This window comes from Eptesicus fuscus, chromosome 24 (assembly GCF_027574615.1).
Source record: "Eptesicus fuscus isolate TK198812 chromosome 24, DD_ASM_mEF_20220401, whole genome shotgun sequence".
NCBI classification, from domain to species: domain Eukaryota; kingdom Metazoa; phylum Chordata; class Mammalia; order Chiroptera; family Vespertilionidae; genus Eptesicus; species Eptesicus fuscus.
The window spans coordinates 4,129,462-4,378,777 of NC_072496.1; the positions used below are offsets into that span (position 1 = coordinate 4,129,462).

General features: G+C 53.2%; 8 protein-coding genes, 1 non-coding gene and 1 pseudogene across 17 annotated transcripts; 6 read left to right on the forward strand and 4 right to left on the reverse strand.

Annotated features, from left to right (window-relative positions):
- Positions 1-9,096: 9,096 nt before the first annotated feature.
- Positions 9,097-21,738, forward strand: TRIM67 (tripartite motif containing 67). 3 transcript variants are annotated; one of them, XM_054712999.1, is made up of 12 exons: positions 9,097-9,218; positions 9,315-9,839; positions 9,915-10,146; positions 13,043-13,138; positions 14,240-14,362; positions 15,960-16,070; positions 16,922-17,081; positions 18,917-19,062; positions 19,810-19,948; positions 20,079-20,382; positions 21,210-21,372; positions 21,673-21,738. In XM_054712999.1, exons 1-12 carry the CDS (start codon positions 9,097-9,099, stop codon positions 21,736-21,738), a joined length of 2,187 nt encoding a protein of 728 aa, XP_054568974.1. The 3 variants fall into 3 exon arrangements, with proteins under 3 accessions (XP_054568974.1, XP_054568971.1, XP_054568973.1); XM_054712996.1 differs by having other exon boundaries at positions 9,097-10,146; XM_054712998.1 differs by having other exon boundaries at positions 9,097-10,146; positions 16,922-17,075.
- A 6,996-nt stretch (positions 21,739-28,734) lies between these two features.
- Positions 28,735-37,928, reverse strand: C24H1orf131 (chromosome 24 C1orf131 homolog). Its single transcript, XM_054712944.1, has 7 exons — positions 37,758-37,928; positions 35,097-35,440; positions 31,981-32,037; positions 31,173-31,268; positions 30,970-31,056; positions 30,112-30,164; positions 28,735-29,208 (listed from the first exon to the last, which is right to left on the reverse strand). The coding sequence occupies exons 1-7, from the start codon at positions 37,846-37,848 to the stop codon at positions 29,070-29,072; spliced, it is 867 nt and encodes a 288-aa protein (XP_054568919.1). The 5' UTR covers positions 37,849-37,928; the 3' UTR covers positions 28,735-29,069.
- A 62-nt stretch (positions 37,929-37,990) lies between these two features.
- Positions 37,991-57,802, forward strand: GNPAT (glyceronephosphate O-acyltransferase). The gene is made up of 16 exons (XM_054712943.1): positions 37,991-38,237; positions 42,784-42,966; positions 46,384-46,560; positions 47,927-48,056; positions 49,520-49,647; positions 49,940-50,015; positions 50,499-50,650; positions 50,769-50,899; positions 51,542-51,765; positions 51,927-52,169; positions 52,787-52,866; positions 53,858-53,998; positions 55,061-55,160; positions 55,236-55,329; positions 56,230-56,291; positions 57,514-57,802. Exons 1-16 carry the CDS (start codon positions 38,160-38,162, stop codon positions 57,555-57,557), a joined length of 2,043 nt encoding a protein of 680 aa, XP_054568918.1. The 5' UTR covers positions 37,991-38,159; the 3' UTR covers positions 57,558-57,802.
- Positions 57,803-59,400: 1,598 nt separating this feature from the next.
- Positions 59,401-64,435, reverse strand: EXOC8 (exocyst complex component 8). Its single transcript, XM_054712980.1, has one exon. It carries the CDS (start codon positions 64,336-64,338, stop codon positions 62,161-62,163), a length of 2,178 nt encoding a protein of 725 aa, XP_054568955.1. The 5' UTR covers positions 64,339-64,435; the 3' UTR covers positions 59,401-62,160.
- Positions 64,436-64,482: 47 nt separating this feature from the next.
- Positions 64,483-80,013, forward strand: SPRTN (SprT-like N-terminal domain). Of its 3 annotated transcripts, XM_008149859.3 has the most exons (6): positions 64,483-64,570; positions 64,647-65,204; positions 66,011-66,110; positions 67,155-67,283; positions 69,845-70,097; positions 71,275-73,068. In XM_008149859.3, the coding sequence occupies exons 2-6, from the start codon at positions 64,978-64,980 to the stop codon at positions 72,006-72,008; spliced, it is 1,443 nt and encodes a 480-aa protein (XP_008148081.2). In that variant the 5' UTR covers positions 64,483-64,570; positions 64,647-64,977; the 3' UTR covers positions 72,009-73,068. The 3 variants fall into 3 exon arrangements, with proteins under 3 accessions (XP_008148081.2, XP_054568957.1, XP_054568956.1); XM_054712982.1 differs by lacking the exons at positions 64,483-64,570; positions 71,275-73,068 and adding an exon at positions 79,700-80,013 and having other exon boundaries at positions 64,580-65,204; XM_054712981.1 differs by lacking the exons at positions 64,483-64,570; positions 71,275-73,068 and adding an exon at positions 75,392-75,715 and having other exon boundaries at positions 64,580-65,204.
- LOC114234532 (U6 spliceosomal RNA) lies at positions 78,385-78,489 on the forward strand. Its single transcript, XR_003620753.2, has one exon. It is a non-coding gene; the product is annotated as a U6 spliceosomal RNA (small nuclear RNA).
- A 1,733-nt stretch (positions 80,014-81,746) lies between the features above and the next one.
- On the reverse strand, positions 81,747-106,095 carry EGLN1 (egl-9 family hypoxia inducible factor 1). 4 transcript variants are annotated; one of them, XM_054712984.1, is made up of 6 exons: positions 104,779-106,094; positions 88,034-88,153; positions 87,204-87,340; positions 85,386-85,469; positions 83,374-83,441; positions 81,747-82,302 (listed from the first exon to the last, which is right to left on the reverse strand). In XM_054712984.1, the coding sequence occupies exons 1-6, from the start codon at positions 105,679-105,681 to the stop codon at positions 82,238-82,240; spliced, it is 1,377 nt and encodes a 458-aa protein (XP_054568959.1). In that variant the 5' UTR covers positions 105,682-106,094; the 3' UTR covers positions 81,747-82,237. The 4 variants fall into 4 exon arrangements, with proteins under 4 accessions (XP_054568959.1, XP_054568960.1, XP_054568962.1 ...); XM_054712985.1 differs by lacking the exon at positions 85,386-85,469 and having other exon boundaries at positions 104,779-106,092; XM_054712986.1 differs by lacking the exon at positions 83,374-83,441 and having other exon boundaries at positions 82,260-82,302; positions 104,779-106,095.
- Positions 106,096-119,041: 12,946 nt separating this feature from the next.
- Positions 119,042-136,543, forward strand: TSNAX (translin associated factor X). Of its 2 annotated transcripts, none has more exons than XM_054713021.1 (6): positions 119,042-119,231; positions 119,716-119,820; positions 122,228-122,342; positions 123,505-123,635; positions 127,609-127,736; positions 135,966-136,543. In XM_054713021.1, exons 1-6 carry the CDS (start codon positions 119,216-119,218, stop codon positions 136,365-136,367), a joined length of 897 nt encoding a protein of 298 aa, XP_054568996.1. In that variant the 5' UTR covers positions 119,042-119,215; the 3' UTR covers positions 136,368-136,543. The 2 variants fall into 2 exon arrangements, with proteins under 2 accessions (XP_054568996.1, XP_008147997.1); XM_008149775.3 differs by lacking the exon at positions 135,966-136,543 and adding an exon at positions 130,942-132,783 and having other exon boundaries at positions 119,046-119,231.
- Positions 136,544-146,120: 9,577 nt separating this feature from the next.
- Positions 146,121-207,674, forward strand: DISC1 (DISC1 scaffold protein). Its single transcript, XM_054713160.1, is given in 16 exon segments — positions 146,121-146,341; positions 150,101-150,186; positions 157,836-157,898; positions 157,901-158,250; positions 158,252-158,794; positions 160,821-160,890; positions 162,953-163,106; positions 166,059-166,173; positions 167,548-167,783; positions 170,710-170,764; positions 170,861-170,963; positions 172,327-172,515; positions 194,784-194,844; positions 197,331-197,553; positions 204,866-204,983; positions 207,535-207,674. Coding segments are annotated over 16 exon segments (2,724 nt in total). The 3' UTR covers positions 207,672-207,674.
- A 28,026-nt stretch (positions 207,675-235,700) lies between these two features.
- LOC103293501 (60S ribosomal protein L7-like) lies at positions 235,701-236,407 on the reverse strand (annotated as a pseudogene).
- Positions 236,408-249,316: the final 12,909 nt, after the last annotated feature.

Genomic DNA, 249,316 nt, shown 5'->3' on the forward strand with positions numbered 1-249,316 from the left:
GAGAGAGAGAAGCATCCATGATGAGAGACTCATGGATCGGCTGCCTCCTGCGTGCTCCCTACTGGGGATGGAGCCTGCAAACTGGGCATGTGCCCTTGACCAGAATCGAACCCGCGACCCTTCAGTCCGCAGACCGACGCTCTATCCACGGAGCCCAACCAGCGAGGGCAGCTGCTTGATATTTCTACAAGGGCACGTACCTGGGTTGCAGGCTCGATCCCCAGCCCCGACTCCCTCCACCTCCCCACATCAGGGTGCGTGTGGGATGCAACCAATCTCTGTGTTCTCTCTCACTATCTCTCCTCCTCCTAAAAAAAAACAAAAACAAAAAACCAATGGCAAAATATCCTCAGGTGGGGTTTAACATGCGGGCACTCACGTACTGCGATTGAAACTTCGTGGCCCATGCGCAGAAGCCGGTTTTCGGCTCTCAAAAGACATTTCAGTCGTTGTACTATTGATATTTGGCTCTGTTGACTAATGTGTTTGCCGACCACTGTCGTAGACAGACACACAGTTAAACTGCCCGAGTCTGTGGAGGATTGGACTCCTGGGCAGGCCCAGACGGGAGTGAAAGGATGCTCATGTGAAGAAATGAAGTGGACATAGAAGGCGCGGGGCTGTATCCCATCCCCGATAACAAAACACCTCACTCCCACCAGACATACAGACACAGCCTCCTCTTGGGGTGACGCAAACATAGAGCACATCTGGGATCCATTCTGTCCCAAGAAGCCTCCTGGGAAACAGCCGCTCCTTTTAGGAGATGGTTTTATGCAAATCACGGTTGGCAAACACGCCGTCGAAAACCCAGAGGCCCTCCGAGTGCTTGTGACTGCGTGCAGAGAAAGCGGCTCGCAGGAAGCGATCCAGCTAAGACGCGGTGTCCTTAAAAGAAGAAAGTGGGACACAGACACACACAGGGGAAAGGCCGCGTGAGGACACGGCCGTCGGCCAGCCTCTAGAACCGTGAGAAGATCAACTCCTGTGGGTTTAGCCGCCCAGTTACGGCTCAACCGCTGTAAGGATAGAGAGGATTTTTTAAAAAATATTTTTATTGATTTCAGAGAGGATGGGAGAAGGAGAGAGAGAGAAACATCGATGATGACAGAGCATCATTGATCGGCTGCTCTGCTGGGGGGCTGCTGGGAGCTGGGCCCACAATGCACACTCTTCTCCAGTCTTTGTTGGGGATCACGCAGGGATCTTAATTTGAAACGGAACCGAGTGTAGGTGTGCGTGAAGGCATGGAGACCAAGGGACCCTGTCGATTTTGTGGGAGTGGCAGGCCCCAGGGTCAAACTCTGACCTCCTGCGTTACTAGCTCTAGAAATTGATGAGTCATGTCGTTGCTCCTTGCTTTTTCCCCATTCGTTAGCTGCCTTGCTTTTCCCATCTGTAGAATGGGACTAGAACAGTCATGCTTACTTTGCAGTTGTGGAAGTAACCCGACAAGATGCAGCCAAAAATCGTTCCGTCGGTGCTCGATGAGTGACCGTTACCACTCTTAGAGCGTCTATAAGATGGATGTGTGCGTTAGACGGGAACACGGGTCCCTGTCGTCTGACGATTCCAAGTGTCGCTGCTGGGATGAAGGAGAGTAAATGCCGGATTGAAGCCATTTCATTTCTTGACCATGTTTCTTTAAAACGAAAAAAGAACAGATAAAAAAAGTCTATTTAGGTCACAATGTGTGGATGAACCGCTGAGTGTTGCTAAAGGGCAGGAAACGGAAGTGTCCTGGCATCTGGTCACCTTCAAAACAAAGGCAGTTAAACGCCGCCTCACGGGAGAGTTGCTGGCCACTGCCTAATTCAGGATGGCGCCGGCCCCCGAGAAAACCCGTGGGCCAATTTCTCACTCGGCTGATCCCTGGTCCTGGCAGGAAAGAGCTGCAGAAATAGAATCACTAAAGCATCACACGATTTTCTTTACCTCTCTCCCCTTTAGACGTCCTGACTGGGCCCGGCTGGTGTGGCTCAGTGGTTGAGCGTTGACCTACGATCCAGGAGGTCAGGGTTTGATTCCCGGTCAGGGTACATGCCCAGGTTACGGGCTCGATCCCCAGTGTAGGGCGTGCAGGAGGCAGCCGATCAGTGATTCTCTCTCATCGTTGATGTTTCTCTCCCTTTCCCTTCCTCTCTGGACTCAATACTAACATACACATTTTTTAAAAATATATATTTTATTGATTTTTTTACAGAGAGGAAGGGAAAGGGAAAGGGATAGAGAGTTAGAAACATCGATCAGCTGCCTCCTGCACACCTCCTTCTGGGGATGTGCCTGCAACCAAGGTACATGCCCTTGACCGGAATTGAACCTGGGACCCTTCAGTCTGCAGGCCGACGCTCTATCCACTGAGCCAAACCGGTTAGGGCACAAATACATCCATTTAAAAAAAACAAACACAAAAACTTCCCCACTGGGTGATTTGACCCCAGTCCTGGGAAACCAGCACCCCAGACAGAGTGGGACGCTGTTGGGTGCCCAAGGAGCAGGCATCGCCATCAGCCTTCAAGGACATCGTGAAGGTGAACACAGGGGAAACCCTTCATTGGTGGGGAAGAAAGCCATCTAAGCCACTCACGGGCCCGGTGGCTTTACAAACCCCCACTCTTCTCTCCCACCTCCCCTTCCCCCAGGCTCCCGGGTCCCTGCAGCTGGAGCCTGACCCTGTGCCTGGGCCACTCTGGGCTGGCGGCTGGCGGCACCACGCTGGCCTCATTCCGCTGGACTCCCCCGGGGACACAGAGCCTCGCTGGCAGGGGTTGTGTGGGGCTGAGTGGGCCCAGCTGCTCGGTGGCATTTGATTGATGGGGGTTTGGTGGAGACCTTTTAAAACCCAATTGCCTTTGGAAAGGCATCTTGGAAAATCACTCCGGCTCTGCGTGTGTGCGTGTGTGCGTGTGTGTGTGTGTGTGTGTGTTTCGAGCATGTGTGTTTGCATGTATGTTTTTTATGGGTGTACCTCCCCCACACACCAATGGGCTCTTCCAATACAGTATCTATTGAATTGAATTGAGTTCAACTGATTTGAATGTAACGTGGGGATCTCCAGAGGGAAGGAACGGAACAAGTTCCACGTCCCCGGACTTGGAGCGGAAGAGTGTTCCAGACCTTTTCATGCCTGAAATATGCTGAAAGCGCTCAGAGTTTTCCCTGGGATCCAATACTCTTCAACATCAGCAGGTCTAGCAAATTTCCATGAAGCCCCGTGTTTCCAGCTCCGGAACCTCGCAGCTGGGCCCACTCCTCCAGGCAAGTTCAAGAAACGGCAGCTTCCAGCGGTTGAGCCTCGACCTATGAACCAGGAGGTCACGGTTCGATTCCGGTCAAGGGCACATGACCAGGTTGCGAGCTCGATCCCCAGTGTGGGGCGTGCAGGAGGCAGCCGATCCATGATTCTCTCTCATCATGGATGTTTCTCTCTCTCTCTCTCTCTCTCTCTCTCTCTCTTTTCTCTCTCTCTTTCCCTCTCCCTTCCTCTCTGAAATCAATAAAAATATTTTTTTAAAAAAAATTTTAAACAAATGAACCATTTCTGCACCTCGGTGTGCTCATCCGTAGAATAGGAATGACAATGCCTACTTTCCAGAGCGGTTTGTAGTATTTAGAGAAGGAATGTAATGTGTCTGGAGCATCCTGAGCTTTTACTGAATGGTAGCAATGAATTAAAACTAATTAATTTTAGAGAGAGGAAGGAAGAGGGATAGATAGATGGAAACATCCAATAGAGTAGCATGGAGGGGGCTCTCTCAACCCTCGTGCTGGGACTCCCATCTCAAATGCAACTTGCTCCCAATCTTAGAGGCTTGTGGGCAGCCTTTTGTATTTTCTTAAATTTTAAAATTTTTTATTTAAATCACTTTAGATTTTCTATTGTAGTTGGCATATAATATTACACAGTATTACTTTCAGGTGTTACACCCCAGTGATTAGAGGTTCCATAACTTACTAAGTGATCATCCTGATAAACCTAGTACCCATCTGACACCATACATCGTTATTACAATATTATTGACTATGCCCTGGCTGGTGTGGGTCAGTGGGTAGCGCGTCGGCCTGTGGTCCTAAGGGTCCCAGGTTCGATTCCAGTCAAGGGCACGTACCTCGGTGGCAGGCTCCTCCCCGGCCTGGGCCCTGGTCAGGGCTCGTGCAGGAGGGCAACCCACCGATGTGTTTCTCTCACATCAATACTTCTCTCCGTCTTTCCATCTCTCTTCCACTCTCTCTAAACATCCATGGAAAAATATCCTCGGGTGAGGATTAAAAAAACACACACACACAATGTTATTGACCATGTTCCCTGTGCTCTACTTTACACGCCCGTGACTATTCCGGGACAACCAATTTGACCAAATTACTGATTTCTGTTCTTTGCTATACATATGCCAGGAGCGTTGAAACCTTCAACCAATTGTCCTGTGGCTTTATGTTCCGACCAACCAGGAGGTTTCCATCTCCCCTCTGGCGCATCTGTTCCTTTCCGCAGCTCCCTTCTAAACGCCTCCAGCCACGGATATTTCAAATACCCTTGCCTTTCATTCCCCTTCGGCGGCGTCTTGAATTCATTCTCGTCCTTTTTTTCTTTCTTTTTTTGCAAGCTCGGGACCCGAGCGTCGCTGGTGGAGATACCTGGCATTTTAGGTGTGTTTCCGCCCATTTACCATGCAGCTTCATGTAGATCTGTTCTGGACCAGCTCGCAGACCGGGGGACGGGGGTTCACGCTGGCGGTGATGAGATTTCCCCAAAACACCCTGACGGAAAAGGAAGAGATGGGGCAACCCACAGATGTGGCTGCTGGCTTTCTGGGATACCCTCTTCCACTTAACGAGAGTTAAGAAGCACAAAGCATGGATCCCGAGAATGTCCTCGCAGTGTGGCCTGGGGAGGGATCTGTGTGCTGACCAAGGAGCAGGTTATAACTCTCTCTATCAGGGCTGCAGTCAGAACGACTAATTTTTTTTAAATAATCTTTTTTTAAAAATATTTTTATTGATTTCAGAGAGGAAGGGAGAGAAGAGAGAGATAGAAACATCAATGATGAGAGGGAATCATTGATTGGCTGCCTCCTGCAGGTTGGACCAAGCCCGCAACCCAGGCACGTGCCCTTGACTGGAATCGAACCCAGGACCCTTCGGTCCGCAGGCTGGTGCTCGATATCCACTGAGCCAAACAGGCTAGGGCTTTAAATAATCTTTTAAAAAATATTTTTTTATTGATCTTTCGAGAGAGAGGAAGTGAGAGGGAGAGAGAGATATAGAAACAGCGATGAGAGAGAAACATCACTTATCGGCTGCCTCCTGCATGTCCCCTACTGAGGATGGAGCCTGCAACCCGGGCATGTGCCCTGACTGGGAATGGAACTGGTAACCTCTTGGTTCATGGGTTGATGCGCAACCACTGAGCCACAAGGGCTGGGCCAGAACAGCTATGAAACTGCACTTTCGATGCAGGAAGATCACAGAGACCTGAGCTCCAAGAGCTGACGGTGATGGGGTGTTTTCACCCCCCAAAGGCCCGAAGCCCTCACCCAGTAGAGCTGTAAATACCAGAACCCCTTCGTCTTTGACACGCAGCCAGTTCCGGGCCCGGTTGAAACAGCAGGAAGCCGGAACGTACAGTGCATGTGTTGGGTGAAAGAGGCCTTTATGAGTTTGCCGCCGCTGCAGCCCGGAGGGGAGGGTGAGTGGAAAGTACTGGAATGTCTGACAAAAGGCAGATTCTTGGGCTAAGCTGCTCAGTGCACCCGACGTGTGAGGCTCCAGGCTGCTTGGCTGGCCCGGCCTCTGGGCCTGCTCCACAGCCAGGAAGAGTAGCATGGAGGGGGCCCCCTCTGCCCAGCTCCCCCGCAGAGAGAATTGGGGGGAGGGGTTGGCAGGCAGGCCTGTCCTCTTGAGGGCTGGGCATTCACAGCCCTGGTGCTTCCTGGCAACCTCCCACGCCTGAGAAGCCTCCCTCCCTCCCTTCTAGACCTGGAGACTTACACTGAGTGGCCAGATTATGAAGATCCCTGAACGCATAATAATCTGGCCACTCAGTGTATATATATTAGAGGCCCGGTGCATGAATTCGTGCATGGGTGGGGTCCGGCCAGCCTGGCCAGGGGGAGGGGACATGGGCGGTTGGCCGGCCTGCCTGCTGGTCGAACTCCTGGTCGAGGGGACAATTTGCATATTAGCCTTTTATTATATAGGATATACACTGAGTGGCCAGATTATGATGCGTTCAGAGATCATCATCATCTGGCCACTCAGAGTATATCCAGGTGTTGCAGGCAGGTTACCGATTATGGTGGCTCTATCTATAGAAGGCAAATTAGGCCCTAACCAATTTGGGTCAGTGGATAGAGCGTTGGCCTGAGAGCTGAAGGGTCCTGGGTTCGATTCAGGTCAAGGGCATGTCTCTTCGTTGCAGGCTCTATCCCCAGTAGGGGGCGTGCAGGAGGCAGCTGATCGATGTTTCATTCTATCCCTCTCCCTTCCTCTCTCTAAAATCAATAAAAATATGCCGAAACCGGTTTGGCTCAGTGGGTAGAGTGTCGGTCTGCGGACTGGGGGGTCCCAGGTTAGATTCCGGTCAGGGGCATGTACATTGGTTGCGGGCACATCCCCGGTGGGGGGTGTTCAGGAGGCGGCTGGTCGATGTTTCTCTCTCATCGATGTTTCTGGCTCTCTATCCCTCTCCCTTCCTCTCTGTAAAAAATCAATAAAATATATTTTTAAAAATATTACCAAAAAAAAAAAAAAAAGGCAAATGAGGACAGAGTTGTCACCATCTCCACCTGGTGTTCTGCTGCCTGGTGAAATCATTGCTCTGAGCTTCCTATCGCCGAGGGCGAGGGGAGGCAGCTGTCTTCACTCTTGGAGCTCTACCCTGGCCCTAGTGGGTCTGCTCTCCAACCTTAAGACAAACTGCTCACCCGTGGACACAGCTGAACTGAAGAGTCGTAGGATTTTATATTTTTTTAAAAAATACATTTCTATTGATTTCAGAGAGGAAGAGAGAGAGAGAGAGAGAGAAACATCGATGATGTGCATAAGATTGCCTCCCACCCCCCACCCCGTGCCCTGGGCACCGGCCTCACCCAGGGCTGCGGCTTCCTCCCGCCATGACCCGCCAGCCAGCGCTGCGCCCTCCCCTGAGCCTGCAGACGCTGATCTCCCAGGCCTTGCGCCACGGAGCCAGTCCCGTCTTTGTTTGGCGCCATGGAGACCTGCCGAAGAGGGCGAGGCGAGACTTCAACATTCCCACCGTTTTTCCAACAAATGGCTCCTAATGGGTGTCTGTTTCACGCCAGCCTGGAACTCCGTGGGCTGAGCCGGCTGCGCTGCCAGCCCTTCCTTCTGCCTGGTCCCCACCCACTGTGCCCGCGCCTCGCCCACCGCCCTTCCCGCGGCGGCGGCGGCGAGAGAACAGCGGCGCAGACCGACGGGGGCTGGAGGGAGGCTGTGCCCGCCGCTCGGGGCTGGCGCCGCGACGTGCAGATGTTCCCATTCATAAAACCAACCTCCCTGCTCGGGGGGCCTGCCGCCCGCCGCGCCCCGCGGGGCCGCAGCCGGGGAGGGCCGGCCGGGGGCGCGCGCTTCCCAGGGCCCGGGCCTCACATGGCGCGCGCGCGCGCGCGGTCACGCTTCGCAGGGAAGTCGAATTTCTATGAATCCCGCCCGGTGTCCTCACTCAGGCCGCACAGAAGGCTGACCTCGGCGGATGCATGGACACGGAGAGCCAACATGGGCTAGTGGTTCGATTCATCATCATCACACAACCTCGCCCTTTGGCTTGGTGTCCGACATTTTGGGACTCGCATCCTCCTGCTCCATCCCAGATTTAGGAAGCGACCGTCACACCCCGATCCCTCCCCCCTTGGTAAACAACTGGCCTTTTAGGTGCCCGCGATTCCCCTTTTGATGGGGGCGGGGCGGGGAGCGGGAGTGGGCAGGGCGGACGGTGGCAGGGGCGAGGCGGGGCGGGGCGGGGCGTCGTACGCGGCCAGATGCGCTCTCCATCCCGGTCCTAGATTCTTATTAACAATGATCCTCTCCGAGAAACCCTTAACGTTGCCCCTTCACTTCCGTGGCTGCAAGAGGCGCTGAGTCCTTATTCGCTGAGCTGACGCCTCCCCCCCACAACCCCCTCCCCCCTCCCCCCCCTTCCCCCGCCACCCCTCTCTGCCCTGGAAATTACAACTCCTCGGCGCGCCGCTCGGGGAGGAGGAGGAGGCTGCGGCGGCGGAGGGAGGCGGGGAGGGGATCCCCGAGCCAGCCCCGCGCTCGCCCTCCGCCCGCCGGCTGCGCATCGCGCGGCCAAGGACAGAGGCGCCGCAGGAGCAGCAGCGGAGAAGCAGAGAAGCGGGTCCATCCCGGCCACCGGAAGAACGCCCAGGGCGCATCTGGCCGCACCGGCGGCCGCCAAGAAGGGGGGCGCACGGAGGTCCCCGGGCCGGCGAGGCCCCGCCGGGAGAGTCACTGGCGTAGCGACCTGGCCGGTGGCGGCCCCTCTCCGGTCCTGGCGCCTGGAACTCGGGCTCCGCTAGAGGCTCCCGGGCGCTGTCCGCCGGCTCCTGGTGCTGAACCCAGCCCCGCTGTGAAGCGGCCTGCTCGCCCGCCTTCTCCTCTACAGATCGCCCCTTTTGGGGGGCGGGGCAGCGGCCAAAGGGGGGCCCTGGGCAGCTGCCCACTGGAGCTGAGGGCTTGGAGCAGGTGAGGCAGCCAGCGGCAGCCCGGCGCCTGCCCTGATGTGGAGAGGACGCGCGCGCTGCGGCCACTGGCGGCGCCGGTGCTGATTCATCACCCCGAGCCTCGCAAGGCCCCCCGCGAGGGCAGCAGCCGGCGCGCTCCGGACTCGGGCCGCAGGTGGAGGCCGCTGGGGCAGGAGCCTCGCGGGCTGGAGGTGAGGACCCTTCCCTTCTCCTGCTCCCCGTCGTCTTAGGGCGGCGGCCCGAGGACAGAGAGGGGCGTGCCCCGAGCTGCGCGGCAGACATGCCGGTGTGATGCCCCCGCCTCCAGTCTCCCCGGTGCTGACCGCGTTTGCCCCCCTGCGCCCGGCTCCCGAGCTGGGGCCATCCACCCGGGACCCGAGCCGCCCGAGCCGCGATGGAGGAGGAGCTGAAGTGCCCCGTGTGCGGCTCCCTGTTCCGGGAGCCCATCATCTTGCCCTGTTCCCACAACGTCTGCCTGCCCTGCGCTCGCACCATCGCGGTGCAGACCCCGGACGGAGAGCAGCACCTGCCGCAGCCGCTCCTGCACTCGCGGGGCTCCGGGCTGCCCGCGGGCGCCGCCGCCTCGCCTTCCCCGGACCCTGAGGCCGCGCCCGGCCCGGCCTGCGGTGGCGGTGGCGGCGGCAGCGGAGGCGCAGCCAGCGGCCCGGGCGGCGGCGGCGGGGACCACGCGGACAAGCTGAGCTTGTACAGCGAGACGGACAGCGGGTACGGCTCGTACACCCCGAGCCTCAAGTCGCCCAACGGGGTGCGGGTGCTGCCCATGGTGCCCGCGCCGCCCGGCTCCTCGGCCGCCGCCGCCCGGGGCGCCGCCTGCTCCTCGCTGGCCTCGTCCTCCAGCGCCATCACCTGCCCGCAGTGCCACCGCAGCGCCTCCCTGGACCACCGCGGCCTGCGCGGCTTCCGGCGCAACCGGCTGCTGGAGGCCATCGTGCAGCGGCACCAGCAGGCCCGCGGGGCGCAGGCGGCGGCGGCCCCGGCCCTGGCCACCTGCCAGCTGTGCGACCGCACCCCGCCCGCGCCGGCCGCCGCGCTCTGCGAGCAGTGCGACGTGCTCTACTGCGCCGCCTGCCAGCTCAAGTGCCACCCGTCCCGGGGGCCCTTCGCCAAGCACCGCCTGGTGCAGCCGCCGCCGCCGCCGCCGCCCGCCGAGGCCGCCTCGGCGTCCCCATCCCCGACCCCGGGCGCGGCCCCGGGCGCCCCCAGCGCGGGCGGCGGCTGCAGGAGTCCCGGAGGCGCCGCGTCCGGAGCGACCGGCGGCGGCGGCGCGGCCCGCAAGTTCCCCACGTGCCCCGAGCACGAGCTGGAGAACTACAGCATGTACTGCGTGGGCTGCCGCAGCCCCGTGTGCTACCTGTGCCTGGAGGAGGGCCGGCACGCCCAGCACGAGGTGAAGCCGCTGGGCGCCATGTGGAAGCAGCACAAGGTGCGTGAGCGCCCGCGGGCGGGGGTGGGGGCGGGGCGCCGGGAAGGGGGCGGGGCCTCTTTCCTGGAGAACTGGCAGAGGGCCGGCCAGAGGGTCAAGAGGACAGACCTCATTCATTCATTCATTCATTCACGTGGGACTGACCTCATTTATTCATGCATTCATGCATTCACTCAGGGATGATCTCATTCATTCATTCATGCGGGACTGAACTCATTATTCATGCATTCATTCATTCACTGAGGGATGATCTCATTCATTCATTCATTCACACGGGACTGACCTCATTTATTAATGCATTCATTCATTCATTCATGCAGGGATGATTTCATGCATTCATGCATGCATTCATTCATTCACTGAGGGATGATCTCATTCATTCATTCATTCACGCGGGACTGACCTCATTTATTCATGCATTCATTCATGTAGGGATGATCTCATTCATTCATTCATTCATTCACTTGTTCCCTCATCTGTCATTGGACAAACACTTCAACGAACTCCAGGTGCTCTGGGCTGGGTGTTGGAGATGGGAAGGGCATGGAAAGATGACGTAGCAGGAAAGACAATTCTACAGAAAGGACACCCAGAATGCAGAAGTGTGCTTTTCTTCACACCTTAAGTTGACCAATGAGTTACCTTTTTAAAAACATAGATTTTTATGGATTTCAGAAAGGAAGGGAGAGGAAAAGAGAGGTAGAAACATCAATGATGAGAGAGAATCATGGATCAGCTGCCTCCTGCACGCCCCCTATTGGGAATCGAACCCGGGACCCTTCAGTCCGCAGGCCCGCACTCTATCCACGGACCCCCACTGGCGTGGGCTAATGAGTTACCTCGAAGGCCCTAGCGTCCAGGGCCCCTCCCTCCCTCTAGAGGGGTCCTCAAACTTTTTAAACAGGGGGCCAGTTCACTGTCCCTCAGACCGTTGGAGGGCCGGACTATAGTTTAAAAAAAACTATGAACAAATTCCTATGACACTGCACATATCTTATTTTGAAGAAAAAAAACAAAACGGCAAAAACACCCGCATGTGGCCCGCGGGCCATAGTTTGAGGACGCCTGCTCTATAACGTTTGTTTTTAAGTTCAAGTGTTACCGCCTGCGTGCGGGAAAATGTCCCAAGTCTTGCCCTTGGTTAACCGTCTCTGAAGGCGGGAAGGATTCGATCCCAGCCCTCAGGGAAGGGACACTCTATTCCCTCCAGATCAGAGCTCCATCACTCCTGGAGCAGAAATTTCCCAACGCTGTCAGCGAGTCTCCAGCACTTTCCACCCAGGCACCCTGTTTGAAGAAGGCAGCGTCGTTTTCCCCAGAGACCGTTCCTTCCGGGGTGCGGGTGCCGTCACAGAGCAGGCTCTTTGTAAGACAGCGAGGCCCACTGGCATCTGCAGGCTGCCCAGCCTCCCTCCCCAGGACCTGCCGGGGATGCCACCTCCCAGTGGGCATGGAACAGCCTGGGAAGGCTATTGGCTGGAGCTCCCTGGTGGCTGCCAATCAGGTCAGGCGCCTGATTATGGCCCCAAGGCAAGAGCAGGGTCACTTCTTGGAAGGAACATGCATCTTCGTTGCTCATCCAAAGGCTAAGCTGAGTAACGACTCACAGGCCCGAGAGGTCAGCGAGTCAGGCCTGGCAGAGGTAGAGTCCCTCGTTCAAGGTCCCCAACGTGAGCTACCAATGTGGACACTTATTATTCAGTGTCCTCTTTCCAGAAAAATTTTCACACCTTAAAAAGGTAGGAGGGCCCTGACCAGTTTGGCTCAGTGGATAGAGCATCGGTCTGTGGATTGGAGGGTCCCAGGTTCGGTTCTGGTCAAGGGCATATACATTGGTTTCAGGCACATCCCCAGTGGGGAGTGTGCAGGGGGCAGGTGATCGATGTTTCTCTCTCATCAATGTTTCTGGCTCTCTATCCCTCTCCCTTCCTCTCTGTAAAAAATTAATAAAATATATATTTTTTAAAAAAGGGCAGGAGGCAGCCAATCGATTATTCTCTCTCATCCTTGATGTTTCTATCTCTCTAGTCCTCTCCCTTCCTCTCTGAAATCAATTAAAAAATATTTTTAAAAAAGATTAGCCGCCTCCCTAGCCTCTATCCACTAGATTCCTGGGGATCGAGCCCGCAACCCGGGCTTGTGTCCTGACCGGGAATTGAACCGCGACCTCCTGGTTCAGAGGTCAACACTCAACCTCTGAGCCACACCAGCCCGGCTAGTCTTCTTATAGTACACAGGACACCTCCCCAAAACAATGATGCAGCCCCAAATGTCGATAGTGTTTCTGCTGAGACACCCTGCTGTATAGTTACACAGACCTACATCCAGGTCTCGGCGCCTGTAATTCTGTAGGCGTTAGGCACAGTGTAAAGCCCACTGGATAATCATACCTCATTCCGATCATTGTTGTAAGGGGTAAGTGTAATTCTGTGTTTAGCCTCTAGCACAGTACCTGCCCCGCAGTAACCAATGTGCGTTATTATTTTCCGAGTTCTTACACTTAAAACCACTAGACCTGCGGGAAAGCACAGGGCACACAGAATGCTTAGTTAACCTCAGTGACTCGGCTTCCTGCAGAAAAACATGTGCTGATAACTTCTTTATTTTAAATATATTTTTACTGATTCCAGAGAGGAAGCGAGAGGGAGAGATAGAAACATCAGTGATGTGAGAGAATCATGGATCGGCTGCCTCCTGCACGCCCCCTACTGGGGATCGAGTCCGCAACCCAGGCGTGTGCCCTGACCGGGAACCGAACCGTGACCTCCTGGGTCCTAGGTGGACGCTCAGCCCCTGAGCCACGCCGGCCGGGCTAAAACACAAGTCTTCACAATGGAGTGCAAACTGTGTGCCTCTAAGCCCTCCTTCTCCTCTTCAACCTGTGACTCCCGTGTAGGCCCAGCTGTCCCAGGCCTTGAATGGTGTTTCCGACAAGGCCAAGGAGGCGAAGGAGTTCCTGGTGCAGCTGAAGAACATTCTGCAGCAGATCCAGGTGAGCCGGCCGCAGCGCCAGGAGGGCGGTGGGTGCAGCAAGCTCAGGAGAGGCGCCCGGAGGAAAGGACAGCGTGTGGCGAGCACGTGTTCGGGGATGCGCGCGAGGAGGCTGGCTTGTCCTGCAGCCCCAGACGCTGCAGACACCACGCTCGGTCCACCCTCGCTCACGCAGCACTTGATACGGGCAGGAGAGAGAGGATCACAGAACGAGCTGGAGAGAAGTCGTGCACCCCCTGCATGGCCAGGTCATCCTACTCAGTGCCAGCCTGTACAGGGTGTTTGGTACCCATGCCATCCATGCATCCAAATGTAAATGCATTACTTACTAAATAAGTGTATTTAAAAAAAAATATTTTTATTGATTTCAGAGAGGAAGGGAGAGGGGGAGAGAGAGAGAAACATCCATGATGAGAGAGAATCCTGGATCAGCTGCCTCCTGCATGCCCCCTACTGGGGATCGAGCCTGCAACCTGGGCATGTGCCCTGACCGGGAATCGAACCGTGACCTCCTGGTTCATAGGTTGACGCTCAACCACTGAGCCACGCCGGCCGGGCCTAAACAAGTGTATTTGTAGCACTCATGCTATGTCACATCCTGAGCCGGATGCAGATCCCTAAGGTACCGTGTCTGGCCTCAGGTGCTCGGAGTGTGAGGGAGAGTGCACACGCGTGTGCTCGGTGTGAATGTGCACGTGGAGGAACATACACATGGTGACCCTGGAAAGCGCCAGTGTCAGGATGGAGGAAAGGGACTGAGGGGCTAAGTCGGAGATGGCTGTGGCTGCTTGGGACACATGTGTGCACGCAACAGGACGGGATTACGTAATACGCAACTTGTAGCCTGTTCCCGCCTGCCCTCCCCCCATGAGGATTTCCTGTGACAATAAAAACTCTGTGAACAAGGTTTGAATGACTAAGGACTATCCCGCCAGAGAGATGTGCCTCGATGCATGGTTCCTCTCCCCCAGTTCATGTGTACACCGTGTCCAGTTTCATCCCGTCTCAGTAACCCCAGGACGCGCGCCTCTGACCTACGTCCGTGTGTCTAGCACCCGCCAGACCTCAGCACGCCTTCCCCTAAACGTCTCTGCTCCCCCAGGAGAACGGACTGGACTATGAAGCCTGCCTGGTCGCTCAGTGTGACGCGCTGGTCGACGCCCTGACTCGGCAGAAGGCCAAGCTGCTCACCAAGGTCACGAAAGAGAGGGAGCACAAGATGAAGGTAGGTCCCCGGAGACCAGGGCGCCCACGCCCCTCCCTCCCCGCCCTCGTCGCTGCCTCTGCACCCAGCACGGGTGGAGCGTGTGGGAAGCACTGAGTCCATGTTAGTGAGTGAATGGATGAATGAATGAATGAGTGAGTGAGTGAATGAATGAATGAGTGAGTGAATGAAGGAATGAGTCAATGAATGAATGAGTTAGTGAATGAAGGAATGAGTGAGTGAATGAATGAATGAGTGAGTGAATGAATGAGTGAATGAAGGAATGACTGAGTGAATGAAGGAATGACTGAGTGAATGAAGAATGACTGAGTGAATGAAGGAAGGAATAATTGAGTGAATGAGTGAGTGAGTGAATGAGTGAATGAGTGAATGGATGAATAAGTGATTGAATGATACAAGGAAGGGATGAGCAAGCTGTCCCTGGACCCACGTACTCACGTGACTGTCCCTGAAGCCAGTCAACACACACGCTGTCCCTCCAAAGCCAGCGCCGGACGCCCCGAGTCCTGGTCATAAGTCCACCCTCTCCGGCCGCCTCTGAGCCCCGAGTGCTGCCTCCGGGACTCCTGCTCTCGCCTCCCAGAGCAGAAGGGACCACTGACTTTGGAGATGGAGACGAGGCCAAACTCGCTCAGGTCCCAGCTCCGCCCCTTCTCCGGCCGTGTCTGCTGTGTCCTGCACTCAGTAATCCGCAGGAATAACAGGACCCCATTCACCAAGGGGGGGAGCGGGGAGTTCCCCTCACACCGTGCTGGGCTCCTGGGCTGGGCCGGCACCTGTGAGCACGCGGCATTGACGAAGTACGGCTTCCTTGTCCCAAGGCTCGATCTGTTTTATAGACATTTGCCAACCGAATCGGAAAAATGCTACTTCCTTTTTCTTCTTCTCTCTTCTTCTTTTGGTTAATCCTCGCCTGGGGATATTTTCCCACTGGTTTTCGGAGAGAGTGGAAGGGAGAGGGAGAGACAGAGAGAGAAGCATTGATGTGCGAGAGGCTCACCGGTTGGCTGCCTCCCACATGCCCCCAACCGGGATCTGGGATGGGGCCTGCAACCGAGGGAGCTTCCTAGCGGGGTTTGGGGAGCGGGAGTGGGGCTGGGGGGAGGGAGCGAGCCCACTTGGGACCCTTCAGGCCGCGGGCTGATGCTCCAACCGCTGAGCCACACCGGCCAGGGCAGAAAACACTGCTTTCCAGGGGAGAAGGAGAGAGCTTTGGAGATGGTCCCTGATTCACCAGCAAAGCAGCTGAGCCCATTGAGGCCCCGGAGACCAGTGAGACGGGAGACCAGCCGCGGGGGTGGGGGGGTGGGGGGGGTGGTTTCAGATTCTGCGCTTTCTCTGCTCATCTCCCCAGCGTTCAGGACGTCTGGTCTGTTGGGGGTTGTGGCCCCACGTGTTGGGGAGCGGATCCATTTATCCCCCCCCCACCCCACCCCGTAACCAGGGCACATGGAGCTCCGGAGCAGGACAGCGAGAAGAGAGGGTTCACGGCGGGCCGGGCCAGTGCCACCTCTTCCAGAACCTTCTCTGTGACTCGCGCCGCGGCCCGGCTGCTCTTCCCCTGATGAGGGGGTGACCAGGGGCTCTTTCCCCGCAGATGGTCTGGGACCAGATCAACCACTGCACGCTGAAGCTGCGCCAGTCCACGGGGCTGATGGAGTACTGCCTGGAGGTGATCAAGGAGAACGACCCCGCCGGGTTCCTCCAGGTGAGCCCGCGCCCAGGGCCCAGGTGGGCTCGCTCCCTCCCCCCAGCCCCACCCCCGCTCCCCAAACCCCGCTAGGAAGGCCCCTTCCCGTGGCCTGGAGTTGCGTAGTCTTTTTTTTATTATTATTTTTTAAAATATATATTTATTGATTTCAGAGAGGAAGGGAGAGGGAAAGGGAGATAGAAACATCCATGATGAGAGGGAATCATCGATTGGCTGCCTCCCGCACACCCCACACTGGGGACAGGACCGAGCCCGCAACCTGGGCATATGCCCTTGGCCGGAATTGAACCTGCGACCCTTCGGTCTGTAGGCCGACGCTCTATCCACTGAGCCAAACCAGCTAGGGCGAGTTGCGTAGTCTTTTGCTCAAGGGTTCCAAAAGACCCAAGTCCTCATCTTTTTTTTAAATTTTTATTATTTATTTTTATTGATTTCAGAGAGGGAGGAAGAGGGAGAGAGAGAGAGAGAGAGAAACATCAATGATGAGAGGGAATCACTGATCAGCCGCCTCCTGCACCCTGCACGCCCCCACAGGGGATGGAGCCCACAACCCGGGCGTGTGCCCTGACCGGGAATCGAACCGTGACCTCCTGGTTCCTAGGTCGACCCTCAACCACTGAGCCGCACCGGCCGAGCTTAAGATACGATTTAAACCACACAGTGCGTGTGCGTGCTCCGCCTGTCACACTGGCAGGGCTCATGTCCTCTGGTCCACGGCTTCACACTAGCCTCGGGCAGCCCCTTCCTGCCCCCGAGCACGGGGACAAGGCCCCAACGCCTCCCTCGTCCCTCGCCGCGTGACTTCTCCTCCGCCAATCCCAACCCTGCCCCCCCGTGCTCCCTTTCAGATCTCGGACGCCCTGATCAAGCGGGTGCAGGTGTCCCAGGAGCAGTGGGTCAAAGGCGCCCTGGAGCCCAAGGTGTCCGCGGAGTTCGACCTGACCTTGGACAGTGAGCCGCTGCTGCAGGCCATCCACCAGCTGGACTTCATCCAGATGAAATGTAGGGGTGAGCCGGGACTGGCCCGTTCGGTCAGGGCTGCTTTCACAACAGGGGGCCCCTCCGAGGGGCAGCGTGCAGGGGTGGGGAACCTCCGGCCCGCGGGCCACATAAGGCCCCGGGAAATCCTTTGGTCTGGCCCTGCCAAGGCATTAGGGGTGAGTTTTTTAAAAATATATTTTATAGATTTTTTTTTACTGAGAGGAAGGGAGAGGGGTAGAGAGTTAGAAACGTCGATGAGAGAGAAACATCGATCAGCTGGCTCCTGCACACCTCCTACTGGGGATGTGCCCGAAACCGAGGTACATGCCCTTGACCGGAATCGAACCTGGGACCCTTCAGTCCGAAGGCCGACGCTCTATCCACTGAGCCAAACCGGTTAGGGCGCAGGCTAATTTTCTTTTAAAAATTTTTTTGAATTTATTTCAGAGAAGGAAGGGAGTGGGAGAGGGAGATAGAAACATCCATGATGAGAGAATCATGGATCAGCTGCCTCCTGCACGCCCCACACCGAGGATAGAGCCTGCAACCCTGGGCATGTGCCCTGATCGGGGAATCAAACTGTGACCTCCTGGTTCAACGGTCAACGCTCAACCACTGAGCCACGCTGGGCGGGCGTAGCAAGCTAATTCTTCAATGGATAATTTTGTACGGCCTGCGAATGATGTTATAGATATCTAAGTGGCCCTTGGCAGAACAACGGTTCCCCACCCCTGCACTACAAGATCATGATCCTGGGAGGGAGGAGGAGCGGGAGGGGAGGGATGCCTGAGTCACAGAGGAAGCTCAAGCCCAGCTCAGCCACCCGCTGGCTGGGTGGCCCAGGGCGGGTGGCCCCCTGGCCTGAACCCGAGTTTTCTCACTAGTAAAAGAGCATTGTTGTTCATTCAGAGACCGTTTCCCATCCTCCTGTCCTTCCCCAGGCCCTGACCTTTGCCTTCCTCCCTCCTAAGCTCCAGGGGCCCTTCTTCTGCCTCTGTGACTTGTTTCCTGAGCCCACGCAGCCCAGCTGGCTCACTTCTTTTTTTTTTTTTCTCTTTTTTAAAAAAAATATATTTTATTGCTTTTTTAAAGAGAGGAAGGGAAAGGGATAGAGAGTTAGAAACATCCATCAGCTGCCTCCTGCACACACTCCCACTGGGGATGTGCCCACAACCAAGGTACATGCCCTTGACCGGAATCGAACCTGGGACCCTTCAGTCCGTAGGCCGACGCTCTATCCACTGAGCCAAACCGGTCAGGGCAGGGCTCACTTCTTCTACCTCTGTGACTCTCTAAATAAACTTTCTCTTATAAAATAAAATAAAATAAATAAAATAAAATAAAATAAAATAAAATAAATTATGCTCCCAGCACAAGGCTTAAATGTCTGCATTTTACACGCCCAATCCCCACCCCACCCCCAGCACCATCCCAGCCCCAGGTGTAAGCTGTGCGCTGGCCCCAGAGGGTCCCTGTGGGCCCCGGAGGCCCACGGACGGAGGCTCTGCTGGAATTCTCATGGATCCTCCAGTCCAACAGTTGAAACCAGTGGTTGTCAGTCGGGGTGGGGGGGAGAGTGGGGTGAGACACTGCTGGGGCCCCGGAGGTTCCTGGACACCCTGTGCCTGCCCTCACCTGCCCACCCGGAGCCTAGACCCCGGGGTGAGGTGTGCACAGGACAGGCTGGGAGTGGCTGCAGGGTGGCCAGTGAGGGGTTCAGCCAGGTTTCCTCCTGGGGGCCAGGGCCGGGATAGGGAGGGGGAGGAGGCCGGGCCCTGGGAGGGGAGGGGAGGGGGCCGCAGGGGCCCGGTGCCCTGAGGAGGGGTCGTGCCCTAACCCGGGCGTCCCTGTCCCTGTCGCAGTGCCGCCGGGCCCCCTGCTGCAGCTGGAGAAATGCTGTACCCGCAACAACAGCGTCACGCTGGCCTGGAGGCTGCCGCCCTTCACCCACAGCCCCGTGGACGGCTACATCCTGGAGCTGGACGACGGCGACGGGGGGCAGTTCCGGGTGAGCCCCTGCGGGTCTGGGGGCCCTAAGGTCCAGGCTGGGGGTGGCTCTGGACCAGCCTGAGAGGCCGCGCGTCGCTCTGATGCCACCGTAGAAAGTACTGGCTCCAAGGACAGAGGGATGAGGTGCCAAGGCCCTGAGGCAGGAATAATACACTGAGTGGCCAGATGATGATGATCTCTGAACGCATAGTAATCTGGCCACTCAGTGTGTGTGTGTGTGTGAGTGTGTGTGTGTGTGTGTGTGTATTAGAGGCCCGGTGCATGAATTCGTGCATGGGTGGGGTCCGGCCAGCCTGGCCAGGGGGAGGGGACATGGGCGGTTGGCCGGCCTGCCTGCTGGTCGAACTCCTGGTGGAGGGGACAATTTGCATATGAGCCTTTTATTATATAGGATATACACTGAGTGGCCAGGTTATGATGCGTTCAGAGATCATCGTCATCTGGCCACTCAGTGTATTTTTATTGATTTCAGAGAGGAAGGGAGAGGGAGAGAGAGATACAAACATCAGTGATGAGAATCATGGATCGGCTGCCTCCTGCACGCCCCCTACTGGGGATCGAGCCCACCACCCAGGCATGTGCCCTTGACCGGGAATCGAACCCTGACCTCCTGGTTCAGAGGTTGACACTCAACCACTGAGCCACGCTGGCCGGGCATCCCAATAACACTTTTCATGTCAACATGCCACTGAGAGAAATCCTCCAGGTAACAGGTGCCGGCCGCGCGGCCCCGGCTCTCTTTCAGGAGGTGTACGTGGGCAAGGAGACCCTGTGCACGATCGACGGCCTCCATTTCAACAGCACCTACAACGCCAGGGTCAAGGCCTTCAACGCGTCCGGCGTCGGGCCTTACAGCAAGACCGTGGTCCTGCAGACGTCCGACGGTGAGCACCGGGGCCTCCGGGGGAGTGACAGACGGGGGCTCTGTCTCCGAGCCCGGGTGAGAGCCTGCTGGCAACTTCCACCCCCTGACCGGCCCCCTCTCCCCCCACCCCCGCCTCCTTTCCTTTCCAGTGGCCTGGTTCACCTTTGACCCCAACTCTGGGCACCGGGACATCATTTTGTCCAACGACAACCAGACCGCCACGTGCAGCAGCTACGACGACCGGGTGGTGCTGGGCACGGCGGCCTTCTCCAAGGGCGTGCACTACTGGGAGCTGCACGTGGATCGCTACGACAACCACCCGGACCCCGCCTTCGGGGTGGCCCGGGCCAGCGTGGTCAAGGACATGATGCTGGGCAAGGACGACAAGGCCTGGGCCATGTACGTGGACAACAACCGCAGCTGGTTCATGCACTGCAACTCCCACACCAACAGGTGCGCCGGCCTTGGCCCTTGGCCCTTGGCCCTTTGCCCCTTGCCCCGCCCTCCTCGCCTTCCCGAGTTCCGGCCTCAGGAAACTGTTTTAGAACAAGGCCCGATGCGCTTGAAAACCGATTGCACGTGAGGACCTTTGTGCCATCTCCCTAGGCCCACGGTGGGGAGACGGAGCGTTTGGCCCTGGCCGGTGCGCTCCATGGTTAGAGCGTCGGCCTGCAGACCGAAGGGTCACAGGTTCGATTCCTGGTCAAGGGCATGGACCTTGATTGCAGGTCTCCCACCGTGTGGGAGGCAACCAATCGAGGTGTCTCTCACATCGATGTTTCTCTCTCTCTTTCTTCTCCTCTCTCTCTTTCTCTTTCTCTCTTTCCTCCTCCCTTCCTTCCACTCTCTCTAGAATTCAGTGGGGAAAAATATCCTCAGGTGAGGATTGAAAAAAAGAAAGAAAGAAAGATTGAGCGTTTTAGTCAATATATATATATACAGCCCTAACCGGTGTGGCTCAGTGGATAGAGCGTTGGCCTGCAGACTGAGGGGTCCCAGGTTCGATTCCGGTCAAGGGCATGTACCCTGGTTGCGGGCACATCCCCAGTGTGGGGTGTGCAGGAGGCAGCTGATCGATGTTTCTCTCCCATCGATGTTTCTAGCTCTCTATCCCTCTCGCTTCCTCTCTGTAAAAAATCAATTAAAAATATATTAAAAAATATATATATATATACACATATGCCGGCCGGGCATCCGAGCACCCTTTAGGCGATTGTCCGGAGCCATCCCGACGTCCCGGGCTGGGTGTGTGACGGGCCCACGGGGGCTTCTCTCCGCAGGACGGAAGGCGGCGTGTGCAAGGGGGCCACCGTGGGCGTGCTGCTGGACCTGACGCAGCACACCCTGACCTTCTTCATCAACGGGCAGCAGCAGGGCCCCACGGCCTTCAGCCACGTGGACGGGGTCTTCATGCCGGCCCTCAGCCTCAACCGCAACGTGCAGGTACCTCGCCCCGCCCCCCCGGGGCCCGTGGCGGCGGCCCCTGCGGCTCGGGGGACGTCCACAGGGCACCTGGGCGGCCGGGTGGTTCCCATTCCGAGGAGAGAGGCGCAGAGACCCGCTCCTGGGGGCACACGCGTGGGCCTCGCCCGAGTGACCTGAGCCCACAGGCCCGCGATGCAGAGACGCGGCTGCCCGTGGGCACCGGCAGAACAGGGCCGCACGCACGTGGCCGTGAGCTCTGGGCGCTCGGGGCTCGCGGGGCAGCCTCGCCCCCCTCACCCGTCCCGCGTTCGTTTCCAGGTCACCCTGCACACTGGACTGGACGTGCCAACCAACCTGGGGCGGCCGAAGCTGGCCGGCAACTAGCCCCCACTCCTGCCCCGCAAGGGCGTCTGGGAGGAGCCCGCCACCCCTCGCGGAGGCCAACAACCACGCGGGCCGATGACCACGCCGCGGTGCCCCCCGGAGGCCCCTGAGTATCGTAGAGACGCGTTTCCCGTGGGGGACGGAGGATGGGTCGCAGGCTGGGCCTGCCCAGGCCGCTGTCGGCGGGGGACGCGGGGGTGTGCTCCCCTCGGGCCCCCCTGGACGGTTCCATACTCACAGAGGACCTTGCTCCAGGGAGGGAGAAGGGATCGGGGTCTGTGGCTGCTTCCTGCCGTCGGTTCCCAAAGCTTGTCTTTTGGGGAGGAGGGCGGAGGTGGAGAGAAAGGCAGACGTGTGACGTGTCCCGAGAGCGGGAGGCAGGAGAGCCTTGGGGACCGGTGTCCCCAGGGTCCGCCCTGTGCCCGGTTCCGGTCTCTGCCAGGAGAAGTTCTTGAGCTTTTGGGTCCTGGAGCTTCAGTGAGCTCTGCCACTTGCAGGCGAACCCAGGATCCTCGGGAAGGGCGCTTCGCATTCATGTGATCCTCGGCCTCTCGCTGAACTGTTAAAAGCCTTCTAAGTGGATTCCTTAGGTCCTCCATCAACCAACCCCGCCCCCCCCACAAACACACACACACACACGCACGTAATTGTCTGCTGAAGGGAACCCCCTCAGTCCTTAGTTCTTAACCCCAGAAGGAAACCCTGGAACCGGGATTGGAATGACCAGGGGATGCGTCTCCAACTGGCGGTGGCCGCTCTGGAACGGGCTCCCCAGTGACCTGCGAGCTGTCCCAGCTGCTGTCCCCAGCTGGGCCCCGCTCAGACTCACCCACGGAAGACGAAGGCCCGGGGAGCCCCTGAGAGCCAGCCCACTGCTGCTTGGAGAGCCAGCTGTCTGCCGTCACGAAAGCTTCAGGAGCGAGAAGTGGCCGCAAGGGCAACCGGGCAGGCGGGACCCTGAAGAGGCAGGAAGTAGACAGCCATGCTGTTCCTGTCCCCCAGCTTCCTGGGCAGCCTGGGTGTGCTGAGGCCACAGGGCCGGGTGGGGCTCTGGGTGAGCCCTCCCCTCCCTGCTGGGAGCACCAATCCCCTCCCTCCCCTCCCCTCCCTGCTGGGAGCACCAATCCCCTCCCTCCCCTCCCCTCCCTGCTGGGAGCACCCACCTCCTTCCTCCCCTCCCCGCTGGGAGCACCAATCCCCTCCCTCCCCTCCCCGCTGGGAGCACCAATCCCCTCCCTCCCCTCCCTGCTGGGAGCACCAATCCCCTCCCTCCCCTCCCTGCTGGGAGCACCCACCTCCTCCCTCCCCTCCCTGCTGGGAGCACCCAACCCTCCCTCCCCTGCCTGCTGGGAGCACTGACCTTCTGCCTGGAGACCCATCTGAGTCAGGTCCATCACTCAGAAAAAGCGCTCACTCCTCCCTCACCCCCTTCCTGTCCCCTGCACCGCCCTCTGCAGCTGGACGCCCACCTCTCCCCTTTTTGCCAGAATCTATTTTACAAGCATTTTCTTCCTGAGGTCGGGGAGTGACTAGTCTCTTTGCTGGACTGGATTTTTCTAAAACCCAGCCCGGACACAGGCACCCACGGTGTCCACGCGGCTCCGGCCGCTTGTCAGGCACGGCCCTCGCTTTCCGAGTGACCTAACGCCCCGCAGACCCTGCCCTCTGCCCAGCAGATCCGACGACGACGACGATCCTACCTCGAGCCCCCGCTCCTGCTGCGGCCACAGGGTGGCCCGCTGGGCCAGCTGCCCCGTGGCCTCGGGAGCCGTCTGGTGCTGTGTCCAAGCCTCGCCCACCAAGGTCCCGGCCACCAGGGCACCCTGGGCGGCCACAGGTCCTCATCTGTGCAGCCGCCTCTCTGCTCTGCATCCACGGTCCTCAGTTTCTCTCCTTCACCACTGCTCTGGGTGGACTCGGCTTGGGGGCGGGGTTGGGGGGAAGATTCCCTGAAGACGGGGGACACAGAGCCCCCACGGCTTCCTGGGCCCGCAGAGCCATGGCCGGCAGGGCCGGCTGCACCGGCTTTGGGAAACGTCTTCTGGAAACGACGAAGCCCCGGGAATAGGCGTGCAGCTGGGAAATCAGGCAGGGCTGCCTGGTGGAGGGGGCTTTTTACACTGGAACCCAGATGCGAGGCGGGGAGCTCCCGGCATCATCGAAGCTCTGCGTCTTTGGAGAGAAGATGCTCAAGCTCAGCCCGGACTCGGTGTCGCCTCGGAGAGCCAGCCCCGAGGTCCCAGGGAGAAAGGGACATTCCCACGATTCCAGGTGCCTCTTTGGGGAGAAAACTTCCTGAAATTCAGGGAGAAGCCACCAAAACACCCTGCCCCCTCCCACCGCGGCCAGCAGTCCGGGAGGTCCCCGTGGGCACCCACACGGAATGGTTCTCCCTCCCCTGAATCCACAGGAGCACAGAGCCATACGGCCGACACCAGGGACCGTGCCCGGCCGCCCCACGGCCACCTCCCCTGTCTCAGCACAGGACACCCTTCAGGGACAAGGATGGACCTGGGAGGGAAGCCAGGTCCGTGCCACCCACAGTGTGTTTGGGGGTCGGCAGCTCGGAGCAGGGGCTCAGCAGCTCGTGGCCTGGCGTCCCCCTCCCGGGAGGCCCTGGCCCTCGGAGACGCCACGGGCCGGGGGCATCTCATCGGCCATCGAGTCCCCTGACCTTCACCCTGCGGTGACATTCTCGTACAGAAAACTATATCAAGAGGATGCTTTGTTGGGCCGGCGGAGGAGTCGCCTGGTCCACCTGCCCAGCAGCGTCTGTGAGAAGGGAATTCAGAGTCACGTCCAAGGCCAGGCTCCCCGCCTTGCCGATAAGGCCTCTGTTTCGTACCGAGTTCCCCTGCCGTTTGCCCTTGGCTGGAGAGCAAGCCCGGGCTTTGCTTTTATTTACTTATTTTTTTAATATATATTTTATTGATTTTTTACAGAGAGGAAGGGAGAGGGAGAGAGAGTTAGAAACATGGATGAGAGAGAAACACCCATCAGCTGCCTCCTGCACACTTCCTACTGGGGATGTGCCCGCAACCAAGGGTGAATGCTGAAAGGCGCTCTTACAAGGCCCCGGGAGGGTGCTGGGTTGCTCAGCCTCAGCACTGCTGACATGGGGGGCAGGGGGTGCTAGTGCCCGGATGTGGGATGTCGTGTGCACGGGAGATGTCTACAGCAGCCCTGGCCTCCACCCTCTCAGTGCCAGGAGCAAACCCCCAAGTGAGTTGTGACAACTGGACATGTCTACAGACCTTCCCAGACGCCCCTGGCTGGGAACCCCGGGGATGGGGGCGCCCCCTCCAGGGTTACCCGGGAAACCTGCGTCACGGGCCGCGGGCCTGGGTCTTCATACCCGAGACCAGGCTCTCCGCGGGCCTGCCGCGTCCTGCTGGCCAGGGGCAGCTGGACTGGGGCAGCTGGACCGGACGGATGGACACCAACCCGTCGGGCCTCAGTTTGGATTCCCCGAAGAGGCCCGCCCTCACCCCCATTCCGAGGGAAAGAAGCTTCGTCACGGGCTGTGGCCTTTCACAGTGAAAGACCTAATCAGGTTCCCTTCGACGATATTTAAGTCCTCGCTGATCCTGGGACACCTCGGGGCCCCGGGGCCCCTGGGCGCGGAAATCCTGCCTGGTCCTCCTCGGACGGAAGGGATCCTGGCAACTTGACATCTGTGGACTGGCAACCCCACGGGAGCCGGTGGGGGCAGGATGTGTGGGCCAGACGCCACGTCCAGGCCTCAGGGGCTCATGGGAACCTGGCTTTGACCTGGTTCAGGTCCGGGTGGGGCCCATCTCTTCAATCCTCCGGTGCCTCGGTATCCCCACCTGAAGAAGGTCCCGCTCACCTACCTCCCCTGCTCTACTTGGAGGCCTAGACAAGAACGCTTTTCCCATCCAAACAGGACGGTCTGTCGTCTGTTGACTCTAGGCCGGTGGTCGGCAAACTCATCAGTCCGCAGAGCCAAATATCAGCAGTACAACGATTGGAATTTCTTTGGAGAGCCAAATTTTTTTAAACTTAAACTTCTTCTAACGCCACTTCTTCAACATAGACTCGCCCAAGGCCGTGGTATTTTGTGGAAGAGCCACACTCAAGGGGCCAAAGAGCCGCAGGTGGCTCGCGAGCCGCCGTTTGCCGACCACGGCTCTAGGCTAACGGTCGCCTTCCACGAATCGAGCCCAGGGGGTGACTCTCTGGAATGTTCTCCGACCACCGCGTCTTCCATCCGAGCCTCTGAGGACAGTGTGTTTCTGTGTGTTTGGTTAATCCTCACCCGAGGATACTTTCCCATTGATTTTTAGGGAGAGTGGAACGGAGAGGGAAAGAGAGAGAGAAACATCGATGGGAGAGAGACACACGGATTGGTTGTCTCCTCCACTTGCCCCGACCAGGGCCCGGGCCAGGGAGGAGCCTGCTACCGAGCTACACATCCTTGACTGGAATCGAACCCGGAACGCTTCAATCTGCAGGCCGACGCTCTGTCCACTGAGCCACCCGGCTAGGGTCTGGGGACCGTATATTTTGCACAGCTGCCTGGTCTCTCGGGGCAACACTGGCATTTACAGCAGCCTTCCTCTGAGGACAGGAAGCCCCCCCCCCCCCTTCTGACTCCTTGGTTGCCTTAAGTTCTGGTATCTGAGGGGTCCCCCACCCATAGTCTGGCTCCTTTGTCTCCAAAGATCTCGGCGGGGCGGGGGGGGGGGGGCACTTGACACCGGGGTCTCAGAGCGAGGGGTACAGCGCTGGGACTTCTGTCACCAAGCGGGTCCCCGGCTTCTCCCTTTTTCTTTTATTTTCTGCTGTGGAGCCCGAGTTTATTTCTATATAAAAAGGCTCGAGAGACTTCACCAAGGCCCAACGGGGTCCAGGTTTAAGGTAAGATCGTCCCGAGGTGGCGTCTGTCGGCCTCTCCTTTGGCGAGGCATCCATTTGATCCTTGTTCATGGAACACCTGGATAACTCTAGCTAGAGCTTGGCCATTCCCTGTGACTCCCAGTCTGTCATCAATGGCCATCGGTTCTGAACGAGGAGACCGGAAACCAGCACAAGGCGCCTGCGGGTTCTACAGGAAGGTCCTCTCCACGTGATTCTGCGCAGCCAGGCGCACGGATTGCCATCTGGAGTGGCGGAGATCATGACAAGCGTCCCCTGCGGAGACTGGTAGGAAACACAGACCTTCGGGCCGGAAACCAGGAGATACCCTTCAAGATGAAACACGCCCGGCTTTCTCAATGAGCGACACTGACCTCAGTCCGGAGGAGGAGGAGGTGGAGTGGAGACCTGGCGGCACTGGTACTCTCTCCAAGGGCACACTGGTCCTGGGGAGGACCCTGGGGGCTCCTGGGCAGCGAGGTGGGCACCCTCACCAGGCCAGGCCCTCGGGAAGGCTCTGAGAGCCCACCAGGCGCTTCAGGTTTGGGACAGTGACGGCTGGGGCCCCGGGAGTCCCGCCTGGGGTCCTCCCAGGCCCGGGGACCACCCCCAGCCCGGACCACCTCAGTACCCAGAGGAGGGCAGACTGGGCAGAGCAGAAAATGTTCGATGCATGACCCGGAATTGCTGCTTTTCGCACTAAACTGTTGTAGTAAGCATGAGAGATGTTTGTTGACCGTGGGCAGAGGAATTTAAAGAGTAACCACAGAGCTTCCGTTCTCCTGCCTCTCTTTACCCGGCCCTCCCGCCCCGCCTCCCCGCCCATCGCATCCCCGTGGTCACTGGTTGGTGGTGTTTGGTGGCAGCCCCCGGTCCCTTAGGTGTTCGAGTCCCACAGGAGGCCCGGAGGGGGGAGGGGGTTCTTTTTCTAATTTTTGTATCGGCGCCCACAGCCTTTGTATTTTTCGGATTGCAGACACTGTGTTTTCTGGTCTTTGGGGGTTGGTGGAACTTTGTGTATTGCCTTTCGGAAAACCTGAGTTTTGCCACGGTCTCGAGCAGATTTGAAATAAATTCTTTTGACACTGCCAGCAACTGAAAGACGAGGTGTGGTCTGTGAGGACTGCTGGGCGCGGGTCTGCCCTTTCCCAAATATCCTATATAATAAAAGCGTAACATGCTAATTAGACCGGGCGACCTTCCGGACGAAGCCGGGGCTGCGAGGGAAGCCCAGGTCCCAGGTGCCAGAGGGAGGCCAGTGCCGGCAGCAGCCGGGGGAAGGAAGGCCTACTCTTGCACGAATTTCGTGCACCGGGCCTCTAGTATGTAAATAATTGATTTCAGAGAGGAAGGGAGAGGGAGAGGGAGGGAGAAACATCAACGGTGAGAGAGAATCAGACAGGCTGCCTCCTGCACGCCCTCCACTGGAGATTGAGACTGTAACCGGGGCATGTGCCCTGACCGGGAATTGAACCACGACCTTCTGGTTCATAGGTTGACGCTCAGCTGCTGAGCCACGCTGGCCACGCTGAGGACTTTTCTTAAATGTGCTGCAAGCTTTGAGAAGCTCCAGACGCTCTCAGCAAGGGCGAGAGCACTGAGGAATGTGTTCAGCTGCCCGGGGGTTGCTTTAAGGAACTGGCAGTGGCTCACACGTAGGTTCTGGACACGAGTCAAACGCACCTGTTATTTCACAGTCACGGCCACACCCCCCCCAAAAGGTGAAGTTTATTTATGTCACTTCCTGTGAAGTAGACTTCATATACTTGACACTGAACATGGAAGATGCTTTTCCCACAAAACAACTTGACAAGTGATCACATTCGTTGCTCTTTCACGATAGAGTGACATCACATCGTTTTTAGAAAATCAAACGGCGATTTAAAGCTCATTATTAGCCCTTATAAGCCAGTACATTCATGGAAAATCTCATTACGAGCAAATGCACAAAGCACCAGTGACAGCGGAACTCGAGTGACGTGCCGGCCAAGTTCAGCGTCTTTCCCAGGTTTACTTCACAGTCACACGGCGCTTGCGTGGATGGCCCACCGTGGCCCCTCAGACACATCAGCCCCAGCAGCTTTATTTTATTTTTTATTTTTATTTTTTAAAAAATATATTTTATTGATTTTTTTACAGAGAAGAATTGAGAGGGATAGTTAGAAACACTGATGAGAAACATCGATCAGCTGCCTCCTGCACACCCCCCACTGGGGATGTGCCCGCAACCAAGGTACATGCCCTTGACCGGAATCCAACCTGGGACCCTTCAGTCCGCAGGCCGACGCTCTATCCACTGAGCCAAACCAGTTTCTGCCCCAGCAGCTTTACTGGTCCTATTTGACTTGTACCTTGAAGAACAGTCATGAACCAGGAAATAAAGAACCGTCTGGAGTCTCGCCGGCCCAGGCTCAGCACAAGGGCGTCCCCCTCCCTCTCGCTCGGACGGCGGCTCACTTAGCCGCTCGGGAAGAGTTTATCTTCCTGATGTCCACTTGGCTCAGAATCAATGTCCCATTTTTGAATTTTCCAACCTGGCCAATCCGCCCACTGGACAAAATGCTGGGCGCTGCGTTCTTCTTCTTGGATTTCCTGCATTGAGAGAGAGAAGCGTTAGAGTGAGGGTCGCCGCACCACTGGCCAGACCACGTGGCGGCTCCGCAGAGCCCGCCCTCCATGCCCTGCCCTGGCCCCTCAGGGTCTGTACTGGTTCCTTCCACGTGCCCCCTCCCCCCCGCCCCCGCCGCTTCCCCAGGTGTCGCCTCGCTGTTACCTCCCTGGCTGGACACCCTACCCACCCGCAGGCACTTCCTTTCACAACGCTGCCTCTCAGCCTCTCACAGACGCCAGCCGGGCACCTGCGCTGTCTGTCTGTCTGTTTTGGGGTGTCTCCCTCACCAGTGTCAGGGCCTTGAGGGCAGGGATGCACTCCAGGTGCTCATGGCTGCATCCCCGAAGCCGCCTACATGCCTGGCACGGCCGGGACACATGCCAGCTGAAGGCTAGGGCAAGTTCGCTGGAGCCCAAGAAAGAGGCTGAGATACCAGGAGCCAATTTTGAAATAGTAAAGGGGGGGGGGGGGGGGAGGAAGGCGCTAGAACAAAAGCTAAGAAACACCCATAAGCAACACAATATCTGCTATTCAAATCCTGGCGCTCTGCCTGCAGGCCAGGCACTCCCCACTGACGGGACTCGGTCACATCCGAGGGGACAGGGGACAGAAGTCTTGCTGGAAGTGTCAACCTCAGCGCTTCCCCTGGTCACATGCAGGTGTGGGTCTTTGGCAACAGGAGATGGGAGAAGGTTCCAGACCCAGTCCTGAGGTCGCTGCTCGAGGTGAGCGGTTAACTACATCCTGTCTCCCCCTACAGGGTTGGATGCCCCTCACAAGGAAGCACTGGGGCAGGCCAGACCCCCGGGACCCCCGCATTATCCTCAACCCTCAGCCACAGCTTCCCCACGCGGTCCGCCCTCAGGTCGTGTGGTGTCACTCACCTGTCCTCCTGCCCTTTCCTCTTCTTCTTCTTGAAAATCTCTGTGTCCTGGGCCTGGTTGCAGAATGTAAGACAATATATGTATCAGGAATAGCAAGAGGCCTGTGATCAAAAGCCACCGAGATGCTGTTTATCTTCATGCTTTTTGAGGAGACATGTTAAAAAAACACACTCCAAGTTTCTTCCTAAAACACTTTTGAGAATGTGGAAGGCCATTCCAGAGAAGACTGACGATAGAAACGTCCACTCTTCCACCCTTGCCGGTTTGGCTCAGTGGAGAGAGCGTCAGCCTGCGGACTGAAGGTTCGATTCCGGTCAAGAGCACGTGCCCCGGTTGCAGGCTCGATCCCCGGTAGGGGGCGTGCAGGAGGCAGCCGATCCACGATTCTCTCTCATCATTGATGTTTCTATCTCTCTCTCTCTCTCCCTCTTCCTTCCTCTCTGAAATCAATAAAAATATATTTTAAAAAAAGAGAGTAAATGCAAAAGCTATTTTTTAAAAAAAGAAATGTCCACTCTCCCTTTCAGATGGAAGGGCGTAGAACACCCATCCCCTTGCTGCTTCAAGGCCCCTGTGCACTGCCCAGCCCCGAATCCAAAAACAAGAACTGAGTGCAGGGAAGCGAGGAACGCAGCTGACATGATCTGAACAGGAGTTGGGATTGCAAGCAAACCGCTGTGCAAATGCACCCGATCACGTGGCTGGCATGACCCACGCTGCTGACCTGAGCAAGTGGGTTTTGGTCCCTTAAATCTAGAGTCTGGACCGTCCCGAGCAGCCGGGCCCAGCCTTCCACGGTGACAAATGGCACCCACCGTTCTGCTCTGGGTTTAATAAGGTCAAGGCCACGACACCCACCATTCTCCTTTCCTCTTCCTTGGCTGCCTTCTTCTCTTTGATCTGCTCCTGCAAAGCCTTGTAATTCACGTAGCTCTTTTTGGGAGGCTGCAGGGAAGGAAAAGGGACACACCATCGCTTTGTATTCTGCACCCATTTCCCAGCGTCCCTTGCCCCGGCTGGCCGCGTCCGGCCGGGCGACAGGAGGCCGAGCAGTCGCTCACCTGTGCGCCCAGCATGATCGCACGCTCCCGTTCCAGCACTCTCTCCTTCCCTTTCCCGTAGCCCGTGATCCCGAACCGGTGCACCTCCAGCCGAGCCTGGAGACAGAGCAGAATCAGACCCAGGTGCCCTCCAAAACCTCCCCGGAGAAGCCCACGCCCGTCGGGGATGCGTTTTGGAGACCGTGAGCTGGGCGCCAGATACGCGTGCACATCCTCACGACCTGCAGCGACGAGGGCCAGCAAGACGCTGGGATGGTTCAAGGAGCTGCGTGAGGGCTCCCGCAACGTGACCGCCCCCCTCCCACCACCGTCCCGTGTTCACTTAGGACAGCTGAGGCAAAGCATGCTCTCTGCACCAGGAGGGACAGGGGCAGTGAATGCAGAGCCTGCAGCACTCCGAGGCTCTGCAACTCCCCGCCACCCACAAAGGCAGTCACTTCCACTTAGAGGTCCCTCCGCAAGCATCCCTTCCTTACGCGTAGGAACCACTGGGAACGGCTTTAAACACAGATCTGTGTGTTTTTTCTTTAAAAGATAACGTAGGGAGAATAGAAAAAGTCACCGATACCCACTCTTAGCAGCTGGATTACTTGCTCCTGCCTTTTTTCTCGTGCGAGTCTGAAGCCTCGTGTATAATCACAGAACCCACGCATCCCTGCTTCTCCTACTCTCCACGGGGGCACTGGTGGTGTCAAGCGAGGGGGTGTCTCGATGAGCTTATCCACGCCCCCAGCCCTGGGACGTGTTAGCACAGTCATCATTTTTGGTAGCAGAAAGATGGAAAAGTTAACAATGTCAAAACACATACCTTTTCCAAGTTAAATTCTTGCATATTCACATCTTTCTCAACGATACTAGTCTTGGTCTGAAAAGGGGAAAAAAAAAATTCTCTTAAGATCATCGGTTACCACATCATTCTAGTCTCTGCCACCGATGGAGTGGACACGTTCTAAAAGGCCTTGAAATTGGCCCCGATGCCTACATACCAACGATGGCACAGACATGTGGCACAGGATCCTGACCGACACCTACTTGCTACTCCAGTGACTCAGGGGCCTACTGGTTCTGACAGACTTGGCGTGTCTTCTTGAGTATAAAGCACTTCAACGAGATGACTAGCTTCCCATCAGGTAGCTGACGTGGGACCTACTACGGAACAGGGTGCAGACCAGCTGAGACGGCAGGGTTTCAGGGTCAAGGCCAGGGGAGTGATTTGGAAAAAGCGGATGTCATGAGGCAATAACTTGGGAAAATGTTATGTCGGTGAAGGTGCTGGATCAATGCACTGGAGTTACTCCAAGGACAGAGAGTCCAGGCGCACCTACAGCCTGTCTCTCCGGTGTAGCAAAGTTTTCACGCCAGGAGGCCTTAGGCCTGAACACGAGCCCTGGCACGGACCTCGGATCCACAGGAAATTCACAAGCTTTTCCACCTCCAAAAGGAAATGCTGAGTATTCTGCTGATTATACACCATATCCAGTGGGGTCCAGGACAACAACCCATAACTAAGCACATCCATTCGTGTTTCTGTAGCATCTCTGACCATTCATGCCAAACGGAACAAACAAAAATAATTCTTAAGCCTCCTGTCAGTTCAGGTCAGGTTTTGCTGCCAAATAAATTTGCACCAAACTTAAAAAAAACGCCCCACTATCTTGTGACGCCCAAAGCTCTGGGGTTTTGGAATGACAGACTTGAGACTGTGGGGTTACTGTCTACGTGCAGGCCGATGCTTTAAAATGCAGACAGGTGCCATGAACTGTGAGGCTCCCGGGAGCTGATAAATTAGTTAATGGCTATAATAATCACTTTTAGTGAATAGTAAGCACCCATCATACGCTCAGAAGCAGGCTACGTGGACCTCAGTCCAGGCCACAGGAGCCAAGATCCCTTCCGATGTCAGTGCATTGTTCTAGCACATTTTTTCCTAATGTTTTTATTGACTCGAGAGAAACATCAGTGAGAGAGAAACATCGATCGGCTGCCCCCTACCGGGGATCGAGCCCACAACCCAGGCATGTGCCCTGATCGGGAATCAAATGGATGACCCACGAGCCACACCAGCTAGGCGATTACGTCTAGTATGTTTTTCTCGCCCCTTTCTATGTAGGCCACAGAAGAGGCTAAGGGTCACGAACGGGGCAGTGATGGACAGATGTTAAGGGTGGGGAAATGGCACTAAGACGTGGCTCTAAGGGCCAAACAACACTTGGACCATTTAAACGATCAATGACACCTCCTGAGGCTGTGGGTTTTCGCCCACGGGCAGCATTGCAAGATCCTTTGTAGAGTGGATTCACCCTTCGCTCCTCGATCCCAAGCCCAGGCCACTCCACTGGACCGGGACCCCTCAGGAAGTCCTGCCTCAGTCCCCTCCTGCCTTGTTAGACAGAGCGGACGAGCCCACCTGTAACCCACTTACCGTGCAGGGGGCACCGTGACCGTTTTTTAAAACTGATTTCAGAGAGGAAGGGAGAGGGAGAAAGAGAGAGAAACATCAGTGATGAGAGAGAATCATGGATCGGCTGCCTCCTGCACGCCCCTCACTGGGGATGGAGCCCACAACCCAGGCACGTGCCTCTGACCGGGAATCGAACCCGGGAACGTGCAGTCCGCAGGCTGACGCTCTATCCACTGAGCCACCCCGGCCAGGGCCAGAGTGATCTTTTAAGTGATAATTCACCTCATGCCCTTGCTTCAACTTTTGGTGGCGTTGCATGTACTTACACTAAAACCCGAGGGCCTCACCGTCCCCCGCGAGACCTGGCGAGGGCTGGGCGGCTGCCTCTCCCACAGCTCCCACCTCCCCTCCGTCCCACTCCCCCTCGCCCTCCAGCTCCCGGACCCAGCGGGCCTTTCCACGCCTCGGGGTTCCTGCCTCACAGCCCTCCCTCTGCCTCAAGTCCTCGTCTGGCTCCTTTCACCGAAGCCTTTCACAGAGCAGCTGGTCTGATGTCACGTCCTCGGACCGACCTCCGTCTCTCCTTCAGAGCGTTTCTAACTCTGTTTCGTGACACTGTTCCTTTTCCCGGGGTTTGCCTGCCTCCAGCAGAGGACGGTACACTCCCGGAGGGCAAAGGACTGCATCGCGCTCCCTGCTGACCTCCTGGGCCTGCCCAACAGCAGGCCCTCGGTTATGTGTGCATAAATAAATAAATAAATGGGTAAGCCATCTCTTACCTACTCTTCCTGTCAAACTACTTCTGTGGTCACTACAAGTGGGCATGAGGAGGAGCTTCCTGTGCCAGTGAGACACTGGTAAAGGGTAAAATGCTACACAAACGGTGGCCCAGTCTGGCCGAGCAACCAGACCTCACCCATGGACTGAATTTCAAGCGAGACTTACAAATGCGTCTAAGAGAGACTGCTGCTCAGTAAGCTCAGCTGCTCTTCACTGCCGGGGAAATTAAGCACATCCCAGGCAGTGCCCCTGCGAGGGGACCCCTGGGCACCACGCCTGGGCTCCTCCAGTCTGCCCAAGTGCCCGTTCCCTTGGCCCATTCTACCCTGTATCCTTTTGCTGCAATAAATCATAACTGTGATATGCCCGGCTAGTGTGGCTCAGTGGGTTGAGCGTCATCCCATGAACCAAGAGGTTGCTGGTTCAATTCCCGGTCAGGGCACATGCCCAGGTTGTGGGCTTGATCCCCAGGGTGGAGCGTGCAGGAGGCAGCCGACCAATGTTTCTATCTCATCCATGTTTCTCTCTCTCTCTCTCCCTCTCCCCCTTTCTCTTTAAAAAAAAAAAAAGTCAATAAAAACATAACCAGACAGTGACTGCATGCTGAGTCCTTCGAGTGCTTTCGGCAAATCCCCCAAGGCTAGGGTGTGGTCTCGGGGGGCCCCTGACAGTCTATAAAGATACTCGCCCAGTTCTAATATCAGGGTTTCCATCCTAGACATACAAACTAACCAACTCACTACCTTGGCGTTCTCATCTTGGTCCGGCTTCTGTTTCCTTTTCTTATTCCTGCTGTGGAATTCCACCACTTCCACGGGCTCCCTCCTGTTCCGGGGAGAGGGCGATGCTGCGGCCCGAGGGGCTGGCGGCCCTGCGGGGGGTTCCGGGGGGGTCACGGAGGGGGCACGCTGCAGCTCTTCTCGGAGCTCCGAGAAGAAGGTGGAAGCCCTCTTCCGCGGGCCTCTCACAGGAGAACCAGGCGGGGGAGCGGGCTCGGCCCCCAATGCCGCTGGGGTCCCCGCATCTCTCTTCTTGTTTTCCTTTTTCTTTCTGATCCTTTTCCGTTCTGCTTCGTCTTCTGTCTCTCCTGTTTGCTCAACCACAAGAAGGAAAAAGAAATGTTTTTATTTTTAGCTACCACCCATATCAAATCACGTGAATGCACGTATACGTCGCCTCAAACACAAACACCAGGATCTACCTACAAAGAAAAAACAAAAACACACGACTTGTTTTTCTTCAAAGAGGGTTGCATTTGCACAATTTATAGAATCCAAAACGCCACATGGGACGATGCTCAACCTGGGTAACTGTGTTTGTGTCTTTGACTTTTATTAGCAGTTACTTTAGTCTTCACCTTGGCTGTTCCTAAGTCATCATGGCAATAGTCCCAGACTGGCAGCCAAGCTGGCTCACGCTTTGTAACTAAAAATGGCAGCCAGTGTTTCTTTTTAACACTTTGTAGGGTTACAGGTAGGCGTTATAGTTTTTCTATCTTCTTTCAGTTATGGGTTAAGATGAACCTGCCCAGCCGGCGAGGTTCAGTGGTTGAGCACCGACCTATGAACCAGGAGGTCAGGGTTCGATTCCCAGTCGGGCACATGCCCGGGTTGCGGGCTCCATCCCCAGTGTGGGGCATGCAGGAGGCAGCGGATCCATGATTCCCTCTCATCATTGGTGTCTCTCTCTCTCCCCTCTCCCTTTCTCTCTGAAATCAACACAAATGAATATTTTTAAAAAGACACTAATGACTGAAGATTCTCTTTGGCACAGGAAGGAGAGATGTCACCCTCCTTCCCTGGGGCAAGTTCTGCAGAGCGTGGGGAACTGCCTAGTGACGTCTCAGGCGGTTGCCACATTAAAATGGGTGTTTTATTTTCCCCTCCTCCCATCAAGATAAACGAAGGAGAGCACAGGTTGGCCAACTTAGGGGAGAAAAGGTTGGGAAAACATTGTCTGAACCCCAGCGAGGGGATGCCCTGAAGGATGAGGCCCCCATGGGACAAGGTGGTACTAACACAGGAGGGTCAGCTGTGCCTGTGGAGTACAGGGTGGGGGTGCCCAGAGGTCCGGAACAGCGAAAAGGGGGAAAGGAGGGCTATTTTGAGAGTCCAAGGACCCATGTCCATCCCCCTCGTTAAGTATAAAAGCCGTGGCACTTCCGACGCGCAATTCGATGGCGGTGCCCACACTGAGGGAAGTTGGCAGGTTCGGTTCATGGAGAATGTCATAGTAATATATAGAAATGTTTTAAAAATGCCTAAAAAACATTAAGAAGGTTTTGAGCGGTGTATTCTCCCGGGATAACCACAGGTAGCCCCTCGTCCTGTTTGAGATAAACGTGTGTGCACTGACCTAACTCACTGATAGCCACCTGGACGGCTTTAAAAATGGGGATCCTGACCAGGCCAGTGCTCGCCTGTCGAGACAGCCACAAAGGCATGTCCTTTTAGCCAGTCCGGCAAGCCACGCCGCTCCACGCTCCTCTTCCTGCCAGGCGACAGAGGAGCGACTAGTAACTCCGGATTGAGACACGACAGCGTTCTCGGGGTGAGGAATGCTGGCCCCCTGCATCTGGACCCCAGAGGAGACAGCACCACTGGGATCCCCATTTAAGCCTGTACCCGCAGCACCAGGAACTTGTGTGAGTAATCAGGTGCTGTGTGATTTGCAACTGCCTATGTTTCATGTGGTGTCATTCCTCCGGCAGTTAACTGAATCACTTTGCGTGCACTTAACATTGAAATGAAAGCTTCTGGTCTTTTCGGTCCTAGGCCTGCCCTTGGTCCTGCTTGCATAGAGCAGCCTCTTCGCTAGCAACGACTTGAATGTCCCAACACGTGCTCGGTTCCAGTGTGTGTGTTTACATTTTTATTGATTTCAGAGAGGAAGGGAGAGGGAAGAGAGAAAGAAACATCCATGATGAGAGACTCATGAATCGGTTGCCTCCTGCACGCCCTGCACTGGGGATGGAGCCCACAACCCGGGCATGTGCCCTGACCTCCTGGTTCATAGGTCGACACTCAACCACTGAGCCACGCCGGCTGGGCTTCAATATATTTTTTATTGTTGCTAGTATTACAGATATCTCTTATTTCTCCTTCATTCCCCTTGTCCTCCCAGCCTCCCCCCGCCCCCCCAAAGTGTTCACCAACCTATTGCCTTGGGTCAACACCCCAGATCCCTTCCCGGGATCTCCTTGGGACAGAGACTAACTCGACCACGGGGGCAGGAGGAAGATGACAGGCGGGGACGGTGTGGGCTGAACCCGGTCCCGCCGAACCCGATCCTGGCCGAGGGGTGCTGGCTCCCGGGGAACCTTGACCCCGAAAGCGGAGGCCGGCCCCGTCGGCGGCGCCCAGCAGCCCCTCGCTCCCCACGTGGACTCCGCGGCCCGCACTCACCGAAGTCGTAGAGGTTCTGGAGCACGGCGTCCAGCAGCTGGCGGGGGGGAGGCGAGGAGGGCGGCGGGGAGGGCCCCTGCTCCTGCGCCATCGCGGGGTCCGGCTCTGCGCGACCGCCCGGCGCCCACCGTGTGCGGGTTGCGCGCGCGCGCGCGTGCGCGGCGCCCTCACTTCCGGGTTCCGCAGGCCGCGCGCGCGCGCGCGCCGCAGGGCCCCGCGCGGCTTCCGTCCTGGCCAAGATGGCGGCGCCCGGGGTCCCGAGCAGCGGTCGCAGAGGGTGCCACCGCCCTCGGCGAGGTCGGGCCGCCCCGCGCGGAAGAACCGCCCCCAGCCGCCACACCACCACCGCCACCGCCTAGCACAGCGTCCCAGGCCCCGCCCGGGACGGACGGCAGCCGCGCCATGGATTCTTCCAGTTCATCCAGCTCCAGTTTTGCCGTCGGCTCCCCCAGTCCCGGCGCCGTCGTGCTCCTGTACTCGGTAGGCGCCCAGGGGAAGGAGGCCCCGGGCGGGCCCGAGAGAGGACCCTCTCCTCCCGGCCTCGTTTTCCTCCGGGCGGTCGCTCCCGGCCCCGACGAGCGTGGGTCCCGACTTCTCCGACTTCCCCGAGGAGGGCCTGGTTGGTTGACTTGGTTTCCAAGGCAACGGAGCATCCCTGCGTCCGGGCGTGCGCTTTTCCAAGTTTCTCCCGGCGACGGTTCCCTGCCGGGTTCCTTCCCTCTCGCGCCTTCCCTTTCCCTCCACCGGGCGCGGGGCCTCCCGAAAGCCCCCGCCTGGCCCGGGCAGGAGGCGTGGGAACCGGAGCTCCAGCGAGGGCGTGGCGGGCGCCCTTTCGGGCGAACCCGAGGAACCAGCGGGCCCACCCCGCCTGAGCCGCAGGCCCCTGGCACCCACCCCGCCCTTCTGCTGGCCTGTGTTCCTGGCAGGAGAGTGTTTGGCTCATCAGTGAGCAGAGAGTTTTTACGACTTAAGTCTTTTTTTAAAAAAAATACACACGTGTGTGTGTGTGTGTTTACATTTTTATTGATTTCAGAGAGGAAGGGAGAGGGAGAGAGAGAGAAACATCCATGATGAGAGGGACTCGTGAATCGGTTGCCTCCTGCACGCCCCGCACTGGGGATGGAGCCCACAACCCGGGCTTGTGCCCTGACCTCCTGGTTCATAGGTCGACACTCAACCACTGAGCCGCGCCGGCTGGGCTTCAATATATTTTTTATTGTTGGTAGTATTGCAGACATCTCTTATCTCCCCTTCATTCCTCCTGTCCTCTCAGCCTCTCCCCTCCCCCCCACCCCCCAGGTCTTCATCACCCTATTGCCTGTATCCATGGGCTGTGCCCATATGTATATAAGTTCTTTGGTTTATCTCTTCTCATTCCCACCCTCCCCCCGGCAACCCCACATCCAGGTATGTCAGTCGGTTCCATGCCTCCCTGCTTCGGGTCTTATTTTGTTGGTCAGTTCATTTTGTTGATTGGAACGAATCTAGGAAGATTTGGGACTTCTGGAAGTTTTCATTGCCTGTTTTTGTCATTGTACTTTTCCCACAAGTCATTTTGCAAACAGCCTCTCTCCATCTCAACTCTTCTCTCCCAACGCCGCCCTCACCGCCCCCCCCCCCCCGATTTTAACAGGTCTTTTTATGTCAACAAAACTTACTGGTCACTCATCATTGTCACGAGAGCTCTGTAGCTCTCAAGGTTGCATAATCCTGGCTTAACTGATGGTTGGTGTTTGTTTTTTATTAAACAATAGATTAATTTTTATCTACTTTAGGAGGAAATAAAAGAGGGCATTTTAAGTTTGCCACCATGCTTTTCCTAGCAGTTAGTGTCAGTCTGACTTAAATATAATGTTAATTTGTTTGAGAAGTTCAAACAGGGAAAACAGAAAAAAGCAAGTTAAACAAAAAAAAACCCGTAACTTCAAAAGAGGGTATGTATGTGTATGTGGTTGCCTTCCTATTGGGACATCAGTATCATTAGGAACTAGAGGAAATGCCCATTTCGTGGCAGAGCTAGGAGCTCTTAATTGCTGGTAGCTGTCCACTTCTCCCAGGCCCGTCACTGTATCTGCCCTCCTCTCGGCCTTCCCACCCGACAGGTGTGTGGTGGGAATATTTGACCTCTAACTGCTGGTCCTGTGGGAGTCCGTAAGGAATGTAGAAAGAGGGTTGTAGTGTGGCTCTGTCATGCGTAGGTCCCTTTTTCAGTCCTAAGTGGCTTGTGACTTGAGTACAATCCTCCTATATAATAAAAGCCTAATATGCAAATTGTCCCCTTGACTGGGAGTTCAACCCGATGTTTGACCAGGGGCAGGGCCGGCTGGCCAACCGCCCGCAGCCCCAGCCCCCGGCCGGCCCCACCCTCAGTTGGCCCCCCGACCCTGATCCGCCCCCACCCGTGCACAAATTCATGCACTGGGCCTCTGGTTTCCTTCGTTACAGGACGGAGTTGATCTTTACTTCCCCATTCACCAATGGCTCTTTACTGATAAGGCTTTTGTCAGCTTTCATGTGAACGACTAGGCAGTTGCATATGAGCTTTTTCTCCTTGGATGCTGCACATGTCTTGTGATTTTATAGTTTTACTCTCATGATGTCCTGAACTTTTTCTTGCTATTACTGATTCCGGCCTGTCCTGTGCTTGTACAATGCTCTGTCTCATCTGAGAGCGATATTCCAGGTATTTGCGACATCGCTGATTGCCACAAGCATTACAGCAGGAGTACCCGCACAGTCCTTAGTCGTTCTCCTCAGTGTTCAAGAGCTAGCCCTCTCCTTTCGGCACTTCGAAGGAAGTCATGGAAGTAAACAACTAGTTGCAATGAAGTGGGATAAGGGCAGTGGTGGAAACATGCGCAGTGCGTTGTGGGCGGGAGGAGGAGGAGCCCCTGACCTGTTTGGGGACTAGAGAAGGTGACACCTGCGCTGAGTTCTTGAGCTGTGAAGGGGGGTGAGGGAGAGGAAGCCTGCTCTGGGCATCCATGCAAGAACATGCACTTCGGGGGACCAAGTCAGGAAGGCCAGACTAGAGGGGACGAGAGGAATGGAGCCCAGGAAGCAGGCAGGTTCCATTTCCTAAAGGGATTTCACGTATCACGTTTACCCATCCTCACGGCTAACATCTGAACTTTATTGGCTCCATTTAAGGGGTTCACAGTTGTATGTTGAAGGTCTAAGAGAACTGCTTGGGTTCTGCCGTGATTATCTGGATGAATAACCTCTCCTACTTAAGTCGAGGCTGTAGGAAGAGAGGCTGGCTGGGGAGGAATGTGATGCCAGGATCCTGGACGTGGATCAGACAGGGAAGAGAAGGCAGCCTGAGGGGGCAGGGGCCCTGGGTGCGGGGAGAAGGGCGATGGGCAGCCTGTGGGATGTGTAGGCAGCTGGAAGGGCGGCTGAGGAAGAGGAGGCAGTCAGGTTGACTCCTGGTTTCTGTGATTGGGCAGCTGGGTGGAGATGCTTTCACAGACAGGAGATGCGGACAGAGCAGGTTTGGTCAGGGTGTAACTGGGCTTGTGTTCAGTTTGAGATGGGGGAGGCAAAGTTAATGATAGAGGAAGGGAGAGATAGAAACATCAATGATAAGAGAGAATCATCGATTGGCTGCCTCCTGCACACCCCCTACTGGGAATCGAGCCTGCAACCCAGGCATGTGCCCTTGACTGGAATCGAACCTGGGACCCTTCAGGCCAGCTAGGGCAAAGTTAATGATTTTTAATTTGTGGATTATTATGTTATGGACCAGATACATCACAAGGGGCTTGGGAGACATCCAAATCGAGTTAGGAATATGGTAGCAGAGCAAAGAGGAAGGTCTGGTCTAAATATGTAGGCTTGGCAACCATCACAAGTAGGTTGTGTCCTAAACCACTGGTCTGATGAAGTCTTGCAATGAGACCACAGGATGCAAAGGAGGCCGGGGGTGGGTGGGGAATCGATGGTGCACCCGTCACCCAAACCATGGCTTCCTGCTAGAAATGAATGAAAAATCTCGACTCCTTACCATGTGCCACAGGACACCCCATCCTCGGGCGGGCAGCCTCTGCTATTTTTATTATCGAGGTCCCAGCACAGAGGTCTCCTCCCCAGAGAGGCCTTAGCCAGCCAGTCGATCTCAAGTAGCACGCCCCCCTTTCTCATTAGCTACTCGATCCCATTGTCCTCGGAGTATTTCGTTTCCGGTGTTGGCAGCCGGAGTCTGTAGTCTTGTACTTGCTGTCAGAGCTGATGGTGACATTTTCATGAAGCTTGCAAGCCCAGTGTTAAAGCGCAGCCATTATTAAAAGTTAAAGAGTAAGCCTTGGCGGGTAGTCAGTTGGAGCATCGTCCCCTGCACCGAAAGGCTGCGGGCTGGTTTGCCATCGGGGTACACACCTGGTTCGCAGGTTCGATCCTTCGTCGGGCATGTATGAGAGGCATCCAATTGATGCTTGTCTCTCTCTCTCTCCCCACCTTCTTCCCCTTCCTCTCTCTATAAAAATCAATAAACATAGTCTCAGGTGAGGATTCAAAAAATATTAAAGATTAAGTTATAAATTTACTATTAAAGAAACCCGGTTAAAAAATAGCCCGGCCAGCATGGCTCAGTGAAATGTCGACCTAGGAACCAGGAGGTCACAGTTGGATTCCCAGTCAGGGCACATGCCCGGGTGGTAGGCTCCATCTCCAGCTGGGAGTGTGCAGGAGGCAGCTGGTCAATGTTTCTCTCTGACATCTTTGTTTCTCTCTCTATATCCCTCTCCCTTCTTCTCCCTAAAATAAAAATAAAAAAAATTTAAAAAATAAAATAAAAATAAATAAATAAATAAATAAATAAAATAGGATGATAATTCAATATCAATTTATTGGTCCTGTGTACATTTTTTCTTGGAATGTGAAAATCTTACATTCGATCACTCTGCTCTTGTCATATGTCACAGAAAACAAATTGGGAAGAAATAAAGCTTTTCCGGTATAGTCCCTAATCTGTCTTACCTTACTTTACGATATGTGTATGACTTTCTTTCATTTCCTTTGTCCACAGAAGGAGCTCAAAAAGTGGGATGAGTTTGAAGATATGTTAGAGGAAAGGAGGCATGTCAGTGACTTGAAGTTTGCGATGAAGTGCTACACCCCTCTTCTGTACAAGGGGCTCATCCCGTGCACGCCCAACGACATTAAGAGTAGTGTTCTCAACTCCGAAGAGGTTTACTACGTCATTAAGCAGGTGAGTGAGTCCCTCTTCAGCTCAGCCAGGTCTGCTCCTGGTCAGCAAGTCCTTTCTCTACTTGATGCTGTGCATCTATTTTGCTATCTTTAATGTATCTCTTTTAAAAATATTTTTTCATTGATTTCTGAGAGGAAGGGAGAGGGAGAGAGAGCGATAGAAACACCAATGATGAGAGAGAATCATTGATTGACTGCCTCCTGCCTGCCCCCCACTAGGGATCGAGCCCGCACCCGGGCACGTGCCCTGACCTGGAATCTAGCTGCAACCCCCTGGTTCATAGGCCACACTCAGCCACGGAGCCACGCTGGCTGGGCTGGGCTTACCGTATCTTTTTAGGTTTAGCTGTATTCGGCACACGCATCAAATGTGTACCATGGCCAGACGTGTGTGAGCCTCTGTCCTAGGCACGGGGGTCTAGCAGTGAGCAACCTGAGCAGAGCTCCTGTCTCTTAAGTCTGATGGGACCCGATGACAGTTGTATCATCAACTTTGATCCAAGACACGCTAGTGGGCGCCACTGCGGGGCCACTTGTGAGAGGGAAGCTAATTTTGTGTAGGGAGTTAGAGAGAGATTTTCAAAAATGAGGCCTGAAAGAGGATGAGGAGTTTTCCAGGTGAACTGGGTGGAAGGAGTATTTCTAACAGAGCAGTAACTTTCCCTGTGGTTTTCAAACCTCACTCGGGAGCTCTAACAATCCCTGTGCTCAGTCCCACCCCGTACCAATTGCACCAGGAGGTCGGGAAGAAACCAGCCATTAGCAGTCTTTAAGGAAGCCCGGTCCATTCCAAAGTATGGCAGTTTGGGAACCTCTGCTTGTGTTAAGGACCAGAGAACACGCACATTTGCAGCGCTGAAGGCGGTGTACTATGGCCAGACCACAGAAGCAGAGAAGGGGTCATGGGAAGGATTGAGACCGGGGAGGTGAGCAGGGCCTCTGGCACGGAGGGCTCTGTAAACCTCGTAGCGGAATTAGAAGCTGTGCAAAGCCATTGAAGGATCTCAATTTGGAGTTGGTGCGATTCGTTTATATTTTAGAAACATATTTTGCTAAAAATAGAAATAAGGAATCTGTTTATGATGCTTAGAGTATAGGCACCTTAAGCCCATGCACCTGTCATTTTTTATTTGGTGCCTGCAACTAGGTTGCAATGATATTTGGGCTACTAAGTTGCTGGGCTACTAAGTTGCAATGCTCTTGGCCTTGTTTTGCTCCTATTTTACGATCTTGACCTTGGCCAAGTACCAGTGTTGGCTATGGCAAGGGATTCTGTTTATTCTTTACACACATAACCCCAGGGAACAGAAGCGATGTTTGCATTTTAAGTTATGTCGTCAAAGTCAGTAGGTGCAGGATCTTGAGGGAAGTGAGTTGTGTAAGTTCAAGTTTATGATTAGGTGACAAGTTGACGTGGAGATTGCCCTTCCCCTGACCAAAAATGTATAAAGGCTTTTAAACAACAGACATTTGAGAGGTAAAGTAGACGTTATTGAGGGAAGGGAAGAAGCCTTCACGGAGCCAGGGGAGCGAGGGAGCGGGTGTGGAGAGAAGCTGCGTTCTGTTTGGGACAGACTGACCGCGGCCTCTCCCCGTCCTCCCTGCAGCCTTTCCTTCCCATCAGCTCCTTCCCTTCGGCCCATAGGCAGGTCCGAGGCCACTGAACTGTGCACCTGAAAGTGATTACAATGGCACACTTTACATTATGTATTTTTTTTTACATTATGTATATTTTTATCATAATTTAAAAAAATGGGATGATTGTAAAAAAACACACACAAGTTTAAGGCTTTCCAACTTGGAAGAGCATTTTTCCTCCCTCTTCCCTCTTTTTTTTTCTTTCTTTTTTTCAATATTTTATTGATTTCAGAGGGAAAGAGAGATAGAAACATCCATGATGAGAGAGAATCATGGATCGGCTGCCTCCTGCACGCCCCACACTGGGGATCGAGCCCGAAACCCAGGCATGTGCCCTGACCGGGAATCGAACCCTGACCTCCTGGTTCAGAGGTCGACACTTAACCACTGAGCCACGCCGGCCGGGCTCCTCCCTCTTCTCATTCAAACTTTTCAGCGGTTCTTTCTGTGGTCACTCTCTACTCCCAGCCTCCTGCTCGGTACGTCTCAGTCCATTTATACTCAGTGTGAGATCTCTCCTGACTGTGTTACCAAACCTTTCTTGCTGCATCCCTCTCAGAGGAAAAGAGAGGAATGCAGGCTAAGAGGAGACGTTGATCCTAGTTCCACAGCCTTGGGCCTGTTGAATTGAGGCGGCCCTCAAAGAAGGTAAGGTATGGGATGAGATAGAGGATGATTGTGCGACATTGGTGAAGGTACTAAATGCCACTGGATTGCTTTTTTATTTTATCACTTATTTTAAAACGGCTAATTTTGCCCTGGCCGGGTAGCTCAGTTGGTTAGAGTGTTGTCCTAATACACCAAGATTGTGGGTTCCATCCCCAGTCAGGGCACATACAAGAAGCTATAATGAATGCATAAATGAGAGGCACACCAAATCAATGTTTCTCTCTCTCTAACTCAAAATCAATTTTAAAAAAAGGTTACTTTCACGTTGTGCTAACTTCCGCTTAGTATTGGAAAAAAAACAAGGTACTTCTTCACTGCACGTGACTTGGGGATCCAGCATCCCACTCCCCGGTCTTCTGTTCCTCACCCAAAGCAGAGCATCCTGGGTAAACATCAGATGACACACAGATTCCTGCCTTTCAAAGCGCCTGTTTGGGGAAGTTGGAAGGATTCAGTTGGGCTTCGCTGAGCACAGAAACGGACTCGCTCGTCCCCAGGCCCGGGCCAGTGCTAGCAGCAGCCAGCGTTCTGTTCTCGTTATCAAAAGATCGCTCGCTCTCCAGAGGAGTAAAGGAGTTTCCCTGCGAGAGCGTGGAGCTCACTGGTCGTCTTTGAGAGTGGGGGAGTCTGTAGCGATGTCCCATGTATGTGATGTGGTGCGAATGGGGTTTCAGTGTAGTCTTGTGTCTCTGCCTGGTTCTGGACCTGGTCATGGCGTTGAGCGGTCCCTGAAAGGCCCCCCTGCGCTGTGTTTAGGGCCGTGGCTCCTGGTGGAGCTGATGACACAGCTGATGGGGAGGGAGACACTCCCCTGGCCTCACGTGTCATCCCGGAAAGCCGGTTCTCTTTGAGTTCCTAGTCTTCGAAGTTGTCTAAAAAGGATCATTCACCTACTAGTGTTTTGTTGGAAATTGCACAATGCCCACTTACATGAAGGAGAAAAACGTACTCATTTTGAGTTCTACAGCATTGGCCCGTGTGGACCTGGACTGAGTGAAAGAGCCGGGTTTCGAGCCCGAAACCCAGGCCTGTGCTTGGGTTCTTTTTTCAGAAAAAAGAACACAATTGGCTTCTTTTTTCAGAAACGCATCCTGCTTCTCTCCCCTCCCAGCTCTCCAAGGAGCCCCTCCAGTCCCAGGAGGCCCTCCGAGAGGAAGCTTGCCAGATCTTGGATGAAATGAGCCACAAGCTGCGCCTGGGAGCCATCCGGTTTTTCGCCTTTGCCCTGAGCAAAATATTTAAACAGATTTACTCCAAAGTGTGTGTCAATGAAGAAGGGATTCAGAAAGTGAGTATTGTGGTTAAACAGCGACCTCTCCTCGCCCCTCACTATTCGGGCAGCTCCGCGTCCTCTCACCTGCGCTCAGTGGGCAGGCCCGGCCGCAGGCGTCGCTGGCACAGGGCTCGGCCTCTTGGCACGTGGTGTTTGATGATTGCCAAATGGTGAGTTTTCTAATTCCGTCACTTCTGTTACTTAGTAATTTGCGTTTTCCTGTAAGGAAGCACTTTCTTACAAAGGTTATATTTTTTAATTTGTTTTTTTAAATATGTTTTTATTTATTTGAGAGAGAGAGGGAGAGAGAAACATTGATGAGAGAGAAACCTCCATCGGCTGCCTCTGAAGATTCCGTTTACTCGAGTGTCTCCTCCTGTGACTGTCTTTAGATTGCTCACTTACTGCCAGGTCTCTGCCCAAGAACGGCTGGCCCTGTGCTTGGGCCAGGCAGCTGGCTGGCCACGTCTTCCCTGATCACAATCTCCTCCCCTCAGGTGGTCATGTTAGGGTTCAGAGAAACAGATAACACGTCGATACCAGTGAACACGGGTGAGGTGGACAGCCGCAGGGGTACATCTGGGAGCTCCCATGCATGCCTCCCAGCTCCATGGCACCCACTGTTCCTGGCAATATTGTTCCTTTCACGTGTCCTAAAAATTCGTAGGTTTTGTTCATAATCATCCAAGAGAAGTGCGTTCTCGCTCGCTGTGGACACCAGTCTGCAACAGCAGCGCACAGCTGTTTTTTAATCCTCACCCAAGGATATTTTTCCGTTGCCTTTTAGAGAGAGAGAAAAGGAGGAGAGAGAGAGAAACATGGATGTGAGAGAGACACGTCGATTGGTTGCCTCCCACATGAGCCCTGACTGGGTCTGGGAGCGAGCCTACAATCCAGGAATGTGCCCTGGACTGGGAATTGAACTCGTGACCTCCTGTGCTCTAACCACCGGGCCACCCCAGCTGGGCACAGCTGACTTTCTCATTCCGACTGACCTCAGTTCTGTTCCCAGCTCCGCCATTTATTAGCTGCGTGGCCACGCCACACACAGGGAGGCTGAGGCCCTTCACAAATACCTGGCATTAAACAACGTGGTCATATGCTTACTATTTACAATGCTTAAAGTGGTCCCACCTAATATAAGTTAGTGATCGTCAGTGTTATTGTTACGATCCATCAAAATTTCCCCTTTCCGTGTTCTTGCATTGGGTGAGGTTACCTAGAACTCCGAAACACGTGTCGGGTGTGTAGTGGGGGAGGCAGCCGCAGTATCAGTCTCCCCTCCATCCATGCGCACATGCTTCCGTGTTCTGACACGAGGTGTGTTTTAATAACGTGAAACGTGCAATGATTAAAAGCGTCCCATTTATTTATCTTAAAGCTGCAGCGAGCCATCCAGGAGCACCCGGTGGTCCTGCTGCCCAGCCATCGGAGCTACATCGACTTCCTGATGTTGTCGTTCCTTCTGTACAACTATGACCTGCCGGTCCCGGTCATCGCGGCGGGGATGGGTGCGTGCGCTTCTCTCCTCTCATCGATGGTAGAGATTGACACGTGCACTGGAATGAGCTCAACCTCAGCTTTGTGCACCAGTGCTTTCACTCCCGGAGGCTGGGTTCCCTAAAGCGGGATTGCTGCGGCAGATACGTGATGTGTTCACCCTCTCTCAGGGCAGCCGGGGGAGCTGGGTTTAAACATGCATGCTGCTGATAAAGGCAGTCAACCGTGGGGTGAAACGCGGCCGGGACGGAAGCACTTTAAAGCATTTTTGTCTGTGGACATGGGAGGAAGTTACTTGAAAATCAGGGAAAGTGACAAGAAGGACTCCTGTGAACTGATGCTAGAACTCCTCCTCTTAGTCTGGCTTCTTTTTTTTTATTTTTTATTTTTATTTATTTTTACAGAGAGGAAGAGAGAGGGATAGATAGTTAGAAACATCGATGAGAGAGAAACATCTATCAGCTGCCTCCTGCACACTCCCTACTGGGGATGTGCCCGCAACCAAGGTACATGCCCTTGACCGGAATCGAACCTGGGACCCTTGAGTCTACAGGCTGACGCTCTACCCACTGAGCCAAACCGGTTAGGGCTAGTCTGGCTTCTTGAGTGAAGACGGGGCTGTTTTACCGGATGGCCCACTGGAGGGGGGGGGGCTTGTTGGCCTGGCTGTCCAGAGCGCGTGGACACGGGCTGGGCTGTCGAGGTCAGCAGCGGTGCTGACTGAACAAGTGGCCTGATGACCTCGCTGCGGTGGTCACGTGGCCTGCCTCTGCCTCTGCCTCTAGCTCAGGGGTGGGAACGTCCGGCCCGCGGGCTGTGGAAGGCCCGAGAAATGGTTTGGTCTGGCCCTGCCAGTGCATTATGGGCGAGTTAATGAAATGTTTGGCCAAATATAGCAGGCTAATTTTTTTAACATATTACTTTATTGATTTCAGAGAAGAAGGGAGAGGGAGAGAGAGATAGAAACGTCAATGATGAGAGAATCATTGATTGGCCTCACACTGGGAATCCAGCCCACAACCCAGGCATGTGCCTTGACCGGGAATCGAACTGTGACCTCCTGGTTCATAGATTGACGCTCAACCACTGAGCCCTGCCTGCTGGGCAGCAGGCTAATGTTTAAGTGGATAATTGTGTATGGCCCGTGAAGGATGTTATAAATATCCAGCTGGCCCTTGGCAGGAAACCCCCCCCCTCCCCCCCCCCCCTGCCCTGCCCTACTCCAGCTGGTCTGGTTGTGAACAGCGAGGTGCATGGAGGGTGCAAGGTTACCTCCCCACGAGCACCTGCCCACACAGTCCCTCCTTCCCATAATTCCACGAGATGTCTCTTCTTGGGGACTTTCATCTCAGAAGTTATAATCATGAAGGCCACAGGAGTGTCTTACGTCCATGAAGCCTCCTTCACAGAGCGTGCGTTTAGGTCTTTATGGGCAGTCCGGCCTCTGAAGTCAATGCTGACCCTTCTCCTCCAGACTTCCTGGGGATGAAGATGATCGGGGAGCTGCTGCGCATGTCGGGCGCCTTCTTCATGCGGCGCACCTTCGGCGGCAACAGGCTCTACTGGGCTGTGTTCTCCGAATACGTCAAAACCATGTTACGGGTAAATGCAGGCCGCCACCCGGTGCTCCCGGCTGCTCCCTTCTCGCTGAAGTTTGCTGTTTCAGTCCCTCACTTAACGCCCGCACGGGCCGCTGGGCTGCGTTTCTCCCGGAGGAGTGTGCGGGGCTCCGCAGCCTGGCTGCTCCGCGCGGCTCTGCGTCCGAGCGTCCCCGTGAGCAGTGTGTGCAGAGGCCGGGGCGGGAGCTGGGGAGGGAGCAGAGAAGCCTCGATCCTTTGAGCGTAGGCAATGGGTTTTGTGTTTTGTTGTGTTTGTTTGTGTTTTCTCTTTGAAGAATGGTTATGCTCCTGTTGAATTTTTCCTCGAAGGGACAAGAAGCCGCTCCGCCAAGACTCTGACTCCTAAATTTGGTAGGTCCCTCCCAGGCGGAGGAGCAGGACACACCCAGAGGCTCTGGGCTGGGGGCGGGGGGGTCAGTGCAGCTGCGAAGTAGAACTTGACACGTTAAAAAAATTTTGTTGTTGTTTATCTCAGAGAGGAAGGGAGAGGGAGAGAGAGAGAAACATCAATGATGAGAGAGAATCATGGATCGGCTGCCTCCTGCACGCCCCACACTGGGGATGGAGCCTGCAACCCAGGCCTGTGCCCTGACCGGGAATCGAACCGTGACCTCCTGGTTCCTAGGTCGATGCTCAGCCACTGAGCCACACCGGCCCGGCCTTGACGCTTTTTTTTGCAAGATGTTCTTTTATTTATGAGGGTAACTCTTGAAGCGTAACTGCTTATATTTATGGGCTTAGTATGTCCTGTACACTTGTAGTGTCTTCCTGTGTATGTGCCGTGTTTTCAAACTCCGGGATATGCGTGAAAACCATTTCTCCCTTTGTTTCCAGGTCTTCTGAATATTGTGATGGAACCTTTTTTCAAAAGAGAAGTGTTTGACACCTACCTTGTTCCCATTAGCATCAGTTACGATAAGATATTGGAAGAAACTCTTTATGTGTATGAGCTTTTAGGGGTGCCCAAGCCAAAGGAATCTACGACCGTACGTAAAGGATGCCACGCCTGAGTTCATTGGGGTTTAGGGGAAATGCTCATTTACAGCTCAACCAGTTTCCTAATTTGCTGCTTTTGTTTTCTTCCCCCGGTTGCGATACCGTTAGGGATTGCTGAAAGCCAGGAGGATTCTCTCGGAAAACTTTGGCAGCATCTACGTATACTTCGGAGACCCCGTGTCGCTGCGCTCTCTGGCAGCTGGGAGGCTGAGCCGAAGCCCGTATAACCTGGTCCCAAGGTGCAGACTGGTGTTTTCATAACCGAGTTAGAAACAGGGATGAAAATCTGGAAGTGTGAACTGTGACTTTAAAAAAATATATCTTTTTATTGATTTTTTTAGAGAGAGAGAGAAGGGAGAGGGATAGAGAGGGAGAAATGTCACTAAGAGAGGAACATCGTTGATCGGCTGCCTCCTGCATGCCCCCTCCTGGGGATGGAGCCAGCAACCTGGGCATGTGCCCTGACCGGGAATTGAACCGGTGACCTCTTGGTTCCTGGGTCAGCATTCCACCGCTGAGCCACGCCGGCCCCGGGCTGAATTGTGATTCTTGACTAGTTCTAGGACTGAAACTCGGTTATTTGAGGTCACACATCCGGGAAGTGGAAAGCCTCAATTAAAGAAGAATTCTGTGTTTGGCAGGAACCATTAGGTATAGGATGTAGATGTCAGATACACAGGCAGACTGTTCGCTGTACTCAGGGGAGCCGGCACCGGACTGACTTAAAAGTGGGGAGGGCTACAGCGGTGCTGGCCAGTGCGTGCCTGGACACGGTGGGCCAGCACAGTGTGTGCTACGTGTGATTGTGGGTCCCGGGGAGGACTGTGTCTCATGAGTGGGGTGAGTTTCTGTCTGCAGCTGGCTCTGTCTCTGCCTCGTAGGTACATCCCCCAGAAGCAGTCGGAGGACATGCAAGCCTTCGTCTCCGAGGTGGCCTACAGGATGCAGCTCCTGCAGATCCAGAACCTGGTGCTGAGCCCGTGGGTCCTGGTCGCCGCCGTCCTGCTGCAGCACCGGCCGGCCATGGGCTTCGACGCCCTGGTGGAGAAGACGCTGTGGCTGAAAGGCTTAACCCTGGCCTTCGGCGGCTTCCTCACGTGGCCCGGTACGTAGGGCGTCATTGCTCAGCTGCTAGAGCCTCACGCCAGCGCCTGGCGTCTGTTCCCTAGGCCGGGTCCCCAGCACCGGTGCGTCGCGGGCCTGAGGCTCCCAGCAGTGACGCGCCCGCTTTGTGCCGTCGGCCTGAACGCACTGTCCTGTGTGTAGACAGTGAACCCGCGGACGAAGTGATCCAGGCCAGCCTCCTCCTGCACTCCAACATCGCCAGCCTCGACGGGGACCGCGTGGTCCTGAAGGTGGACGCCAGAGACTCGGAGGTGGTGGACGGCCTCATCTGCCAGCACATCACGCTCCTCATGTGCTCCGCCTACAGGAACCAGCTGCTCAACGTCTTCGTCCGGCCCTCCTTGGTGGCTCTGGCGCTGCAGGTGGCTGCCGGGGGCAGGAAAGGTAACGTGGGACTGTGGTCCGGAGCCGTGGAGACCTGGCCCTCAGTGCTGCGTGGGGAGCGGCGCTGGGCCTCAGACTCCTCCTCCCACGTGTGCAGCCCACGCCCCAGCCCGTGCACGCGGAGTTAGGTTCGTCCCTAAATACACGCCCACCTGCTAGAGCTGGGGACTGGGAAGGGACCTGAGCACGCGCACGGCACAGGGACGTCCAGCTGTGGGCTGTGCCAGGCCGGTGAGACCGTCTGGCCTGGCCCTGCCACGGCCGCACGGGCGAGTTAATTACATGTCTGACCAAATATGACAGGCCGACTTAAGCGATGACTTCGTGTGGCCTGAGAATGGTGTTATTCGTCTCCAAATGGCCCTCGGCAGGAAGAGGCGCCCAGCGCTGGGTTAGAGGCTTGGTTGCCACTTAGAGCCGACCGTCGGAAGGGCTGGGCCGCAGCTGGCTCTCGGGCACAATTGGGATTGTTGCAGCTCTCATTGGGGCCTCACCTCATCCCCGAGAGACGGGTGACGTGCCTCTAAGCGCTGCGTTTTGGGGTGCCGTGGACTTCTTGCCACTCCCTGGAGGGTTAGAAACCAGGCTGTGATTTTCTGCAACCAATTCCTTTCCAGAGGACGTCTACTGTTGCTTCCGCTTCCTGCGTGATGTCTTGTCGGACGAGTTCATCTTCCTTCCGGGAAACGCAGTGAAGGTACGTCTTTGCAGCCAAGGAGCAAGCGCGTGGCAGGGCGAGTCCTGGGGAGGTGGGCGCTGTCACAGATGGGTCTTCCCTCCCTTCAGCGACGCACAGCGGCTTAAAGGGGAACGGGGACGCTCACGAGTCAGCAAACTCCAGTTCGATTCTTGGTTAAATTTATCAATAACTTAGGGATTGTCTGTGTGTGTGTGTGTGTGTGTGTGTGTGTATATAAAAGCCCAGTGGAATGACGAGAACGACTGGAATGACCAGTGGCTATGACGCGCCTGTTCCAGGCCCCGATTGCCCCCTTCCAGGCCGGTCCCACCCACAATCTGCCCCCAACACCCCAATCGGGGGTGGGGCCAGCTGGCCAACTGCCTGCAGCCCCTCCCCCCACCAGCCAGGCCTGATGGGCCCCCATCAGAGCAGGCTGGCCGAACCCCACCCAAGCACGAATTCGTGCACCAGGCCTCTAGTTTGGTAAGAAGAGGGTCATTCTTTGAACTGTTAGTGCAGCTACTGCAAATAAATCAACTCGATCTTGTTAAAAGTTTGCCAGCCGGCACGCATGTTCCTGGCAACAGCTGTTGGAATGAGCGGGCCTTTTGCTTTAAGAGTAGAGAGTGGCAGGGCAGCAGCTGGTGCGGGACCAGGCTGGAGCTGGAGCGCGGGGTGGGGAGCGCCAGGGATGGACAGGGTCGGCTTTCTGGGCATGCTCAGGCGAAGGGGCAGGGCCCTTTGGAGCATGGGTCTATGTGTTCCAGGACTCGCTGTGTGCCCTCCTCTCTAAGGGGTGTGTCTGTGCAAAGGGAGGGAAAAGCCGTCACCCAGGTGGTGCCGCCTCGGGCTGCGTGTCGGAACCGGTGCTTCCTTGGCTACCGCGTAACAGCCGCGCCGCTGGGAAGGCTGGCCGCTGACGTCCGTGCTCTGCGCCCCTGGCTGCACGCCCCGGGCGGCCGCGTCCTCCCTCAGTGGGTCCTTCTGTCCGCCCGCCCCCTTCCAGGACTTTGAAGAAGGCTGCTACCTGCTTTGTAAAAGCGAGACCATTCAGGTGACAACGAGGGACATCCTAGTTACCGAGGAGGGGAAGACTGTGTTCGAGTTTTTAATCGGACTCTTTAGGCCTTTTGTGCAGTGTTACCAGGTACGTAAATCTGGCAGAAGCTCACGTCTAACTAAGACTTCCCACCCGGTGCTTATTTCTGGCCGGAGGGGCAAGTGTCTTCCCAGGTGCCAGGTAAGCCAGGGAGACTGATCCTGGGATGAGGGCTTCACCTGCCCGGGGAGACCTGCTCCCTGCGTACAGGCGGCGCTCGGGCCAGTCAGCCCCGGGGCACAGCTGAGTGGCACAGTGTTCCTGTGACCACAGCTTCGCCCAGGCAGTGCCGTGCCCGCCCCACGGTGTTGGTTCACCGTCTGTAGCTCAGTGTGTGACACACAGTAGGCACTTAGTAAACCAAGGTCTCCATGATACAGAGTCAGTGGGAAGGGAAAGGAGACGTTCAAGTGCAAGTGTCTGAAAGTTGGAGCCCTCAGGAGGGACTCAGGAGCGGCTGCTGTGCCTGCAGGGAGAGCGCCCACCTGCAGGGGAGGCCGGTTGTTGGAGATGGAAACCTCCGAGGGCCCCTGCCTGTCTGCGGCTCTGGGCTCGGCTCTGCTGAGGGGCCCCGGGCCGCCGTCCCCGCGAGGCGTGCTGTGGTCAGTGAGGTGGCCCTCCCGGCCCCCGTGCCCAAAGCCCAGCCCTTAGTAACTGCTGGATAAATACCGTCTCTACCTTTCCTAGTAGAAACCATCAAGTATTTTAGGGTCTAGCCTGTTTTAGGTTTTTTTAGAGAAAAAAAATTACATAAAGTCTGGCCCCCTTTTCCTAAGCAGCACAAGATAAAGGAAGCTGCTAGTAATTCACTTACCTGCAACCATTAAAGTGAGAAAGTCTGTTTTACTCCGTGTCCACATGTTGCAACCTTGTGTCCCCATCGTGAGCAGTGGTAGAGCTCCGTAGCGCTCCTGAGAATCCGTAGCCAAAAAGAAGAGAATAAACAGAAACGGGGGAAAGTGCTCGAAGCCTGTGTGTGCTCAGGCCTCTCCGCGCGGCGTGCCTGCTCGGGGTGTCCCTCGCGCTGCGAAGGAGGCGTGTGGCTGTCCCCCGCGCCGCGTGTTGACTGCCCCTTGCCTCTGCCTGAGCCTCTCGTCCTCTTCCACTCAGATCATTTGCAAGTACCTCCTGGAGGAGGAGAAAGACGGCTTCACCGAGAAGGAGTACCTGGCTCGGGTCAGGGCGTTCACCAGCCAGCTTCTCGATCAAGGTCAGTCCCTCCTGTGGCTGCTGGCCTCCTTCCGCCGAGAGCAGAGCGGCCCCTCACGCCTCCCCTCTGTTGCAGGCGCCTCGCAGTGTTACGACGTCCTGTCCTCTGACGTACAGAAAAATGCCTTGGCGGCCCTGGTGCGGCTGGGCGTGGTGGAGAGGAAGAAGGTGTAAGTACCGGGGACTCGCGTGGGTGCCGACGGGCCGTGGCGACGAGTCACAGATGAGCAGACGCAGGAACGTGTGATCGAGTCGCATGTGCCGTGTTCCCTCACCCACTCCCATTAGCACGCCAGGAGGAGTGACCTGCACACGCCTCAGGGGGCAGAACAGAGGATGTGCAGCAAAACAGAAGGTGCTGCAGGCCAGGGTTTGGCCTGGCCCACCACCGAAATGTATAACATAGGAAAGGTTTACATGCACATACATGTACAGTACATCAGCACACGCGAGTGTGTAGGTAGGTAGATATGGACTCTTCTGAGTGAATGAATACATGAATGCGAACGCTTAGGGGTCAGCTCTCCCAGCGTGTCTCTCAAGTGGCCAGAGGAGGAAGCAGAAGCCAAGGAGGAGGACAGGAAGGAGCAGGGAGCCTTCCAGCTGCTTAACATTGACCTTCAGGAAACTGTTTAAAGGCAGCCTTCCTGGGCGAGAAGAGCTAAACCAGAGACCTTATACACCTACAGAAGCCCGGTGCATGAATTCGTGCACGGGTGGGGTCCAGCCGGCCAGGGGGAGGGGCCACGGGAGGTTGGCCGGCCAGCCCCGCCCCCAATCAGGCTGGTTGGCTGGCCGCAGTGCGCAACATAGCGACTGCTCATTCCAGTTGTTGCAGTCACTTGGACACAGGCATGCGTGGTGAAGGCCTGGGGGCTGGGAGGGGCTGGGAGGAGGGGGGAAAGGGAGAAAATGGGAGATACCTGTAACACCAGCCACAATAAAAAATATTTTTAAAAAAAGAGATAGTCCTACTATGTAAATAGTGAAGATAGTCCTACTGTGTGACCAGTGACGGTTGTCGTTCCCCCAGTTTATGCAGTAAGAAGGCTTGTTGCTTTTTCTCCTAGAAATGGCGACTATGTATTTAATGTGAACGAGCCTGCCGCAGTGAAGCTAGAAGAAATGCTTGGTGAGTACCGTTTTGTTTCCACGTGATGTTTGCCAACAGAGAGTAAACACGGAAATGTGCTACGGCACCAACACTTACCAGAACGCACAGTCGAGTTCTAATATAAACAGAACTGTTACATCATCTAGAACTTTCTCACGGAGACCTAGGAGAAAGGGCAAGGAAAATGGCCAGCGAAAACACCGCAAGCGGGAACGAGGCAGCTCAGACGCAGAGGGGTCAGCCCCCGCCTGCCCGCTCGGTCGGGATCTAGGCCCTTTGCACCTGGCACTGGGCATCGAACACGCACCTCTCTGGTCCTGGGAGTCCTCTCCCTGGGCACCCTGCCCCTTCCTTCCCCAGGGGAGGGGTCGGGTCGGCGACCACATCACTTACTCTCTGAGTCAGAGCTGGAGGCAGGTAGTACATCCGTGGAGGCCCATCACCCTCCTGCAGGTCCTATCAGCTCACAGGGAAGTATCCCGCCAGGAAGGTGGGCGTGTAGGGGCTCCGGGAAGAGTCCAGAGGGACCTCAGCAGAGAGAAAGGCCAGGGGAGGGAGAGGACACCGCTCATAGGAGCGACGGGTGATTGTAGGAGGGCGATGTCAGCATTTGAAAACTGACTACATTGACTGGAGCTCTGGTCACAGAGTAGGATGCTTCCGGTTGTGGTTTTTATCTGAGCCCATTGAGTACCTTTGTCAAACCTGCATGGAGGAGCTCTCGGTGGTGTCTGCTGGGATGAGGGGAAGGCAGGAGGGGCATGTGGTGAAAGGGGAGGGGGCAGGAGAGGGCAGAGGAGAAATCTCACGATGTGGAACCTTGAAACTCGCTTTTGAATTTGGTAAGAGGAGCAAATAACACACAAACCTCACGTTGCGAGGTGATGGGCTCGATTTCTTAATGACGGAAGCCAGTGTCCTATGGGTGAGACCGTAGTGGACTGGAAGGTCAGGAAACGTGACCGGGTTCACCTCCTGCCTCTGCCCTGGCCCAGGGCGCTGGCCGTGCCCACCCCCTCTCTGCGATGGCGCTGCTTCTGCACGGGCCTGTGTGCTCACGAGGCCTCTTCTGCGCATGGAAGAGCAAGCTCTCCGGTGTCTCTTCTCAAAAGGGCACTAATCCCATCGGGCCAGGGCCCCACCCCGCCTGTACACTGCACAGTGGCAGCTGTTTCTCTGTCTGTGGCTGAAACATCATAAACTCAAGTGTCACATCATGAGCTGTCTCTTTCTTCCTCAGATTGTAAGACGCCAGTAGGAAAACCAGCAACTGCAAAACTTTAATGACTGCCACGCAGCTGTGGGACTGTGGTCGTACAATTACTGTCATCCAAAGACTCTTACAGCCAATGGCGTGAAGCAAGAGCCTTACTCCTCCTCCCGGGACCCAGACCGAGGCTCCGCGGAGAGGAAGGGCTGCGCCTACAGCATCGGGCGATGTCTCCGCCCACCACAGGACTTAAAAGGCGTTTGTATCAACTCTGTGTGTTTTAAAATAAAATAACCTTTTGGAAACGTTGGAAAACGAAGTCCAGCTCCTGTCACTAACCCGCACCCGTGCTAACTCCTACACTACCTTCTGACTTAGCACGGCATCGCACCAACGGCCGTGGCTGGGAAAGCCACGGGACGCGTGTCATTGGCATTTCTCACCTCAAACAAGGACACGGTCCACAGAGATAGGGTGAGTCCCCACCGGACGTAGTCGGGAGGTTCCTGAAAAATGGCGACTTCAAGTGAAACATTTAACGAAACCAGCGTCACCACAGGCTAGCTGATGTAAACAAGGGTTAAGTTCCTGTGGCGTATTTCTGGTCAATAAACATCACCAAACTTCCACATAAAAACCCAGCCCGGCCAGCGAGGCTCAGTGGTTGAGCATCGTCTTATGAACCAGGAGGTCATGGTTCGATTCCCAATCAGGGCACATGCCTGGGTTGTGGGTTTGATCCCCAGTAGGGGGCGTGCAGGAGGCAGCTGATCCATGATTCTCACTCATTGATATTTCTGTCTCCCTCTCCCGTCCTCTCTGAAAGGGAGGAAGGGAAGAAGGGAAGAAGGAAGATGGCAGCTTACTTTAACCTAGAGCTGTGGTCGGCAAACTGCGGCTCGAGAGCCACATGCGGCTCTTTGGCCCCTTGAGTGTGGCTCTTCCACAAAATATCACGGCCTGGGCGAGTCTATTTTGAAGAAGTGGCGTTAGAAGAAGTTTAAGTTTAAAAAATTTGGCTCTCCAAAGAAATTCCAATCGTTGTACTGTTGATATTTGGCTCTGTGGACTCATGAGTTTGCCGACCACTGGCCTAGGGGACTAGGAGTCGGGTGCACCAGCTGTGGGGGGTGGCGGGGGAGGGGGGGAACCTCACCCCTGCATCTGAGGCCTCGCTCAGTCCCCATGTCCCTCCCAGAGGAAAAGCCCATGGCATGCTTGTTCTGTTTGAGGGCCACTTGGGCGCTTCCTGTGTGCCGGGCGCCCTGCCCAGTGCTGTACAAATATTGGCGCACCTGGTCCTCAGAGGCCTGCCGGGCGACCCGGGATGGCCCTCCAGGGACAAGCAAGGTGGGCGCACGGGTTCGGTGACATGATAAAGTCAATCGGTGTCTGTTTTCATTTCACAAATGCTTTTTGTGAAAGAATCGCAGGCTAACAAGACTATAAAGTCCTTTTTTTTTTTAATTTCAGAGAGGAAAGGAGAGGGAGAGATAGAAACATCAATGATGAGAGAGAATCATTGGTTGGCTGCCTCCTGCATGCACCCCCCATGGGGATCGAGTCCGCAGTCCGGGCATATGCCCCTGATCAGAATCGAACCCGGGACCCTTCAGTCCACCGGCTGACGCTATATCCACTGAGCCAAACTGGCCAGGGCCAATTTTTATTTCCTTAAAAAAAAAAAAAATCTCCCGCAGTTCAGTGGATTGATCATAGTCCTATGAACCAATAGGTCCCAGTCACGGTGGGCTCCATCCTCTCATCAATGTTTCTCTCCCTCTCCCTTCCTCTCTCTGAAATCAATAAAACATAGTTTTAAAATGTTTTTTTTTTAAAAAAACCTATGTTTTTTAAAACCATATTTCAATAACAAGAACATAAATCGTGATTAAAGAAGAGACATCGCAGAATACGGTAATGTCAACCAAGTTTATCCAGTGTAAGAAAAGTTGTCAGCTTTATTTTGATAAACATTTCAGATTTCCTCCTGTCACCGCATACCCATAGGCAAAATGTACATAGGCTGATTTCATACTGCAGGTCAAGTCCCAATTCCCAATCCCGGGTAAGCAAGTTGCAAAATACAAATGCGGGTCATTTAACTCTCTAGGTAGTATCTTAAACAAAAATAAGCGAGTTTTCAGCACTTCTGTGACATGAGGCTTTCATAAAAAAAGAGACTTAATTCCACAGGGTGTCTTCTCAACGGCAATGAGTTCAATCAAGTCTGTGATTCAAACAAAGCACAGGTGACAGCAGATGAGGCACTCAGCCCGTGAGTGGTACATGGCAGCGGGTGCTACATTCTGGACGCCCCCTGAGCGCGTTCAAGTTTTAGAACTGGACTTGGGGTCCAGTGAGACAAGAACTAGAGAGAGGAGCTGTGCCCCCACTTTGAAGAGCGGCCAAGTAACTGGTCTCCTGGCTCAATGGAACACGCTCAACGTTGGTGGTCCTCAGCCAGCCTCCCACAGGAACTGGCGGCCAGCACACTTCCTTCAGCTGGAACAGAAGAAAATTCCGACTTCCGGTTCTAAAGAGCGGACGGTCCCATGAAGAAGCAACCATCTACATATCGGAGTGTACACATTTAGGTTTTGACAACTTCATGCCTTAAAAGAAGTTCTGATTTCAGAAGGATCGTTTTTATGTACCCAGCGTCAAAGAGTCACACAGGATGTGTCCCAAACAATATCATTTTAGAAACTGTAAGTGGCACAAAATTATTACAAATTTTTTAAAAATCAAATCTAAGTTTCCAGTGATCTTAAAAGACATGTTATAACTCTTTTTGTTCAGCTGAAATATCCAGTGTGGTTATTATCTAGGAAATCCTAGATATGCAAAAAAAGAATTAGTCAAGGAAAATCTGTAACTTTGATTATTTTCAACCTTTTCAATAGGCCTAGCTAAAAATAAAAGGATCCTCTGGCATGAGTCAAATTAACTCAAGAAACGTTACAATTCTAAGCCAGTATTCTGGAACCTATTTGTGGTTTTACATAATTTCCACAGTCTTCAGACCACTATTTTTATTTAGATAAGAGAAATGACCTTTTGAAGTAATGGCATTAGGAATGGATAAGAATCACAACTCCAAACTAGTGGGAAATGGATCTCAGCTGGCACCATTTCTCCGAAGTATGAGGCATTGTATACAATCAACATACAATAGAAGCAACAGATTAGAAACCTTGGGAAATTCAAATCTCTTCAGTTATTTTCGTTTTCCGGAAAGAATCTGAAGTAAGCATTCTGTTCACTTTAAAAAACAAAGCAAGTAAAACAAAAGATAAAACTACAACAAAAACGCAGCCTGTAGTTTCTTTTCCTTTCTTCGTTTTGGGTACATTTCGTCTCATCTTTCTGTTCTCCACTTTGTTACAAAAAAAGCAAAAACAATTCTCTACTCAAAGCAGTTATACTTGAGCCTACCTGGTGTGGTCAGTGGTTGAATACTGACTTGTGAACCAGGAGGTCACTGGTTAGATTCCCGGTCAAGACACATGCCTGGGTTGCAGGCTCGATCCCTAGTAGGGGGGTGTGCAGGAGGCAGATGATCGATGTCTCTCTCTCATGATGTTTTTTTATCTATCCCTCTCCCTTCCTTTCTCTCTAAAATCAATAAAAACATGTTTTTTAAAAAACCAGTTATCAATCAGGGGAAAAGGAGACATGTAATACTTTAAAACAATTTAAAAAAAGTTATACTTGAGAACACCATGGGGTTTGCATATGATTTTTTTCTAATTTCCCATCCACCAGACCCTGAAATCTAAACAAGTATTTCAATGAAAACTTTTCTCCCATGTGCATGAAGTCTGAGCCACTATAGGAGCGGGGAGGGGCAGCTAAAACTCACTGGTACTGCCAGTTCCTCAATGTGTCCTGATTCTTATTTTCTTAATGATAAAGACAAATGCTCTAGCTGAGCATTCACACAGTTCAGGAATATGTTGGGGGGGGCGGGGGGGAATTTATCATAGTCCCTAAGATTTTCAAGTAAATGCTCTCAAACCCATTATAAAACCACTAATTAGCAGCTGAAAATAATTAGCCATTGGAATCACATTGGAAATATCTGCTGAAATGGTTTATGAAAGCTTCCTCTTGTATAAGGATCAGAATATTTGCACAAACTAGCTATTTTCACGTAAGAATTCTTTTGAACAAAATGTACCCTAAAACCAATTTTCTCAACTCCTTTCTTTCCCCCAAATTGTTCCATCACATTTGAATGTGGGGAAGTATATGAAGCAGAGTGTTTTAGGTGGCACTGGACCCTTTTAGAAACCTAACATTTTGGTGAACTGGAAAACTTTGCATAAAACACTTACAGATATTATTTCCCTGTTGCTGCATAATATATACTATGAGAGAGTATGTTTGGACTCAAAGGATAAACTGAAATGATAACAGTGTGACAATATATTCATTAGAGAGTTAGCATAATTTAAAAGGAAAGCATGTTATATACTTTATTCATTGCAATTTTTTGTTATTTGGGCTTCATTGAACATTTTTTTCTCTTTCTCCTGTTGGATTTCTATCTGAGAGGGCACCTTTTATTGTTAAGCTGTGTTTGAGACTACAGAGACGAAGCTAATGCAGTCGGACATAAATATAAATAATATAGAAGCAATATATACGTGTACATATGAACAGGTCCGGGCATCAGACCACGGAGGTTGTGCTCTCGGGATTCACACGAATAAGCCGAGAGGCGTTCCTCAGGTCCTGGAGCTGTTTGGCGGGTTTCCCCACGCCTTCTTCAAACCTCCTCTCCACCACAGGGAGGACCGTCTCGTAGAGGAAGGACGCGTTCTGGCGGATGAAGGCCTTCTTCTCCGGGTCCTGCTCGCAGCGGAGGCTGTAGTCCACGTGCTGAACGGCCACCAGGATGATTTCCATGAGGCTCTCCAGAAGCACCATGTGCAGCTCCGGGAAGTACAGCTTCAGCGCCTCCTCCAGGAAGCCCATGGTCTGCTTGGTGAAGGCGACCACCGTGTAGCTCAGGTTCACCCAGCAGTCATCCCCGGTGTACTGCTCGAAGCTGCTCACCCCGCAGCTCCTCATCTCCTCCTTGAGCTTGCCCAGCGCCTCCGGCGTCATCAAGTTCATCCTCCTCCACATCTCCTCCGAGTTGCGGTGCTTCGTGGCCTCGATGATGATTTCTTTGTAACTGTGCAAGGCCCCCTGGATGTCTTTCACCAGAAGGGCGTGGATGATGAAGGTGAGGTCTAAGCCGATGTCCCCCAGCTGCTGGCAGTGCTCCTTCGCCACCTTCACGCACTCGGCGGCGGTCGACAGGCTCTCCTTACTGTCAAACACCTGCTTGCTGAACGCATCCACGAACATGCCCATGGCCGACCTTGCCCAGACCACGAAGGCCGAGTAGCAGCCGCTGTCCGTGCCCGCGAAATCCGTCTCGAACTCCCTGGCGGTTTCGAGAAGGCTGGTGAAGAAGACGTGGCACAGCTTGTGAATGTAGAGTAAAGTGGCGCCCTCGATGCGCAGCTGCCGGATGGCCGTGTGCACGGCTGCCGCCCTGTTCCGCAGAAACAGCTCGCAGGCCTTGGTGCACTGGCCCAGCCGGATGAGCTGAGACACGGCCCGGCGGGTAGCCTTGGGGCCGCCCCTCAGGGACCGGCCCGGGGAGAGTTCGAACACCAGCACCTCGGTCAGCTGTCGCACACGCTCGTCCACTTTGGCCCGGAGTTCCTTTACGGGAGGTGGACTGGGCTTATCTTCGAGGTAACGGTTCAACTTGTCCAGCAGGTCGACGGCGCCTTCGAAGTCCCTCTGGGCAATGCAGACATCCAGGTCTTCCGGCAGCTCCTGGATCCACTCCATGGACAGGTCCACCCTCTCCTCTTCCACCTCGGGAGCGGCCGGCTCGTCTTCCTCCTCCTCCTCGAACGGGTTGCTGGCCTTGGCAGCCACTTGGGGCAGCCCTCGAGGGGCGGCGGCCTCCTCCTGCTCCCGACGCTTCTTCTCGCTCAGGGCCCTCTTGGTTTCCTCCAGCACTTCCAGCCACTCGCGTTTGATTTTGGCATTTTCCGCCTGGAAAATGCGGCTCTCGGGAAACATCAGCAGCTTAAACATGTCCTTCATGGGCGGGTTGTCCTTGACATTGACCACGGCCAAGCCATCCAGGGGATAGAGGGCGTTGTAGCGATACATCCCCCGCCGCTGGGGCAGCCAGGTGGCCACCAGCAGGCAGTCGTTCATGAGAAAGCCGTGCACCCGCTGCAGCTGGGCCATGTGGTCCGCCTCGTACTCCACCAGGTCCCCGTTGTACACCAGGTACTGCCCGGGCGTCTCCAGCAGGTGCCGGCAGCCCTCCACCTTCTCCAGCAGCGTGGTGAGAGTGCGCTGCTTCCCTTCCTCGCCCGGACCCGCGCCGTCGCGGGGGGCGCCCCCGGGGGTGGGGAACAGGCCAGCCTGGCCCCGCAGGTGGTCTCGGCCCCCCGCCGCCCCGCCTCCCTCCTCCCCTCCCGAGGCCGCGGCGGCCCCGGCGGCGGCGGCGGCCGGCAGCAGGGTCAGCGGGATGGTCTCCAGGCTGCTCTTCTGCTCCGTCAGCAGGTGGCTGAGCTGGTACATCTCGCTCTCCAGGTAGGAGATCTCGCGCGCCGTCTCGATGAACTGCCGGTAGTTCTGGTAGACGTTGCGCTTCAGGTTCTGCGCCGTCTCCTCCGCCAGCGCCTGGATGCGCTGCCGGTGCTCCTGGAGGTCCCGGTCCCCGTCCGACTGCTGCGAGAGCTGCTTCACGTACAGCCGCGCCTCGAAGCTGCCCGATTCCAGCTGCCGCCGCAGGCGGCTCGCCCCGCTATCCGACATCGCCATCGCCATTTCCGTCCGGGCCTCGCGCGGTCGCTGTCACTCTCGCCGCCGCCGGTGCCTCCGCGGTAGGGGCCCACCCAAGCCCGGCGGAGCTCCAGGGCTGAGGAAGACAGGCGAGTGCGCCTGCGCCTTGGATTGGGCGTCAGATAGTGCGCCTGCGCGAGGGACCGCACGCACACAGTGCGCCTGCGCAGGAACGCCGGTGGCCTACAGCGCCTGCGCCGGAGGAGCTATCGCGGAAGTGAGTGGGGGGCGAGACCGAGCGGGAAGTAGGCAGTGCGCTTGCGCCTAGCGTGACGTTCTGTTTGACGTTGTAGGTGTACGGTGACGGCGGTAGCAGTTTCCTGAAACTCCTGGGGCCCGAATTCTGGGGACCCGTCTTGAGCCCCCTAGGAGGTGTCGTGCTGAGTTCTTTTTCTTAAGCCTCAGAACTTGGCTTCGGCCTTGGGGCCAAACTCAGCTTTCCCCGTCCTCGAGCCAGTTCGCCCCGAGTTCTCGCGAGACCTGCGGGCGGAGCCGAGAGCAGCCCAACAGCCGGTTTCTCCGAGGAGCTCACCGGCCCCCTCGAGCCTGGGACCCGCAGCGGCGGCCGCGCCCGCGAGCGAGCCCGACGCCCGCGGAGATCGCCCGGGAGGGACCCTGGCAGCGATGGACGAGGACCTGGTGCTGGCACTCCGGCTCCAGGACGAGTGGAACCTGATGTCGGAGCGCGAGCGGGCCCAGGAGGCCCAGGAGCCCCTGTCGCTGGTGGACGAGACGTGGGAGCTGGTGGACCCCACCCCGGACCTGCAGGCCCTGTTCGTGCAGTTCAACGACCGGTTCTTCTGGGGCCAGCTGGAGGCCGTGGAGGTGAAGTGGAGCAAGAGGATGACCCTGTGAGTCCCGCGCGCCCCGGGAGGGCAGGTCAGGGCCGGCGGGCCGGCGGTTGTGCCCCGACCCCTCCCCCCCCCCTCCTCCCCCCCGCAACGGACTCGGGGGCCGTTAACCGAGGGCCCGGCGGCGGCCCCGGCGGCCCCTCTGGCCTATTCCTCCCCGTCCCCTCCCTCTTCGGCCCAAACGGCGTAAAGAAAGCTGCGTGCCCGCCCGCTCCGGTCCCGCTGAGAGCAGAGGGGGTTTGCTGGCCTCGCACCTCCCGTGCAAATAAACGAACCCGTTTCCGACTTGTCTTATGGGGGTGCCCGAGGGCCCGGGCTGTGTGCTCCTCTTCCTCCCGTGCCGTTAGGACCCCCACTCGGCCGTGAGCGCGGCGGGAGGGTGGGGAGGTGACCGTTGGGCCCCGTGGCTGGGCCCCAGGGACCCCTTTCCTCCGCGCTGAGCCCGGAATCCCGTCCTGAACGCGATCGGGGCCATGAACACCGAGCGGGTAGGTTGCACACAGTTCAGAGGAGACCGTGTTGCCGCTGGAGACGTGTGGCCGGAGGCTGGGCTGCAGGGCGGGGGGGTGGGGGGAGCCGCGGAAGAGGATGGAGCCGGCGGCCGGGCCGGGGGCGGGGCCGCTGGGCACGGAGCTCCCGGGCGGGCGGGGCTGGAACGCTCCCCGCTTCCAGCGCGAGGGCGCGCCTCCCAGAGCGCCCTGTGCCCTGAGCCCTCCGAGGGGGAGGGACCCCGCGAACGTGTGGGGTTTGACTTGCCACGTGCCCCTTGTGTGTGTCGGTCACGCTTCGCGGTGGCTGTCTTGCAGGTGCGCCGGGGTCTGCACGTACGAAGGGAAGGGCGGCATGTGTTCCGTCCGCCTCAGCGAGCCCCTCCTGAAGCTGAGACCGCGGAAGGACCTCGTGGAGGTATTCTCTGCAAAGCCTAATTCCTCGCTCCCTCACTTAGAAAGTCTTACTTATTAAGACGGCTGCCGACCCCGTGAATGTAAAATAATAAAAAAATCAGGTTTTCCTCATTGCAGACTTCATTTGTGGAGCAAATAATAATGATTACCTTCTATTTTTCTAGTGCCTCAAAGTTAAATGCTCTCAGGTATAGTATCTAATTTGATGTTTAGAACAATAGACAGATCTCAATGCGTGTTATCCTAGTTTTTATAAGTAAGGAGATTAAGGTTCAGAGAGGTTAAATAACTGCTTTAAGTTGCATATTTAGAAAACGGGAAAAAAACTTAGGATCCATAGCTTCCTATCAAGACACAACTTTTTTAAAAAATATATTTTATTGATTTTTTACAGAGAGGAAGGGAGAGGGATAGAGAGTTAGAAACATCGATGAGAGAGAAACATCCATCAGCTGCCTCCTGCACACCTCCCTACTGGGGATGTGCCCGCAACCAAGGTACATGCCCTTGACCAGAATCGAACCCGGGACCCTTCAGTCCGCAGGCCGACGTTCTATCCACTGAGCCAAACCGGTGAGGGCAAGACACAACTTTTGATTATTTTCCGTTCAACACCCGTGGTGCCGCCCTCCCAGGACCTGGAGCTGAGCTGGCAGCGCCAACCAGTGTGAGGGTGCACTCCCTGCCAGAGGTGATGACTCCTGCGGGCAAAGTGGGGCGGCAGAAACTCCTAGATGGCCTTTAGTTGAGTCTAGTAAAGGCCTGAACTCCCCAAGGTGCTCACCGGGTGACTCGTCTTGCCCGTTAGATCACTTGAGACGTAAGCCCAGAAGAGCATGGGTGTGGAGTTCCTATAGAGCTTCAGCCATTCTGTGCAGTTCGGTGCACGTGTGCTTGTATGTTTTTCTAGAAAGATGCCTCATGACGTTTATCAGCATCTGAGAGGAGCCTGTGAGCCAAAGAAGGCTAAGACCCCAGGTAGAGTGAGAAAATGCATTTTTATGTCAAAAGCACCATAAACTAATTTGATTGTTTTCCGTTTCAGACCCTCTTGCATGAAATGATACACGCCTATTTGTTTGTCACGAACAACGACAAAGACCGGGAGGGGCACGGCCCCGAGTTCTGTAAGCACATGCATCGCATCAATCGCCTGACGGGAGCCAACATCACGGTATGTGAAGCCACACGCGCCGGTGATATTCATAGTTCACTCATCCAGTAATTCCCGGGGTTTAGTTACAGGTGGAGAACTGGGTAGAAACAAAGACTGTCTTGGAGGGTTTTGCCCAGCAAGCCAGAGGCCTGGAGACGCTGCCCCGGGAGTGGCAGCCAAGCCGGCCTTCCTGGAGGGCACCTTCCGTGCGGTGGCATCAGGCCTGCAATCCCTCTCTGGGATGTTAACGGCCGGCTCCTACGTTAACGGCCGGCTCCTACGTTAACGGCCGGCTCCTACGTTGCTTCCTTAGGCTAGTCTCCTCCTCCAGTCCACCCTGTATTCTGCGCTGTTTCACGTCCTTCCCTCTCCCAAGTCGTCTTTGATTTCTGTTGCGACGTAACATGGTAGGAGGTGCAGAGCCTGGGGCCCGAAGAGCATGAGGATCAGACTGCTTGGGCTCAGGTGCTGGCCTGAGCTGTGGGCCTATGGAACTCGTCTGCGCCTCCTCCTACTCACATGTAAGATGGAGATGAGCACAGTCACTTGGATCCTTATGAGGACAGAAGGAGAAAATACACGCAGAACATTTTAGCCCAGTTTGAGTACTAACTAATCCAATCTTAGTTGTTTTTATTGCTATCAATTGGTCTGACCAGATAACCACTCCGTTCCTTTTTTTTTCTTACCTCCCACATTCCCCTGCTTAGATAGGTCTTGGGTTGCTAACTGAACTTTCCACCTCCATCCTTTCCTCAAAAACCCCTCCCTAAAATGTGCCACTTTTGTTTGCTGTCGGCATGTTCCTCATCTGCCCAATGGGCTCTGACTTCTCTGTCCTTTAAGTCTCAGCAGATATTGAACTTGTGCCGGATTTTATTTTCTGAACACAGGGCGCTCTCCCTCTTTCTAGACCTCTATATGACGCTTACTGTAGCTAGCACCTCTGGGAGGACTTAACAGACATTGAACGGAAGTGAACCAAATAGAACTTTCTTGCATAAATTCTTTGGTATTTGGGGTATCGCCTTCCTTTAATAGGCAGTAGAGGCCAGTGTGATGGAAAACAAAAAGTGCTCCCCTTGATGTATTTTTTCCAGCTGTCAGTGCTAACTTTCCAGAGCGCTCACTAATTAGTGGGTAGAGTTACTTCAACATCAAGAAAGTGGCTTGCATTAAAGAACAATCAGAACGCCCAGATTAGCGGAAGCACTGTGGCTGGCCAGTATGAAAGGCTCAGGTTCATTAGAAGGTGCACTCTCGGCTCAGCGGGAAGAGGGCGTATTTATCTTGGATGCCTGTGCGTTGTTGTGTCGGAGAGGTTTGATCAGTGGGCACTCTTGCTTTTTCAGGTTGCATCCTGTTACAACAAACTCCACAGGCTCCCGTTTCACACTGCGGAGCATTTTCCTTTAGTGACCACATTGTCAAACAGTCCCCTCTCTCCCCCCCAGGCTGGAGGAGTTACAGGGGTTGGAAGCAAAACAGATCCAATTCCCAGATTTGGTGGCCAATTAGTGAGCGGAGTTCTCACCATGAGGGAAGGCAGGTCTGCCCCGAACCTCTGTCCCCGCTCTCTTCCGCGCCCAATACAGCGCGCACTGTCTGCATGCTGGCCGAGCAGTGGGATTTTTCTGGCTTATGCTGGAGAGATGCTGAGTATAAAATGATCTCTAGAGTTACAGAAAGCTTAGCATTCTTCCCCACGTGGGGAATGTATTAAAAATGAAAAATCTCATGTAGATGCTCCCTATCTGCTACAGACAGTAATGTTCCCCTGAGGAGACAGAGAAAAGGGGCCCATCGTCTTTAAATGGTGCCCTGCATGCTCATTGCCACCACGGCGGGAGGGCTAACCCTCCTCTCAGTCACAAGTCTCATCTGCCTTCTGCTTAGGCTCTAACTAGGATTGCATCTCGGGGTGAAACAGAGGGATCCTGTTTAAGGGGTGAGAAGCGCATTTACAGAGAACTCTGACCCTGAATGAAGCTCTCCGGTCAGGCAGCCAGTACTGGGCCGTTCTCTGTGCCACGCTTACGTTAGCCATGAGGACACAGAGAAAACATTAGAATTCTGGCCAGTGTTTCGCCCACCGACAGATCAAACGAACCCCACAGGCTTCCTTCAAAGACGCGGGCAGAGCTGCGCAGGCTCGGAGACAGGCTCCCGCGGAAGCGCACGGGCCAGGTTGTGTTTAGGGAGCGCCCCTGGGAAGGGCCCTCCGAGCCCTGTGGGGCTGATACTTGTAGGAAACCAGTTCTTACTCGTTCTGGCACACACAGGCTCTGGGTTTTATCCTCAGTTTTTATCATATTCCATTCGTTTCCTAAAACTTGAGCGTGTTTAGAGGCTTTGCATTTTTCTAGAAGGTTTTCTTTTTGTCTTCTAATCCGCACTTAACTGCTGCTCTTTCCCATGAAAGCGAACTTGGAACAGAGCTAAATCTAGTTGCTGTCTTTCCCAAAATAAAACTTCAGAAAGTTCTAGGGAACGGAAAGCTTTAGAAAGCTCCTTTTAAAGCTTTTTTTCTTAAAATGTTAAGCTGCCTGCTCGGTGCTAACACCTTTGTTTGGAACCAGGTGTACCACACCTTCCACGACGAGGTGGACGAGTACCGGCGCCACTGGTGGCGCTGCGACGGGCCGTGCCAGTTCCGACAGCCCTACCACGGCTACGTGAAGCGCGCCACCAACAGGGCTCCCTCCGCGCACGACCACTGGTGGGCGGAGCACCAGAACACCTGCGGGGGCACGTTCATCAAAGTCAAGGAGCCGGAGAACTACGCCAAGAAAGGCAAAGGGAGGACCAAGCTCGCAGCCGCGGAGAGGAAAGGTAAGTGTCCCTGCCAGCTGCTCCACAGCGGGAGCCACGGTGTAGACAGTGCTATCTTTTAGAAAGCTGGCGCGCAGTGTTAAGAGAAGCTTAAGGAATGGTTCTTGAAGTTTCCAGTGTGGACTTACAAACTCTTACAATCCCTGAATAATGGTAGAAAAATATACATGTTCTGTGTAGATGGAAGTAAAAGGAGAAATCGTTCCCACTGATCATATTTGAGGGTCCCCCTTCCCTATCTTGACTCAGTGAGTCATTAGGAAACAGAAGGCAAAAGGATTGTCAAAACAAAAACACTAATTCCAACCACAATGCCCGGAACGTGAGCCGTTACTACACCCCTTCCGATCAGCTGGGTTCTGTCCAGCTGACTTCTCCTATTGATGTGTGTCCTTTCATTGGGAGGAGAAGGGGGACAGGATGTGACATGTGCCTGCAAGGACTTCGTCAGGCTTCTCCCTTTCCGGAGAAGTCCAGTCCCTGCCTTTTTTTTTTTTTTTTTTTTTTTTTTTTTTTTTAAATATATTTTATTGATTTATTACAGTGAGGAAGAGAGCGGGATAGAGAGTTAGAAACATCGATGAGAGAGAAACATCAACCAGCTGCCTCTTGCACACCCCCCACCGGGGATGTGCCCGCAACCAAGATACATGCCCTTGACCGGAATCGAACCCGGGACCCCCCAGTCCGCAGGCCGACGCTCCATCCACTGAGCCAAACCGGTTTCGGCCCAGTCCCTGCCTTTTGAAGAGGTAACCAGGTTACTAGAGTTCATGCTTCCTAACTGGAAGTTGTTGATCCGATGTGGGGCCCAGGGATGTGAGCTGCATTTCCCCAATCTGAGGAGCCCTAGAAGAATTTACCTGGAGACACATCCTGGTTGTGAGGAGAAGGCGTGGCAGGCTTTCCCCTCCTGGAACGAAGCTTTCAGAATTCTAAGCAACGTTCAGGGTCAAGTTAAGCTGCAGGTGTTTGCATGATAAAATGAGAGCATGTTTTTTATCCTTTATGTTCTCCGAGTACGAGCTGCTGAAGATGGTCTTTCTTTCATTAATAGGTAATTATATGGATCTGAGTGAGAATGAAATACTTCACTGTGAAAAACTACCTTTGGCTTAGTATTGGTTACTGTGTTAATTTCGGGTCACGGAAGAAACGTTCTTTGCCTCTGTTGCAGATAAAACGAATGGAGTTGTCCCCTTTAGTGGGAGAGGACATGTTCTGGGAGAAACCAACAACTTACTGTCATCTGGGAAGTTCCCCACGCCGCGCGCTGTTAGTAAAACCCAGGACCCTTTAGGTCAAGACCACTCCGCCAGTGCTGGGAGACGCAAGTCTAAAACGGGGGTGCAATTGGAGCAGAACGGTTCCAGGAAAAAAACTGTCTCCCCCGTGCTTAACGCCAGTCGCCAAAACGTGGTGAGCAACTACTTTCCCCGAGCGTCAGCTGCCAACCAAAAGGCTTTCAGGAGTGTGAGTGGGTCCCCCACGAAGAGCGCAGCGGTGGGTGACACGAGTAAGAGCTCTGCCTCTTCGGGTTCTCAAAGAAGGACTTCCTCCTCCAAGGCCGCCCTCAGGAACTCCCTAAAAGCGGTGGAGTCGACACCTGGGGCTGCGTCCCAGGACAGGAGCTGGGCAGAAACGGAACCCCCCGGTAAACAACGCAGGCTGGAAGACAAGACTGTTTTTGACAAATTTTTCATCAAGAAAGAGAAAGTACCAAGTGGTGGCGGCGATCCGAAGTGTGGCTCACGTCCCGCGGCTGCAGCGCAGCACTCCGGCCGCTCCGCCAGCCAGAGCAGAGCGGTGGCGTGTCCTGTGTGCCAGAACCAAGTGCCGGAGTCTCAGATTAACGAGCACTTAGATTTGTGCCTTGAAGGTGATCGCAGCAAAGTCCAAAGAAATCTTTGAAAAAAAGGTCTCACACACCACCCGTGTCACCTCACCATTTGCATCAGTCCCTCAGGAAGATCTGGTAAATACTAAGACTTGTAGGTTATAGTCTGGTTCATGTAGCCGACAGATGTTCTATTTTATATATACCTATGACACTGTAAGTTTAAATATTTGTCTAAGGTGCTATATTTATATTCACTCGTGCCTTAAGTATACTGCAGCCCAGTTCTGCATGTTTACATGCATCGTTTTCAGGATCTCTTCTTTCTTGCTCTTAAAGGTTTTAAATATTTTTATCTTTTTGTGTACTTCCCTCACAATAGTGAAGAATTAAATATTTGGTTAAATTGAGTATTTATTAATATTAAAACTCATTTCTAGTACTGTTAATGTGTATAGTGTCAGGCATATTGACCAGAAACACAATCTAGAATACAAAGTTAGCTGTGTTAGGGTACTCAAGGTTATTTAAAAAGCTTTTTAGATTTTTCCTCCCAAATCTTAACAGGAAATACATTTTATATACTTGAAAGAATTTTATTTGTTTTAGCCGATTTTAGGTTAAAGTAGATAGAGTGTAGTAAAACAGATTTCTTTTGGAGTATTACTAGTAACAAATAGCCACTTTAATTTTCTAGGCCAGATTTAGTTTTCTCAAAATTGAGCAACATGAGTGGCTAAAACTTGGTGCTAAGTAACTAATGTCTCTCACATAGCAGAGTTGCCTAGGTTATGTCTAGCTTATCTGAAAGTCGTATGACCCTGTAAGCCAAAGTTGGAACCATTCTAATAATAGGAATATTTAAGCAAAGGAATATTTTAGTGAAGGAACTTACTTGTATCAGTTTGCTTCTGTCTCATGGCTATTCCTCCAGCATATTGGCATATTCCCAAGACTTGAGTTCCCAAGTTTTCTTTCTTAACTTGGGTGCAACATGACGTGTGTGTACATGAGGTGCAGAGATCCTCAGTGTGAAGTTGGGGTCCTCATGGTGCTTCTACCCAGCTAACACCCACACCCCCTAAAAGTGACCCCTTTTCTTCTCTGTCACCACAGGTTTAGCTCGTTTCTGAACTTCATAAAGTAGCACTTGGATCTGTGTAGCAGAAGTTCATTCTTTTTTTTTAATTGCTCTGTAGTATATATGTGAATATGCCAAAATGTACACATCCATTCTAAATGGACGTTTGAATTACTTGCAGTCGGAGCTGGCGAGTATGAATAATGCTGCTAAGAACATTCTTGTCATTTTCTTGGGCTCGTACCCAGGATTGGACTGCGGGCTCACAGGGTATATTTATGGTTAGCTATAGTCAATGTTGCCAGTTTATGCTCCTACCAGCAATGTATGAGGGTTTCAGTTGTCCAATTAATAAACTATTATCAATCCTTGTTATTTTAGCCTATCTGGTTGACAGTTCCCCAGTTTTGATATTTCTCAAGTGTGAAGTTGAACAATAGTATTTAATAAATATAAATTACTTAAAATGTGTGTATTATGTTGAATATATGTAGTTACACATTTTGAGCCCAAACTGTCCAAGGTGCTGAGGCCACGAAGTAAATCAGACGGTCCACGTCCTCAAGCAGCTTTACAGCCTGCGGGGAGGAGACCACGGCAGGTTAACGTCCCTGTGTAAGTGCGGCCACAGGGTGCTGCGAGGTGCTGGGGGACGTAAGGACATCGGGACAGCCCAGGCCAGGCAGGAGGATGGAGAGTTGAAAAGAGAAGGAACACAGGAAACGCCAGGAAATAGAGCAGCCCATTCTACCAGAACTACGCTGTCCCCAAGGAATAGAGGGTGAATGGGAGGGAGATGGCGTGGAATTGGTTAGCTATAGAGAATATTGAAATTAAATTTGTAATCACGCCTTCACTTTAATCTGCTAAATACTTTTTAAGAATTCTGTTACTCCCAAATCTGAGTCATTTACTGTATCAAAGAAATAGCTTTCTGTTCTAATGATTTAGGTTCTTCCCCTTTAAAGCGAACTTCCTACCCTAACATGGAGCTGGTGATTCTGGGCCCACCCCTAACGGCTGCCTCCCTCATTTTGGGTAGATGGGGAGTACACTTTATTTCGGATTTCTGAAGTCAGGGTTATATGCTATCTAGCAAAACGAACTCTAAAGTTGGAGTGTTTTGTCTTGATGACAGAAAACTTCTCTGACTGTCCCAAAGCTCTGAGACACTTTTCCCCGAAGCTGATAGGATTTTTAAGTAAATTAGAGAGGCAACGTGAAACCGCCGCTGGGTCTTGGCAAACGTGAGCCCGAGGCCCGCCCAGCACCGCGTCTCATTGGGCTGCGGGGAGGACAAAGCTAAACGCTGTGGTTTGGTCATCTTCATGGAGAGGCGATGGTTTCCTGTTGTTGTGCGTCCGTTTTGTCCTTTGAGGCTGTTGTTGCCTCACAGCAGTTGTGGTGGCTGACGAGCAGCATACCCTCCGAATGAGGGCAAACTCTCCTGTACAATCGTTATTACAGGTCAGACTGCCTCGGGAGTGGAAATTAACAGAAAAGGATGGGATGTGGAGATTAGCTCCGGCTTGCTTTTATTTTTTTCTGACATTCCATGTTATAAGTTATGTAACTACATACTTCATCATCACATCAAATAAAAAGTAAAAGACTTTCTTAAGTGACCCTGGAACTAAAGTTTACCACCTGTGCGTTGTGATGCAGAAACCTGCTGGTGCTAAACCTACCACAAGATTTACCCTCTTGTTTACTGACCACCAGGTGGCGCTCTGGGTCAGTTAAATTTCTCTGAAATATCCCAGGGCAGAGTAAACCCGAAGGATCAGAGAGAAACTTGCCAACCGCGGTACCAGTAACTGCCAGTTCTGATCCATAGAAAGGAGAGGACAGCTTATGATCTCACGTCCCGGGAGAGTGTGTGCTTGTTCAAACAAACAAGGACTCCTCTACAGGGCGCCTCATCTCCCCAACTCACTTCACCTTTCAACACAACGTGAGTCTCATGCAAGAAAGAAACCAGCACTCACTCAGAGCAGAACATGGTCATGCCTGGCCGGTGTGGCTCAGTGGTTGAGCGCCAACCCATGAACCAGGAAGTCACACAGTTCGATTCCCGGTCAGCACACATGCCTGGGTTGTGGGCTCCATCCCCAGTGTGGGGCGTGCAGGAGGCAGCCTATCAATGGTTCTCCTCTTTGATGTTTCTATCCCTCTCTCTCTGAAATCAATAAAAACATTTAAAAATATAAAATATTTAAAAAAATAGAAAGATACATAAATGAAAACTGAGTGAAGGTAATCGTGAAAATTAAATGTTTAAAAAAAACAAAACACAAGGTAGTGCCCAGCGGGAAGTCTGCCAGAAGGAGAGCCATGCTCTCCCCGTCTCTGAAACCACCCTCCCCTTCCTTTCAGCGTGTCCACCACGGCTCCGTGTCGTCTAAACTGGTCTGGAAGTTTCCATCGGGTATGCCCTTTGCCCTGCATTCCAGGTCTAAGAGAACAAAGAGGAGCCTCTTAGATTCTTGGTGTGAGCAAGTGCGATGGCTGGGCATTTCTCAAATTCCATCACCATCTGCTTTTCAAACCACCTGAAGGAGCACTGCCTCCTCTCCGTAGTTCTCCGAAAAACCAAAGTTGGCTCATTTCCAACCTAGATTACTCCTAAGACACCAGCCATCCCAGTTGGCAGCATTCCTCGCCAACTACACAGCTGACCCCTGAACATGGGTTTGGACAGTGCGGGTCAACTTACACATGGATTTATTTTTTCAATAAATACTGTATTTTCCTGATGATTTTAATGTTTTCCTCTAGCTAACTTTATTGTGAGCATACAGTATATAATACGTATATTATTGGCAAGGCTTCCAGTCAAGGGGCTATTAGTCAAGTTTTGGGGGAGTCAAGTTACCTGTCATTTCTGACTGGGGATTGGCACCCTTACCCCCTGCACGGTTCAAGGGCCCACAGCGTATGAAAATCTGCATCAGCGTTAAAAAAACTGACAAGTAATTTGTTCTACAAGAGATTCCTCACAGGATTCTCTTATGTATTGGTGTACATTGATGATAATTCAATAGATAAATATAAATGTGCATACACACACACACAAATGTGCTTACATACACACACATACATGCGCTTCCGAACATGCCTGGGACTCACCGCAAGGCTGCGCATCTGCAGACGGCTGCTCCTCAGTGCCGTGCGGGCCTCACGGTGGGACCCACCAGTGCACGTGTGTCCATCCTTCCGTTCTGAACTCTTGGCTGCTTCCCTCTTCTGTTTCACTGTATTCTCAGTTGCCACTATTCTTTGTTGGGTACTTTATAATGTAATGTTAATTTGAGATAATTTTGTCTTTTTCTATTTCTTTGCCGAGTTACATCAACTCTTGTTTCAAGGCTTCCTTAGGTCTCGGTTTCCTCTTGGGGTCCATTTTCGGTGGAGGTTTTTCATTTCTCATTTCAGAGTTAAGTTTGATTTCTGCAGTCAGTCTGGTGGAGGTATTGCCTTCAGACCGGGCATTGTTCCCGTTCTCTCTGCAGGGGCGGGCGAGAGCATGTTCCTGAGCCGCGTGGGTCCCGTCCTCTCCTTCTCACAGTGTTTACACGGCCCGTCTTCCCTTTTCTGCTCTGCCCGTTTGAAAGGCACTGCAGTTGGCTCTCGGGAGCCAAGGACGGGGAGTGTGGCTTCTCTCCTCTGTCGGGACAGTGCAATCCAGCATTTCTTTGTGAGGTGGGCGGGTCTGGAGTCTCTTCTGAGTCTCTCTTATTTTTTGCGTCAAGCCTCTAGGAGGTACCTTCCCCTCTGGCAGAAATGGTAGGCTCCCCAACAGGAGGCCTGTGATGTCAGGAACTCTCCAGCATCCGCTTCTCAGGCAGCTGGTGTCAGATTTATCAGCGCTTCCTTCCCTCGGTGGGCTCCCTGCTTCCCCCGGGAACGGCCCTGCTGGCCCCCACGGCCAGAGTTTCCACTGACTCGACCCTCCCGTGGGTCCTGATGCTGGCTCTTCAGAGGCGCGTGTGTCTCAGAGTGGCTGCAGGGACAAGGGAGAGGTGACTTTGTTCCCCGGTCTGGATCGTGTCGGGAAGATTATGAAAGATTCAGATTTAGGCAGCGGCCAATATTTATTGAAAACCCCCAAGCCCAAGTACCTTCCCTTAAACACGAGCACACAGCAAGAGCGACCAGATGTGTGAGGAAAGCGTCCAACAGGAAGGACCAAAACGAGAAGAAACAGGAAGGTTACGGACTATCCATTAAATGGAACAGGTTGTTACCTTTTTTCTTCATCGAGAGAACAAGAGAGAGCCCTTGATTAAAACCTACCAGCAGACATGAAACCCCTGCTGGGAAAACGGGGCGGGGGGCGGGGTAGGAGTCTCCAAAATAAAGGACAGATACACAGCCACCAGGATAAGCACCTGGCCCCCCCGGCAGGTGCCCACAAGGAGCCGAGGGTGCAGGAGAGAAATGATGTCATAATTTAAGAAAATGTTGGGGGGGAGGGCATGTGCTGGGGGGTTGGGGCAGCCAGGGAGAGGTCAATGGGGGGGAGAAAGGAGACTTATGTAATACTTTAAACAATAAACAATTTAAATAAATTAATAAAGAAAATGTCCCCAAATGTAGGGCACACACGCAGGCCCACACGGGAGGCCTACAGAGCCTGGGACCGAGGGCGATGGATCCAGGGGCGCCCACCCGCGGAGAAAAGGCAGGTCACACAGCGTCGGCCCAGGCTGCAGGCGGCTCAGCACCCACCCAGCCACCGAGAAGCAGGGAGGCGATGCCTTCCCGATCCTGACGGGAAACCACGGCCAGTTGGGAACTCAGACAAATGACCCACGAAGAGGACAAGAGAGACACTGGCCTGGGAAATCTCACCACGCACACGCTCTCCACGGGAAGCGCCGAGGGCACGCCGCGCCGGACCGAGGAAGTAAGCCGAGGAAGAGGAAGTGTGGGGTCCAGGAAACCCAAGACCCAACGGAGTGGGGAAGGGGCGCCCGGAACAATGGGGAGAGGGCACCTGAGGAAGACAGCCGTTCAGCCCCCACAAAGGGCAATCGCTCCCCAGAACCACAGGTCGGAGGCCCCGGGGAAAGGAGGGAAGAACCGGGACAGTAAGGAGAACAGTCCATCGGGGAAGACAAGTCACCCCGGTTTCCTCTGGTCTCAGCTTTAAGGGAGCACGCAGTCTATGAACGCGGTGTTAGCCGAAGTTACAACGTGATGACCTGAGGAAGATGGGGGATGTGGCAGGAGCTCGTACAAGCAGCTGGGGCTGGAAAGAGGCCTGTGCGTGTCTCCGTGTTGGGAAGTTAGAGATCACGCCTGGTGCTGAAAAATGGAGGTGCAGCGATGTCGCCATGGCATTTAGAACTGGGCAAACGCCCAAGGATCACTTGGGCAGCACAGACGCTGAAACTGGAACGGTACAGAGAAGGTTAGCATGGCCCCTGCGCACGTATGACACGCAGATTCACAAAGCGTTCCCTTTTTTTTTTAAAGAGAAGTCACTTCTCTGGTCCTATCTTATTTATAAATGGAGATCAAGTTTGCTCTGCTTGCTTGGTGTGTTCTGAGAAAACAGTGTAAGGGTATTTCATAGAACACCAAAGGCACAGAGTAATTTTGGCAGAAAGAGTCTTCATCTCAATGCCACGGAGACCTTACACCCAATAACCTGACACCTCGTTCAGAGCTCAGTCCATTCGATGAAAGCGTCAGCGGCCTGTAGCTGGGGGCGCGCTCCCTGTCTTGGGAAGGGGCTTCTGGGCCCTCTGCTCACACATCTTCCATCACGAGGCCCTGACCTCATGGCAGATCCTTGAACATGGCCCTACTTCAGGTGAAACTGACTTGCTGGCGATGATGAAAAGAATCTGCATTAAAACCAAAAGCAGAATCCGGGGGATGTATCCCTGACCTCAGATGTCCCCCAAACTATCCTTGAAGCAATAAGACTGGGTATTTCTAAACAACTGAATGTTTTTAAACAACTGAAAACAAGCTAATGTATAATTACGTTATTAAATATATGGTACAGGATGCACCGCTACGGTCTATGGCAGGAAGACCGTTCTCATCCTTGGCCCAGGTGCACCTTGGGAAATCTGTAATTCATTAGGTCTTACGTGACTAAGTCTGTAGCTATTGTGCTTAAAATGGCTCCGAGGACCACACAACTAGGTGGTTGAGCCAGAACTAAACAGATCGGTCAATTCTGCCTGCTCTTTTTACCACACTACATAATTTAATTAGTCTTCATCTCGAACTCATTCGTCCTCTCCTCGAATTCACCCAGCTGCATTTTATTTCAGTACAATTTTCCAAATGCCCTAAGATGGGCTGGGGGGAAAACCCACACTAAAATACTTAAAGGCCAGATCAGTGACCATGTACATTGACCTCATTTTGTAAGAGCTCCTATGTTTTAGTCTATGGCCGCACAAATGAGTATCCCCGCCCAACAGGACACCTATGGCCATTAGGGACAAAGGGCCGATGCCCCGTCCTTTCGCAGCACAGGGTGACACGGATGTGCTCAAGAGCATGCGTGTTAGAGTCGTTCTAAAAATCCTATGAAAAGGGGCAGAACCCAAACGGTGAGAATCTCAGCACAGAGCTCAGGGGCCCCAAGGGCAGGCCAAGGACCCCCAGGATGTCTCTCTCACACCGGGCCCCCTGCTGACTGGTTTCCCTTTCCCTTAGCATTTACGTTCTGAACCAAGCCAGAGGTGTGGGACAGGAAAGCACAGTATCCGATACAAAGAAAGTCAGTCTCTCAGAAAGGATCAGAAAACAGGAAAAGACAGATGGAAATAACAAGCATCGTATTTTTCAAGAACAATCATACATCATTTTAATTAATTAGCTTTATAAGCAGCTTGGGAGCTCTTTCATAATGCAACACTGCTTTTCAAATTACATGACTTTGTACGGTCTATGTATGAATTCTGAAATCCTTTGCCTGTTGATAAAGGTCTGTGTTTTACAGCTGGTTAATGTGTTGAATAAAAACAGCATTAGAAGCTTTGTCTTTAACCAGGATTAAACACATAGAGGCCACAGATAATTTTAAATTTTGTTTTAAACAAGAGTCCTGCTTGGTGATAACGTAACGACCCCACTAACATGAAATGAACCGATTTTAAATGGACATTAAAGAAATGGCTATTCTGGTTCTTGATCCTTTCACAATGACCTCCAAGGGCTTACATAAACTTCCCCAAACTACAAAACGTCAGCCCTGCCTGGCAGCACAGCCCACCCCGCAGAGCTGCGGGTGGACATCGGACCATGACACGGGGCTCCCAGGCTGGGAGGCTGTTGCTGAACACCCTGACAGTCAGACAGACCTCCCATCCACACAGCACAATCTGCTCTACACCTAACATGGCAGCGCACGCAGAGACCAGCTGGCTGGGATGCTCCCGGGCCAGGCTGCAGAGGCACTTGCTGTGGAGATGTTACACTGCATTATCGGAACAAGGAGAGGAAGTGGGACAAGACTGAACACGGGCTATGAAAAAGACATCAACTACAGCTTTGTCCTGCAGTTCTCCTCAGTGAGGCCGCAACACTGAGCATCAGTCCTACCCGAGGTCCACACTGTTGGTTTCACTAAATTTTTTTTTCATGTTTTACATGAACAACATTGATCTTTTAATAAAAATTACTGAGCTTTCCATAGAAAAAGTCTCTAATTGAATACAAACGATACAAATGCTTAAAACTGTTGTAAGTTGAAATATACAGAAATATTTCTGTACACTCACATTATTTTGGCCAAGAAGATCAAGGACAGAGACAGGAAACTGAAGTGGGCATTCCACCCATAATGCATGCAGAATACAGATGCCACCCTGTGCGCTTTGCCTGGGACACTGAGGTCTAGACATCCGTTCTGGTTCATACATTAGGTGACCAAGCCTGGGAGGCCTTGTGTGATTTTGTAACATTCCCTCTTTTTCTGAAACGTTAAGAAGGAAAACTCATACAACGTGAAATTATCCTGCTGTTCACGTTTGATTTTCTAAGCTAACGGCACACCTTTTGGTACCGACCAGAGGCCCACATCACGGTGGGGACCGCCTCAGCAGCGGCCTGAGGTGTCACTAACATCCCGCCTCTGACAGCACAAGTCAGTTTCGAAGCACAGTCTCCCCTAGAGGCTACCCAACGGGAACCAGTTCTGACCTGCGGATCAGGGGGGTCAGGAGCAGGAAAACGTAATGGCAAAGCTCGACGTGCAACCAACCCGACGGGCAGCCAGAGGACAGGCCTGAGGAATGGGCTCTTCTGCTCCAGAGCAGCGGTCGCCGGCGGGCGGTCCGGACCCTGGTGCTCCTCGAGGTCTGAGAGGCTGGTGACCGCTGCCCTATAGGGCACACCTGAGCTTAGGAAAGCCCTCTATCCCGGGAACTTGATGCTGAAGATAGCCTCAAGTTCAGGGAGCGCCAGTCTCCGTAGCTCTTTAAAAAATTTAACTTAAAATATAAAACTGCATTTTTCTTGCTGTGTACTTTTTCTTATAAAACATTCGGAACTAAGAGTTATTGGTAGTAAATGGTGATGGTTTTACTGTTATGTCTCATTATTAACAATGTCAACAAAAACAACAGAAGCCATTTTTAAGAGTTCAAATTAGTGTGAGACAGGACTATAAAAAATCTGATTTTTCAGCTGGTAATTAAAGTGCTCCTTCTTGTAAGTAAAAAGAAAATTGTCAGTCACTGGCAGCAATCATTAAAAGAGGTCTTTTAGGGCAAAATTTAATAGTACGAAGAGGTTTACAAAAATAGATTGATGCTATTTTGGGGGACAATGCTGTAATTTTTTCTCAATTCAGTTTTGATAAATTGTACCTGATCATACAAAAATTACTTCAAATTCAAACTTGACTATATAAAAAAGGGAGAGATGAACTGAACTCAGCTAGATGGCAGATCTGACAAAATGTAAGAATGAAACAATGCTACCTAGGGCACTCATTCATGTCCAGGTGTGGAGACCATTCTCAGCTGGTAGCTTATATTCTTCCTTAAGCAATCACAGGTTTGCAGTCAGTCATGCAGTACAAAGCCACACGGTCAAATCTTCTTTCTGATGCAACACAAAAAGGTGGTTTCTGTTTCCTTACTGAAATGCCAACTGGTTGGCTCTTCTTCTTTATCCCACTTATGTGTAGTCACAAGTTGACAAGCAATCATTGGAGGTGACGGAGGGTATTGCTGGATCAAAGTCTCTCTATAAGACGTCTTTACTGATTGAATCAGAAGGTTTATTTAGTTCAACCCTCACACCTTTTTCACCTGCAAGGTAAAACAAAAAGCAACAACAAAAAGTCATTCATCAAGCACCAGCCAGCTGCTGTTACTGCTTCCCACCGAGTTCCTAACGGTATGCACAGGTCTCAACTTGGCAAACATACGTCATCTGAAAGCTCACACCTGCACTTCCTTCCACCAGCTCCCCTGGGCACTGCGCTCTGATGAATGCGTCACTCTGAGCTAGCAAACCTTTGAAGGGAAAAGACATTCTCTACACAGAGATCTGTCTTTTAATTTAAAAAGTAACTTAACTTGTTGTAAAAGAACTAGCGGCCCGGTGCACGAAATTTGTGCACAGAGGGGGGGGGGGGTGTGTCTTGCATCACTAAAAGCACACACACTACGAGGCTCTGCCAAAAATGATGACTTTAAAACCTATAAACATCCCATTTGTACAGTTTCATAAAAGGAGGGTCTGGGATCCAAGGCTCATGAAAACACAGCTAGTGCATCAGCAGCGTGCAGACTGAGCAGACTTTGGAGATAAAAGGTTAGAGAAAGGACAGGTGAGGGTCCATCCGATGGGAACTAGGACCGGCAGCTCAGGGAGACAGGCCCTAAGGGGGGAGGGCCGGCATCCTGAGGACCCTCAGGCTTGGCACCGGGTGCTGACCTACGGCCACCACAGCACACACTCCCCACGCCTGCTGGGTTACTGATGCTGGCGCTTCCACGCCTCTCCTTTGTGCCATTTTTCTTCACGCCCCCATTAGACGTGGAAGGCCCGGAGGACTCGGTGGAGCATGTACGTTTAAAAAGGAAAGACGTGAACTTCCTTCTGTGGGCACCGTGAGAGGAAGCCCCATGGCAGTTCCCAGAGCTCAGCAGCTTGCGACCGAGAAGGATAATCACACAGAAACGCAGCCTGTGTTGTCATGTTCTGACTTCTGTGCCTCACGCTTTCCTAGGCTTTGGACAATGTTTCTGGTTAAAGATAACCCTGCCGCTGACTCAAGAGACGTCCTCTTTGAAGTAAGGGGATCGAGGACTCCGACCGAAACCAGGACTGTGGGCATGGTCCTTCAGTGCACCCTGGCCCCAAACGCTGATTACCTGTTTGATATTTTACTTTAGCTCGGGCTCTCTCATCTGCATCAAAATACCAAACAGTTATTGCGTACCTAAAAGAAAATTTAGAATAGGGTAAGAATGATCACACTGGGGAAAGGTGGCATGCTGTCAATGGTCTATAAAACGTGTCATGTCAACGTAACGTCTCAGTCGGAAAGTTACCGGGGTCAGTGAGCCGAGTAACCTCCCACTCATCCAGCCTCGATGCTCAGAGCACAGCAGGGAAGCAGGAGCCGCTGAAGGGGTGGCGCCCAGGGATGCGTTCCTGGCTTCCCGGGTGCCTCCTTAGCTACGTGATGATGGCCGGCCAGCCCACAGCCCACACAGGTGCTAAGGGGTACAGAACAGCCGCTGCGCCTTCCAGAGCAGGAGCTCCGAGGGCAGAGAAAGCAGAGGACCCGGGGCCGCGGCTCTACAGGGGCCGGAAGGACAGCACTGCATGACCCTGAAGAGTCATGACGGATGCTCACAATTTTATAACCTCGAGTCACCAAGAGAGGTTTAAAATATGCTAGGAATTTTTTAGGACTTTTATCGAAACAGTTGTACTGTCTTTAGACACACAGGTTAGCTGAACTTCATCTTCCTGAAAATTTCACTTATTTGGAATATATCATTCCACAAATAAATGAGGAATCTCTGCTTTATTAAATACTACCCAGTACATAGTTACCCCTTTTGGTACCAAAACTGGGGGAAATGTACACACACTACAGGAAGTGGCCGCATGCTACAGACACCTCCTTAGGAGAACACGGCAGGCGGGGAAAGCACCTTGCAGATTCTGCCAGAATTCACTGGGGGAAGCAGTATCGATCGAATGAAGAGCCAGTACATGTGACAGAGCTGAATCGTGTGAAATATTAGAAGTGATGAGTCAAAGGCAGAGCCGAGTCTGAGAGTTTGGACAGCTGGGGAAACTGAGGCCCGTGGAGCTGTCAGATGGTGAGGGACAGACCTGCGGTCACGGTCCAGCCTCCTGACTTCTAGACTCTGCTCTTCCCCAACCTGTCTTAACATCTAGACTCTTCTATGTTCCCGAGAGGCCTTGGTAAGAGGAATGGGGCACAGGTATGGGGTTTTCTCTCTCTTTTGCCCATGCCCCAATGAGTTTCTTGGTCATCACAGTTCTAGATACTGGATCAACTCCCCTCTCTAGCCCTCAGTCCTTACCTGGACACAACGGTAAACCACCACATGGGATCTGTTTCTCCCTCATCTGCCACTGGCCTCCGTAAAGAGCCCCTCACGGTAACCTCTGCACCCACATGGGATCTGTCTCTCCCTCCTCATCTGCCACTGGCCTCCGTAAAGAGCCCCTCACGGTAACCTCTGCACCCACATGGGATCTGTCTCTCCCTCATCTGCCACTGGCCTCCGTAAAGAGCCCCTCACGGTAACCTCTGCACTGTCCTTTCCTCCCAGGCCCGAGGGACACCGCTGTCCTTGTTTCCTGACATTCCAGGCCCAGCTGAGCTCCTCCTCCTGCTGGACACCAGACCCATCTCACCAACCCGCACACTGTCCCCTCCTCCAAACGCCTGGCACTTACCCTCCATAATCGCCTGGCACTTCCTTCCTTTACTACCTAAAAATGTTTGTTACCTCTTCATCTAGAAAGGGTACAAACAGACCACACTCAGGACTCCATGAAAAGGAAGGTTTGTGAAGCAGTTTCTAGGCCAGAAAAGGTTCTAAAGAAGCGGTCAGGCCCGGCCGGCATGGCTCAGGGATTGAGCATCGACCTATGAACCAGGAGGTCACGGTTCGATTCCCAGTCAGGACACATGCCCGGGTTGCGGGCTCAATCCCCAGGGTGGGGTGTGTATAAGGCAGCCAATCAATGATATCTCTCATCACTGATGTTTCTATCTTTCTCTCCTTCTCCCTACCTCTCTGAAATCAATAAAAATATATTAAAAAAAAAAAAAAAAAGGAGCAGTCGGGGCAGAACTGAGCACTGGAGTGCTGAGGGGGATGGGATTCAGTCCCACCTGTCATGTATGGACCAGGCTCCCAGTTTCCATTCTTGGTTCCTTATGCTCTCCAGCCACAAACTGCTCAGCTGGCTGCTCACTCTATGAATGAATTAGGGCTTTTAAAGGCAGCATGGCTCAAAAAGAAGCAAAAAAAAAAAAAAGAGATGACAACAATCTTTAGAATTTGAATGCCATCAAAGGCTGGCGTGTCCCTAGCATTATTCAAAGCCGACTCGCCTGGCCAGCGTGGCTCAGTGGTTGAGCGTCAACCTATGAACCAGGAGGTCACAGTTCGATTCCCAGTCAGGACACAGACCTGGGTTGCAGGCTTGATCCCCAGTAGAGAGCATGCAGGAGGCAGCCCATCAATGATTCTCTCATCATTAATGTCTCTCTCTCTCCCCCTCTCTGAAATCAGTAAAAATATGTATATTTTAAAAAGCCTACTCTTCTCCCGTGTCTGAGAGTATGCCTCTTCTCATCATATCAAGCAACTGCATGACAGTAATTCACTATCATGATGTTCCAAGTCCTTTTGACAATAAAAAATAGGTACTTAATACATGGTGCTATTTTTCTACAAGTATTTATTTTTAAACAATGTCTATATCATCTTCCATTTTAACAGTCTTAACATTTTAATTGAGCCACAATAAATGCTAAAAAAAAAAAAAAGACTTTAAGAAACACATTAAACAGAATAGGTATAGAGTATTAAATCTTGTAAAAAAAAAAAAAAAGAATATAATGTGGAAAGAGATGCTATTCTTAAAGCTAAAGGTTCTTTTTCTTTTTTCTTTTTAATATTTTATTGATTTTTCACAGAGAGGAAGAGAGAGGGATAGAGAGTCAGAAACATTGATGAGAGAGAAACATCGATCAGCTGCCTCCTGCACACCCCCCACTGGGGATGTGCCCGCAACCAAGGTACATGCCCCTGACCAGAATCGAACCCGGGACCCTAGAGTCCGCAGGCCGACACTCCATCCACTGAGCCACACCGGTTCGGCTAAAGGTTATTTTTCTAACCTTAACTCCCACACATGACAGCCTTTCTCTCTTCTATTCTTCTTTCTCTTCACTTCTGCTCCCTGGTCACCTCTGACTTCTCTCCTTGGTATATTTTCCTACATCATCTCTCTCTCTTCCCTCCTCCCCACCTTTTGAAAATCTGCTTTTTCCTTCTCTATCTCTTCTTTCTAGTGAATGCAGCTGACCCTGAACAATCCGGGTTTGAATGGCATCACCTACACGCAGGTTTTCTTTCAAAACGTACTGTAATATATTTATCTTCCTTGTGATTTTTCTTAATAACATTTTCTTCCCTCCGGCTTACTTTATTGTAAGAACACAGTATGTAATACATATTACATACAAAATATGTGCTCATCGACTCTGTTATCACTAAGGCTTCTGGTTAACAGTAAGCTATTGGCAGTTACGGTTTTGGGGGTCAAAAGTCACACACGGATTTTTGACTGCCTGGGAGGCTGTACCCCTTTATCCACACACTGGTCAAGGGCCACTCTACTCTCACAAGATCAGAGGAGGGTGAGTGGTTAAGAGGTGGACAAACAAGGAGACGGGGCTGGAAAGTTCACAGGGCCCGTGCGTCCCCTTTCACCCCAAACAAGGAGCGCTGTGCAGAGTCACATGTAGGACTGACTGTGAATAAATCTTGTAAAATTACTCACATGCAAAGTTATGACTGAAGCATGATGGTACAAGTCACGGAAGAACATGAAAATACTCATTAGAAAACTTAAGTTTATCTTATCTACCCCCTTCTGTCCTGCCATCATCTTTAACAGTTGTTTCTTAAAGGAATACTACCTTGTAGCATATGCTGGTTGTACTTCATGAGGGTTGCGGCGGTCAGACCAGAAAAACAGCAGTCTATCAAATTTGGGTTCAATGTCAGCAAACTGGGCTTTGCCTTCTGGAAAAATTCGCAGTATACCTCCACTTACCTAGGAAAAGAGTCAAATATCTAAGTGTGAACAACCAAGAATGCTATAAAATTAACTTTAAGGGGAGAGAGGAGTTCATTACAGTGACTCAAAATTCTTAACTGGATTCACGACATATATATCTCAATTAACAAGGTCTGAAGGTGAGCTGAAATTCTAAGTAAATGCACTGACACAAGAAAAAAATCATTTCCTGTTTTAGGGTTTTTGAAAATACTGGATAAAACAGATGAGTATTATCTAAATCCAAAAGTCTTAAAATGAAGTTTTAAGTTAGTAAACATTTCTTACTTATAGGGTGGGACACAACTAAGTTTATAGTTGTTCATATGGAAAATTTATAATAATAAAAGCGTAATATGCTAATTAGACTGGACAGCCGAACAACCTTCCGGACGAAGCCGGGGCTGCGAGGGCCAAGCCCCTTGCACGAATTTCATGCATTGGGCCTCTAGTATTTTAATAAAACACTTTTGTAAAAGTTAAATTGTAGATGAACACTTCAATAACAAAGTAAAGGAACCCACTTTTTGATATATTAGTATTTATTTCATTTTACAAAGATCTACGCCTAATACCTAAGACTGAAACAAATCTAAGAAATTTTTGACTGTTACATGTGTTAAAGACAGTCTTATCTACGGGGAGTACAAACACCTGTGATAAAAAAGAATGTTCAATGAAGTTGCATACCTTGGCATCCCAGTCTTTATTAAGATAATATATACATGTCACACATCTTCCATCTCCATTTGGATTATCAACATGACGTACATATCCTGTTCCATTGCCTGGATAACAAGCAACCATGGCCTGCGTAGTAATAAAGATGATTTTGTAAGTCCATGTATGAATTAAGAGAGAAAACAGCTTATAAAAGAGACCTCTGGTTTTTTACTACTCTTACACTAGAGGACCGTGCACGAATTTGTGCACCAGTGGGATCCCTTGGCCTGGCGGGCGATCGGGCTGATAGGGCTGCCTCACCCAGTCCCAATCAGGGCCGGCCGGGGGGAGGGACCCGGGAGTTTGGCCGGCTGTGGGAGGTTGACTGTGGGAGTGCACTGACCACCAGAGGGCAGCTCCTGCATTGCACATCTGCCCCCTGGTGGTCGGTGCATGTCATAGCGACCAGTCGACTGGTTGTTCGGTCGACCAGTCCTAATGGTCGCTTAGGCTTTTATATAGAGAGATCCTTCTCTTTAATAAAAAAATCACATTTTGTAGACAAGAGGAGGCTAAGATACTGTGTTGACACTATTTTAGAGAACACCAGGTCCATTGGTGAGCAGTGGTGGCCTGTGACCCCTGCTTCTCAGCACCAGGCTATGTAACTGAATGAACAGAGTTAGCTGTTTACTAAAACGGAAATATTACTCACTTCTGAGCTGCTTTCCCTGGAGCCCGAGGGCTACATGGAGGTACATGGGGGTGGTGACTGGTGGGCGATGCAGTGAAATGGCCTTTGACTAGGGGCCGCATTTATCTGTTTCCTTTATTTAAATGCCAACTGAGACTTTTTGAAAATAAGTAAAAGAGCCATAAAAGAGAAGTTTTAAACAATTGTGCGAATTAAATTTTATAACCCGTTATGGCTCAATTACCTCCATCTGAATGTGTTATGTGAGGTGGCCGTTACCACGTTAGCCTCATCTGGTGTTCCCTGGTCCCCTCCGTTCTGCCCCATGAGGAGAGAGGAAGGGAGAAGGGGGGGAGCGCTCGCAGGGCCTGCATTGAGTCTGCACCTCCGTGTCGATGCCGCTCTAGGAAAGGCAGCAGCACATGACTCTAGACAGACAGGGATGAAATGGAAAAGCTCCAGGCGAACCAACAAACCAGGAAGCCCCTCAGTGACTGGGCTCCGAGAGTCCCAGACCGCAGACGAGCCCCCAGGCCCTCAGGCCCCAGGCCCTGGAGCAGCCCCCAGGCCCCGGACTGGGAGACTGAGGACAGGGAGAGCCCACGCTCACCGGAAAAACCAGACTGTCAGGAAAAACTGGAGACCTAAAAGAGCCAAACTCCTGGAGGCTCTGGGGGAAGAGGAATTTCGTAGGAAACCTGCAAAAATGTGGAAGGGTCATGAACCCATTCAAATGGCTGTGTGGCCAAGGAGTGACCCGGTGAATCGTCATTTAGTAATCCTGCATGTGCTGGGACTTCCCCCGCGGGGATTTCAGAGCCTTTAAAAGGTACTTCTGTAAGCCTCATGAAACCTGGCAGCTTCTGTGTTTAAACCAGAATTCATATTTTAACGAAGTTACCTCAGCTATGGTTGGATTATCAAAATTTAAAGTTCCTTAAATGTAGCACAGCTTTTCCAGTTTTGAAATAATGTTCATGCTCAACTTCTTAATTGGTAATTTTGTTGTTCTGGTGCGCTTTATACAGACTTGGGTAAAAAAGACTCTGATGATGCCCCAACCGGTGTGGCTCAGTGGATAGAGCGTCGGCCTGCGGACTGAAGGGTCTCAGGTTCGATTCCGGTCAAGGGCATGTACCTTGGTTGCGGGCACATCCCCAGTAGGGGGTGTGCAGGAGGCAGCTGATCTCTCTCATTGATGTTTCTAACTCTCTATCCTCTCCCTTCTTCTCTGTAAAAAATCAATAAAATATATATTTTTTTAAAAAGAGACTCTGATGTTGCTGTTTTTGCTTAGTTTGTATTGCATATGCAGAAGACCCTCACATACTCTTATGCACAATATTTTTAGTAAATTCAGTTTCTTTTCTCTTAATCTCTTGGTAAAGCGACTAATAACTCCTTCTAAACGTGCTTTCACCTGCTTAAGCACCTAAAGTCATTAGCAGCATTAAAAATATTTACTGAGCACCCCCCAAAAAGGGTCAGCATGGGTCCATCTGAAAGGACTTAGCTGAAAAGAAAGAAAACACCGGGCACACACAATAGGAATGCTCAGCAAATCATAAAGAGAACGAGAATTCTGGAAAAAGGAACTCCCCGTGTGGGACAAAGTAACAGGACCGGGCTTGGAGCTACACACACCTAAGCTTATCGTTAAGGGACAGATGTGATTTGAAAAACTGAAGGAAGAAGAGCAAACAGTGTGAGCATAACAAAGACAGGAAGCAGTTAAATGGCAGTGAGGTCCTTTCATAGGACCTACATTTAATGTTACACGTAACATATCTCATAGGTAAAAGGAATTTGGTAGAAATGGGATAAAATCTTGAAAAGTAAGCAGAGGAGACAGGACGTAGACGGTAACCAACAGTGAGCTCCTATGGTCCTTGAGTGGGGACAGCCAGGAGAGGTTTTAAGAAGGCAGCTTCCTTATCCTAGGACTTACACAGAAGGTGGTTATTACAGACCCAGTGCACTGCTGCGGCCCCGCCCCCACCGCACCCCCACCGCAGAGTCCTGTGCGGCAATGCCGAGGCCCACAGACCATCATGTTTATAGTAGGGCCTCTGGGTAGTCAGGAACGGGATTCGTGTCTTGTAAGCTCTGGAGGGAGCCCTGCCCCATCCTCGGAGGACACAGCAGAGCTCCGTCCCCAGGAAGGCAGTCCTCCCGGGAGACCAGCACCGCTGCCCTGATCTTGGCCTTCCCGGCCTCCAGGGCTGTGCGCAGTAACACATTTCTGCTGTTTACCAGGTTCCCAGCCTGCGGTGTGTTAGCCCGAATGGACTACTAGGACACACCTATAAAGGATACAATTATCCCAAGAGATGTCCACCAGATGCACTAATCCTCAGGATAAGGAAACGCATCCAAGTCCATCAAGAAGAAGGAAAGGCTCCCCACCCCGAGAGGCGTCAGGGCCGGTGACGCCCGGGGTATCCTGGTCCTCCCGAGCAGGACGGCACTCTCCCGCCTGGGGTGGAGGCCGCAGAAGGGTCCAGACCTTTGCTGAGGAGGCACCGCAGCCGCCCGCTATAGAATCCTGAGGTAGGTCCCTTATCTGCCATCTCTTTGAGACACCAACTTTAAATATTTCCGTTTCCCATTGGGAAAAGCCTATTTAAACATAAGCAAACAATGAAATACTACTTTTCCCTTTTTGATATGAAAATATACATGATTGAGGACATTCTTAAGATTAAAAAAACCCGAAATTTGTTTTTTACTCTGAGAATGAAAGGAAGGAAGAGGTTTGGGATGCTTCTCTGGAAACTGAAGACACTTGTCTCTGGCCTTGGGAGGCGTGCTTTCAATATGAAGCTGAACCAGGAAACATTTAAAAGGATTTTTCCCTTTTGAACTAAATGATTTTAGAGCACTGATTCAAAGCTAAGAGAACTCACATTTTATGAGCTGTCAGTGGACTCTGTCTGCCCTGAACAAGAGGAAATGGTTTCCTAGCTGGAAATTCTGTGAAAATATATCGCCTTGGGCTTACACTCTGCCCTTTGGAATGTTGAGAGCTGACATTCAGTAAGAAATTCTTCACAACAAACCTAGGTAGACACAATCTCGCCATCTGAGATCGCAGAAGAGCGGACCGCAAGGAGAATAAACATCCTGTCCAAGTCGCCGAGGCTAGCCGCAGAGGTGACAGTCCAGAGTGGACTCACCTCCTGTGTTCCGGCTCAGTTCCTGGCTCAGTGAGGCGTGTTTAGTCTGACCCAAGAGTTCAGATGAAATTGGCAACACAGGGTCCGAAGTGACTCCTAAGTGACACACACGTCAGGCATAATGCTCAGTGCTCCCACGGACAGGTGTACTGCGTAAGGCCTTTTCCAGCTCTCTCCTCACACCTGTCCCCATTCACTCCCAAAGCCCCCGCCCCCCGCATACCCGCGCAGTTTATATAAATCTAGCTCAAAAGGGGGAAAACAGGTCATCGAAAGAACTGGACTGAGAGCAAGTAGGTATTCACTATAAGGTAATTTTTAAACTTCTGATTCCAATTAAACCTGTATAGTTTATGTAAATCTCACTTCCTAAAGGTACAATTAAAAACTTTATAAAAAGTTATACATTTTGCCAAAACCGGTTTGGCTCAGTGGATAGAGCGTTGGCCTGCGGACTGAAGGGTCCCGGGTTCGATTCTGGTCAAGGGCATATGTACCTTGGTTGCGGGCACATCCCTAGTAGGGAGTGTGCAGGAGGCAGCTGATCGATGTTTCTCTCTCATCGATGTTTCTAACTCTCTGTCCCTCTCCCTTCCTCTCTGTAAAAAGTCAATAAAATATATTTTTAAAAACATTTTTAAAAAATAAAAAGTTATACATTTTGTTCACTGCATTAATTAGCATATTGCATGGGGGCAATGGAGAAGGGCAATCTATGTGCACTTAAATCTCTTGACTTTGTTGCTAAATTTAATGTTATACATTACATATCTCACCATAAATAAACTCAGACTATGTTTTGAGAAGTAAAAATTTCAAACCTGTATCCTGGCAACTGAAATGAGCACTGAAAAGAAGACCCAGCGACAAGAAAAGGGCATTTCTCCTGTCGGCCTCTGTCCACGCAGGGCCGTTCGGAGACCAGGGCTCAGACCTGCTCCGCTCACGCCACGCAGCAGACAGCACCGGCAAAGGGAGAGCACTGGGACAGCGCAGAGCCGACTTTGTGCAGGAAGCAGTGTCTGAGCTGCGCTTCAGAGAATATAAAAGTTGGAAAAGGGGACATTTCCAACGGAGTGGGTCATACCAAGGAAGTTTCAAATGCACAACACAGAGCATACCTGGCGATGAGGAACACTCAGGTTGGTAAAGCACAGCGTTCTTGGGAAAAGGGAGGAAAACAGGAAAGCGAGGAGGGGCCGCGTTATGGAGACACCGAGTGCCTGCTAAGGAGAAGGACCTTCTTCTGCAGGCGGAGGGGAGCCACTGCTGTCTGGGCTGGGGCGCAACCTGAGCACAGCTGCGTCGGAGCATGACAAGAAGAAGGCAATGGTTTGGGCAGGAACAACATGCCACGGGGAAGACGAGGGGGACCAAAGCAGACAAAGCAATGGCGTTCTGATGCAAGGAGGGCCTTGGGCAGAGAGGAAGGGGGAGGAGAGAAGTGAAAGGACTTGGCAAGCACTTTCACAGACGGAGCAAGGGACGGGCTGGATCAAAGGTGGGTGAGGGGTTTGTGTCTGGTTGAGACCAGCAGACCACTTTTGGCAGCAGGGAGACGGGTGTGGGAGAGAGGAGTTCAGTTTTCGGACATACTGAGTCTGCAGGCTGGTGGGCCATCCCGGTGGAGATGTTCAAAACGCAGCTGATAATGTGAGTCTGGAACTCCACAAAGAGGCCATGGCTGGGGATGCAGACTCAGGAGCCATCTTCACAGGGGACAGCTGAAGCATGTGGCTGCCAGAGATTGCCAAGGAAGAGAGTGTGGGGAGAGAAGAACAGAACAAAGGACAGGTTCGCATGGAATAAGTCATGGAGAAAAGAGCTCATTAGCTTGGTTGCTTTCCTGGTCACAGGAAAACGGTCAGACACCGGTCAATAGTTGACTCATTGTAATTGATTTTTGACTCATGGTAAATGATAAACATATAAAACAAAACTTATCAAGGCATTTTTAGGATTTTTCCTTAAAATGTTTTTTATAAAACGTTTTGCTATTATAAACAATATTGTAAAACAGTTTTGAAGCTCTACCATTGTACATATCCTTGTATCCTCTTCCGGAAATTAAATTCCTAGGAGTGAAATTATGAGGCTTAACAATTTTTATTGCCAAAATTTTCTCTGGTTATATTAGCTTACTAGAGGGCTGGTGCATGACATTCATGCACTGGGGGTTGGGGGGGTCCCTCAGCTCAGCCTGCATCCACTCACAGTCAGGGACCCCCCCCCCCAGGGGTCCTTAGCGCTTCCCGGAGGCAGGAGAGGCTCCCACCACCTCCACTGAGCTTGCCACCCATGAGCCCGGCTTCTGGCTGAGCAGTGCTCCCCTGTGGAAGTGCACTGACCACCAAGGGGCAGCTCCCGTCGTTCCACCGTTCAGTCGATTTGCATATTAGCCTTTTATTATATAGGATTATTAAATGAATCAAATTCAATAGTGATGACACCAAAGTTATTCTATGAGTTGGTAATATCCACAAGATGATACTGTTGAAGAGTAAAGAAGCTACAAAGCATGAATGAAAAATAGCTAGCCCCCAAACATCCCATATTATTTTAGGGAAGAAAATTAACTTTTAGGATTTCATTTTAAAAGCCTCCTAATAGACTACATGGTAGATAAAAGAAATATCAAATATGTAATAGCGCCCGACCAGTGTGGCTCAGTGGTTGAGCATCAGCCTATGAACCAGGTCACAGTTCAATTCCTGGTCAGGGCACATGCCCAGGTTGCAGGCTCGACCCCAGTAGGGGGGAGGGTGCATGAGGCAGCCAATTGATGATTCTCTCTCATCACTGATGTTTCCATCTCTCTCTCCCTCTCCCTTCCTATATATATTTTTTAAAATAATAGCAACAAATTACAAAACAATCTAATCTGTTTACATCAATAAAACTATAAAATGAGTATAAGCTCCTTTGTATGTGATTTGATCCAATCTTTCACATACATACTAACTTATTTGTACACATAACTAGCTTTTAAAATTAACATCTAGGAGCATTTGAGATCTTGCTTCCTGGTATATGTCATCAGTTTAGCTCAAATAAACTCTTTAAATTTTTAAAAAATAAATAAAATTAACATCTAAGGGTTTTGATTCTTAAAATGTACCTTAAATAATTAAATTAATGATTAGTAATAAAATGTTAACTGCCATTTGACTGCATTCTGCTAAGGGGAAGGTGTGAAGAGAGAAAGGTGCTTTGATGAAGGGGTCCCTCAGTTTGAATTACTTCATCACCCATAACCCTTATACACTGACCAGTTTCTTTTTTCAGAGCCAAGACTAATGCCAATTGCCCAAGCAAAACCATATTCGTTTTCATTAAAAACAAGGTTCATTAAAAACAAGTCAAGAATTCTGAATCTAAACTGGACTTTAACCAACACAATGAATGCGAGCAAAGGTTCGGAATTAAGGCAGCCAAGGCCAAGTCTGAATGCTTTGAAAAGGCACTGCTGAGAGCTATAACTATAATCACTTCTTTAAACGCGTCTTCTAATAATCAATTACTCAACATTTCTTCTGTTACTGAGGTTAGCATTGTTCCAATTTCACAGCTGGAGAGTCTGGAGAGGTGCTGAGTGACTTGCCAGGTAACCAGAATCCAGAGCAGAGCCAGCAGGCCCTGCCCCCATTCCTGTCCAGTCACCTGCCCGCTTCCTGCTCTCCCTTCCCGAGAGATTTCCAGGATAAAGAACACCTGCAAGAATCTTTAGAGTCAATATGCATGAGAGCAAAACCGTACAGTTACTATGCACCACCAAGCCGGTCCTGAGAACGAGCCGTATGAACCAACTGCTCTTACATATTTTAAAGATACTTCCTACCTGCACTCTCAAGAGATGCCTCAGATCTAACAATTACAGAAACTATTTACAATATAAACAAAACCAACCAATATGAATTCTAGTTTCACTTTTGTTGAAAGTACCCCTCCACCCAAGCCCTTGTGCACTATTACTGAAGTTTTCATTTTTAAAAAACTCAGATTAATCTTACTGCCACTTATAAGCACAAAAACAAGATAGGACACATGAACAGAGGCAGGGAACAGGACTCTGTGAAGGGGTAGAGGAAAGAGAGAAAGAATTCCAATCCTGTATTAACCATTAGTGATAAAGGCTGTCGGTCTTTTATAAGAAAACTAGAGGCTCGGTGCATGAAATTGTGCACGGGTAGGGTCCCTATACCTGGCTGGCAATCAGGGCCATCTGTGGGGCGACGGGCGGGGCGATCGGGGGGGAGGGGAGGCCCGCTGGCACCCACTTTGGCTGGCCTGGGGCTGTGGGCTGTGGGCTGTGGGCAGCTCCTGCATTGAGCATCTGCCCCCTGGCGGTCAGTGCACATCATAGCAACCCGTCGTTCCACTGTTCCGTCAATTTGCATATTAGGCTTTTATTGTATAAGATTGCACAAAAACACAGCAGATGTGCCCGGAACCATATGCTCCCAGGGGAGACATTCTCACTGAGGTCATGGCTTCCATCCTGGTACTTACCACTTAACTTTGTTTCATTTTATAGCCAGACCGCACAAGGCAAACACCTTTCAGAAGTGTGGACATGTACACCACTAGTGTATGACTTAAGGTCACAACTATAAAGGGAGCAGGGAGAGACAAAGCATCATTCTACAGACGGGGCAAGAATAGCAACTGCATAAACACAGAACCCTGCTCTCCCATAACCAGGCATGAAATGCTTAAAAATGTTTTTTGTTTTGTTTGTTCTTTAGAACTCTCCTTATAACAGGGGTTCTTAATATAGGGACTATGCATGGGCTTAATTATAAGCAAAACTTTGCCTGTATGTTCATTTTTTAGGGTGAGAAGGTATGTAGCTTCCATGAGGTTCCTCAATGGGCCCAGAGCAAAACAAAGAACACTACCATAATTACCTTGAAAAAAGCTTGTAAGCTTTTGGGAAGGGATGCTATCTATTATCATACATAAATTTTAGCCAAAATACTCTAGGCTGTAACCACTATAAACTACAACCATTCTTTTTCTTTGTACATAAATAATTTGTGGTAAATACTAAATCTCAGACTACTTTCTTTACCAACTAAAAAAATGTACTAAGAGAATGAAAACACACTTTAAATATAAAAATTAAGCAAAGTTGGCATGAAAAATTCTTTATAAGCATAAATATGTATGTATGTATTACAAGACCTATTTCAAATGACCTCTACGCTGGCCAGTTTCCATGCCCAGCACCACCAGTGCCCTCTTTAAACAGTGAAGTCAGCCGTTTCCACGAAGTTGTTTAGATGCTTGAATGTGGTTAAAGCCAAAGGTTTCCTGATCATAATAGTTCTGGTCCTGATTAACCCATGTGCTCTTTTGTTAAACATAACTCTTAAACCTCCTTTAATATTATTTGAAAATTTGAAGAAATTCTTGTTCTAAAGCCAAATCAAAACTATGATAATTCTATGATAATTTTAGAAGCTTAAAATTTTGCTCTTGAAATTTTTTACTCTGCACATCAATCACGTGGTATCGATATGGAGCTTTGTGTCGGTTTGCTGGCCACAAGCTTCTCCCTTCCAGGTCATCCATTGTGTCTCTTTGTTTTGAAGTGACGTGTTCCCATACCGTCGGTGGGGGTAAAGGCGGTAAGATATGCAGATCCTATCCCTTCCAGATTCATGGATAGGCAGGATTCTACCACAAGCTGTAACCTGATCAACTGAGACTGGGCCTAGGCAATGGTGTAAAACTTCATTTCACCTTCAGAGCAGACCTTTCTCCCAGTATCTGGAGTTAAAAATAGTTTAGGCCATGTTGGCCTGGGTTATTTTTATCAGGAAAATAGGGACTAGAAACAGCATCGTCAAGTTGACCTCAATAGGACAAAAACCCTCATAGACTTTCAGAAAGTCTCCCTGTAGTTTTAGAAACTGGTCTGAAAGAAGGGGAAGCAGAGGTGAGGTGCAGGGCAGGGTGGCTGAGGCATTCACTAGTGTGAACACAAGTAACAAGAACAACCAAAGGTGTTCGGCATGCTGAGACAGATCGCATGAAACAGCTCCAGGAGCTACTTCAGGAATCAAAGGCATACAAAGTCTGCAGAAAAGAGAGCTCGATGGAGGCTCGGAGCTGAGGGAGATAGTTGGGAATGGGACTTAAAGAACGTATGAGGTTTGCATGGCTGGGGCAAGGGTGTGGGAGTCAAACAATTCACAGAGGTGTGGGCAGGAGAGAGAAGGGAACAACAGGGGAGAAACTAGTCTGGCTGGAAGAGTGCTTGTATTTCAAAGGTAAGTAACAGATCACAGTGGGCCTAAGCAGTTGAGTATTAAATACTAGGAATCAAACTGTTAGAATACGCAGCTAGGTAGAGATGAGCTAGCAGAGGTAGCTAGGGCTTGAAGGGAGACTGGTGAGACGTAACAAGCTGAAAAGAGATAATAGAGGAGGCAGGCCCCTATGCGAGGAGAAAGAGTCGGAATTGGACGAGGGTCCTACCCTCAAGTGGCTCCCAATGAGCACAGAAAACCACCCATGTGGGGGCATGCAGGAGGCAGCCTGTGAGAGCTTCTCTCTCATCGCTGATGTTTCTCTCTCTCTCTCTCTCTCTCTCTCTCTCCCTTCCTCCCTGAAATCAATGGTGTAAAACTTTAATAAAAATATATTAAAAAGAAAGAGAGAGGGAGGGAGAGAAAGAAAAGGAGAGCAAAGAGAAGAGTTCTTGTCGTCAGCACGAGGAGTGCTGAGATTTCCCCCGTGGCAGAGCTGCTGAGAGCACGCTGTGCCAAGAAGCCATATGCCTTTGGAGGAGAAAGGATGGGGCTGTAAGGTCAACAGCAGGAGCAGCAAGCACAGCCAGCGTGAAGGAATGAGGGAGAAGGGAGCACAGAACTTTTTTGTTCAGGCTCTGGCTGAGAAGAAGTATCGACAAGCTGCTATAAATGGAAACTGAAGAAGTGGGGCAAGAGCAGAGGAGCCAGGGCAAGATAAAGGAGTAACTATTTCCTTCCAGCTGCTCAAGCCCAACACCTGGTGTCGTTCCTGACTCCTCTCCCCCCTTCCTCACATCTAGTCCGTCAGCAAAGCTCACAGACTCCACTTTCAAAATCCATCCAGGATCCAACTAATTGTCCACACACGTGCAGGTACTACTCAGAGCACCAGCCCTTAACTTGTTTATTTTTGTCTTAACATTAACCACCCAATCGGTCCTGTATTTACTTAAACATATGTTCACTGACCATCTCCCCCACCCCCCACCCCCGGCCCCTCACCTACCTCTAGTAGAATTTAAGCTCCTTGAGAACAGGAGGCATTGTGTTCCGTTGTTGTTATTCCTAGCTCCTAAAACAGTGTTTACACATAGAAAGTATTCACTTCGTAGTTGTTGAATAAACAAATGAATGAAAAGCTTACCAAAACAGGACTCAGAGAACAGAGTAAGCAGCGACCAAAAGTACAAGTATTTTCTTTTGGTAAAGAAATAGGATTTGGGACAATGAATATGGAAAATAAGAATTCCAAATACTTGAAAATTTTTAATAAGCAGAGACTACAGATACTATCCAAGTAGTTCAGAAATAAAGCTTCGACTTGGTTCGGGGAAATGTGGTAATGAAGTATCAAATATTCCAACAAAGGTGGCAGAACACTTCAGAGTTTGGACTAGAAAACACAGGTGAGAAATAAAGTATTGTAAGCGAAGACTTTGGTTAACCATCTATCAGTTTTTTGTTTGTTTCTTTCATTTTTCTTTTAGAACAGAAAGATTTTAGCTGGAATCAGAGTCAAGGATAAGCTCTGAATATGACTCAATAAATGATCTGAATGCCATCCTAGAGTTAACAATGTTTCAAGTGCAGAAACAAGGGCAGAGTGGAAAAGGAGGTAGAATGCAAGCCTGGGAGTACAATGCACCCATGACAACTGTGTAAGCATGTGCGCAAATGCAAGGGAGACTGAAACATCCGGTGGCATGTGAGAGGCCTCAAGCAAAAAATTAAAAACAACTACGCTGATGCCATCCATCGAAGGCACACCAGAAAGGAGCGGGCGTCGGGAACCATGGTGGAGGTGAGCAGCCATAGATGTCCAGGCCGACAGAGGAAAACCAGGGGGAGGAGAGCAGAAAAGGAACATGTAAATCAGAAACAGCAGAAAGGCAGTTCCTGCGCAGGAAACAAGGGAGGCCAGGCCTGTTTCAGGGAAAATGGCTTTTATGTCGGAGGAAAGGAAAGAAAGTGAGTAAAGAACATCTAGGGAGATTAGGGAGGAATTATCTAAAGGAAGAATATTTAAACTAGGAAGAATGTCAAATCAACCAAAGTGTAGAATGACAAGGGAAAATGGAAGGAAAAGGAAGTCGTAAATGTTCAAGAATCCTCAAAAAATGGCATAAAATACATCCAAATTAGTTAAGTGGAAATACGTAATTTTTACATGAGATGCGGCATAAAGTTAAATATGAGAATGAACTAAATCAAACGTCAGTCAGTTTTGTCACTAACCAGCTCCATGACCTTGAACAAGTAAGTCACTTAACCCCTCTGGGAATTATTTCCTCTGTTTAAAAAAAAAGTGTGTGTGTGTGAGAGAGAGAGAGAGAGAGAGAGGGAGGGAGGGAGGGAGGGAGGGAGGGAGGGAGGGAGGGAGGGAGATAGGTGATAATTCTAAGTCTTTTCCCCTCCAGTTTATAAGAGGGAGAAAGATAGGACAAGCACAGACGTCTTAAAGAATCAGAAAAATAACAAAATGTTAAACGGGAAGAGTAATAGCTAACAGTTTTGCATTAGTCCTTCACGATTTAAAAAGTGCTTTTCCATCTAGGTACTCACAGCAAGCTGAGAGGCAGACAAGTATCACTCAGGACCTTCTACAAAGGGAGTCACTGAGGCACAGGAAGATTAAGCAACTGGTTCAAGGACACAGAAACAGTGGCAGGTCCAGGAGGCAACCCAGATCTAACAGCACAAAGTCCACTACCCATCCACGTTTCGATGCCCTCCTATGACTAAGGTTTTGCAGGGTATTTTTGTGGCGTATTAGGTAATAGATAAGGGACGAGTTATAAACCTTCCCCCAGAACACACCTCACAAAAAACACCCTTTTAATTTAAAGTAAAGTTCTTTAGAATGAAAGGAGTTACCTTATACATAAACTACATGGAAACCAGTTCACCACACAAAATGTTTTCCTTTGAAGTTGAACTTGGTTCAGTCACAGCCTACCATTAAGGCTACTCTTTCAGTCTACATGTATGTCTTCAATTTTAAAGCACTAAATAAAAATCACTGAAGTATCAATATTTTCAGCCTTTCTGCATACAGAATAACTGACTTTGATCTTGAATTTCTGAGATAGCTATCAAGTCATTAAACAAACTGCTTCAATTTGGAAGTGCTGGATGCCAAGAGTATTGAGAAAGCAGTGGAAGTAGACGGAGAAGTTCTGTTGGTGACAGCTCAGAGGACTGTCACCACCCCTACAGCAGTGACAGAGTAACAGAGTTTTCCTCATCCTATTCTTGGCTCTAAAAGCTATAATCAGCCAAAGCTAAGTAACTAACAGCAGTACTAAGTGAAAAAATCTTAGGAATATAATCTGCTACTTGTTGGTCTCAACCTAAACTTACTCCTTTTTTAAAAATTTCACTCCTTTTCTTAATGTACATTTGAACTGAACAGAGTAAGTTTTGGATAAAATTCTAACAATATGTATATGATTTTAGCATTTTTATCTTAACAGGCAAACTTTTTCCCTTTAGAGTGGCTAAGAATCTCCAACTGAATAATAGTTTGACACTTTCCCATGATCCTTAGTGCTCGGCATTCCTCTTCCTCCTGTGCCCCCAGGTAAAGGCAACTATGATTTCTGACAGACACTCCTCTTCCCTAATGAGCAGACCCCCACTACACCCGACTGGACATCATCACAAGTCTTCCTGATGGAAGAAAGGGTGGGAGACAGGATCAGGGATCAAAGGGCAATTTAAGGGCAAAGGGAGGGGGGATGAAATCCCCCAAAAAGGGCCAGAAAACGTACAAACAAGAGCTGTTACATCTGAGCTCCCGTTTTTCCTGTGTTACTTCATCCTTCCCTGGTAGTTCCTCTTTCAAAGTAGATGGACAAGTTGTGGCCAGATAAGTATGTCCGAAGTAGAACTTGGGGGAAATCAAAGCCTACACTGAAGGAGCCACAACCAATTACATATCACGTGACTATCAGGCCCTGACATACACAAAGACCATACAGAATAATGAAAATGAGAAAAAAACATCAGCTTCTTGTTCAGAAATCTGAATTCAAGTCCTGGTATGCTGCATGAATTTCTTGTAACACATGACCTAATTTCCTGGGGCTCAATTTTTTGATCTAGGAACAGAAATAATACAGCCATGATCTGCCTATTTTATAGAGTTGCTGTGAAAAATCTGAGAAAAATACTGCACATTGGGGCAAGTAACTTTTCAAATCACTAATGTTGTAAAGATAATAAAGTTCTGCCTCTCTCAAGTTACTATACTAAATGAACATGATTCAAGTGGATAACTATAAAGTGGTTTTTTAGCCACTATCCAAAGTAAACATTGTATAGTCAGCTAATCAAAAGTTTATATAGCCCAATGGTAACATGCAGTTATTCACATACAAGGCTAATGCTATTCATTCACTCACCATCAACAAAATGTGTATAAAATTTTAGTTTCAGTAGTATGCTAAGTAATCTACACTTTTCCATCTAATACCCTATGTGCAGTGTAGTTAAAAAAAAAAAAAATAAGAAGCATGTAGCTTGATATTTGAAGGACCTAAGTATGAATCCTGCAGGTTATCCTAAGTGTAGGCTTTGGACAAGTGGGAGCTGAAATACCCTCAGATGTAAATTAGGAATGATACTACCTACAGGATTAGGATGATCATAATCATGCCTGTATTAAAATTAATCTGGTGCCTAACACACTGTGGTTGCTCATGATAGTATGACGGCTGGTATTCTGACTGCCTTCCCATTCTCTAATATCTCTGGATTTTTTTAGGAATAGTTAAATCACATAATTAAATATGGGTGTTTAGCAAAGTCTCTCAGTCGAGAAGTACAATGAAAGGGATTCCCTAAAATCATTTCCAGATCCTGAGCATAAGATCAAATCTAAAGAGTTTAAAGTCCGTCCTTCCTTCAGTTAGTCCTTTCTCACATGTGTAGTCAAATAATTTAAAGCCTAAACTTACTGTTGCCTTCACACTGGTGCATGTAGGAAGGAGATATTTTCTAACAGCAACTGCCCTAAGAAAGGCTGACTGCTGTCCCCGCCCTCCCCCCCGAGAAGGACAGGGGTGAACAGTGAAGGAAAGAAGAGATTTTACACATTCTCTTCGTCACGGCTTCGCCTGAAGCTTATGCCTCCACAATATACTTGGTCAGTCTTCACAGAGCTGTATTCATATTCCCTCAAGCTCGTGCCTTTCCTGCTCTAGGGTTCATGACTACACTCACATTTAATCCATGACCAAGTCATTTAAAAATATATCAATGAAGATCTGATGAACGACCAAGGTTAAGGTTGAATAAGCCCCCTTTCTTTCTTGCACTTGTTCTTTTTTTTTTTTTCTTGAGACAACATACTGAGACGTGCCTTCACCCAGCAATGAAGCACCAACACGTAAATCAGACTTCCCACGGTACTTCCCTCAGCAAAATGTCCATGTTTAGAACTTCCTTGCTCAGCCCGAGAGTCTTCCATATGGATGATCAAAATAGATGCCCTGACCCACACCAAGAACGACCAGGAAGAGTCAGCCTGTTCCGACAAACACCTCCTGGGTGTGATGGTCTCCTGAGATAAGCTCTCCGAACTTACAAAATCAGACAGAGATGGATGAAGGAGGGTGGAGCAGGGTGGCCTGGGATGAACCTGGATACAAAGAAAATATGAAGACCTGGGAAGGAAAGTGCAAAGGGACTGCCAGAGATTCTTAAGGAGGGCTGAATCCACTGTGGACCACACTGAGGAGGCAGGCGGGATCAGTAGGTAGGAAGTGAGGAATCTGTGGGGGGGGAAACTGCAATAGTAAAGAGAAGAAAACAAATGTCACCAAATGGAGATGGTAGAATGAGCCCTCACTCCTGCTCCAATTCCATATGCGGGCTGTTTCTGTTTTCCCCAGGAAGCTACAAAACAGTTCTTTTTCAACCAAGGGATCAACAAAGCAGATAAAGGAAACCTGTGCTAAAAATGTAACCTACCTACACGGAGAGGTCTGGGAACGGAAACGCTTCTTTCCCCCTTAGGTAGTGGGATTCGAAACAGGAGGGACGCGGGGAGGGGGCGGGGGAGGGGGCAGGTCGGGGGAGGGGAGCAGCTTAACTCTTCCAGAGTGAGGAATCCGGACTGCGCGCTTATTTTACATTTCTCTTTTTGTGGTCGGCTGGCAGATTCCTAACGCGACACTGCACTCGACTCTGCAGGTCGGTATCAGACGAGTGGTTGGTTCAAAAACCAGAGCATGGAGGAGCGGATGCATGCACTTGCTTGGAGCAGTACTTTAATACACACACACACACCCACACACACACACACACACACACACACCCCACGGGGAGGCTAAAACCCCAGTGAGGCTGGACCTCACAGTGCGATGCGAGAGAGAAGGTACAAGTTTAAAGGGCCAGCCTACCTTCAGCCAGAACACTATGCGATTGGACGGAAGTTCGCAAACGGGCAGAAGGTGGGAAACGGAGGTGGGGGGGGTGACACCAAGAGAAAGGGGCTACCGAGATAAACACCTACAGACGGGTCCTAGCCTTCCTCTTATCGGGGTTCTGCACCCGGAGATCCTTTGAGAGAAGACACTCCGTGCTCCTCGCTTTACGCGGCCCCCCTGCCCGCCGTGGGCAGGGCCGAGGCCGCACACTTACTTTCGTCCGGCCATTGATTTTGTAGTTGCCCAGCTTCCCGTTACAGTGACGGATCAGGTCGTCCATGCGGCTCATGAGCAGCCCAATGGTCTCGCAGCCGGGCTCCTTGCCCTCGATCCAGGTGATCTGGTCGCCTCGGATGTCCTTGGACGAGTCGCTCTTCTGGCTGACCAGCTGGCCGTCCGTGAACTTGCCCGTGTCGTGCAGGGCGCGCACCTCCTCGCCGATCAGCTGCCCGGTCTCCTTGCCCAGGAAATCGTCCACCACGCAGATGCCGTGCTTGTTCATGCAGGGCACGATGTACTCCAGCGCCAGCTTCAGCGCGGGCTGCGGCTTCGTCTGCCCGTTGGGCCGCAGGCCGCCGGCGTGGCTCAGCCCCTCGCCCGGCGTGATGCTCGGCGGGTACAGGTTCGCCTTCTCCTGCAGCAGCGACGAGCGGACCAGCGGCTCCTCCTTCGCCGACTCCGCCTCGGCCGCCGCTGCCCGGCCCTGGCCCTGGCCCTGGCCGCCGGGCGCCGCGCGAGGAGGGGACGCGGCCGCCGCGGGCTGGGCCTTCGCCTTGGCCGCGTCCCCGGCGGCGGCGGCGGCGCTGTTCCTGCGCGGCGCCGCCTTCCTGGCCCGCCGGGCCCCAGCGGCCCTAGGCGGCGGCGCGGCGGGGGCCGGCGCGGGGCCGGGGGGCGGGAGCGGGGCCGCCGCGGGGCCGGGGCCGGGGCCGCCCTCGCCGCTCTGGCACACGAGCTTGTGCTTCTTCCAGTCCTGGCGCTGGTGCTCTTTGCTGCAGTAGAAGGAGCTGCGGCAGCGGCTGCAGCGCAGCAGGTTCTCCATCTTCCCGCACAGCTCGCAGTACTGCCGGTCTCGCTCGCTCTGGCTCAGCCCGCCGGGCCCGCCGCTGTCATTGGCCATGGCGGCGGCGGCGGCGGCGGCGGCCGAGCAGGAGGGGTGGCGGCCTGACGGCCTCGCCCGAGGCCGGAGAGCGGGCGGCGCGGCCGGGCCCGTCACTGCGCCATGCACCCGCCGCCCCTCGCGTCAGGCAGGCCGGCTCGCCGCCCTCGGCCCGGCCGCTTCCTCGTCCTCGGGTCCGACCTCGGAGCGCCGGCGGCCGCGTCTCAGGGCCGCATCGCCCCGCGGGCGGGCGGAGGGAACGCGGCCTGCGCGGCGAACGGCGACCTCCGCTCGGGAGCGCGGGCCCGGGCGCGCGAGACCGGCCTCCTGGGCCGCCGCCGCCACCGCCTCCGCCTCCGCCTCCCGGGCGCCTGGCCGGCCTGTGGAAGAGCGCAGGGCGTGCAGGCGCCACTCGCTCAGCGCACTCGGCACGTACACCACGGCCCCGCCGCGACCCGGGCGGGAGGTGCGCGAGGGCGGGGACGGGGGCGTGTCCGGGGCGTGGCGAGGGGCGGGGTCGCGCGCACGCGCTGGGCCTGCGTGCGGTCCCGCGCTGGACCCCGCCCCTCGCCGGCTACGCCCCGGGCATGCGCACAGTCACCGAGGGGGCGGGGCGGGCCGTGGGAGGGCGGGGCCACTGCGCAGCTGCGGGGCCCGCGACCCGGACGGTCCACCTGCTGGGCCCGCGCTGGCCGGGAGGGCCGGTCGCAATATGGCTGCTGTTTGCTTAACCCTCCGGTGTGCTGTAGGCGCTCTCTGGACTCGGTTGCACGGGGTCTGCCGCAGCCCTCGTTGTGCGTCGGAGGAAACGGGAATGCAGAGAAGTCCGGTGACTCGGCCGCTGTCACGCAGGACTGGGACTGGCTCCAGGCATTCGACTGTCAGATTCCAAAGCTGTTTTTTCCATGACACCAGTGCAGCCTCTGCCTCAGCAAGGTCTGACATGACAGCAAACAAAAATGAGCATTGCTGCGGGGTTCATCCAGGCCCTCGTGCCGGGTTTGGGCATTTGAAGGTATTGACGTTTGATTTGATTTTTTTATTTTTATTTTTATTTTTCACCATTTTCAAACCCTGTAAAATCTTGCCAAGTTTGAAACCTCGCGAAAAAGTATTTAGCTACCGACTAAATGTAATCAATGCTCATTCCAATATCCACGTTCAGGCACTTAAATTCAATCTGATGGAACCACTCCTGCGGGTTGGATTTGGGTGATAAATGAGCAAGCATCCCTAACTTAACGATTAAAAAATTTTTTAAATATATTTTATTGATTTTTTACAGAGAGGAAGGGAGAGGGATAGGGAGTTAGAAACATCGATCAGCTGCCTCCTGCACATCCCCCACCGGGATGAGCGCCCAACCAAGGTCCATGCCCTTGACCGGAATTGAACCTGGGACCCTTGAGTCCACAGGCCTACGCTCTATCCACTGAGCCAAACCAGTCAGGGCTCAATGTATGGGGATTTATTCTATGACCCAGCTTATGGTCTATTCTGTTGAAAATCTATATGTGCTTGAAAGAAGTATTTTCTGCAGTTGTTCCGAGGACTGTTCCTCAGATGTCAGTTAGTTGGGTTGATTGACAATGTTCAAGTCTTTTACATTCTTACTTATTTTCTGTGTGCTATTTGTTGAGAAAGACTGTTAAAATGTCTAGCTATAGTTAATAGATTTTTCTTGTTCTCTCTGTTCTGAGAGTTTTTGCTTTGTGTTATTTTTTTTTAGTTATTTTTTATTGATTTCAGAGAGGAAGGGAGAAGGAGAGAAAGACAGAAACATCCATGATGAGAGAGAAGCATTGATTGGCTGCCTCCAGCATGCTCTCCATTGGGGATCAAGCCCGAAACCTGGGCATGTGCCCTGATTGGGAATCAAACTGTGAGATCTCCTGGTTCATAAGTCGACACTCAACCGTGAGCCATGCCGGCTGGGCTGCTTTGTGTTATTTTGATGTTCTCTTACTCAAGTGTTAATCATCCACAATTGAAATTGTTATGCCTTATAACTGAATTGATCTTTTTCTCTTAAGGAAATACCCCGCTTTATTCCTGTTAATTATACCTATCTCCAGGGTGACTTTGCTATTAATAAATATAGCAACTTTGGGTAACTCCCTTACAATTAGTGCTTGCATGGCGATAGTTTATGGTTGGATCTTGCTTTTATATCCAGACTGATACTCACTGTCATTATTTTATTGAAATATGTAGACGAGGGGGTCAGCAATCATCCTCTATAATGAAGAGCTAATATGCTAATTAGACAAAACAGCCTGACGACCTTCCGGACGACCTTCCCGACAAAGCTGGGCTGCGAGGGGCTGCAAGGGCCGGCAGAGGCAGCCGGGGCTGCGAGCTGAGCCCCTTGCACGAATTTCATGCATCGGGCCTCTAGTTTCCTATAAACAGCCAGGTAGTCAACTGGTGTTTGTCATAACTCCTCAACTCTGCTGTTGTGGGTGAAAACAGCCATAGAAAACACACAAACAAAGGCAGAGGCCCATCGAGTTACAAAACCCATAGGCTCCTGCTTCTGTTTGTTCTGCTTCTCCTCCTGCTTGTTGGGTCCTGCTCCCGATCCCCTCCCCCTCCTCCTTCTCCTTTTTCTTTTCTTCTTTTCTTCCTCTCCCTTCCTCTCTGCCCCTTCACTTCCTCTTTCTCCTTCTTTGGTATAGTGCACTGGTCGGCCAACTCATGAGTCCACAGAGCCAAATATCAACAGGACAACGATTGAAATTTCTTTGGAGAGCCAAATTTTTTAAACTTAAACTTCTTCGAACGCCACTTCTTCAAAATAGACTCGCCCAGGCCGTGGTATTTTGTGGAAGAGCCACACTCAAGGGGCCAAAGAGTCGCATGTGGCTCGTGAGCCACAGTTTGCCGACCACTATACTATACTATATCGTGTGTCTTCCTGATACCGTTTTCCTTAAGCATAGCAAACTTCCATAAACCCTTATTTAATACAAGGTAGCCCGGCAAAAAACAAAATTCTCTTGGCATTTGCTTGTCTGAAACGTCTTTATTTTGAAAAATATTTTTGCTGGCTATAGAATTCTAGGTTGAGACCTTTTCCTTTAGCTAAACCAAGCTGTCATTCCAACGTCTCCCGCCCATTGTTTCTGACGATAGTCTTTGATGATTCTTACCTCTGGGCCACTGTGTTTTGTTTTCCACCTGCTTTTTAAAAGCTTGTCTTGATCACTGTTTTCACCAATTTTATGATGGCAAGACTTGGTGGTGTGTATTTTGTTCTAATTGTGGTCAAGGTTCATTGAGCTTTGTGGGTAGGAATGTTTATGGTTTCATAAATTAGAAAGCTTTTGGGATATTATTTCTTCAAATATTTTCTGCCCCCACTTTGCTGAGATTCAAATTATACACATATTAGACTACCTAATATTGTCGCACAGATCATTGAAGTAAAGTTTTTGTTTATTTCCTCAGTCTCTCCCCCACCCCCATGCTTCCATTTGAAAGCATTTCTATTACTATATCTTCAGGTACATGATCTTTTCTTTTTTCTTTTTTAAAAAAAAAATGTTTTTATTGCCCTAGCTGGTTTGGCTCAGTGGATAGAGCGTCAGCCTGTGGACTGAAGGGTCCTGGGTTCGATTCCAGTCAAGGGCACATGCCTGGGTTGTGGGCTCAATCCCCACTGGGGGTGGGAGGGGGGTGTGCAGGAGACAGTCGATCAATGATTCTCTCTCATCATTGATGTTTCTCTCTCTCTCTCTCTCTCTCTCTCTCTCTCTCTCTCCCTCTCTCTCCCTCTCTCCCTTTCCCTTCCTCTCTGAAATTAATAAAAATATTTAAAGAAAAATCCCAGGCATATGACCTGACTGGTTCATAGGTCAACACTCAACCACTGAGCCATTCTGGCCAGGGTGATCTTTTCCTTTGCACTGTAATCGAGTCATCCCATCTATTAAATATTTTTGTTTCATATATATCATCCTTTTCAGCTCTGGAATTTCCATTTGACCTTTTCTCTGTATAGCTTCTCTCTCTCTCACCTCATTATGTCCACATTTTTCTTTACATCCTTGAGCGTATTTATGAAAGGTGTTTTAAAGGATCTGTCTGCTAATACCACAGTATTTCTGCATGTGATTCATCTGGTCCAGTTTTTCTTTGCTTATGGAAATGTATTCCCTTTGGGGCATGTTTAGTAATTTTTAATTGGATTTTGAACATTGTGAATAACTTATTGTTGAGTGCTAGATTTTATTTTTTTCCTTAAAGAGGGCTGGACTTGTTCTGGCATAAAGCTGTATACATTTCTGAAACATTTAAAAAGCTTTGCCCTAGCTGGTTTGGCTCAGTGGATAGAGCCTTGACCTACAGACTGAAGGGTCCCAGGTTCAATTCCAGTCAAGGGTACATACCCAGATTGCAGGCTCGATCCCTAGTAGGGGGCTTGCGGGAGGCAGCCCATCAATGATTCTCTCTCATCATTGATGTTTCTATCTCTCTCTCTCCCTCTTCCTTCCTCTCTGAAATCAATAAAAAATATATATTAAAAAAAAGCTTTGTATGTTGTTCTTGAGAAGTCTAATGCCAGTTTAATTTTCTTGCCTATTTTGTAAGTATTTTATGGTTATGCCTGGAGACTCTGAGGCTTTTTCTTTTGTCTTTAGAATCTAGTGATTTTTTCCAAAATATGTCTCAGAATTCATAATCGGTCATTTTCTCCATAAGTGTGGTGAGCGCCTTCAATACTTAAGTTTTCTTGCTTCTGGAAAGTTACTTTAAAAATCTTAAACACTAGTTTTGTTCCATTGTTTTATTTCTCTTCTTCAAAAATTCCAAGTATGTGTATGTTTAATTTATGTGCGTGTCTGCTTTCTATTCCTATCACATCCTCCCTGATCCCTTTTAAAATGTCTTTATCTCAGTTTCATTCTTTTGTTCTTTTACTAGCTTTCTTCCATGATTGTTAGTAGACTTTTATTTGAATTCCTTTTTCCTTGTAGTTTATTCTTCACTGTTTAGAACCGTGTCTTTTTCTCCAGTTACTTTTCTGAGTTTGATCAATTCTTGCTGCATTTTCCCCAGGGTTTTAAAAGGTAACTTAATTTTATTTTGATGCTTTCTTTTTCACGTTTCCAACAAAAATCCTTCTTTGGCAGTTGCTGGAGGTCTGGGTCATTTCTTTGATATTTTTGCAACTGTACCGAGTCTGAAAGAGCCTTAATGAAAATTAAATTGTTTTCTGTACTGAATGAATTTCAATCAGATTTCAAAATGAACATGCAAAAAATAAATAAATAAAGGAAGAGGCAAATGAACATTTCTCACTTGAATGTGGTGCAGTGTGACGATGATGAGAAATTCATTGCTGTTAGAGAAGATCTACTTCTTGAACAAGTTTAGAATGAAATGTCTAAAGCGTTTCCCTTGCATTCCTATTGCATACATTTTAGAAAATCAATTTTATATTAAACTAGAGGCCCATTGCATGAAGATTCGTGCAATAGGCCTTCCTTCCCCTGGCTGCCGGCACTGGTTTTCCTCCGGCACCCGGGACCCGGTCCGCAGAGGAGCCAAGCCTTCAGCCTTCAGTCTTCAGTCTTCGCTTAGGCGGAGCCTTCAGTCTTCACTCCGTGCCTGTGTATGCAAATTAACCCATCATCTTTGTTGGGTTAATTTGCATACTCACTCCTGATTGGCTGGTGGGCATCATGGAGGTACGGTCAATTTGCATCTTTCTCTTTTATTAGTGTAGATTCGGTTTTGAAAACTACTTTCAAAAGAATCAAAGTATTTCAGAAGTCTTTAGGAATGTTTATGTCATTGAGATCTGTGACCATGCTCTCTGATTTCACATCTCTTTGATAAGCTTCATGAACACTTCAATGAAATGTAAATGTACAGCTTCCTTACGTAGGTCAGAACAAACCCACGAATGGGCTGGAGACAAGTATAGGATTTTTGCTCCAAAGAGGACAAAAATAGAGCGGTGATTAAAGGGAGTAGTGGAGTCGAGCAAGACAAATTTTTTAAAAATATACTTTTATTGATTTCAGAGAGGAAGGGAGAAGGGAGAGAGATATAGAAACATCAGTGATGAGAGAGAATCATCGATCGGCTGCCTCCTGCACGTCCCCTACTGGCGATCAAACCCACAACCCGGGCATGTGCCCTTGACCGGAATCAAACCTGGGACCCTTCAGTTCGCAGGCTGAGGCCCCATCCACCAGAGCCAAACCAGCTAGAACAGCAAGACAACTTTTGAAAGATGGGAGAAAAAAGCATGCTCACTGATAGGAATTATCTACGGAACCCTTATAAAAAGGATGTGGGGGGAGGGAGGACCAAGAGCCGGAGTCTGAAGCTGAGGGGTTAAATGCTGGCCAGGCTGTAACAGAAAGCCAGGCTGAATCACACTCTTATAAGTATTTTAAACAGGAAGCTCTGGAGAGGCTTTTACGTACTGTTGGACGTGACCTATAGGCGTCTGGCTGCCGATAAAGAGTTCCAAGTGGAGAGAGAGGTCACTTTCAGCGCTGCCAGCTCTGTGCCAGGACCTTTACCTGGCTGGCCTCATGCACTGCAAACTCACGGTGTTTAAAACAGCTCATTTCCGCCCAGCCTGCGTCGCTCAGTGGGTGAGCGTTGACTGGAGCATGGAGCTCACTAAACTGAAATCTCACTGGAGAACTGAGAGAAAAACTGAACCTTTCTTCAGAAAGTTCCAGTTTGGCCCCAGAAACTTAAAGCAGAATCTGCTTCCTGAATAATTCAGATAATTGCCTCAAACCCCATGCTTTTTGTCAAAGTTGGAGAGATCTGACTTCAAATGACAGGTGATCAAGTTAAAATCGTGTTTGGATGGACCTTGTTTTACCTTTTTCTTTTCTTTTTTCTTTTTTTTTAAATCCTCACCAGGCCAAAACCTAGGTATGTGCCCTGACCAGGAAATGAACCTATGACCTTTCAGTGTACAGGATGACGCTCTAACTAGCTGAGCCAGCCAGCCAGGGCTTGACAGACCTTATTTTAAGCTCTTTTGGAAAGAAAGGGAAAAAAAAGATAACCATTTACTGTTTCATTAAACATTTCTATGCTTTTTGAAAGAAAGAAAATAATAAAAGTACATTTCAACATGGAATGCATAGAACATACAGTATCACTCTAAGGAGATAGCATAAATGAGCAGTTAGGCTAGGTTGGCATGCTACACTCTTCATCAATTGATTTACAACTCTATACAGTCAAGGCAAAACTATGCCATCCTGCTCTAACAGGTTTGGCTCAGTGGATAGAGCATCGGCCTGCGGACTGAAGGGTCCCAGGTTCGATTCCGGTCAAGGGCATGGACCTTGGTTGTGGGCACATCCCCAGTGGGAGGTGTGCAGGAGGCAGCTGATCGATGTTACTAACTCTCTATCCTTCTCCCTTCCTCTCTGTAAAAAAATCAATAAAACATATTTTAAAAAAAAACAAAAAAAACAAAAAACTATGTCATCCTAAGCCTTCTTCCATCGTTTCCCTCCTTCCATATGCTGTCTCCAAGGCCCATGGGTTCCTCCTAGGGCCACAGCAAGACGTGTGAAGGTCTCAGTCTCATAAGGTGCTGCCCATTCAACTGTTTAATGGGAAGGTGGGAAGCTAAGCATCATTTAACTATTATTTCAGAATTATTCGACAGATGGGAGATGGGACCGAAAAGAAGGCAGGGCCAGGAAATTAGCAGGACCCAGAAGGTGGGAACCAGATTGCAGACACAAAGGGTGGCCTCAAACCCCTTCTGGAGGCAATACATGGCGGGCCCAGCAGCATAGCCAGGCTGCCCCTCCAAAAACAAACGTAAAGGCTTACACTTCCGCCGAGGATTCTGGGGGGTCCAGGCTATCCACGGGGCACAGTGAGGCCATCAGATGGCATCGGTCTTTGAACTTGGCACTGACGAAGATGTGACAGCAACCTCAACCCACCTCACAGCAGCACTTCCTTATGGCAGCCAAGGAAGGACATGTGGGCACAGCTCAGATGCTTGAGTGCTGATATCAACTCCCAAGATGAAAGAACCCCACTCGTCCTGCCTCTGGTCAGCACGTGGACTCTCCAGACATCACCCTGGCTCGGCAGCTCCCCTGGAACGCAGACATCCTTCCGTCCTGTGGTCACAGGGTGACGGCGTGAGGGTGTTTCTCAATAAAGGCAATAAAATGCAAGTGACTACTTGCAAGACGGGATCACGTCTGCAGCTTCGCTTCTGCCCGACCAGCTTGTGTGAGCTCCCCAGCCAGCAGGGACAAGAGGTTCACATTACACCTTGTTCCCTCGAATCCCAGAGATGGCAATGAGGACAACAGTGTCAACTGAGGTCAAGAGGGTAATGATAATATAACAATCCATCACCTGTAGTAGTGACGTATTAAGGATGCTAATGACAATAGTGATAATAATTAGTATTATTCCCTACTTCTAAAAAGAGAGGTGTCGCCGAAACCGATTTGGCTCAGTGGATAGAGTGTCGGTCTGCGGACTGAAAGGTCCCAGGTTCGATTCCGGTCAAGGGCATGTACATTGGTTGCGGGCACATCCCCGGTGGGGGGTGTGCAGGAGGCAGCTGGTCGATGTTTCTCTCTCATCGATGTTTCTAGCTCTCTCTCCCTTTCCCTTCCTCTCTGTAAAAAATCAATAAAATATATTTTAAAAATAAAAAATAAATAAAAAGAGAGGTGTCAACATTTATTAGGTGTGATGGGAAGAAAAACCTATGCATTTTATATATAATTTCCAGAAACCAACTAACATCTCGGGAGGCAGATAAAAACACCTAAAACCTGGATGAAATCCATCTCTGATGCCTAATGAGCAGGATCAGTTGATGCATTATTGGGTTCTAGAATTTCCTTTTGCTTCCCCAGCTGGAACCTCACAAGGTGACATCCTTTAGAAGTAGAATCTTTGCAGATGTCACTAGTTCAAACGGAGTCATTTTGGATGAAGGTGGGGCCCTAAGTCCAGTGATTGGTGTCCTTCTAAGATGATGTGAAGACCCAAAAGGAAGGCCCGGGGACAACAGAGGCAGAGACGGGGGTGATGCAGCTGCAAGCCACGGAAGACCAAGGATTACCAGCAGGCACCAGAAGCAGAGAGGCCAGGGCCCGGCCGGCGAGGCTCAGTGCTTGAGTTTTGACCTATGAACCAGGAGGTCACGGTTCGATTCCCGGTCAGGGCACATTCCCTGGTTGTAGGCTCGATCCCCAGTAGCGGGCATGCAGGAGGCAGCTGATCCATGCTTCTCTCTCATCATTGATGTTTCTCTCTCCCTCTCCCTCTCCCTTCCTCTCTGAAATCAATATATAGAGCCACCATATTCTTGTTATTCAGGTACTTACTCATCACTGAAAAACAAAACAACGCATCATGAAATACCACGGGGGAGGAAGTATGTTTTCCTTAAACTCGAAAGCCACATGCATGTGGCAGAAATGACTACTTTCATGGGCTAATCTAGGCACTTTCAAAAGAGGGCCATTAAAAATCAAAGGTCCCGATAAGAGAGCATTTCTGTTTTCCATCTCAGAGTTTCCCCAAGCAGTCTCACCAGAACCAGAGGCAGATTTGTGATTAAGGTCCTAGCATTACTCTGTCCATCATTCAGTTCCGAGTCAAATCATCAGCGTATCACAGGCTCCTAAACTTGCGTAACCTTTGACGTGCACCCAGGCAGGTACCACTCGGCTCCCTGCAGTCATGGGAGAAACCTTTAGACATTGAACGTGTGTCATATTCATAGGAAAGTTGCAGGGGAAGTTCCTGCTTGGCTCATGTCATAATATATTCATTTGTTTTGCCCAAACAAGTCGATTTAATTGGGGATTTACTCATTTTCCCTGGCCAAACATGTTGATCCAACCTGATCTGGGCCACACAGAAATAGGCCATGCAGTTTGTCAGCAGACAGGAATAAAACTTGTTTGAAGTCAGGTAGCTTGACTAATCACATAAGGAATTTGCTCTGCACTGGTACACACCCTTTCTCAGAACTTTTAGCTCCTCAGACTTAAAATTAAGACAAGAGAGGCAACACTTTCCATTACAGATAGTTTAATCAGTTCATTGGAAAGCATCTCCTAACAAGAGTTAGATATACACTGAGTGGCCAGATTATTATGATCGCTGAACGCATAATAATCTGGTCACTTGGTGTGTGTGTGTGTGTGTGTGTGTGTGTGTGTGTGTGTGTGTGTGTATATATATATTTTAGAAGCCTGGTGCATGAATTTGTGCATGGGTGAGGTCCAGCCAGCCTGGCCAGGGGGAGGGGACATGGGCGGTTGGCCTGCCTGCCTGCTGGTCAAACTCCTGGTCGAGGGGACAATTTGCATATGAGCCTTTTATTATATAGGATAGACACTGAGTGGCCAGATTATTACGCGTTCAGAGATCATCATAATCTGGCCACTCAGTGTATATCTAAAGCAAGTCTCCATGTATTTATCAAGTGTCTCTTATGGGCAAAGCACTGTGCTTTAAAAGAAAGAAGAGAGAGAAAAAAGGGGGGGTGGGGTGGGAGGAAAGAAAAAGACGAAATATCTCCTCCAGAGTGAAGAGTGGGGGGTGGGGGTGCGGTTGTCTTTCCACGGAGCCCCGTTTCAAAGAGTCCAAGTCAGGGAGAGAAGAAGATGGCGACCGGCAGAAAACAACTCCGAGACCATGTGGATTCTAGCAAGAGAGGAATCGACAGGACTACTCCAGCCATGAAGACAGAAGAGAAGCAGTCCAGAGACAGAAGACGCTGATGTGGCCTTCCCATACTAGCAGTTAGCAGCTGTGCATCACTGCAGATTGCCCAGGACCAAACCAGACAGAGTCGGACCTGCATTACCACCAGTTGTCCACCATCCAGAACTGAAATGTCAGTGCTGACATGTACACATAAGGAACTGTTAGACATTGAAATTGGGTCTCAAAAGAACTGTTAGCCCAGAAAGAAACTCACTACAGACCGATTCATTTGCCTGTCACCATAACCATTGTTGCTTGTCTCATTTTCGGTTCTTGTAAGTGTATTTCTAATAGCACATGATCTCACTCATCTAGGGGAAATGATGAACAGCATAGACTGATGAACAAGAACAGACCCAGAAACAAGGAGGCATGGATCAGACTGTCGGGCCTCGGGGGGAGGGTAGGGAAGGGTGGGGGTAAAGGGGGAGATCAACCAAAGGACTTGTGTGCAAGCATATGAGCCTAACCAGCGATTAAGGACAACAGGGGGGTGGGGGCATGTGTGGGGAGGGGGGTGGGATGGAAATGGGGGGACGAGGACAAATATGTGATACCTTAATCAATAAAGAAATTAAAAAAAAAACAACACACACACACAAAAGAACAAAGAGTCCAAGTCAGACTGAGCTTCCAAATGACTGCATCCTTCAAAGCGCCGTTCGTTGCAAAAAAAATTCACTATCTTCGACAATCAAGTTTGTCCATAAAGCTGGAGAAGAGAAAAAGGCCTAGAAGATGTAGGTGGACAGGCTCCTATAAGAAGGCAACCAGGATAGGCTGCTGCGAGCCATCCACCTCCCCAAGTCAGAAGTGAGAGTGAAGCAGGGATCAGAGGACCCAACCTGAAGCTGTGAGAAACCCAGGTATAGCTGGGAGGATTCATACTGTGTGTGAAGGAATGGACCCACCCGAGGGGATGGCCAGCGGGGCCTCAGCCTGGGGCCAAGACCAGAGCTTTTATTTTTCAATCCTCACCCAATGGATATGTTTCCATTGATTTTTAGAGAGAGTGGAAGAGAGAGGGAAAGAGGAACATCGATGTGAGAGAAATGCATTGATTGGTTGCCTCCTGCATGAGTCCTGACCAGGGCCCAGGCCGGGGAGGAGCCTGCAACCGAGGTAGGTGTCCTCGACTAGAATCGAATCCAGGACCCTTCGGTCCTCAGGCCTATGCTGTATCCACTGAGCCAAACTGGCTAGGGCCGTGGTCGGCAAACGGCGGCTCGCGAGCCACATGCGGCTCTTTGGCCCCTTGAGTGTGGCTCTTCGACAAAATACCACGGCCTGGGCGAGTCTATTTTGAAGAAGTGGCGTTAGAAGTTTAAGTTTAAAAAATTTGGCTCTCCAAAGAAATTTCAATCGTTGTACTGTTGATATTTGGCTCTGTTGACTAATGAGTTTGCCGACCACTGGGCTAGGGCAAGACCAGAGCTTTTATGTATTTTTATTTTTATTTTTTAAAAATATATTTTATTGATTTTTTACAGAGAGGAAGGGAGAGGGATAGAGAGTTAGAAACATCGATCAGCTGCTTCCTGCACACCTTCCACTGGGGATGTGCCCGCAACCAAGGTACATGCCCTTGACCGGAATAGAACCCGAGACCCTTCAGTCCACAGGCTGACGCTGTATCCACTGAGCCAAACTGTTAGGGCAAGACCAGAGCTTTTAAATTCTAACTTGGCTTCTCCCCTACACTGTCTTGGGCAGATCACCATGGAAGCAATAGGCAGGTGTCTCAGGGCAATATGAGGGCAGCCCATGCCCTGGCCCGTGTGGCTCAGTTGGTTGGAGTATCATCCCATGCACCCAAAAGCCACAGGTTGATTCCAGGTCAGGGCACATGCCCAGGTTGAGTGCTCTGTCCCCCTACTGGGGACGTGCAGGAGGCAGCTGATCAATGATTCCCTCTCACTGATGTTTCTCTCCCTCTCCCTCTCCCTTCCCTCTCCCTTCCTCTCTGAAATCAATTAAAAAAATATATTTTAAAAAAATTAAATCAATCTGCCCTGGCTGGTGTAGCTCAGTTGGTTGAGTATCATCCCATGAACCAAAAGGTTCCTCGTTCGATTTCTGGTTAGGGCACAAGCTCAGGTTGCTGGCTTGATCCCCATTAGGAGCCAACCAGTCAATGATTCTCTCTCATTATTGATGTTTCTATCTCCCTCTCCCTTCATCTCTGAAATAAAAAATCTATTTAGAAAATAAAAATAAAAAGTAACTCGGTAAGGTTCCACCCCCATCCTAAGAAGACCTCCCCATAGGCGCCCAAGTGGGTTGTTCCTTCCTCCCAGTCTGGCTTGAGCCCAGTAGGACCGGATTCGCTGGCGAACTACAACTCCCACTATGCACCGCGCTGGAGGCTGGGTCCTCGCTGAGGGAACGCGAGGGTGTTCCATAGGCGCCTTAAGCAAAAAAAAAAAAAAATCACGCACATTTCCCCCTGCCTTTCCACCTTCACACAGACCTCGCCTACAGGAGGACAGATCGTCGTATTTATTAGCAGCGCACGCTGGGAAGCGTGTAGAGTCGCTTCTGCCGTCAGGCACGGCAGAGGGCACGCGGAGGCGAGGTCCTCCGGGACAGGCACGCGGCGGAGCTTAGTGGCTGAGAGACTTGGACGCAGACCGGAAGTGTGCGAGGGAGAAGGCGGGATGTGAGTGTCTGCGGCCGCGCGCTTCCGGCTCGTGCGTCGACGTCCAAGGGCCCCTGGCAGGCTCTTCCACTGCCGCCCCGCGCACTCTCCCCGGGTCCGAGAGAGAGACCCTCCGTCTCTACGCGTCTCGCCTCCGGCCGTGACGACATGAGCAACAAAGAAGGTGGCGTCTTCCACAGCCCTGGGCGTTATTTACCCAACGGGGGTGGATCTCCAGGCTTTTTGCAGGATTTCCCCCTCCCCTCCCGAGGGATGCCCTCGCCCCGTGCAGGCCGGGGTGGGGGGGCGGCGGTCCTGGTGACTCCCCCTTATCCTCTCCCCGCCTCCACCACACACACTCACACTGGCCCCATTGAACACCTCCACTTCCTTTAAATGCACGAGCTGTTTTTAAACAACTTGGTGGGGCGATACTCCACCTCGTGCCAGAGGAAGGAACCTGTTGGGGGTGGCCAGGCCGAGCGAGTTTGTAAGGTTTGGGGGGGAAAAGAGCCGAGTGGGCCGCGGAAGCGTCCGAGGCCAGGGCCCTGTGGGCGTCCGGCTCTCCAGGCAGGAAATGGGGGGCGGGAGGGTGCCCCCCGACCCCGAGTGGTCGCCTCCGGGTGATGGGAGGGCCTGTCCGACTGTTCTCTCCTCCTCCGCGTCAGGACCCGGAGGGTTCAGGAAGAGGAAGCACGACAATTTCCCCCACAGCCAGCGGAGGGAAGGGAAGGACGTGAACGCGTCGTCACCCGTGATGGTGGCCTTCAAAGGTAAGTTCCCTGGAGCGCGCGCGGGCCCGGGCAGAGAGCCAAAGAGGTCGGAGTGTGCATGGTTTTTTTTTTTTTTTTTTAAATGTTTTTTTTTTTAAATATATTTTATTGATTTTTTACAGAGAGGAAGGGAGAGGGACAGAGAGTCAGAAACATCCATGAGAGAGAAACATTGATCAGCTGCCTCCTGCACACCCCCCACTGGGGATGTGCCTGCAACCAAGGTACATGCCCTTGACCGGAATCGAACCTGGGACCCTTCAGTCTGCAGGCTGATGCTCTATCCACTGAGCCAAACCGGTCAGGGCTTAAATGTTTTTTAAAAAATATATATTTTTATTGATTTGAGAGAGGAAGGGAGAGGGAGAGAGAGATAGAAACATCAGTGATGAGAGAGAATCTTTGATGGGCTGCCTCCTGCACACTCCCCACTGGGGATCAAGCCCGCAACCCGGGCATGTGCCCTCGGCTGGAATCGAACCTGGGTCCCTTCAGTCCGCAGGCTGACGCTCTATCCACTGAGCCAAGCCGGCTAGGGCATTTTTTTTTTTTTAAAACCATACACACTTTAAAAATTAATTAAATAGATGGATATATACACCTGATATGTGTGTGTCTCCCTGATATGAATACACACCTGGTATACTCTGAGTGGCCAGATTATTATGATCTCTGAACGCATAATAATCTTGGCCATCGTGCGCAGAAGAAAAGGGCGGCTGAGAGTTTTAAGAGGCGCCTCTGTGGGTCGATTCCTTTTCCTGGGGTTGGGTGGTGCGAGGTCTGCTATGAAGGTCAAGATGACAAAAATCTTGGGTTTCCTCCCCCTTTTCCCCCATTACGGGCCCACAGGTAAACGTTGCTGAATTGACGTGAGACAGTGCCACCTGGCCAAAAATGATCGCGAATCCGATATATGTCAGCACACACACACATTCACCCGTGCTGCTTGGCCACGGGAGAGGCGCATCACCAGGTGGTTCCGTGGGTGTGCCAGGCCCCGGCACTTGCGCCCACTCTGTAATCCCATGTGCTGGACCGCTGTGCTGGGCGCAGGCTGTAGGCGTGTTTACATCGTGGGCTACGTTACTAAGTAGGATGGCTATGGCGTCACGAGGCAAGAGGAATTTTTCATCTCCGTTATAATCTTCCTGGAGGCCAGGTGCACGGATTCGTGCACATCTAAAGGAAATTATTTAGAAAAAAATACTTTAGAGGCCAGGGAGGGAGGGGGGGCTCCAGGGCATGTCCTGGGCGAGAGGGGCTGGACCCCAGCAGCAAGCTAACCTACTGGTCGGAGCGTCTGCCCCCTGGTGGTCAGTGCACATCGTAGCGGCTGGTCGAGCGGTCAGACACTTAGCATATTAGGCTTTTATTCTATAGGATAGGATAGGGCCACCCTTCTAGGTGAAGTCCATTGGTGACCAGGATGTCGTTATGTACCATATCATTATATATCAGGTGTGTATGTGTATCAGGGAGACACACACATACAATATATACACACATTAGGTGTATATGTACATCTATTTAATTTTTTAAAAATATATTTTTATTGATTTTTTACAGAGAGGAAGGGAGAGGGGATAGAGAGCTAGAAACATCGATGAGAGAGAAACATTGACCAGCTGCCTCCTGCACACTCCCCACCGGGGATGTGCCTGCAACCAATGTACATGCCCTTGATCGGAATCGAACCTGGGACCCTTCAGTCCGCAGACCGATGCTCTATCCACTGAGCCAAACCGGTTTCGGCACTATTTAATTTTTTAAGTGTGTATCTTTTTTTAATTCTCACCTGAGAATATTTTCCCCGTTGATTTTTTTTTTTATTTTTTTAGAGAGAGTGGAGTGTAGGGAGTGGGGGCGGGGGCGGGGGGGAGAGAGAAACATGGATTGGTTGCCTCCCACACGATCCCCAACCAGAGCCGGGAATCAAACCTGCAGCTGAGGTACATGCCCTTGACAGGGAATTGAACCCGCAACCCTCTGGCCCCAGGGCTGACACTCTAACCACAGCGCCAAACGGCCAGGGCACGTTGTGCATTGGTTTTGTTGCCTCAGCTAGACTTCCGAAGACGGATTGTATTTTTGCTTTGACTGGAGCACTTTGCCCAGAGTGGGAACTCCTGTCTATCAGTAAATCTTGCCTGGATGGATGTGTGTTCACAGTTTCATTATAAGGCTCTGAGTGATAAAACCCAGTTAACCATGTGTCTATGTAAAGAAAGGATATTTTAGTTACCAACAGAGTCTTTAATTTCCAAGTACTTTAAAAATATATAAGATGACGTTGTGCTCTTTATAGAGTAAAGAAGAGTTGCTTTGTCATGAATAGTAACTATACTGTGTAATAGACTTTACTTACAGAATAATCATGCTGATGGTCATAATAATGTATTCTTAGCATTTCAGCAGGAACTTGATGCAAGACATGACAAATATGAGAGACTTGTAAAACTTAGTCGGGATATAACTGTAGAAAGTAAAAGGATAATCTTTCTGCTCCATAGGATTACAAGGTGAGTAAATCCTCTTAACTTTTCTTACAGTTGGATGCAGTTCTAACTAGCTGCTAGAATATTCCGTGACTTATTTTTTGAGCATTGGGTCAGAGGACGTTAGCAGCAGGCACATTTATCAGTGAGCTTTGGTAGCTTGTGACTCTCAAGGAATTTTTTTCTTTATCCTTTCATTTCTGTAGGCTCTGCAGTGACATCTCTCATTACTGATGTTGGTGATTTGTGTTCTTTTTCCTGATCTGTCTGGCTCCATGTTACTGATCTTAAAGGATCTTGGTTTTATGGCATTGTCCATTTTTCTACTTAAGTTACCCCTACTTGTTTTTTCCCGTCGCATGCTTGCTTTGGATTCATTTGCTCCTTTTTTCTAGTTTCTCAAGGTGGAAGCTGAGATCAAAGGCGAACTCTCCTTTCGAATGTAGACATTTAGTGCTGTAACTTTCCCTTTTGAGTCTCTAAGTACGCTCTAACTGCATTCCATGAACTTAGATGTGCTGTTTTTCATTTTCATTCCATTCAAAATACTTTCTCAGGGAGACTTCTCGGCTCCGTGTAGGTTTCTCATTCCTGCGCTGTCTCTTGGAAAGTTTCCAGGAACTGAGATAGGCCAATCCGGAGGGCACATGTCCTTTTCCTCACCTCTCTCAGGGATCACTGTCCCGTACTGCCTGTTGTCCAATGTCTGAAAACCATAGTTTTTATGTGGTTTTTTTTTTTTTTCTTTTTAGTTGTTTTTGGTGGGAGGATAATTTCTGCCCACGTTACTTCATCCTGACTAAAAGCAGACTTATCCAGATGTCATATTGTTATGAACATAATTTTTCTTTTTTTAAAAAATTTAAATTCTTTATTGTTGAAAGTATTACATATGTCTCCTTTTTCCCCCATTGACCTCTCCCCGGCTGCTCCCACCCCCATGTAATTTTTCTTATAGTTATGATTATACATAGAGCTTTGTGTACTTTTTTTTTTTTCATTTAATAGTATGTTACAGCATTTTCCATGTGTTTACATAGTTTTAATAAAATCAGTTGTAGTTTTGAGTTAGTATCCAAATACAGTATTTGTTTAGGCCTATGTGAAGTGATAATTAGATTATTTCAGTCTTCCTCTATAAAGCATCTGGCTGATGTCTTAAAAGTTCCCAATATCTTGGCTATAGTGCTCCTGATATGGAGGAAATACTGACTGAGGCGGAAATTAAATTGGATGGTGTCAGACAAAAGATACTGCAGGTGGCCCAGGAGCTCCTGGGAGAGGAGATGCATCAGTTCCATAGAGCCATTACGACAGGTGAGTTCTCTTCAACGCTAACATTTTAAAATAGTGTGCTACCTGATTTATGTGTGCGTTGCATGAATTTTAATGGGTACTTAGTAACATATTATTGGCTTTAAAAAATTGGGACTGCTGAGTAGTAATGTAAAGGTAATCAAAAACATTTAATTGGCTTTATTTTTCTCAAAGTGCAGTTACAGTCATTGATACATTTTAATAAAGTCTGTTTCCTAGTAACTGTTTTCTCAATGACTTTATTCTTGAATGTGTGGAGTGGATTCAGACAAGGGGCACTGAACTCCCAGCATGGGGGTAGCTCACAGGTGGCTCTGAAGCTTCAGCTTTAGTAGGTTCATGAAGGAGAATATATCACCTAGCCAGGGGGATCCAAACCTCTCTGGTGTGCCTCCATACGGGAATTTTAGGGTGGCACTGAGTTTATATTCGTTTTAAAAGTTCCAGGGAATACTGTATCTTGGTGATTATCACCATTTGCAAATTAGAGTTGATCCTTGAACACAGAGGCTAGGGGTGCCAACCAACACCCCCAACCCCGACAATAAAAAGTCCATGTGTACCCCTAGCCAGCTTGGCTAAGTGGGTAGAGTGTCGACCTGTGGACTAAAGGGTCCTGGGTTCGGTTCCAGTCAAGGGCACGTGCCTTATTTGCAGGCTTCTCCCGGGCCCGGACCCTGGTTGGGGCTCATGTAGGAGGCAATCAATCGATGTGTCTCTCTCCCATGGATGTTTCTCTTTGTCTTTCCTGCTCTCTTATATTCTCCCTAAAAATCATTGGAAAAATATCCTCGCATGAGGATTAACAACAACAAAAATCCACATATAACTTTCCCAGAACTTAACTGCTGATTGTCTGTTGTCCATAGGAAGCCTTCCCGATAACATAAACAGTTAATGAACACACATTTTGTGTGTTATGATTAATATGCCGTGTGCTTACAGTAAGTACACTAGAGAAAAGAATATGGTATTAAGAAAATCATAAGGAACAGAAAACACATTTACAGTGCTGTACACACTTATTGGGGGAAAAATCCACGTTTAAGTTTAGACCTGTGTTCAGGGGTCCAAAATAGTTGCATAACTGTTTAAGTGCTTGATTCTCTCCTTGCCATCGTTTTTTTTAATGTGAGTACACTGACAGGAGAGAAGAGAGGAAGGGGGAGAGAGACAGAAACATCCATGATGAGAGAGAATCATGGATCGGCTGCCTCCTGCACGCCCCCTACTGGGGACCAAGCCCGAAACCTGGGCATGTGTCCTTCACTGGAATCCAGCCTGGGACCCTTCAGTCCCCAGTTAGATGCTCTATCCACTGAGCCAAACCAGCAAGGGCTCATAACAAGTCTTTAAAATAAAACTAGGTTCTTTATGTTGAAGCAATAAGAATTATTTTTTCTTAAAGTTAAGTAATCAGTCAAATGAAGAGGTATCTCGGACTTAAATATTTGCTGACAGATATTCTATTTGATAAAACACAGGTTACTTATCATTAGCGTAGCATTAACAATATGATGCTTATGAATAGCTTGCTGTTTGTAATTGTTAAGTGCTTGTTTTGGTGTTGCTCCAAATAGTTGTTCTTTTGACTTGGAGATAAAACAATTCTGGCACTGAACTAAAGGAGTTCTCTGCTTTTCCTCATTAAGAATAGTGCTAATGGCACGCAGAGCAGTTCCCTACGGGACACTTGTGTGAGCTCAAACACTGAGCATCCTACTCATAATGGAACAACAACAAAAGGTTAGGTCTGTTTTCTGCACACTTCTTATCAGAGTAGATTACGGATTGTCCCAAGGGATGGCTAAACAAATGAGCGAATCATTAGTTGCTTGAAATAAGTCACTTAACAGTTTTTTGTGCCCTGTCAATTTTTTGTTTTTCTCTCTTGTTGAAAAATTAACAGTTGGAGAAAATGTCATGCATGTCAAAGAAAGTAAATTATGTTTACATATATATATATGTATTTAGTTTATATCACTACGAGGATAAAAATGGTCATTTCATTTTCGTACACGAAGCTAAGTTCATACCCTAACTGGTATTTTCATTCTCTTACCCGAGAATGTGAATGATGGGGTAAGTGGACATTTTGGGCCAGTTAGAGATATTTCTTAGCTACTGTTCTTTCTATTCATGGCCTTTATTATATCCCGAAGACGAAGGTATAATTTTTACCACTTCATAAGTGAGGGATTCAGACTCACACGAGTTAAGCAACTTGCCCAAGGTCATAAGCTAGTAAGTAGAGCCATGGATTTCATACCACCTGGGTGTTGACTTGAGAATCTAACCCCAGGTAAAGGCTTTATCTTGCTTAAACTCTCCTCCCCCCAATATTAAGCTTTTCCTTATAAACCCACCCACATTATGGCTCTGATGTTGCTCTTTTTCCATAGTACTTAACATATGCCTAAGTCAAACAGGTCCTTATTCCTTGACAAACTGTCTTAGTTTACAATGCCTTAATAGGATAAAGAGTAGTGATCCATTAACATAACTTACCTATTTCTTTTTACTATTATAGCGCATATTGGACTAACCTTTTGGAATAATAACGGCCTCTTTTAATTGTGAGTTAATACATTGAAACAAAAACAAAAAAAAGCCCCACTGCATTCTAAGTTATATTTCTAACAAAAATTTACTACCTGTCATTCTTATTTTAATTATTCTCTGTAATTCAAGTGACAGAGGAGGGCCCTTGTACCCATCTATTCTACATCAATCCTACAGTGTGGGTTGATGTTTGTACTTAACAAATGAGGATATCGAAGTTCAGTGAAGTTGCTGCTATGAACGAACATTGACCTGAAGTCTTTGTGGGAACATAATAAATACCTTCAGTTCTCTTGGGTATCCACCCAGGAGTGGAAGAGCTGGGGGCATATGGCAAACAGTTTTTTGAACGACTAAAAGCCTGGAAAGAAAGTGCAGGCATGAAATTGGAATTTATAATGGAACCTCTTGTCTTGTCTGTTCACCTTTATAAGAATAAGTAAAAATAACCAGAAGCCTTTAATTGGGTTTCCTTGTATATATTCTAAGAGAAGAACGAGAAGAAAAATAACATGACAAAAAAGCAGTCTACAAACTTCGCTCTTACTGGCAGCTGTTTCTGTAAATAATTCTAATTGGATTTCGTCCAAGGCAAAAGCAGAAGGGGAAGGCATTGTTTGATGGGATATGGCAGTGGGTTGAAAATTTTCACCTTGGGGATTAGTCACTGAAAATAGCGGATGTTCTTTTCATCAACTTGAAACATAACTTGTTTAAACATCCTTTAACCTACATGTGACCCAGAAATGCTTTTCAGTGTTTGGGGCCAGGTGGCCTTGAACTTTCTCCATGGTATAGCACGAAACTCAATTTCTATGGAGTAGAAATGGCCACCTCATCTCTGCAGTAACTTTAATCAAACACACCCCAAAGACAACTTAGTTAATGAATAGATATGCTTGGAAATGTAATATTTGATAACCACCACATTAAGAGAGATTGACACCACAGATGAATTTAAAAAATTTATTTATTAAATTGATTGGGGTGACATTGGTCAACATGAACATATAAACTTGCTGTGTGGGTTTCTATGTTACAAGATCTGTCTATTGCACCATGTGCCCACACCCAAAGTCAGATCTTCTCCTGTCACTTCATATTATGACCCCTTCTCTCCCCACCCCCTTCCCTCTGGCAACCACCACTCTGCTGCTTGTGTTCACAGGTTTCAGTTTTATGAGGGAAATCACATGGTTCTTGGCTTTTTCTGTCTGACTCCTTTCACTTGGCATAGTGTTCTCAGGGTCATCCATGCTGTTCAAATGCCGCTAACTCTCAAACCCAGGGCTAGCGCTTGGTGGGCGTGCACTAAGCTTTGTTTAGTCAGGCGATGCGCCACCTGAAGTCTTTATGACGTTCTTATTCAGTTAATGGTTTTCTTCAGTGATTTTCTTGGTTGGTTTTTCAGGACTACAGGAATATGTGGAGGCCGTCTCTTTTCAACACTTTATCAAAACACGATCACTTATCAGTATGGATGAAATTAATAAACAATTGGTATTTACAACCGAAGACAATGGGAAAGAAAATCAGACTGTAAGCATTTAAAACCATATTTCACCTTTATGACATCATTCATGTAACAGTATAATGATTGTAGGCGGTGTATACTGGCTGACAGTTGTAGGAATATTGAGATGGCGGTGTTCTTTCTAAAGTGTGGTGTCATAGATTCCCATGCAGGGAAATGCCTTTTTGACTGTTTAGTTAGTGGATAGGACAGGAACAGCTGTGGGTATACGTCACCCTGTCCACCTGACGCATTACTGAGTGATCCCTGTACGTTCAGTTTCGGTGTCACTGTATTTACTCTGTGCCCTTTATAAGCACTACCTTAAAAAAATGTGTTGCCTTTATTGGCTTTCATTCAAGATACATCTATTTTATTTTTTTAATCCTCACCTGAGGATACTGTTCCATTGATTTTTAGAGAGAGTGGAAGGGAGGAGGAGAGACAGAGAAATATCAATGATGGGGCGGTTGCCTCCCGCACATGCCCCGACGGGCCAGGGATCGAGCCTGCAATCAAAGTAGGTGCCCTTGGCAGGACCCGAACCCAGGACCTTTCAGTCTGCAGGCCGACACTCTGTCCACTGAGCCAGACCAGCTAGGGCTCATTGCATCCTTTTTCAATCTAATGAGGCAAGAATGATCACCCTCACTTTACAACCAAGAAAATGGGCTTATCAGAAGCCACACAACTGATGAGGGTGATGCCAGCTTTGAAACCAGGTGTCTTGAATGCATACTAGTGCCCTGGGTCTCAAGATACAGTATTCAAGCAGTGAGGTGAGATTTTAAATATTTGATATTTCCTGACATATTAGTATACTTAAAGATAAAATTATTTTTCTTTATTTTTATTTTTTTTCTGTTTTAGTATTTAAAAATTACTCAGAGTCAGAAGATGTAAGAAGCTATAGAAATAATGTTTTCTTGAATATTAGCTAAAATGTTCATATTGAAATCGGGAGACTTAATTTGACATGACAGAGAAACTTACTTTAAGGAAGGTATGCATTTTCTCAATTTTTAAATTATATGAAGTTTCTAAAGGAGGAAGTGCATTTTAACATGCTTTTTTCTCTGACATCAACTTTTAGTTATAACCAGGGAACTCCTGTCCAATGATAGAAATAAGAACATTAATATTTCCTTAAGCAAAAGTTATTTCTATAAACGACCTATGCAGTGGAGCCCTCTGTCCACTACTACAGTTTGCCTGCCCTTCCTAAAAGGATGCCCTTTCCCTGACAGTAACAGAAACGAAACAGCGGGCACCCGACGCCATGCTGTAGTGTACAGGCACCCGGAAATCCGGAAGCGGGCTTTGGACACTTACTCCTTTCTGTCGGTAACTAGCTGAATTCCCTCTGGTGTTTCTTGGACCTCATCTCATCTCATACTTTACATTGCGAGGACCGGACCAGATGGTCTCGGAAGAGTAGTCCCACAGTATGGAGTGATCTTAGTAATACCCCCATTTGACTGCCATTTCCTTGCTTGCTTCTCAGCGACTCTGTTACCTATAAAGTTCATGTTCCTAAATGTGCCTTGATACCCATTTAAATTTCTAGACTCATCCTGTACTACTTCCTTTATTTTTATTTTTTAATATATGTTATTGATTTTTTACAGAGTGGAAGGGAGAGGGAGAGAGAGTTAGAAACATCGATGAGAGAGAAACATCGATCAGCTGCCTCCTGCACACCCCCTACTGGGGATGTGCCCACAACCAAGGTACATGCCCTTGACTGGAATCGAACCTGGGACCCTTGAGTCCGCAGGCCAACGCTCTATCCACTGAACCAAACTGGTTAGGGCGACTTCTTCCTTTAAACCTGACTCGGAAGAAAACCTCACTAGTTTCTCAGCTGTACAACTCAGTTGTCACCCGCAGGCCTTTGCAGCCAGCTCCCTCTCTAAAGTGGCCTCCATTGTGATTGCGACTTCCCCTAAGTCTCAGACAGGCTTTTAATCGCAATTTAAGCATCGCCTCTTCCTGAAAGAATGCAGCATGTAGAGAGAAATTGATGTGGAGAGAGATTTACATGATCATGGTAATGGTGATTGATAGCCACTAACATTTATTGAGTATTTACTTTGTGTTGGGCACAATGCCAAGAACTTGGTAAATCTTATTTCTTCCTTGAAATAAACCTCTGAGGTAGGTACTGTTATCCCATTTTACAGATGAGGAAACTGAGGTTTAGAGAGATGAAATAACTTGCCCAAGGGCATACACCTTATGAAGCAAGGTCCTGGAAGAGGTGGGAGGAGATGGGTCAAGGTCATTTGGAAGAGTTAACCTCAAACAAGAGGAGGGACAACTCATCACCTGAGACTGGAGGATAGAAGGTAAAGATGGGTGTGGACCGAAGTTTTCTTTTGTAGGCAAAAGGCCATTGAGAGCTTGTGCCAGGTGACCTGGCAACATGACCAGGCCATTGACAGTAGGTTTGGGATTAAGTAGGGGGCTGAGGAGGTGATGACGGTTTGGAATAATGTCTAAGGAGACTGGAGAGAGAGAAAGGATTGGTGAGTCATTTGTAGTGGGACAAACTACAGATGCAGATGTAATTATTATTTTTCAGCTCAGTGGGACTCAACCACTTGAATTAAGTCCTAACAAAAGTAGGTGTTAACATTGATTCAGGCTGTGTTTTTTCTGGGTGCAGTAGAAAAATAGGAGCCTAAAGGAACTGAGGAGGATGTAGCAAGAGAGTAATCAATGAAGATGATCAGTGCTGCATAGGGATAGGAGAGAGGCCGGAAAAGGCTGAGTGGCTTAGGAAGACGAGAATAATCACAAACGTGGAGGGCTTTACTTATTTAAATTTGCTATTTAAATAAGTACGTTTGTCATGCAGTAAAGTAGTTGGGCCTTGTTGGAGAATGCTTTTAACTTTATTTTGTGTGTCAAGTGAAGTTGGAAATAGTTGACTTTATAATGATACAGTATTAGATTTCAAAGTTATCTTGAACTAATTTCATTAAACTCCCTACCCAAGGCATGAATTCCTCTTGGAACATCACAAATAGTCTTTAGACAAAATAGTTCCTGGAAGGTCCTATTTAGAGAAGATTAGCATGGCTGACCGGCTATTGGTTTTGTACCTTATAATAAATGCGACACATACATATTCCCTCTTTCTCACCGGGTGTTTTCTTTGTGTGTGTGTGCGTGTGTGTGTGCGTGTGCGTGTGTGTGTGTGTGTGTGTGTGTGTGTTCTTTTCCCAGCCCTCTTCCGATGCTCACGATAAAGAGTTTCGTACTTGGAGACTGAGAATCACCCCTGTCGATTACCTCCTGGGAGTGGCCGATCTGACTGGCGAGTTGATGCGCATGTGCATTAACAGTGTGGGCAACGGGGACATCGACACCCCCTTTGAAGTGAGCCAGTTCTTACGCCAGGTGTATGACGGGTTCTCATTCATTGGCAACACCGGCCCTTACGAGGTGTCCAAGAAGCTCTACACCCTGAAACAGAGCCTGGCCAAAGTGGAGAATGCCTGCTATGCCTTGAAAGTCAGGGGCTCAGAAATCCCCAAACATATGCTGGCTGATGTCTTCTCAGTTAAAACAGAAATGATTGATCAAGAAGAGGGCATTTCTTAGAATAACATCGCCAGCTGTTATTCTCTGGAACTCCTAAGAGAGACCAGTTTGTAAGACTGTTATTTGGTATTGTATTTGACTTTATTGTGGCTTTTACATAGGAAATTTTCAGTTTCACTTGTTTTGAATTATAAACAAGGTGTACATAAAATGATCAAAATGAATCATTTTCTGTGTCTTACTCATGAAAGCTTGCATACAAATGTTTGCCCAGAGGCCCCTCTGAATTTTTGCGGGCTAAATTCCATCCTTGGTCTCTGTCATGTGAATGTGCTGAGTGCACTTTCTGCACCCGTTTCGCTTCACTGGGTGTGGGTTTTGACTCTAGTAATTAGTGGAAGCCAATCATAATTTAAGTCGTTGGTTTTGTAATATATAGAAAAGACTTTCTAGTTATACCCCTGGACTTGAGCTTTTTGTTTAAATTTCTTGGCAGTATTGTGCCAAGCCTCCAACATAGGCTTATTCCATAGAACAGAATTAAAATGACTTCAGTTATCAATATACTTTATGTGGCATCATGGTAAGAATTCACAGTATGTTCTGGCTACTTTAGGCCACTTGGAATCCATACGATGAAGTAGCCTTCCAGAAAAATTGACAGATACCCAGATGTTAGTTTCTACATTTAACTTTTGTGCTTTATCACAGGAACTCTGATAGAGAATTGGAGTTAATATTGTGATATTTTCACTGGTGTTTGAGTTGAATTATATACTTGTACATACAACTGTACAACTTTTAGTAGTGATTAGTTAGCAATTTTTTTGTTGTCTATTATATTGACATGAGGCGTGTTTGGAGACTTCCCTATTCTAGCATCTATAAGAAATTATATTTAAGTAATTATAATGAAGTTTTGAAATCTCTGAAATACTAAGTTAACCCAAACCTTTGTAGTTGTCTAGTTGTGTTAACCGATAGTATAAAAAGTTGCCAAAGAAAACTTACCCTGTCCAATTCAGCAATAAGACAATGGCCAACACACTGGGAACAACAGTGGTAGTTTCTGGTTGTATTTAGCGTTGGCCTTTGCCTACAGAAATGAGTTGTAGTTGCCCCCTGTGCTGTGAAGCCGACCTGAGCATGACGCTGTTGGCCGACAACCAGACATTTCCACTGGGTTTTGTAAGTTTTGAAAATCTAGCAACTGGATGTTATTTTTTGAAAGATTAGCTGCTCTGTTTGTAAGGGCTGATTCTTTGAAAGTGTAATTTCCTTCCAACAAATTACCTAGAGAAAAATAAAACATAGGCATGCCTAATAAATGAGGTTTGTTTGATAGTTTGTTTTGGTGGTAGTGAGTTTTTTGTTTCCCTGTTCAAAGATATATTGCCGAAATGTAGTCTCATGACATATTTTTGTTTCTTTTGCCACTTGAAGTTAAATTTATGTTAAAAATAAAATAGCTTACAGATGTTTAAAACTGAAGTCTTTGAATAAAATACTAAAACATAAAGTTAATCTTATTTTTTATTATGGTGAGAAATACTTAAATTGTTGTATATAACCCCCCTCCGCCATCACCATGTATCCCCTCGATGCCCTCTTTCACTCCTCCCCACCCCCAATCACCACACTGTTGTCCATTGTTATATATAATTTTTGGCCCAAACAGGAAACCCAATATAGATGAGCTTGATAGGGAGATTTACTATTTCTTAAAATAGGTCCAGAGGTTGGGCGCGTTTCAGGAAAGACATTTCTCCCATCGCATTCACCCAGACCAGGTCACGTTCTCATTCCTCTGAGCCAGTCACTGGAAAGGAGGACTACTTCACCTGGATTGGCCAAGTGCACTTGATCCGAGAGGAGGAGGAGGAGGACAAGACATCAGATTCGGAGCGGGGAGGCTGCCTTGAGTAGGGAGTGAACTGTCCCCATCCTAGGTTGTTGATACTCCTTTAAAAAATATATTTTTTATTGATTTCAGAGAGGAAGGGAGAGAGAGAGAAGCATCAATGATGAGAGAATCATTGATTGGCTACCTCCTGCACACCCCGATCAAACCCCAAAACTGGGCTTGTGCCCTGACCGAGAATCGGGAATCAAGCTCTGACCTCCTGGTTCATAGATGGACGCTCAGCCACTGCGGGCCTTGGTTATTTTCTACAGGGTGTGGTGTTGGTGGGTAACCTTTGAAGTTAGTCTTCGAGTTCCAGGATGGCAAAGGCAAGTTGCATTGAACTGGAAGAGGAATGGGCATGAGAGATGGATAGTGAGGGACAGGGCGTGGTCCCTCCCCTGTGGGAAGACGGTGCAGCGCCTTGATTGCATGAAGGACCCTTGTCGCATCGCAATTGGTCAAAGCATGATGTCGTTTGGAAGGTGAAACCTAGCGGGAAGGGGGTGAGCGAGTGCCCAGTACCCAAAGGCGTGGGCGAGGCCGGGCGTTGCTGTTGATGCTCCGGACCAGACCTGCCTTCTCAACTCCATTGTAGGAAGTTGGAGGCCAGCCTTCCTTGACTGTCTTGCTGGGTGGGTTTCACTCGCAGTCGACAATGAGAGAGGTGCAGGTGCTATTGGAAAAACCAAAGAGGACAGAGGCCGCCCCTGCTCCGTGGGCCTCCGCGGGCAGGTGTGAGGGCGTGTGGGGTGGCAGACGTGAGCTTCTGCAGGGCCTTCACCTGCTTCAGGGCAGCGAGCCCACGTCGTCAGCTGTGTTTCCTGTCATTCCGGTGGCTCCGTGACTCCCTGAGTTCGCTGGCAGCGTTCCCGGCCTCTCCCAGGTTTTGGAAGCACCTGGATTAAATCTTTCCTGCGTGGAGTACCGGCAGTGCTTTCTGTTTTCCTGACTAAATGCCAGCGAATAGAGCCAATTGCAGATATGAAATGCACGGGGGTATTTTATTTTATTTTATTTTATTTTATTTAAACCTTCAGAAGGAATGTAATCCTTCCAATACTTTTAAAAATATATATATTATATTGATTTTTTTACAGAGAGGAAGGGAGAAGGATAGAGAGCTAGAAACGTCGATGAGAGAGAAACATCGATCAGCTGCCTCCTGCACACCTCCCCACTGGGGATGTGCCTGCAACCAAGGTACATGCCCTTTGACTGGAATCGAACCCGGGACCCTTCAGTCCACAGGCCGATGCTCTATCCACTGAGCCAAACCAGTCAGGGCATAAGTGATCCATTTTCTAAGCAAACACTGGAACCTTCTTCTAGCTAGCCTGTTCCCAGCCGAATTACAAATCAACAGCCCCTCGGGCAGTTAAATATGATCATTACAGGGAAAACTCATGGTGACTTTCTGAGGCCAAGGCACTGGATCCAGTGTAGATTAAACTTAAATTTGTGGACCACAGGCCTGTGCGTTTTTATTAACCTCTTCCTTCATCTACCGAACAGGATGTCAGGGCTCGAGCAGGCCTTGTCTTCTCAAAGCACCTTTATCACCCCTCCCCTACCAGGCATTTTTTCATGGCTACAGAGCTGCCCATCATGGCGCCATAATGAATAGACTCAACCAATCCTGTTTTATTTTAAACTAGAGGCCCAGTGCATGATTAAATCATGCACGTGTAGGCTGTCTGTCCGCTGGTCGGTACCCGGTGTGGCCGGCAGCTCTGAAGTCCCTGGGCCCCTAGGGCGAGGCGGGCGGGGGCGTGGTCCTCCGGTGGCCGGAGCCCAGGCCAGGGTCTTGCCTTCGCCTCCTGCCCAGGAAGGCTGGGGCCGCCGCCGCCTCCTCTGCCTTCTGGCTCCCTCATGAGCCCTCCCTCGGCCGGCCCGGGCTGAGTGGAAACCCGCGTGGAAACCCGCGTCCTCTGCGGACACCGCTGCGCGCTCCTGCACCTCAACTGCCGCCAGACTCCTCCCCCGGGAGCCGCGCTGCCTGCCTGCCCACGCCGCCTCATCAGCCGGGGCCTCCAAACGCCCGGCTCGCTGCCCCAGAGGCCCCTTCTGTGCCGCAGCACAGCCATGGCGCAGACGCTGAGCTCGCTCCGCAGCTGGCGACTCAAGCTCAGCGTCCTGCCAGCCCAATCACCACCCCGGCCACCCCGAGTCCTGCCCCCTGCTCCTCCTGCTGGCCCAATCGTGGGCGTAGCGGAGTGATGGTAATTTACATATTACCTTCTTATTATATAGGATGTACTTATTTATATTTTAAAGGTTAATTTTAAATGCTTGTGATTACAAACAAAACCGACACAAAAATGGCCTAGCCGGCGTGGCTCAGTGGTTGACCGTCGACTTAGGAACCAGGAGGTCTCGGTTCGATTCCTGGTCAGGGCACATGCCTGGGTTGTGGGCTCGGTCCCCAGTAGGGGGCGTGCAGGAGGCAGCCGATCCATGATTCTCTCTCATCATTGCTGTTTCTATCTCTCCCTCCCTCTCCCTTCCTCTCTGCAATTAATACAAATATAACAAACAAAAACCAGACACAAAGGGCCTAATGACTGCGTGTCCTCCTGCATCTCTGCTGCTTTCTCTAGGACACATTGCTGAAGGGAGAATCGCTGGGTCATAGGAAGGTCCTTATTTATTGACAAGCTGAATTGTCTCCTTCTAGAACGGTCCTCAGATGGTTGAAAACTCCCTTCTCAAAGCCTCGTTTCCCAAGATCTCAGTGACGTGGCCGTACATGTCTGCGTCTCTCCGCAGAGCTGCAGGCCTCACACGCTGATTTCCTTCCCAGGACCCCCAAGGGGTGGTCCCTGGCCTGGCTCCCCGACCTCGCCCCACCCCGCCGCAGTTCATCGGAATTCCACGTGTCGCACGCGCTCCGAGCAGCGGGTACGTGCGCCCGGGGAGGACGGTCCCTGTGATTGCTTTTCAACGTGAAAAAGAAAGTGTCTCTGCCTCACATGTATCCGCCTCGGTGGCCAGCGCCCAGCCCCATCCTGCCTCCAGGAGCTTAACGAGGCCAACAGGTGCTGTTTCTTTAATCTTCATCAGCGTGCTGTCGGGGGCTGGCATTCCTGGAACTGTGATGGGACGGACTAAAACGTACGGGAAGATATCCCTCAGGTCTTCCAACTCCCAGTTCCAGTCTCGCTGTGCTTTTCTGAAGCCATTTCTATGGCAGAATGCTAAGTGAGAAACCTCCAGTGTGGCTCAGGGGTTGAGCGTCGACCTCTGAACCAGGAGGTCTCGGTTCGATTCCCTGTCATGGCACATGCCCCAGTTGCAGACTCGATCCCTAGTGTGGGGCGTGCAGGAGGCAGCCGACCCATGATTCTCTCTCATCATTGATGTTCCTCTATCTCTCTCCCTTCGTCTTTCTAAAATCAATAAAAATAAATTAAAGGGGGTCAGCTGTGAAGGTGCCAATTGACGTGTGGACCGATATTGGGGGGACAGACACTGTGGGTGCCTGGTGGCCCTCAGGAGAGACCCCAGGCGGTGGCTCAGGAGGCGGCACAGCCAGGATGGGGCACCGCGGGTGGCACAGAGGAGAGCCAAGCGCCGGAGGTTGTGCTGTGGATACTGATAAAGGCGACACGGAGTTCAACCTGAAGCAGGAAGTCCAGCCGCAGCGCGTCCCCTCCTCCCCCTCTGACATCTGCCAGCAGCACCGGCCTTTGTGTTAAAAGGAGGCGGGTCGGGGAGCAGCTGAAGAATGGGGACCAGTTTCCTCTCTTTGTGCCCCAGCCCCACTCCTTGACACGCCCTCCATCCTGAGTCAACTCTGGTCCTCAGCTGCAGTGACAGCGTGCATCCTGGAGGAGCAAATGCTACTCCGAGGGCCCAGGGGGGCAGAGGCAGGAGGCAGGGTGGGAGGGAGGAGGAGAGGAGGGGAGAGAGGGAGGAGGGAGGAGAGAGCAGGGAGGAGGGTGGGAGGCAGGGGGCAGAAGGGAGGAGGGAGGAAGCACTAGGTAAGATAGAGAAGGCAGGAGAGAGGAGGGCAGGGGTAGGAGGGAGGAGGGTGGGGGCAGGAGAGAGGAGGGAGAAGGCAGGAGAGCGGAGGGAGGAGGGCAGGGGGGAGGAGGGAGGAGGACGGGGAGGAGGGAGGGAGGAGGGAGGGGGTGGGGGGGAGGAGGGAGGAGGGTGGGGAGTGGGAGGGAGGAGGGAGAAGGGCAGGCGGTGGGAGGGAGGAGAGCAGGAGAGAGGAGGGCAGGGGATGGGAGGGAGGAGGGAGAAGGGTGGGGAGTGGGAGGGAGGAGGGCAGGAGGGAGAAGGCAGGAGAGCGGAGGGAGGAGGGCAGGGGGGAGGAGGGAGGAGGGCAGGGGGAGGAGGGAGGAGGGCGGGGAGGGGAGGGTGGGGGGTGGAGGGAGGAGAGAAGAGGGAGGAGGGGGAGGAGGGCAGGGGGCAGGAGGGAGGATGGGACTGTGAGGATTTCTGGGAGCACCTGCCGTCCAGCGCCGGCAGGAGAAGTGGGGTCAGCCCGGTCCTCGCTGCCTGTGTGAAGCTGTGCTTATTGACTCTCTGAGAAAACCATAAAACCAGCCGCATGGCTCAGTGGTTGAGCATCGACCTATGAACCAGGAGGTCACAGGTCGATTCCCGGTCAGGGCACATGCCCGGGTGGTGGGCTCGATCCCCAGTGTGGGGCGTGCAGGAGGCAGCTGATCAGTGATTCTCTCTCATCACGGATGTTTCTCGCTCTCCCTCTCCCTTCCTCCCTGAAATCAATAAAAATACATATTTAAGAAAAAGAAAGAAAGACGCCCTGAAATCTCTGCCCCGGGGTTGTTGCTCGTGTTAGGGGTGCCCTCCGGAGACTTGGTTTCGGGAAGGCCCAGGATCGGAAGGAAGGGCCAAGGAGCTTGTGAAGGACCAGGCAGGCCTCTGCGCACCCGGGGCTCCCCCAGACGCCGCTCCTTCCAGCCTGGGCTTCCTGCCTCGCGCCTCTGCAGCCAGTTCAGCGCAGACCTTGGTCTTGGGGCGTTGGAGCCCTGAGGTTGGACTGGGGTGACCTGGCAGGCGGGCGGGGTGGGTCGGGCGGCTCCCACTACGTGCCGAGGCAGCGGCCCCGGCGCATCTGGAATCCTCTTTGACCGCATCTGGCATCTCCACGCCGGGAGGTCAGCAGAAAATAATAACCCATTTCAATAACAAACCCATCAGGTTGTTTTTAAATATGGAAACGTCAGAAAGAAAACACAAGTGATTCAGAATCCCCCAGCTTGGCGAACCCCTCCGTGGACACTAAAAAAATCACGGCCACTGCCCCACCAGCATGGCTGGCTCCGTGGCTGAGCATCGACCTAGGAACCAGGAGGTCACGGTTCCATTCCCGGTCAAGGGCACATGCCCGGGTTGCGGGCTCCATCCCCAGTGTGGGGCGTGCAGGAGGCAGCCGATCCATGATTCTCTCTCATCATCGAAGTTACTATCCCTCTGTCCCTCTCTCTTCCTCTCTGAAATCAATAAACATGTATTTTTTTTTTAAAAGAAAATCATAGCCGAAACCGGTTTGGCTCAGTGGATAGAGCGTCGGCCTGCAGACTCAAGGGTCCCAGGTTCGATTCCGGTCAAGGGCATGTACCTTGGTTGCAGGCACATCCCCAGTGGGGTGTGTGCAAGAGGCAGCTGATCGATGTTCCTCTCTCATTGATGTTTCTGACTCTCTATCCCTCTCTCTTCCTCTCTGTAAAAAATCAATAAAGTATATATTTTTAAAAATTATAAAAAAATATTGGGAAACAAAAAAGGAATTGGTCGCCCTGGCCAGTTGGTTGAGCGTCATTCTACGCACTGTTTGCTGGGGCACGTGCCTGGGTTGCGGGCTCAGTCCCTGGTAGCCGATCGATGTGACGCTCACACGTCGATGCCTCTCTCTCTCCCTCTCCCTTCCTCTCTCTCTAAAAATCAATGAAAAAAATTGAAGGAAAAAAAAAAAAGATATCGGTAGGTTTTGTCAAATTGCCCTTTGAATGGGTTGCCTCCGTGTGTCACCTTCCCCAAAATGGGAAGGAAGTTGAGGATCGTTTCATGCGTCAAATGGCTTATTCCTCTGCTTTGCTCCTGTCCCCACTGGGCTCCGCATCCTTCTCTCTGCCTTGGCTGGGTTTTATAAAGAAAATAAAGAAAGAGAAGAAATTCGCTTTTTTGCCTACCATTGTGTTTTGCAAGTGTCCCCCCCAGTTTGTGGCCTGTGTCTTAACGTGGTGGTCAGTCATTGCTCTGTTTCGCTCTGGTGTGGTTTTGGGGACGGAGAAACTTGAATATTTCATGTGGCAAACTTGGCGGCATGCCTGCAGGCTGTGGGCTTTCTGTCTTGTTTTCAAAGGCTTCCCCAACCCGATGCCACGCAATCCATTCATCAACCCATCCATCCATTCACCCCTGCTTTTTTGGGGGGTTAATTCTCACCCGAGGATATTTTTCCATTGATTTTTTTTAGAGAGAGGGGAAGGGAGGGGGAGAGACACAGAGAAACATCGACGTGAGAGAGACACATGGATTGGCTGCCTCCCGCACGCGCCCCGACCAGGACTGGAGATGGAGCCTGCAACCCAGGTACATACGTACGTACGCACGCTTGACCGGAATCGAACGCGGAACCCTTCAGGCCGCAGGCCCGATGCTCCATCCACGGAGCCAAACCAGCGAGGGCATACCCCCGCTTTTTATGTAAAAAACACACCTACCTTTTGTTGTTAGGAAAGTCATATGATCAATTAGGAAAGTTTACAAAATACATATAAGCAAAAGGATAAGAATGTCCTATAGTCTAATTGCCAGAGCTAGTCACTATGAACATTTTACAATAGAAAGTTCAGCCTATAATTCCACACAGTAATTAGTAAGGCATGTGTTCTAATGTCATGAACTAGCTTGTTAAATATTTGAATTATATATATATATATGGAGAGAGAGAGAGAGAGAAAGGTCCTATATAATAAAGAGCTAATATGCTAATTAGACCAAACAGCTGAACGACCTTCCGGACGAAGCCATGGCTGTGAGGGCTGAGCCCCTTGCATGAATTTCGTGCATTGGGCCTCTAGTATGTATGTGTATATATATTTGTGTATATATATATATATTTATATATATTTCAGAGAGGAGAGGGAGAGAGGGATAGAAACATCCATGATGAGAGAGAATCATTGACCAGCTGCCTCCTGCACGCCCCACACTGGGGATCGAGCCCGCAACCCGGGCACGTGCCCTGACTGGGAATCGAACCGTCACCTCCTGGTTCATAGGGTGAAGCTCAACCACTGAGCCACACTGGCCGGGCATATTTTGGGATCTTGAATCAACTGCTGACCCCGGGCCCTTGGCTGCCCAGAGAGCTTTTGTTCTAATGCATTTGTGCGTTGTCAGAGACTATAAACTTAATTCTTACAGAGAGGAAGAAAGAGGGATAGAGAGTTAGAAACATCGATGAGAGAGAAACATCGATCAGCTGCCTCTTGCACACTCCCTACTGGGGATGTGCCCGCAACCAAGGTACATGCCCTTGACCGGAATCGAACACGGGACCCTTGAGTCCGCAGGCCGACGCTCTATCCACTGAGCCAAACCGGTTTTGGCTAAACTTTATTCTTTAGCAACCAAAACAAATCATGGGGTCAGGGTCCTAAAGAAATTAGACAGAGGTCCTTAAAGAACTCAGGTCTATCCTGCTCATCTTTTTTTTTTTTTTTTTTTTAAATCCTCACCCAAGGATATGTTGCCATTGATTTTAGAGGGAGTGGAAGAGGGAGGGAGAGACAGGGAGAGAAACATCGATGTGAGCGAAACACAATAATTTGGCTGCCTCCTGCACACACCCTGCCCAGGGCCTGCAACCGAGGTACGTGCCCTTGACCGGAATCAAACCGGGGACCTTTCAGTCTGCAGGCCGACGCTCTATCCACTGAGCCGTATTTTGATCTCGTCTTGGGCTGGGTTTTCACAGCCATCTCTGCGGGAGAAACCACCGCCTCATTTTCTCTCCTCTTGGATTCTCCAAGCCAAGTACGGAGTCACCGAAATTCAGGCACGGACAGGGAAGCGATGGCGCGGTGAATGTGGGAAGGCCCCACGCCAGCGCGAAAACCTGGTGTCATTTCTCCGGTCCCTGTGATTTTTGGAAATCTCCACCGAGCCCCCAAGACCACGGCACCAGGCACCTCTAACACAGCGGGGAGATGCGGGTCCCCCGGGAAGGGTGCAGCCAGGCCGCCTGCACACTCGGTCGGACCCCCCAGAGCAACGCCCGCCGAAGCCGTTCCACCCAGCGCGGTTGGACCGCGGCCAGACCCCGGCTTTCACGCTGACAAATAAATATATAGCGTTCACGGACCGATGACCAGAAAACGCCCACATCTGGTTTTTCTCTTAGCGCTGCCTCTTTGTCTTGTCACTGTGGAAAAAAAAACCCCGGAAAAGTCTTGAAAGCTAATTAGCTCCAAATTTACTTTAGGCGAGAAGGGCCAAAGAGGGTTGATGACAAATTTTTCTTTGTTCCCGCTGCCAAGCGGGTCTTTGACCCTTCCACGGAACATGCGTGGTTATTTAGTTGCGCGCAAGGCCTTTGTTTTTTCTTTCGAATTCAGAAATCTCTTTCCTGGAACAGGCACCTGGCTTCTGACTCCTATTTGCAAAGAATTTGCCGTCTCCAAGAAGCTTTGAAAACACTGTACAGCCCTGGCTGGTGTGGCTCAGTGGATAGAGCATCGGACTGTGGACTGAAGGGTCCCAGGTTCGATTCCCGGTCAAGGGCACATGCCCAGGTTGCAGGCTCAAATCCCCAGTGTGGGGCGTGCAGGAGGCAGCCGATCCGTGATTCTCTCTCATCATTGATGTTTCTATCTCTCTCTCCCTCTCTCTCCCTCTTTGAAATCAATAAAAATAGCCGAAACCGGTTTGGCTCAGTGGATAGAGCGTCGGCCTGCGGACTGAAAGGTCCCAGGTTCGATTCCGGTCAAGGGCATGTACCTTGGTTGCGGGCACATCCCCAGTAGGAGGTGTGCAGGAGGCAGCTGGTCGATGTTTCTCTCTCATCAATGTTTCTAGCTCTCTATCCCTCTCCCTTCCTCTCTGTAAAAAATCAATAAAATAAAAAAATTAATAAAATATATATTAAAAAAGAAAGAAAATACTGTACAAAATCTCTCTTTCAGTAGTGTATACACTATCTGTGTAATATATAATAGTTTAAATATGATATACACTGAGTGACCAGATTATTATGATCTCTGAACGCATAATAATCTGGCCACTCAGTGTATATTTCCTTTATTACATTTCTAGGCAATGTAAGAAGGAAATGTGTGACAATTATATGTATTTTTTAAAAATGTATTTCATTGATTTTTCACAGAGAGGAAGGGAGAGGGATAGAGAGTTAGAAACATCGATGAGAGAGAAACATCAACCAGCTGCCTCCTGCACACCTCCTACTGGGGATGTGCCCGCAACCAAGGTACATGCCCTTGACCGGAATCGAACCCGGGACCCTTCAGTCCGCAGGCCAATGCTCTATCCACTGAGCCAAACCGGTTTTGGCAAATTATATGTATTTTTTTAAAAAATATTTTTTTAATTGATTTTAGAGAGGAAGGGGAGAGAGAGAGAGAGAGAGAGAGAGAGAAGAAACATCAATGATGAGAGAGAATCATGGATCAGCCACCTCCTGCACGCCCCCCACTAGGGATTGAGCCTGAAACCCTCCTGGTCCATAGGTCAAGGTTCACAGGTCCACCTAGCAGGGGCTCAGTGGCCCTTTTAGCCTCCCGATCTAACGAGGAGCCAGGCCCGCCCTCTGCCCGATGGGAAAGTGCAGAGGCCCTAGGCTTGGTGCCGATTTCTCCTCCGCGTCCCCCCTCACTGGGAGGCTCTGCCGGACCCTGAGCCCGGCTGTGAGTCTGCGAACGCCAGGAAACCGAGCTCTCGCTGGGCTTAATCAACCCCGCTGCCCTCTGGACTCTGCGGAGGGCCTGGGACTGCAGGCCCGGGAGCCCGGCCAGGAAGCTGTTTCCTGGCCAAGCCCATGTGCATAACAACTAGAAGAGTATCGCTCCCCCCTCCCTTTTGTTTAAAGTATGAAATGAGTGTCACGCGTTCCCCCGTGTAAATATTGGCATCCATCGCTTATTTTGTACCGGGGGGGGGGGAGGTGGGGGGAGCGCTGTCTTCTGTGGCTGCGGGCAGTGCCAGGGCCTCGGCCTCCTCGTGGGTAACCCAGCTCCTCGCTCACCCAGGAAGGACATGGAGACGTTTCATTGCAGACGGCAAATCTGAAGCAAAATGTGGCAACGGCCCGGCCGGCGTGGCTCAGGGGTTGCTCATCGGCCTAGGAACCAGGAGGTCATGTTCCGATTCCCGGTCAAGGGCACAGGCCCGGGTGGCAGGCTCGGTCCCCAGTAGGAGGCATGCAGGAGGCAGCTGGTCCATGATTCTCTCTCATCATGGATGTTTCTCTCTCTCTCTCTCCCTCTCCCTTCCTCTCTGAAATCAATTAAAAAGTAATAATTTTCACTACAGTGATCTAGTAAATGAATATAATGAACCATCAGTCTTTGCCTAGTTAAGTTTGTATTTTCACTTTTTTCTTTTCCTTTTGTAGTTTTTTTTTTTTTTTTTTTTTTTTTGCCTCCGTCGAATATTTCCATCGGATACATTTCTAGGACTGAAATTCTTGGTTTAAAGGGTGGTTCATATTTATTTATTTTCGGGTTGGAACACACCCCTCTTCCCTTTCTTGCTTGACTGTTTTTACTCTCAAAAGGTGAAAGCCACGGAGCGGCTTGGTCATAAAGAAAAGTGTCGAGAATGTTCTCATTCCATTTATCTTTAAGACCTTTTTCTTCCTGTTGTGGAGGCCCTGGTGCTGGCTCCAGGAACCACTGGCGAATGGAAAGTGACTCCGTCAGTGCCTGAGGAATGTGGTGTTGAGATTAGGTCAGAACAACAGGTCTTTATTGAGCACCTACTGTGTGCAATGAACACAGACCAAAGTGCATAGGAGAGTCTGGAAACTGTGACTTAACCCATTGTCTCCACTAGTCCGTTTTTTGTTTTGTTGTTTGTTTGTTTGTTTTGTTTTTTCAGAAATTTCCTCCTTCCTGGGCCTCAGGCGGCCCTCATCAGGATCTATTCTCACCTGGCCAGTGTTGCTCAGTGAGTTGAGCGTCGACCTATGAACCAGGAGGTCACAGTTCGATTCCCGGTCAGGGCACATGCCCGGGTTGCAGGCTCAGTCCCCAGTAGGGGGCGTGCAGGAGGCAGCAGATCCATGATTCTCTCTCATCATTGATGTTTCTCTCTCTCCCTCTCCCTTTCTCTCTGAAATCCATAAAAAAAAATATACATTTTGATTTTTTAAATTTTCTTTATTGATTAAGGTATTGCATATGTGTTCTTATTCTCCCATTACCTCCCCCCTATCCCTCCACTCATGCCCTCACCCCCCTTATATCATAAAAATATATTTTAAAAAAAGAAGAAAGAAAGCCAGTCTTACAGGTGGCACCTTTCCAGTGGTGGGACTGGGGGTGGGAAGCAGGGTCAGAGGTGTCCCCGGGGACACGCCGGAGGGGACTCAGTGGCCCCTGAGGTCGGCCAGATTCATGGCCTGGTCCTCCCACCTCCATGTGTTCAGTCCCAAACGACCAAAGCGCAGCCGGAGCCAGGGGTCGCAGGAGGGGTGTTGGGTATAGCAGGAGAGGACCAGGCAAAATCCCTTTTCTCAGATCCTGGGAGAGACTGGGAGGGTGGCAGCACATACGGCATTTCTAGTGCAGGTCTGCCACCTAGTGGTCATTTCGAAGAAGCGCTTTTTATACTTATTTACCTACTTATGGAAGTATTTTGACACACGCCAAGACATTTTTACCTGTCAATCCATCTTTTCTTTTCTTTTCTTTTCTTTTCTCTTCTTTTCTTTTCTCTTCTCTTCTTTTCTCTTCTTTTCTTTTCTTTTCTTTCCTTTTCTTTTCTTTTCTTTTCTTTTCTTTTCTTTTCTTTTCTTTTCTTTTCTTTTTTTGTCATTTTGTTAATCCTCACCCCAGGATATTTTTCTGTTGATTTTTTTAGAGAGAGTGGAAGGGAGGGGGAGAGACAGAGAGAAACGTCGATGTGAGAGAAACACATCGATGGGTTGCCTCCTGCATGAGCCTGGGCCAGGGCCTAGCCCGGGGAGGAGCCTGCAACCGAGGTTACGTGCCCTTGACCGGAATCGAACCCGGGACCCTTTGGTCCGCAGGCCGACGCTCTGTCCACTGAGCCACACCGGCTAGGGTTATTATTATTTAAAAAAAATAAAATTGGAATGATTCCTTCCTGCTTTCTCATGTGGTTGTTGTACTCATTGAAAGAGCTGAAGTAGCCCTAACCGGTTTGGCTCCGTGGATAGAGCGTCGGCGTGCGGACTGAAGGGTCCCGGGTTCGATTCCGGTCAAGGGCATGTACCTTGGTTGCGGGCACATCCCCAGTAGGAGGCGTGCCGGAGGCAGCTGATGGATGTTTCTCTCCCATTGATGTTTCTAACTCTCTGTCCCTCTCCCTTCCTCTCTGTAAAGATCAATAAAAATATATTTAAAGAAAGAAAGAAAGAGCTGAAGTAAGAGAAGACACTTTGAAACCCCAGGGACATAGAGATGGCAGCTGCTGTCTATGATCATTTCAAACCACTCTGAGGCCCCTCACCTGTCTGTCTGTCTGCGTCTCCTTCTAGAAACAGTCAGGCGGAAGCCAGAGGGGGCAGCTCTCAGCTCTGCTCAGGAAGAACCCTCCTCAAGCCCCAGGACACAAGGCGATGACCAGCTGGGGTGCCCGGGAGGAGCGGGGTGTGCCATCCGTCACGGCGTCTGGCTCCAGCTCAAGGGCACAGCCCGGTTCCTGAGCTGACAGCTCACATCGTGCCGGGGGAGGGGGGGCGGGAGGGGGGACCCTGTGGTTCTCGGGCATCGCGATGCGGGATGGCTGTCTTCCCCGGGGGGCCCTGGGACAGCAGGGGACACCTCACGCCCTCTCTGCGGCCCTCAGGGACCCCGTGGGCGCAGGGATCCAGGCTCTGCTCGCTGTGCTGGTCACCACCTCCAAGTGGCCGCTGTTGTCGAGGGCTTTCCTCAAACTGGCGGACTCCATCACCTCCCGGCCTCCTTTCCTTCTCTACCGTTTCCCCCAGTTACGGTTAAAAATCATACACGGACGCCCTAGCCAGTGCGGCTCAGTGGATAGAGCGTCGGCCTGTGGACGGAAGGGTCCCAGGTTCGATTCCGGTCAAGGGCACATACCTGGGTTGCAGGCTCAATCCCAAGCCTTGGGCGGGGCGCATGCCGGAGGCAACCAATCGATGTGTCTCTTTCACATCAATGTTTCTCTCTTCTCTCTTTCTCTCTCTCTCTCTCTCCCTGTCCCTCCCGTCCACTCTCTCTAAAAAATCAATGGAAACATGTCCCCGTATGAGGATGAACAACAACAACATAGTGTCTACGTGTATAGGGGTCCCATCCTGGGTGCGAGGCGCTGCCTGGACCCACCGTGTCTAGAAAATCCTGGGAGATGCTCAGCCAGCCCCCGGGAGCAGCCCCCGTGAGCAGGAAGGCGGGGGCCCCTGGGTCAGGACACATCTTCCTGGTGGGCCACGTGCTCCGGTCAGTCTCCCCGGGAGGCCGGGGGTCGGTCACGTGTGCTGCTTGGCTGTTCTGCAAGGCCCCGGAGGAAACCGTCAGCTGGGCGTCTGGCCTTGGCCTTGGGCCCGAGGCGTAGCTGGAACGTCCATGAGCCTGTGTTTGTTCAGGCTCCTCCAGGTGCCCAGGCCCTGGCGTGGCTCCTGGAAGACGCTACAGGAATGAAGTGAAACTCTTTCTTCTTTTCCCTCTCTCTTTTTTTAAAAAAATATATTTTATTGATTTTTTTTTACAGAGAGGAAGGGAGAGGGATAGAGAGTTAGAAACATCGATCAGCTGCCTCCTGCACACCACCCCCTACTGGGGATGTGCCCGCAACCAAGGTACATGCCCTCGACCGGAATCGAACCTGGGACCCTTTAGTCCGCAGGCCGATGCTCTATCCACTGAGCCAAACCGGTTAGGGCCCCTCTCTCTTTATTTAAAAATAAATCTTTATTGTTGAAAGTATTATATATGTCCCCTCTTTTTCCCCCATGGCTTCCTCCCACCCCCCACCCACTCTTTTTTTTTTTTCCTTTCTTTAAAAAAATATTTTTAACTGATTTCAGTGAGGAAGGGAGAGGGAGAGATAGAAACATCATCGATGAGAGAAAAATCATTGATCAGCTGCCCCCTGCACGCCCCACACTGGGGATGGCGCCCACAACCCAGGCATGTGCCCTGACCGGGAATTGAACCGTGACCTCCTGGTTCCCAGGTCGACGCTCAACCCCTGAGCCAGGGCTGGCTGGGGTGCTCCATGTATTGATGCATTCATTCATTGGTTGATTCTTGTATGTGCCCTGACCAGGGATCGAACCCACAACCTTGGTGTATGGGGATGAGGCTCTAAACCAACTGAGCTACCCCGCCAGGAGCCGAGTGGTGGATCTCAATGCAAAACAAAGCGAAGGCCCCCTTCCTCATTGGCTGTGGCCGTCTGACCCTCTACAGCAGCGGTTCTCATCCTGTGGGTCGCGACCCCTTTGGGGGTCGAACGACCCTTTCCCAGGGGTCGCCTAAGACGATGGGAAAACACAGATATTTACGTGACGGTTCGTAACCGTAGCCAAATGACAGCTATGAAGTAGCCACGGAAATAATGTTATGGCTGGGGGTCACCGCGACATGAGGAACTGTATGAAAGGGTCGCGGCCTTAGGAAGGTTGAGAACCACTGCTCTAAAGCATTCGGAGGGCCAAGTCTCGGGTAGACACGAGTTGTTGGCAGAGAAAGATGAGCCGATGATCGCCCACCTGGGAGGGCCCCTGCTCTATGAGAGCTTTAGACGCAGCCTCTGCCCCGAGAGAGGAACGGTTGTTTAGACCGTATATTTAGCCAAAAACTATGATCACATCCGTTGGCATGATGTTATCTGATGGTATTCGAACCCGGCCCAGCTTCCTCTCTGCAGGCGTTCGCAGATGAGCGTCCTCAGGTTGTCCAATGTCATTTCCTGGTGTTAAGACAGATTTCTCTTCCCCAATTCATTCAAGTCTATTTATTTATTTTTTTTTGAAAGAAAAGATCTCCAGACAATTCAATTTCCCAGAATTGTTTGGGCATTGCTATTGTTCTCAATGAGAATATTTCCTCTTTAGCTCCAGCTCCCGTAACTTGATGGGGATTCTCGGGAGCATCTATGATGGACAGGGATTTGCAGGAGAATGGAGAAATGAATCCACGCTCCTGTCGAATGCCAGCATCCCGGCGGAGAGCATTCGTTCTGATAAGTCTCGGGCCAAAGGACACGGGGGCGGGGGGGGGCGGCGAAGGGGGCAGGCCGTCTGTCCTCAAAGAGCTTCTGATTTGGACGGGGAGATGAAAAGGGACGTTCATGATATGGAACGCATGCCTGTCCCAGTCTACCTTCCCTTACTCCTGGGAATGACATGACGAAAAGGGTGGGGTGGGGGGGGGAATATTATGTGTGAAAATGCAGCAGTGTGAATGGCCTCTGACCTCAGTGTCAGTCTCCTTATAGGAAAGGAGGGAGATAGTTTGTACCCAGGCGTCGGAAATGACACTGTGTCTGTGTGTGAGTGTGTGTGTGAGTGTGTGTGTGTGTGAGTGTGTGTGTGTGTGTGTGTGTGTCTGGTGAGAGACAGCATCGCACTGGGGTTAGGCACGGGGACTCCCGCCAGATTGCCTGGTTCAAAGCCCTCCCCTGCCACTTGGCTAAGTTCTAACCTCTCCGTGCCTCCGTTATGTAGTCTGAAAATGGGTGTGATAACTGGGTTGTTGCAAGAGGGAAGTAAGTCTAGCAAGTTTAAATTGTGTGGAAGGATGGCTGGCATTGTCGTAAGTGCCCAGTAAACATCAGCTGTTACTAGTACCCCTCTCCTTTTCTTTAAAAATGTTTTTTGCCCTAACCCAGTGGTCGGCAAACTCACTAGTCAACAGAGCCAAATATCAACAGCACAGCGATTGACATTTCTTTGGAGAGCCACATTTTTTAAACTTAAACTTCTTCTAACGCCACTTCTTCAGCATAGACTCGCCCAGGCCGTGGTGTTTTGTGGAAGAGCCACACTCAAGGGGCCAAAGAGCCGCATGTGGCTCGTGAGCCGCGGTTTGCCAACCACAGCCCTAACCGGTTTGGCTCAGTGGATAGAGCGTTGGCCTGCGGACTGAAGGGTCCCGGGTTCGATTCCGGTCAAGGACATGTACCTTGGTTGCGGGCACATCCCTGGTGGGGGGTGTGCAGGAGGCAGCTGATCGATGTTTCTCTCCCATCGATGTTTCTAACTCCCTATCCCTCTCCCTTCCTCTCTGTAAAAAAATCAATAACATATATTAAAAATATTTTTTATGGGGAGGGGTGGGGGATGGGAATGGGGGGCTGAGGACAAATATGTGACACCTTAATCAATAAAGAAATTTAATAAAAATTTTTTTTATTGATTTCAGAGAGGAAGGAGAGCGAGAAACATCAATGATGAGAGAGAATCATTGATTGGCACGTGCCCTGACCTGGAATCGAGCCGTGACCTCCTGGGTCATAGGTCGATGCTCGGCCCCGGAGCCCCGCCTCCCACTTTGTCCAGAAAAGCAAACTTGTCCGGAGCGAAAGCCAACTTTCAGGGGGAGGTGGGCTGGGCGCAGGCTCGCGTGTGCGTGTCCGTGTGTGTGTGTGTGTGTGTGTGTGTGTGTGTTTGTGCGCGTGTGCGGGGGGCCGGGGCCGGAGAGGAAGCCGCCCGCCCCGGGGAGCCGGAAGGAGCGCCCCGCCGCCCCCGCCCCACTTCCCGCCCCGCCGCCCCGGCCTCCGTCCCCGGAGCCGCCCCGCAGCCGGAGGAGCCCGAGGCGCGGGCCGGCGGGGGTCCCCGGGGCGCTCCGGCCCGAGGCGGCGGGGCCACGGCGCAGGTAGGGGCGCTGTCCGCGCGGCCACAGGGACCCTGTGGGGTGTGGGCTGCGCCGCTGTTCACCACTGGGGTTCAGTGCCCCCTCCTGAGGCGGGGAAACTGAGTCAGGGCGCTTGGCGCGCGGGGTGCGGGGGAGGAGTCGGGTCCGAGGACCGTGCGAGACCCCGGTGGGCGGCAGCTTTCCAAAGAGCGGGCGTCCCCCCGCCCCCGCCCCCGCCCCCAAGGCGGGCCGGGTGCCGAGGGGGCCGTGACAGGGGCGAGCCCGGGTCGCGCCCCCCTCGCCGTGCGCCCCCCCTCGCCGTGCGCCCCCCCTCGCCCTGCGGGCCCCCCCCCCGCAGTGCGCCCCCCTCGCCGTGCGCCCCCCCTCGGCCCGCGCCCCCCCTCGCCGCGCGCCCCCCCGCCCTGCGGGCCCCCCCCGCCGTGCGCCCCCCCTCGCCGTGCGCCTCCCCCCGCCGTGCGCCCCCCTCGACCTGGAGGGAGGAGGCTGGGGGGTGCGGAAGGGGGTGCCGGCACCTCCCCAAGGGGCTGCTCTGCAAACCAGCTCACCTCAGCTTCCTTCCCACTTGGTGACAGCAACGCCCACCTCGGGGCGCAGGAGCCATGGAGCCCGGGTCACCCTGTCGCCCTCCCGCTCCTCCGTGCTGACAGTGAGGCCACTCACGGTGGTTGCTTTTCAGAAACGACAGTCTCCGTCTCAAAGTCTATGCAAAGCGGTGGGGAGACTTGCCCCCGGGAATTCGGTGTGGAGCGAGGGGTGCTGCCCGGTGCGGACACATCCGTGGACGCCCCCTCCCGAGCCCCGTGTCCTCGGGGGACAAGAGGAGACGGACAGCCTGCCTCCCCGTCTCAGAGCTCCTGTGTGAGGAAGCTCTTTGCAGCATGAACGGTCGGTGGTACACATGCGAGTTGGACCACACCAGGCCCCTCAGATTGGCGTTTTGGGGACGGTCTGTCTGCATCTCCGTCCTGGGCGGAGGCGTGCCTCAGTTTCCCCATTTGTAAAGCGGGGACAACGGCAGTTCCTACTTCCTAGGGTCGTTGTGGGGTTTAAGTGTGTCGGTGGGTGGCCGGCCCCTGGCCCAGCTAGTAAGCTCTAAATAACCGTGGTTGCCATTTTTACCTGAGTGATGTGGAGTGATGTGGGAATACTAATCAGATTTTATTAAAGTAGGAATAGTGGAGTATTTTTATTATTATTATTTAAAAATATATTTTATTGATTTTTTTAACAGAGAGGAAGGGAGAGGGATAGAGAGTTAGAAACATCGATGGGAGAGAAACATCCATCAGCTGCCTCCTGCACACCCCCCACTGGGAATGTGCCCGCAACCAAGGTACGTGCCCTTGACCGGAATCGAACCCGGGACCTTTCAGTCCGCAGGCCGACGCTCTATCCACTGAGCCAAACCAGTTAGGGCTAGTGGAGTATTTTAAAAAAATATATTTTTATTGATTTCAAAGAGGAAGGGAAAAGGAGAGAGATAGAAACATGAATGATGAGAGAGAATCATGGGTCGGCTGCCTCCTGCACGCCCCACACTGGGGATGGAGCCCTCAACCCGGGCATGACGGGGAATCGAACCATAACCTCCTGGTTCGTAGGTCGACGCTTAACCGCTGAGCCACGCCGGCCGGGCATAATTCTTATTTTTTAGTGCCCACATGACACTGGCCACTCGGGTTGAGTGTATTGCTCTCTGCAACCCCCAAGCCTTTCACATCACATTAAAGCAAAAGACATTCCGAATTGTCCTGGTATCTTGTAGGATGTCTGCCATCCTGAATCATGTAGCTTTTGGCTCCAAGAGGGGAAAAAAAAAAAATGTGCTGGATTAATCTCTCCAGGGAAAGATTTAACGACTGGGCTAATAAGGCGAGGCAGATGGAATTCTGAGAGAAAGATGGCAGGTTCTGGAGCTAATCGAATGAAAGGGCTATGTGAACTTTTCATTGCTGCATAAATAAAATATGACAATCGGTGTCTGCAAGCGCTTAGCAACTATCTAATCTCATTATGTTCTTTAGCATTACATAGAAATGCTACTTTTTTTTTTTTTTTTCACAAGTAGCAGTATACTATACCAGACACAGGGTGGGCACCTGTCCACCCTCCATGCCCCACCCCTTTCCCTACAGAACCTTCAGATGGCAACACGTCCGTGGCACTGCCAGCTTGAAGCGTGAAGTAAAATGCTCTCGGGGGGACGAGAAGGCTTTCATCCTGGCTCAGTCCTCATGGGCACCCAGGGGTGATGGGAACCCGAGAATCTGGAGGGAGGGCTCAGGGCTAGTTCCGGAGAAATGGGGGGGGCTGAGGTTACCGAGCATTCTCAGAGATGCCATAATTCTTCCAAACTCAAAACGGCTGTGCCCTGACCCTCTGGGCGTCCTGGGACTTGTATTTATTTTTATTTTTTTAAAAAATATATTTTATTGATTTTTTACAGAGAGAAAGGGAGAGGGATAGAGAGTTAGAAACATCGATGAGAGAGAAACATCCATCAGCTGCCTCCTGCACACCCTCCTACTGGGGATGTGCCCACAACCAAGGTATATGCCCTTGACCGGAATCGAACCTGGGACCCTTGAGTCCGCAGGCCCGACGCTCTATCCACTGAGCCACACCGGTCAGGGCCTGGGACTTGTATTTCATTGTTTATGTCTTTCCAGGCAAGTCCTTCAAAAACATGCAGCTGATAGCAGTGCCCCCACCGTGGGTAGACCAGCTGGCCCCCCCGCCCTGGTGGCCTGGCACGGCTCCCATCCGGAAGGAAGCGCTTACGGAGCACGTGGGGCCTCGTGCCCCCTCAGAGGAGGAGGAGAGCAGTTGGTGAGATGGTCACCACTCACGTCCAGGCGCACGGAGGTCTCCTTCTGGCCCCGGGAAGGAAACCTGGGACGGTCCATCGGTTGCCAAGGGGGTGCTGGGAAGAAACGGTGAATTTGCGCCCTGGAGCTGCGCAGCCTGCCCCCTTCGGACTGGGCCTCTCTTGAAATGGGCCAACCAGGGTTTCCGTGGCCTTTCCCTGTCCCCTCCTGTCCCTCCGTCCCTGCTACGCCGCGGGGACTTAAGTCATCCTGCTCCTGGGACCCGCCGTTGTGTGACAAGGCGGAGCGATCGCCGTTTGAACTTCCCTGGGCTGTGCGCTTCCTCCCGGAGTTCGGATCAGAGTGCTTTCTGCTTCCGTAATGGCCGTAGGTGAACGCAGTGGTCGGCAAACCGCGGCTCGCGAGCCACAGGCGGCTCTTTGGCCCCTTGAGTGTTCTTAACGCCACTTCTTCAAAATAGACTCGCCCAGGCCGAAAACCGACTTGTGCGCACGTGGGCCACGAAGTTTCGATCGCACCGTACGTGCGCGCCCGCACGTGGCGTTTTGTGGAAGAGCCACACGCCAGGGGCCAAAGAGCCGCCTGTGGCTCGCGAGCCGCGGTTTGCCGACCACTGCGTTAACGTGTTAATGCAAAAATTCCTTCTCTCTTAAAAATCAGCAGTTCAGTGGGTCCGGTTGGGAAGTCAGCCCAGATCCTGAGTCTGTTGGTGTTGGGAGGGGCCCCTCACCGAGTTCTAGGAACGGCACAGTCACCTCATTAAAAAAAAAAAAGTTTCATTGATTTCAGAGAGGAAGGGAGAGGGAGAGAGAGAGAGAAACATCCGTGATGAGAGAGAATCATGGATCAGGTGCCCCCTGCACGCCCCGCACTGGGGATCGAGCCCGAAACCCAGGCATGTGCCCTGACCGGGGATCGAACCGTGACCTCCTGGTTCCCGGGTCGACGCTCTACCACTGAGCCACGCCGGCCTGGCTCTCCCCCAAACTTCTCAGCTCTGTCCACTCCAGCGGGCCTTGATTCCATTCTCTCGCCCCGGAGTTGGCCCGATTTGGAAGTTCCTCCCCTTGCTGATCACATGCTGGGGTCGGCATTCATGTAGCCTGGCGTCGGGGATGTACATCTGCCCGACGGCTTCCCCCTCCTCGAAACCGGAGCGCTTGCCAGGACCCTGTTCCTCAGAGCCCACGGGGCGTGTGTTCGTGATCACGGCCCCGAGTTCCTTTCGCCCCGGGTCTCGCTTTATCTGACCTCGTTTGGGGACACGAACTTGGTCGAGGCCGCCAGGTGTCCTCATTCTGTCTCGCTGCCTCGCGTCGGCGTCGATTTCCCCTCCGTTATGCTGCCTCTATCCTTTCCGGCCCGAAGACCATCTCCTCTCATGGAGGTGAGGGCTGAGCCTTGGAGCTCTGTCCTTCTGCCTCGCCTTCTCTCTTACCTGCTGCCGCTGTGCCCTGACCCCGTGGTCGGCAAACCGCGGCTCGCGAGCCACAGGCGGCTCTTGGGCCCCTGGAGTGTGGCTCTTCCACAAAACACCACGGCCTGGGCGAGTCTATTTGGAAGAAGTGGCGTTAGAAGAAGTTTAAGTTTAAAAAATGTGGCTCTCCAAAGAAATGTCAATCGTTGTGCTGTTGATATTTGGCTCTGTTCACTGATGAGTTTGCCGACCACTGCCTTAGCGTATTTATAAAAAGGTGTCACTCATACTGGCCTTTAGTCCTCCGGACACTTTTTTTTTAGTTTTTAAAAATATGTTTTTATTGATTTTTAGATAGAGAGGAAGGGAGGGGGGGAAGAGAGAGACAGAAACATCAATGATGAGAGAGTCACACTGATCGGCTGCCTCCTGCACGCCCCCCCGCCCCCCCCACGGGGGATCGAGTCCACAACCTGGGCACGTGCCCTTGACCAGAATGGAAGCCAGGACCCCTTCCGTCCACAGGCTGACGCTCAACCGCTGAGCCACGCCGGCGAGGGCCAGCGCCTTCTCCTTTAAAAGGCTGTCCAGGACAATTCCCCGATGTTCCCAGAACACAGTGGTGACCTCAGGAGCCCGGAGAACTCGGAAGAGAAACAAAAATGTTACTGAGGCGCTATCGCCGCTGGCCACAAGCTGCGATGGGCTTTTGGAAACCCATGCCAGTGATTCTGCTGTGTCCTGAGACCAGTCCTCCAGGGGAGGGGGCCTGTGCCCATTGTATAGATGAGCAAACTGAGGCACGGACAGGCGTTGTGATTTGCTCCGGATCGCCCCGACGGGATGGACAGAATCCAGACAACCCAGCCCTCCTTTGCGTGACGAGACCCTGCCCCTGAGAACTGAGCTGGTCAATCTCCTACGGGTCGGGTGAGGTTAGTCCATCTGCGCAGTGACTCGGGGCTGATCTGCGAACACCCCACGCGTTGGGGCGACTTCGGTGTCCGCTCAGGAAGGCGGGAGGGAAGGAGGTGGTGAGGGCTGACAGCTAACACCTTGGCTGGGTCTCACCTGATAAGGGCTGCTAGCCGCGAGGGCCGGCCAGCCGGGACTCAGGAGGGGACGGGACCATGGTGTTTTACGTCCACCCTCCTTGGCCCAGGAAAGAGGGGGAGCGGCTGGAGGTGGGGGGGCTCTTCAGTCTGCTGGCAGGGCAGGGGGCTCCACATTGTGGATTGATGTCAGCCTGTCAGCAGCTATGAGATGGGGGATGTGCGAGAGGAGGCGCTATGGACGGGCTCAGGGCACAGGCTCTCTGGGCCCTAGAGTCTCGGGGACCCCCCCCCCCCACCCGCCCCCGGCCGGGAAAGCTGAGGGGCCGCTCTCCGCTGTGAAAACAGGGCAGAACAGCTCCGGAGAGGGCGCCTCTGGTTCATCCATATTTGATCAGGCGGCCGCTGAAACATTCATGAGCTGCTCCCGCACCCCCGGGCGCTCAGATGGCGGCCAGGTTTTTGCGTGGCTCTTTCCGTGGAGAGAGAGAGACGGTCGGTTGTGAGCAGGAGCAGCGCCGGGGAGGGGCTGCGCGGAGCGACCCCTTGTGCGTGGCGTGGGGATCTGCTGCCGCCAACTCCTTCCCGGAGGGGGCCCGGGCCGGACACGAGAGCTGGTCAGGGATTGGCCAACAGGGGGCATGGGTTGCAGGTCATGTGACATGCTGCTGGACGCTCTCTGTGCGTGTATGCATGGTACACATACATGTGTGTAAGTATATGTACATGTACGCAGCACATGTACATGGACACATACGTGTACAGCGTGATGTGCGATTGTGCGGCATATGTACATGTGTAAATGTATGCACACACGTGTGATATATGTGTACACACATGGTGTGCGCACACACATGTACATAAGAGTGGTGCGTGCACAAGTGTGGTATATGTGCGTGTGTAAATACATGTACGTATGTATGTATATGTGTGTGGTATATGGATGTGTGTACATGTGGTGTGCGTGTGTGCGCGTGTGTGCGTGTGTGTACATCCCTGCTGGCCCCGGGAGCCCCCTCAGTACAGAAGCTGCGTCGAGTCTCAGCTGAGGCTGCTCTGGCTCCCCTTGGCCGTGACCTCTGGGCCGTGTCCAGGTGCCTTTGTTCAGGACGATGCCCTTGTCTCAGCTCCCGCCTGGAAAACACACACAGCTTGCTTGGCGACTGTGCCAGGCGTGGGGCAGAGCGGCCACGTGCATCCTGCCGTCTGGCCTCCCGCAGGGCCATGCGGGGGGTCCCACTGCACAGATGACAGCGCAGGCGGCAGAGGGCCCCTCACCCGCGTTCGCTCCAAGCAGCCGAGCCACGTGTGAAACGCAGGCCTTCTGTGTCCGGAGCCCAGGCCCCGTCCTGCTGCCGAGTACAGGCCACACATCGTGTGTGCGCGCGTGTGCGAGGGCACGTGTGTGCGTGTGTGCGTGCGTGTGCACGTTTTTAATGTAAACTTTCATTTGGAGCGTCCCGGCTGTGCCGTGCGAACCAGGCAATGAGGTGGCCGCGTCTGCTCTCCTGCTTCTGTGCGGCGTCAGCCGTTTCATTGTTTCTGTTCCTGGTGCCTCGATTTGGGGAGCACAGCCAGCAGGGCCTCTGTCACCCAGGGTGAGAGGAGCCGAGGGGCACCCAGCAGGTCACCGCCCGCTGTCCACGGCACGCGGGGACGCGGGTCCCAGACAATGACAACGTCCCTGTGGCTCTCTGAGGAGCTGGAGGAAGCGATCGGGTCGCATTTGGAGGATTCGCCGGCGTCCGTTTCAGGGCACCTGCTTTCTGGGCCAACGCTGGTGGGGAAGTGCTGATGCGCCTAAAAGGCCAGCAGGCAGGGTGCTGGCGGGTCCGGGGAGCTGCCGAGGGGGTGGCTCCGCGTGCCAGCTGGCGTGTTGGCCTCCCTCACCGCGGGGCCAGCTGCTCTGCGGAGCAGAAGCGCGGTTACCTTCCCCGGATCATCAGAACCTCCGTACGGGGGGGCGGGGGGGGACCCCTGAGTCCCGAGCCCGCATCTCAGATGCACCCAGAGCTGAGCTGACCTCCAAACCTAGGGGTGTCCTCCAACCCAGTTCCCGCGGAGCCCGGGGGGGTCTGAGGTTTATTTATTTACTTTTAAGTATATTTTTATTGATTTCAGAGAGGAAGGGAGAGGGAGAGAGAGAGAGAAACATCCATGATGAGAGAGAATCATGGATCGGCTGCCGCCTCCTGCACGTCCCCCCGACTGGGGATGGAGCCCGCAACCCGGGCCTATGCCCTGACCGGGAATCGAACCCTGACCTCCTGGTTCGTAGGTTGACGCTCAACCACGGAGCCACGCCGGCCGGGCGAGATCTGAGGTTTCACGCGCTGTTTCCTCTCTCCCCAGGCAACCAGGATTGCTTGCCACCTGCGGCGGCATCTTTTCCGAATCGGCGGCTGGCACGGACACCGGCTACATGAGAAGCGCGGCCGGGCCCCGGCTCAGGTTCCTCTCCGCTGCCGTGGGCGCCTCGTCCCGGGCCCGGGGCGGGGCGTGTGGCGAGGAGCCCCATCCGTTTGCGTCCAGGACCAGACAGCGTGGCCTTGACCCTGGAGGCCCGAGGCGAGGCCCCGAGGTTGGGAGCCCACTTCCCAGGAGCACAGCAGCCTCGACTCTCGCCCCTGGGGGCCCCCGAGGCCCAGTGCAGACCCCGGCGAGAGGGACCCCAGGCTTCTCTGGGGTTCAGTTCGGAGCTGGCACCGGATTGCCCGGCGGGCGGCCCAGGTGGTGTGGCCCTGGGTGCGCGGGCGCTGGGTGTCGGGGGGCAGCGCCCACCCATGGACCGTCCTGAGGCCCCAGGTCCTCGCCGGGATGCCACCTGCGGGGAAGGAGCAATGGCCACCCGGACAGAAGGCCGGCCGGCCCCAGAGGAGGCGAGTGGCCCCGAGGTCCCCTCGGCCCCCGCCGGCCCTCCCGCGGCCTTCACCTCCAGCTTCAGCTTCATCCGGCTCTCGCTCAGTTCGGCGGGGGAACGTGGAGAAGCGGAGGGCTGCCCGCCTGCCCGGGAGGCCGAGGACACGGGGGCCAGAGCCGCCAGCCCGGATGGGCCCCGCCAGGACCCTGGACGTCTCTCTCCCCCGTTTGGTCTCAAGGCAGCTCAGGGCCCCGCGGACTCCGCCTGGACCCCGGCGGGCGGCCCCCCGCTGGAGGGTGAGCCACTTTCTGTATTGGACGCAGACGCCGCCGCCTCCTGCTCCCCGGATCCCCCAGGGTGCGAGGGGGCTGCTGGCCGCTGGGACCCGCTGCTCCGGAAGTGCGAGCCCCTGCTGCAGGGCTGTCTGCTCAGCGACCGCAGACGGCTGGAGGTGGGTGTCCCCGGCCCCGGGCCCCGGGTCACAGGCTCTGATGAGCTCTGGGCAGAGGGCAGGAAGCGGGGGGGTGGGGGGGGTGGGGGGGGTGGGTCTGGGGTGGACCGACTTCCCCCCGCAGCTGCAGGAGACGCTGCTGCACGCTTGCCTCCTGCTTCTCCCTTTTCCCTCGGAACCAGATCTGTTCTCCTTTCAGCTTCTCTGTCACGGAGGAGCTCAGATTTGCTGTCTGTGGAGCCGAGGGCTCCCCTGCCGATCCAGGCCTTGGGGATGCATGCTTAGTGCAGCCCAGCTCTGCTACGAAAGAGGAAAACAGCCAGCGAGAGGGGATGGGCCGGGAGCAGGGGATGGAGCCGCCATGTGGGGGCTGAGAGTTATAGATTGGTGATGCCCGTGTTGGGCGCCACCCTCCTACCGTGGGATCTGCCTGCCAGAGGGCATTTCCCGTCATTAAATCCCTGAGGCCTCAGCTTCCTTGTTCTTTTTATTTATTTATTTTTATCTTTTAAAAATTGATTTCAGTGAGGAAGGGAGAGGGAAAGAGAGATAGAAACATCCATGATGAGAGAGAACCACTGATGGGCTGCCTCCTGCCCGCCCCACACTGGGGATCGAGCCCGCAGCCCGGGCATGTGCCCTGACCAGGAATTGAACCGTGTGACCTCCTGGTTCATGGATTGACATGCAACCGCTGAGGCACAGCGACCAGGCTTGCAAGAGATTCCTGACATATTACCTTCCTCCAGTTCACCCGCCGCATGGCCAGCAGAGCTGTGTCCCTGGGCGGTGGCGGGAGAGGGTGAGTCCTGGGTTCAGAGCCTTTGGGGCTCCTTGCTCCTGGGGGCAGCGTCCCAGTTCCTTATCCTGACCATCGAGGCCTTCCCTCCCGCCCCAGCCCGCCCGCCCGCCCGCCCGCCCGGGGGTGCCTTCCTCCTGCAGGGCCATCTGGCGCTGCTTCCTGTCGGCGACCCCGGGCAGCTGCGCCTCCGGCCTTTGCTCACAGCTTTGCCTCTGCCTGGAATTTCCTTCCTACACCTGCCCACCTGCCGGGCGCCTGTTTATCCCTTCTGGGGGCGGGGGGGGGCTCCGAAACCACTTCCCCGTGTGACATTTCCTGCCCCCTCTGCACCCAACGAGTCCCCCCCCCTCCATTCTGTTCCCCAAACACTTTGGACACGTCCCTGTGACAGCACTCGCCACGCCCAGTGACGATTTTTTAAAATATATTTTTATTGATTTCCGAGAGGAAGGGGAGGGAGAGAGGGAGACATCCATGATGAGGGAAAAGCATGGAGCGGCTGCCTCCTGCACGTCCCCTACTGGGGATCCAGGCATGTGCCCTGACCGGGGATCGAACCGTGACCTCCTGGTTCATAGGTCGATGCTCAACCCCTGAGCCACGCCGGCCGGGCCACCTTCCTAATTTTAATCTGATTTTTTTTAGAACGGAGACTGGTCAGGTCAGGATGTTTGTGTCCTTTTCATTAATGCATGTTTCACGTAGCGAAGGGCACCGGGGGTAGTTTTTGTCTAAAATGATACTTTTAACTCTATGGAGTTTGTGCTCTCATGACAATTTTTCTTTCTTTTTAAAATATATTTTATTGATTTTTTACAAAGAGGAAGGGAGAGGGAGAGGAATAGAGTTAGAAACATCCATGAGAGAGAAACATCGATCAGCTGCCTCCTGCACACCCCCCACTGGGGATGTACCCACAACCAAGGTACATGCCCTTGACTAGAATCGAACCCGGGACCCTTCAGTCTGCAGGCCGACGCTCTATCCACTGAGCCAAACCGGTTAGGGTACTTTTTCTTTATATACCATTTTTTTTTTTTTGGTGTTGGGAAGGAATTCATCTGGCGTTGGGAAAAATGTGCATTCGTGGTTCCTTTTTTCCAGGAGGATAAAGACGTCGGTTGTGCAATAGTTTCTGAACGCTCGCAGCTTTAGGAGAGCAAGCTGGCTCGAATGCCGTTGTCATTTGATTTTTTTTCTTCTTTCTCCCCCAAAACAACCCAGGTGAACGCCTTAAGACGGAAGCTTCAGGAGCTCCAGGAAAAGGCAGTGGAGGAGGAGGATTACGATAAGGGTGAGTTTGGTTTGTTGATCGGCTGTTCCTTCTTTCCCAGAATGTTCCATTTCTCACTCCCTTCCCACCCTGATCTGCCGTCTGTCTGCCCCCAGATGAACTGAGCATTCACTTCCTCTCCGCTCGGTGACAATAGACTAGTTATTTTTATTTATTTTTTTTATTTATTTTTATTGATTTAAGGGAGAGGGAGAGAGAGAGAGAGAGAGAGAGAAACATCCATGATGAGAGAGAGTCATGGATCGGCTGCCTCCTGCACAGCCCACACTAGGGATGGAGCCTGTAACCCGGGCATGTGCCCTTGACCGGGAATCAAACTGGAACCTCCTGGTTCCTAGGTCAACGCTCAACCGCTGAGCCCATGCCCGGGTTGTGGACTCGATCCCCAGTGGGGGCCATGCGGGAGGCAGCCGATCCATGATTCTCCCTCATCATGGATGTTTCTCTCTCTCCCTCCCTCTCCCTTCCTCTCTGACATCAGTAAAAATCAACAAAGAACAAAAACGTGTGGGGGTGACGGGGTGATAAAATTAGGTCCCCGGTCTCCTAGCAGCAGCTGGAACACCCCGAGTGCCTCGCCTAACGCCGTGGAGAGGCGACAGGGACCAGCGAGCCCCGGGCGGAGGGACGCCGTGACATCCCCCAGCAGACACGGCGGCGAGTGGGGCGGGATGACCTTTATGGGCGGACGACAGCGATGCAGCAGGAGGGACAGTTTTCCGCTTGACCTTTACCGCGCGCGCCCGCGTGTCTCCCGGGGAAATAAGTGACCGCCGACCGGCTCCACAGGGCCCGGCGGACGCTCCTTGTTTGCGGGGAGAGAGGACCGCGCAGCCCCTGAGCTCTGAGCGAGGTGACTGTCCTGTCCCCCTGGGCGGCTTGGAAGTGACCACTGCCCCATCGATCGCTGCCGGGACGTGTGGTGGATTTTGTTTCCCCGGGGGCTTGTCTTGTTTTGTTTTGTTAATCCTCACCCAAGGATATTTTTCTTTTCTTTCTTTAAAAAAAAAATATTTTATTGATTTTTTACAGAGAGGAAGGGAGAGGGATAGAGAGTTAGAAACATCGATGAGAGAGAAACATCAATCAGCTGCCTCCTGCACGCCCCCTACCGGGGATGTGCCCGCAACCAAGGTACATGCCCTTGACCGGAATCGAACCCGGGACCCTTGAGTCCACAGGCCGACGCTCTATCCACTGAGCCACACCGGTTAGGGCCCAAGGATATTTTTCTGTTGATTTTTAACGAGAGTGGAAGAGAGGGGGAAAGACAGAAGCATCGACGTGAGAGAAACACATCGGCTGGTTGCCTCCTGCACGCGCCCTCCCTGGTAGGGGAGGAGCCTGCAACTGAGGAGTCGAACCCGGGACCCGTCGGTCCGCAGGCCGATGCTCTAGCCACTGAGCCAGACCGGCTAGGGCTCAATCCAGGCTTCTTTCTCACATTGAATGGAAGCTTGACCTTCGAGGGTCCAAACCACAGGCGCCGGAGGTGGCCAGGCTGCATGGGTGCCCAGCGTGGGGACGGGAGTGCCGAGGCCCCCCCCCCCCCCCCGCCAGTCGTCCATGCGGCGCAGGGGCTCCCGATGAGTTTTCTGGCGCAAACAGCAGCGCGCTTCACGGTCAAGGCTCTCCTGTGTCCATTCCACTGAGAGCTGCTCCTTCCCTCCCGGCCGCCGGAACCCATTGCTTTGGATCCGCCGTGCGGCCGCAACATCCAGGCCCGGCTTCCTGCTGAGGCCGTGGTCGGCAAACCGCGGCTCGCGAGCCACACGCGGCTCTTGGGCCCCTTGAGTGTGGCTCTTCCACAAAACACCACGGCCTGGGCGAGTCTATTGTGAAGAAGTGGCATTAGAAGAAGTTTAAGTTTAAAAAATCTGGCTCTCCAAAGAAATTCCAATCGTTGTGCTGTTGATATTTGGCTCTGTGGACGAATGAGTTTGCCGACCGCTGGGTCCACCTGGTGGACAGACACTGAGCGTGGAGCTGGGAGGCCCTGGGTTGTCCGCTCTGAGTTGCATGGATCGTCACTGCTCTCTCTCTCATGGTTTTGCGTTTCTAGCGGAGGCGTTCAAGCACAGATTGGAGGACCTGGAGGAGGAGGAGGAGGAGAGCGGCCTGCGGTTCCAGCTCCCCTCCAGGCAGCCGGCCCTCCGCAGCCTCCTGGTCCACCTGGGAGCCCAGGCCGAGGCCGCCCTGCGCCGGGCCGCTCAGCAGTAAGTGCAGGGGAGGCCACCTCCTCTCCGCCTTCCCCCATCTCCCGCTCTCAGCCCAGGGAGGGGAGAGCTGGGAGGGGTGAGCTGGGAGACCTGCTGCTGCTTTGGCTCGGAAGCGCCCTTTTGTTGGTTGGGACCCATGTGGGCCCCGCCCCTAAGACGCCCTTTCCACCAATCGACAGGGAGAGGCCCTGGACAGGCAGAGCCAGGGCCTGGGGGTTAAGATTCGGAGAAGGTCGGGTGGGTTTCCTCTTGTTGAGGGCAGCAAGCTCGGTTTTCTGTCCTTGTTAGCCAGTCAGACGGTCCTGCTGGCCGAGGGAGGAAAACCGTCCTTTGTCCCTGGCCGGTGTGGCTCAGTGGATAGAGCGTCGGCCTGTGGACGGAAGGGTCACGGGTTCCATTCGGGTCAAGGGCATGTACCTCAGTTGCAGGCCCAATCCCCCAGAAGGCAACCAGTGGGTGTGTCTCTCTCACATGGATGTTTTTCTCTCTCTTGTCTCTTCCCCTCCCTTCCACGCTCTCTAAAAATCAATAGGGAATATTCTCGGGTGAGGATTAACAACAACCAAAAAAACCAAAACCAAAACACCAACAAATTAATTGATTTCAGAGAAGAAGGGAGAGGGACAGAGAGATAGAAACATCAATGATGAGAGAGAGTCACTGATCGGCTGCCTCCTGCACGCCCCGCACTGGGGATGGAGCCCACCACCCCGGGCATGTGGCCTGACCGGGAATCGAACTGTGACCTCCTGGTTCATAGATCGAAGCTCAGCCACTGAGCCGCACCAGCCAGGCTGGGATCTTATTTTACCAACAGGCTTTATTCCTCCTTAAATGATTGGGGGAAAAGACAAAAGTAGGAAGGGCAGCATTTTTTGGGCAGTCCCAGATGGGGGCCTGCGAGCCACCTCAGGTCTGCACCTGGGGTCCAAGACACCCCGAGTGCCCTGCACCCCGCGTGCTGTTCTAACATCCCCCCCATCCTGCTTTACTTTTTAAATACATATTGCTGTTCATTTCAGAGAGGAAGGGAGAGGGAGAGGGAGAGAGAGGTAGGCACATCCATGATGAGAGAGAACCATGGATCGGCTGCCTCCTGCACGCCCCCCCACTGGAGATCAAGCCTGCAACCCGGGCCTGTGCCCTTGACGGGAATCGAACCCGGGACTCTTCAATCCGTAGGCCAGTGCTCTATCCACTGAGCCACACCGGCCAGGGCCCGCCCTCCTGCTTTGATTCTCGCCCCAGGGACGGGCTGGTTTCACATCCGGGTTCGCTGAGAGCAGGGCCGCTGGTTTGTGCCGACACTGGGGATTGCACGTTGAGACTGAAGCAAAAAGGGAACAACACGGTGGAAGGAAGAGGCGGGGGGCTCAGAGGACTGAGGTCTGCAAGGCGGGAACCTGTCCCCGGCTTCATTACGGAGCTGCCGTGTGTGTCCTGGGGCGTCGCTCCGCCGACTGGGGACGCTTCCCGCACCCGCGTCAGAGCCTCAGAGACCGGGAGGCGCGTGGGTAACCACGGGGGCCTCCCTGGTGGGTTAGGTAATGAATGTGATTAACCAGAACAGAGAATTCCCAGGTACCCACCTGTGGCTCCTCGTCGCGGATTTCAATCAGATGCGGATCTCCTCCAATGGCTCCCCGCCCGGCCCCGATGGTGCCTGTTTAGGAAATTCAGGAAACTGAACATTTGCACACGCAGAGCACGCCGGGAAATAGACGTGTGCAGAGGCGTGATCTCAGGAGCGGAGCGCCGATCATAAGCCAGTTCTGGGTTTTCTGGGACCCGGACTTATGAAATCAGTCAAGAGATATTTGCGAAGACCCTGCTCAGGGCTGGGCCCTGGGACCCAGGACTGTCCCCCGAGGCTCACAGCCTAGCACGAGGGGCTGTGTGAACAGGCGAGACTCGGGGGCCGGGGGTGGGGGTGGGGGGGTGGAGGAGGCAGCGCGAACATTCCCGCGGACGTCAGTAGATGACGATGGTTTTGTAAAGCCTCAGAAACAGTCCATCTTTTTTCAGTCAAAAGTATTTTTATTTTTTTTTTTAAAATAAATTTTTATTGATTTCAGAGAGGAAGGGAGAGGGGGAGAGAGAGAGAGAAACATCCACGATGAGTGAGAATCATGGACCAGCTGCCTCCTGCACGCCCCACACTGGGGATGGAGCCCACAACCCGGGCACGTGCCCTGACCGGGAATCGAACCTGGTACCTTTCAGTTCACAGGCTGACGCTCTATCCCCTGAGCCAAACCAGCTAGGGCTATTTTTATTTATTTTTTAAATAGATTTTTATTGGTTTCAGAGAGGAAGGGAGAGGGGGAGAGAGATAGAAACATTAATGATGAGAGGTAATCAATGACCGGCTGCTTCCAGCACGCCTCCTACTGGGGATCGAGCCCGCAACCAGGGCATGTGCCCTGACCGGGAATTGAACCGTGACCTCCTGGTTCCTAGGTTGATGCTCAGTCACTGAGCCACGCCGGCCAGGCTAGTAGCTGCATTAAAAAACAAAGAAACAAAAAAGCATGTAAAAAATACATTTAATTCAACTCAACGCATAAAAAATACTATTATTTCAACATGTAACGAACATAAAAGTATCATCCGTGAGCTATTTTGCACTCTTGGTTTTCTTACTAAATCTTTAAAATCGGGTGTGTGTGTTCCAGGATCAGCACATAGAACCACCGGCGTTCGGCCAGGGGCTGGGGGATGGGCGGTGCGGGTCCGACACTAGCAAGCTGGCTCCGCGGGAAAGCAGAAGCCCCGGCAGATGGTCATTAAAGCAGAGACTTACCCTGGGGACCTCGCCCCTGGGACCCGCCTCAGGAGGAGGACGGCTGGGGGCCCCCCTGTGAAATCTCTTGCTCTTCACATTCTTGTCCACCCGAGCGTCCCCCGCTTCCCCAATACCTGTACCAACACGCCTGTTTCATTTGTGAGGCCGGGCGGCGAGGACACCCAGGCCCCCCTCCGCATGGAGCCCCCCGCTGAGGACCTCCCGTGCGCGTCCGTCCCCAGACGAGACCGGCTCCTTCAAGAAAAGCGGCAACTGCAGGTAAGCAGGGGAAGAACGTTCAAGAAACAGGCAGCAGGCCTGCCCGGCGTGGCTCAGTGATGGAGCGTCGACCTGTGAACCAGGAGGTCACGGTTCGATTCCCGGTCAGGGCACATGCCCGGGTGGCAGGCTCGATCCCCAGTGTGGGGCGTGCAGGAGGCAGCCGGTCCATGATTCTCTCTCATCATAGATGTGTCTCTCTCTCTCTCTCCCTCTCCCTTCCTCTCTGACATCAATAAAAATATATTTAAAAAAAGAAAAGAAATAGGAGGGCTTTTCCTTACCCATTTAGGCCAGAGGCAGCGTAGTGGTTCTTGGCGTGGGTGGCGATTAGCGCTAGGTAGTTCCCCGCAAGTGCAAAGGGCAGATGCGAGGAGGTGACAGCTGGGCTCGCAGGAGCCTCGTTACAATGGGGGGCGGAGGGGTTTGCGGCCCTCGGCCTCGGGCTCGTTCCGGTGGCGCTCACTGCCTTTGCGTGCACCTCCCTGCCTGCCAGGCCGATTTGTCACCTCTTATCAGCCTGACCTTCAGAGAGGTCTTCCCAGGCTGGAAGAAATCGCTTGGGAAATTCCTGTCGAGTTGGACTGTGAGTAGCAGTGGTCAGGAGGTGGGTTGTAAGTAGGAACTGGGCGAGGCAGAGGCTCTGGGAATGACTGGCAGGCGTCACGCGGGAGCTCCGGGTGGCCCTGAGCGGTGGACGGGTCACCCAGGGGCTGGGAGCCTAGCGGTTGCACCGAGCTAAGGGGGAGGGGGAGGGCGATCAGGAGCTCTGGACGGTGAGACACCCCCCAGAGGCAGGGGGCCTGGAGGCAGGAATGGGAGGCTGGGGGCCTGGAGGCAGGAATGGGGGGTCTGGGGGCCTGGAGGTAGGAATGGGGGGCCTGGGGGCCTGGAGGCAGGGCTGGGGGGCTGGGGGCCTGGAGGCAGGAATGGGGGGCTGGGGGCCTGGAGGCAGGAATGGGGGGCTGGAGGCCTGGAGGCAGGAATGGGGGGCTGGGGTCCTGGAGGCAGGAATGGGGGGGTCTGGAGGCCTAGAGGTAGGAATGGGGGGCTAGGGGCCTGGAGGCAGGGCTGGGGGGATGGGGGCCTGGAGGCAGGAATGGGGGCCTGGGGGCCTGGAGACAGGAATGGGGGCCTGGGGGCCTGGAGGCAGGAATGGGGGGCCTGGAGATAGGAATGGGGGCTGGAGGCAGGAATGGGGGCCCTGGGGGCCTGGAGGCAGGAATGGGGGCCCTGGGGGCCTGGAGGCAGGAATGGGGGCTGTGAGGAAACGTGGATCAGAGGCAGCCTGGCTCTGGAAAGAGCCTTGGACTGAACACCCAGCTCCAAAGCAGCACAGGGCTCATGATGAACTCGCCCCTCCTCTCCCCGCAGGAGGAAATGGAAGCCCTGCAGGCCCGGATGTCCGTGCTGGCAGCGCGGGACCAGCAGCTGAGAAGGGAGATGGACCTGCAGCAGCAGCTCCTCCGGTGGCGGGACTGTGACCTGCGCCCCCTGCTGGACGGGCTGACCCCAGGCGAGCTGCAGGAGGTCCACCAGGCGGCGAGGGACACCCTGGCCCTGGCCGGGCAGATCCCCCTCCCTGCAGGACCTCCCGAGACCATAAGGAGGTACTGGCGACTTCCTGACATTTCCATCGCTCCCCTGGGCCCGTGTGTGGGTGGGCTTTGTCTGCTGTCCCTCATGGATGATATTTCCCAAACGGAGCTGCAGTTCTTTGTTTTTTTAAAAATACATTCTTATTGATTTCAGAGAGGAAGGGAGAGGGAGAGAGAGAGAGACACATCAGTGATGAGAGAGAATCATCGATCTGTTTGCCTCCCGTTTGCGCCTCGACTAGGGATGGAACCCACAACCGAGGTATGTGCCCTGACTGGGAATCGAACCCGCAACCTTTTTGGTGTACAGAGAAGACCATCCAGCCAACGAAGCCACCAGCCCGGGCCCTCTATCCCTCTTTGAAGTTTCTTGTCTCAAAGAGTTATGAGAATTTGAAACGCGAATCTGCGTCAGGGGTGCAGGAGCGTGCTGGGACACAGGAGGCGCTCAGTAAATGTTCGCCATCTTTATTCCCACGATTATCCCCAGTTGCGTGAGTTTGGTCTGGGGTGCGTGTTAAACCGTTACCTGCCACCCTATGGAGACAATGTTTGTCTTTCTAGGGCCCAGTGTCATTTGACCTGAGACGAGGGATTTGTCACAGCAGCGTGCAAGCTGGAGAGAAACAAGGGATTTGTTTTTTTGTTTGTTTTTTAAAATATATATTTTTATTGATTTCAGGGAGGAAGGGAGAGGGAGAGAGATGGAAACATCCATGATGAGCATCATTGACTGGCTGCCTCCTGCACGCCCCCTACTGGGGATCGAGCCCACAACCCAGGCATGTGCCCTTGACCGGAATCGAACCCGGGACCTTTCAGTCCACAGGCCGACGCTCTTATCCACTGAGCCAAACCGGCTAGGGCCAGGGATTTGTTGTAACCGTTGGAGTGCACGTAACTCTTGTGTCTAGACATTTCAGTCATCTAATTGGGTGGTTGTCAATGTGTATTTCTGCTCCTGGAATCATGGTTTGGGGACCCCAGTGTGACGGAAGGACCAGTGAGTGAGCGGGGTCCAGGCGACATCATCTGTCGTAGGCCAGACACCCCACCTCAGTCATAACAGATCCCCTGCCCAGCTGGCTGGCGAGGCTCAGTGGTTGAGCATTGACCTATGAACCAGGAGGTCACAGTTCAATTCCCGGTCAGGGCACATGCCCGGGTGGCGGGCTCGATCTCCGGTAGGGGGCGTGCGGGAGGCAGCCGATCCATGGTTCTCTCTCCTCAGTGATATATCTGTCTCTCTCTCCCTCTCCCTTGCTGAAGTCAATAGGAATATATTGTTTAATAAATTCTGTTTAATAGCGTTCTGCTAAAAATAGCCTGCGAGCCACTGGCAGGGGGCATGGATTATTCTGGTTCCCCTGCCCGCCCCCTCCCCTGCCACGTTCATTCCGTGTCTACCCCAGGGATGCCACGAACGTGAACATTAGTCTGAGCAAAACATAATTAGGCAGGTAAATCTACTGCAAGACGTAATATAGCATAAATTACATAAATTAAATACAAATCGGGTCAGACGGAAAACAACGCAGCCAATTATGCGCACCGCGGCCTCCCTGCTCCCGCCCGCGTCTCTGAGGGAGGCTGATGTTCTTCCTGGGAAAGGGCCGGAGCTGAGCCCAGACCCACGCGTTGAGTCAGCCCGGAAGGGGGTGCTTGGCACCCTGGGCGCTCCCTGAAGACGCTGCCCTGGGGGTCAGCTACGTTCCAGGATCCTACGTGGACCCACTGCCCACCTGTCCTGTTACTGCGTGGATCAGTCTTGGAGTGTGGCTGGGAACGCCTGTTTTTTAAAAACGATGTTTTCATTGATTTCAGAGAGGAAGGGAGAAGGAGAGAGAGAGAGAGAGAGAGAGAGAGAGAAACATCCATGATGAGAGAGACTCATGGATCGGCTGCCTCCTGCACACCCCACACTGGGGATGGAGCCCGCAACCCGGGCCTGTGCCCTGACCGGGAATCGAACCGCGACCTCCTGGTTCCTAGGTCGAAGCTCAACCGCTGAGCCACACGGGCTGGGCGTAGGTGGATATACGTTAAATTCGTGCATCTCCCGTGAGCTCCCCCCACTGCCACACACGGCAGGTGCTCGGCACGGATTTGGGGAATGGCACTGTGTCCCCAAACAGATCAGCTCAGGACCTGCCTATGAACCGCCATCCCGCGTAGACCTTCGTGTTTGGAAGGTAGTTGCAGGGATGTGAATTTAAAAAAAATATATATTTTATTGATTTTTTTTACAGAGAGGAAGGGAGAGGGTTAGAGAGTTAGAAACATCGATGGGAGAGAAACATCGACCAGCTGCCTCCTGCACGCCCCCCCACTGGGGATGTGCCCGCAACCAAGGTACATGCCCTTGACCGGAATCGAACCTGGGACCCTTCAGTCCGCGGGCCGACGCTCTATCCACTGAGCCAAACCGGTCAGGGCAGGGACGTGAATTTTAACCCTCTGTCGCCAGGAGCATGCCTGGGGTGTCCTGCCCCCTGTCAGTAGATGGAGCTTAACGGTGGCCTAAGCCCGTGGTCGGCAAACTGCGGCTCGCGAGCCACACGCGGCTCTTTGGCCCCTTGAGTGTGGCTCTTCCACAAAACACCACGGCCTGGGCGCGTCTATGTTGAAGAAGTGGCGTTAGAAGAAGTTTAAGTTTAAAAAATGTGGCTCTCCAAAGAAATGTCAGTCGTCGTGCTGTTGATGTTTGGCTCTGTGGACTGATGAGTTTGCCGACCACCGGCCTCATCCGGGAGGGGCAGTCCGTTTCCCACCGGCATCTGAACTCCACAGCCAGAGGGCGGCCATTCGGCACCGTCTTTCCTTCTGTTCTGCAGCCAGTGGGCCGAGGGGGGCCAGTGCCTCCGAGTGTCCGGTCTGGGGTGGGACGGAACGGTGACGCCCAGGAGACCAAGGCCCTCTCTTTCGTTCGTTCTTCCAGCCTCCAGGAAAGGGTGGACCCCCTCAACTGGTCCCTGAAAGAAATCGGCGCGAAGGTAAGGCCTCCCCACGCCCGTTTCCCAGAGAGATCGCGCTCTGCTGCCTTCCCGGTTGTCCCCGAGGGGGACTCAGGTCTGTGTCCCCCCCCACAGGTGTGCGGGACCCAGAGGCTGTGCGGCTCCCTGCGGAGGAGCCTGCACGAGATCGAGGCCCAGCTCCCGGCGTTGCTGGAGGCTAAGATGCTCGCTGTGTCAGGTAGCGGCTGCGCAGCCGTGGTGGTGGTGGGAAATATTTAAACTCAGACCCGTTGAGGATAAAGGGAGACAGAACAGAGTGGCTAAAGTCAGTTTTGGCTTTAGCATATGCCTAGAGATCTTTAATTTTATTTGTAGAATAGACTGTCTTGACAGGGGCTTTAAAAAAACACCAACGTGAGCCCTGGCTGGTGTGGCTCAGTGGGTAGAGCATCGGCCTGTGGACTGAAGGGTCCCGGGTTCGATTCCGGCCAAGGGCACATGCCCGGGTTGCAGGCTCGATCCCCAGTGGGGGGTGTGCAGGAGGCAGCCGATCCATGATTCTCTCTCCTCATTGGTGTTTCTACCTCTCCCTTCCTCTCTGAAATCAATAAAATATAGACATATATATTAAAAAAAAAACCCAGCCCAACATGAATGCCCAAGTGCGCTTGCTCCTCCCCCGGCTGCTGTGTAGCGTGATGGCGAAGGCGGGACATCCACCTCTGCGCCAACCCTCGGGCGGCGTCGAGGCGCGGGCCCATTAGAGTCCCGAAGATTGGGGTCCCCCGGGTCCCCGATGGGCCTCCCTTCAGGAGTCAGCGTCTGCACCGCTCTGATTTCCACCGCGGGGCCCCGGGCCGGTTCCCGCAATCAGCGAGCGTGGCCTCGGCCTGGGGACGGAGGCCAGGACGCGTGTGAAATATCAGCCGAGGGCGGCGCGGCGTTCCGATGGCTCGCGCCTTTCGGGGAACTGGGCTCCTTCTGCGTGTGCAACGCTTGCCCGGCTCCCACGATGCGTGTCCCAGCCGTGTTCCTCAGGCTGCGGGCGGGGCCCGGGGTGTAGTCCCTGATCGTTCACGTCTGGTCGAGGGCCCTGGGCTCAGGGGTTCGCGCCGAGTTGCAGATGGGACTGGGATTGTCCTCCCAGCGACCCCTCTTGTCCGCGTGAGCTCTTCCCACGTGTGTGTAGACGTCTTTTCTCTCCGAACCGTTCCCAGGAGGCGATGCACGCTGGGGCATGTTTGCCTGGTGGCTCAGTTGGGGGCCCAATTGGTGCCGCCCCTACTGTTCCATCTGTTGCTTGAAAACCTGGTCCAGCCCGGCCGGCGTGGCCCCGTGGTTGAGCGTCGACCTATGAACCAGGAGGTCACGATTCCATTCCCGGTCAAGGGCACATGCCCAGGTTGCAGGCTCCATCCCCAGTGGGGGCGTGCAGGAGGCTGCCGATCCGTGATTCTCTCTCATCATGGATGTTTCTCTCTCCCTCTCCCTTCCTCTCTGACATCAATAAGAAAAAATATTAAAAAAACAATAAATCCTTCACGCGTGGGGGTGCCGTGAAGCTGACGTCCCCTCCTTCCTCTCTCCACGCTGTGCCGCAGGAAACCACTTCTCCACGGCCAAGGAGCTCGCAGAGGAGATCGGCGCGCTGACCTCGGAGAGGGAAGGGCTGGAGGGACTCCTGGCCCGGCTGGCGGCGCTGAGTGCCAGGAACGTCGCGGCGCTGGGGGGCGTGAAGGCGGATCACGGCCGGCTGCAGAGGGAGCTGGACCGCCGGAGAGCCGCCCACGGTAAGCCGCCTCCGCGGTCGCTGCTGGAATATTCATGAGATCGATGGTGTTGTGTGGCCAGGCGGGTCGGGCCGAAGTGCGGCCTGGATCGCACGCACACACCGCCGCCGCCCCGGGAGGAGGGTTGGCCAGGAGCCTTGGCGAACGGGGAGGAAGGACTTGGCAGCTTTTGTTCTGCGACCCCAGGCGATCCTTCCTTTTTCGGTCGCTCCCCCTCCTCTCCCCGGACTTGCTCACGGCCTCCTGGTGCTGGAGAGCAAAGGGGTCCCTTGGCACACGGCTTGAGAACCTGCCCTGTTGGACGGCTGTCTTCCTTTGGGTCCCTGGCTCTGTCTCCTGGCTTGACGATCGCGGATGAACGCTGGCTGGTTCCAAGAGCCCCGGGAACAGGCCGGGACGGGGGCTCTTTTGTGCGTGAGCTTTTCTGAGAGCTTTTCCCCCAGGAGCGATGTGGGCGAGGCCAGAGCGGCTGAGGCCAGAGCGGCCCCTGGGCGGAGGAGTTAGCGTTCCGTGTTCCTTTCCCAGGCCCCTCGTGAAGCGTGGCCAAGGTCACCCTGAGGTTGGCTCCCTGAGGAATAGTCTCAGAGGACTCCAGTTCAGTCCAAATGGATAAAGTAAAAAAATCTTACTTCTTAAAGGAAAAAAACAAAAAAGTAACGCATTTACGGCGATTCCGTTTCCAACACGCAGAATAGAATCCTAAGAAGCAAATTCAGATTTAAAATCTGTGCAATGCTGGAGCCTGTTTCTGTACCAGTGAAAGGAGAAGAGTAACTTCCATCTCGCAGGCTGATCAATGGTGCGGATTCATCAATGAGGTGACATACGAAGGGTGTGTGTGTGTGTGTGTGTGTGTGTGTGTGTGTAAGTGTGTGTGTTTATGAGTGTGCCCATGCATTTTCCCTAGAAACTCCAGGTTTCTGGAGGGCAGAGGTCACACATAGCCTGTCACGGTCCCTACATACATGTGGTTTCCTAGGAAAACGAAAGACACACGTACTAAGAGTGACTGTATTTACCAAGTGCGCTTATTTCGAAAGAAGAAAAGGCTGGGGGTATTGCGTAGCTGGATTTGAAATCGGCCAGCAGAAACGAGGCGTGCCATTTTACTATGAGTAAATCTGGTTTTAAAGGCTTCCTAAATTGTGTCGACAGAGGTCTCCTCACAGAGTTAGGGTGGTACCTGTTACCGTGCCTTTTAAAAATGTATATGTTTGTATTGGTTCCAGAGAGGAAGGGACAGGGAGAGAGAGCTAGAAACATCCATGATGAGAGAGAATCCTGGATCAGCTGCCTCCTGCTGGGCTCAGGGGTTCGCGGGATGGAGCCCGCAACCCAGGCATGTGCCCTGACTGGGAATCGAACCGTGACCTCCTGGCTCATAGGTCGATGCTCAACCACTGAGCCACGCCAGCCGGGTGTTACCGTGTCTTTTTAGTGACGGACATCCCTAAGTTGGCTCAACTCAGAGCTGCTCTTTCTTTTTCACTTTTCCCCAAGCCTTGTTTTTGTCAAATGTGCCACGAGAGCCTGTCCATTGGAGCCTTGGTGTGTAACTTCTGGTCCCGAGGAACAGCGTGGCTCACGTTACCATGGGAACGAGCACTGTTGTACCTCAACCGAATTTCTGCTATGGACTTTCTAAAATTGGATAAACAATGAAAATGATGAAATCTCTCCTATGATCCCCACACAGTTTTGGGTACAACGTGGGGAATGCACTATGCATCTCTATCCTATATAATCAAAGGGTAATATGCGAATGGACCCTAACAGCTTGAATGACCGAGAACAACCGGTCGCTATGACGCGCACTGACCACCAGGGGGGCAGATGCTCAACGCAGGAACTGCCCCCTGGTGGTCAGTGCGCTCCCACAGGGGGAGCTCCCCTCAGCCACAAGCCGGGCTGATGGCTGTGTGTGCAGCGGTGGTGCCTGCCTCCTCGGCAGTGCTGAGGATGTCTGACTGACAGCTTAGGCCTGATCCCCCGGGGAGCGGGCCGAAGCTGGCAGGTGGACATCCCCTGAGGGGTCCCAGACTGTGAAAGGATGCAGGCCAGGCTGAGGGACCCCCCCCCCCAGTGCACAAATTTTGTGCACTGGGCCTCTAGTGTATATATATATATATATATATATATATATATATATATACACATATATATACACACACACACACATATATATATATATATATATATATATATATATATATACACACACACACATATATATATGTATACATATATATATATGTATGTGTGTGTGTATATATATATATACACACACACACACACACATATATATATATATATATATATATATATATATATATATACATATATATATATGGCTAATATGCAAAGTCCCTTCGGCTGTTCAACCGGGAGACAGGGAGTTTAATTGCTCACTATGATGTGTGCTGACCACCAGGGGGCGGCGTGGAACTAAGGGAGGCCCCAGCCAGCAGCCAGAAGGCCCCAATCGGCCCTGCTCGCCGGCCAGGCCTAGGGACCCTACTTGTGCACGAATTTCGTGCGCCGGGCCTCTAGTCTAAGAATAAAGGAGATGTGAGCCAATTCGGACCGATTCAGGGCAGCAGCGTTCCCATTGAACAGCCGAGCTCTGGAGAGCCCGTCGTATCTCTTTAAAAAGGAGCCGTGCAGGACTTCCTGAATGTCATCACTGTCACTTCACGGAGGATGCTGAGAGTGATGAATAAAACATCAACAAATGGGACGGGAGATTGTTCCCGGGGCAGATGCTGCATCGCAGACGGCTCATTACCGTGGCGAAGGCGTCTGGGTCTTGTGCTTGGATTTTGCTGGATCAGCTCTACCCTTTCCCCATGTGGTGGCCTGGAGCGGATTTGTAACCCGTCGGAGGTGACTTGGCTGTGCGTGAACCAAACGAACACGCTTGGGCCGGGGAGAGTGTGGGGGACAAAAAAAAACAACAAAACTCAACGACTAATGAATTCCTTCGTCAGTGAAAGCTTTTATCCGTTGAAATGCAGTGAAACTGGGCCGCAGCTCACACGCTTGTCACTTGCTGGGTTTTGAGAGCCGAAAAGTCAGAGGGAGCTCTCTGCTCAGGTTTGAATGCAGAGCAAACCCAAGGGAATGCGTGCACAGGCACGTGTGTGCCACACGCGGACTCTTTCATCTCCGGTAAAACATTTCAAAGGAAGACTGTTCAAGCACTGAGCTCTGTGCCGTGTGCTTGAAAGCAGATCTTGAGCCCTGATGGTGTGGCTCAGTGGTTGAGCGTCGACCTGTGGACCAGGAGGTCACGGTTTGATTTCCGGTCAAGGGCACATGCCCGGGTTGCGGGCTCGATCCCCAGGGTGGGGCGTGCAGGAGGCAGGAGGCAGCCGATCCATGATTCTCTCTTATCACTGATGTTTCTCTCTCATCTCTCTCCTCCCTTTCCCTTCCTCTCTGAAATCAATAGAAATATATTTAACAAAATAACCAACAAACAAGAAAACCCGACCTTGACTTCCAGCAAGGGTTGCAGAACGCGGGCTCAGGAGAAAAAGGCCGGTCAGGGCTGGATCAGCAGCTCCAGGCGATCAGGGCCCCGGACTCTTCTGTTTGGTCCACCTGCGGCCTTCGACACTCGTCGTTCTGACCTTGACGACGGGCGCAGCCGCACAGCGTCCCAGCCCCGCCAGAGGTTCTGCAGCCTCGGGAATTGGGGGTGTGACTCAGGTGCACAGGAGGCCGTCTTGGTGTGACGAAGGGTGCCTGCCGTGACTCCTCACCGCCGAACTTGCTTCCTGGGTGCCGACAATACCCATGTCGGGCGCCTGTGGCTAGATTCTAAGTCCACTGAGGTCAAAGCTCTGTTCACATGCTTCCTTCGTTTCATTGCGGGGTCCAGCGTGGTGGCTTTAGAAATGTACCAGAATTATTTGTTTGTTTACCAGGGCCAGATAGTCCTTTATTTTTCATTACAGACCCACACCTTGGACCGTCTTCCTTTTTAAAAAATACATTTTTATTGATTTCAGAGAGGAAGGGAGAGAGAGAAGCATCCATGATGAGAGAGAATCATGGATTGGCCGCCTCCTGCACGCCCCACACTGGGGATGGAGCCCACAACCCGGGCACGTGCCTTGACCGGGAATCGAACTGTGACTTCCTGGTTCATAGGTCGACGCTCAACCACTGAGCCACGCCCGCCGGGCTTGGATCATCTTTATTAAAACATTTAAAAAATTCCTTTTCCAGTTTTCAGGGAGAGCGGTGATACGTTTGATGGTCTTTCATGGAACATGCTTGCGTCGTCCGGAGCGGATATTCAGATTGGGGTGTTAGCAGATGGAACGGTGTGATGGGAAGGGAGACAGAAATCGTGGCTGAGTCCGTTGGCTCCCGCCACGGTGGGTGATACCCGTCGGTGAAGAGGGGCCGAAGGGGGTGCTTTAGTCCCTACCAGCGTCCTTAACACTTCAGGAGGACTCACTTGACATCTGAGCAATTGCAGGTGCTGTGAAATGGAATGAAAAGCTAAATCTGCCCTGACCGGTTTGGCTCAGTGGCTAGAGTGTCGGCCTGTGGACTCAAGGGTCCCAGGTTTGATTCCGGTCAAGGGCATCCCCAGTAGGAGGTGTGCAGGGGGCAGCCGATCCATGATTCTCTCTCATCATGGATGTTTCTCTCTCTCCCTCCCTCTCTGAAATCAATTATATATATGAAAAAATGGGCTAAAATAACCAAAAGTTTAACCTTATTTTGGCAAATGAAAACAGAGTAGAAAGGTTTGGTTACAACTAAATCTGAAAGCAAAGAACGCAGTCCATCGTTAATGGGTTGTCCAGACTTTGGAAGGTATAATGTCAGAAGAGAAATAAAATGACATTCGATGTGAGCATGTGGAATACGAGCATGTCTGGTGCATGAATTTTTAATGATGTCAAGTCTGTAGATCTTGAGGCACCTCTTGATGGTTTCCGCCACGCTGTGAACGTCACATTGGCCCCAGCCCGTTTGGTACAGTGGACAGAGCCTGTGGACTGAAGGGTCCCGGGTTCGATTCTGATCAAGGGCACATGCCCGGGTTTTGGGCTTGATTCCCAGTGTGGGGCGTGCAGGAGGCAGCCGATCCATGATTCTCTCTTCATGGATGTTTCTATCTCTCTCGCCCTCTTCCTCCCTCTCTGAAATCAATTAAAAAAATATATATATATGTAGCCCTAGCTGGTTTTGCTCAGTGGATAGAGCGTTGGCCTGCAGAATGAAGGGTCTCGGGTTCGATTCCGGTCAAGGGCACATGCCCAGGTTGTGGGCTCGAGCCCCAGTGGGGGGCGTGCAGGAAGCAGCCGATCCATGATTCTCTCTCATCATGGATGTTTCTACCTCCCTCTCCCTCTCCCTTTCTCTCTAAAATCAATTAAAAAATATTAAAAACATATATATGTGTGTATATATAAAAAATAAAAACGTCCAATTGTTGCGTCTTGGCTTAGAACTGCCCTCCCTCCAGGGACCAACCCTCCCCCATTATATAAAAATCCGGGGAGAGAATCAGTGGATGAGGCAGGATGGCCATCCCCAGATACATAGCACACCGTGGGCCCCACCAGGGCAGCGAGCAGCCAGGGCAAGAAAGCGTTTATCCCGGGGCCCTCGCTCCTTCCCAGGAGCCACGAAAACCTCAGAAATCAAACGCACCACCCACGAGGGTGTCTCGGGTGAGCAGCGCTCTCTTGGGTTGCGAAACATATGGCGGCTTCAAAGGAGAGGAAGTACACTGCGAAGTGGCAGGAAGCCATCGCTCACGGCCGTGCCCGCGAGGAAAACAAGCCGTTTCTTACAAAATTCATCACTGGAAACGCTGACAGCGTGGAAGAGGGCACGGCGAGCCCGGGAAGAGGAATTCTGCAACACCTCCCAGGACTGGGCTCAATTTTTAAAAATCCATCGGAATTCTTCCAAGCCCTGAATTATGGAATATTTTATTTTATTTTTTAAAAATATATTTTATTGATTTTCTTACAGAGAGGAAGGGAGAGGGAGAGTTAGAAACATCGATGAGAGAGAAACATCCATCAGCTGCCTCCTGCACACCTCCTACTGGGGATGTGCCCGCAACCAAGGTACATGCCCTTGGCTGGAATCGAACCTGGGACCCTTGAGTCCGCAGGCTGACACTCTATCCACTGAGCCAAACCAGTTAGGGCTGGACTCAATTTTTAAAAAATCCATTGGAATTCTTCCAAGCCCTGAATTATAGAATATTTTATTTTAATTTTTAAAATATATATTTTATTGATTTTTTTACAGAGAGGAATAGAGAGAAACATCAATGAGAGAGAAACATCGATCAGCTGCCTCCTGCACACCCCCTAACTGGGGATGTGCCCGCAACCAAGGTATATACCCTTGACTGGAATCGAACCAGGGACCCTTCAGTCCACAGGCCAATGCTCTATCCACTGAGCCAAATCGGTGAGGGCTAGTAAACGGTTTCAAAAATTCACTCAGAAGCGTAGAAAGATGGCCGTCACATTTTACAAGTTGAATTTCTTGTGATCAATAAGACATGTGAGTAAATTCTTTTTAAAAATGTTCCATTGATTTCAGAGAGGAAGGGAGAGGGAGAGAGAGATGGAAACATCCATGATGAGAGAGAATCACGGATCGGCTGCCTCCTGCACGCCCCCTACTGGGGATGGAGCCTGCAACCCGGGCCTGTGCCCTGACCGGGAATCGAACCGTGACCTCCTGGTTCCTAGGCCGACGCTCCACCGCGGAGCCACGCCGGCCGGACCAGAGCTGTTTTCCACGGCAGGCTTCCTCCCTGCCTCATCTGGCTCCAGCATCGTGGGCTGCGATGAGCCCGTCAGCTCAGTCATGACGGAAACAGCCGCCAGCTCCCATGTGGGATGAAGTCAGGAGCGAAGCTGTTTGCCAGACGATGAGGGACGATGAGCAGAATGAGGCTGGGACGTGCTTTCTCCGGGTGAGAGGGAAATAAATGGTAACGACATAGACTTTTTTCTCCTCTGTCACCCCCCCCCCCATCTGAAATGACAAGGGACTGTGCCAGAGAGCTTGGCTTTGGGACCCCATATTGGATAAGACGTAACCCATCTGGGACAAGCGATTAAGCTTAATTCTCATCCAAACAGACGCATTATCTTCCCTCCAGAACTGGAAACCCCTTTTCTCCTTTTGCTCTCTCTCCATAGAGCAGCCGCTGGCCTGGCCGTCACAGCGTGAGAATCGTCAGCCACCCTCCCGCCCCCCGTGTTGGAGGGAAGGTGGTGGGGCTCGGAGTGAAATTGAGATGGTACTCCTATCCCTAAAGCAGAACTCCTTACACTTCCTGTTTTTTGGTTTTTTTTAAATTGATTTTTACAGAGAGGAAGGGAGAGGGAGAGAGAGTTAGAAACATCGATGAGAGAGAAACATCGATCAGCTGCCTCCTGCACACCCCCTACTGGGGATGTGCCCGCAACCAAGGTACATGCCCTTGACCGGAATCGAACCTGGGACCCTTCAGTCTGCAGGCCGACGCTCCATCCACTGAGCCAAACCGGTTAGGGCTACTTCCTGTTTTCTAAGCAGGAGTTATGTTGCCAACCACGAGGTTATTTCGTGGACGATGGCGTCCAAATGGGAACGGCCCCCTTCCCTTTTCTTCAGTGGATCCATTTTCCAGTCCCCAAAACGAGGTCTTCAATCATTAGGCAGCTGGATGTTATTCCGAATCAAGTTCCGCGCACAGGATGTCCATGTCCATGCTCTCATATCAGTCGCGTTGTTAGCAAATGTTCTTCTCTCATCTTTTGCTCGGATGGGTCTAAGGATGGGCAGTGCTACGTCCATTCTGTCTGAACACAGTGCTTCTTTAAGAATCTGATGGAGCCCCGGCTGGTGTGGCTCAGTGGATAGAGTTGTCGGCCTGTGGACTGAAGGGTCCTGGGTTCAATTCTGGCCCAGGGCATATGCCTGGGTTGTGGGCTTGATCCCCAGTGCGGGGCATGTAGGAGGCAGCCGATCGATGATTCTCTCTCATCATTGATGTTTCTATCTCTCTCTCTCCCTCTCCCTTCCCCTCTGAAATCAATAAAAATATCTATACTAATAAAAGGTGATATGCTAATTAGACCGGACATCTTCCGGACAAAGCCATGGTGGTGGGGGCCGAGGCAGAGGCAGTTAGGGGCGATCAGACTGGGCAGGCGAGAGCAGTTAGGGGGCCACGAGGCCGGCAGGGGGGAGCAGTTAGGAGGTGATCAGGCCGGCAGGCAGAGGTGGTTAGGGGCAATCAGGCAGGCAGGCAGAGGTGGTTAGGGGCAATCAGGCAGGCAGGCAGAGGTGGTTAGGGGCAATCAAGCAGGCAGGCAGAGGTGGTTAGGGGCAATCAGGCAGGCAGGCAGAGGTGGTTAGGGGCAATCAGGCCGGCAGTCAGGCAAGTCGTTAGGAGCCAGAGGTCCCAGATTGCGAGAGGGATGTCTGATTGCCGGTTTAGGCCCAATCCCCCAAGGGGTCCTGTATTGGAGAGGGTGCAGGCCGGTCTGAGGGACGTTCCCCCCCAGCATGCACGAATTTCGTGCACTGGGCCTCTAGCATTAAAGATAAAAGAAGCTGATTGAGACCTATCGCCACACGATATGTTCTTTTCCCTTGACCTTTCGTTCACTCGCCTGTCGGCTTAGGAAACGTCCTGCGCCTTTACGATACTGACTAGAACCCGTGGTGAGCTGGTGCGTGGTTGAGAACCAGCTCACCAGGAAAAACACCAAAGCACTGATTTGCAGGGCCTGCCCATTCCTGTGGTGTCAATATGCTCTGGCCCCGGCCCTGTGGCTGATTTCAAGCTACTAATGGGTTACTAAGGAGCTGCAAAAATTCTTGAAAACGTATCCATTGGCTCGAAAACGCTACAGCTGACCGCAGTTATACGACTTTAAAGATGGCAAAACGCTTTATAAATAGTGATTTGGTTTCTGACTTACAAAGGAACCCTGTAGTGTCTATGGGAGGAATCGAAGATCGGAAGGAATGGGAATTACTCAAGCACGGAGCCTCGCGGGCCCGAGGCTGCTGTAGGTTCAACCTGCCCTCCCCCTCACAGCGAGTCAGCGACAGCCAGTGTGGGGCCTGCCTCCAGAAGTCGCATGTTTTTGTGTTTTTTTAAAAAATATATTTTTATTGATTTCAGAGAGGAAGGGAGAGGGAGAGAAGAGATAGAAACATCCATGATGAGAGAGAACCATTGATCGGCTGCCTCCTGCACACCCCACACTGGGGATCGAGCCCGCAACCCGGGCACGTGCCCTTGACCGGAATCGAACCCAGGATCCTTCCGTCCGCAGGCCGACGCTCTATCCACTGAGCCACACCGGCGAGGGCAGACGCATGGTTTTCCCAGGATGCAGTTGGTGCCTGGTGTGAGGAGGGATAACACACTCCTTAGCTGGCGCCAGTTGGTATCGGCGTCCCCTCCCAAAATATCGGACGGGTGATTCCGCGCTGATGGACAGCGCTCACGAAACGCCCTGCCAACGAACGCGTGGCCTCGTGTCACGGTCAGGTACACGGGAGCCGCTCCTTTTAATAAGACGGCCCGGTGTTCAGCCGGCCCCTCTGTGTAAATCAGACTCATAAACCTGTCAGGAGGCAGAGCAGGGCTTCTCTCCAACGCCAGGCCCCGGGCCCGGGCGTCTGTTTCCTTGTAAGAAAGTAGGGTAATGAGTCCCTTGCTTCTCGTCTCCGTAAGAAGAAAGGGATGCCGCTGCCAGTGCCGCGTCTGTGCCCGGCCCCCGAGGCACGATGGGGAGGGGAAGAGCCCCCCAGATCAGGAGTCTGTGAAGGAGACTCAGAATCAGGGAGGGCGGCCCGTGTGGCTCAGTGGTTGAGCGTCGACCTGTGAACCAGGAGGTCACGGTTCCATTCCCGGTCAGGGGCACATGCCCGGGTGGCGGCCTCCATCCCCAGTAGGGGGCGTGCAGGAGGCAGCCGATCAGTGATTCTCATCATTGATGTTTCTCTCTCTCTCCCTCTCCCTGCCTCTCTGAAATCAATCAAAATATATTTAAGAAAAGAAAAGAAAAGATGTCGCAATAAGAAGAAAAGGGCAGCAAGCGTGCCTTTACCCTCTTGCCCGGGTACTTGGGCTTGTTCTAACCTTGATGAAAGGGCGTAGTGAATGGGTAATTACAGTAATGATAGGGTTTCTAAGACAGGGGTCACGGAGGAGCGTCATGTGGGGCTTTGGCCACTGGAGGGCGCCCTGGCGAAGGGCAAGGTCTGCGCATCCTCTGTGCCTCCAGGGGCATCAGTTCCTGGTCGAGGTGTCATTTACCCACGCCGGCCAACCAGTCACCTTCCCTATGATATTCAGAATAAAAACAACGTAACCAGCACTCCCCCTTCCTTCGCCACCTGAGACCCGCCTCCAAACCGCGGCTCCGTCCCCCCGTGGGCGCGTGCCTTCTGAAAACCCGCCTTGCTAAGAAGACTGCTCATGAGGCATCTTTTATTTAAATCTGCTTTGTCACCTCTCATTCCTTGTCCACCTGTAGGGTTAGCCGTCACACCGTCATTCTGTGTGATTGGAGGCAGATTCAAGGAAAGTAATTGTTTCATATTCACCCGATAGCCCGGCTGGCGTGGCTCAGTGGTTATGCATTGGCCCAGGAACCAGGAGGTCACGGTTCGATTCCCGGCCAAGGGCCCATGCCGGGGTTGCAGGCTCGATCCCTAGTAGGGGGCGTGCAGGAGGCAGCTGATGGATGATTCTCTCTCATCACGGATGTTTCTCTCTCTCTCTGTCCGTCTCCCTTCCTCTCTGAAATCAATAAAAATATATTTAAGGTGGGTGGGAAGAGATCAACCAATGAACTTGCATGCATGTATGCATATGTGCATAACCCGTGGACACAGACAGTGGGGTGGTGAGGGCCTGCGGGTGGGGGTGGGGGAGGGGGATGGGAGTGGGCTGGCAGAAGTTAATGGGAGGAAAGAGGACCTACTAGTATAGCAATACTTCCAACAATGAAGATGTAGCCCTAGCCGGGTTGGCTCAGTGGATAGAGCGTCAGCCTGCAGGCCAGAGGGTCCTGGGTTCCATTCCGGTCAAGGGCACATACCTTGGTTGCAGGCTCCTCCCTGGCCCGGGCCCTGGTCAGGGCTCGTGCAAGAGGCAACCCATCGATGTGTTTCTCTCTGTTTTTCTCTCTCACTTCCACTGTCCCTAAAAAAAAAAAAAAAAATCAATGGAAAAATATCCTCGGATGAGGATTAACAACAACAAAACACAAAAAAACAAAAAAAAATCAAGAAAGGTTTTTAAAAAAGTATACTGGACATATATATATATATATATATATACACACACACATATACACATACATACATACATACATACACATATATATTTGTATATGTATATATGTATGTATTTTAAGTATATTCCCCGAATAAACCTCTTCTGCTTCGGATGAGAGGAAGCAGCTCCGATGAGCTGGGGCTGCTTTGGGGAAGGCTCCGTGGCACCTGCTGGGGGCGGTAGAGAGCCGCCTGGCACCGCGTCGGAGAAGTAATTACAGAGCAGTCCCTCTGCGGGGTGCCCAGGTGCTCCGAGGTGCCCGGGAGAAGCCGAGCGCGGCATCAGACGAATAGATGCTTTTAATTAGCCCGGCTGCTGGCCACGCCTCCGGAGGGTGCGGGCAGGAGGCATTCCTCCTGGAGCTGGAGCGAGGACGAGGCCGGGCAGCGGCCCCGGCAGATGTTGCCGCGTTTCCTGCCAGTCAGCACTTCTCCTCTCCTGCCGCGTGGTTGAGGCTGCGTCCGGAGGCGGAACAGATCTGCCCGTTCACTGCAGCTCGTTTAGGGAAACGCGTTGCAGGTCTCGGCCAGTGATTACAAACGGGTGAGCTGGGAGTCTTGGTTCGGGGACAGGGAGGGCCCTGTGGTTGCCTTGACACAAGGACACTGTCCTTTAAAAAAATTTTTTTTTAAAATTGATGTCAGAGAGGAAGGGAGAGGAAGCATCCGTGGTGAGAGAGAATCATGGACCGGCTGCCTCCTGCATGCCTCCTACTGGGGATCGAGCCCGCAATCCGGGCACATGCCCTGACCGGGAATCGAACCGTGACCTCCTGGTTCATAGGTCGATGCTCAGTCACTGAGCCACGCCGGCTGGTACCCCTTTAGTGACCTGTCTGTCTGGAGGGCTCCCACGTGTCTCACTCTGGACCGAGGCCCCCCTCTCTTGCTGGCCGAGCCCCCGGCTCTCGGCGTCCCGGGCAGACCCGCAGCCTGATGCGTTGGTGGAAGCCGGGGCAGCAGGGACCCCTCCCTCCCCGGGAACCGTCGGCGTATCGGTTGGGAAGCCGTCTTTCTAGGCCCACAGTTGTAGCGACTTCCTAGACGTATGTTTATTTTCCATTCCTTTGCCCACGACTGTTTGAAATTCTGCTGGTGTTTGCACACTGCACGCCTTTGTGTTCTCTTTCCATCTGTTCTTAAAAAAAAAAAAAGAAAAAAACACACCAAAAAAACCCCCAACTTGAGTTTTACCCTAAACCGATCCAGATGACAGGGGCCCGGTCTGGACAGAGCTTCGCAAACCAGCAGGAGACAATCCTCGTTCACGCGCTCCTGGGCTCAGCTCGCTCCCCACACGCCACCGCTGGGCCGGCCCCATGTTCCGAGAGAAGTGCGTATTGTTATATCTTTTTAAAGTCTATTTTTTAAATTGATTTAGGAGATGAAGTGAGAGAGAGAGAGAGAGAGAGAAACATCCAAGATGAGAGAGAATCATGGATCGGCTGCCTCCTGCACACCCCCTGACCGGGAATGAACTGTGACCTCCTGGTTCATAGGTCGATGCTCTATCCACTGAGCCACGCCGGCCGGGCTGAGCTTTTAAAAAAAGTATATTTTATTGATTTTTTACAGAGAGGAAGGGACAGGGATAGAGAGTTAGAAACATCAATGAGAGAGAAACATCGATCAGCTGCCTCCTGCACACCTCCTACTGGGGATGTGCCCGCAACCAAGGTACATGCCCTTGACCGGAATCGAACCTGGGACCTTTCAGTCTGCAGGCCGACGCTCCATCCACTGAGCCACACCGGTCAGGGCTGAGCTTCCTTTTAAACAAATGCACAACGAGCGTCGAGAGGAATGATGATCTGCACGGATCAGCCTCTTTCTGCTGAACTTCTTTCCTGTGACAATGAGGAGTGACTTACTAGCCAGCCGCAGGGATGTCAAAGCAGCGCTTTCAGCCTGGGAATGCAGCGGCGGGGACAGCTCCGGGCAGAGACCTCGCTGCCTGCCTGGCTCCCGCGTCCAGAGCGGGAGGCAGACACGCGTCGGGGACACGAGCACGTCGTTCTAAGCTGTCCCGAGGGGCGGGAAGGAAAGTACAAGAGCGTCGAGGGCGGCGGACACGCCCGGGGCTGGGGCCGGGGCACGGCCCCATCTCTCCAGGGTGAGTTCAGATCCGAAGGACGAGTGAGGACAACAGGAGAAGGGAGGACGGAGCAGCCGGGCCCGGACCCAGGGCCAGTGGGTGTTGGTGGCTTGATGGGCTGGGGAGAAGACCAGCCAGGCCAGTGTGGCAGGCACCCAGAGACGGGGAGAGGAGACCGGAGAGCCCTGGGTTCGAATGTAGCAGGAGCCAACCAAGAACCCTTGAAGCAGGTAAAGGACTTTGATCTTTTTTAGAAAAATATATTTTATTGATTTTTTTTTTTACAGAGAGGAAGGGAGAGGGAGAGAGAGTTAGAAACATCGATGAGAGAGAGACATCGATCAGCTGCCTCCTGCACACCTCCCACTGGGGATGTGCCTGCAACCAAGGTACATGCCCTTGACCGGAATCGAACCCGGGACTCTTCAGTCCGCAGGCCGATGCTCTGTCCACGGAGCCACACCGGCCAGGGCAACTTTGATCTTTATGTAAAGAGCAGTGGAGCCCGGCCGGTGTGGCTCCGTGGTTGAGCGTCGACCTGTGAACCAGGAGGTCACGGTTCGATTCCCCGTCAGGGCACAGGCCCGGGTTGTGGGCTCCATCCCAGTGTGGGCATGCAGGAGGCAGCCGATCCATGATTCTCTCTCCTCATGGATGTTTCTCTCTCTTTCCCTCTCCCTTCCTCTCTGAAATCAATAAAAATATATTTAAAAAAAGAAACAAAAGACGTGGCCATGACTAGTTTGCCTCGAAACCCAGAGGGTCGCAGGCCCGTCCGTGGACGCCTCGTTGGCGGGCCCACGAGGGACAGCAGCCGGCTGTAACGGGCGTTTCTTAAGAAAACTCCCCTCTGAGTTCCAATGAAAACGCTGCCTCCGAGGTTTTTGTGCCGAAACCTAGGAAACGCTGACAGGTGGGATCTCTCATGCACACCGTCTGCCGGGGCCGAAGGAAAGTACCTGATGAGGCTGTTCGCCCCGGGGGCGGGGGGGTGGCGGGGGGGCCAGGATTAATACGTTTTCTCTCCGCCCCTCCCGTCGAGCCCGCGGTTATTGTGAGAGGAACGCACACTGGCGTTTTAAAAGCTGAACTGTAGTTTTGCTTTTAGCCTTTTGAACTATGGTGGGGGGAGGGTACGGTAGGGGAGCGAGTTCGTGCCGTGATCCCGGGATACGTATTGTCCGTCCGAAAACGCGAGGCCACGTTTCCAGGCCTGACTCCGCCTGTCCAGACCCAGCCAGCGGGAGGCGGACCTCGGCTGAGGCGTCGCGGGATGGGTTCGAGGCTCCCACTTTCTTTTACTGTATTTTATTTTATTGATTTCAGAGAGGAAGGGAGAGGGGGTGAGAGAGAGAAGCATCAATGATGAGAGAGAATCATGGGTCGGCTGCCTCCTGCACGCCCCACACTGGGGATGGAGCCCGCAACCCGGGCCTGTGCCCTGACCGGGAACCGAACCCTGACCTCCTGGTTCACAGGTCGACGCTCAACCCCTGAGCCACGCCGGCCGGGCCTTGCTGGTTTCCATGAAGCAGGAAACACCACGTGTTCTCCCCACCGATTGGTTCCCTGGGTGGGTCACCAGGGTCATTTGCCCACAGCGAAGTGGCACTCATCTTGGTTTATTGTTCTTTTTCTTTTTTTTCTTTTTTATATTTTATTGATTTTTTTACAGAGAGAAAGGGAGAGGGATAGAGAGTTAGAAACATCGATGAGAGAGAAACATCCATCAGCTGCCTCCTGCACACCCCCCTACTGGGGATGTGCCCGCAACCAAGGTACATGCCCTTGACCGGAATCGAACCTGGGACCCTTCAGTCCGCAGGCCGACGCTCTATCCACTGAGCCACACCGGTCAGGGCTCATTGTTCTTAAGGCAGCGTTGACAATACGCGGCTGCCCCGTCTTCGGTGCGTACGTCGGCGTTCACACAACACGCTCCGTCCGTGTTCACATCCGTGATGATGAGAAATGTGCTGGAAACCGTGCTTGGCTTCGGGTTCTGGGTGGATTTCCTTCCTCCTGGAGTTCAAAGGGTGCGGCCAGTGGGATTCTGGTCACGCGGGGAGAGCTGAGCTCCCCGTGGTGAGTGTGGGGGGAGGGGCGGGCCCTCACAGCCGTCTAAGGGCGGGTCTCCCCAGCTACCGCCTGGGACGGGGCTCCGGGGATCTGGGTTACATTCAGCCTTAGCTAATCTCCTAATTTTATTTTTTTTGGTGGCGAAAACGCCTCACCAAGCGCATCGCTGCCCGGACTCGACGGGGAGACTTCTTCTGAGAAGCCCTTAATCCTCTGGGATGAGTCAGAGAGCGCGTGTGAGGGCGTCTGTTTTGGGGGATGTGTGACAGCCATAGCAGTCTCTCTCACGCGCAGGATTTGGTGCAAAAAGAATGTGCACGCCCGGCCGGTGTGGCTCCGTGGGTGAGTGTGGACCCAGGAACCAGGAGGTCAGGGTTCGATTCCCGCTCAGGGCACAGGCCCGGGGTGCAGGCTCTCGGTCCCCAGTGCGGGGCGTGCAGGAGGCAGCCGATCCGTGATTTCTCTCTCATCACGGATGTTTCTCTCTCTCTCTCTCTCTCTCCCCCTCTCCCTTCCTCTCTGAAATCAATAGAAATATATTTTTTAAGAAGAGACTGTGCAAGATGAGTAAAAGGAATTTCTAGGCGTGCCCTCCGCCGAATGAGATTCCCGGGCCGGCATGTTTCTGCAGGAAGCGATCCTTGGCGATCAGCGGCTGAAGCTCACATGTCCCTGCCGCTCTCCGGGCCAGCGTTTCTGTCTCGGCACGTTGACATTTTTTTTTTTTTTAAAGAATAGTTTATTGATTTGTCTCGAGAGAGTGGAGAGCGGAGGGCAGGAGAGAGAGAGAGAAACATAGATGTGAGAGAGAAGTGTCAGCTGCCTCCTGCACGCCCCCTACCAGGGACAGAGCCCGGAACCTGGGCCTGCGCCCTTGGTCCCACCTCCTGGTGCCTGGGACGACGCCCAACCCACTGGGACACACTGGCCAGGGCAGGCCAGGGACCATTCGGACCAGATCCACTGTGTTGTCTGAGGCTCCGAGGGTCAGGGTGAGGGGGTGTGAGCACAGGCAGAGGTCGGGATGAGGGGGTCACACGGAGCCCCTCGGGAGGCAGGCGAGGTCAGCGGTGTCGCGTTCAGGACCGTGGCATCCTGCACAGGTGTCCCGGGCGTGGACGGCCGTGCCCTCCCGTGCTGGCAGCGTGCCGGCCCGCTCCAGAGCCCGCCTCGGGGACGGGCATTGTTCTCTCCATCCTGCCTCTCCTCCGCCTCCCCCACTCCTGACAAAGTATGGAAATCCTGTCCCCGCGTCGCCGCGACCACAGTCCTGCGTCTCACAGCCAGAGGAGGTATTTTTAACCCCGAGACTTCGAACTCGGCTTAAATCATTCATGCTGCCGTCTGTGCGGCTGCTGCCGGGCCGTCCTGTTTCCCAGGCCTAATGAGCCCCCGCGGCCCGCACTGCCGGGGGCCTGCCCCTGGCTCCTGGCGAAGGCAGCCGTGCAGGGGGAGGGCTGTGCAGGGGGCGGGGCCGTGCCGGGGGAGTGGCCGTGCAGGGGGAGGGGCCGTGCAGGGGGAGGGGGCGTGCAGGGGGAGGGCCGTGCAGGGGGAGGAGCCGTGCAGGGGGAGGGACTGTGCAGGGGGAGGGGCCGTGCAGGGGGAGGGCTGTGCAGGGGGAGGGGCCGTGCAGGGGGAGGAGCCGTGCAGGGGGAGGGACTGTGCAGGGGGAGGGGGCCGTGCAGGGGGAGGAGGGGCTGTGCAGGGGGAGGGGCCGTGCAGGGGGAGGGGCTGTGCAGGGGGAGGCAGGTGGCCTCCTGGAATGTGCGAGTCCTCGGCTTCCCCAGCCCGCACTTGGGGCGGCTACAGACCCAGGAGCAGACGCCTCTGTGGGTGGCCCTCAGGTGAGGGGGGTGAAGCCCAGAGGGGCCGGGAGCTCAGGGAGCAGAGGGGCCCTCGGGGGCTTACACACGGGGGGGGGGGGGGGGGGTGGGAGGGGGAGGAGAAGGAAACAAATGGAGGGTGAGCCCGGTTTGCTCTGGAGACTGGCAGGAGGCGGTTTTTAAAATTTAATGAATTAATTTTTAAATGACAGGTTTTGTCATATTTATTATTTGTATTGATCTCAGAGAGGAAGGGAGAGAGAGAGAGAAACATCCATGATGAGAGAGAATCATGGATCGGCTGCCCCCTGCACGCCCCACACTGGGGATCCAGCCTGCAACCCGGGCCTGTGCCCTGACCGGGACTCGAACCGGTGACCTCCTGGTTCCTAGGTCGACCCTCAACCACTGAGCCACACCGGCCGAGGCTGCAGTCCTTTCTATCACAAGACCCGGCGGCCTGTCCATCCGTCTGTCCTTCCCGGCGGCACCAGACACGCTGACCCCTGGGACGCTCTGTCCTTCCTTGGCGTCTGCAGTCCCTGCCCTCCTGGGGGTCCTGCCCGTCGGCCCCTCTTCCTAAGCACTTGGTCCTGGGGTTCCGTCCCCAGCCCCCCTCCTCCCTCCCTCCCTCCTCAGCCTCTGCCCGTGGCCCTGGCGCTCACTCCTTCCTCCTCTCCCAGCGTGAACATCTCTTCACCCAGGTGACTCCCTGCTGGCTTACGAGGTCCCGAGGTCGTGGGCTGGAGATCGAGGTCCCCGTGGGGTGGGGACCGGGCGCCCCAGCCGACCCCTGGCAGGAGCTGTCAGCACCCACCCCCTCCCTCCCCCTCGACGGGCTGCCCTCCCGGCCGAGCACGCCCAGGCCGGGCCGGCTCCCCAAGCAGGGGGCGCTGTGCTGCCCGGCACATGGATGTGCAAGCGCAGGGACATGTGCACATGTGTTTTCACGCCTCTGCCCCGGGACCCAGTTTCTGAAAATTAGATTTTAAGCGTTCCAGCCTCCTCCCCGCAGCTCACGCGTCTGGACGTTGAGCGCCTAATTGAGAACGAGAGGCGTGGAAATGGGACTCATCTCGCTCATTCTCCGTGCCACCGTGGTGGGCTATTTTTAGGCGATCCGTGCTCTTCGGGGCGTGTGGGGGGAGGAGGGGGGGAACCGTGAGCTGGGGCGATGCCGCATGCGCTCACGGCACCTCGTTTCAGCACGTCCCGTGTGCACAGCAGCCTCGCCCCAAATCACGTTTCCCGGCGAGAGACGGAAATGCCACGTGTTCTCCGGGGCCACGCGGGGCCGTGGACGGTGTGCACCGTGGGTCTCGGTGGGGAGCTTCCACGTTCTTCTTTCTGCTTCCCGCCCACACGTGCCCCTGTCCCCGCCACGCCCCCTGGGAATCGAACCCGCAACCCTTCGGTGCACGGGCAACGCCCCAACCAGCTGAGCCACACGGCCTGGCCCTTTTTTTTTTTTAAACACAAATGGGCTGAGAAAATAGTATTTCATTTGAAAAATGAAGTCCCCAGTTCTACGCCTGTTCTATCAAAAGGCACGGAGAGAAGTAAATTGTGTGCGTGGGTGTATGGCATGTGCACATGTGTGTGCCATGTTTGTATGCACGTGGCATGTGCACACATGCACCTACATGTGGTGTGTGCTCACGTACATGCATGCAAATGTGTGATATGCCTGCATGTGGCCTGTATTACATGTGTGTGACATGTGCCTGTGCATGCGTGTATTTGAGGGGAGTAAGGTGAAGATCGACGAACGAGAGTGTATATTCTCGAATGCACACTCCCAGGCAGGACAAATAAAGAGGCATTTCAAGGAATTGTTAAAACGATTGTCACGGAATCGGGGAAGCGGCGCCGCAAACCTCAGCTCGCGGGCGGCAGGGGGCACGGCGGAGGGGGGCGCCTGGCTGCCGGGACGTGCGGGAGGGGAGGGGGCGTGCGGGGAGGGGGCTTTTTCCCAGCTGCTCCCCGTGCCTCGCACACGCGGTGTTTCTCCGTCACGGGAAGTGCTGAGCTGGGAGCTGCGTGCTCAGGGCGTGGGGAGACGCAGCGGGAGCAGGTGCGAGGCGGGACGGGGAGGGTGACTGGCAGGTGCCGCCCGCCACCGGGCACACACGGGTGGGCTGGAGCCCGCGTGTCTGTTACGGAGCGTCAGCGCTGGGGCCAGAAGCAGGGCTTTCACACCGCGTGGGGCGGGTCTGCCCACTGCTCCCTCCTTCCTCCTGCCCACTGTCGCCCCGTCGGAGCCCACGCCGGGCCCCATGAGCGCCGAGACGGGCAGGTCCCTGGGATGTGCCCAGGTTCAAGGGCACCGGGCGGGGCTCTCGGAGGCGGCCGCGGCCACACACCACCTCGGGGCGACGTGGTGGGAGCAGAAGTGCAAACATAGTTCAGCGTAATTCATTTACCGTTTAAAAATTTTTTCTGAAAATTGACTTCAGAGAGGAAGGAGAGGGAGAGAGAGAGAGAGAAACGTCAATGATGAGAATCATCGATGGGCTGCCTCCTGCACGTCCCACAATGGGGATGGAGCCCACAGCGCGGGCCTGTGCCCTGACCGGGAATTGACCCGTGACCTCCTGGTTCCTAGGTCGACGCTCAACCACTGAGCCACGCCGGCAGTTTTTAACCCCATCAAGCTGGGCCGAAGCTCTTCCCACGATGTGCCCAGAACGACTGCCTCTTTAAGTGTCTGTCCTTGAGCTGACCTTGAGCAGTCACTCGTTCATGCGGCCGTCTGTCACCACACCCGGTTTTCTCTGCGGCCCCCGTGCCCTCACGCGCTCCCTGCCCCGTGATGGGCCTCTGAGAGACGTTAGATGGATGTCAGCCTGGGAGTCCGTGACAGCCCCGCGGGGATCTCGGTCGCCGCCCATTCATTCTGCAGGACCCGTGTCGCGTCCTCTCTCTTCTGTCTGCAAATCGCGCGCCAGCCTCAGAGGAAGAGAGAGGACCGCACGCTGAGCGCTGTTCCCCGGTGAGCAGCGGAGCGAGGCCGTGGCCGAGTTAGCGATGGCGTATTTGACCGGTTCCGGCCCCGGATGATGGGCGATGACGAGGCTAAAGCGGGGGGAGGAGGAGTGGACTGTGTCCGAGACCCCCCCAGGCAGAGACTCCGCCTTGCATGGCCGGCAGCCTGGCTTGTGCTGTCCACGCACCCCACGTTCGCGTGGGAGCCCGCCCCTGGGCCTCCGTTACCGGAGAGGGGAGCGTGGAATAGGGATGATGGTAGGTGCTGTCCTAGCCATCATGGTAGGAATTCTAGAAGTGGCAGCAACCTCACTGAGGAGGGCCACCATGGGATGGAGACCTGTCGGCCGCCTGCTCTCCTGGGCGCTCACAGTGACCCCCCCGGCCAGGAGGCCCTGGCCCCACATCCACCCCGTCTTGTCTCTGTCCATGAAGCGCCTCTTGCCCTGGCCGGTGTGGCTCAGTGGATAGAGCGTCGGCCTGCGGACCAAAGGGTCCCGGGTTCGATTCCGGTCAAGGGCATGTACCTCGGTTGCAGGCTCCTCCCCGGCCGGGGCCCTGGTCGGGGCTCGTGCAGAAGGCAACCATTCGATGTGTTTCTCTCTGTCTTTCACTCTCTCTAAAAGCCAATGGGCAGATATCCTCAGGTGAGGATTAAGGAAATAATGAAAATAAAATAAAGTGCCTCTTCACCCGGCCGGCGTGGCTCCGTGGTTGAGCGTCGACCTATGAACCAGGAGGTCATGATTCGATTCCCGGTCAGGGGCACATGCCCGGGTTGCGGGCTCCATCCCCAGTAGGGGGTGTGCAGGAGGCAGCTGATCCACGATTCTCTCTCATCATTGATGTTTCTGTCTCTCCCTCTCCCTTCCTCTCTGAAAGCAATAAAAATACATTCAGCCCTAGCTGGCTTGGCTCAGTGGATAGAGTGTCGGCCTGTGGAGTGAAGGGTCCTGGGTTCGATTCCGGTCAAGGGCACAGGCCCAGGTTGTGGGCTCGATCCCCAGTAGGGGGCGTGCAGGAAGCAGCCGATCAATGATTCTCATCATTGATGTTTCTCTCTCTCTCTCCCCCTCTCTCTCTCTCTCTCTCTCTCTCTGAAACCAATAAGTATATATTTTTTAAAAATAATAAAAATATATTTAAGCCCTGACTGGTTTGGCTCAGTGGATAGAGCGTCGGCCTGTGGACTGAAGGGTCCCGGGTTCGATTCCGGTCAAGGGCATGTACCTTGGTTGCGGGCACATCCCCAGTGGGGGGGGGGTGCAGGAGGCAGCTGATCAATGTTTCTCTCTCATCAATGTTTCTGACTCTATCCTTCTCCCTTCCTCTCTGTAAAAAAATCAATAAAATACATTTAAAAAAAAAGTATTTAAAAGACAGAAAGCGCCTCGTTGCTCCGTGGCGCCGTCCCGGTCATTCCTTCCTCCAGCACTTGGCCGTGACTGGGCACCGTGTTGATCTCTCGTGGGAGCTGATCCACAGCGTTGGGAGCCGAGCAGGGGGTGTCTGCTCCCTGGCGGGACCCCGAGTCCGGCTGTTTCTCAGCGAAGGGTCCCCGATCCCTTGCCGCCCCCGGGAGGTTCCCCCACGGGAGAGGGGGGTCGTTCCTCAATCCCGTTCTCTTCCCCAGACGCTGCAGCCAAGCTCCTGGCTACCAGGTGGGCACGGGGAGAGGCACAGGGCACAGGGAGGCTCCTGCCAGATCCGGGTGAGCCGCCTCCTGAAGACAGGGCAAGGGCGGCCGGTGCCTGCTCCGTCCGGCTCCGACTCGGGCCCCCAGACATCACTCCAGGCAGCCACGCCCACGGACGCACGCATTTTGCCAGCCTCGGGTGCGGTCATCAGCAGCGGCTGGCCGCGCTCCTGTGGCGTTTGGCTTCGGTGGAGGCGTTCTGGGTTTGGTTCCGTCTTTGCATCCGCTCCGGGCGCTTGTTTTGCAGAAGCCAGCGTGAAGGAGGAGGCCGAGAGGTACCTGGACGCGCTGGAGGACAAGCTGCGCAGGTGAGGGCGGTGACCCCCGTGTCCCAGGCTCCACGCCCGTCTGTGTCCTGTGTTCTGACAGCACGGGGGGGGGGGGGGGGAGCCGAGCAAAGGCCAGCAATTTCATGACGGAAGAAGCAGGGGCCGCACAAACACCTCCCAGCCCCTTCCCCTGCACTAAACGTAAACGGGTTAAAATGTTGCGCGTGTCCGTGTCCGGGGGAGACCGCACATCCCTCCCGTGTTCTGTAAGAAGAGGATCCCTCTCCGGTTTGTTCAGCTGAGGTTCCCCGCCTCGGTCTGTTTCTCTTTTCTTTTTTCGCTTCTTATGGACGCCGACCCAGATTCTGCAAGAGGAGAATTCACATCTTGGGGTTCTGTGTGGAATCCTGATGCTGCCCCAGCATGAACATTCCTGTTTGCTCTTTCTTTCTTTCTTTCTTTCTTTCTTTCTCTTTCTTTCTTTCTCTCTCTCTTTCTTTCTTTCTTTTTTTTGATATATTTTATTGACTTTTTACAGAGAGGAAGGGAGAGGGATAGAGAGTTAGAAACATCGATGAGAGAGAAACATCGATCAGCTGCCTCCTGCACACCCCCTACTGGGGATGTGCCTGCAACCAAGGTACATGCCCTTGACCGGAATCGAACCTGGGACCCTTCAGTCCGCAGGCCGACGCTCTATCCACTGAGCCACACCGGCCAGGGCTCTTTCTTTTATTTTTTTAACCCAATTAGGGGTTCAGCGTTGGGACGCCTCAGGGACACCGCGGCCCGTCCAGATGGGTCTGGTTTTGCGGACGTGTGCGCGGGGAAACAGCCACCGGGCCTGCTTCTAATCCAGGAAGTGCGTCTGAGCGTGTATGGCGTGCTGCTTCCTCGGCCGGTCCGGCTTCCTGCCGACGGCCGCGCTGCTGTTTTGGAGATTGTTTCTCTGCTACGATAATGCCGTCGCTGAAACACGCTTCCCCCCTGAGAGAGGACGGGAGGGGCCGCCTCGCTGAGCCCTGCTGGGCCCTGCGGGGCAAGCAGATGCTGCTGGCTGCCCTCTGCCGCTTGGGAAGTGAGCTCTGACCGAGGGCTGATACCCCCCTGCCTGGGCCCCGACGTGGGGGAAGGTGGTCGCTAGAGAGGTGGGGTCAGGAGGCCTGTGGGTCGGAGGGCCGAGGAAATGCCTCTCCTCCTTAAGAGGAGGATGCTCACCTGGGGCAGGGGCTCTCTCTGTGTCTGCTTCCCCCTTTCCTGTTCCAAGGCGGGTTTCTACACGTTCCTTTAAAAAAATGTATTTTTATTGATTTCAGAGAGGAAGGGAGAGGAGAGAGAGAGACAGAAACATCAGTGATGAGAGAGACTCATGGATCGGCTGCCTCCTGCACGCCCCACACTGGGGATGGAGCCCGAAACCCTGGGCATGTGCCCTGACCGGGAATCGAACCCTGACCTCCTGGTTCATAGGTTGACGCTCAACCACCGAGCCACGCCGGCCGGGCACGATGGCATGCCGTTTTAATTTGCTGACATGCTAGGAACCTGTTGGCCTCAGATGCAGGATGAATACGAGCTCAGCTCCGCAGGGGACGTCTCAGACGCTCCTGCCATCGTTTTGAGGGCTCTGCTGTGTCCTCGTCTCACGGGATGTGGGGTGACAGTCCCGAGCAGCCTCGGCAAATGTCGTCTAGACCCGTGGTTGGCAAACTGCGGCTCGCGAGCCACATGCGGCTCTTTGGCCCCTTGAGTGTGGCTCTTCCACAAAATACCACGGCCTGGGCGAGTCTATGTTGAAGAAGTGGCGTTAGAAAGAAGTTTAAGTTTAAAAAATGTGGCTCTCCAAAGAAATTTCAATCGTTGTGCTGTTGATATTTGGCTCTGTTGGCTAGTGAGTTTGCCGACCACTGTTCTAGACAGAATATTGAGCACAGCGATTTCTCTGATCCCGTTTGCTCCCTCCGCCTCCCCAACCCCCACCCCAGCCGCCCTGAGTGGGACACTGGCTACCAGCAGCCCCTGCAGACACTCCCCCTGCTGGGCGAGTTCCTTTAATGGACCGAGCCCACCCCAGGATGGCTTCTAAGTCCCTTATCTCAGCCGCCTCAGGCCGAACCCAGGCTGCGTCCTCCTGTCGCCCGCTGATGTAAAGATGGCATTTGTTGAGCTGGGAGGCCTTGATGGGGCTGGATTGTATGCCGGGCCTCAGCGGAGAATCCCGCAGCTCCCATTCATCCCAAAAGCGGGGCCTTTGAGTTGTGCTTTTTTAAAAAAAAAAAAGTTCCCCAAAGCCATTATCACATTATTTATTATTTATGTCGGCTGCCTCCTGCACGCCCCACACTGGGGATGGAGCCTGCAACCCTGGGCATGTGCCCTGACCGGGAATCGAACCAGTGACCTCCTGGTTCATAGGTCGGCGCTCAACCCCTGAGCCACGCCGGCCGGGCAGGTGGCCCAGCTCTTGACCGGGGCCGAGGAGACCCCCTGATTGATGTGTGTGCCTCTGCTCCCCGCTGTCCTAGCTGCACGTGTCCGCTGCTCCGGAGAGTGTGGGAAGCCGACGGGGAGGCGTGCCGCTTGCTGATCCGGAGCCTGCAGCCCCCGGAGCCGCGGGGCAGCCCGTGTGCAGAGGATGAGCGGCCGCCGGGTGACCCGGATGGGAGCAGGGCCCCCCTGCAGGCACCCGGGGAGCGGAAGGCGCCCCCGGCTCCCTCTCCCCACCGTGCTGCCAGCGGACAGAGAGAGGTCTGTCTGTCCATCCCAGACCTTCAGCGGGGGGGTTCGGGGCTCCGCGCTGAGGGGGGTTTGGGACCACACACCCGCTGAGAGCAGTAGATGTGGGGAGGGCTTCCCCACGGGACCAGGCGCACTTTTTGAAGTTTTAAGAATGCCTGAGTAGGGTTATTTCAATGGAGAATTTTGGCCCCAGCTGGTTGGGCTCAGTGGATAGGGCATCGGCCCGCAGACGGAAGGGTCCCGGGTTCCATTCCGGTCAAGGGCAGGACCTCAGTTGCAGGCTGGATGCCTGGCCCTGTCTAGCCGTGGTCCCTGGGTCTGGGACAGCTGAGACTCAGGATGGGCTGGAGGTGGGGAAGGCGGCTTCCACTCTCAGCTCGCTACCTCTAGCTACCTCTCAGCTAGCTAATTAACTCTCAGCTGGCTACCTCTCAGCTAGCTAACTCTCAGCTGGCTATCTCTCAGCTAATTACCTCTCAGCTACTAACTCTCAGCTAACTAACTACCTCTCAGCTAGCTACCTCTCAGCTAACTAACTCTCAGCTAAACTACCTCTCAGCTAGCTACCTCTCAGCTAACTAACTCTCAGCTGGCTAACTACCTCTCAGCTAGCTAACTCTCAGCTGGCTACCTCTCAGCTAATTACCTCTCAGCTACTAACTCTCAGCTAGCTAACTCTTAGCTGGCTACCTCTCAGCTAATTATCTCTCAGCTAAACTACCTCTCAGCTAGCTACCTCTCAGCTAACTTAACTCTCAGCTAACTACCTCTCAGCTAGCTAACTCTCAGCTGGCTACCTCTCAGCTGGCTATCTCTCAGCTGGCTATCTCTCAGCTAATTACCTCTCAGCTACTAACTCTCAGCTCGCTAACTCTCAGCTGGCTACCTCTCAGCTAATTATCTCTCAGCTAAACTACCTCTCAGCTAGCTACCTCTCAGCTAACTAACTCTCAGCTAGCTAACTACCTCTCAGCTAGCTAACTCTCAGCTGGCTACCTCTCAACTGGCTAACTAACTCTCAGCTGGCTACCATTCAGCTAAACTACCTCTTAGCTAGCTAATTAACTCTCAGCTGGCTAACTCTCAGCTAAGTAACTACCTCTCAGCTAACTAACTCAGCTAGCTACCTCTCAGCTAACTAACTCAGCTCGCTAACTCTCAGCTGGCTACCTCTCAGCTACTACCTCTCTGGCTGCTCCCGCTCTCCCCGCAGCGCATGGGTGCCAGCCTGCCCCTCACCTGCCCAGAGAAAGGCAGTGGGCTCTGCGGCTGGAAAGTTCTGGAAGGACTTGCTGTGCTCCAGGGCTGGGCTGTGGCTCCTGCCACTAATTAAAGCTAACTGGTGCCAGGAGAACACCCGCGGGCCGGAGCGCTCCATCTGGGGAACGCCTTTCACCGCCGGGGAGCAGTGGGCGGCCACCGCCCGGGCAGGCGGGCCCTTCGGCGGCCTTTTCACGCAGGAGGCTCCTCGGGGCATCTGGGCGGCTCCCTGCGCGCTGCTGAGCGGTTTCCAGTCCAGGGCTCCCCATTTCTGGCAAATGAACTGACCCTCTGCCCGCATGGCCGTCTCCCTCCCTCCAGGGCCAGGGCCAGCGTCAGGAGCGTGCCCCCCCCCCCCCCCGCAGGCCAGGGCGCACCTCCTGCGGTCTGTGCATCTCCTGTATTTTTAAAAAAAAAAACACATATTTTTATTGATTCCAGAGAGGAAGGGAGAGGGAGAGAGAGAAAAACATCGATGATGGGAGAGAATCACTGATGGGCTGCCTCCTGCATGCCCCGCTCTGGGGATCGAGGCCACCACCCCGGGCATGTGCCCTTGACCGGAATCAAACCCGGGACGCTTCAGTCCGCAGGCTGACGCTCCGTCCACTGAGCCACACCAGCCAGGGCCATCTAACGTTTTAATGTACCTTTAGTGTCTTTTTTTTTTAAAATGTATTTTATTGATTTTTTACAGAGAGGAAGGGAGAAGGATAGAGAGTTAGAAACATCGATGAGAGAGAAACATCGATCAGCTGCCTCCTGCACACCTCCCACTGGGGATGTGCCTACAACCAAGGTACATGCCCTTGACCGGAATCGAACCTGGGACCCTTCATTCCGCAGGCTAACGCTCTATCCACTGAGCCACACCGGTTAGGGCTACCTTTAGTGTCTTATTTCCTGCGTGGAGTGTAGACCAGCCCAACGCCCCCGGGGTCGCATCCAGCTAGAGCTAGCTGCTGGCATTTAACATCAGTAACTCTAGACACCTCAGAGTTGCTTTACCAAGAAAACGTTTAGAAATTTAAAAAAACGTTAAAATGGACACAGATGACACTGGGCACTGGGTTCTCGGGGCTACTCTTAACTCTTTGTAGTTCAGTCTTTTCCAGCGACAGGCAGCTCGCAGACCCCATCCCCCCTAAAGAGGACCCCCCCCCGCAACCTGGGCCGTTTCCATTTTCTGACACAAAAGGGTCTTAGGGTTCGATGCCACCATCCCGGGGACCCGAGTCCTCGTGTGAAATAGCGGGTGTGCAGGTCCGTGCTGGGCCGTGAACATCATCGGCAGAGCCTGCCTCGCTCAGCTTGGGCCTTTCGCGGAACTGTGCGCACGGAAGGCGTCCACAGGCTCTCGAATGGTCGTGCCGTATGAAATACAGCTGAGCCCGGCCGGCGTGGCTCCGTGGGTGAGCGTGACCTAGGAGCCAGGAGGTCACGGGGGTCAGGGCACACGCCCGGGTTGCGGGCTCGATCCCCAGTGTGGGTGCATGCAGGAGGCAGCCGATCCATGATTCTCTCTCCTCACTGATGTTTCTATCTCTCTCTCTCCCTCTCCCTTCCTCTCTGACATCAATAAAAACACATTTAAAATATTACACTGAGTGGCCAGATTATGATGATCTCTGAACGCATAATATCTGGCCACTCAGTGTGTGTGTGTGTGTGTGTGTGTATGTATGTGTGTATTTTAGAGGCCCAGTGCATGAATTCGTGCATGGGTGGGGTCTGGCCAGCCTGGCCAGGGGTAGGGGACATGGGCGAGGGGACAATTTGCACATTAGCCTTTTATTATGTAGGATATACACTGAGTGGCCAGATTAGGATGCGTTCAGAGATCATCATCATCTGGCCACTCTGTGTGTATAGATAGCTGCAACCCCAGGCTGGTTAACATTTTTTAAAAAAAATATATTTTATTGATTTTTTACAGAGAGGAAGAGAGAGGGATAGAGAGTTAGAAACATCGATGAGAGAGAAACATCGATCAGCTGCCTCTTGCACACCCCCTACTGGGGATGTGCCCACAACCAAGGTACATGCCCTTGACCGGAATCGAACCTGGGACCTTTCAGTCCGCAGGCTGACGCTCTATCCACTGAGCCAAACCGGTTTTGGCAAGGCTGGTTAACATTTATGAATTCTCTGCGGCATCTCTTTCCATCAGCTTCCCCTCCATGTGTTCCTCACCACTTACGACATCTGGATGCTCTTGAACGAAACCCCACTCCCTCAGGGTGTAGCCCTGCCAGTTAGAGATGTGGACGAACCCTTGCGTTACAGGGAGTGCCGACCACGTACCTTTCGTGGCTTAATCGGCGCCGCGAGGCCTGCGGGCGCTCCCCCGTGGCTGCAGGGTTCCGTGTTTATGTGGGGAGAGGAATGCTGTACCGTCTAGTTCAAAGGGATGCGAGAGATGCCCTTTGTGGGACGGGCGGGGCTTTTCTGAGGTACACGCTCTTCCTGTGGATGATTAAAAAAAAAAAACACACGGAGAGAGAACCCTATAGCATCCCTGGAATGTATTTGCCAAGCACATACTTGGGAGAACAGCCCGAGGGAACAGACCGGAGGCTGTGCTTTCAGTGCTGAGCTGAGGAAAAGCTTTACTGAGCGCGTCAGCTCCGCGCACGGACGGCGGTCAGCGCCCCCGGCTCACCTCGAGCTGCAGGAGGGGGAGTGAAACGTAACCATCGCACAGGCCTCACGAGGTTCAGGTTGCATTTTCGGGTTGTGCAGGACTGTCTGTTTGCAGTGTGTGTGTGTGTGTGTGTGTGTGTGTGTGGGTTTACATTAAAAAAGATATTTTTATTGGTTTCAGAGAGGAAGGGAGAGGGAGAGAGAGAGAAACATCCATGATGTGAGAGAGAATCATGGATCGGCTGCCTCCTGCACGCCCCACACTGGGGATCCAGCCCACAACCCGGGCGTGTGCCCCGACCGGGAATCGAACCCTGACCTCCTGGTTCCTAGGTGGATACTCAACCAAGAACCGCACTGGCTGGATGCGTCTTTCTTTTTCTTCTTTTTAAACCCGGAGTCCTGGGACTTACTCCCAGAGAGGTTTTTTTTTAAAAAAACCTATTTTTATTGATTTCAGAGAGGAAGGGAGAGAGAGAGAAACATCCATGAGGAGAGAGAACCATGGATCCACTGCCTCCTGCACGCCCCCTACTGGGGATCCAGACCACAACCCGGGCCCGGGCCCTGACCGGGAATGGGACCGTGACCTCCTGGTTCCTAGGTCGATGCTCAACCCCTGAGCCACGCCGGCTGGATGGGTTTTCCATGCTTTAGAACGTAAATACTGCCGTGGCCCAGCAGTTCGTCAGTGCCGACGGGGGGAGAGCCCTGGCTGTCGTTTCTTTGCGATGGAGCCCAGTTCACAGGTCGCGTGAGGTGTTTGTACGGACAGGCAGCTATTTCTGGGGCCTGGCTGCGTGGCCGAGGGGAAGGGGGCGCTGAGTAAGAGCGCCCAGAGCAGGAGTTCCCAGGTGGGCTCCTTCCACACCTGGATCCCAGAGGATCCCAGTGGATCCCAGCGGATCCCAGCAGATTCCAGCAAGGGCCGAAGGAAGTGATGATTTCAGAGCACAGTGCCTGCACAGGGCGTGGCCCACGGGAAGTACACGCCTCAGAGGCACTTGATTCCCCAGAGGAATTTTAAATCCTAGCAAGGGGCACATCCTCAGTTACGAGGTTTTTTCCCGTTTTATTACGACATTCGTGCACTGGTGGGAGGGGTCCCTCAGCCTGGCCTGTGCCCTCTCACAGTCCGGGACCCCTCGGGGGATGTCCACTTGCTGCAGAGGCGGGAGAGGCTCCTGCCACCGCCACAGCGCTCGCCAGCCGTGAGCCCGGCTTCTGGCTGAGCGGCGCTCCCCCTGTGGGAGCGCACTGACCCCCAGGGGCCAGCTCCTGCATCGAGCGTCTTGCCCCCCTGGTGGTCAGTGCGCGTCATAGCGACCGGTCGTTCTGCCGTTCGGTCGATTTGCATATTAGCCTTTTATTATACAGGATGCCATTGCACACATCAGATTGCCTCCCTTGTCAGAGGTACTTTTTTTTTTTTATAATATATTTTATTGATTTTTTATAGAGAGGAAGAGAGAGGGATAGAGAGTTAGAAACATCGATGAGAGAGAAACATCGATCAGCTGCCTCTTGCACACCCCCTACTGGGGATGTGCCCGCAACCAAGGTACATGCCCTTGACCGGAATCGAACCTGGGACCCTTGAGTCTGCAGGCCGACGCTCTATCCACTGAGCCAAACCGGTTTCGGCGTCAGAGGTACTTTTGACAGCACTGGAAAAAAATCAACTATTTCAATATTCTTTAAAAAATGTTTTCATTGATTTTAGTGGGAGGGGGATGGGGAGGGAGAAGAGGGGGAGGGAGCTCAGTGGTTGAGCATCGACCTAGGAACCAGGAGGCCACGGTTCGATTCCCGGTCAGGGGCACATGCCCGGGTTGTGGGCTCCATCCCCAGTGTGGGGCGTGCAGGAGGCAGCCGATCTATGATTCCCTCTCATCATGGATGTTTCTATCTTTCTCTCTCCCTCTCCCTTTCTCTCTGGAAAAAAAAAAAAAAGTCCTTGGGGTTGTCAGCCGGAGCTGTGACTGCTCAGGGAGCGTGTGAGGTTCAGGGATCCGGGCAGGCCCGCCACCGAACGCCTGTTTGATCTGAGCATAAACTTTTATAGATAAATGTTTTTGGAAAAAAGTCACTTTAATGGGAAAATCCTGCGCAACAAAGGAAGCCCCGCGCTCTGGTTTGCATCAGGCTCCCTGGGGCCTGGCGAGGAGGACGGCCGTCTGACATCTGCTCTAATTCGGCACAGCTGGGCCGGCGGCCCCGGCGGCCAAGGCTGCAGGTTTTGATCGTGAAGGGAGTTAAGCAAATTGTACTGGAAAGGCTGCCGGCTGAGCTGGCGCTACCGTATCAGACCCGCGTGGAGGGGCAGGAGGGAAATGGGCTGTTCTTTTCTTTTTTATTTATTTTTATTTTTTAAAAATTTATTTTATTGATTTTTTTTACAGAGAGGAAGGGAGAGAGCGAGAGTTAGACACATCCATCAGCTGCCTCCTGCACACGCCCTACTGGGGATGTGCCCACAACCAAGGTCCATGCCCTTGACCGGAATCGAACCTGGGACCCTTCAGTCCGCAGGCCGACGCTCCATCCACTGAGCCACACCGGTTAGGGCTCTTTTCTTTTTTTTTTAAAAAAATAAGCTTGTTTTATTTATTTATTTTAATCCTCACCCCAAGATCATTTCCCATTTATTTTTAGAGAGAGTGGAAGGGAGGGGGAGAGACAGACAGACAGAAAACATCGATGTGAGAGAGACACATCGATTGGTTTGCCTCCCACACGCGGGGGATCGAGCCTGCAACCCAGGTACGGGCCCTTGAGCAGAGAGTTTCAATACAGACATTTTCGTTTTGAGCGAATCCTGGAAGCATTACTGGATCGTAGGATATAAACAATTAAAAATTTAAAATTCAGACCATGTCCTCTGAAATTGCTTTCCCAAACTCTCCCAATCTGTATATCATTAAAAAAAAAAAATAATAGGCAAGGATTATATGTTTTGGGGAGAAATGTAAAGCCGTATTTTATTTATTGAAATATATTTTATTGATTTTTTACAGAGAGGAAGGGAGAGAGAGTTAGAAACATCGATGAGAGAGAAACATCGATCAGCTGCCTCCTGCACGCCCCCTACTGGGGATGTGCCCGCAACCAAGGTACATGCCCTTGACCGGAATCGAACCTGGGACCCTTCAGTCTGCAGGCCGACGCTCTATCCACTGAGCCACACCAGCCAGGGCGATAAAGCCGTCTTTTAAAACGACTTAAGTCAGCTTTGACTTATATTTTTTTTAGCCCCGAAATGAGGATGGAGCCATTTGATGCCGTCAGGCCCCCTGCTCCGCGTCCGCGTGGAGGCGGCTGTGAGCGGGGACGCCGTACCTTCTGTGTGAGTCGCAGAGGCGTTCACGGCCCCGAGAAGCCCTACGGCTTACACGTCCTCTCTCCCCCCTCCGGCCAGGAGCCGCCCAGCCTGTCCGCAGAGCTGGGAGAGCAGTGCGAGGCCATCAGCAGGACGCTGCTGTGCCTGGAAGACCAGCTTCACACGGCCGTGCAGAGCCAGGACGAGGCCCTCATTCATATCCTTTCCGTCCGTCCGTCCGTCCGTCCTTTGGTGCGGCTTTGTAAACGCCCCGGGGCCCCAGGCGGGGGCGGGTGGAGGCGCACAGGCCCGGCCGCTGCTCCCCGTCGAGCTCAGGTGTCCGAGGGGATGCAGGTGCGATGCTGTCTCTCTCGCTTTTGTAGGGACGTCCGCGTTGTTGACGATGCGACGTGCCCGCTGGGAAGTGGCCTGGACGTTCAGACCTGCTCACCACAGCCCAGGGCAGGACGCCGTTCTCTGGGGTGTGGAGCTGGGTTTGCGGGGCCCCGGCAGTTGCGGGTCTGACTGGCTCAGTTTTCTAGGGGCTTTAAAAAAAAAAAAAATCCTCCCGCCCTGGCCGGCTTGGTGCAGTGGATAGAGCATCGGCCTACAGACTGAAGGGTCCCGGGTTCGATTCCTGGTCAGGGCACATGCCTGGGTTGCGGGCTCGGTCCCCAGTGGGGGGCATGCAGGAGGCAGCCAATCAGTGATTCCCTCTCATCATTGATGTTTCTATCTCTCCTTCTCCCTTCCTCTCTGAAATCAATAAAGAAATATATATTTTTTAAAAATCCTCCCTTGATGATATTTTCCCATTGATTTTTAGAGAGAGCGGAAGAGAGAGGGAAAGACAGAGACATCGATGTGAGAGAAACACATCGATGGGTTGCCTCCTACACGCGCCTCGACCAGGGCCTGGGCCAGGGAGGAGCCTGCAACTGAGGTACGTGCCCTTGACCGGAATCGAACCCGGGACCCTTTGGTCCGAAGGCCGACGCTCTATCCACTGAGCCACACCGGCCAGGGCTCTCGGGGCTTTTTTGAATGCCAAGGAACCCCAATCCATGTTGGGTTTTATTTTATTTTTTTAAAATTTTTTATTGATTTCTGAGAGGAAGGGCGAGGGTGAGAGAGAGAAACATCAATGTTGAGGGAGAATCATGGACCGGCTGCCTCCTGCACGCCCCCACACTGGGGATCGAGCCCGCAACCTGGGCATGTGCCCTGACCACCGGGAATGGAACCCTGACCTCCTGGTTCATAGGTGGATGCTCAACCACTGAGCCACGCCGGCCAGGCAGCCCCTAAGATTTCTGCAGGGCTAAATGAGGCTGCGTTCAGGAAGTATGCCGAACACACTTCTCATACGTGGCCAGTGCTTGGTTTCAGGTACAAAACTATATCCTCCACGTCCACTCCCCCCTCCGAATCCACTCCCTCCCCCCCCGCTCAGCATCTCTGTCACAACCTCAGACCACATCCTGGTAGAGGTTTCAAAGGAAGTCGATGCAACTGTTTTGTACCAAACGCTTAAAGGGATTGATCGGTGGCCGCACCGCGGTTTATCTAAAAAGCCATTTAATTCTAACAAACGGCCGTGGGTAGATGGGGACTCCGATCCCTCCGGGCGAGCTGAGGAAACGGAGGCTGAGACATCCGGTGGCTGGTCCAATGGTCCAAGGTCACATCTATCCAGTGCGTGGACCACCAGGAGGCGGAAGTAAAGGGACGGGCCCGTCTGGGGGACACGCAGTCCCGGTCCACATTTCAAGCTCTAATGAACGCGTTTTACTGATGTTTGTGTATTTTTTTAAATCCTCACCCGAGGATAGGTTCCCATTGGTTTTCAGAGAGAGTGGAAGAGAGAGGGAAAACCAGAGAGACACATCGATGGGAGAGAGACACAGCGATGGGTTGCCTCCCTGCACGTGCCCCGACCAGGGCCCGGGCCGGGGAGGAGCCTGCCATCAAGGTACATGCCCTTGACCGAGGGGTCCTAGATTGCGAGAGGGCGCAGGCCAGGCAGAGGGACCCCACTGGTGCAGGATGGGGGCCGGGGAGAGATGCGGGAGGTTGGCCAGCCGGGGAGGGACCGCGGGAGGGCTCCAGGGCGAGTCCGGTCCTTCTTGCCCAGTCCCAATCGGCCGGACCCCAGCAGCAAGCTAACCTACCGGTCGGAGCGTCTTTCCCCCTGGTGGTCAGTGCACATCATAGCGAGCAGTTGAGCGGCCTTAGCATATCATTAGCATATTACGCTTTGGTTGAACAGCCGACTGGATGACCGGACACTTAGCATGTTAGGCTTTTATCATATAGGGTAGATATATTTTTATTGATTTCAGAGAGGAAGGGAGAGGGAGGGGGAGAGAAACATCAATGATGAGAGAATCATCAATCATCTGCCTCCTGCATGCCCCCTCCTGGGGATCAAGCCCACAACCCAGCATGTGCCTTTGGCTGGAATTGAACCCGGGACCCTTCAGTCCCCAGGCCGACGCTCTATCCACCGAGCCAAACCGGCCAGGGCTGCCTTTTTCTTTCTTGAGGCCCCACTTGAGGCAGTTGGTAACCCAGGCCGTGTAGAGATTGCTATCGCTCTTAACAGAAGTGTCAAATGCGCATTAATATTTAACGCCTGCGATTAGGAAGGAACTGGAAACTGCCATTAGACGGCAGTGCCCACCTGCCGCCCACCGGCCCGCGCGCTCTTCCGAGGCCGGACGCGCAGAGGGCCCGTCCCCTCCCGCGGGTTCCTTAACGGCGGCCACAGTCCCTGCGGAGGGAGCTCCGGCTGGTGAAGGAGACCCTGCAGGCCATGATCCCGCAGCTCCAGCCCCCCAGGGAGGCGGGGGAGAGCGAGGCGGCCTCCTGTGCGGCGGCTGGTGTGCGGGGAGCGCAGGCCTGAGGCGTGGGGGACGCGACCACGGAAGGAGGTGAGTGACCGCGTCATGTACGCGCAGGGGCAGGGGCCGGGCCCGCTCTCGCCTCCCTGCGTCCCCCCTGGGCCCGAGACACAGCGCCTCCAGGCCTCCCAGGACAGAGGTGGCCGAGGCTGAGAGGGGACCCCAGGTGGGAATGTGCAGGGGAGGGGGGGTGGCCATCGGCTGAGTCTCCTCCTCAGTGTCTCTCGGAGGCAGCTTCCCCGGGTCGGCAATGGGAGCATCCTGCCCAGGATTTGAGAGTCTTTTCCTTGGAGCCCCCTTTAGGCAGAAGTCGGGGGGAGCTCTCCCGGAAACGTGTCGCTGTCCCTGTACGGTCTTGCTTTCTGCGGCGATTAAAATACCTCCTGACCCGAGAGCCTATGGAAAGGAAACCAAGCACAGATGTGTCTCCGTTATCCCGTCCCTCTTTCCCGCAGACAGACGCGCTATCGAAGGAGCGGATGGACCCCGGATCCGGAACGAGCATCTCCTCGCCGTCCTTCTGTGCTTCCCGCTCACCTCTGAGCTCAGATGAAAACCCCTAGAGAGGTTTCCAGGGAGCAGCCGATGAGCGGTGCAGCATTTCCGCTTTCTTCTTTTTAAAGAATATATTTTTATTGACTTCAGAGGAAGGGAGAGGGAGAGAGAGAAACGTCAAGGATGAGAGAGAATCATGGATGGGCTGCCTCCTGCACGCCCCTCTACTGGGGATGGAGCCCGCAACCCGGGCATGTGCCCTGACCGGGAATCGAACCCTGACCTCCTGGTTCATAGACTGACGCTCAACCACTGAGCCACGCCGGCCCGGCAGCATTTCCGTTTTCTACGTGGCAACGCCTGGCTCCCAGCATCCCATCGGGGCCCTGAGATCCTCCCACGGGGGGCGCAGGAAGGGAGCGGTGAGCCTGCTTCCCGCCCCAGGAGCAGGGAAGGGCCGAAGGTAGGCAGGGGGTCGTCCTAAGACCTGGGTGATCATGGTGCCCGTTAACTCTCCCGTCAGCTCGGGAGGCAGGAGTCACAGGTGATGACACTGGGCCGGAGGAGGCCGGCGGACTTGTCCCGAGACACAGCGCTGGTCGGGACACATAAGAACGATGGGTCCTCCCGTGTGGACCCCGCTGCTCTGTGGCCATGGCTCCCGGGTTTCCACACACCCGCCCGCCCGCCCGCCCTGACCAGCCACCCATTCCCCGTCTACCATGAAAGCCACGCCAGCAACAACCACTACTGCCTGACACTGGACAGATTTTCTTTTTAAATAAGTTTTTTTTTATTGATTTCAGAGAGGAAGGGAGAGGGAGAGAGAGAGAAACATCCATGATGAGAGAGAATCATGGATCGGCTGCCTCCTGCACGCCCCACACTGGGGATGGAGCCTGCAACCCGGGCCTGTGCCCTGACCGGGAATGGAACCCTGACCTCCTGGTTCCTAGGTCGATGCTCAGCCACGGAGCCACGCCGGCCGGGCCTGGGCAGATTTTCTTGAAAAACCCCCATCCCATGGGTGTTTCGAGAAAGCAACGCTGTCCTCCTTGGCCAGTGACTGCCTGCTTGTCTAAGCAATCTAATACTTGATTTTGAATGCCCTCACCTTACCCAGTCTTTGGATTTTTGTCAATCATGTACTGCTCCGTGAAGATGACTCCTTTGTTCCATGAAATTAAAACGGATATCCAAGCCCTAGTGTGCTATTAACATTTTTTTTTTTTTTTTTGTCTTCTGGAGGAAAATAGGAAAAAGTGTATCCGGTTAATTCATCCCATCTTTCTGTAACAGGAGGATTGATTGGACAGGACCGTCTCACACAAAACCTCTCCAATAAGGCAGCGCTTTACAATGGTGTCTGTGGTTCTTTTCCGATACCAGCCGATCAGGAAACAATGTGTTTGTCTATTCCTGACCCCTGGATGGAGGGCGTTGAAAATAACACTCCCAGTCACGTGGGGGGGCGGGGGGAGCCCAAGCGGCTCACTCCCACCACTGGAGGTATTTTCCCTGGAGATACTGGCTAAATCAATTAGGCAAGAAAAAGAAACGAAGGTTGCCATTTGGAAAGGGGGAGGTACATTCATACTGACGTCACCGGAGGCGAGAAACCCCAAGAGAGTCAACAGAAAGCTTTTTGCACAACGAACACGCCGAGTCTAACAAAAACCAACCGGTTTTACGTCCGCAGACCGTAACCGGGAGATAAAATACGAGAACGTACCCCATTGGAAAGAACACAAATAAAAAGCGGACGGCTGGGAATACGATGACATTGAACATGTGTATGTCTCAGATGAAGAAAAGACACACACGGTGTTAGGATAGGAAGTCGTCATTAATGGTCAAATCTCTATAAATCCTGTATAATAAAAGCCTAATATGCAAATCCACCGACCGGCGGAACGACCGGTCGCTATGATGCGCACTGACCACCAGGGGGCAGACGCTCAGCCCAGGACTTGAACGTTTTGTTGACGACCGGATCCCTGGAGAAAGAAAGTCCTCTGTCAGAACCTCGCCAGGGTCCTCGGGGTGGCTTCCTCCCACCGAGTGTTCCCCTGAAACTGCTGCAGAGAGCCTCGCCTGGGGCCGGGTGCAGACGCGTCCCCGGGGCGAGGGCTGGGGAGGAAGGCAGTGGCGGGTCCAGATGGCACCAGTTAGCTCTTTGAGGGGCATTTGCAGGGGATGTGCTCACCAGGGAGGAGAACAAAGGAGCCCCTGGGGACTTGAAACAATCTGGGGCCTTGCCTGGGAAACGGAGGAGGTCACCGGAGAAGGCAGCTGGCGGGAGGAAGGTCATGGGGGCAGGGACAGGGGCAGGCAAGGGACAGTTAGACTCTCGGCTGGTAGAAGTCACCTGTGCCAAACCCGCCCACAGCCGACTCTCACCTACTCCCGGCCAGTCTCCTCACCAGACAACCCACATTGGTATGATTTAAAATGACTATCACTCCTGATCTTTTACACTGGAATCTGACGGCCTTTTTTAATATTGTAACACGGGCTGGCCGGTGTGGCTCAGTGGTTGAGCGCTGACCTATGAACCAGGAAGTCACAGTTCGATTCCCGGGCGGGGCACATGCCCCAGTGTGGGGGGCGTGCAGGAGGCAGCCGATCAGTGGTTCTCTCTCATCATTGATGTTTCTATCTCTCTCTCTCTCTCCCTCTCCCTTCTTCTCTCTGAAATTAAAAAAAATAATAATTAAAAAATCGTTAGGAATCTTCAGTAGACGGGGCTGAGGACAAAGTCCTTGACTCTAGACTGCCCTCCTATGGGTGTGACTCGTTGCTAATGGAAGGTGTAGTCTTGCTCCCTGGGGTCACTGGGGGTGTCCGGGGTAGGGGTGCTTGGGTCCACTGTGCAGTCTGGACCCCCTGTCCTTGGAACAAATCTAGTGGAGCGAGCTCAGGGCAAGGACTGGGGACCCATTCCCCATCCGGGCGACTCACTGTCCCTGGGCAGATACATCCCATTCTTCCCCCTTAACGGGTCCGCCCGCCTCCAGGGGTGCTGGTGAGACACTTGGAGATGGAGGGCCGGGAGCAGGGGTGACCCAATCAGGTGTCGCTCTGCACCTGCGCCCGCCCTCTAGGCCCGGCGTGCCCTTCCGTGCCCTCTTCAGCCTGCTCCTGGGGCCGGCATCTGCTCCGTGCTATTCTCACTCGCCCTCCCGAGAGCCAGCCAGCTGTCCGCGCCCGGTGAGTCCGTTCGCGTCAGTCCTTGAAGAGGCGGGCCCGGCCCCTGCCGCCTGCACCTTCTGGAAAGTTCCAGGCGGCACCTCCTGCCTCTTGTGATGTCAGCGGCTTCCCCCAGCCTGTCCTGCTCCTCCCGGCCCGCCGAGATGCTGTCCCATCCTCAGCAGCCCTTCGGGGAAGGGCTGGGGCTGCAGTGGATTGTGGGAAGGTCAGCAGGAGGAGGAGAGGTCCCGGGCCTGATGGGAGACTCGATTCCTTTGGCTAGTGCTGTGGCCTGAGACCTCAGCTACCTGTGTTCCCTCCCCCAGTCCCTGTGTCCCCTCCCCCAGTCCCGCAGGCTGTGGTGCGCATTCAAAATGCATAAGTGCAAGGTCACCTAAGAAAGTGCTTAGAAAATGTTAAAGCTTCGGCCCTGGCCCGTGTGGCTCTGGATAGAGCGTCGGCCTGCGGACTGAAGGGTCCTGGGTTCGATTCCGGTCAGGGGCATGTACCTGGGTTGCAGGCTCCTCCCGGGCCCAGGCCCTGGTCGGGGCAAGTGCAGGAGGCAACCCATCGATGTGTCTCTCTCACATCGATGTTTCTCTCTGTCTCTCCCTCTCTCTTCCCCTCTCTCTGAAAATCAATGGGAACAGATCCTCAGGTGAGGGTTACCAACAAAAAGAAAGTGTTAAAGCTTTGTCTTCACGCTGCCATGATTTTCATGATTTTCCAAGGGGAACAATTGCCTGGCCACGAGCAATTGAGATATTTGAGCTCCATCCAGGGGGCTTCGCGCCCTGTCCCGCCTCCCGTGGTCCCAGGATGAGCCGAGAGCAATATTGCGGTTCTGAGATCAGCGGCCGCCCGCCTGTGGCTTCATCCCCGACCCCCGCGGCCTCGCTTTCCTCCGGGGCAGTTTTCTGGGAGATCCCGCGGGCGGATGTATTGCTTGTCACGGTGCGGGGATTATCTGTCGGGCAGTCCTGCTGGTTTGCTGATTCCCGCAACTCGGGGGCGCAGCTCGCTGGGCTCTGAGGGACAGACGGCGGGTAATCGCGGCCACGCGGCGACCCGAGGCGGTGGCCCAGGTGTCATGCCGTCGCCAATTGAAAGATGCTCTTTTCAGGGAGCTGATCCCGGAGTATCAGAGGGCTGCCTGGCTGCCTTGCGGGGCTGGTTTGCGGCGGAGGCGAGGAGGGGATTAGCGGGGTTATAAACCGTTATCTCAAAGGAGTATTTCTGGCCGGCAGGACGGCAGCGTGCTATCTGGGTTTAATTTTTTCACACAAAGGCAGTCTGCAAAGTCGCTTTTGTCACGAGGAGACAGATCAGGGCCCGAATGCTGGAGACAGTTGGATCCCTTTAGCGTCATTTTTCAATTATCTGCTCCCTCCTCCCCTCCCCGCCCCCAATTCTCTCCTCACCATTTCCTCCCTTCTTTCCTTTCATTCGGCTTCTCCCCTCCAAGTCCCTTTCTCTCCATTCTTTCACGTAATCCCATTCGCAGTTCTCTTTGTATTTTCCATCCCCTCTTTGGTGTCTGCCCTCGCTCACAGCCCCAGGCCGCCAACAGGAGCCCAGCATTCCGGATCCGCGTCGAGCGGGATCTGAAATGACGAGGTCGCGCTAACCATCACGTGTCACTTCTGTTGCGGGTCTACACCAGGGGTGCGTCTGGATCGGGAATATTTCTAGCAAGATCCGAGTTAAAACTCATTTTTTTTAAAAGTACATTTTTATTGATTTCAGAGAGGAAGGGAGAGAGAGAAATGTCAACGATGAGAGAGAATCATCGATCGGCTGCCTCCTGCACGCCCCCCCACCGGGGGCCGAGCCTGCAACCAGAGCATGTGCCCTTGACCGGGAATCGAACCTGGAACCCTCCAGTCTGCAGGCCAACGCTCTATCCACCGAGCCACACCAGCCAGGGCCCGAGTTAACACTCTTTAAGGACTAAAAGCCAAGCTCTGTTCAGCACCTCATATCTACAAGTTGGAGGAAAAGGCCTGCCCATTCGGAGAACGAACTTGGAGGACACGGAACCTAAACAAACCAGAGGCAGGCTGATTACCTTGTCCTCTTCCTTTCCATGAAAGCACATCCCATGAGGACAGTTTCCAGCCGAGGTATGACTGTCATTGAAAAAAACGTAGCACGTTAAACTATGGGAATTCCTTATAATTGAGTATTTTGACGGTCTGATACTGTATTTCTTCTAAGAGGGTACAAGTTGCCCGGCCGGCGTGGCTCAGGGGTTGGGCATCGACCTAGGAACCAGGAGGTCACGGTTCGATCCCTGATCAGGGCACATGCCCGGGTTGCGGGCTCCCTCCCCCGTGGGGGGCGTGCAGGAGGCCGCCGATCCACGATTCTCTCTCATCATGGATGTTTCTACCTCTGTCTCCCTCTCCTTTCCTCTCTGAAATCAATTAAAAAAATATATATTTTTTAAAAAAAGGAATAACTTGGCCCCGGGACAGCATCCGACTCCACACCAACCCCCCACCGCCCACGTGCCTTGCGTAAGGGAACCGCCCGCAGCTGTGACCCCTCCCCTCGGGTGTCAATACCACGGGCGTCTCTCCTCAGAGGAGATGCCAAAACCCTTGGCCGTCACCCGCCAGCTGTCCCCGCGCTGCTGTGCCGCCTCCGAGCAGCTGGCCGGCGCGGTCACCCATCGGCAGCGACTGCCGACTCTGGAGTCGGGGGTTGGCACCGGGGCCGGGCGGAGTGGGCAGAGGGGTGGGCTGGGAAAAGGCCCTTCGGGAGCCCTGCCCAGACACTCCCCTCTCTGTCACCTCTTGGCCATCTGAGCCATTTGTCACCCTAGGTCTCAGCCATGCAGCATGCCATCTGCTGCAGAGCACTGTGGGTAAAGAGCCAGAACCTAGCGGGGTGGGAGGGGGGAAAGGAACGATGCCGTCATCAGTGCCACACCAGCTGTGTCTGCGCCCACGAAAGGGGGAGAAGCACCAAACCGGGCGGCCTGATGGCCTGGGGTGCGGCTTCCTTCCGACGGGGCCGGCTCTCGGTCCATTGCTTCTGCTGACCCAGCTCAAGGAATGTCACCCAGGAGACCCATACACGGAGCGGCCAGATGATGATGATCTCTGAACACAGAATAATCTGGCCACTCCGTGTGTGTATATAGATATTAGAGGCCCGGTGCATGAATTCGTGCATGGGTGGGGTCCGGCCAGCCTGGCCAGGGGGAGGGGACATGGGCGGTTGGCCGGCCTGCCTGCTGGTCGAACTCCTGGTCGAGGGGACCATTTGCGTCTTAGCCTTTTATCGTATAGGATAGACACGGAGTGGCCGGGTGATGATGCGTTCAGAGGTCATCGTCGTCTGGCCCCTCCGTGTACGTGCCTCCAGTATATTCAGTTGTCGCCCTCGCCGGTTCAGCTCAGTGGATAGAGCACCTGTCCCTCCCTCCACTGAGCACCGGGTTCTCTGCTCACCCTGACGGTCGGTGTAAAACGGGTAAGTGGGCCCGGCCGGCGTGGCTCCGTGGTTGAGCATCGACCTAGGAACCAGGAGGCCACGGTTCGATTCCCGGTCAGGGCACGTGCGGGCTCCATCCCCAGTGTGCGACCTGCAGGAGGCAGCCCATCCAGGATCCTCTCTCATCGTGGATGTTTCTCTCTCTCCTCCCTCCCTGTCTCTCTGAAATCAATACGAATGTGTTAAAAAACAACAGCAACTGGTAAGAGGCAGCGAGGCAGGAAGCTGTGAGGGGCTGTGCCATCCCAGGAGGGCGTCGCCCGCTCTGCCAAGTATCTGCACCGACAGCCAGCCGTCCGCCGCGTGTGATGATGTCATGATGTTGGAACAGCTTCAGACAGATGGCCGAGATGTTCCCGTTTCACAGCGTAGCTCCCCCTCCCCCTCCCGCCCCCGCCCCCGCCCCAAAGAGATGTTTACTTGCTATCAGGCTGAGCATATCAACATGAGTAGCCTGCTCATCTTTTCTCTTTCTTTGCAGAACCTTTGTATTAACTGCCCCCTCCCACTCCCCCATTTCCCACCTCCTCTACCCCCGCCCCCCAAGTTGCTGTGACAAGAATATCTAGAGATGAAAAGGCCCCAAAAAATCCGCTTTTCAACTTTGCCAGGAAACCCCGTGGGCCGACCGACATCTAGAGGGAGGGCACCCGGGCGTTTGCCAACGGGGACGCGATCATCTCGGAAACGGATCCCGGCCAAGTTCAAGTTCAGCCCCCGACGGAGGCTTTAAAAATAAAGCGTGGCGGTGGGAAGGCGAGGGATCTCGCGTGACCTCGCCCCAAAGCGGGAGAGAGGCTCTGGCCCGCGGGGTAAAAATAGACGGCTGTCCGAGAAGAAGAACGGCGTCTCGCTGGGAGACTCTTTTCATCTTGGCTTCGTCGCAAAAATAGAAGGGAGAGCTCCGTCCCGTCTGTCCGGCCCCACGCCCCGGGCCCGGGGCCTTCCCGTGTTCCCTCCCGAGCCACGGGCAGATAGGAACGGCCGGGCGGGAGCTGTGCCCGGGAGGGAGGGCGGACGCAGGCGAGGGCAGGGGGCCGTGGAGGGCCAGGGATGGGTTTGGACCATGGGGAGGGGGTGGTTCCCAGAACGACGCGTCTCCTGAACAGCCGGCTATGCGTCAGCGCTGTGTCCTTTCTTAATTTTTAAAAATATGTTTTTATTGATTTTTCAGAGAGAGGGAGAGAGAGAAACATCGATGATGAGAGAGAATCGTGGACCGGCTGCCTCCTGCACGCCCCACACTGGGGTTCGAGCCCAAAATTGGGGCATGTGTCCTGACCGGGAATAGAACCACGTGACCTCTCAGTTCATAGTGGCTGATGCTCAACCACTGAGCCACACTGGCCGGGCCCTCCCTCTCTTTCTTAAGAAATGAAAAATTTTAAAAAAAGACACATACTTTATTACTTTAAAATACATACACATAATTTTAAAAAAAGAAAAAGACAAACCAATGTGAAAACATGTAAAGGACAGAAAATAACCCTTGAAGATGGGATTCTGCCCGGACCTCAAGGCCCAGACTCCGTGAGCTCAGGGTTCCCGTCACCGGCGCCTGGATTCCACGGGACGCGGGTCCCCGGGGGCCGCGTGCCCAGCACCCACCGGACGCGGCCTCTTCTCTCCGCGGACGTGGAATTTGCCGACGGGCACTCCGGGCCGCACAGAGGACCTCGTGCGCGTGAAAAGCGACCTTTACGGCTTCGCTGGAATTCCCCGCACCCGGGACCCCGCCGCCCGGCCGGAGCGGGAGCCGTGCCCCCAACACGCGTGACCGGCCCGTGGGAAAGCGTGCTCGGGCCTAGAATGAGCCGCTTGTGTTAAGCAGACGAGAGTGGCTCGGGTCTGCCTTGTGCTTGTCATCCCCTGGGCACCGTGCCCGGGCGCCCAAGAAAGCCCGGCTTGTCCGATGGGGAGACCAGCTGCGCGGACGGTGCCCCCCCCCCCAGGCCAGAGGCTGGCATTTCTGGGCAGGGCTGAGGGGGTCAAGGCTGAGTCACCCCCTATGGAATCCATCTCCGAGGTGGGGACTGTGGGGCATGAATGTTAACTCCGCCTCCTTCACGGAAGCGGTCCGAAAGTGTGGTGTGTGCACGGGGGATGGGCGGGATGCACTGGAGTGCTGAAGGAAAGTGCCAGAAGGTCATCACATTGATTTTTAAAAAACCCATATTTTTATTGACTTCAGAGAGGAAGGGAGAGGGAGAGAGAGAAACATCAATGAGAGAGAATCATGGATCGGCTGCCTCCTGCACACCCTACACTGGGGATGGAGCCCTCAACCCGGGCATGTGTCCTGACCGGGAATCGAACCGTGACCTCCTGGTTCCTAGGTTGATGCTCAACCATCAAGCCACACCGGCCGGGCTGGTGAGCCTGCTTTGGCTTCCATAGTATCAAAGAGAAACAAAGCCGGACCCCGGTGAGCTCAGCTCTCCCTGTCCTGTAGCGTTAGAAGGAAAGCAAGAACCAAGGCTGACCGGGGAGCCCTCCGCAGCCCAGGCCCCCCCAGCCTCCATGTCCCCGTCTCCGCTCGCCGGCTGCCCTCCACGTGTCCTGGGGTTCACCGGGTGACGCGTGCCCCTTGCTGCCGAGGGTCCTCTCCCCCGCGTGCGCTCTCCTCTGCTTATCGCCATGGAGACTCATTGAATCGGGTCCAGCCATGACAAGGCCTGGACACGGAGGAGATGAAGGACTCAATAACTGTCCGGACGAGATGAGTGTCAGCTCAACTGATGGCTCCAATTGCTTCTTCGAGAGCCCGTGGAGCGAGCGTCCTGTCGCCCTTCGCGCTGGCGCACGCATGTTCGGTGATGGTGTCGGGCAGTCTACTCTTTTTAAAAATATATATTTTATTGCTTTTTTTTACAGAGAGGAAGGGAGAGGGATAGAGAGTTAGAAACATCGATCAGCTGCCTCCTGCACACCTCCTACTGGGGATGTGCCCACAACCAAGTTCATGCCCTTGACTGGAATCGAACCTGGGACCCTTCAGTCCGCAGGCCAATGCTCTATCCACTGAGCCAAACCGGTTAGGTCTCTCTCTCTCTCTCTCTCTCGTATTGACTTCAGAGAAGAAGGGAGAGGGAGAGAGAGAAACATCAATGATGAGAGAGAATCATGGATCAGCTGCCTCCTGCATGTCCCCTACTGGGGATCCAGCACGTCCCACACTGGGGATCCAGGGCATGTACCCTGACCTGGAATTCAACCGTGACCTCCTGGTTCACAGGTCGACGCTCAACCCCTGAGCCACGCCGGCCGGGCCTTTTCTCCTTTTGTTCCTTTCGATTCAGACTGGCCTCCCTCAGCACCTGACTCCCCCGCCTCCCTCTCCTCCATGTCCCCGCGCTTCATCAGGACGCCCTCAGGACGCCGAGGGCCGGGTCAGCATCCCAGGCTCAGCTCCTTGGGTCGGTCGGCTGACCCCAGAGACGTTCAGGCTGAGAGAACAGCCCGGCCTCCGTGAGTCTCAGCTCCCGGCCCAGGAGAGCAGAGCCGCCCCGGCGATCACAGGCCTGCGGGAGCCGACAGAGGGACGCCAGGATGTCAGGGCCAGATGCATGACCTTTGACCCCTGCCGAGCGCTGACTCGTCCATAGAGACCACAGCCCTGCCGTGACCCCAACGCCCTCGGGTGGTTTCCCAGCGTCACGGCCCCTCCCGTGGAAGCCACGCTGACCAGGTGATGGAGCACAAGCTCACCTGTGAGTCTGGACGTGGCCTCGTTTCCTTAATACATCCTCCCTCTCCCCCTTCCTCTCTGAAATCAATTAAAAATGTATTTTTTAAAAGAAAAGAACTAGCCCTGGCTGGTTTGACTCCGTGGATAGAGCGTCGGCCTGCGGACTGAAGGGTCCCAGGTTCGATCCCGGTCAAGGGCATGTACCTTGGTTTCGGGCACATTCCCAGTAGGAGGTGTGCAGGAGGCAGCTGATCGATGTTTCTCTCTCACTGATGTTTCTAACTCTCTATCCCTCTCCCTTCCTCTCTGTAAACAAATCAATAAAATATGTTAAAAAAAAAAAAGAAGTGACCTCCTTGGATAAACTACAGGGAAGATGGGGAAGAGGAGAATTCACAGAAGCAAGGAGATGTGTTCTGTGAGATATTTGGCTTTTTCCTTTTTTAGAACATCCATTCTTTGGCCAGTGGAAAGGGACGCTAAAGGAAACCTGCTTTTCTGGAATCAGCAGCAGAAAATCCTTTTCTCCTTGGCCCTACACTTTTTTTTATTTTATTGAACAGATATTTAAAGGGCTCCACCTTGAAGGCACGCCAAGTTCCCAGCCTGCCTGGGGTGTCCACATGTCTGTCTGGCCCTGCTTTCTGATAAGAATTGGAACCAGCACCACAGATCTGGCTGGGAGGACGGAGAGAAGGTCAGCCAAGGTCAGCGAGGGCCACGGCGGGTTCTGGGCAGCAGCCAGGCCTCTCTCTAGAGGGCCTGGGTGCCGGGGTGGAGTCTCCTGGCTCCGGTCACTTCTCTGGACAGCTCAGGTGTTCCTGCCCTGGGGGCTTAAACGAACCGCGTCCTTTGTGTTTTGTTTGTTTGTGTTTAAATATCTTTATTGATTTCAGACAGGAAGGGGGAGAGAGAGAAAAAAAATCAATGATGAGAGAGAATCATGGATCAGCTGCCTCCTGCACGCCCCCTACTGGGGATGGAGCCTGCAGCCAGGGCGTGTGCCATGACCTGGAAGAGAACCGTGACCCCTTGGTTCATTGGTTGATGTTCAACACCTGAGCCACGCCGGCCGGCCGGGCTGACCGTGTTCTTTGTAACGTCCAGCTCTGCCTCCTCCCCACAAGGGAGGGGTGCACCAAGGAGCCCCCCAGAGACGGGTGGCAGAAGAGGCGATGGCCACTGCTCAGCTGGTGGAACACGGACAGGCAGCAGATGTGGGAGGTGAGCCGCGGGGAGGAGATGGGGCCAAGGGGCAGGGCAGACAGGAGGCCTGGGTGGGGCAGCCAGCGCGCCCACGCTGGGCACGGCAGAGCGTGGGGGGGTCCCCTCTCCAGGGTCCCCAGGAGAGCTGGCACCTGCCCCCTGGCCACTCAGGTGAGCCCTCCTCGCCGGAGAGGGAGCCCCTGGCAGGCGTGGGGAACGGGACGGGAAGCGGCTGCAGTGTGACGCAAGCCGCCCGAAGGCCCTTGTGATGGGCAAGCGCGGGCGGGGGGGAGGAGAGCGGGAGCGGGGGGCGCATCAGGTAAAGGAGAAGCGTCTCTCACTGAACTCATGTGGCATTCAGGCCGTTCAGGAAACGGGTCCGGCCGGCGTGGCTCAGGAGGTGAGCATCACGGTCGATTCCCGGTCAGGGCACATCCCCAGGTTGTGGGCTCCATCCCCAGTAGGGGGGCGTGCAGGAGGCAGCCGATCCATGACTCTCTCTCATCATGGACGTTTCTCTCTTTCTCTCCCCCCTCTCCTCTCCTCTCTGAAATCAATAAAATATACACTGAGTGGCCAGATTATTATGATCTCTGAACGCATAATAATCTGGCCACTCAGTGTGTGTGTGTGTGTGTGTGTGTGTGTGTGTGTGTGTATAGTAGAGGCCCGGTGCATGAATTCGTGCATGGGTGGGGTCCAGCCAGCCTGGCCAGGGGAAGGGGACATGGGCAGTTGGCCGGCCTGCCTGCTGGTCGAACTCCTGGTCGAGGGGACAATTTGCATATTAGCCTTTTATTATATAGGATATACACTGAGTGGCCAGATTATTATGTGTTCAGAGATCATCATCATCTGGCCACTCAGTGTCTTTAAAAGAGAGAGAGAGAAGAGAGAGAGAGAGAGAGAGAGAGAGAGAGAGAGGGAGAGACTGGCTACCCATGTGGTACAGGGCCTGGCGCCTGCGGGCAGTGCTCTCTGTGGGCACAGTCAGGGGAGGGCTGGGAGGGCTGGGGACCCTGAGCAGCAATTTCACAGCCAAAGCCAGTGGGCACCTTGGTGGCTGGGGAGTCCGAGGGGACGGAGATGACGGGAGGGAGCGGTGCCCTGGGGAGGGGGAGCAGGCCTGCGTGGGAACCCCGGGAATGTAGGCACCCCGGGCCCCGTCAGCACCGTCAGCTGAGCGTGGCGTTGACCTCGGGCAGGGCCAGGTGGGTGTGCCACGGGGAGACCCAACGCCCCGACAGTCTGGCCTCCGTGACGTCAGACCCCGCGCTGCCAGCTTGGCACGGAGCGGGCGCCGTGGAGGACGGCCAGTGCCATCTGGACCCGCTCGGTGGGCAGCCCTTCCGGAGGCACCTCAGGGCGTCCACGCGGCAGGCCGCGTGCCAGCAGATCTTGGAAGGTGTCATTCATAAAACCTGAGACTCGGAGGTGTATATGGGGGCGTGGAGGGGGTGCCGTGTGCTGAGCCAGTTTCCATTCACTCCCGACGCTCGGCGCTCGTCCGGCTCAGCCTGGGCACCTCCCGGGCACTGGTGTGCGTGGCCTCGAGCAGGCAGCTGCCCCCGTGGCTCTGAAACTGGCAGAAGCCGGCACTGGCCATCGGTGGCCTCCCTAAACCATCGCTCCATGCTTCTGTGTTTAAAAATGTATTACAGCCCGGCTGGTGTGGCTCAGTGGTTGAGCATCGACCTATGAACCAGGAGGTTACAGTTCGATTCCCGGTCAGGGCACATGCCCGGGTTGTGGGCTCCATCCCCAGTGTGGGGCGTGCAGGAGGCAGCCGATCCATGATTCTCATCACTGATGTTTCTACCTCTCCCCCTCTCCCTTCCTCTCTGAAATAAGTTAAAAAATATTATATATATAATATTTGACCGGTGGGCACAGCCTTCTTGCTTCCCTGCCCTTGTCCACACCCCCAGCATCTGTGGGGGCCGCGTCCCACGGCGGACGGGAGCTGGGAAGGGGTGGAGACAGCCCGTGTGGAGAGCAGGTGGCCGGGGAACTGCCTGAGCTGCGCTTCACGAGGCCCAGGCCGCGCTCATTAGCGTCCTGGCCCGCGGAGGCGGAGGAGGGAGCTTCGCGGGCTCCTGGGAGCGTCCACGCACACAGCACAGCCACCCCCACCCCGGCCCGGGCTCGCCCTGTGCACCCCTGCGTGGCTGTGGCCTGGACTGAGGAACGGAGACAGATCCACCCAGGGCCGTGGCTCGAGACCCTCCTGCTCCCGACAGGAGCTTCTTGTCCCGGGACCCCACCCCCGAGCTTCCCGGGGCGAGCAGTTGGCTGGAGTCTCGTCCGATGGTGATTCTGGGGGCGCCCACAGCGGCCACACCTGCAGGTAGAGTCGCTGCATTTCCCGGGCCTTAACATGCGGCCAGAAAGAGGCACCGGGTCAGACGTTCAGTTCATGGCGTCCACGCAGCCACGGGCGATCCAGCCCCACCTGCATTTTGCTTCTGGGCCTTTTCTTTGTTGGTTGTTTAATTGATTTCAGAGAGGAAGGGAGAGGGAGAGAGAGGAACATCCACAATGAGAGGGAATCATGGATCGGCTGCCTCCTGCACGCCCCACCCTGGGGATGGAGCCCACAACCCGGGCATGTGCCCTGACCGGGAATGGAACCGTGACCTCCTGGGTCTTAGGTTGACGTTCACCCACCGAGCCACGCCGGCCGGGCCCCACTCAGGACATCTCTAAGGAGCCGGGCCGGCTTCCGAGTCCCCACGGGCCTCGTTTTGCATTTCAGAGCCCCCGGGATGCTTCCGAGAGCAACCTGCCCCTCTGCGGGTTCCCGCGGCCTGCGCCCTCCTGCAGGTGTAGACCCTTCACACCCTTCTGGGAAGAACCCCGCCTGCAGCGAGGTCAAGCGGTTGGAGGAAGCGGAGGCCACGATGGGGTGCGAGAGCCGGACCCCCCTCCGGCCAGCTCCCGGTAAGGGCCCCGTCGTGGCTGTGGGCAGGGGAGGCCTGATCAGCCCACGGTGGCCGGGCCATCATTAACCATGTCTTTGCTGGGGAACGAAAGAGTGTGCCCGCAGGAGGAAGTGCCTTACGTCCGTATCATGTTTTAAGTGTTTGAAAAACATGGGGGGACGTAGTCACTGTAGGAACCTCTGAATGGAAGCTTTGGGGAAAGCTCGTGAGCGGCCAATAGCGACTCGTCCGCGAACGGTTCGAATGAAAGCGGGCGGCAGGGAACGCGGCCGTCACCTCCGAGGCTGCGGGGCACAGGCCGGTGAGAACCCGGTCCAGGTGTGAGTCATGAGAGGGGTGGGTTCCAGCCCAGCCGGCGAGGAATATATTAAAAAAAGAAAAAAAGGAAAAAGACAGCTGTGCGGGTGGGCGGCAGGCGTCTGTGAAGCTCATAGACACTAAGGTTTGGGTCAGCACCCCTCACGCTGGACGAGCGCGTGGACTTGGGCCGGCAGAGACGACAAATCGGTGCGTGGACAGGAGCGTCTGTGACGGGCTTCCTGCTCCGCCCCTCTCTCTGCCCTGCTCTCAGAATGAACCCCGGGACCACACGAGGTAGAGGCCCGTGGTCGGCAAACGGCGGCTCGCGAGCCACATGCGGCTCTTTGGCCCCTTGAGTTGTTAGCAAAGGCCAGCTTAGGAGTGTCCTCATTAAGCTAATAACAATGTACCCACCTATATAGTTTAAGTTTAAAAAAATGTGGCTCTCCAAAGAAATTTCAATCGTTGTCCTGTTGACATTTGGCTCTGCTGACTAATGAGTTTGCCGACCACTGGGTCTCGCTGGGTTTTCGGGGCAGAATGCAGACCCCAGAGGGGACCGGAGCCCCAGGCAGTTCCTTTCCGGCGGCAGGAGGTCCTCTCGGGATGGGCAGCAGGAGTCGGCGAAGGGAGGGTTGGGAGGCCTTGGGACGAACTGAGGAGGACAGAGGTCCAGGGGGACGGAACCACCGCAGCCTCGCCGGAAGCCAGCGCCCGGGGCCTGGCGGCCAACCTTCTGCCACGCGGGTCCTGCCAGACGGAGCAGCAGGCACAGCCACCCGGGCAGAAGACAGGCCGGTGAGCAGGAAGGGCAGATGCCAGATGGCAGAGCCGAGCAGCGGCCCCAGCCAGCACCAGCTGTGTGCCAACTGTCGGCAGAGGCCAAGGAGCACCAGGCTCCTCCGGCGCCCTGGGCTGGTGCCCCGCGTCTGCCCTGGCGAGCCCGGAACGTTCGGCACAAGGAGCATTGGCCGGCCGGCGTGGCTCAGCGGTTGAGCGTCAACCTATAAACCAGGAGGTCACGGTTCGATTCCCAGTTGTGGGCTCGATCCCCAGTGTGGGGCGTGCAGGAGGCAGCCGATCCATGATTCTCTCTGTCCATTGCTGTTTCTAGCTCTCTCTCCCTCTCCCTTCCTCTCTGAAGTTAATATATATATATATATGTAATTTTTAAAAATATATTTTATTGATTTTTTACAGAGAGGAAGGGAGAGGGATAGAGAGTCAGAAACATCAATGAGAGAGAAACATCGATCAGCTGCCTCCTGCACATCCCCCACTGGGGATGTGCCCGCAACCAAGGTACATGCCCTTGACCGGAATCGAACCTGGGACCCTTCAGTCCGCAGGCCAACGCTCTATCCACTGAGCCAAACCGGTCACAGCAAAATATATACATATATTTTTAAAAGGAGCACTCTCCTGGGCTTATAGACATGAGTTCACAGTCAAGGACATCCTGGCCATGGGACCTGGAGCCAATGACGGGAGCTTTACTGCGCTAAGCAGGGGCCGTCGGGGACAAATGAAGTCACGTGTGCAGAGAGGATTTGCAAACAGCACGTGTAAGCCTATGCCCACCTCCGTGCTCTGAAGCTCCACGGCTGGAGGTTAGAGTTCACCTTGAACATGAAAAACCTGGGCCCACTTAAAGCAGCCGGCCGGCCCTCAGCTGTGGCTCATGCTGTAGACCTGCAGGCGTCCTCAAACTACGGCCCGCGGGCCACATGCGGGTGTTTTTGCCGTTTTGTTTTTTTACTTCAAAATAAGATATGTGCAGTGTGCATAGGAATTTGTTCATAGTTTTTTTTTTAAACTATAGTCCGGCCCTCCCACGGTCTGAGGGACAGTGAACTGGCCCCCTGTTTAAAAAGTTCGAGGACCCCTGCTGTAGAGCAACCACGGAGTGCCCTCACCTCTAACCTTTCGAAAGATGGCAGCAATTCAGCTTTTGCACAATTTTTAAAAAATTTTTAATCGTTGATAACTAATTAAAAAAAAAAAAAGAATGTTCAGGCCAACATGCTGGATGCTAGGGAGCCTGCCCAGGGCCCTCCACGCCCAGCTGGCCGCAGGGTCGTTACGAGATAAGGAAATAGTTACCGGACCCCACTGGCCCATAGACGTGCATGAGCCGAAGTTTGCAGAGTGGAAAGAAAATGGTTTAATATCGAACAGGCCAATCTGGCCAGACAGGGAGCTCATGCCCAAGACCAGGTTTTGCAGGAGAAAATCACAGGACACCGGGTAGGAGCTCAGGTTGTGCGGGAGCTGACTGGTTAGAAGCTCAGGGCTGTGGGGAGCTGACTGGTTAGGAGCTCAGGGCTGTGGGAGCTGACTGGTTAGGAGCTCAGGGCTGTGGGAGCTGACTGGTTAGGAGCTCAGGGCTGTGGGGAGCTGACTGGTTAGGAGCTCAGGGCTGTGGGGAGCTGACTGGTTAGGAGCTCAGGGCTGTGGGGAGCTGACTGGTTAGGAGCTCAGGGCTGTGGGGAGCTGACTGGTTAGGAGCTCAGGGCTGTGGGGAGCTGACTGGTTAGGAGCTCAGGGCTGTGGGGAGCTGACTGGTTAGGAGCTCAGGTTGTGCAGGAGCTGACTGGTTAGGAGCTCAGGTTGTGCGGGAGCTGACTGGTTAGGAGCTCAGGTTGTGCGGGAGCTGACTGGTTAGGAGCTCAGGTTGTGCAGGAGCTGACTGGTTAGGAGCTCAGGTTGTGCGGGAGCTGACTGGTTAGGAGCTCAGGGCTGTGGGAGCTAACTGGTTAGGAGCTCAGGGCTGTGGGAGCTGACTGGTTAGGAGCTCAGGGCTGTGGGGAGCTGACTGGTTAGGAGCTCAGGGCTGTGGGAGCTGACTGGTTAGGAGCTCAGGTTGTGTGGGAGCTGACTGGTTAGGAGCTCAGGGCTGTGGGGAGCTGACTGGTTAGGAGCTCAGGTTGTGCGGGAGCTGACTGGTTAGGAGCTCAGGGCTGTGGGAGCTGACTGGTTAGGAGCTCAGGGCTGTGGGAGCTGACTGGTTAGGAGCTCAGGGCTGTGGGGGAGCTGACTGGTTAGGAGCTCAGGTTGTGCGGGAGCTGACTGGTTAGGAGCTCAGGGCTGTGGGGAGCTGACTGGTTAGGAGCTCAGGGCTGTGGGGAGCTGACTGGTTAGGAGCTCAGGGCTGTGGGGAGCTGACTGGTTAGGAGCTCAGGGCTGTGGGGAGCTGACTGGTTAGGAGCTCAGGGCTGTGGGGAGCTGACTGGTTAGGAGCTCAGGGCTGTGGGGAGCTGACTGGTTAGGAGCTCAGGTTGTGTGGGGAGCTGACTGGTTAGGAGCTCAGGGCTGTGGGAGCTGACTGGTTAGGAGCTCAGGTTGTGGGGGAGCTGACTGGTTAGGAGCTCAGGTTGTGCGGGAGCTGACTGGTTAGGAGCTCAGGGCTGTGGGAGATGACTGGTTAGGAGCTCAGGGCTGTGGGGAGCTGACTGGTTAGGAGCTCAGGGCTGTGGGGGAGCTGACTGGTTAGGAGCTCAGGGCTGTGGCGAGCTGACTGGTTAGGAGCTCAGGGCTGTGGCGAGCTGACTGGTTAGGAGCTCAGGGCTGTGGCGAGCTGACTGGTTAGGAGCTCAGGGCTGTGGGAGCTGACTGGTTAGGAGCTCAGGGCTGTGGGGAGCTGACTGGTTAGGAGCTCAGGTTGTGCAGGAGCTGACTGGTTAGGAGCTCAGGGCTGTGGGGAGCTGACTGGTTAGGAGCTCAGGTTGTGCAGGAGCACACTGGTTAGGAGCTCAGGGCTGTGGGGAGCTGACTGGTTAGGAGCTCAGGGCTGTGGGAGCTGACTGGTTAGGAGCTCAGGGCTGTGGGAGCTGACTGGTTAGGAGCTCAGGGCTGTGGGAGCTGACTGGTTAGGAGCTCAGGGCTGTGGGAGCTGACTGGTTAGGAGCTCAGGGCTGTGGGGAGCTGACTGGTTAGGAGCTCAGGGCTGTGGGGAGCTGACTGGTTAGGAGCTCAGGGCTGTGGGGGAGCTGACTGGTTAGGAGCTCAGGGCTGTGGGAGCTAACTGGTTAGGAGCTCAGGGCTGTGGGGGCTGACTGGTTAGGAGCTCAGGGCTGTGGGAGCTGACTGGTTAGGAGCTCAGGGCTGTGGGAGCTGACTGGTTAGGAGCTCAGGGCTGTGGGAGCTGACTAGTTAGGGGCTCAGGTTGTGTGGGAGCTGACTGGTTAGGGGCTCAGGTTGTGTGGGAGCTGACTGGTTAGGAGCTCAGGGATGTGGGGAGCTGACTGGTTAGGAGCTCAGGTTGTGTGGGAGCTGACTGGTTAGGAGCTCAGGGCTGTGGGGAGCTGACTGGTTAGGAGCTCAGGGCTGTGGGGAGCTGACTGGTTAGGAGCTCAGGTTGTGCGGGAGCTGACTGGTTAGGAGCTCAGGGCTGTGGGAGCTGACTGGTTAGGAGCTCAGGGCTGTGGGGAGCTGACTGGTTAGGAGCTCAGGGCTGTGGGGAGCTGACTGGTTAGGAGCTCAGGGCTGTGGGAGCTGACTGCTTAGGAGCTCAGGGCTGTGGGAGCTGACTGGTTAGGAGCTCAGGGCTGTGGGAGCTGACTGGTTAGGGGCTCAGGTTGTGTGGGAGCTGACTGGTTAGGAGCTCAGGGCTGTGGCGAGCTGACTGGTTAGGAGCTCAGGGCTGTGGGAGCTAACTGGTTAGGAGCTCAGGGCTGTGGGGAGCTGACTGGTTAGGAGCTCAGGGCTGTGGGAGCTGACTGGGTAGGAGCTCAGGGCTGTGGCGAGCTGACTGGTTAGGAGCTCAGGTTGTGCAGGAGCTGACTGGTTAGGAGCTCAGGGCTGTGGGAGCTGACTGGTTAGGAGCTCAGGGCTGTGGGGAGCTGACTGGTTAGGAGCTCAGGGCTGTGGGAGCTGACTGGTTAGGAGCTCAGGGCTGTGGGGAGCTGACTGGTTAGGAGCTCAGGGCTGTGGGGAGCTGACTGGTTAGGAGCTCAGGGCTGTGGGAGCTGACTGGTTAGGAGCTCAGGGCTGTGCGGGAGCTGACTGGTTAGGAGCTCAGGGCTGTGGGAGCTGACTGGTTAGGAGCTCAGGGCTGTGGGGGAGCTCACTTGCGGGGTGGAGAAAGAGTAAGCAATCATTTCTTCGGGTCTGAGGACAGCTCTGAGGTCTGGTCATTTACATTTGGGGCTCAGGAGCTGAAACCCAACTCGGGCCAATATATTGGGATAATTAAATGGGATAATTAAAATATGCATCAAAAGGAAAGAGGGGCCCGGCTGGTGTGGCCTCAGTGGATAGAGCATTAGCCTGCGGACCCAAGGGTCCCGGGTTCGATTCTGGTCAGGGCCCATGCCCGGGTTGTGGGCTCCATCCCCAGTAGAGGGCGTGCAGGAGGCAGCCGATCCAGGATTCTCTCTCTCTCTATCTCTCTCTCCCTCTTCCTTCCTCTCTAAAACCAGTAAAAATAATTTTTTTAAAGACCACATTGGAAGGAATACACAGCCGATTAGTGGAAGCAGAGGATCAGATCAGTGAATTAAAACTAGTCATAGGTTCCCCCCAAAAGAAAGGCGACAATCTGTGGCCCCAAAACAACCTGCCCCCGCCGGGAACCTCAGAGAAGCCGATTTCCTGCTCAGGCGGCGGGACGAGGGCGTTTGCAACGTTCATCTGAGTCCTGGGAGGGATCGGTGAACTTTTCTGTGGGGGAAACACACCGTTACAGTTTACGTTTTATTTAGCTGCAGTACGGGAGCCCCCAGGCCCCCCGACGGATCCTGGGGGGCTCTGGCCTTGGGCCTTGAAGGGGCTGGGAGACTCATCAGTGTCAGCCGTCTGCGTGACACGTTCCCCCTTCCCCGCGGAACCCCTTCCTTTTGGCTTCGGGGACTTTGCGATCGCGGCTGTCAAAACACTCTGCCAAATTCAGTGCTGGCGGAATTCCGCGGAGGGAGGCTGACGGCTGAGATCGGGGCGCTGTCTGTGTGGGCAGCCTGATATGCGGGCACGGGCCGCCGCCCCTCTCTTTGTCCCCAAACGCCTCTTTCCTCCCGGTTGTGTGTACGTGTGTCCAGGCCGGAGAGAGAGAGCTATTAGGGCTGTAAATTGTGCCCGACACTGAGATGAAAAGCGATAGAAATGGTGTGCGAGGGAGTCGGGGGCCCGGGGCACCCATCTCTGTGAGGTCCCCACGCCGAGAGCAGTATTTCAGGGCCGTGGTGACATCGGTCAGCCTGTAGCCACCAGGACTGCGCTCCCACCAGGCAAGAACGGGAGGTTCGTCCCGGCATCCAGGGCCCCACAGAGGCTGCCCTCTCCCTGCCGGGCGTCGCAGGAAACACAGTGTCAGGCGTGGCTCGGAGGCTGAGCGTCGACCTATGAACCAGGAGGTCAGGGTTCGATTCCCGGTCAGGGCACATGCCCGGGTTGCGGGCTCCATCCCCAGTGTGGGGCGTGCAGGAGGCGGCCAATCCATGATTCTCGCTCATCATGGATGTTTCTCTCTATCCCTCCCTCTCCCCTCTCTCTTCCTCTCTGACATCAATAAAAATATATTTGAAAGATAAATAAAAAAGAATAAAAAAGAATCGCCCCCAGTGGATGAAGATGACAAAGCAACGCATTTCTCTATCTCCTCTCCCTCTGTCTTCCGGTCCCCAAGGGCGGAGTGCAGGCAGAGGCAGGCCAGATACCACCGAGGTCCCTCCCCCCACTGCCCCCCACCCCGGGCTGCCAGCGGGGACAAGAAATGAAACCAGGGAATGCTCACCCGACAGGCATTCCCTCTCTGAGCCGGGCTCGTCTAACCAAACAGCTGGCTGAGGGCAGTCACCCATGTCTCCTACAGTGGCGTCCTGAAATCTAAGCTAAATCCTGGTGCTTGAGGGATTGAGGGAGAAAGAGCTTTTTTAAATAAATACATAATTTTTTTATTGATTTCAGAGAGGAAGAGAGAGAGAGAGAGGAACATCAATGATGAGAATCATTGATCAGCTGCCACGTGCACACCCCACACTGGAGATCGAGCCCGAAACCCGGGCATGTGCCCTGACTGGGAATCGAACCGTGACCTCCTGGTTCATAGGTGTGACCTCCTGGTTCATAGGTCGACGCTCAACCACGGAGCCACGCCGGCCGGGCGAGAAAGAGCTTTTACTCCGAACGCAGCCCCACCTCCCGATGCTAATGGCCGGCGTGTAAGTGAAATATCACTTTCCTGTCCTCTGGCCTTCGAGGACCCAGTGTTCATCGACCTACAAGCTCTCAGAACTCCAAGCCAGAGGAGGCCTGGGAAGTGAAAATTACAAACCCCGCACATCCCATTCCGCCGGGCCGCCGGCGTGGGGCAGGCTCTCTCCCCGCCGTGTTCACAACCGAATGTGAAAGACTTAAACGGCTGCGAATCGCATCAATTAAAACCGTTTCCATTCCAAGTGCGCGCAGACGGCTTGCATGCTTTGACCCAACGTCTTTTTTATGTTTGATACACTTTCTTAATTAAACCGTGCGCAGTGATCAAAAGCATGGGTAAATGGAATATAGATGTTCCTCAAAGTGAAAAATAAATTAAAAAGAAAGGCTGAGATAGAATTCTTTTTTAAATGTATTTATTTTTTAAATATGTTTTTATTGATTTCAGAGAGGAAAGGAGAGGGAGAGGGGGAGAGAGAAACATCCATGATGAGAATCATGGATCAGCTGCCTCCTGCACGCCCCACACTGGGGATCGAGCCCGCAACCCGGGCCTGTGCCCTGACCGGGAATTGAACCCGTGACCTCCTGGTTCATAGGTCAACGCTCAACCACTGAGCCACGCCGGCCGGGCGTATAAGATGTAGACTTCTAGCATGTACCAGCTTCTTAGGGGTGTTGGGAAGAGTGAGTGAATAAATATTGTGAACACTTAGAACACATGGGACAGCGCCTGGCACAGAGTAAGTACTGTGTTATCGATTACGCCTGCCCTTTAAGAATTTGCTGTCTGGGCAGAAAAAAACAGGACACGCAGAGGGAAAGGTAACGAATGGTGACCAGAAATCCCGCGGGACCACAGAGAAAGGGGCGATTGCTCTGGCCTGGGCGTTTAAAATGGACCCTCGCTGAGCTCCCTTTAAGCTCAAGTCTTGAGACGTGAACATTCAGCGGCCCCACTTTTGGGGACGATGGATTGGGCTGTAATCCTATCTTGAGACGTTTGATTCTGAGGTACCTGCCTGACACTTGTGATCCCTTCAGATATGACTATTATTTTTAAATATATATTTTTATTCATTTCAGAGAGGAAGGGAGAGGGGGATAGAGAGAGAGAAGCATCCATGATGAGAGAGAATCATGGATCAGCTGCCTCCTGCATGCCCCACACTGGGGATGGAGCCCGCAACCCGGGCATGTGCCCTGACCGGGAATTGAACTGTGACCTCCTGGTTCCTAGGTCGAGGTTCAACCACTGAGCCACGCTGGCCGGGCGATCCCTTTAGCTATTAAAACGGGGTTGACCAGATAGCCCCCCTCAGAGCGGCAGCAGCTCATCCCTGTCCTCATCTTCATCACCATCATCATCATCATCATTGTTACCACCCACAGAGCGCGAGGGGCAAGGTGCCATGGGTAACGTTGCTTTGAGGAAGCTTTTAAGTCTGTTCGTGTCCAGCTCAAGGTGGGACAGAGAGCCCTTTTGGAGAGACGGTGACCTTTTCCCGACTCCCAGCGTGACTGGCGGTCTGACAATTCGGGTTGTGTTGTCACAACGCCCAGAATGCATTGGTGTTGGCTTTTGCAAAACAGGTGAGCAAATTCAGTGTGTGCTCTCTCACCCAGGAAAGGACCAGGAAGGGGATGGCTCGAAGGAGCGCCTTCCTGCCTGCGAGCAGTCCCCTGAGGAACTGTGGGTCTCCTCGCCTCCAGCCCTGTCCCGATCGCCTCGCCCTGCCTCTGGGCCGGGACCCCCACCCCGGCAGCTGCCCTCCCGTCTGGGATTCCCATGCCGATGCCAGAGGGTCAGAGGCTGGCCGGGGCCACACCTTCTGAATTCCCTCCCGCGGTAAGTAGAGACAACCTGCCTCCGGCGGTGAGCTTCCTGGGCGTGGCGGCGGTCTGAGTTATCACGAGAGTGATTGGGGAGGTGCTGAGGACGGTCCCTCTGCTGTTTGGACACAAGAGCCACAGGAGAGTCCCTGGAAGTGCCGTGTGATGGTAGCAGCGTGGCGAAGGACGGCTTCGTAACGCGGCCGCGTGCATGCAGACACCCATCCATGGAAGTGCACAGTGAGGATATAGGTACACACGGAGTGGCCAGATGGTGATGACCTCTGAACGCATAATCATCTGGCCACTCAGTGTATATAGATTATACTAGAGGCCCAGTGCATGAATTCGTGCATGGGTGGGGTCCGGCCAGCCTGGCCAGGGGCAGGGGACATGGGCGGTTGGCCGGCCTGCCTGCTGGTCGAACTCCTGGTCGAGGGGACCATTTGCATATTAGCCTTTTATTCTATAGGATAGACACTGAGTGGCCAGATGATGATGTGCTCAGAGATCATCATCATCTGGCCACTCAGTGTGTATGTATTGTCTACATGTTAAATGTTCTGTGAAGCCATCAGAGGAGATGGTGCCTCCAGGAGCGGAGGAAAGATGGCCTCTTATTATGGGCTGTTTCCATGGGAGCTGACTACCCCCAGGCACGGCCCTAGTGATGAGTTATTACTTTTCAGCTAAGACGGTTGTAGGGAACCGAATAATAATATAACGGGCCTGGCAAAACAACAGGTTAATTCTTCTTTCTTTCATTCTCCGATGGGAACACAGGCTGATATTATGTGATCATTTATCTCAGCGGCTCAATCACTCCGTTAGCTCTTTCTCCACAGAGTTAACAAAGGAAGGGAGAAGGAGGGTGTGTGGACCCGCGGGGACGCCCTCGGGCAAGATATATACTAGTCGGTGGCCTTGTAACCGGACGACCCGGGGGTCCGGCTGCCTGTCATGACTTGAGCCAATTCGGCAGAGACGGGGTTGAGTCATACATGAGCGTGTATTCCAGTCCTGCAGGCAGCGTGGGAGAGCGTCAGGTCCCCCCCCCCCCAAAAAAAAAAAAAAACCAGCTACTTGATATTGGGTAGAAGGAACAGGATGACACGGGGAAGTGGGCAAAAGGGTACGTCAAATGGGCAGTTTCCAGGGAATGGGGGCCGGGCATTGGCAAAGGCCTGGGGGTGTGCAAAGGGCTGGGGGTCTTCAAAGGGCGGGCGGCTCTGGTCTCTGCAACAAGGTTGTCAGTCTTCCCATGATGACAGGCAGCGCCCGGGTGGGGAGGAGGGGCCGCATTTCCAGGTGAGCTCCCAGGTCCCAGCGCCATGGCGGCTCACAGAGCGTGATGGCTGTTTCTCACCGTCCGCGCTGGTCCCCGACTTGCTATTCCTGCCCCCTCAGCCTCTCAGATGCTGCCCTGAGAACCAGGGGTTTAATCAGCGAAGTCCCTTTTAGAAACGCCACACTGAGCGTCCTGCAGCTCGCAGGGCCTGGCCTGGACCTGCCTGTGGGGCAGAGGCGGGGACAGGGGTTACTACAGACCCGAGCCCAGGCAAGAATTAGGGGCGCATTTAGTAGCTTAAGGGGTTAAATCCCCAGATTTCTTGCTGTGTCCACATTCCTAGAATTCCTTCCTCTTCCTCCTTCAAAATCCCACTCCCCAGCGAAGTCTTGACATCAGGAAAGACCTCTAACTGAAACATCGTGGACCCAGAGAAGTAACCGGGAGATCTAGTCCACATGTGCATGTGGGGATAAGAATGCTTTAATTCCCCAAGTGTATACAAACCAGATCATCATCTTCGAAGATCTTTCGGGCCACATATTCATTAGGTATAAAGAATGTATGAGAGCCCGGCAGGTGTGGCTCCGTGGTTGAGCATCAACCTATGAACCAGGAGGTCACGGTTCAATTCCCAGTCGGGGCACATACCCGCGTTGCTGGCTTGATCCCCAGTAACGGGGGTGGTGGGAGTGGGGGTGTGCAGGAGGCAGTGGATCAATGGTTCTCTCTCATCATTGATGTTTCTATCTCTCTCTCCCTTCTTCTCTGAAATCAATGAAATATATAACGTATAAGATAACAAATGGCAGATAAAATTACAATAAATATTTTCCTTCTGCCCTAGCACTGCTCATACGTGGAGATTGAAAATCAAGCAGATGGAAGCCTGTCCCTGTTTTCTTAGTTACAAACGATACATCTTCCAAAGTGATCACGTGTGTATCTCCTGCAGCCGATGGCGCCGGAGAAGAGAGGACGTCACATTCTATCAGCAGGTTGGTCTATATCATAATCCAATTCAGTGTAGCTTCAAGTTCAAAAGGGAACCAAGAGAGACATTGGCCAATAAGTCATGTCTTCAAGGGACCAAAGGCTGTCCACCATTTTATGGAAATGGAAGAGGATTCTTTTTACACGGCCTGTAAAGGGAGGCGTGCCAAGATACGTTATGCAGAAATAGCTTCCGGTAGATCATGAAAAAGAAAACGTAGTGGCATGTCTGCGAGAAGGGGAGAGAGCGATGTGTTTCTCGAAGCGAGGAGAACAGCCATGTTTTATGGAGATGTAATGGGCATAGGTCACATTAGCCTCAGGTGTGCAGCAGGGTTCACTGGGGTTTCTCACACACCGAGAGGTGACCACCGCGGGAAGCCTAGTCACACCCATCGTCACCAATGGTTACACCTTTCTGTGTGAGTGTGATGAGAACTGTCAACATTGACTCTCCCCGTGACTTCCAAGTACACGACACAGTATCGTTAACTAGTCACCGCGTTGTACATCGCATCCCAGCCCTTAGGTTTTAACTGGAAATCTGTCCTTTTTGATCACACACTGAGCGGCCAGATTATGATGATCTCTGAACGCATAATAATCTGGACACTCAGTGTTTGTATATGTATGTGTGTGTGTGTGTCCAGGTTGCAGGCTCCATCCCCAGTGGGGGGCATGTAGGAGGCAGCTGATCCATGACTCTCATCAAGGATGTTTCTCTTTCTCTCCCCTTTCCCTTCCTCTCTGAAATCAATAAAATATACACTGAGTAGCCAGATTATTATGATCTCTGAACGCATAATAATCTGGCCACTCAGTGTGTGTGTGTGTGTGTGTGTGTGTGTATATATATATACACACACACACACACACACACATATATATATATATATATATATATATATATATATACACACACACACACACATATACATATATATATATATACACATATACATATATAAATACATATATATATATGTGTGTGTGTGTGTGTTAGAGGCCCGGTGCATGAATTCATGCATGGGTGGGGTCTGGCCAGCCTAGCCAGGGGGAGGGGACATGGGCAGTTGGCCGGCCTGCCTGCTGGTCGAACTCCTGGTCAAGGGGACAATTTGCATATTAGCCTTTTATTCTATAGGATATACACTGAGTGGCCAGATTATGATGTGTTCAGAGATCATCATCATCTGGCCACTCAGTGTATGTACCCATTCATCTCACCCCCCTCTTCCCGTCTCTTGCAGCCACCAATCTATTCTCTGTATCTATGAGCTCAGAATTTTTGTTTGCTTTGTAGATTCCACCTATGAGTGAGGTCCTGTGATAGTTGTCTTTCTGTCTGACTTTTCTTTTTCTTTTTTTTTCAATTTTAAAGGACTCGGTGTATTAACTGACCAGATTACAAAGATAACCATGGTAGATACCTTAGCTCATCCTTCTAATAAGGCTTATATAGGGCATTGATCTGGTCTCCCCTCCTCCCAGCGTCTCCACCTTCTGCAAAGTGGGTGGTCTCCTTCGTCATCCCTCCTCGTGGGGAAGGTAACGGGAAGTGTTCGCTTCTTTGAATCGCTTTCCAACCGTGTCGATCTCATGCATCAGACCTTCCACGCAGATGCCGCTCTATTGACCAAGAGACCGAGCAACCCCTGAGTTACCCGTCAGGGCGATTCGGTTTTTGTTGATTTTGTCATAACCACGCATGTAGATCAGCTCATGTCCTGACCCCAGGTTTGGGTACCCCCCCCCCATGCAATGTATGCAGCATGTTCACGGAAGCCTTGGTGAGCTTACAAAGGCGCCGGAGAAGATCCGGCGAAGGCGGAGGAGCTGCAGCCCCTTCCGGACCCGCGGGCTCGCACCATCGATACCCCTGATCCTGACGACCGGTGCCAGCGTGGCTTCGGCAGGTACGGAGAAGCGGGCGGCTCGTCTCGCCATCCTGGCCATTCGAATCTCCGTTCTGCACATCTGACAGGGCTTAGCTTTTTCATAGGTGAGCTTCCTCCTTGCCTCTCGAAGCATCTTTTGGGCAAACTTCTTTCTCAGGCGCCTGGTCATCAGCTCTGCGCAGTTCCTCCGCTTTTTCTTGAGGGTTCCTGGCACAGCAGGAACTTCCTCCTCCTCCTCCTCCTCCTCTCCTGCACCCTCCCTGTCCAGCCGGAAAAGAGCTGTCGGACTTAATTTCCATTAGCATAAGGCCCTCGAGGGCCATCCCTCCATGTGATTGCAAACGCCCTTGAACGGTTAAGGAAGGTTGGGTCGCCTTCTCAGTTTACCCCGGAGAGGCTCATTCCTGGGTGAACCAGGACTATTACCCTAAGTCAGTGGTCGGCAAACCGCGGCTCGCGAGCCACATGCGGCTCTTTGGCCCCTTGAGTGTGGCTCTTCCACAAACTACCACAGCCCGGGCGAGTCTATGTTGAAGAAGTGGCGTTAGAAGAAGTTTATGTTAAAAAAATGTGGCTCTCCAAAGACATTTCAGTCGTTGTCCTGCTGATATCTGGCTCTGTGGACTCATGAGTTTGCCGACCACTGGCCTACGTGAAGTAGGAAATGAGGTCAGCTGACAATGAGACATGAGAGGGGGATGCTGGGGGTTTGGGAGTGACAGGGTGGAAATCGTTACCCTGGCCCGGCTGCTGTGGCTCAGTGGTTGAGCATCGGCCTGTGAACCAGGAGGTCACAGTTCGATTCCCAGTTGGGGCACATGCCCGGGTTGTGGGCTCGATCCCCAGGGTGGGGCGTGCAGGAGGCAGCCGATCCGTGATTCTCTCTCTCTCCCTCTCCCTTCCTGCCTGAGATGAATAAAAATATATTTAAAAAATGGTTTTCCTGGCCACGGCCCTGGGATGCACCACGGGCTGAGCCCCCCAAGCCCCCCAGCTCCGGGTTAGCAGGAAGGAAGGCAGAGAAGGTGATGTTTCATGACAGTTTCTGAAGAAAACCATCAGTGAGGATAGGCAAGCTTTAGCCACGAAGGCTCAGGGAAGAAAGAGGAATCCAATGCGTGTCCAAAGAGAAATAAAACAGCCTTTGCTGAGAGGCGGAGGTAGGAGAAAACATTTCAATGTTGCCCACACCACACTCCCTATCTCTGCCGCTCAGCGGAAGTCTCTGGTCCCTGAGCTTTTTTGGAAAGAGGCTGACGAGATAAGGTCTTTGGGGGAAAACCTTACACGGAGACTTACTGGCCGTCCCATTTGTTTCTCCGCTGGTCTCGCTGCGGCTGTGAACTGTGCTTCCTTGATAAGAACCCCGGGTACGAAGGCCCAGATTCTGTCCTCCTGGGCCCTGGCTCCCGCTCCGATGAGAAGTCATGTCAAGATAAGGAAATCCCGGCTCTTTCAAGTTGAAAGGATGTGATTAAACATGTCACTCGGTAGCTATATGAAAAGGTTTCCCAATAATCAGTTACCCCAAATAACCCGTATTATTTAGCGCCGGATATCTGCAGGGCGACAACCACACAGATGTTGGAGACAAGGAAGAAACGCTGGAAAGATCTCAAACATTTAAGTGCTAAAAAAAAGAAAATAAAGTGTATTTGACTTGGGAGTGAGGGAGGGAGGGATGTGTTTATTTTTATTTTTTTAATCATAGCCTGATATTGCTTTGATGGGGCAGACTCTTTTCCAAGAACAGACATGAGTGCTGTGAAATTTATTGCAATTTCACTCTTTGAGGGGAGCTGGGAGGCGAGAGCTGTGATAATTGGGGCGTCTGACTCGCCCAGAAACCAGCATCTTGAAATCCTCAAAGCCACCGATTAGAAGCCACAGGCAAACTGTGTCGGGGAGGCGTGAGGGAGAAAGGAGCACCAGGCCCATTTAGAGTCACAATGATTATTATTTTTTGGTTCGTCCTCGCCCGAGGACATGTTTCTATTGATTTTTAGGGAGAGGAAGAAAGAGGGAAAGACAGAGGAGACATCGATGTGAGAGAAACACATCGATGGGTTGCCTCCTGCACACACCTCCACCAGGGCCCGGGCCAGGGAGGAGCCTGCAACCGAGGTACGTGCCCTTGACCTGAATCGAACCCGGGCCCCTTCCGTCTGCAGGCCGACGCTCTAGCCACTGAGCCACACTGGCCAGGGGGGATCTCAGCCCATTTAGAGTCATTATTTTGTTGCACCTTCACCCTGTCCTTCCTGCGGCTCCTCTCGGTGGGATATGGGGGTCTCCCTGGGGTGATGCCCTCACCGTGGCTCCAGCCCTCTACCCCGGGCCCTGGCAGGGATGGGACTCGGGGTGCCCCCTGACCCAGCCTCGGCCATGTGTGGGGCCTGCTGCCAAGTCACAGTCCTGGGTGGGCAGCTCCATGCTGAGCCCGGCCTCCGGACCCCACCGCGGATGGAGGCCCACCTGTCCCTCGGGATGGCCTGGCCCTCCGCCTGGTCCCCTGTTGGGATGGGGGCACCCCGCACCCACGGCGGGGGCGGGCTTCCTCCTGCCGCTGTGGCTGAGGGAGACGCTGTCTCTTGTCCACAGAGGTTTCCTCCTCCTGGTTCTGGGCATGGCTGTGTGCTGCTCAGTGGGGTTTTAAATCTCCTTCCTCTGTGTTGGGGGAAAAGGGACGTGACAGCCTGGGCTCCATCCAACATCTGGAAGCCGCTCTCTACTTGGCGTTCTCAGAAGAGGCACGGCAGACAGGGGGTCCCCCTGCTCTCCTAAACGCCCACAAAGCGCTCTGGCCAGTTGCTCAGTGGGTAGCGCAGTGGTCGGCAAACTCATGAGTCAGCAGAGCCAAATATCAACAGGACAACGATTGAAATTTCTTTGGAGAGCCACATTTTTAAAACTTAAACTATATAGGTAGGTACATTGTTATTAACTTAATTAGGGTCCTCCTCAGCTGGCCTTTGCTAAAAACTCAAGGGGCCAAAGAGCCGCATATGGCTCGCGAGCCGCGGTTTGCCGACCACTGGGATAGAGCGTCCGCCTGCGGACTGAAGGGTCCCAGGTTCCATTCCCATCAAGGGCACAGGCCTGGGTTGTGGGCTCCATCCCCAGTGTGGGGGGGCGTGCAGGAGGCAGCCGATCAATGATTCTCATCATTGATGTTTCCATCTCTCCCTCTCTTTTTCTCTCTAAAATCAATAAATATATTTCTTAAGAGGGTTAAAGCAAACGTTCTTGTCTTAAAAACATGAAATAAAACCACCCACCCAGCAAGGTTGGGTCCTAGCAGCAGTGAGCATCGACTAAATGGAAAAGGGTGCAGGTGGCCTGACTGGCACCTTCTGGGGAGCCCTGGGTGGCAGGCGACCCGCCCATCTCCCCCGTCTTTCCCTGGCAGCCACCCACGACTGTCCCACGTCACAGCCACACGACCGCTCATGCTCCGGCCGCCCCGGTTCCCAGCAGGACTCCCGCCCTCGGAGGCGGCCCCGGTGTCTGCCCAGCCCTGGCCGTGAGCGGTGTTGCTTCACCGAGTCGCGGAGCCAGCTCGTGGGGCGGCTGGAAAAACCACGCAGCTCTCCCTCCAAACCGACGCCCGCCCTGCGAGTCTGTGCGGGGCCCCCTCCGGCCCTGCGCGTGTGGGGGCGCCGAGAACACGGCGGGGACGATGCGTGACACGTCTCCTCAAACGGGACACGTCTGTCCGACGCGCTGTCCGAGGGCAGGGTCGTTGGATGCCATTTGCGGTTCAGAGGAGGGAGGTCGCCCCTGAGAGCCACCTGCCCCAGGGCCTTTGCACTGGCTCCCTGCACCGGAGAGCCGGCTCCATCCCCCAGAGAGAAGGGAGGCAAGCCGTGAACCCCAAAGCTGGCCTGTGGCTGTCAGGGCCGTCACTGGGCGTCTCTGGACAGTCTGTGGCAGGAACACGCATGCCCAGCACCAGGCGGTGCCCACCTGTGCCAGCACATGCCACAGGAGAGCACGTGGCCTACCGTGTGTGTCGCGTGTGATCCTTGCCATCCGCTGGGGGCCTGCGGTTTGCACACTCCCCGTGGCTCGGGTGCGGGTGCCGGAGCTGAAACAAACAGGCTCCGTGAGCAGAGGGACCGGCCCGGGGAGGAAGGTGGGGGAGGTAAGGAAGGAGGAACCCCGAAAACACGAGGCATGCCAAGCCACAAGGGCAGGCCTGATCTCATTAGTGTCTGATTTTGGCTGAGGGTGAGGCGAAACCTCCCCAGAGGCCCACGCGGCGTCTCCCCGACACGAGGGCGCGGGGCCCTTCAAAGGCCCCGGCTTGGGACCGCTCCAGCCCAGCACCCACGGTTCGAGTCCGTGTCAGGGCACAGGTCCAGGTTGGGGCTCGATCCCCAGTAGGGGGCGTGCAGGAGGCAGCTGATCCATTGCTCTCTCTCTCATCATTGATGTTTCTCTCTCTCCCCCCCTCTACTTTCCTCTCTGAAATCAATAAAATATATATTTTAGATATTTTTATTGATTTCAGAGAGGAAGGGAGAAGGGGGAGAGAGAGAAACATCAATGATGAAATAGAACCATTGATCTGCTGCCTCCTGCACGCCCGCCTCTGGGTCTTGAGCCCCAGCAACTCAGGCGTGTGCCCTTGACCGGAATCGAACCCGGGACCCTTCAGTCTGCCGGCCAACGCTCTATCCACTGAGCCACACCGGCCAGGGCAATAAAAACATATTTTAAAAAAACCACACACACCCCCGACTTGGAGGAAAAAGAAGACACAATATAAAAAGCGATGAGCAACCAAGGTCCCTGTTCTTTGCTCAGGAATGAGTTCATCGCAGTCCGTTGGCGTCGCTTTGAGTGGCTACGAAACGGAAGCAGCAAAGGGCGTGGGAGATGGGGAGGAAAATGAAAATTAAGGGAGAGCAGGAAGGCTGACAAAGGGTTGGCTGAAAAGAAAAAAAAAAAAAAAAAAAAAAAAAAAAAGCCGGGACGGAGGGGAATTTGGGGCAGGAAGCAGGGAAATGAGTGCGTCTCCAGCAATCCAGCCCTGGGAAATGCTACTGGGCGGCCAACAGATGAGAGTATTGTATTTTTTTATTTTTGCCACAATATGCAAATGACTCCGGTTAGCCGCGAACAGGCTGCTATCGAATTCTGAGGAAGCCCTCCGTAAAATGTGATCTTTTTTGTGACGGAATGGTCCGCGATGCCAGACTGCTTTTCTGTGTTGGCTGAGCTTTTACCGGAGTCTCGTCTCTGCCCCCGGCTCCCAGGTCCCCCAGGATGGCGGTTCTGTAATTTTTGGGTAAGCAGGAAATAACAACACGCGTGGAGATGTGAGAAATGTGTTAACCTTCCCATTATTTCTCGGTGCCCAAGAGAATTAGAGGGTGGGCCGTGGTGGGGGATGTAATTATTCCTCGCGATGAGCTGTTATTTGTGCTAATATCCCTGCGAGCCCGCATATCTGTCATTAACCACATCTGTGGGTTTGGCTCCCGGCTCTGCAGGCCCTGCCTCGAACCCTTCCACGTGGAGGAGCGTTTTGCATAAGCGACAAGGACTCTGAAGGCCCCTGGACAAAGGACGGTGAAATCGCACCGACTACGACATAGTATTCCTCCTCGCTGATCTCGTCCCAGCCATCGCTGATAAAGGAAACTGAAATCTCCATTGCCTACCACCTCTACCACGACTCGGTCAAAATGGAATTATGTTTCTTGTGATTTCTCTTTAAAAAATATATATATATATTTTTACTGATTTCAGAGACAAAGGGAGAGGGAGGGCGAGAGAGAGAGAAACATCAATGACGAGAGAATCATGGATGGGCTGCCTCCTGCACGCCCCCTATTGGGGATCCAGCCCGCAACCCCAGGCGTGGGCCCTGCCCGGGAACTGAACCGTGATCTCCTGGTTCCTAGGTCGACGCTTAACCACTGAGCCACACCAGCTGGGCTCTGTCTTCAATGTGGAAGGTCAATGTTATCTCCCTGGATGGCACTGGTGTCATAACAGACAAAAGTCAAGCTCGATGGGCCCTAACCAGTTTGGCTCAGTGGCTAGAGCGTCGGCCTGCGGACTGAAGGGTCCCGGGTTCGATTCCGGTCAAGGGCATGTACCTTGGTTGCGGGCACATCCCCAGTGGGGGATGTGCAGGAGGCAGCTGATCGATGTTTCTCTCTCATCGATGTTTCTAACTCTCTATTCTTCTCCCTTCCTCTCTGTAAAAAAATCAATAAAATATATTAAAAAAAAAATAGTCAAGCTCGATGGAGACAGGGATTGTACGAAGCCGGGGCAGAAGCAGGCTGGCCCTTGTGGGGACCAGGGGCCAATGGAATCCAGGTCCCAGTTTAATTAAAATAAAAGAGCAACAGCAACTACCTTCTTCATGTTAGTATACGGGGCAGGGGCGGGGACACACGATCTGAAACTCCAGGTTCGCTGGGCACCCTGCTTGTTCTCATTTTTGCTCAGCCGGGCAGCTGGGCCTGGGAGCCGGCGCAGGGAGCACAGGGGAGACGCCCTGCCGGGTCCACCCCCTCCCGGCCGCGGGTGGCATTTCCGCGTCACTCCACCCGGCGATGCTCCCACTCATCCACTGAGCAACAGCCAGAGTGGGCAGGGGCCGCGGGCACAGACACGTCCAGGATTTGTTTTCAAAACAAACGAGTCGTGTAGGATGAGGGTGAGGCCGGAGACACCCGTGGAGGAGGAAGGGTGGAAGGCAAACGGACCCACCTGATTCTAAGGGCGCGATCCGTCACAGGTGCCTCTGGGCCCGTGGTCGGCACACTCATTCGTCCACAGAGCCAAATACCAACAGCACAACGATTGACATTTCCTTGGAGAGCCACATTTTTTAAACGTAAACTTCTTCTAACGCCACTTCCTCAACATAGACTCGCCCAGGCCGTGGTGTTTTGTGGAAGAGCCACACTCATGGGGCCCAAGAGCCGCAGGTGGCTCGTGAGCCGCGGTTTGCCGACCACTGCTCTGGGCTAAGGAACCCTTGAGGCCGCCAAGATATATTTGATTGATTTCCGAGAGGAAGGGAGAGGGAGAGCATCAGTGATGAGAGAGAATCATGGACCGGCCGCCTCCCGCACGCCCACCACGGGGGATCGAGCCCGCAACCCAGGCCTGTGCCCCGACCGGGAATCGAACCTGGGCCCCTTCAGCCCGCAGGCCCATGCTCTGTCCTCTGAGCCTAGCCGGCTAGTGCTCAAGGGCTTCCTTCGGGGATGAAATGGTTCTTTCGCGGTTGGCAACAGCCTCACAACTTGACAACACAAAGGACGAGCGAACCTTCGTGAATTCAAATTTAAAAAGGAAAGTCGGGAGAGAGATTGGAAACGGCGGCGGGGTGAGTGGGAGCTGCACAGACAGGCTCCCAGGACCAAACTGGGACGACAATTAAGATCCACACAGGACCCCGCCCTGAGGAATCCACGGGGAATCCACGGGGGGCTCGCTGGAGGGAACCCCGGTCACGAGGATGGAGCGCGGCCACCACTACGGATGGAGACCTTCCCTTTCCAAAGGAGACACCAGCCCTTCCTTTCATGGGTGCGAACCGATGGAGGGAAGAAGGCGCTGCGGGCAGGGGCCAGATTCAGTGATTCCCGGGATCCATTTCCTAATAAAAAGCCAAGATTCAGCCCGGCCGGCGTGGCTCTGGTGGAGCATCGACCTAGGAACCAGGAGGTCACGGTTCGATTCCCGGTCAGGGCACAGGCCCAGGTTGCGGGCTCCATCCCCAGGGTGGGGTGTGCAGGAGGCAGCCGATCCATGATTCTCTCTCATCATGGATGTTTCTGTCTCCCTCTCCCTTCCTCTCTGAGATCAATATAAAAAATATATACATATTTTTTTAAAAAGCTGAGACGAATCACTCAACTTGTTCCTGGAAAGACTTGGGTATGAGGGAGGGGGTGCTGTACATTCGCTGCTCACACACACTTTCTTCCCAGAGAATTCTGTCTTTCACCGGCTCCTCCATGCCGCCCCCACCCCCGCCCGCACCTACAGCTTCAGCCGAATTACAGCTCAGCTCCGGGCTGCCTCCCCGCACCCTGGGCCCTCCGCCCAGCCTCCCCTCCCCAGCGCACACCGTGGAGGGGCAGCTGATCTCGGGGTTCCCCACAGACACCAGGAACGTGCCCCTCCCCCCAGTCCCATCCAAGGGACTGACACCTGAGGTTGGGGGAGGGGTTGGAAACACCACAAAAAACTCAGGGGTTCCCACGGTTCCCCACTTTGCGATTCTTTCTGGAACCTCCCCCATGCGGATCGGGGGTCCTGCAGCCCTGAGCCTGGCGCTAAGGGGGATGATGAATGGTTCGGTGCCAGGACACCAGACGAGGAGGACAATGCGGGCGCCGACCGTCCGCGGTGATTTATGGGGCTCCTCTCTCCGGGCTTTCTCTCCTCCCAACACGGTTTCAGCGTCTCCCCCGCCTCCAGTCATCGCTCCCACCCGGAGTGCTCAGGTTCACGTCTACCTTCCCGAAGTTTGGTTTATAACAAACAGCTCCCCCTCGCCCGGCTGGCGTGGCTCAGGGGTTGAGCATCAACCTAGGAACCAGGAGGTCACGGTTCCATTCCCCGTCAGGGCACAGGCCCGGGGTGCGGGCTCCATCCGTGTGGGGCGTGCAGGAGGCAGCCGGGCCATGCTTCTCTCATCGAGCTATCTCACAGTGGTCGGCAAACTCATTAGTCCACAGAGCCAAGTATCAACAGCACAATGATTGAAATTTCTTTGGAGAGCCAAATTTTTTAAACTTAAACTTCTTCTAACGCCACTTCTTCAACATAGACTCGCCCAGGCCGTGGTGTTCTGTGGAAGAGCCACACTCAAGGGGCCAAAGAGCCGCATGTGGCTCTCGAGCCACGGTTTGCCAACCAGGGCCCTAGCCTAACTAGGCAATTGGGCTCAGCCGCGGAGCCGCCGGCGGGTGGAGGCACCTGGACGCAGGGACGGTGCGGTCTCATCAGGGAGACCTGAGTCCCCCCGGTTCCGCAGGGACCCGCCCAGGGGCAGGCAGGGCCAAGGCCACGAGTGGGGACCGTGTGGACGAGTGCCAGGAACAGCCGGAAGTCACCCCCCAGCCAGAGCCACAGCCACGCAGACCACACCTCCATCTCCCCAGGAAGGAGGCAGGCTGGCCCCGGGGACAGCTCCAGGAGCGGGGAGCCCCCTGGCACCCCACACGCTCCGGTCCGTGTTAAAGGGGCAGCGCTGGCCCCCCGCCTCCCGGGCCATCGCCGTGGCCGCCCCCCATCTGTCTGCACCTTAGAAACGGCGATGAATCAGGCACAAAAGGTGAATGCTGTCGGCCTGGGTATGCATAGCCCCGACGTCCATGGAGACCCAGCGGGTAGTCACTCTGCCAGAACCCGTATTTAGTAACTCCCAGGAAAACCCCATCGACTCACCTGCCAGGCCCGGAAAAGGGGGTCGCTTGTCAGAGGAACCCCATCCATTGCAGACCATCCTCATGGCCCTGGACATCAGCAACCCACTTCCCTTCGGTGGAGAAACACGGCGCATGGAGTATGAGCCGTGCCCCGGCCGGGGTGGCTCAGTGGCTAGAGCGTCGGCCTGTGAACCGAAGGGTCCCGGGTTCGATCCTGGTCAAGGGCACGTACCTTGGTTGCAGGCTCCTCGGGCCCTGGCCCTGGTCGGAGGCAACCAATCGATGTGTTTCTCTCACCTCGATGTCTCTCTTTCCCTCTCTCTCCCACTCTCCCTAAAAATCAATGGAAAAATATCCTCGGGTGAGGATTAACAACAACAACAAAAAAACAAGGAAAATGAGCTACGCCACCGGGGAGCCACAGGCCGCTGGTAATAACAGGGCTCCATGACTCTGTTTGTCACGGCTCCGGATCTGCCTGCCTCGGGGGCTGGCACCGCTCCTGGCTTCCTAACAAGAGCGCTTGCGGGGCGGAGAGGCGGCGAGGCGCAGGGGCGCGTAGAGGCGGCCGCCCAAGGCCAAGGCCCTCCCTGCCCGCGGTGGGAGCACGGCGTCCGGCCCGGGGCCCGGGGGAAGGAGTGACCGGATGAGGTTTCCGGGCCCTTCCGCTTCCCCACCTTCCGGCCCAGTGACTGGTTGATCAGATCGAGGGGGTGGGCAGGCGTCCTTCCACCTCATTGATCGCAGCTGGCTGGCGTTGGCTGGCCATTTTCTCCAACAACAAGCAGCTGGTTCCCAGTGAGAAAATTCCGGAAGCTGGCTAGTGGCTTTCTGGGAGCAGGTGCATGCTGTTTTGTTTTGTTTTTTTTTGTTAATATTTTTTATTGATTTCAGAGAGAAAGAGAGAGAGGGAGAGAGGAACATTACTGAATCATGGACCGGCTGTCTCCTGCACGCCCCGCACTGGGGATGGAGCCCACAACCCAGGCATGTGCCCTGAGCGGGAATCAAACCGTGACCTCCTGGTTCATAGGTTGATGCTCAACCACTGAGCCACACCGGCTGGGCCCAGGTCTCTATTTTTAATCTCTAAAATGAGAGAACCTGAGTAGATGAGTGGTTTTCATTTTTTTTTTTTTTAGACACAGAACTCTTTCGTGAATACAAGTTTGCCCCCAAAGGATATTAGTTTCAAATGAGACCCAAACTTAAGCCCCCAAAGCAAATTAGCACGATGATCTGACCAGTTCCTAGTGGCTGTCTGGGCCGGAACAGAGAGAGGGATTCTATGGCCAGAGAGCCGTCTGTGATGAATTAGCACTGTCTGCCGGGGCGCGGAGGGCGGGCGGGCGGCCTCCCGGCGAGTGCCCTGCTGTCTGGAAGGTAAGTCTGATGAACAGGTGAAGGGGGACCTGGCCGGCCCCCCCAGGCAGAGACGCCCGGCTCGGGGCCGCTCTCTTTAGCCAGCCCTCCCGCTAGGAGAGCTTAGAGTCCCTCCCAGCCGTGCTCAGCCTCCGGGATGCGCAATCTTGGAGGCCACAGTGACCGCTGCGAGAAGAATTCTGTGATGAATGACACACAACGGTCCCCACTGAACTCCGGGCAGAGAGAACGAGACGGATATCTTTGCACGGAAACGTTAACAGCCACTGCAATGCTGTTTCTGCCCGAAGCCGCGCTCCAACCGAGAGGCGAGGACTACATTGGCTTCCGGGAAAGGGGGCGGGGGGTGCCCGATGGCCGCATTTGGCGGTGGAGCGTCTGGTCTCTCTCGCAGGCACCTGCTCTGGGTAATGGACGGTCCCGGGGGATGCGGTAAGAGCCGCTTTCTGAGGGATGAACGCGTAACGGCCCACGGCAGCGCCCTGGGAGCAAGACAAGAACGCAGCGGGCGAGGCGCTGAGCACGGTGCCCTGGGCGGGGATGTGCCCAACGCGGCGATGTGAGGCCGCGGGAATCCATCACTGGCTCACGAGGTGCCTGGGGACCAAGGAGGATGGGGGTCTCCTTCTGTGAAGAAGTGCCCGCCTTAAGGTCCTGGGAGGCAGCTGCTGGACGCGCACCGAGCCTCCAGCTCGTGGCTCTTAGAACCCGGCCCCAGTTCCTCGCCTCGCGTATAAAACATTTGCTTAAGAAAACCTGCCAAGCCCGGCTGGTGTGGCTCAGTGGTTGAGCATCGACCTAGGAACCAGGAGGTCACTGTTCCATTCCCGGTCAGGGCACATGCCCGGGTTACTGGCTCGATCCCGTGTGGGGCGTGCAGGAGGCAGCTGATCCATGATTCTATCTCACCATTGATGTTTCTCTCTCTCTCTCCCCCTCTCCCTTCCTCTCTGAAACTAATAAAGATATATTTAAAAGTAAATAAATAGCCCTAACCGGTTTGGTTCAGTGGATAGAGCATCGGCCTGCGGACTGAAGGGTCCCGGGTTCGATTCCGGTCAAGGGCATGTACCTTGGTTGCAGGCACATCCCCAGTAGGAGGTGTGCAGGAGGCAGCTGATCGATGTTTCTCTCTCATCAATGTTTCTAACTCTCTGTCCCTCTCCCTTCCTCTCTGTAAAAAAATCAATAAAATATATTAAAATAAATAAATAGCCGAAACCGGTTTGGCTCAGTGGATAGAGCCTCGGCCTGCGGACTGAAGGGTCCCGGGTTCCATTCCGGTCAAGGGCATGTACCTTGGTTGCGGGCACATCCCCAGTGGGGGGTGTGCAGGAGGCAGCTGATGGATGTTTCTCTCTCATCGATGTTTCTAACTCTCTATCCCTCTCCCTTCCTCTCTGTAAAAAAATCAATAAAATATATTAAAAAATAATTATTAAAAAAAAAGAATAAATAAATAAATAAATAAAAGACAAAATCCCTTTATTTCTCCATCTTCTCCCCCCCCCCCCGCCCCCCACCGTCCCCAGTTTGAACGGGAGCGCTGTTATTTCCGTTCACAACAGAACGCTTATTGCACAGCCGGCACAGGAATGGACAGGGACCACCTCCTCAAGCCGGAGGGAGGTCTCCTCTCACTAAGGGCCCAGCATTCGCCATCGAAACCGGACAGATTCCCACGGCCCTGCCAGCGCCCGGGAGGCGGGCTCCACGCCCCGGGAAGGGCTCAGAGCGGGGTCCCAGGCGGGATGCTGCAGACAGGAGCTCGGGGGGCCGCGCACGTGGCTGCTCGGCTGTTTGCAGAGTTGCCTTGGAAAGCTGTCTGGGCGGCTGGCTCTGCCCAGAGCTGCCTGGCGGAGAGACGCCCTGCCGTGCCCGAGCAGCGTCCTCCTGCCCAGGGCACAGGCAGCCTGCAGAGAGGAGGGAGGGAGGGGCCCGAGGGACCCCGCCCGCCCGGAGCCCAGGCCTCACCCAGGCCTGTTGCTCCCTGAACCAGAGTCAAGTATGACCTCTAAGGCCTGGGAGCTGTAACGTCCAAGCGGCTCAAGTCAAAAAGATTCCTTCTTGTGCCGGCCGGTGTGGCTCAGGGTTTGAGCATCGACCTATGAACCAGGAGGTCACGGTTCGATTCCCGGTCGAGGGCACATGCCCGGGTTCCTGGCTCCATCCCCAGTGTGGGCCGTGCAGGAGGCAGCCGATCCACAATTCTCTCTCATCACTGATGTTTCTCTCTCCTTCTCCCTTCCTCTCTGAAATCAATAAAAAAAAAAAAATGTATAAAAAAGATTCCTTCTTGCTCTAGGCCCAGGCCCAGGCCTTGAGCGACAGGGGTGGGGGCAGCTCGCCCAGGAGGCGATCCCCCATTC

Bases quoted from the DNA above. Each gene is read 5' to 3' on its own strand.
- EGLN1 (XM_054712984.1), bottom strand. From the start codon at position 105,681: ATGGCCAATGACAGCGGCGGGCCCGGCGGGCTGAGCCAGAGCGAGCGA. The intron at 88,154-104,778 runs GTAAGTGTGCGG...ATTACTACGCAG, and splicing joins AAATCAATGGCCGGACGAAA to GCCATGGTTGCTTGTTATCC. The intron at 82,303-83,373 runs GTAATCAGCGTT...TTTACCTTGCAG, and splicing joins TAAAGTAAAATATCAAACAG to GTGAAAAAGGTGTGAGGGTT.
- TRIM67 (XM_054712996.1), top strand. From the start codon at position 9,097: ATGGAGGAGGAGCTGAAGTGCCCCGTGTGCGGCTCCCTGTTCCGGGAG. The intron at 13,139-14,239 runs GTGAGCCGGCCG...CTGCTCCCCCAG, and splicing joins ACATTCTGCAGCAGATCCAG to GAGAACGGACTGGACTATGA. The intron at 19,949-20,078 runs GTGAGCACCGGG...TTTCCTTTCCAG, and splicing joins GGTCCTGCAGACGTCCGACG to TGGCCTGGTTCACCTTTGAC.
- GNPAT (XM_054712943.1), top strand. From the start codon at position 38,160: ATGGATTCTTCCAGTTCATCCAGCTCCAGTTTTGCCGTCGGCTCCCCC. The intron at 50,900-51,541 runs GTGCAGACTGGT...TCTGCCTCGTAG, and splicing joins CCGTATAACCTGGTCCCAAG to GTACATCCCCCAGAAGCAGT. The intron at 56,292-57,513 runs GTGAGTACCGTT...TTTCTTCCTCAG, and splicing joins GAAGCTAGAAGAAATGCTTG to ATTGTAAGACGCCAGTAGGA.
- SPRTN (XM_008149859.3), top strand. From the start codon at position 64,978: ATGGACGAGGACCTGGTGCTGGCACTCCGGCTCCAGGACGAGTGGAAC. The intron at 65,205-66,010 runs GTGAGTCCCGCG...GCTGTCTTGCAG, and splicing joins TGGAGCAAGAGGATGACCCT to GTGCGCCGGGGTCTGCACGT. The intron at 66,111-67,154 runs GTATTCTCTGCA...TTTCCGTTTCAG, and splicing joins CGCGGAAGGACCTCGTGGAG to ACCCTCTTGCATGAAATGAT.
- C24H1orf131 (XM_054712944.1), bottom strand. From the start codon at position 37,848: ATGGCGCAGGAGCAGGGGCCCTCCCCGCCGCCCTCCTCGCCTCCCCCC. The intron at 31,057-31,172 runs GTGAGCGACTGC...CCTTCCCTGCAG, and splicing joins CGATCATGCTGGGCGCACAG to CCTCCCAAAAAGAGCTACGT. The intron at 30,165-30,969 runs GTGGGTGTCGTG...TTCTGCAACCAG, and splicing joins AGGAAGAGGAAAGGAGAATG to GCCCAGGACACAGAGATTTT.
- EXOC8 (XM_054712980.1), bottom strand. From the start codon at position 64,338: ATGGCGATGGCGATGTCGGATAGCGGGGCGAGCCGCCTGCGGCGGCAG.
- TSNAX (XM_054713021.1), top strand. The intron at 119,821-122,227 runs GTAAGTTCCCTG...ATGTATTCTTAG, and splicing joins CGTGATGGTGGCCTTCAAAG to CATTTCAGCAGGAACTTGAT. The intron at 127,737-135,965 runs GTAAGCATTTAA...TTTCCTTCCCAG, and splicing joins ATGGGAAAGAAAATCAGACT to GACCCCCAAGGGGTGGTCCC.